The following is a 213,672-nucleotide window of genomic DNA, read 5'->3' as shown; positions in this document are numbered from 1 at the left end:
TTGAACAAAAATTCGAAAGTTTGGCAATCTAAAAATCTAAATATTTGTTTACTTGTATATTTAAATCTTTAAAATCTTTGGAAACATTCATGTTAAGCGGCTAATTCAAAACCATCAATCACATCATGACAATGCTTACAAATATAAAAAAATCTAAAAAACGATTTCATTTTATAAAGATAAAATAATAAAAAGAATATAAATTCGTTTAAGTTAGTCATCCATAATTAAATATTAGAATTGAAAATATAATAGTTAAATATAATTTGTTTTATTGTATATATTTAATTTTATTGCAATAATAATTATTTATCAATAATAATAAAATACACTTACAACTGTCAAAAATAATAAAATTTGATAGAAAATAAGATAAACGTTAATTATACCAACTCAATACAAAAAAAAGGCCATTCGGCAGCCGAAATGGAAGTAGATTTTTCAAATAAAAAAAATTGATTTTTAATAAAATAATATAATAACACTGATAATGTATAACTTAATTCATGAATTAAAAACAAAATTCAATAATAAATTTAAAACTATTTACAACAAATTTTGGAAAAAAAATTATCTTGTGAAGAAAAAGTTTCTCAAATATTTACCAAAGAATTGCACAGATTATAAGATTTGAATTATAAATGTCCAAATTTTAAGTAACTGCTTAGAAACAACAGTTTTCAAGTTAATCAGAATTTTGCAACCGGATAAAATTTTAGTTGCAGAAAACAATGGTTAGAACTAATTTGTGACATATTTACTGACAACCTACCCGAAAACATTACACGAAAGACTGATCAATATCGTAATTATTGAATTTACATCATGATTAAGCTATGATGCAGACAATAATTCTAAAACGGCTGCAACATTAAAACAGTTTCATTAAACGAACTCTAAAAGGAGTAATATTGAGGCTACTACCACTTCTAAGTAGTGAAAATTGAAGCTCATTAAAAGAGCTTTACGATGCATTTTACCGAATTTCAATATTTTGTCTAGTTCAGTAATTATACCAAGTTGCAGTAGTAAAAACAGCAATTTTTACGATTTTAAAAATTTCAAAATCCTGTCATTTCCAAATTACTCGCCCGATTAAGCTCATCTTCGAACTTAACCTTGGTCTTGATCGATAGATAAAGCATGCTGAGTTTCAGAAGAATCGGTCATAAATTGAAAACGCTATCGTGCTGACAAGCCGCGTTATATCGTATAAATATATATATATATATATATATATATATATATATATATATATATATATATATATATATATATATATATATATATATATAAACTTTTGAACTATATATATTTTCTGACTCAGCTCGACAAACTAAGTCAGAAAATGGCTAAATTTTTTAAAAGTTGCGCCACGAGGACGGCTGCAATAGTTAGATTTTTATAAAATCTACTAAAAATATTTTTAATTTTATGTAGACTCGTTGGTAACTCTTACGCATCACATCCGCGAGCAAAGGTTTTTTGAGTGTCCAACTGTGTGAAGCGTTGCTGTTATTGGAACACTCGAAGCTGCGCACAATGCCGCATTATGCGCTCTAGTGCTGTAATTGGAAAACTACCCAATTGTCGTTGTTTTGTAAAGTTTCATTGCTTACAGTTAAATTTTTTCACAAATATGGTATTTAAATCTTTTAATGTGTGTATTTCATTACATAGGATTTACTATTATTTGACCTCTATTAAGTGTTATATATGAAGTGTTAAATGTATATAACTTGTACACAGAAAAAAAGATTTCTTGACTGGAGAATAAAATTCTTGGCTCAAGTAAATTTTCGGGTGCCCGAAGGAAGACCGAAGTTGTCTTGGCCGAAGTAAAAATTTTTCTTGAAATTCTATTCTTGGTGGAAGTAATTTTTCTTAATTCAAATTATCATAAATACTTGATACAATAAACTTTTATATTGGATCAAGATTTTGAGATACTCTAGGGAAGCAGCGCCACCTACTTCAGCTGAGAAAAAAATTTTCTCACCTTGAGAAAATTTTTCTCTTGAATATTTGATACCCATTTTAGATTATTTTAGCACGCAATTATACATATTGAATGAAAGAAAATGGTTCAATATTATTTGATCTTCCCATTTGACATGTTTGTCAACAAAAATATTAATGAAAATTTATTATCGAGATATTTAATTTTTTGGAGCAAGAGAAAAATTTTCTCAAAACAAAATTTTCTTGATTCAAATAAATTGTCTTGGATCAAGATACGTATTTCTTGAAGCAAGAGAATTAATTTTGTTGGGATAAGTGAAATTTCTTGTGTCAAAAAAAATTTTTTTTTCGCCCAAGAAAATAATTAGCAAGAAAAATATTTTCTTGGTTCAAGTGAACCATTCTTTCTGTGTAAGAAAGCAAGTTACTTTTTGAATTCCTTTACAATTATTACATTGGCTACATTTCCGTTCGGATCACTCAGATGACCCCACTGTTTTTGCTCGGATTGTCATTACAGATAACGACGCATGCGTTAAATCTAGAAGCAAATTCAAACTTGCTTTCAACTGCCGGTAGCCGGGAGAATCGTTCAAGGCAACACTAGTGACTATTGACGTCAGATTTCACACTTTTTTTTTTAAGATCGTAATCGTGAGTCACAGATTCCAATTGTTTGCAGTTATTTTATGTAATATTACAATAATTCATCTGGTATCGAGTCATCAGCCAGAAGAGCCCAGAGTAATAATTTTTTTTTATAGCGACACGTCATCTATTTCCATTCACGCTATAGTTAGATTAAATATACAAATATATATATATAGATTATAGTTTTATAACACATATTCAGTCTAGTTTTTCTCTTCAAGTCTGCGGTCTTCAGTCTGGAATCCGGTGGTCTAGAGTCAACTATATATTTATATATATAATATATACTTGAGCTACGTTTTCTCTTGGGATCATTTTTACGACGTATTTTTGTTAAAACCACACCCAGTAAGTAGTTTTACATATTTTATTAATTATTAACTTTAATTTTTAGAATTTATTTCAATTTTTCAACCATTTTTTCTTAAATAATTTCATCCGCATAAAAAAAATTTTTTTTACATTAATTTACTTTTTTTTTTTTTATAATTTATAGTGTTTTATTATTTTTAATTAATTTCAATTGTTATAACATTGAGAAGTTTAGAAATTGCGAGCTATTTTATTTAATTCGAGTTGACCTAGAAAAATAATTTTTGGGCGTGTTAGTATATCCGGAACTGTCATTAAATATATATTTTATTTATTAATAAAATAATCGTTTTTTTTTATTTCTTCTTTTTTTAAATTTTTATTGGAATTTTTCTTCTTGAAAAAAAATATTTTATTTTTTCTTTAAAAAAAAAAAATTATTTTGTAAACATATTTCTTCCCTAAAATATTTAATTTAAATAATTTATTATTACACTCAAAATTTCTTCTTTTATTAAAATATTTCTTCTTGAAAAAAAATATTTTATTTCTTCTTTAAAAAAAATATTTTTTAAAGATATTTCTTCCCTAAAAAATGTAACAAATAATTTATTATTAAACTTAAAATTTCTTCTTTTATTAAAATGTTTCTTAAAAGAAAATATTTTATTTCTTCTTTAAAAAAAAAAAAATATTTTTTAAATATTAAATTTCTTCGCTAAGAAATTAAAAAAATTTATTATTACACTAAAAATTTCTTCTTTTATTGAAATATTTCTTCTTAAAAAAAAAAATTTTATTTCTTCTTTAAAAAAAAATAATATTTTATTTAAATATTATATTTCTTCCCTAAAAACTTTAATTTAAATAATTTATTATTACAGTTAAAATGGCTGCCAGTAAATACTACCACGTACAAGTAAGTACTTCAATTAAATAACAATTACTTAATGTAAATACAAAGTAATAACCTAATAACTAATAACTTAATTAAAAAAAAATAGTGTACACCAACTGTCTACCCAGCTGATCCCTTCAACGCAGAAGAAGATGCCGCATTATTGCGAGCTGCCATGAAGGGGTTTGGTACCGACGAGCAGGCGATTATTGACGTCCTTGCGCACCGCGGGATAGTCCAACGCCTTGAAATTGCTGACAAATTTAAGACCATGTACGGCAAAGATTTAATTTCTGAATTAAAGTCTGAACTCGGTGGAAATTTTGAGAATGCTATTTTGGCTTTAATGACCCCATTGCCGAATTATTACGCCAAGGAACTCCATAGTGCTATCTCTGGGATGGGAACTGATGAGGGTGCTATCATTGAAGTTCTTGCTTCTTTGAGCAATTATGGTGTCAGGACTATCTCAGCTGTTTATAAAGAACGTAAGGATTTTTATTATCTATATTATTAAGAGAATAAGCAAAATTTTGTGATAAGTATGATAAGTATTAAGGCTGCATTCAAAAATGATCTATCTCTAGATACATAATTAAGAAATTACCTTGTATCTTGTGAACTATTGACATTTTTAAAGATATAAGCTCATCCTGATGTTACACTCATCGAGACCTTTCATTTGAGTACCCACATCAATTTTTCATATATTTCATATATTTATATATATATATTATATATATGTATGTATGAAAAATATATCAAAAATACATGTAGGTACTCAAATGAAAGCTCTTGATAAGAATAACATCGGGATGAGCTTATATCTTCAAAAATGTCAATAATTAAGAAATGATCTTGTATCTTGTGAATTATTGACATTTTTAAAGATATAAACTCATCCCGATGTTACACTCATCGAGACCTTTCATTTGAGTACCCACATCAATTTTTCATATATTTATATATATTATATATATGTATATATGAAAAATATATCAAAAATACATGTGGGTACTCAAATGAAAGCTCTTGATAAGAATAACATCGGGATGAGCTTATATCTTTAAAAATGTCAATAATTAAGAAATGATCTTGTATCTTGTCAACTATTGACATTTTTAAAGATATAAGCTCATCCCGATGTTACGCTCATCGAGACCTTTCATTTAGGTACCCACATCAATTTTTCATATATTTTATATATTTATATATATTATATATATGTATATATGAAAAATATATCAAAAATGCATGTGGGTACTCAAATAAAAAGTTCTTGATGAGTGTAAAATCAAAATGAGCTTATATCTTCAAAAACGTCAATAATTAAAAAAGTACAGTGCAATTTAACAAAAATCATTATTCAATAAAGTAAAATTTTATTTATTTATAGTTCACATTCTTGGCAGTCACATAGTGACTGCAAGATTGCTAGTATTCATTATTTATATTTTTCCAAATTTTATAATTCTTCTTTTTTAATCTTGAAAAAAATTATTTATTTATTTATTTATTTATTTATCAAAATTTTAGACCATGAAGCCTTAGCTCCCTAAGGGCCTTACATATAAATTAATACACAGTAATAATAAAAGTTATTAACAGTAATGGAAATGATGATAATAAAGTAAAAACAAATAACGTTGTCTCAAAGCAAAGTCCATTAAAGTAATTAATTTAACATTTAATGACTCTAGATCATAAAACAAAAGAGATGAAAAAATATAATTTTAAATTTAAATAATTAGTTATTTGAACAGTTATGTAATGACGATTATATAACATCTGTATCGACAATTTTAGAAAATTTTTATAAAAAAAAATATTCTTAAAAATACGGAATTTTTTTGTTAAATTTTTTTCATTACAATTTAATTGTTATCAAAACTTTTAAAAGTTTATAATAATAATTTAATGACTCATAGCCTAAGTATTTATAATTGATATTCAAATGACGTTTTATATTAATATTCTAAGAATTATATTGTTCAATTAGCCTTCGATGTATGACACACTTAAGCTTCATTCACTAGAAAGTTTCAAGAAATAATTTAAGTCTCAGAAATGACGTCATTATATTATATCTATTCAACTGTAATTAATGTTTTATATTTTATTGTTATCAAAAAAATAAATTTAGACCCGAGATAAAAAAATCATTAAATAGTTGAACCAATCTAAAAAAAAAAAAAAAAAAAAAAAAAAAAAAAAAAATTTAAATTATTAAAAAAAAAATAATTTCCTAGAATTAAATTAATTAAATTATTATTTTTACAGTTTATGACACAGAATTAGAAGATGCTCTTAAAGGCGATACTTCCGGACATTTTAAACGCCTATTAGTTTCTCTCACATGTGTAAGTAATAATTAATTACTAATTATATATTGTATAATTATACTTTCTTTGCATTCAATAATTTAATTAATTAAATTAAATAACAGGCTGCAAGAAATGAAGATCCGGACATAGATGAAGCTTCAGCAATAGAAGAGGCCCAGAAATTATTTGAAGCTGGTGAAGGCCAATGGGGAACAGACGAGAGTACCTTTAACGCAGTTTTGATCACTAAAAGTTTTCCACAGTTAAGAAAAATCTTCCACGAGTACGAAAAAATTTCCGGTAGCAGCATCGAAGATGCAATTCGCCGTGAGTTCTCCGGGTCTTTAGAAGATGGCTACCTTGCAGTTGGTAATTATCAATTTAAATATTTTTTTTATGGCTTCCCGCCTTTATTAATCCACAAAAATTACCCACGTCAAAATTTCTCAGCAAAAATTTCTCAAAACAAAATTTATCACCACATAATTTAACCTGACGAAAATTAATCAACATTTAAGACAAAAGGGTTGTGCCCTTTTATTTAAAATAAATAAATATTTATTTAATATCAATTAAAAATGTAATTATAACATTATGACACATTTTTAAATATAAATATCGCGTTACTAGAACCATAAGGGCGTATAAAAAATTTTTTTTTGCTCCAATCAATGAAAAAATGTTGAAAATATTAACATCTATGGAAAAAACGAAAAAAAAATTTTTTTTTGTGATACACCCTTATGGTTTTAAGAAAACATTTTTCTAAAACCATAAGGGTGTATCCTGTTTTTTCGGTTTATCATCAATTATGGGTCAGAGTAAGAAAAAAAATTGCAAAGGTAATAAATAGAATATCACTCCACAACTTGATTTATGTCAACAAATATTTATTTAAGTGAGAAAGCTAATAAAAAATTAAGGAAAAATAAATTCATCAGAGTATTACTCCAATGCCATCTCTATCGTCAGGATCATCTATGTCTAAGATTATAAAAGTAAAAAAAAAGATTTCTCAATTTTTTTTTTAACTAGATAATGACAAAAAAATTTATAAACTATGACCATGGCTGAAAATTAAACTTTGATAATACCGATGATATTTTGTGGGACAGTGCCTGATGTACAAAAATGATTTAGATCATCAAACTTGCTTCAAGATATTGGTATTGAAGAATCATAACAATTCTCAAGAACAAAGTTCTTTTTGAATGATTTTTATAAAATTACAGTTCTTAATAACTTACAAAACTCTTTTGTTAATTGTAAATAGATCTGAAGTAAAAAAAAATCAATTTTGAAAAACTTTGAGGCTAATTTTATTAACTTGAAGACATACCGATTGTTCTCAAGTTGTTATGAATTTATTTTTTCTTAATTTTTTATTCGTTTTTTCACTCAAATAAATATTTGTTGATACAAATTAAGTTGTGGAGTAATAATTTCTATCACCTTTGCAATTTTTTTTCTTACTCCGACCTATAATTGATAATAAACCGAAAAAACAGGAAACGCCCTTATGGTTTTAGAAAAATGTTTTCTTAAAACCATAAGGGCGTATCACAAAAAAAAATTTTTTTTCGTTTTTTCCATAGATGTTAATGTTTTCAATATTTTTACATTGATTGGAGCAAAAAAAAATTAGGAAAACGGTTGACCCTGAAGGCCATCCCTACAACTTCCCGCTAATTCAATACTTAGGCGCTTAAAATTGCACCAATGGCGTTTTTGAGCTCTTCGAGCTCAAAAATACAATTTATGGGTTATTTTGAGCTCTCCAAGCTCAAAGAGATTGTTTTCCTATGCTTTTGAGCTCTTCGAGCTCAAAAGTCTGATAGGGATTTGATGACACTATTTTTTGAATTTTTAAACCGCAATAACTTTTGAATGAATAAACCGATTTCCACGCGGTTGGCAGCATTTGACGCAGTTTTTCAAGCCTCACAAAGAATCTCAAATTTTGAATTGATCGCGCTAGGAATTTTGGAGTTATTCCGAAATAACACTTTTTTCAGTTTTCTTTCGTTCACGATATCTCTCGAACGAATCAACCGATTTTGACCGGACTGGTGGTGATCGACGTGGTTTTTTGATGTTAAGAGCTGATTAGTTTTTGGAATTGAACTATTAAGCCGTTTAAAAGTTATTTCAAAAAAACCACATTTGAAAAAATTTTGTTTTTCAGTTTTTTGAAGATTTCTCAAAATCTATTGATCTGAATCGGTCCAAATAGTTTTCAAAATCTAAGTTTGGTCAAGCCCTTTCGAATGGCACCAACCGCGATGAAATCGGTCAAGCCGTTCAAAAGTTATAAGCGGTTCACATACTTTCACACACACACACACACACACACACACACACACACACACACACACACACACACACACACACACACACACACACACACACACATACAGACGCCGTGACAACCTCGCGGGGATAGTCAGATAAGCTTCCTGTGACCTTCAAACGTCGAGATCTGATGAAAACTCGGTTTTTGCAAAACGGGGTGAAAACAATAACTTCCCGATTTTTGAAAATCTTCGATTTTCGTAGCGGGAAGTTAAAAATTTTTTATACGCCCTTATGGTTCTAGTAACGTGATATTAAAAACAATAAAAATTTTAATAAAAAATAATATAAGGGTGATTCTCTGTAAGGATGTTTTTCGCTGTCCCAGGCATTTTTTTATTGGAAAAATTGTTATTTTGTTACTAAAAAAAATTTTTTACGAAAGTAAAAAACCATTTCTATTTGGAGCATTGAAAACTAAAATGAAATAAATTTTGGTTTTTTTGCTATAAATTAGTAAACCACCGAAATAACAGTCCCCTGGGCTGTCCCATTCCCAAAATTAAAACCTTAAGATTAAATTTTAAGTTATTTGTCCATAATATATATTTTGGCCCATAATGTTTATAAACTTAATTAGTTAACTAACAATCTTCTTCAATAAAAAGTACCGAAAATTAATTTGTTTCATTAAATTCATTAAACCAAAGTTTGTCCCAGGCATTTTAAGAACAGTCCCCTGCCAGAAGTTCAAAGCCAAAAAAAAAATCCAACGTGTTATTTTACCTTTTGTAAGGTTTATAAGGACCTAACTAGCCTTAAGTTAATAACAATAGGGCTGTTAGCGCTTTATCGGCATTTTATTTAGTGGCAAAGCACCGTTTGTGCTGGAAATATGTGTCTGGGCCACTTGAAAACTCAGTCTGGCAACTATTTTTATTTATAATTTATTTATAAAATTGAATCCATAAGTCTTAATACTATCCTAATTAATGTAAACATTCATTGAAAACTTGAAAAGTTGAATGCATTGAAATAGTTTGCTTGATTTTTCTCAATTTGATAAAAAAAATCAGTCTCCTGTCATGTTATGTGGCAAAAGACACACAAATATCGAAAAAACAAAAATTAATTTGGCTGTTTATTCATTATGATTAAGCTGATAGTTTTGTAGCCCTTGTTAATTTTTTTTCTAATAAAATCAAAAATAATTTGGTCGGAAAATTTTGTACAGATTTAAGACGTTCTTACAGAGAATCACCCATAAACAAAATAATATAATTAATAATCTAAATTATTAGCAATGAGAAGTTTTATTATGAGAAAATATATTCGAAGATATTTTTGCCATAAGAAAATATTGCTAGGATAAAATATTGCATAAGAAATTATTGATGAGAAATTTTGTCGTAGGTAATTATTGCATTAGAAATAAAAGACGGTCACCGTTTTCGTTTTTTATGAACCTAGAAATGTAATTTTTTTTTTTTAATTTAGTAAAATGCGCGAGAGATAAAACTGCTTACTTTGCTGAGAGACTCCACAACGCTATTGCTGGAGCGGGAACTGACGACTCTACTCTAATTCGTGTTATTGTTACACGTTCTGAGATAGATCTTGGGGATATTAAAGATGCTTACCAACAAATTTATGGATCATCACTTGCTGGAGATATTGATGTAAGAATTTTTAAATTAATTTTTATTATTCATATAATAATCATTCATTAGTATAAGATTAATGAATCTTTAACTTTATTATTAAATTATTTTTTTTTTTAATTTGATTATTGAAAATTCTAACTTATCAAAATAAGGGATCATTCTGGTTCCGGCGAAATAAAATATTTAGTTGGGAAAGTTTAGGGTAGATGGCGCCAAGTTCTGGGATTCCCCGAGGAAATGGGAAATTTTTGTTGGTTAGGATTGAGTTTTATTTAAGAAGAGTTATTTTGATGATTATTGGAAAAATTAAAGGAATTTTTGGTAAAATATTAATAAAATTTTAAATATTAGACATAAAATTGAAAAGAAATAAATTTTTAAAATAAAATATTGCAAATTTTATGAAGAATCTTAAGGAATCATTCTGGTCCCAGCGCTCGAAAAAAAATCAAATATTCATTATTTTTTTACACATAAACTATTATAGATATTGATATAAAATTAATTCAGCTCAACAAAAACATTCTTGAATAACACAAAAAATATCTAAATTTATTTTTTTTAATTTTTTATATGAACAAACATCGGGTGAACGGAGCTCCTTCAGAGCGTTGGTATAAATCTGACGTACATGATAACTTAATAACGGCTCATCTAAAACACTAAAACCAAAATTATTTACCTTTAATCTATAAGTAGTTATTGCACCAGCGAAGGAGATTAATATTTATTGATAAATAAAAAAATTAAGGACATTAAAAAAAAAACTGAAAAATGAGGCTTTTTTTCACAGTTTTTAGTCCTAAAAAAATAGTAAAAATGAAAATTTTTATTTGGTTGGAGTTGATGCAATAGCTACTGCTATGTAGAATATGTCGTTTAAATTTCATTAAGATCGGGTTAGTGGTTCCGGAGATATCATGTACGTCAACCAAAAAATCATAGTTCTGAGATAAACGCGTTTAAAGTTTTTTTAATTAAAAAAAAAATCTTACCTAAAGTCAATCAGCGATGCCGGCAGTATACAAAATCTCTTGAGTCTTTTCAAAAATTTTATTTTCTTCCACTCGAACATCCACATAAACATCGTAAAATAATATAGTTAGTGGTCCGATCACTTAGAAATTTTAACACAATACTTTTAGATATTATTACTTTTGAAAAATGTAAAAAAAAAATTTTTTTTCAAAGTTATAATCCAGAATTATCTCTTTATTTTCTTTATTTGGAACTGAATGATCAATTAAAATAAATACTTATAAGAGTCAAAATTTTGCAGCAATTTTAAAATAAATTAAAAATTTTTAATATTACAGCGAAAATATTGATCCTAGAAAAAAATTTATTAAACAATAGTTCAAAATTTAATTTTATAAAAAAAATATTTATGATTTAAAAAAAAAAAAAAACCAATATTTTCGCTGTAAATCCATAATTAAGATTTATAATTTTCAAATTTTGTGATAATTATGAATTTTACTTTTGAAGAAAGTGAAAAAAAATTTTTTTTCAAAAGTTACTAATGGGGCATTCCATAGTGACTGGTGGGACATTTGACTGGAATTCCATCAATTATATATAATTATGAGACTGAAACTTATACTATAGTAAAATTTATCTAACAATATCGCGTGACTAATGCAAAAAGGGCGCATAGCTACAGGTTAGTAGGGATCCATGCTAAAAGGGCGCATAAAAAAATTTTTTTTTGCCATTCTTAAAATCACTCGAAACACAAAGATATGTAAAAAAAAAAATTCGAGCATCCTAAAGCTAAAAGGACGTAACTCAAGACATGCGTCCTTTTAGCTTTTAGAAAAGTAGTGCCTAAAGCTAAAAGGGCGCATAAAAAAAATTTGTTTTTATATAAAATTTTGATAAATAGCTTCACAAGACATGAAATATAAAAATTTAATAAATAAAAAAAAATTTCTTAACTACCGGTCCCTATACGATTGTAACTTTATATTTCTCTCTTAGACAAAGAAGAATTTTGAAAAAAACACTCTGCTACGTAATAGATTTTTTAATTATCTATTTCATAGCAGAGCGTTTTTTTTTCGAAATTCTCATTTGTTTAAAAGAAAAACATAAAACTGCAATAGTTTTATAATTATGAGTGCAACAAGGATAATAACGTTTCTTACAGTGAGTGCGACGCGAAAAAAAGAGGAGATCGGCTGTTAAGTACTTAAACAATATTGAAAAAATAATAATTTAAAACTATTTTTATACAAGCAATAGATAAATAAATTAATCGAAAACTAATGAGATTGAAATAAAAAATAAATTACTACAATCACGCATATTTAGCAATTTTTTGAAAATATTTTTAATTGTAATTTTAAAAGAGTGTATGTTTAGTTAGAATATGCCTCTCTCGTGTGACTCTACCGTTTTTTTTTAATTTTTAGACTAAAAATAAGCATTTTTATGAAATATTTAGAAAAAAAATTTATAGGCCCTTGTAGCTTTAGGTCATAAAATTTTCAAATTCCTAAAGCTAAAAGGGCGCATAATAAGAGACATACGCCCTTTTAGCTTTAGGAAATCGATGCTTCATTTTTAGGCGAAGAATATGTCAACCAGTCGATTAGTGATAAAAAAAAAAATTATGCGCCCTTTTACCTTTTGGCACGTGATATAGAAGAATAACTAATTAACAACATCCCTTTGTCAAAAACCTCCATTACTTTTTAAATTTCTCGTAATTATCATTTGACCGAGTGCGACTGGTGGGACTAAGAAAAATCCTTCTCTCTTACCAAAGGTATACTTAAAGTCCAATTTCAGTTCGACCGCTAAACTTTTAAAAAATACTACCCTCGAAAATACTAAATTTATCCTACAAACATTGAATATTATGAAAAATTAGACTGATTACCTACGTAGAAACAATTAAAAAAATTTGTTTTTATTGTGACTGGTGGGACAAGTACAAAATGTCTACATCAAGTTGTTTATTAATAAATAATAGTTTAAAAAAACTAAAAACACGCTTTTTATAGAAAACCAAACTAAAAAATAGAAAATAAATTTAAATTAAGAATAGTGTTAAAAATTTCAATAAATATAAATTAATAATAGTGTAAATAAAAAAAATGTATTTTATTTTAAAAAAAGCGTGAGGTACAAGGTGTCAATAGTTATAAATATTTTATTGACAGATATGAGTAGAGTGATTATCATTTTGATAATATCTTAAAAAGCACCCCACGCTTTTTTTAAAATAAAATACATTTTTTTTAATTACACTATTATTAATTTATATTTATTGAAATTTTTAACACTATTCTTAATTTAAATTTATTTTCTATTTTTTAGTTTGGTTCTCTATAAAAAGCGTGTTTTTAGTTTTTTTAAACTATTATTTATTTTTTACTTTTTAGTTTGGTTTATTTATAAAAGCGTGATTTTTTAGTTTTTTAAAACTATTATTTGTTGATTATCAAAAATATTCAGGCGCGCAAATTACCCACGGAGAGTTACATACTGACATACTGACATACTAACATACAAGTGAAGCTAATAAAAAAATAATTATTTATAAATATTATAAATACGGGGAATCAGAGTTTGATTTCGGAGAGCGAGCCTGAGAAACGGCTACCAGAACCAAGGAAGGCCGCAGGCGCGCAGATTACCCACGGAGAGTTACTGACAAACTGACATACAAACTGACAAACAAACTGACATACAAGTGAAGCTAATATAAAGCGTGTAAAAAGACTTTTATATTATTTCAACCTTAGAAACATTATTGTTTATATATTTAACTATAAATTATTTAGGATAATTAAAAAAAACTAATTAAAAAAGACAAATAAAGGATTTAGCATGCTGACAACACGATCTTGATAAATTTAGGTGTTAATTAATAACGAACATAAACAAAATTTGTTCTTAAAACCATAATAATAAATATGTTAGTTAATAACAAACATAAAATGAATTTGTTGTTAAAACTATTAAAACAACATTTGACCCGGATACAAGTTAGTACGGCTGAAAAGTTACTAGGAGAGAAAAATCGATTTTCTCATTGATTAAAAAAAATTTTCTTTATAAATTAGTAAAATATAGACTTTTAATAATAAATTAGGACTAAATTATAATGAATTAGAGAAATTTTTAAATTTTAGTCATTTTCCCATTTCGCATGAATGCCCCAAATCAGAATGATCCTTTAAAATTAAAATCCGATAAAATATATTAAAAATTAGATTATTTAATTAAAAATTTATACTAATATTAATTATTAATTAACAAAACTTGTATTAATAACTAATAACCATTGATGTTAATTAGATAAGTATAATTTAGTACGAAAAACCATCACATTTATCAGTTAATAACAAAAAATATTAATTTAATAAACAATTACGTTACAGGGCGACACTTCTGGAGATTACAAGAGACTTTTGCTTGCTTTGATTGGCGCTTAGTCATAAACATGACATAATTCGTTAACATTGTACTCAAAAAATCATCACATTAATTATAAACGATGTAATTAACTCATGATCTGTGACTAAATATCTCAATTTATTATTATTATTATTATTATTATTATTAAACATGTTATTATAATTTATAAACAAATAAACGCATGGCCTTACAATTATATATTTTATTTTATTTTTTTTTTTTACTTATTTACGTGATGGATTTTCGTACAATCATTAGGTCATTATTTTATTTGTTTTCTTTGTTTAATTTACAGAGTGACTGCAGCGCCGACTTTAAACGCCTTCTACTTGCTCTTATTAATTAAACATTACTAATATCAAATATCAATAAAAATATTTGTATAAAAAATTATAACTGGAAAATAATTATTTTTAATTGCAGGACGATTGTGCCGCGGCATGTAAAAAACTACTTATTGCTCTTCTTAATTAATTCAAAATTAATTATAAAGAAGTATATGATTAATTTTAGGAAGAAACATTCCAATGTTCAAAAATAGATCTTTTTTTTTTTTTTTAACTTTTTTTAAATAACAATTACGCTAGGATAATTTTTTTTTCGAAGCGACGGAATGTCAAAACAACCTAAATTTATTTCTTTATGAATTACGTGATAAATGGCAACTCGCAAATTAGAGCAACAATGAAAGTGATGCATCTTGAAAGTTAAGTCATAAAAGGTTATACAAATTTCAGCACTTATTTTTTCAAATTCGGGAATTCCGACACAAATTGGTGGTGGATTACGTGCTGCAAAAAAATATATATATTTATAGAAAATTTATATAAATTTATTTATATAAATTTATAATATATATATATATATATATATATATATATATATATATATATATATATATTTATTTTAATTATTATATATATATATATATATAGAGGCTTGATATATTTTTTTTTTATCACTTTTATAAGTGAGATATTTTTTAAAAACAGTATAAAATTTTTATGGCATTAAATTTAGCTGTTAATAATTTTTTAATTTTATTTAACAAAAAAATTTGTTTTTAAAAAATTGAATTTTTAATTTTTTTTTTATTTCATGTCAATTTATTTGTTACAAAAATTATCAAATATCTCCTAAATTTTTATTAAAAATTTTTTTTTAAAGTTATAAATAAAAAAAAAATTATTAAACGCTTAAAAATTGCTCTTGATAAGTATATTTTTTTTTTATCACTTTTATGAGTGAGATATTTTTTTAAAATAGTATAAAATTTTTATGGCATTAAATTTAGCTGTTGATAATCTTTAAATTTTATTTAACAAAAAAATTTGTTTTTAAAAAATTGCATTTTTAATTTTTTTTTTAATTTCATGTCAATTTTTTTTGTCATAATTTGTTACAAAAATTCTAAAACTTATCAAATATCTCCTAAATTTTTATTAAAATTTTTTTTTTAGTTATAAATAAAAAAAAAATTATTAAACGCTTAAAAATTGCTCTTGATAAGTATATTTTTTTTTTATCACTTTTATGAGTGAGATATTTTTTAAAAATAAAATAAAATTTTATAACCTTAGATTTAGCTGTTAATAATTTTTCAATTTTATTTAACAAAAAAAATTTATTTTAAAAAAATTGCATTTTTTATTTTTTTTTAAATTTCTTCATGTCAATTTTTTTGTTACAAAAATTCTAAAAATTATCAAATATCTGCTAAATTAAAAAAAAAAAATTTTTTTTAGTTATAAATGAAAAAAAAAATATTAGACGCTTAAAAATTGCTCTTGATAATTATCAAGAGATTATATATATTTTTGATCACTTTTATAAGTGAGATATTTTTTAAAAATAGCATAAAATTTTATGGCATTGAATTTAGCTGTCAATAATTTTTAAATTTTATTTAACAAAATAATTTGTTCCAAAAAATTTGTTTTTAAAAAAATTGCATTTTTTATTTTTTTTAAATTTCTTCATGTTAATTTTTTTTATAATTTTTTGAAACAAAAAAATTGGTAAATATTTATAAGTTGAGTCAACCATTTTAATTTTCATTTTTTTTAACGAAATTTCTATTTAATTTTATTGATATATATATTTTTTTTTTTAATAATACATAAAAAAATGAACAATTAAAAAAAAAAAGTTGATTATCACAATTTTAACAAATTTTCAAAAAAATTTATAAATTTTTTAGGAAATTTTGATATTCAATTTTTTTTTTTAATTGTTCGTTTTTTGATGTACTTTTCAAAAAAAAAAAAAAAAATATATATTAAAAACATCAAAAAAAGATAAAATAGAAATTTTATCCAAAAAACATGAGAGCCAAAATTTTTTCCAACTTTTGAAGGCAAAAAATCTTTATTTTATTTTTTCACATTTTTTATCATAAGTGCGCCGTAAAAACATAAAAAGTTTATAAATAAATATAGAAGCTTGATAAATTTATTTTTTATCACTTTTATGGGTGAAATATTTTTTTAAAATGTTATCAAATTTTATGACATTAAATTTAGCTGTCACTTGACGAATTTTAAATTTTATTTAACAATAAAATTTGTTCCAAAAAATTATTTTTGAAAAATTGCATGTTTTAATTCTTATAAATTTATTTAACAAAAAAATTTGTTCTAAAAAATTGCATTTTTTATTTTTTTAAATTTCTTCGTTAATTTTTTTCTGGTAATTTATTTTTTACAAAAATTATCAAATATTTACTAAATTGATTTTTATTAAAATTTCTTTTTCAAAGTTATAAATAAAAAAAAATTATTAGATGCTTAAAAATTGCTCTTAATAATTGCATTTAAATATTTAACCTTAAAAAGTTTATTAAAAAAAATTATAAAAATTACCTGATATTGTTTCGTTGTACAATGTATAATTGTTGTATGTTATTGTCAATGATATTCCGTAATCATCGGATAAATATGTAAAATTTGAGCAAACTAAAATAAAAACATATATTTAAAAATATCATATTATTAATTTTTGTTTAATTATTATATTTAATTACCAGTTCCATGAATTTCGGGTAAATTTAGTTTTTCACAGCATCCACAGTTGTAATTAATACAGCTACATCCATTATTTTGATTTTCTAGATAAAAAAAAATAAAAATAGTTATTTGTAAACAAATAGTGATTTATAAATTATGGTAAAATAGGTACATACCGTTAAAATGAGCATTGATTGAATTAATGCTAAAAAATATCAATAAAAAAATGTAATAATTCATTGTATTCATTGTATGATAGAAAAAATAAATCAATATTATTTTTATCAATTGTAAAAGAAATGATAAATCAAAAATAATGCGTATTTACTTGTTGATAATGTTAAATCAGGTTATTTGAACTAGATGGCATTATTTTCACCGACAGCTGATCAAAAAGGTTTCAATTTTTTATTTATATTGATAAAAAATATTTATTGAAACTTTTTTAATAATTTTATAAAAATGAAATTATTATGAAACAAATTTAATAAAAAATTCCACATGTGATAATTGAAAAAAAGGTGAAGGGGAATTTTTTAAAGAATTTTTAACTTCCCGCTAAGGAAATCGAAGATTTTCAAAAATCGGGAAGTTATTGTTCTCACCCCGTTTTACAAAAATCGAGTTTTCATCAGATCTCGACGTTTGAAGGTCACAGGAAGCTTCCCTGACTATCCCCGCGAGGTTGTCACTATGTCTGTATGTGGTGTGTGTGTGACTATGTGACTCGCTTATACTTTTGAACGACTGAACCGATCGGAACGTACTAAACGGCGTTCTAAAGAATTCCTTCAAACTTAAATTTCCTGAGAATTTTAATCGATTCGGACCGATAGATTTTGAGAAATTTTGAAAAATCTCAAAAAAAATAAGAAGAAAATCATTTTTGGAAGTGGTTTTTTTGGAATATCTTTTAAACGGCTCTATCGATCAACTTCAAAAACTAATCCGCCCTTAAGCTTGAAAAACCACGCCGATCGTCGCTAATCCGGTCAAAATCGGTTGATTCGTTCGAGAGATATCGTGAACGAAAGAAAGCTGAAAAAAGTGTTTTTTCGACATAATTTCCTCATTTTTTCTCGAATCGTTTTGATGATATAGAATAATTTCAGAGCTTAAAAAACCGCGTCGATCGCCGCCAAAAACGTAGAAATCGGTTGATTGGTTCGAGAGATATCCTCGATAAAATATTTGGAAACAAGTGTTTTTTTAACATAACTCCGACATTTTTTGGAATAACTTTTAAACGGCTGCACTGATCGATTTCAAAAACTAATCAGCTATTAGCATGAAAAAATTACGTCGATCGCCGTCAAGCCGGTCAAAATTGGTCAATTCGTTCAAGAAATATCATGAACGAAAGAAAACCAAAAAAAGTGTTTTTTTTTTAATTACTCCAAATTTCCTAGTTTTATCAATTCAAACTTGAAGATTCTTCATGAAACTAAAAAAATTGCGTCAAATACTGCCAACCGCGTGAAAATCGGTTGATTCATTTAAAAGTTAGTGCGGTTTGAAAATTTAAAAAATATTGCTCTATGATACTTCTATCAGACTTTTAAACTCGAAGAGCTCAAAATAACACATAAATTGTATTTTTGAGCTCGAAGAGCTCAAAAACGTCATTAGTGCAGTTTTATGCACCTAGGTATGGAATTAGCGGGAAGTTGCACGGATGGCCTTCAGGGTCTACCGTTTTTCTAATTTTTTTTATTGAAATTAATTTATTATAAAAATTTTAATGACATTAAAGTTAGCAAAGTTAGCAGTCACTAGATTATTTTTCAGTTTTTTTTAACAAATAAATTTGTTCCGAAAAATTATTTTTAAAAAATTGCATTTTTAATTTTTTCAAATTTCAACATGTCAATTTTTTTTTTGTCAGCTGACTTCATCATAAAATTTATCATCAATAATTTATAATAAGGTAAAAGCACTAATCATTGACAGGGATTCAATTATTGAATTACATTTAATTTTACAATTAAACAAACAAATTTGTTCTAAAAAATTACATTTTTAATTTTTTTCATTTCTAATGACATTAAATTTAGCTGTCACTTAACAATTTTTTATTTTTTTTTAACAATTAAATTGTTCCAACAAATTATTTATAAAAAATTACATTTTCAATTTTTTAAAATTTCTAAACTTCACTTTTTTTGATAATTTTTTTTGTAACAATTTGTTTGTTACAAAAATTCTTAAAATCATCATCTATCTGCCAAATTAATTTTCATAAATTTCTGTCAATTTTTTTTGCACGAATTTATTTTTTTAAAAAAATTATTAAACATCTGCTACTTTAATTATCATAAAATTTTCACTACTAACTTTTTCTTAATTTTGAGATGTATAATTTTTTAATTAAATTTTTCTGTTATAAAATTCTAAAAAAATATAAAAATAAAGTTAGCTGACATCTAAAAATTTTAACAATTTTTTTTTTTTTTTAATTATCACAAAAATAAAAAAATATTTTCATTTGTAAAAAACTTGAAAAACTGTGCAATTTTTTAAAAATATTTTTTAGTATGAAAATTAAGTTAGCCGACATTTAAAAATTTTTAGAATTTTTTTTTTTAATGACAAAATTATTACAAAATAATTAAAAAAAATTTTCATTTGTAAAAAACTTGAAAAACTATGTCTAATTTTTAAAAAATATTTTTTAGTTATTATTTAATAAATAACAAAATTTCAAAAAATGAAAAACGTCGGCTAACTTCAGTATTATTTTTTAGTTCTAATTTAATAAATAAAAAAATAATCAAAAACATTTAGAATTCTTTTTTATTGAAAAAATGATTGTAAAAAAATAAAAAAAAAATTTTCATTTGTAAAAAACTTCAAAAACTAAGTGCAATTTTTAAAAAATATTTTTTTGTTCTAATTTAATTATTAATAAAAAAAAAATAAAAAAATTAAGAACATCGGCTAACTTTATAGTATTAAAAATTTCTATCATCTTCAGTATTATCCAATTAGTACCTAAAATTTAGGTTAAAAATAGGTTGCTTCGACGGCGCTGTAACTTCTCTTTACACATTTAAATTAACCACTAAACTTATAATTTTCTTCCCACACGTCAAACAAACCACACAAAAAAAAACCTCGAAAATCTAACCCCAAATATCTTCTATTAATAACCAAAAATAAAAAACAAACTTAAAGACAAACAATAAAAACAAAAACTAAAACTCGTCAGATTCACTTGTCACTCGTAATTATTACATCCACTCTCTCGTTTCCTTTCGGGCGTCTTCGTGGATTTTTAGTAACTGTCTTCTCTTTCTACACTTTTTAAATTTCCCACTCCTGTTATTCGGTTCGCGTTCAGCTTACTAATACCGATAATCACTTCCCAGGTAGTAAGGTACAGTCAACAAGCTCAAGATCTCTTCAGAAGAATATAAATATTACAATTTAAAACAAACCCGGTATAAGTTATTGTTATTATTACCAAATTTATAAAACAAATGTCAAGTGTTGATAAATTAAAAGTGACTTTTAAAAATAATAAAAATTAAAATGACAGATATTTATAAAATATGAAGTGACACGTGTTTAACCGGCACATTTTTTATATATATATATAAACCAAAGACATTTATTTATTTATATATATATATATATATTAAATAAAAATAAATTATATTTTTATAAATTATTAAAATTAAAAATGGCTGTCAAATGGATCTTATTACTGTTAATCTGGTTTGTTTACGCTTCCGCTCAAGATGACGACTCGTTAGCTGGAAGTTTTTTGTCAGGTACGAATCTTCTTATAATCTTCTTGTAAGTAATCGGTAAAGTAACTACTACCGGATGCTGGAATAGAAGCAACAACATTAACTTGTTGTTTGAAAAATAGTTAACGGATTTTCCACGACCGGAAGTTTCGAGAAATAGAAATTGGCGACACCGTTTTGTAGTCAGGAATATAATGTTGTTGTTTAAGTATATATATATATATATATATATATATATATATATATATATATATATATGTATATATATATATATATATATATATCTATATATATATATATATATATATATATATATATATATATATATATATATAATATATGTTAATATATGCATATATATATATATATGTATATATGTATACCTACATATTTATATATATATATATATATGTATATATATATATATATATATATATTTATATATATATATATATATATATATGTATATATATATATACACACATACCTGGTTATATATATATATTGCCTGGTTCAAAAAAATATATATATATCCTATAGATATATATATAAATATATAGGATATATATGTATGTATGTATATACCTACATATTTATATATATATATATATATGTATATATATATATATATATATATATATATATATATATATATATATATATATATATATATATATATATATATATATATATATATATATATATATATAATGAGACTGTCTTGACATACTTTTATTTAAGTAAAGTCAACTTTATAGCCTACTATATTTTACCGCATTAATTATCATGATTGTTTTTTGAAGGTGACCTGATAAATTTATTAAGCAGAATAAAAATTAATTGTCAATTTTTTTAAGGGTTTTTTTTTAGATAGGATTATTTTGTAGTTTTTTTTTAAAAGAGGTTTTAGATTGGTAATTTTAATTTAATTCCAAATAAAAATCAGTAGATTGTAGAGTCTATAAGGTGCACCGTTGATTAACTACCGTTATGTTTGTTTCGGGCCGTTATATTACGCCTGCATTAAAGTTAAGTGAAAATTACATTATATTACAATATACTGATTTTTATTTTTATTGTTTAAGACACTAGTAATTTAATTATTATTGAAAAAATTTTATTTCAAAATTTTATATGTCCAAAATTAGAAAAAAAATTTTTTTTTTAATTTTATTTTATTAAAGCGGGAATATACTTAATATAAAATTAAGAAAATTAAGTTAGCCGTCATATAGAAATTTTTGAGATTTTTTTTTCATTAAAAAAATTATTACAAAAAAATAAAAAAAAATTTTATTTGTAAAAAAATTTAAAAACTGCACTGATAGAAGGATTTATTAACTATTTATTTATTTATTTAGAAAAAAACCCAACAGCCATTCGGCCAATAACAGGGTCACTTAAATCATGTATATAGATTAAATTTTTTATAATAATATAATATAAACACATTTTACATTTAACATTTATGGCGTTTATGTCCTAGTAATCATCAATTATTCAATTATTTAATTATTTAATAGTTTAAGAAAATAAGGAAAAATTACATAAAAAACAAAATCAGCGAAAAACAAAAAAAAAATTACAGTGAGTCAATCTTAAAGAAAGAAAAATAATATCAGACGATTATTTAATTTATTAAATATTTTTTTCATTCAATAAATATTTATTTGAGAAAAGTACATTTATTAATAGTTAATGAGTATTTATTAATAGTTAACAAATATTTATTAACAGTTAATAAATATTTTGTTGAGTGAATTTGTTTCGCTTGCAATATATGATATCAAGATTGTTTATAAATAAAAACCATCTTTATAAATTATTTGGATTAATTATATTACATTATAATAACGTTTATTGTAATATAGCAAATTCTATCACAGCTCATAATTATCTTTTATATTTTTAAATATTAAAAAGGTTAATTTATTTAGTAAATTGAATTATTATCATGTACTCCAGCTAGAGTTATAAAATGTGTCTAAAGAAAATTGCTATTTTTGCTTTTTATTTTAAATAAATATTTGTTAACAGTTAACAAATATTCATTAACCATTAATAAATATTTATTAACAGTTAATAAATTACTTATTAACTGTTAATAAATATTTGTTAATTAACAAATATTAGATGACATTCAATCAATCGTCCGATAAAGAATTTATTAACTGAATAAATATTTATTAAATCCTGATGTTAAAAAATCATTTATTAAGTTAATAAAGCTTATTAAATATAAATAAATACTTCTATCAGTATGTAAGTGCAATTTTTAAAAAATATCTTTTTGTTATAATTTAATTATTAAAAAAAAATCGAAAAATTAAAAACGTCGGTTACACAAAAAGAAAAATTTCTTGACTGGAGAACCAAATTCTTGGTTCAAGAAAATTTTCAGGTGCTTGAAGGAAGACCGAAGTTGTGTTGACTGAAGTGAAAATTTTTCTTGGAATTCTATTCTTGGTAGAAGTCATTTTTTCTTAATTCTATCATAAATACTTCAGCTGAGAAAAAAATTTTCTCACCTTGAGAAAATTTTTCTCGAGAATATTTGATACCCTTCTTATATTATTTTAGCGTGCAATTATACATATTGAATGAAAAAAAATGATAAAATATTATTTGATCTTGCCATTTGACATGTTAATTAATAAAAATATTAATGAAAATTTACTTCTATCTTTATATTTAATTTTTTGGAGCAAGAGAGAAATTTTCTCAAGACAAGAAAATTTACTTATATCAAGAACTAAATTTTTTGGAGCTTCGAGGCTGAATTTTCTCAAAACAACAAGATTTTATTGACTTAAATAAATTTTCTTAGATCAAGATACGTATTTCTTAAAGCAAGAGAATTAATTTTTGAAATAAGTGAAATCTCTTATCAAAAAAAAAATTTTTTTTTTGCTCAAGAAAATAATTAGGAAGAAAAATATTTTCTTGACTCAAGTGAACCTTTTTTTCTGTGTGACTTTATATAAATTATTAAATTTATTATAATAAAGTTAGCCAACATTTTTGATTTTTTGATTTTGCTTAATTTATTAAATTAGAACTAAAAAATATTTTTAAAAAATTGCTCTTATAGTTTTTGAACTTTTTTACAATTGAAAAATTTTTTTTTAATAAAAAAAATTATAAAAATTTTTAAATGTCCGCTAACGTTATGTTCATATTAAATTTATCAAATAAATTTAATCGAATGATATTACATTATAGGCTGGTAAAGAGAGCAGATAAAAATGAAAATTCTAAGATGTAATTGCAAGTACTGGGTGGAGAAGTAGCAGAATTAAAAAAAAAAAGATTATTGAATATATTTTGAAGCATTTTTTTAATTTTTTTAATGATGTTTAAGTTGTCAATTTTTATTAAAAATTAATTAGAATGAAAAAGTGCTTTTAAAAATTTTTACTGATAATTTTTTATAATTTTTACATATAGAATTTTTTAATTAAATTGTTTTTTTTACGATTTTATAGTTATAAAATTATAAAAAAATTTATAATGTCAATTAACTGAATTTTGTTTTTATTTTAATTGATTTTTTATAAAAATTAAAAAAATTGACAACTGTAGTATTATTAAAAAAATTTTTTTTAATTTTTTAAATGCGGAATTTTAATATTAAATTTTTTTCATAATTTTATTAAAAAATTATAAAAAAAAATTTGATATATTAATTAACTTGTCTTTTTTTTTTTATTATAAAATGAATAATTAAAATTTATGAAATATAAATTTAGTTAGAAGTCTCAAAAATATTTTACAAGCAATAATTAAAACTTAAAAATAAAAATAAACTACTTGAAGAAATTTTTTTTACTGTAACAATTTCAATTACAGTAAAAAAAAAAAAAATAAAAATTATCTGAATCTAATTATTGTAATTGCTGTTAAGAGCAAATAATTGAAAGCTAAAAAAAACCAAACTCTCACTTGATCTGAAAAAAAAATAATAATAATAAAAACAATTAACAAAAATTATTACTTAAAATTTAAATATACTTGTTATATATATATATATATATATATATATATGTATATATAGATATATATATATATATATTTAACGGTTCTGTAACGTGTCATAATCTGTTATAACAAGAATCTCCAGTTCAATGACTCGCCTAAGCTACGGGGGATCTCACGATCAGATAATGATTATGTATGCAGGAATTTTTATTTTATCCTTTTAGTATTTTAGTTACGGATAACGTTATTTTCTAACGTGTTCTAACGAGTTTATAATATTTATATTTCTTCAGGTCAAACCTGTTTAAAAAAATATTACATCAGTTTTATTTAAAAAATTAATCTATATTATTAAGAGAATAAGAAAAATGATAGTCAATTTATTATGATAAATATTTAGATTCGTAATTAAGAAATGACCTTGTATCTTGTAAACTATTGACATTTTTAAAAATATAAGCTCATCCTGAGGTTACACTCATCAAGACCTTTCATTTGAGTACACACATCAATTTTTCATATATTTTATATATTTATATATATTATATATATGTATATATGAAAAATATATCAAAAATGCATGTGGGTACTTAAATGAAAGCTTTTGATGAGTGTAACATCGAGATGAGCTTATATCTTGAAAAATGTCAATAATTAAGAAATGAAGCTGTATATAGTCAATTATAGACATTTTTGAAGATATAAGCTCATCCCGACATTACACTCATCGAGACCTTTCATTAAAGTACCCACATCAATTTTTCATATATTTTATATATTTATATCCACTCTTATAATTTAGATGAAAAATATGAAAATATACACAATAAGACAAACTATTCGTAACGTGATTGGTCAAATATATCATAAGTATGAAAATATAGATAATTCCATACTAAATTCACACGCGCGCTTGCGCGCGCAACGTATACTAGTATATTATATATATGAATATATGAAAAATATATCAATAAATGCATGAGGGTACTCAAATGAAAGCTATTGATAAGTGTAACACCAGGATGAGCTTATATCTTTGAAAATGTGAATATTTAAGAAAATACAGTGCCATTTAACAGAAGTCATGGTTTAATAAAGTAAGGTTGCTAGTAACCTTTAATATTACAAGCAGTAAACCAGGGTTTGAGTCATAGTACAGAAGACGACATTATACTTGAAGTTTACGTATATATAAATTAGATTCGGAAAAGTTTATTTAGGCTGCATTCGAAAATGCTCTATCTCTAGCTACATAATCAAGAAATGACCTAGTATCTTGTGAAATATTGATATTTTTAAAGATATAAGCTCATCCTGATGTTACACTCATCGAGACCTTTCATTTGAGTACCCACATCAATTTTTCATATATTTATAGATATTTTATATATTCATATATATTATATATATATATATATGTATGTATGAAAAATATATGAAAAATTGATGTGGGTACTCAAATGAAAGCTCTTGATGAGTGTAATATTGGGATGAGCTTATATCTTCAAAATATATATTATATATATGCATATGGGTGATTCTCTGTAAGGATGTTTTTGGCTGTCCCAGGCATTTTTTTATTGGAAAAGTTGTTATTTTGTTACTAAAAAAAATTTATTACGAAAGGAAAAAAACATTTCTATTTGGAGCATTGAAAACTAAAATGGAATAAATTTTGGTTTTTTTTGCTATAAATTCGTAAACCACCGAAATGTCAGTCCCCTGGGCTGTCCCAGTCCCAAAATTAAAACTTTAAGATCAAATTTTAAGTTATTCGTCAATAATATATAATTTGGTCCATAATGTTTATAAACTTAATTAGTTAACTAACAATCTTCTTCAATAAAAAGTACCGAAAGTTAATTTGTTTCATTAAATTCATTAAACCAAAGTTTGTCCCAGGCATTTTAATATCAGTCCCCTGCCAGAAGTTCAAAGCCAAAAAAAAAAAAAATCCAGCATGTTATTTTACCTTTTGTATGGTTTATAAGGATCTAACTAGCCGTAAGTTAATAACCATAGGACTGTTAGCGCTTTATCGCCATTTTATTTAGTGTCAAAGCACCGTTTGTGCTGGAAATATCTGTCTGGGCCACTTCAAAACTCAGTCCCCTGGCAGCTATTTTTGTTTATAATTTATTTATAAAATTGGATCCATAAGTCTTAATATTATTCTAATTAATGTAAACATTCATTGAGAACTTAAAAAGTTGAATGCATCGAAATAGTTTGCTTGATTTTTCTTAATTTGATAAAAAAAAATCAGCCCCCTGTCATGTTATATGGCAAAAGATACACAAATATCGAAAAAGCAAAAATTAATTCGGCTGTTTATTTATTATAATTAAGCTGATAGTTTTGTAGCCCTTGTTAATTTTTTTTCTAATAAAATCAAAAATAATTTGGTCGGACAATTTTGTACAGATTTAAGATGTCCTTACAGAGAATCACCCATATATGAAAAATATATCAAAAATGCATGTGGGTACGGAAATGAAAGGTCTTGATGAGTATAACATCGGGATGAGCTTATATCTTTAAAAATGTCAATAGTTAAAAAAGTACAGTGCAATTTAACAAAAGTCATTACTTAATAAAGCAAAATTTTATTTATTTATATTTTACAAGTCACGGCAGTCACATAGTGACTGCATGGTTGCAAGAATAATTCTATTTTTATCCCTAAATAAAAAATTAATTATTAAAATACTTACTATATATAAATATTACATATTTAAATAAATATAAAATATTTTTTTTCAGGGTTGCTAGATTCACTAGCAGATACGGCTAATAGCGCGGATTGTCCAGGAGTTTGTGTCCACGCTTTAGCGACGTTAATATGTGACAAAGTTCTTGACGAGGTCCAGTGTCCAACTTCTAGCATGAGATGTTGCGTGAACGAGCCAGCTAATGGAACGGATGGTTCCGTGTCTGAGAACGATATTGAGGGAATCGGAATGACCAGCACCACCTTCAAGGAAATACCGCCGACGACGACTACCACCACCACTACCACCACACCTGTACCGACTACGGCTTCAACTACGACGCTTACTCCAATAACGTCGATAACGACAGTGTCTACCACTCAATCGGTAAGTTTTATTAAAAATAAATATTTTATTGTAATTGTAAATTATAATAGTTGAATTTTATTGTTTTCAGAATGGCCATAAAAATGCCAGTGACAAGACAGGTAAAGATAAATTTTGTTTTTCCTGCTTTTTTCAAGCTTCGCTTGAAAAATTTCCCAACTAATTTTGAGCTCTTCGAGCTCAAAATATTCAATAAATAGGTTCATAGAAAAAAAATGAGTATTTAGAAATTTTTTAAGGGCTAGAATTTTTGAACGCGTCGTTTGATTTTGATTTGCTTGGCGGCATTCAACGCAATTTTTTAAGTACAAAAATTGTTTGTCTGGAGTCGATGGATTGAAGAATTTAAAAGTTATCTCAAAAAAAACGAGTATTTAGAAATTTTTTAATGGCTAGAAATTTTGAACTTGTCGTTCGATTTTGACTTGCTTGGCGGCATTCGACTTAGTTTTTCAAGTCCAAAAAAGTGTCTCTGCTGTCTGGAGTTGATTAGTCAAATATTTAGAAAGTTATTTAGAAAAAACTTAAAAAAAATGTATTTTTGGTTTTTATTTTTTGAATTTCTTTGAAAGGGCTCTGGCGATTGACTTTAAAATCTAATCAGACCGAAGTCTCAATGAACACTTTAGAACGCCGTGTCGGTCATCTCGATCGGTTGATTCGTTCTAAAGATATCCTACGGCAAAATTTTATTTACATACATACACACGGCCGGACGTCCAGCCGGGAATAGTCGGAACAGCTTCCTAGGACCTCAAAACCTGGAGATCTGATGAAAACTCTTATTCTCAAAATTCCACCGACAATCAATAACTTGGTATTTTTAAAAAAAATTAATTTTCAAAGCGGGAAGTTTAAAAATGTCAAAGTTGTTGGAAAAACTACTGGTAAAAAATGAAATAACTTTATTATCGAAATATCTTTCTCAAGTTTATAATTTCTTATTAGAAATAAATTAATAAAATCCGTAACTTTGAAGAACTGGATAATAAAGTAGAATAGGTTTTATCGGTGTAATAAGTAGAGTATAAAAAAAATCAAGTATATATAAATTTATATATCTATATATGTATTAAAATTTTCCAGTTTAATTAATTTTTCTTAAAGTTATACTCGTAGATAAAAAAATCTTCCACCTCATAAATTAGGAATTATATAGGAGGAGGAGGATGGTTTTACTTGTATCACTGTAGAGTGTTTTACAAGGGAGGGTGGGGAATTATTGTCTCTCCACTTTTTTCTCCGCAATATAATCTCTCAACCCCGTCATTATAACTCTCAACCACTTTTTCGTCTCCACCCCCCTGCATGTCGGGATTTTTTCTTTCATGCCCGACACACATGTGCTGCGACTGTGGCCGACTTACGCGTTATAATCAGTACCTGCATTTGCATTACGGTCTTAAATAGTATGGAGGTACTTCTATAATGACATTTTACCTCCATAACTATATGGGAAAACCACAGAAAACCCGACCGGTACAGAGGCTGGCAATGAAACGCACATATTCTTAGTTTATAATCATTGAAAAATATTGGTGCGCGCCGGAATCGAACCCTGGTCCCACTCGTTCGAAATGCAGGTACCGAGCCGATTAGGCTATTGCCAACCTATTAGGAATTATATAAAAATATTAAATGATTATTGAAGAAAGAGATTTGATGAAAACTATTATTCTCAAAATTGGACAGAAATGAATAACTTATTACTTTTTAAAAAAATTTTTAACTATTAATAATTCAATTTATTTAAAGACTATAATTTAATTTATTAAATTTTAATAAATATTTTTTAACATTCAATAAATATTTATTTGGGAGGAAAGTACATTTATTAATATTTATTAATAGTTAACAAATATTTATTAACAGTTAATAAATATTTTGTTGAGTGAATTTGTTTCGCTTGCAATGTCATGTGATATGAAGATTGCTTATAAATAAAAATCATCTTTATAAATTATTTGGATTAATTATATTACATTATAATAACGTTTATTGTAAAATACCAAATTCTATCACAACTCATAATTATCTTTTATATTTTTAAATATTAAAAGGGTTAATTTATTTAGTGAATTGAATTATTATCATGTATTCCAACTACACGGAAAGAAAATTGAAGGAGTTTTTACTATTTTACTATTGTAATTTTTACTAAATAAAATAGTAACGGTGGACTATACTTCTCATTTAGTAATTTTTACGATCTACTATTGTAAATTTTATCCAACAAATAAGACTAGCAAGAGTCTTAAAAAGTCGAATACTATAGAGCAAATTATACAATATGTGTTTGTAAACTTTACAATTCAACTATTGTAAAAATTCACAGCTGGTTTTTTTAAAAGAAATATTAGGGAGGGAGAGAGATAGAAGGTTGGACTAATTGGTACCTGTACATTAATCGAAAAAAGAAACCGACATTTTCGTGCTATCTAGGAATCGAACCCAGAACTCTGTGTTGGCAGCCAGAGACTCTTCCTCTACGCTATCCGAGGTAAACTAAGACGTATATCCTTTAACATTTACATAAACTCGAAGTCTAGCGCTGTGCACGGCCATCACTCACACTAATTGAGAAACATTCCAATTCAACTATTGTAAAATTTGCTATAGTTCTATTGGAAAGATACAGAGGCAGCACTGGAAATTTTCATCTCTTACTTTTTACAATAGTAATATCGTATTTTTTCATGAATAAATAGTATTTTTTCTTCTAAAATATTTGACAATTAATAGTAATAAAAGTATAGTCCAGCTTTACAATAGTTGTATCGTAAATTCTCCCAGAAATTTTTTCCCGTGTATAGAGTTATAAAAAGTGTCAAAAGAAAATTGCTATTTTTGCTTTTTATTTTAAATAAATATTTGTTAACAGTTAACAAATATTCATTAACCATTAATAAATATTTATTAACAGTTAATAAATGTACTTAATAAATTACTTATTAACTGTTAATAAATAATTTATTAAATGTTAATAAATATTTATTAAATCCTATGTCAAAAAATCATTTATTAACAGTTAATAAAGCTTATTAAATACAAACAACTTATTTTCCAGTTCCTAAATGTTCTGGTGTTTGCATCGAAGCCAGGATTGCTAACTACTGCGAAGCGATAGTGAACATCGACAGTCTCTGTAAACCTGAACACCGCTGCTGCGTTTCCCGTGACTCCTTCGGCAACAATCCTCCTCCAGAGTTTTACGTTATTGATAGATCTAAAACAGCTAAAAATACCACCCAGACCTCAGCCCGTCCAGAAGAAAAATACGCTGAAAAATCTACGAGTACTTCAACTCCAGCGACTCAATACACAACCACAGCAAGACCCAAGCCAGCTCCAAGGAAACCTTGCAGAGGAGAGTGTGTCAACGGATTATTCGCTTTGTTCTGCGAGAACCACGATCACGAGGCTGAATGTCCCTCTGACGGGACTTGCTGCATCACTGATGCTCCAGCAAAGGTAGAAGTACAAACCACAACTACTCCAAGACCTACAACGAGACCTCCTCAGCCAAAGTTACCTCCTTGCCGCGGATTTTGTTTGCTGACAATTATGGCTGCGTTTTGCGAACGACCGAACACTATTATTGGGAGAACTTCAACTTGTCAGAGCGGATATGTCTGTTGTGATGAAAGCAACGCACCTGCTCATGTAAGTTCTGATTAAGTAATAAATTTTTACATTTATTAATTACCTTAATTGGTTTTTTAAGACTCCTAGACCTAGACCAAGACCTTCTACAACTAGAGCGCCAACGACTACTGTTTCTATGCCTCCAGATCCAAGGCCAGAGTGTCCTGGATCTTGTATAGTTTCTTATTTATCTTTTACATGCTTCCGTAAGTTCTTTATTATTATTAACAATATAAATTTTAAATATTTATGCAAGGAAAAAGTAAACTGTAATAAATAACAGTCGATTTATAATAAGTAATGATCAGCTGCTAAAAATTACCATTTCAAACAGTAAAATCGTGATTTTACTATTCACTTTATAATATTTACTATTTAAACGTTACAATTTACTCTTTACATGGAAGAAAATACTATTTCAAACAGTAATATTCGCTATGTAAACACTGATAAAAGGATTTGTTTATAGTTAAAAATATTTGTTAATATTCAACAAATCATTTATTAGAGACCACTTTTTAGTCCTTAACAAATATTTCTTAGTATTTAAAAAGATTTATTAATATTTAATAAATGAATATCAGATTTATTAAATACAAACAAATCATTTTAAGGTATTACCCTCGCCAGAGTCGTTTTCTTAAGATTTTTTTTAAGCTTTGGCAGGTTAATATCTATATAATTCTGCATCGATTGGCGCAATTTGAGAATTTTTGACCATCTAGTTTCCGAGATATTTAATTTCAAAGTTTGAGTGTTGAACGCTCTTATACATTACGGTATACGGGATATCGAAAAGTTTACCTACAAACATTTTTATATCTTAGAAACTTTTCTTAGGATCTTTTTAAAAAACTAGAGTAATGTTAACTAACAACTAAACAATTAAAAAAAAAAAATTCATTGATAATTACCACACAGTTTCAGAGATATTTATTAATAAGTAATGAAAAATTTACCAGACTTTAACCGAGGAGGGGATACGTTAATAAAGCTGTGGCAACAGGGCAAGTTTTGTGAGCCGCGAAAGAAGTATGAGACGCGCATGCGCTGACAAATTTGAAAAGTTTAATTTACGTTAGGTTTAATATTATAGTTATTAATTTTATTTATTTAAAAAAAATAACAATGATTATTTTATGAAAATAAGTATTTTTCTATATTTATAAAAATTCAAAAAGTTATCAATTTTAATATAATAATATTTATTAATCTTTCATAAGTTATAAAAATAATAGTCAGATGAAAAAATAAAAAAAATACTAAAATTTAAAATCAGTTAATACATCAACATAAAAAAATTAGTTACTGATTTTTCTGAAAAAACAAAACATTATTATCAATTATTTTTAACTTCCCGCTAAAAATCTCAGATTTTCAAAAATCGGGAAGTTATTGTTTTTACCCCGTTTGGCAAAAATCGAGTTTTCATCAGATCTCGACGTTTGAAGGTCACAGGAAGCTTCCCTGACTACCCCCGCGATGTTGTCACTATGTCTGTATGTATGTGTGTGTGTGTGTGTGTGTGTGTGTGTGTGTGTGTGTGTGTGTGTGTGTGTGTGTGTGTGTGTGTGTGTGTGTGTGTGTGTGTGTGACTATGTGACTCGCTTATAACTTTTGAACGGTTGAACCGATTTCATCGCGGTTGGTGCCATTCGAAAGGGCTACGCTGAACTTAGATTTCCTGAGAATTTGAACCGATTCGGACCGATAGATTTTAAGAAATCTTGAAAAATCTTAAAAAAAAATAAGAAAAAAATCATTTTTGAAAGTAGTTTTTTTGGAATATCTTTTAAACGGCTCTATCGATCAACTTCAAAAACTAATCCGCCCTTAAGCTTGAAAAACCACGCCGATCGGCGTCAACCCGATCAAAATCGGTTGATTCGTTCGAGAGATAGCGTGAACGAAAGAAAACCGAAAAAAGTGTTTTTTTCACATAACTTCGTCATTTCTTCTCGGATCGTTTTTGATGATATAGAATAATTTCAGAAGTTAAAAAACCGCGTCGATTGCCGCCGAAAACGTGGAAATCGGTTGATTAGTTCGAGAGATATCCTCGACGAAATATTTGGAAATAAGGATTTTTTCAACATAACTTCGACATTTTTTGGAATAACTTTCAAACAGCTCTACCGATCGATTCCAAAAACTAATCAGCTCTTAACATCATAAAACCACGTCGATTGCCACCAAGCTGGTCAAAATCGGTTGATTCGTTCGAGAGATATCGTGAACGAAAGAAAACCGAAAAAAGTGTTTTTTCAGAGTTACTCCGAAATTTCTAGTTTGACCAATTGAAACTTAGAAATTATTTATAAGGCTTAAAAACTACGTAGAATGCCGCCAACCGCGTAAAAATCGGTTCATTCATTCAAAAGTTATTGCGGTATGAACATTCAAAAAATAGTGTTCTATGAAACTTCTATCAGACTTTTGAGCTCAAAGAGCTCAAAAGCATAGAAAATGTATCTTTTTGAGCTCGGAGAGCTTAAAACAACACACAGATTGTACTTTTGAGCTCGAAGAGCTCAAAAAAGCGGCCAGGTATTAACGGAATTAGCGGGAAGTTGCAGGGATGGCCTTTAGGGTCAACCGTTTTCCTAATTTTTTTTCTATTTGTTATTTGCATAGTTATTTTCATATTTGTTAGAGATTTCTGTCGTTTTTCAAGGACTTTTTTTATGAATCGTCCTTTATAAGTCAATTTTTCAGACATTGTAATTATATTTCTGAATAAATGTATGTAAATAAATAGATAAACGCATGTGTCAAAACAGAGGTTAGTCTACAGTTAGTTCAAAACACTACAGTATAACCACTATAAAATGTCTCAACGCTCACGCAGTGTTGCCAGACTTTTCAAACGATCAGTTTCTCGTTCGTGATTGGCTGAAATAAGTACATAAACAGCAAAAAGTTTTAAGCTTGTCAATAATGACTATCCAGTATGTGTACCATACACTCTAGCATAAACTTTTGACGACGGAAGTCGCGAGGGTAATACCTTAAATACTAAGAAATATTTGTTTGATACTAAAAAATGGTCTCTAATAAATGATTTGTTAACTATTAACAAATATTTTTTTAATACAAATAAATCCTTCTATCAGTGAATGTCTAAAATGTTAAAGTATAATAATTAACAATTCAGACTTTGATATTTAGGGGGCGACCATAAATTACGTGAGGCATTTTTGAGAATTTTTTGACCCCGCCTCCCCCCTTGATGAGATTTTGTAAGATTTTCCCCAACTCCCTCCCCCCTCCCTTAATCTCACGCGAGATTCTTCAAAATTTATGTTTTGGCTGTAAACGTGTTGGATTATTGAGAAAAAAAAAGCGCCATTCGGCTACACCCGACATGGATAGGTAGATTTCTTGTTTGAATATTGAAAAAAAAACGTTATTAAAAGGCCGTAATGTCCTGAAATTTATTTTTTATTATATTGCACGACTCATGATGCGAAGCATCAGAGAGTGCTTTACGATCGAAAAATTTTTTTCGCCTCATTTTGGCGGCTATTTTCATTATTATAGCCTTGTTAGTTCACGGAATCAAGATATTTTGCATACTATTGTCGAGATAATTTAATGGAGATTAATTTCATATTTTTTAAAAATTGATTTACTGCAATAGAATTGGAAAAAAACACCAAAATAGGTCAAAAAATTTTCCTGTCCGTCATGTGTGAAACCCGGAAACACTGTAACTTGTGAAAAAATCCATTATTTGAGTTAAATTTTTTTTTTTAAATTCTAATCGACGATTGTAGGTCACTGAATGCGAATGATTAATTAATTCAGTGTCGTTTAATTGCAATTAATAAAAAACGAAATTAAGTAAATCTTTTTACATTATATTTGTGAATATAGATATACAAATACATGGAGTGATCATATACTGGTACGTGATCATCTATTGGGGCTTTTACCTTAAAGTTCTATAAATTTGTTCCATCACATTTGTTCATTAAATTATTAGTAATTGACCCTGTGATAGTACTATGATTTTTAAAATTTTATTAAAAAGTACCCAATCTATGTATAGTGTCATAAATAACAAAAATTAAATAGCCAAAATTTTCTTATTTATAATTTGTAAATCTAGAAATTAATATACAAAGTATTTTTTTAGGAAACGCTGAACTTACCAACATATTCAAGTGTAAAAAATTCGGCCACCAGTGTTGCGCACCAAAATCACTCATCCGGGAATTCCAGCATGGAAATTCCAGTGACACTATTTCAAATAAAAATGACAGCTTCATTGCTTCACGTCCTTACACTTCGACTCTTCCTACTCCATGTAAGTTTACTTTAAATCCAATATAATATAATTTTTTTAATTTTCTACACGTCAAATTTTTTAAGAATATTTTTTTTTTAATAGAAAAAATTCTTAAAATTTTTAAATATCAACTAATTTAATGAAAATTAAAATCGCTGATATTTTATAATTTTCAAAGTTTTTTTAAGAAATAAATTACTGCAAGAAAATTATTAAAAAAAAAATTGACATCTAGAAATTTTAAAAAATTAAAAATGCAATTTTTTTAAAATAATTTTTGGAAAAAATTTGTTTGTTAAATAAAATTAAAAAATGATCAAGTGACTGCTAATTTTAATGTAATACTAATTTAATTTTTATAAATATCTCAGTAAAATTTCATGACATTAAAGTTATAGCTGTCACTTGATAATTTTTTAATTTTTTTTAACAAATAGGGTAAGTGTGGGTATTACTGCAGATTTTCTTCTTTTAATTATCAATAAATGGGTTATGACTTTTTTGATTAAAAAAAATTATTTCTGTTAATTTAAACCTTTCGGAAAATAACTGCATAGTGGTTTTATAAGTAAGACAATTATTCAATTTGTTATTAATTAATAAAAATTAAGTAGTTACAGAAGTGAATAATTTTATCTTTTTTAAGAGTTTCAGTGTAAAAAGAGGTGGTCGTAAAAAGTCTTTTTCTTTATATAAATGACCTAATTAATATATTTTTTACATTTAGAAGTTAGATAACCCTTTTTTAGAATCAAATAATTAATAAAAATTACATTTTGATCAGTAGAATTTATTTAATTAAGCATGCAGTAATTGGTACCGAAAAACCGCATGTGCGTGTAATACTGCAATTTTCTCAGTCGACTGCAGTAATAGAAGCGCCTCTATTTGTATATGTCTGTACCTATTACTGCGGGCATAAACACGGCTATTCTAACTTCTAAATAAGTGCGTGAATCAAGTTGTCTTGAAGTGAAAAATAAACTATGGATAAAATTAATAAAAAATCAAAAGTTAATAAACAAAAAAATAAGAAGTCGAGGCAAGTCCAGGAAAGCAATAATCAGTAGATTGTAAGATTACATCAATTAAAATTTACCAATTCTGGTCAATTAATAATACGTTAAGGCTGTTACTTATTATTTAGATTATGAAGAATTCTTGTTATTACATTAAACTAATAAATTTTCTTTTTGATAAGTTTTTGTTGATTTTTAAGTAAATCCTAAAATACAGCCGTTCTGCAGTAATAGGTACGCAGTAACTGGATCAGTTGCAGTAATGGACACGCAGTAATAGAAGCAAGCTACTTTAAGACCTGCAGTAATACATGCATTTAGACTTCTTTTTAAATGCTTATTATTTAACGAAAATATTTGTTTCTCTCATTGTTGATTTTATTTTGGGTTAATAATAAGTCAAACTTTTGTTTAAAAAAAAAAAAAGTTATTATTATATTGAGAAAATTTTATAAAAATGCTTTCGAAGTGAGACTTACGAAAAAAACTGCAGTAATACCCTAACTTACCCTCACTTACCCTAAATATTGTCGGAAAAATTATTTTTAAAAAATTGCATTTGTAATTTTTAAAAATTTCTTCAATTTTTTGTTCTCATTTTTTTTTGTCATAATTTATTTGTTAAAAAATTCTAAAAATTATTAAGTACACGGTGAGAAATTTCTGTAGAAATTTACTATGCATACATAAGAAGACTGAACCTTAATGACTCAATTCAAAATATTACCATAAAAATTTAAGAATATCATATTGTACCAATCAATATTTACTAGGGACCATAGTAAATTTGACCATGCAACTGTTACATAAACATATATAAAAAATTTTCGTAAACTGACAGAACAAAAACTGTTAGTGTACTTAAAACTTTTCATTATACTTTTCATTATTATTGCAAACAAAAAAATATCGTGTTTGGTTTGATATTTTTTTTGATTGTCAAAAACATTTTTTACTCCAAAACTTTTTATTTTTTACAGGAGTTTTTTTATTTTTTTTGCTATAGTACATTCGGAAATTTAAATTATTGCATATTTCATTTTATTATGGTACATTTCAATTTCTACCATTTACTATGTCTGATTTCATTTGTTTCGGAAATTACTATGGGCCATTGTAAAATTTTATTCTGAGTCAATAAGGTTCACTAGTAATATGCACCATTGTAAAATATAAAATCCATGCAGAATAAAAAATAATGAAAATTTCTCACCGTGTATCTGCTAAATTGATTCTCAGTAAAATTTTTTACACTGTTAATTTTTAGACGAAACAACAATGACAACACCAATGACAACTACCACTCAAATTCCCAGCACAAAGAGCCCGATTTACAGTAAATATGTCTGCGGAGTAAAAGGAACTTCGCGAGGTCCCATACAAGCGAGAGGTATACTCCGAGACGGGCGCGTTGTCGGAGGCGAGGACGCTGATGCCAATGAATGGTGTTGGCAAGTAGCTCTTATCAATTCTTTGAATCAATATTTATGTGGTGGAGCTCTTATCGGCACACAATGGGTCCTAACAGCCGCTCACTGTGTCACTAAGTAAGTTATTGTAGGTTAGAATATTTATATAGGTTAGTTCTAAGCACAATCTGACAGATTCTGGTAGCATTGTCAGATCAGGTGATGCGATCTACGTGCGCGTTGGAGATCATGACTTGACAAGGAAGTATGGAAGCTCAGCAGCTCAGACTTTGAGAGTAGCTACTACTTATATTCACCATAACCACAACAGTCAAACGCTGGATAATGACATTGCATTGTTGAAACTTCACGGACAAGCGGAATTAAAAGATGGCGTTTGTTTAGTTTGTTTACCTGCCAGAGGGGTCAGTCATACTGCTGGGAAGAGATGTACGGTTACTGGATACGGATATATGGGAGAAGGTAATTTTTTTTATAATACTGAAGTTAGCCAATTTTAATTTTTTGATTTTTTTAAAATTAAATTAGACCAAAAAAAATATTATTATGAGTTTTACTTGTATACCGTTTGCTGGTTTTCACAAGGTTACTTTCCGCTCTATATTATCAACTCAGTTATTCATCTCTTTTTTATTATCAACATATTCTCCACTCTTTTTATACTCAACATGTTCACCTGAGTAGGTCCCCCCCTTTTCCCCTATCCGTTCTTTCCCAACTCCCTTAAAATTTGCTTTAATATGGCTCTTTACCGTAAGATGGACGGTGGCGTTGTTTGCTCGGTGGGTCTTATATACGTGACTGAATAAAGTAGTCAGTACTTGTCTCGAATAGCTTAACTGGTAGAGCCCTTGGCGCGTAACCGAGAGATCTGGGTTCGTTTCCCAGTCTGGGCTGTCTGATTAATTTTTTCAATTACGGAAAAATTCCCACTGAGTAGGTCCCCCCCCTTTTCCCCTATCCGTTCTTTCCCAACTCCCTTAAAATTTGCTTTAATATGGCTTCTTTATTAAATTTCTCTTTATTAGCCATAATTTATAGCTAAATTTGTCATTAAAGACAAATTTGGGAACTGGGGAAATAAAGGATAAAGGGGGGAGGAGGGACCTTACTCAGTAGGAATTTTTCGGTAACCGAAAAAATAATTCAGACAGCCCAGACCGGGACTCGAACCCGGATTATTTGGTTACGCGCCAAAGGCTCTACCAGTTAAGCTATCCGAGACATTGTCCGTAACTACCATTCCGTCACCTAATAAGACCTACCGAGTAATAAACACCACTGTCCATCTTACGGTAAAGAGCCATAATTTATAGCTAAATTTCTCTATATTTGCTTCTTATGTTATATATCTCCACTTTTTATTATCAACATGTTCTCCACTTTATATTAGCTTCACTTGTATGTCAGTTTGTCAGTATGTCAGTATGTAACTCTCCGTGGGTAATTTGCGCACCTGAATATTTTTGATAATCAACAAATAATAGTTTAAAAAAACTAAAAAATCACGCTTTTATAAATAAACCAAACTAAAAGTAAAAATAAATAATAGTTTAAAAACTAAAAACACGCTTTTTATAGAAAACCAAACTAAAAATAGAAAATAAATTTAAATTAAGAATAGTGTTAAAAATTTCAATAAATATAAATTAATAATAGTGTAAATAAAAAAATGTATTTTATTTTAAAAAGCGTGAGGTGCATGGTGTCAATAGTTATAAATATTTTATTGACAGATATGAGTAGAGTGATTATCATTTTGATAATATCTTAAAAGCACCCCACGCTTTTTAAAATAAAATACATTTTTTTTTATTTACACTATTATTAATTTATATTTATTGAAATTTTTAACACTATTCTTAATTTAAATTTATTTTCTATTTTTTAGTTTGGTTTTCTATAAAAAGCGTGTTTTTAGTTTTTTTAAACTATTATTTATTATAATCAACATATAATTTCATTCCAATGCGGCTGTGGACCGACTTGTGCTTTCTGTACTGCATTTACCCTATTCCTCAGCCCTTTCTATCGGTTGTTGGAATAGTGGCGATGGGAAAATCACAGAGAAAACCCATGCCAGTACAGTTTGGCTACCGGAGCGACCCCCGACGGTTGGTGTTGAAACTATTCGAACAACCGTCGAGGCTCGAACCCTCGCCTCACGACATGACGCACGAACGAACTATTGGGATAATGACTTAGTCCTCTCGGCCATCATGCCGCTTGTACCAAAAAAAATATTTTTTTAAAATTACATTTACACTTTTTTAATTTTTTTTACAAATGATAACTTTTTTTTTTGTTTTTTTGTAATCATTTTTTTAATGAACAAAAATCTTAAAAGATTTTTAAATCTCGGCTAACTTAATTTTCATTTTTTTATAATACTGAAGTTAGCCGACAATTTTAATTTTTTGATTTTTTTTTAAATTAAATTAGACCAAAAAAAATATTTTTTTAAAATTACACTTACACTTTTTTAATTTTTTTTAACAAATGATAACTTTTTTTTTGTTTTTTTGTAATTATTTTTTGAATGAATAAAAATTTTTAAATCTCCTCTAACTTAATTTTCATATTTTTATAATACTGAAGTTAGCCGACAATTTTAATTTTTTGATTTTTTTTTAAATTAAATTAGACCAAAAAAAATATTTTTTTTAAATTACACTTACTTTTTTAATTTTTTTTACAAATAACTTTTTTTTTGTTTTTTTGTAATTATTTTTTTAATGAACAAAAATCTTAAAAATTTTTAAATCTCGGCTAACTTAATTTTCATTTTTTTATAATACTGAAGTTAGCCGACAATTTTAATTTTTTGATTTTTTTTTAAATTAAATTAGACCAAAAAAAATATTTTTTAAAAATTGCACTTGAAGTATTTCAAGTTTTTCACAAATGAAATTTTATTTTTATTTTTTTGTAATTATTTTTTTAATAAAAAAAATTTTTAAATGTCGGCTAACTTAATTTTCATTTAAATTTGACATTAAATTTAGCTGTCACTTTACAATTTTTTAATTTTTTTTAAAAAACAAATTTTTTTAACAAACTATTTTTAAAAAAGTGCTTTTTTTATTTATTAAAATTTCTACATATCAATTTTTTTACTCATTTTTTTTTGACATAATTTATTTATTAAAAGAATCATTAAATTAATTTAAATTAAAATTAGCAGTCATTTGATCAATTTTTAATGTTATTTGACAAACAAATTTGTTCCAAAAAATTGCATTTTTTATTTATTAAAATTTCTGCAAGCCAGATTGTTCCTCCTTTTTTTTTTGTGATGAAAATTAATAATAAAAAAAATTGACATGTAGGAATTTTAATAAATTGAAAATGCAATTTTTTAAAAATAATTTGTTTATGAAATAAATTTTTTTAAAAATAGTCAAGTGACTGATAGCTTTAATATCATGCTGGTAAAATATTAATATTAATATATTTATTAATAAATATTAATATATATTCTCTTGATAATAAATTTATAAAGAAAAATTAATTTACAGCTGGACCAATTCCTCTAAAGGTTCGTGAAGCAGAAATTCCAATTGTCAGTGACGCAGAGTGCATTCGTAAAGTAAATGCAGTAACAGAAAAAATATTTATTCTTCCTGCGAGTAGTTTTTGCGCTGGCGGTGAACTTGGAAACGATGCATGCCAGGTAATTATTTTCAAAATAATAAATTAATTTATTATAATAAATTTATTTATTAATTTTTAAATAAAAAACTTTATCTCTAGATACATAATTAAGAAATGACCTTGTATCTTGTGAACTATTGACATTTTTAAAGATCTAAGCTCACTCCGACATTACACTCATCAAGACCTTTCATTTGAGTATCCACATCAATTTTTCATATATTTTATATATTTATATATATTATATATATAAATATATGAAAAATATATCAAAAATGCAAGTGGGTACTCAAATGAAAGCTCTTGATGAGTGTAGCATCGAGATGAGCTTATATCTTTAAAATATATATAATATACATATATGTATATAAATTTTAGTTAAGAAATGATCTTGTATCTTGTCAACTTATTATATTTTTGAAGATATTAGCTCATTCCGATATTGCACTCATCAAGACCTTTCATTTGAGTACCCACATCAATTTTTCATATATTTTATAAATTTATATATATATAAATATATGAAAAATATATCAATAATGCAAGTGGGTACTCAAATGAAAGCTCTTGATGAGTGTTACATCGGGATGAGCTTATATCTTAAAAAATGTCAATAATTAAAAAATAAGCTTGTACCTTGTGAAATATTGACATTTTTAAAGATATAAACTCATTCCGATATTACACTCATCAAGACCTTTCATTTGAGTACCCACATCAATTTTTCATATATTTTATATATTTATATATATCATATATATGGATATATGAAAAATATATCAAAAATGCAAGTGGGTACTCAAATGAAAGCTCTTGATTAATGTAACATCGGGATGAGCTTATATCTTAAAAAATGTCAATAATTAAGGAATGACATTGGATCTCGTCAACTAATTACATTTTTAAAGATATAAGCTCATTCCGATATTACACTTATCGAGACCTTTCATTTGAGTACCCACATCAATTTTTCATATATTTATATATATTATATATATGTAAATATGAAAAATATATAAAAAATGCATGTGGGTACTCAAATGAAAGCTCTTAATGAGTGTAACATCGGGATGAGCTTATATCTTTAAAAATGTCAATATTTAAGAAAGTAGAGTGCAATTTAACAAAATTCATTATTTAATAAAGCAAAATTTTATTTATTTATAGTTCACAAGTCACGGCAGTGACATAGTGACTGCAAAGTTGCTAGTTATTAATATATATCAGAATAATAAAATTTTTCAGGGTGACGGAGGTGGTCCACTAGTTTGTCAAGACGACGGATTTTACGAACTAGCTGGTTTAGTCTCCTGGGGATTTGGATGTGGCCGAGTAGACGTACCTGGTGTTTACGTGAAAGTATCTGCTTTCATCGGTTGGATCAATCAAATAATATCCGTTAATAATCTTTAGCTTTTTCATTACCAATAATAATAATAAAAATAATTAATAATTATAATCATTATTAATTCATTAAAAAATAGTATTTATTTAGTTGATTATTTTCGTTGCATTTTGACGATTGTTCAAAAAAAATTCTTTTTCTTCCCAAACAATTATATTGTCAAAATGCAACGAATTGATTTATTTTAATACTTCTAACTACGCTTTGTATATTTATGCCTTAGTTATAATTTATAATTATGCCATGACTTATAAAATTTTAGTATTTTTTTAAATTTGTAAAAAAATTTATTAAAAAAATTACTTATATATTTTTATACTAAGTTAATATGTGTGTTGTGTTATATTTGAATTTATATAATTGAAATTAATATTTATAATAAAAAAAAAAAGTATTAATATTTATGTATCGCATATATCTAATAAATTTTATAATTTTTTTTTCCCAACAAAAAAGGTCACTTTAATTAAAAATATCCTGATAAAATTGAAATAAAAATTGTATCCTATAAAATTCAATAAATAAAAATAAAAAAAAAAGTATTAATATTTATGTATCGCATATAAGGTAAAAGCCCCAATTATTGACAGGGGTCTAAATATTAACACCTTAACTTATTTTTAAATATATTTAATCATCTGTAATAAGAATAACTATCGTATAAATTTTTATTAAATTCTAATTAATTAAAAAATTGAAAAAAATTACTCAGTTCAAAATATTAATTATTAATTATTAAAAAATAAAAGCACCAGATCAAACCTTACGAACGTTTATTTTCTTAACAACTTTGATAAGAAAAGCATTTTTTTTAAATGCTGTTTAAATTAATTTCTTCGTCTAATAATATGATCTTTTTTTTTTTTTAATTAACAATATATGAAAAATTTATAAAATTGAATAATCGAAATTAATTGTTTCCTTTATAATATTTAAATAATGGGTGTCAATAACTAGTTGATAATTTTCAAGTTGAATCTCGTATTGACAGCCATTCGACAGCGCTATCACGCCTTTTTTTACTTTTACCTAAAAAATTTACTGTAAGAGTTTGAACTCTTCTGATTCAATAATTATTTTTAAATTAATTTTTATATTTTTAAAAGTAATTAATCATTTATGGAAATTATTATTAATAAACTTTAATAAAATTGATTACTTAATAATAAGTTTTGATAAATAAGAATAAGCAGGTGATTCTAGGCATGCGCAGTATAGGTGTCAATAATTGGGGCTAAGGTATGTCAACAATTAGATCAATCAGTTTTTTAACCTGCCAATAATTGGTGTATCCGGATAATCTATTTAAGTATTTAAAATTAATTAGTAAATATCAGTGATTATCATTTTAAAAAAAGAATTTGATTAGTAAAAACATTACTTGAGACATTAATACAAACAAAATTCAACGATATTGATATTTGATTGCTTAAAAAAATCAAATACCTTTGTTTCTAATAGTGTCAATAATTGAGGCATCTACCTTATATTTAATTATCTGCAATAAGAATAACTATCTTATAAATTTTTATTAAATTCTAATTAATTAAAAAATTGAAAAAAATTACTCAGTTCAAAATATTAATTATTAATTATTAAAAAAAAATAAAAGCACCAGATCAAATCTTACGAACGTTCATTTTCTTAACAACTTTGATAAGAAAAGCATTTTTTTAAAATGCTGTTTAAATTAATTTCTTCGTCTAATAATATGATTTTTTTTTTTTAATTAACAATATATGAAAAATTTATAAAATTGAATAATCGAAATTAATTGTTTCCTTTATAATATTTAAATAATGGGTGTCAATAACTAATTGATAATTTTTAAGTTGAATCTTATATTGACAGCCATTCGACAGTGCTATTACGCCTTTTTTTTACTTCAACTGAAAAAATTTACTGTAAGAGTTTGAACTCTTCTGATTCAATAAATTATTTTTAAATAAATTTTTATATTTTTAAAAGTAATTAATCATTTATGGAAATTATTATTAATAAACTTTAATAAAATTGATTACTTAATAATACGTTTGGATAAATAAGACTCAGCAGATGATTCTAGGCATGCGCAGTATAGGTGTCAATAATTGGGGCTAAGGTATGTCAATAATTAGATCAATCAGTTTTTTAACCTGCCAATAATTGGTGTATCCGGATAATCTATTTAATTATTTAAAATTAATTAGTAAATATCAGTGATTATCATTTAAAAAAAAGAAATTGATTAGTAAAAACATTACTTGACATATTACCACAAACAAAATTCAACGATATTGATATTTGATTGCTTAAAAAAAATCAATCATAACTTTTTCTTTAATAGTGTCAATCGGGGCTTTTATCTTATATCTAATAAATTTTATAATTTATTTCTAATTCCTAAAGATTAAAAATTAAAAACTACTGATAAAAATTGAAAAATTCAATACATACAATTTTATTAATACAATCTTATAAGTCGGTTTTATTTTTTATAAAAAAAATGTACTTAAAAATATAAATTCACTTAACAAAAAAAAGGTTAATATAGTCCCTTATAAACTAAAAAAAAATTAATCATTATGGCTCGTTAAAACTTTCTTAGAATATTTCCTCGGAACAAACTTCGGCTGCTTAGAAATTCTCTTATCTCCACTCCGCTTCTTCCCATTCTCCTTATTATTACATATAAACTCATCACTAGAATTCTCTCCGGAGGTCAAACTACTTCTCTGGAAATCCGAAAGCTCTAGATTAATCTGCTGCTCGGACCTAGCAGTAAACAATTTCGTCCCAATTTCCTTAACCTTATCAAAAGATCTAGATCTTTGAACCGGAGTCGGCGGAACCACTTCAGTTTCGTTCAAATTACTCGCTAAAGTAACATCCAGCTCCTCATTATCATCCTCCTCTTCATTCTCCTCCTCCGGATGTTCTTCCCTCCACTTCCTAAACTTCTCCACAATCCTCTCCCTGGGCGACATCTCCACAATCTTCCTCGGATACTCAAAATCTTTCTTAACCGGAGTCGCTCCAGTAGGAGTATCCTTCTTCACTTCCTCTTCAAAGAAGCGCTTCAAACTTCCCTCAATCTTCTCCACATTTCCTACCAAACCCTCCTTTTGCCCTTCAACCTTCCTTTCAACCTCCTCAACACTCTTTCCAACCTCTCTACTCATCTCCAAAACTTCCTCTTTATATTCCTTAATCAACCCACGATCCTCCTCAAGATCCTCCTTCAAAACTCCCTTAAACCCTTCAACCTTCTCCTTCAACCCATTCTTATCCTTCTCAACCAATTCTCCAGCCTTAATCATCTTCTCTTCAACCTTTTCTCTATAATCACTCACAATCTGACTGGCATCACTCAACAAACTCTTAAACTTCTCCGCTAATTTCTCTCCACCATTAATAGTCTCCTTCGCAATTCCACAATTAACCTTAACACTCTCCCCAATAACCTCCTGAATCCCCTTAACATTATTAGTAACCTCCGAGTCTACAAAACTCTTCAAACCTTCGTGCTTCTCACAAACCTCCTTAACCTCCTTCTTAACAATCTCCAATTCTCCCAACCAAACTTTACAAACTTCAGAATCCTTCTCACGATCGCTCCTAATCCCTTTTCTCAATTCCAAATAATTAGCCATCATTTCTTTCATCAGTTCATCAAACTTTTCCTCTTTATTTTTATTAACCTCATTACAATCTTCCCTAATCTTGAGTTGTTCTTCAAGATTAGCAAGCTTATTTCCAACCAAATTCATTTTTTCATTCATAGTTAGGTACAAATCTGTAACAGTAACTTGCAATTGCTGTCTCAAAGATCTCAACTTATTCTGAAGATCTTTTTCAACACTAGCTAGATTTTCCGCAATCTGATTGTTCACCAATCTTTTTATCTCATTAGCAAAGTGTTCAGAAACATTAATTAACTTCTTTTTTTCCTCCTCATCAATTTCTCTAGCACTTAATACAATATTTTCAAACAAACTTTTGTAATTTCCAGCATTAAAACTCATTACTTCCTCAAATTCTTTCAAATTTCCTTCAGATTTTTCCAAATCTTTCTCCTTTTTCTCCACAAATCCTTCAAGATTTTTCTTATAACCATCTGAGTGCTCAAAAATCAATTCTTTGATATCTTTAGACTCTTTTATAACCTCAGAAGAGTATTTGTTAACATCAGTAATCAATTCTTTTAACGACTCGCTAATTCTGGAGACAAAAGATTTGCAAAGCTGGTCATTTTGATCCTCAACTTTATTTTTCCTCGCTATTTTATCATGCAAGCGATTAGTATGATCGGTAGCAGTGTCAGCGACTTGCAAAAGTGTCTGAGCTTGATTCGACAAACTTTCTTTAATCTTTTCTAGATTATCTACTAAATATTTCTGCTCATCGCGATCCTGCTTTATAATTTTGACTTTCAAGCAAGTTTTTTCAAGCTTATAACTGACTTTTTCAAATAATTTTGATTTACTTTCAAGTTCTTCTTGAAGGACTTTAATAAATTGAATTTTCTCTTCAATTTCTTTCCCTTGGGAGGTATTATTAGCTACCAAACGATCGTAATCTTCAGAAGATAAATAAACGCCATTGCGCTCGCGAGTTGCAAGCAAGTCGCGCTTCAATCGCTCGATTTCTTCCGTGTATTCTTTTATTAAAGTAGCTTTAGTGAGTTTCTGATTAATCTCGGGACGATTTGTGATATTTTTAGCGCGATGCGCGTAATCTAAAGTGGAAAGAGTTTCTTCTAGATTCAAAGATGAGGGAGATATAGTCGCGATTATTGAAGTTTTGGTTCTTCCTCCGAGAGAGTCTTGGAGTAAACGAGTGAGTTTGGACTCTCGGTAGGGAATATGGGGACCTCTTTCTACTAATGCGGTTATAACTCGACCTAAAGTTAGGAGGGATTGGTTTATATTGCCAGCTTCGCGGGCTCGCTTGTCTACTGCGCCGGAACGGCCTACGTTTTCAGAGCCAGCGAGGTCTACTAGGTTTAATTTCCCGGTTTTGATAAGCTCCTCGCCTTCTACAGAGCATTCTTTCATGTGCACGGTTATGGAAAATACTGTATGGGAACGGCTGGAGGAAGCGTTCATTAAAGTCGCCGCGGTTTGCCGCTTTTCGGAACCGCGTTGGAGGATTTTGTAAACTTCGTCTTTATTGTGGACTATTACTTCTTCAAGGCCTTGGATTATTACTGAACCTTTTTTTGTTGAGTCCTCAAATAATCTATTTTTTAAATTGTAAAATTGTTTTATTTTTAGTGGATTTTTGTTTTGAAGGATCATTCTGGTTTGTAACTTTTGAAAAAAATTTTTTTTCTACATTTTTCAGAAGCACCCGAACCAAAATAATCCTTTAAGGGCTTACATGGGTTCCCTCCAGGAAAAAATCGAGGGTTTTCTGACGCCACCTCGTATCTCAAAAATAACAATTTTAGAGATGAGATAAAAAAATGGTTTATAAAAAATTAATATTCATTTAAAAACAATGTTTATCAATTGTATTTTCTAAAAATACTATCATGTTTATTATTAATCTGGTTTATCTTTTTTTTTCAGTAACGTGTTTATAGTTAATTATCAATTTTTCAGTTTCAAAATTCGAGATACGTGGTTGCGTTGGAAAACCACACAGTAAAAAATTTTGCGTCATTGCGTCAAAAAATTTTGTGTTGAAAATTTTTATGTTAAATATTTTACACTTTTTTGTGTTAATTTAACATTTTTCTGTGTTAATTTAACACAATTAATGTTAAATTTACACATAAAAGTGTTAAATATTTAACACAAAAATTTTCAACACAAAATTTTTTACTGTGCATCGAAATGGCCTATTTTCAACAATTTTTTTTTAAGGAGGTCCTTTCGCCATCAATGTTAAATAAAAAATATTAGATTATGCATAAAATTAATTTTTATCTAATAGTTAAAGTCCTTATGTATCTACTAGTGAAGTTTAATTTATTCTTCACCGTGGAAATTTTTGAAAAAAAAATTTATAAAAATGTTAGTATTTTTTCCGAATCTTACGAGAAAGTCAGACCTTATATACGTGACTGAATAAAGTAGTCAGTACTTGTCTCGGATAGCTTAACTGGTAGAGCCCTTGGCGCGTAACCGAGAGATCTGGGTTCGATTCCCAGTCTGGGTTGTCTGATTATTTTTTCAATTACGGAAAAATTCCCACTGAGTAGGTCCCCCCTTTCCCCTATCCGTTCTTTCCCAACTCCCTTAAAATTTGCTTTAATATGGCTGTATTAACAACTTTCTCGAATTATGGCATTAACCACCGATTAGATGGGGTAAAAAAAAAAACTCAAAATAAGCTTTTCGAAATATTCAGGTTTGATTTTTTGCAATAAAATATATAAGTTGCCGAGGAATTTATGGAGAAATTATAATTATAAAATCGCAGAAAATTTTTAAGTAACCTACATTTAAATGGCGTCAGAACATTTGGCAACGTTGTGTAGCGCGCGAGCTTCAGACCATTCAATAAATTCAAACTAAACTTTAACGCGCTTATGTTTTTCATACATACTTATTAGTTAATTTATTGTTAACTAATTTTTATATTTCATAATTTAAAAATAAAACAATAATTAAAAAATACTAGCATTCCTGCCATGAGACATTACAATGTTATGGTTTTGTGACTAAACATTTTTAATTAATTTATTTATTTACACTGACCGCAAAAAGTTAAACATGGTTAAGGTTATATTGTGCAAATAAAAATGTAAACAACCGAAATAAAGCGTTGCCAGATCACGGACAGGTTACTAACAGCTGATTTACAACAGTCAAATTAATTTTTGTATTTAACTATTTTTTTTTAATTTTCAAAATTTCAACAATTAATGCCTCATATACTATTTATTTTTTAATTTTAGGAATTTTTATGGGTTTTTTATTTTAATTTATCGAATATTGACTACTACAGTGGTTGTGACTCAACTGGAGCGAAAGGACTTCCTTAATAGAAAAAATGAAATATTTTATTTAAACTTTTTACTGTCTCAAAGATACGTGGTTAATAAGAGATTACTAAAATTAAAAAAAAAAAAAATATTAAAAACTCTGCTAATGTGGCGTCATTTCCTTGAAAAAAAGAAGCGTCCGCGTTAACAACAGAACTTTGAGCAGGATTATATGAAGTGAAAAAAAAAAAAAATTTGTGCTTTAGTTAAGACTTCAAACTAGATCTTAAACGAAAGAAAAAAAAAATGAAAATTGGATTTTTGGCAGATTTTTGCAAAAAAAAAATAAAAAATTTAGCTAAAATTTCGCGGCATTTTTTTTTTAATAGTTTTAATTGAAAAAAATAATCTTTCATTCAAGATCTTGTAAATTATATCTTGAAGACTTGTTTAAAATTTCATTAAGATTGCTTGAGTAGTTCTCGAGAAATCTTGACAACCGTCTTTGAAAACATAGTTTTGAGAAAAACGCGTTTAACTTTTTAAAACTGTATCTCCAAAACTATTATTCAGATCAATTTGAAACTTTAGGACAATATTCTAGAGATGTTGTAGAATTTAATAAAACATTGTAAAAAAATCGATTTTTTAAAACCCATGTATAACCCCTTAAATAAATTTTATAATAAAAATTACTTGAGTTTTGAAGCATCTTCGTGTGATGACAGCAGATCAAATAATTCCTCATTGTACAGCTCGAGAAAAGATACTTTTACGGTATACTCCTGCGTTCCAAGGCGTAGGTCATCGAAGAGATTACTCAATGCTCGTGGTATTATTCCAGCATCTGAATTCTATATTTATAATTTTATAAATTTTTATTAATATTTTATACAGTAAAAATTTTTAATAGAGATCCCTGATTCAGAAAGATGATTTGAAATGATTATCTTTATGTTAATTGTATATCTATGTGGGTGATTCTCTGTAAGGACGTCTTAAATCTGTACAAAATTGTCCGACCAAATTATTTTTGATTTTATTAGAAAAAAAATTAACAAGGGCTACAAAACTATCAGCTTAATTATAATAAATAAACAGCCGAATTAATTTTTGCTTTTTCGATATTTGTGTATCTTTTGCCATATAACATGACAGGGGACTGATTTTTTTTTATCAAATTAAGAAAAATCAAGCAAACTATTTCAATGCATTCAACTTTTTAAGTTCTCAATGAATGTTTACATTAATTAGAATAATATTAAGACTTATGGATCGAATTTTATAAATAAATTATAAACAAAAATAGCTGCCAGGGGACTGAGTTTTGAAGTGGCCCAGACACATATTTCCAGCACAAACGGTGCTTTGACACTAAATAAAATGGCGATAAAGCGCTAACAGTCCTATGGTTATTAACTTAAGGCTAGTTAGATCCTTATAAACCTTACAAAAGGTAAAATAACACGCTAGATTTTTATTTGTTGGCTTTGAACTTCTGGCAAGGGACTGATCTTAAAATGCCTGGGACAAACTTTGGTTTAAGGGGTTATACGCAGTTGCAAAGCTAAAAAACAACATTTTTTTATGAATTTTTTCTAGACACAGTTTTTAATTATCAATTACAAGTGATGGTTATTTAAATAGAGCCTACTTTCAAGAATACAATAGCGGTCAAGGAATAAGATTCAAAAAAATTATTACTATTTTTTTTTTAACAATTTGGAAAATTGTTTTTCAACAAAAACGAAAAATTTTTTACAAATAGACGCCATTTTGTCAAAAATCAAAATTTTTCTTATTCCTTCGTCCAATACCTGCATTAATCTATCCTGTAAAAGAATTCGCCATATTTTTTTATTTCAAATAATCCAAACCACCGAAATGGAGATCACCGCCAAGCGCCTTTTTTTTAGAGGTCGTTCAGAACATCTTCTACAGGAGCGATGCACATTTATATTTTTACATGATTGACGCGCTATTGTATTCTTGAAAGTAGGATCTATTTAAATAACCATCACTTGTAATTAATAATTAAAAACTGTGTCTAGAAAAAATTCATAAAAAAATGTTGTTTTTTTAGCTTTGCAACTGCGTATAACCCCTTAATGAACTTAATGAAACAAATTAACTTTCGGTACTTTTTATTTTTGAAGATTGTTAGTTAACTAATTAAGTTTATAAACATTATGGACCAAATTATATATTATTGACGAATAACTTAAAATTTAATCTTAAAGTTTTAATTTTGGGACTGGGACAGCCTAGGGGACTGACATTTCGGTGGTTTATGAATCTATAGCGAAAAAACCAAAATTTATTCCATATTAGTTTTCAATGCTCCAAATAGAAATGTTTTTTTACTTTCGTAATAAATTTTTTTTAGTAACAAAATAACAATTTTTCTAATAAAAAAATGCCTGGAACAGCAAAAAACATCCTTACAGAGAATCACCCATATAGTATTCAAATCCGATGCATTTAAATCATTTTAAATTAGATTTCTTAATCAGGGATATTTCAAACTGTTCAAAGCTATGTTATGAAGAGTCAATGACAGTAACAATTTTTTTTTTTTTCATTATTATATTCATTATTACTTATTATGTTATATTATCTACAATAAATTAATCAATCTATTATGTTCTATTATTCAAGTATTAATTTTAATATGTAATCTTTATGTAATTTACTTAATTATGATGGTTCTTAGAGAGCACTTGCTCTAGGATCAAAATTTAATAAATAAATAAATTAATTTTCAATTTTTAATTATATTAATGATAAATAATTATTTTTACCGTCTGCCAAGATGCTGCTGGATCACTACCGGCACCTTCCATCGTATATGTTTTTCCTGTACCTGTTTGTCCATAAGCAAATACGGTACAATTGTAACCAGCGAGTACTTCTGCTACAAAAGGATTTACTACTGCTGTATAGACGTCCAGCTGATAAATAATTTAATAATTATTAGTAAGTAGTTACTTAAATTATATAATTTTTAATTTTTAAAAACTATTAATAAATTTTCTAATTTATTAATAAAATTTAATTAAAAAATATTAAATATAATTTATTTAATTAAAAAAATGATTACATAAAAATAAAAAAAATTTTCATTTGTAAAAAACTTTAAAAACTGTGAGTGCAATTTTTAAAAAATATTTTTTTGTTTTAATTTAATTATTAAAAAATAATTAAAAATGTCGGCTAACATAAGTATTATTTTATTTAAATAAAAAATATGAAATATAATTTATTTAAATAAAAAATGTTAAATGTAAAATATTAAAAAAAAAAACATTTTTTTTTAATTAATAAATAAATAAATAAATAAAAATACCTGTTTAGATTTTGGTCCGAAAACTCTATCAAATGTAAATTTCTTGGTAACTTTGTCCTGTGGTCGCTCTCGCACCAGGACTTCTTTGTAACTCGGTACATCGATAACAGTAAAAGATTTTCCACATGATTCACTTTGATTTGACGGTCTGAAAAAATTCACAATAAATAAATAAATAAATTTAACAAACTTTAATAAAATTCAACTAAAAAAAAATAAATTAAATAAACTTGATTGTTGACAAAAATGAGGGTTAGGACTTGGCGTCTTACCTCACTCGCACAAACACTTGAATATGTTGATTTTTATCTTTCTTAGATCTGTTCGAAAATTCACTCATTTTTACTTTTAATTAATTACACTCGTTTATAATAATTATTCTCACAAAAGTAACTAATTAAATGTCACAATTGCCGGAGAAATTAAAGATGCACTTTACGAGTTTAGTTTATCGTTTATGTTTTGACGGTTACACCGGAAACTTTTTTAAATGTTAGTTTAGTTCAAGATTTTTCAACCACGTGGCGCTTCAGTCGATTTTAACTGTTCTTCCAGATGACAGTGTTTATTTGAAATTTATTTCTTTTTTACTTACAAACTTTAAATTCATTATAAAAAAATCGTTTTTTTATTTAATTAATTAATAATTTTGTTTTTTAATTATTTAAGTGTAAAATTAAAAATTTTTTTAAGTTAAACAGATATTTTGGAAAAAATTTATAACATTGAAGTTGACATTAAATATTTTTTTATAAATTTATAACAATTAAATAATTATAAAAAAAAAAAATTAAATTAAAAAAAATGTGAAAATGAAAAAAAAAAATTTGTGAAAATTTTTAAAAGTATTTTTAGTGCTTTAATTAATTTTTAATAAATTTTAAAAAGTGACTCAGTTTGATATTTAGTGAAAATAATTTATCAAAAAAAAAAAAATTATAAATAATTTTTGAAACCTTTTTTATATGTAAGTAAAATATTATTTTTTTATTGTAATTATTTTGTATAAAAATTAAATTAGCTGATATTTGAAAATTTTGCTAATTTATTTTATTGAAAAATAATTTTTAAAAAATTAAAACAAAAAATTTCACATGTAAAAAATTTTAAAAATTATCTTTGAAATTTTTTAAAAATAGTTTTTTAGTTCTAATTTTTAATTAAAAAAAAAATCAAAAATTTTTTTAGTATCGGCTAACTTAAAATTAAATTTTCATTTAATTTGTTATAATTTTAAAAATTGACAGCTGTCAGTTGACTTTAGTTTGATTTTTATTAAAAATAATTTATTAAAAAAAAAACAATTATGAATAATTTTTTCAACCCCTTTTATAAGTAAGTAAATATTATTTTTTTTTAATTAAAAAAAAATTTTTTTTTTTTATTAAAAAAAAAAATAACCATTGCGCAGATGAAAATCAAGTTAACCGACATCTAAAAATTTTTAGAATTTTTTTTTATTGAAAAAATAATTACAGAAAAGTAAAAAAAAATTTTCATTTGAAAAAAACTTGAAAAACTATAAGTGTAATTTAAAAAAAATATTTTTTAGTTCTAATTTAATAAATGAAAAATAATCAAAAAATTAAAAACGTCGGCTAACTTTATTATTATATTGCGCAGGCGCTAAAAGTCCGCCATTTTTGTTTTCTGAGGTTAGATGATAAAAAGCTGTGGAAGCAAAACAGACAATAACAATACAGTAATAACATAAAAAAATAAGCTATTAGATACTATAAACCCTAAGTGAATAATAAAATTATTGTAATGCGGCATGAAACATTCCATGACACGACAGATTTAAAGAAGCGCAAGCCAAATCGTCTCCGAGGAACTCCAGCAAATAAATATTCTCATGCGTTAAGTTTTGCTTGTGTTTTAGGGTTCACGTTGGGTTGTCATTTATTTACGTAAGTATTATTAATAAATATTGTTAAAAAAAAATATTAAGTAATTTATTTATTATATTTTAATGAAAAATTTCAGAAGAGCCGACTGGGCGCAACCTTACTTAACCCGCTTTTTCGAGAAGACAGCACCGTCAGTGCACCAGGAACGGCAAAAGTGGATGATAAATGACCCGTTGATAAACTCAATAATAAAAAACAAGCAGGAAAAAGAAGAAGGAATCGTAAGAGAAGACGGACGAGTTTATAGCTCGGCTACCTACTAGATAATTTTAGTAAAATGGATACCAAAAGGTAGTTTGTAGAGGATTTAATAAAAAATGTCTGGTTGATATTAAAATTGATGTTAATTATTTTACTTCACTCCTAATTTCTTTAAAAATTAATTTTTTTATTTACTTTTAGCACACGCGGCGGAAAGGAGAAGAATGATAAGAGAGTTTCGTCGGCTAGCGAGGATAGTTTGAATGATTTTAAGACTCCTCCGTCAACTAGGGCTTCCAAGTTGTCGGATGTTAAATACAGTGGGTTTGACAGCGATAATTCTCCGGCTGTAAGATCTATTAATTCTAGTTTTGATAATAGACCAGGTAATTATTTTTAATTATATTAAAGTGAGCTGTCTTGACCATTTTTTATTTTTTTTTAACAAAAAAATTGCATTTTTATTTATTAAAATTTCAATTTTTTTTGCACTAATTTAATTTTTAAGAAAATTATAAAAATTATTAAATATCTTTAAACACTTAAAAAAAATTATAAATGCAATATTCTAAAAATAATTTTCTAGACCTAGTTTATTTTTAAAGAAAAATCAAAAAATTGTTTAATGTCTGCCAATTTCAGTGCCATTAATTAAGAAAAAAAAAAGTTCTAATAACTAGCTACTAGTTTGAAGACTTTTGTAATAAATTTTAAAAATAATAGTACTTTTAGATCAATTAAAAATAATTTTATGGACAAATGTAACGGAATAAATTTATAGAACCAAAAACTCCTCCAAAAACTTTACATAAAAAAAATATAAAACCAAAAGATACTTATTCTTATCAAGACCTTTCTGATGGTACCAAATTAAACTAGAAAAATTCCTTTAAAAATAATAATATGCTCGTCACAAAATTTTCCTTACTCTTGAAATTATATGAATCATAAATGACTATCACTGAAAAAATATCAAACCCAATTTACGATAAAGATATATCCGTTAAAAAATTTTTTTTAGTCTCTTAATTATCTATATTATTAAGAGAATAAGAAAAATTTTGTATTCAGGATAGTCGTATGATAAAATCGGTTTTTTTTTTTAGTGAAATTTAGTGTCATTGTAAAGGTCTTGACTTGAATTTGTGCCTTTTCAAGGTTTCATATAATTTTCACCGATTGTCAATTTATTATGATAAGTATTTAGGCTGCATTTGAAAATACTTTATCTCTAGATACACAATTAAGAAATTACCTTGTATCTTGAAAACTATTGACATTTTTAAAGTTATAAGCTCACCCTGATACTACACTTATCGAGACCTTTCATTTAAGTACCCACATCAATTTTTCATATATTTTATACAGTAGAACCTCGTTAAGTCGAAAACCTCCGCAACTCCAAGAAATATTTCATCCCCTTCCCCTTAAGCCGTAAAACCTCCGTTGCTCGAAATTTTTACCCTCTATAAGTCGAAATAATTAGTGAGTCCCTACAAGCTATTTTTGTACATTTTTACCCTCCATAACTCGAATACATACACTTGGACCTCTTTATCTTGAATTTAAAATTATTACCGTATGTAAGTATCTTATTAAGATGACCAGTTCTACGAAATTTGTAAAACTCAAAACTCTTAGCCTTTCTGAAAAACTACGAGTGCTGAAAGCAGTGAAGATTAGTCAAAAAAAGCTAAAGATAAAAAATAGCTTTATTTAAAGCAAAAAAAGAATTACTTTTTCCAATAAGTTTTTTGAATAAATATGTTGATTATATATGTAACTTGAATTTTTGTATGTGTATGTATTTGACTTTTTCCTTTCTGTTTGTCACCTCCCTAACTCGAAACTAGTTATTGCCTAACTCGGATTTTTTTGCCTCTCCCTTGAAGTTCGAGTTATAGAGGTTCTACTGTATATTATATGGGTGATTCTCTGTAAGGACGTCTTAAATCTGTACAAAATTGTCCGACCAAATTATTTTTGATTTTATTAGAAAAAAAATTAACAAGGGCTACAAAACTATCAGCTTAATCATAATAAATAAACAGCCGAATTAATTTTTGCTTTTTCGATATTTGTGTATCTTTTGCCATATAACATGACAGGGGACTGTTTGCCAGAAATGTTTTTTTACTTTCGTAATAAATTTTTTTTAGTAACAAAATAACAATTTTTCTGATAAAAAAATGCCTGGGACTGCAAAAAACATCCTTACTGAGAATCACCCATAAATATGTATATGTGAAAAATATATCAAAATGCATGTAGGTACTCAAATGAAAGCTCTTGATGAGTGTCATATCGGGATGAGCTTATATATTTAAAAACGTCAATATTTAAGAAAGTACAGTGCAATCTAACAAAAGTAATCATTAAGAAATCAAAATTTTATTTCTTTATAATTCATAAGTCACGGCAGTCACATAGTGACTACAAGGTTGTTAGTATAAATTAATTTTTGACATATAACCACATTGACGTTTACAAAACAAAATAAATAAATAAATTTTGTTAATCGTGAAATTCAAATCTATTTATAATTACTTCGAAAACTTATTATATTAAATTAACTACTGCATAAATTCAGGTCTCGACCTTTCAATGACACTAAATATATTTAGAAAAATTCATTTTATCACATAAGTACACCAAAGACAAAATTTTCCTTACTTTTTTCTATTATATAGATTTAATTTACTAAATTTATTAAATCATTAATGTATAAACTAGCAACCTTGCAGTCACTATGTGACTGTCGTGATTTGTGAACTACAAATAAATAAAATTTTGTTTTATTGAATAATAACTTTTGTTAAATTGCACTGTACTTTTTTAACTATTGACGTTTTTAAAGATATAAGCTCATCCTGATGTTACACTCATCAAGAGCTTTCATTTGAGTACCCACATGCATTTTTAATATATTTTTCATATTTACATATCTATTCTGGGACCTATTCTGTTTCTCATCATCATAAATGGAGTAGCCGGACGGTTGAAGTACTGCAGGTATGGTCTCTTTGCTGATGACAAGTTTGCATATTATCATTTTAGTCTCTCCGACCTAAATGATGCAGCGCATAGATTAAATTTGGATGCTCAAGCAGTGGCTGATTGGGCAAAGGATGTTGGTCTTGAGCTAAACCATGGCAAAACGAAAGTCATGATTCTAGGTAGCAGTAGAAAATTAAAGCTTCTCGAGGATTGTGATCTTCCTCAAATTATTGTTGATGGCAACGTGATCCCTTATGTAAGCTCAACTAAACATTTGGGTGTTCATTTATCAGCAAATCTCTCCTGGGACCTTCACGTTTCTCATATTTCTCGTAAGGTCTACAGTACTCTAAATAGCCTCAAGCATAAGAAGAATTCATTATCTACTTCAACCCGAAAATTATTGGTTACAGCAATGATTATCCCAATCATTGACTATTGTTCATTGGTGTTGATAGATATTCCTAAAAGGCTTGATTATAAGTTGCAACGTCTGATAAACAACGGTATAAGGTTCATCTTCAACTTAAAGCGTGATGAACATATCACTCCTCACAGACACTCCCTACAATGGCTTACAGTTAAATCAAAGCGATGTTACCTCTTGGCGTGCTTCTTATATAAACTTTTTAGCACTGGTGAACCTAGTTTCCTCAGAAACTTGTTCATCGATGAACCATCTGACATTAGACGTTCTGAGCGTTTGGCGGCTAAACATAATAATGTTGCATTTATAATCCCGAATTTTTCAACTGTCTCCTATGAGCATTCATTTTTAATCTCATCAATTCGTCTTTGGCAAGAATTACCAACTGATGTCATCAATGCACTTAGCATTGATACTTTCAAGATAAAAGCATATGAATTTTTCCGTGGTCTTGAGCTAAAGGAGAACTGGATACCTGGCATAACTGAAGATGATTCAAATCACTAAACTAGTGCTATTGGCTGTGTTTTAAATTCTAACTTTAAATCCCAAATTTTAAATTCAAATCCAAGTCCGAGATTTATCATTTATCATTTATCGTTCATCAACTATTATCCTAATTAAAAATTTTTATTCTCCTTTATTTACTTCACTCTTATTTATTTTTAAGCGATATTAGTTGATTTCATTATTCTTATCTTCAAATTGTATGTTATGTTTAAATAGTTATATTTCTAAACTTGTCAATTTATTTATATAGATCTGTTTATATTGCTACATGTACTTTTTATCTGCTATTTTTGTACCATTTGCCATTCGGCTAGTGCCTTGGCATTTAAATTAAATAAATAAATAAATATATAAAGATATATAAAATATATGAAAAATTGATGTGGGTACTCAAATGAAAGCTCTCGATGAGTGTAACATCAGGATGAGCTTATATCTTTAAAAATGTCAATAGTTCACAAGATACAGTGTAATTTCTTAATTACTGACATTTTTTAAGATACAAACTCATTTCGATGTTACACTCATCAAGACCTTTCATTCGAGTACCTATATGACATTTTGATTTATTTTTCATATATACATATATATAATATATATAAACATATAAAATATATGAAAAATTGATGTGGGTACTCAAATGAAAGGTCTCGACGAGTGTAACATCAGGATGAGCTTATATCTTAAAAAATGTCAATAGTTCACAAGATACAAGCTAAATACAAAATTTTTCTTATTCTCTTATAGATGAAAACCAACCCGGACCATCAAACCCCAAAAAGCCAACCAAGAGACCAGTATCACCTCCAGACGACAGCTTAGCCGACTTCAAGTCTCCCAAATTAGGACCCAAACCTACCGTAAAACTCCTTGACAAGCCCATAAATAAAACAAGGTCCAAAAAACCAAACCGGAAGCTTAATACTAACAAAAAAGACTCTAATCAAATGTCAATAGAATCATCATTCTTCAAACCAACAACATCATTCCCCTGTCCCCTGTGTTTAAAAACTTTCTCAGACTCTACAAGCCAGATCGCTCATTCAAAAACCTGCGCCTCTAAAAATAAAGTATCAACACGAAAATTATTAGAAGCTGTAGCTTTACAAGAGCGTCAAGCTGAAGAGCGTCGCGCAATTGGCTTGCCAGCTCAACCTTTTGCGCAGCCTCGAAGAAAATCTACGTTCCGACGTTCAGATTTTCGCTCAGAAGATCCTAATGTTCAATTAGCACTCGCGTTGTCTGAGTCTCTTAAAGAAGCTCAGGATTTAGAAGAATTAGACGCTGCAATTGCTTTAACTGGCGAAGAAATTTTATTGAGCTCCTCTCAGAGGCAAAATACGCTTAAGAATTTTGGATTTTTGACTAATAAGCAGACTGTTGAAGTAATAGAAAGACCTAAAAAGAAGAAATTGAACTCTCAGACTGTTCTTCAGACCCGGACGCAAGAAACTAGGCAGAGGTTGTTAGCTGAAAGGATTGCTGAGGTCATTGTTGATAATTCTGATACTACTTGGGTTAATTTGGAGGTTCAAGATGAGCTGGGAGAGATTAAATTGATCAGTAAGGTGTTGAAGGAAATTTTGGAGCCGGGAAGAAAACTTTGGAATGGTTCTGCTGGGAGAAAAAGAGGTGAGTTTTATTATGTTAAAAATTTAGAGGGATTTATTGATCCAATAGATCAGAATATTGATCCAGGTGATGATTTTTTTGATAAAAATAAAATTTTAGAGTTAGATTTTAAGGAAAAAATTTCTAGAGAGTTTAAAAATAAGAAAAAAGATAAGAAAAGGTTTGAAGAAATGGAAAATGCTCTTGAATCTTCGAAAAAAATTTTGGAACGGTCAAAAAGTGTCTTAGAATCTGCTGAAAATTGTAGCTTTAATTCTTCTGAAGAAAATTTAATTTTAAATGAAAAAAATTCTAAAGAAGAAATAAAAAATATAAATTCTTTAAATGATGAAAAAAATATTGAAGAAATTTCAAAAAAGCGAAAATTAATTGGAGAAAATTCTCATAAAACAGAAGAAATAAAAAAAGACAATTTTAAAATTCTAGAAGATAAAGAAAAAATTGAAGAAAGTTCAAAAAAATTTGAATTAACTGGAGAACATTTTTTGGAAAATAGTTTGCTAGAGTCTGCTGGAAAAAATTTTAGTAGTTTTGAATCTTCTGGAGAAAATTTAATTTTAAATAAAAAAGAAGAAATAAAACGTGAAAATTTAAAAATTCTAGAAAATAAAAAAATTGAAAAAACTTCAAAAAAATTGAAATTAACTGGAGAAAATTCTTTAGAAAATAATTGGCTGGAATCTGCTGGAAAAAATTTAGATTGTAGTTTTAAATTTTCTAAAGAAAATTTAAATTTAAATCAAAAAAATTCTCCTAAAAAAGATGAAATGAAAGAAGAAAATTTAAAAATTCTAGAAAATAAAAAAATTGAAAAAACTCCAAAAAAATTGAAATTAATTAAAGAAAATTCTTTAACAAATAATTGGCTAGAATCAATTGGTGGAAAAAATTTAGATTGTAGTTTTAAATTTTCTGAAGAAAATTTTGTTGAAAATAGTTTAATTTTAAATGAAAAAAATTCTAAAGAAGAAGAAATAAATAAAGAAGATAAAAAAAAGATCGAAGAAATTTCAAAAAAAAATGTAGAAAATTCTCTATCAAATAGTTGGAGAAAAATGTTAAATTCTTCAGATTTAAGCGATGTAATTATTTTATGTGAAGATAAATTTATTTACGGTCATTCTGTTGTTTTTTGGACTCGTTGTCAATTTTTGTACCGCGATTTAGTCAAGATTGATCAAGTTAATATAAAAAATCTAGGATCTATAGATCAATTTAAGTACCAGATAAATTGGAGAGACATTGATTTTTTTACCGCTTTAGTATTTCTAGAATTTATTTACTGTGGGTATATTGAAGATTTAAAAGTAGAATTTGATAAATTGAATTTGATGGTTGAAAAATATAAATATGATGAATTGAGCGAGTATTTAAAAAATTGTACAGATTATAACTATTGTAATAATTGTAAGAATAATGAGAGTATTGATGAAGAAGTAGCGAATTTTTTGTCTCCGGGTAATTTTAAGAGTAATAATACGAATTTAACTATGTCTCCGGATATTTTTGATGATGAAGATTCAATCTGTGATAATTTTGGTAAAATAGAAACTAAAAAAGATTTAAGTATTGATTTGAATTTTTTAAATGAAGAAGTTGATAAAAAAGAAGAAATAATTGATAAAAATTCAAAAACTCTAAGAAGATCATCAACTTGTCCAGATATTGAAAAAATTCAAAGTTTTTCTGAAGATTTGAACAACACTTTAAAAAAAACACGGAGTGATTTAAGCGTATTTATAGAAAAAATTCAAAGAAGAAATGCTAGAGACATTTTAGCTGACAGTGATGATGATTCATTGCTTCCCGAGAAAGAAACTAAAAAAATTAACAAATTTAAAAAAGTAGATCAGTCTTTAACCGACAGGTACAAAAATATTGACCTAAACTCTTGTAATATTAATTTGCGGCGCGGAAGTCGATTTTGGGCTGCGAAGAAATCTATTGAAAAGCCTGAAAAAGTTGTTAAAAAATCAGCATTAAGTATTTTTGAAGATGATATTAGAGAAAAAGTTTCTAAAGATCAATTAAAAAATTATGAGATTGAGAGCGATGAAGAAATTAAAGATCTTTCTAATTTAACGCAGAGTTTTGAAAGTAATGATTTAAATATTTCTATGTATTCTAAATATAAACTTACTCATAAGGAGAATAGTATCGCGTATTATAGAAATTTGATAAAAGAAAGCGAGTCTGAAGAAGAAATACTTAATTTTAGCCAAAAAGTCTCAGAACAAGGTCTTAAGAGCCCAGCGCCATCTGTTGGATCAAATAGACAAGAATTCTTAGATCTGTGCAGCCCAGCGCCATCCATTGGGTCAAATATTGAAACAGAAAAAGACGCCATCTTGGAAGATGATAAAAATTTAGAAGAAAATGTTTCAAGTCAAAAATCTCTTCTTGATATTGAATTTAATGAAAATGATTTTGAAGATGATGATTTTGTTGATGAAATAATTGAAAAGTCTTTTAGTTTACAAAAATCTGTTGAATTTAAAGGTTATAGTCGGTTTTTAAACTCTGATGAAGTTATTGATGTAGATGAAAAAGTCTCAGAAGGTTTTAAGAGCCCAGCGCCATTTGTTGGATCAAATGATGAATTAGAAAAAAACCCCATCTTCAAAGATGATTTAGTGGTTAAAATTGATGATAAAAATTTAGAAAAAAGTAAAAAATCTCTTCTTGATATTGAGTTTAATGAAAATGATTTTGAAGATGATGATTTTGTTGATAAAATAATAGAAAAGTCTTTTTGTTTACAAAATTCTTTTGAATTTAAAGGTTATAGTCAATCTTTGAATTCTGATAAGGTTATTGATGTAGATGAAGAAGTCTCAGAAGGTTTTAAGAGCCCAGCGCCATCTGTTGGTTCAAATAGACAACAATTCTCAGGTCTTTGTAGCCCAGCGCCATCTTTTGGTTCAAGTATTGAAATAGAAAAAGACGCCATCTTGGAAGATGATAAAAATTTAGAAAAAAGTGTTTCAAGCCAAAAATCACTTCTTGAATTTAATAAAAATAATTTTGACGATGATGATTTTGTTGATGAAATAATAGAAAAATCTTTTTGTTTACAAAAATCTGTTGAATTTAAAGGTTATAATCAATCCTTTAATTCTGATAAAGTTATTGATGTTGATGAAGATGATAAATCAAAAGATTCTTTTAAAAATCAGAGTTTTAGCAAAGAAAAAATGAGAAGAATATCGACAACAAATCAAATATATTTACAAGAATTATCTAGGTACGATTTATACAAACCTGAAGGAAATATTGATGAAGAATCAGTTTTGGACCTAACCTTAAGTGATGAAGAAAAAGAAGAAGATAAAAGTTGTAAGAGACAAAGGTCTGAAGACTTAGTTATTGAGTCGGACGAAGAAATGTTTTCAGTAAAAAAAAAAAAAAACTCGACTTCTCTAAGTCTAAGTCAAGACATAGCTTCACAGGGAAAAACAATAACTTCTAACCTCACAAATATTTTAAAAGAATGCGGAGTTATTTCTCCGACTCCTAAATCGCCTATTTTAATATCTGATGATTCTAGAGACTCATTTGAATTTTCGCGGGCTATTTTTGAAGGTGGCGCTGAAGGTAGTTTTGTAACTTCAACACAAGCGCCATCTAGTAGTTCTAATTTGAGGTTAAGAAGATCAACAACTGTTTCGCCGGTTAAGAAGAAAAGATTGTTGATAAATAAAAGCAAGAGTGATTTTTCTTTTAATTTAAAAAATAATGAAGAAATTAATAAAGGAGAAATAAATAAAAAAATATTAAATAAAGAAGAAATAAACAATGAAAAAATAAATGAAGAAGAAATAAATAAAAAAATAAATGAAGAAGAAATATGTAATTATTTAAAATTAAATAAAGAAAATGTAATAGTATCTTTAAATATTGAACCAAAAATTGACTATAGTCTTCTTTCTACCCCAGAATTAAACCGGAAGTTAAATTTATATGGTTTAAAAAACCAAAAGCGCCATCGTGCGGTCAAATTACTTACTTACATTTATGAGTCGCTTAATCCGTTAATTCCTGAAGAAATTGTACAAAAAAAATCGGGTTTTTTTGATAAGCAAGAAGAATATAAATGGAGAATTGACTCCCTTTTGCGGACGGATGATGAAGATGATAATAATAAAGTTTCTGGGGAAGAAAAAAATGATTGTGAGTCTTTATCTTCGGAGCTTCCGGAAGAAATGGATCTTGGTGATGATGAATACGACCAGAGAGATCTTAAAAGTGTTAAGGAAACTTTTGGAATATTACTTGGGGAAGATGATGATCTTCATAGGAAAGTTTTGACGTATGAATCGCTTCCACTGGAAACTTTGCACGGTATGATTAAAGACCGAGGAGTTAAATGCAGTGTTAGGGTTTTGATGGATTACTTGAATGAAGAGTGCATAGGCTTTTATGTAGAAGCTCCCAAAAAGTGGTCGAATGGTCGAAGAAAACCTAAAAAATTAAAATAAGATTTTTTTTGTTTGTAATTTGTATTCTTAATTTATTAAATTTGTAAATTTATTTTAAAAAAATGTTACATTGTTATATTTTGATATTCAAAGCTACTTAATTTAAATAAATTGATTAAGTTTCGATGACATTGGAATATTTATTTTTGGTTTAAGTAGAACGCGCTATCAATCCATTTGATTCCGGGCGCAAGAACTCCTTCACTATTGACGATACCATTTCACTTAAGATATCATTCAGTACATTAAGGTCTCTGCAATAAGAAAAATAATTATTAGTTTTTACACTGATAGGAGGATTTATTGACTCTTGATAATTTAATTTATTTAAAGACAATTATTCAATTTATTAAATTCTAATAAATATTTTTTAACACTCAATAAATATTTATTTGGGAGGAAAGTACGTTTATTAATAGTTAATAAGTATTTGACAGCAACCTTGCAGTCACTATATGACTGCCAAGACTTGTGAACTATAAAAAATTAAATTTTGCTTTAGTAAATGAGGTAAAAGCCCCAATTATTGACACTATAAGAGACAAATTTATGATTTGATTTTTTTTAAGCAATCAAATATCAATATCGTTGAATTTTGTTTGTGGTAATATCTCAAGTAATGTTTTTACTAATCAATTTCTTTTTTTAAAATGATAATCACTGATATTTACTAATTAATTTTAAATAATTAAATAGATTATCCGGATACACCAATTATTGGCAGGTTAAAAAACTGATTGATCTAATTGTTGACATACCTTAGCCCCAATTATTGACACCTATACTGCGCATGCCTAGAATCATCTGCTTATTCTTATTTATCGAAACTTATTATTAAGTAATCAATTTTATTATAGTTTATTAATAATAATTTTCATAAATGATTAATTACTTTTAAAAATATAAAAATTTATTTAAAAATAATTTATTGAATCAGAAGAGTTCAAACTCTTACAGTTAATTTTTTAAGTTAAAGTAAAAAAAAAGGCGTCTTAGCGCTGTCGAATGGCTGTCAATATGAGATTCATCTTAAAAATTATCAACTAGTTATTGACACCCATTATTTAAATATTATAAAGGAAACAATTAATTTCGATTATTCAATTTTATAAATTTTTCATATATTGTTAATTAAAAAAAAAAAAAAGATCATATTATTAGACGAAGAAATTAATTTAAACAGCATTTAAAAAAAATGCTTTTCTAATCAAAGTTGTTAAGAAAATAAACGTTCGTAAGGTTTGATCTGTTGCTTTTATTTTTCTTTAATAGTTAATATTTAATATTTTAAACTGAGTAATTTTTTTCAATTTTTTAATTAATTAGAATTTAATAAAAATTTATATGATAGTTATTCTTATTACAGATGATTAAATATACTTAAAAATAATTTAGGGTGTCAATATTTAGACCCCTGTCAATAATTGAGGCTTTTACCTTAATGACTTTTGTTAAATTGCACTGTACTTTCTTAAATATTGACGATTTTAAAGATATAAGCTCATCCCGATGTTACAATCATCAAGAGCTTTTATTTAAGTACCCACATGCATTTTGATATATTTTTCATATATACATATGGGTGATTCTCTGTAAGGACGTCTTAAATCTGTACAAGATTGCCCGACCAAATTATTTTTGATTTTATTAGAAAAAAAATTAATAAGGGCTACAAAACTATAAGCTTAATGATAATAAATAAACAGCTAAATTAATTTTTGTTTTTTCGATATTTGCGTGTCTTTTGCCATATAACATCACAGGGGACTGTTTTTTTTTTATCAAATTGAGAAATATCAAGCAAACTATTTCAATGCATTCAACTTTTTAAGTTATCAATGAATGTTTACATTAATTAGAATAACATTAATACTTATGGATCCAATTTTATAAATAAATTATAAATAAGAATAGCTGCCAGGGGGCTGAGTTTTCAAGTGGCCTAGACACATATTTCCAGTACGAACGGTGCTTTGACACTAAATAAAATGGCGATAAAGCGTTAACAGCTCTATGGTTATTAACTTAAGACTAGTTAGATCTTTATAAACCTTACAAAAGGTAAAATAACACGCTGGATTTTTTTTTTTGGCTTTGAACTTCTGACAGGGGACTGTTCTTAAAATGCTTGGGACAAACTTTGGTTTAATGAATTTAATGAAACAAATTAATTTTCGGTACTTTTAATTGAAAAAGATTGTTAGTTAACTAATTAAGTTTATAAACATTATGGACTAAATTATATATTATGAACGAATAACTTAAAATTTAATCTTAAAGTTTTAATTTTGGGAATGGGACAGCCCAGGGGTCTGTTATTTCGGTGGTTTATGAATTTATAGCAAAAAAATCAAAATTTATTTCATTTTAGTTTTCAATGCTCCAAATAGAAATGTTTTTTTACTTTTGTAACAAATTTTTTTTAGTAACAAAATAACAATTTTTCCAATAAAAAAAATGCCTGGGACAGCGGAAAATATCTTTACAGAGAATCACCCATATATATAATATATATAAAGATATGAAAAATCGTTGTGGGTACTCAAATGAAAGTTTAACTGTTAACAAATATTTATTAACTGTTAATAAATATTTATTAAATTCTATGATGTTAAATAATCATTTATTAACAGTTAATAAAGCTTATTAGATATAAAAATATCCTATCAGTGTATTAAGGGGGACTTATCAGATAAGATTAAAATTTTTTTTTATTATTGGAAAATTTTCAACTCACTGGATTTCTGGAGATGCGCACAATTCCGTGTAATATTTTATTTTTGGCTCGGTTCCGCTGGTCCTTAGAGTACACACCAGCCCATTTGCAAATGTAAAAGTTATCATTTGACTTGACTTTGACGTAGGTAAAATCGCTTTGTTATTTATTTGCGTATTATCGTAACCAGTTGTTAAATCACGGATTCCTATTATTGTGTATTTTCCTCCTGAGATACTTGATGGATACTTTAATAAAAAAAAAATTATTACTTATTCATAAATTAAATACTAAAAAAAAATAATTTTTTTCTATTTTAAAAATATTTATTAAAAAAAAAAATAATAAAGAAGAAATTTAAATAAATATTTTTAAACAGAATATTTTGTCTGATTAAAAAAAAAAAAGTAATTATTTACAAGTTTAGTCCATCATTTTAATTTTTATTTTTTTGAACGAAATTTTTATACTTTTTTTTTTTTTAATGAATTAAAAAAAAAAAAGTTGATCCACAATTTTAACAAATTTTCAAAAAAATTTATAAATTTTTTAAAGAAATTCTATTAAATTGTTTTTTTTAAATTATTTATTTAAAAAAAAAAAATTTCAATAAAAAATAAAATAAAAATTTTATCTAAAATAATAAAAGCAAAAATTTTTTCAAACTTTTTCACGACAATTTTTATCACAAGTGCGCTGTAAAAAAAAGCAGAATAAGAAAAATAATTAAAAAATGTTAATACACGGAAAGAACGAGATGACACTGGATATGATCCCAGATTATACTCAGTGATATCTGTAGTGATAAAAAATTTCAGATAGTAGCTAGTATAATCTAGACAATATTGAGTGATATCTGGATTATATTGAGTAATATCTGGATTATACTGAGTGATATCTGGATTATACTCATTGTAATCTGGATTATACTTAAATTTTTGATAATCTGGATTATCTAAAATTTTTTTTACACTTAGTATAATCTGGGATGATATCCAGTATCATCTTGTTCTTTCCGTGTATTTCACTTAGATTTCGCCAAAAATAAGTTTGACTTCACTTGTAAATAATTAAAAAAAAAAAAAAAAAAAAAAATTATTTATAAAAAAAATTTACAATAATGCAATATAATTAATATCCTTGTAGAAAGGTGAAAGAACAAACAACGATTGGATAACAGGCATTGATAAAATAACAAATAACAACGGTGGTAATAACGCTAAAGAAGTCAATAACATTATTAGAAACTTATTAACCCAGTAACTAGTCACTACTTCGGACATTGCAATTATTATTCGTTCTTAATAAATTATTAACTTAGATATAATTGATAATTAATAATTAACAAAATATATTAATTAACTAGATAACAAAAAATAACATTTTTTAAAGTCTATAACAAGTGTTTAATGTTGTAAACTACATTGTACACTGTATTGTAATGCCCAAAGACACATACATATATCCGAGGCATTTATGCCAGCTCATGATCATATACACGTAATTGCTAATATATATATAGATTGTATACAATCAACCGTAATGGAGTGATGCATTTAAGTCTAAACACGCGGTTAGAAACTAGTTGTCTGGACACCAGTTGACCTTCATACTTTAGCGATAATATTGTACTTATTTTCCTTTCAATATTTCGTCATTTATACAGATGTATGTACATATTACTCTACATTCAATTTACAATACTAGAGTTTTTATTCTTATTTTTTTGTTAATTTTTGGTGTCATGATAAAAAACGATGATGTAAAAAAGAAAAAAAATGATTTTAATCTATTTTTTTTTTAATTCTTTCTCTGTAGTTTTTAACACTAATATTCGGTAATTACTACATCTAATTTTTAGGTATATAAATAATAAAAACTAGCAACCTTGCAGTCACTACGTAACTGCCGTGACTTGTGAACAATAAATAAATAACATTTTGCTTTATAAAATGAAGAATTTTGTTAAATTGCACTGTACTTTCTTAAATATTGACATTTTTTAAAATTTAAGCTCATCCTGATGTTACATTCATCAAGAGCTTTCATTTGAGTACCCACATGCATTTTTGATATATTTTTCATATATACATATATGTAACATATATAAATATATGAAAAATTGATGTGGATACTCAAATGAAAGGTCTCGATGATTGTAATGTCGGGATGAGGTTATATCTTTCAAAATGTCAATAGTTCACAAGATACAAGGTCATTTCTTAATTATTGACATTTTTTAAGATATAAACTCATTTCGATGTTACACTCATGGAAAGCTTTCATTTGAGTACCTACATGGCTTTTTTTATATATGGTATTTGTGAAATATATAAATATAAATAAATATATGAAATATTGATGTGGGTACTCAAATGAAAGGTCTCGATGAGTGTAATGTCAAGATGAGCTTATATCTTTAAAAATGTCAATAGTTCACAAGATACAAGGTCATTTCTTAATTATTTACATTTTTCAAGATATAAATTAATTTCAATGTTACACTCATCGAGACCTTTCATTTAAGTACCCACATGGCATTTTTTATATATTTTATATATATATATATATATATATATATATATATATATATATATATAGTATATATATATATATATATATATATATATATATATATGGTATTTGTGAAATATATATAAATATACGAAAAATTGATGTGGGTACTCAAATAAAAGGTCTCGATGAGTGTAATAACGAGATGAGCTTATATCTTTAAAAATGTCAATGGTTCATAAGATACAAGGTCATTTCTTAATTATTGACATTTTTTAAGATATAAACTCATTTCGAAGTTACACTCATGGAAAGCTTTCATTTGAGTACCTACATGGCTTTTTTTATATATGGTATTTGTGAAATATATAAATGTAAATAAATATATGAAATATTGATGTGGGTACTCAAATGAAAGGTCTCGATGAGTGTAATGTCAAGATGAGCTTATATCTTTAGAAATGCCAATAGTTCACAAGATACAAGTTCATTTCTTAATTATTTACATTTTTTAAGATATAAATTAATTTCAATGTTATACTCATCGAGACTTTTCATTTAAGTACCCACATGGCATTTTTTATATATATATGGTATTTGTGAAATATATATAAATATATGAAAAATTGATGTGGGTACTCAAATGAAAGGTCTCGATGAGTGTAATAACGAGATGAGCTTATATCTTTAAAAATGTCAATGGTTCACAAGATACAATGTCATTTCTCAATTATTGACATTTTTTAAGATATAAACTCATTCCGATGTTACACTCATCGAGACCTTTCATTTGACTACCAACATGTATTTTTTATATATTTTATATATATGGTATTTGTGAAATATATAAATATATGAAAAATTGATGTGGGTACTCAAATGAAAGATCTCAATGAGTGTTACATCGGGATGAGCTTATATCTTTAAAAATGTAAATAGTTTACGAGATACAAGGTTATTTTTTAATTATGTATCTAGACCTTTGCAATGTCACTAAATTTCACTAAAAAATTTTTTCTAATCCTCTAAATAAAATAGATATCTGTTAAATTAATTATCATTTATTTTTTTTTTTAATTCTTTTCAGTGTAATTTTTATCACTACCTTTTAATTTTTCATTCGGTAATTACTTCATCAAATTTTTAAACATTAAAAATAATAAAGATAGAATTAAAAAATATAACTTACAGTGTTAGGCTTGCCCTCAAAATTTCTCAAACGTTCAAAAATTTTTTTAATTATTTCTTGCTCATGACAAATCCAATAAGAATTGTCATTAATATGTCTACCATATCTATAAAAAAAAATAATGATAATTATTATTAGTTAATACTATTTTTTTCTAAAGAAAAAAAAAATGAAAATAAGGATTACTCTGTAAAAATCTCATTTAATTTATCCAACAAAGTGAATCCCATAGTCTCAAGATAAGCAGCCAACTCAGCAACACGAACTCCAGCAGAAATTCCATCCTTATCTAGGACATTATCGCCACACATGAATCCAATGGCCTCTTCGAAGGCAAACAACACTTGCTTGTTAATTTTTTTCAATTCATAAGTTCTGTTTCCCATCCATTTAAATCCCGTCAAAGTTTCCTCAAATTTAAAGCCTTCTTTTTTAGCCATAGAGGCAAGAATTTTACTAGAAACTGTGGAAGCCATCATGTATGTGTCGGATATATTTTTGTCTGGGAATTTTACACGGTATCGATGTAACATCCACCAGCCTAGAAGAGCTCCTAGTTCGTTTCCGGTAAATACATGCCAATCTTCACTAAAAATTTATTAAAATTCTAATTTTAATAAATTTTAATAAAATTTATTCTAATTCTAATTAAATAAATAAAATTAATTACGTGTCTTTTTTAACAGCGCAAGCCAATCGATCAGCGTCAGGATCATTGGCGAGTATCACACTGGACTCATTGGCCTCAGCAGTCTTAATACTTAAATCTAATGCACTCTTTCCTTCCTCTGGATTTGGAAATTTAACAGTTGGAAAATCGGGATCGGGTAATTTTTGTTCTTCCACTGCTACAAATTTCTAAAAAGTGAAATATAATTATTTTAAAATTAATTATACTGAAATTAGCAGACAAAAAATTCATTAAATTTTTATAATAAATCAACTAGCAACCTTGCAGTCACTATGTGACTGCCGTGACTTATGAACTATAAATAAGTAAAGTTTTGCTTCATTAAATAATTACTTTTGTTAAATTGCACTGTACTTTTTTTAATATTTACGTTTTTAAAGATATAAGCTCATCCCGATGTTATACTCATCAAGAGCTTTCATTTGAGTACCCACATCAATTTTTCAAATATTTATATATATTATATATGAAAAATATATAAAAAATGCATGATTTTGAGAAATTTTGAAAAATCTCAAAAAAATAAGAAAAAAATCATTTTTGAAAGTGGTTTTTTTGGAATATCTTTTAAACGGCTCTATCGATCAACTTCAAAAACTAATCCGCCCTTAAGCTTGAAAAACCACGCCGATCGTCGCTAATCCGGTCAAAATCGGTTGATTCGTTCGAGAGATATCGTGAACGAAAGAAAACCGAAAAAAGTGTTTTTTTGACATAACTTCGTCATTTCTTCTCGGATCGTTTTTGATGATATAGAATAATTTCAGAGCTTGAAAAGCTGCGTCGATCGCTGCCAAAAACGTGGAAATCGGTTGATTGGTTCGAGAGATATCCTCGATAAAATATTTGGAAATAAGTGTTTTTTTAACATAACTCCGACATTTTTTGGAATAACTTTTAAACGGCTGCACTGATCGATTTCAAAAACTAATCAGCTATTAGCATGAAAAAATTACGTCGATCGCAGTCAAGCCGGTCAAAATTGGTCAATTTGTTCAAGAAATATCATGAACGAAAGAAAACCAAAAAAAGTGTTTTTTTTTTAATTACTCCAAATTTCCTAGTTTTATCAATTCAAACTTGAAGATTCTTCATGAAACTAAAAAAATTGCGTCAAATACTGCCAACCGCGTGAAAATCGGTTGATTCATTTAAAAGTTAGTGCGGTTTGAAAATTAAAAAAATATTGTTTTATGATACTTCTATCAGACTTTTGAGCTCGAAGAGCTCAAAATAACACATAAATTGTATTTTTGAGCTCGAAGAGCTCAAAAACGTCATTAGTGCAGTTTTATGCTCCTAGGTATGGAGTTAGCGGGAAGTTGCACGGATGGCCTTCAGGGTCTACCGTTTTTCTAATTTTTTCTAATAAAATCAAAAATAATTTGGTCGGACAATTTTATACAGATTTAAGACCTCCTTACAGAGAATCACTCATATAATATATATAAATATATGAAAAATTGATGTGGGTATTCAAATGAAAGGTCTTGATGAGTGTAACATCGGGATGAGCTTATATCTTTAAAAATGTCAATAGTTCACAAAATAATAGGTCATTTCTTAGTTATGTATCTAGAGATAGAGCATTTTCGAATGTTACCTAAATACTTATTATCATAAATTGAATATTGTTGAGAATGATGTGAAACCTTGAAAAGGCACAACTTCAGGTCAAGATACCAAATTTAACCATAATAACCCATTTGATCATATAAATACACTAGCCATAAAATTTTTCATATTCTCATAATAATATAGATTATAATATATTTTATAAACAAAACTATTATAGTTAAATAAAAAAAAAAAAATTACCTTAAAATTGGCAGCTGTGAACGCTTCACACATATATTCGTACCCGACTCCGTGCATGGCGGTGTAAGTAAAAATTAAACTAGTACTTCCATTAACCTCCGGGTAAATAGTGTCATCTTTGATCAATTTGTTGTAGGAAGACATTACCTCATCCAACGGGTCTTTGTACAGTCGAGAGGAATAAATTCCACTCGTAATCCATGCTTCCTCAGCAGGCTCCAGATTCTGGAGAATGTACTTAGAAATTCCTTTATCATGAGGAGAAATTATTTGCGTGCCGTTCTCCCAATAGACTTTGTACCCGTTGTCATCCTTCGGGTTATGCGAAGCCGTAATCATTATTCCCGCAGCGCATTTGTACTTCTGGACTCCAAAGGGTATGTATGGCGTTGGACATACCTTTGAGTACAAGTACACTCGGATTTTATTAGAAATAAATATCGCTGCGGTAAGCTCAGCAAACCTACACAGAAAGAAAAATTTCTTGACTGGAGAACAAAATTCTTGGCTCAAGAAAATTTGTCGGGTGCCTGAAGAAAGACTGAAGTTGTGTGGGCCGAAGTTAAAATTTTTCTTTAAATTCTATTCTTGTGGAAGTCATTTTTTCTTAATTCAAATTATCATAAATACTTGATACAATAAATTTTTATATTTGATCAAGATTTTTAGATACTTTAGGGAAGCAGCGCCACCTACTTCCGCTGAGAAAAAAATTTTCACACCTTGAGAAAATTTTTCTCGAGAATATTTGATACCCATTTTATATTATTTTAGCGTGCAATTATACATATCGAATGAAAAAAAATGATGAAATATTATTTGATCTTCCTATTTGACATTTTAATCAATTAAAATATTAATGAAAATTTACTTCTATTTTTATATTTAATTTTTTGGAGCAAGAGAGAAATTTTCTCAAGACAAGAAAATTTACTTCTATCAAGAACTAAATTTTTTGGAGCTTCAAGGCTGAATTTTCTCAAAACAAGATTTTCTTGATTTAAATAAATTTTCTTGGATCAAGATACGTATTTCTTAAAGCAAGAGAATTAATTTTTGCAATAAGTAAAATTTCTTGTGTCAAAAAAATTTTTTTTTTCGCTTAATAAAATAATTAAGGTAAAAGCTCCAATTATTGAAACTATAAGAGACAAAGTTATGGTTTGATTTTTTTTAAGCAATCAAATCAATATCGTTGAATTTTGTTTGAGGTAATGTCTCAAGTAATGTTTTTACTAATCAATTTCTTTTTTTTAAATGATAATCACTGATATTTACTAATCAATTTTAAATACTTAAATAGATTATCCGGATACACCAATTGTTGGCAGGTTAAAAAACTGATTGATCTAATTATTGACATACCTTAGCCCCAATTATTGACACCTATACTGCGCATGCCTAGAATCATCTGCTTATTCTTATTTATCGAAACTTATTATTAAGTAATCAATTTTATTAAAGTTTATTAATAATGATTTCCATAAATGATTGATTAATTTTAAAAATATAAAAATTAATTTAAAAATAATTTATTGAATTAGAAGAGTTCAAACTCTTACAGTTAATTTTTTAGGTTAAAGTAAAAAAAAGGCGTGATAGCGCTGTCGAATGGCTGTCAATATGAGATTCAACTTAAAAATTATCAACTAGTTATTGACACCCATTATTTAAATATTATAAAGGAAACAATTAATTTCGATTATTCAATTTTATAAATTTTTCATATATTGTTAATTAAAAAAAAAAAAATCATATTAGACGAAGAAATTAATTTAAACAGCATTTTAAAAAAATGCTTTTCTAATCAAAGTTGTTGAGAAAATAAACGTTCGTGGTTTGATCTGGTGCTTTTATTTTTTTTTAATAATTAATATTTTGAACTGAGTAATTTTTTTCAATTTTTTAATTAATAAAAATTTATATAGTTATTCTTATTACAGATTGAATATATTTAAAAATTCAAGGTGTCAATTTTTAGCCCCCTGTCAATAATTGGAGCTTTTACCTTATTAAATAAAAATATTTTTTTTTTATTATACCTTTTGCTGTTGTAGCGTCCATCATATCCAATAATCACTCCTTTTTCCTCTAAATCATCTACAGAACCTTTCAAGTACTTCATCAACCCTTGGCCTGTCTGAATAATCACAACTTCATTCATCTGATTGTACCCCGGGCCCATTCTACCTCTAAGTCCCGCAGTACCAAACTCCAATCGTTGTAAAAATAATTTACTGAGTAATTTAACATCTCCTTGAGACACAAGCTCCAGGACTTCATTTTTAGCTTCTGGATTCTTGTTAAAATTTAACCACTCACATATTTTGTCATCTAGTTCCTTGATTCCGGTTTTAACTTCCATTTTTTCTGATTAAATTTTAGTTTTTAAAAAATAAAATAAAATATTTAGTAATAATCAATAATAACCTACTTTTAATTTCAGAATTTTAATATCCCATTGCATCAGAATCAATATCTAAATGTTTGACCTCGGCGATTAAAAAGGTAATGATAAATATTATTATGTCCAAGTGTTTTCTTTGACAAGTTTACACGCGCAAGTCTTATTTATTTTGTTTTAAATATATTATAGATACTTATTATTATTATTATTAAATAAAGATAACAATTGTTTTCGGTAAAATTCGGCTTGACAAAATGGCGGGCAAAAAAAAATGACACTAAATTTTTTTTAAAATTATTATTTAAAAAATTATAATCAATTAATTTTAATTAAAGAAATTTTTAATATAAATTTTTAGAATTAATTTTATTAATTATAATTGATTAAAATAATTAACAGCTGTCAGCTGACTTCAGTTTTATAAAAAAAAAACTTACTGCGCATGACGGAGATTTCTGCGTACGCGCAGAAATCAAATAAGGGAACTGCGCATGCGCAGTTCCCAGTTTTTGCTTCTGCGCATGCGCAGAATCAAAAATAAGCTACTGCGCAGCAGAAAATTCCGCGCGTTATTTTTGAAATTAGCTTTTCGGGTTTACGAAAGTTCCCGAGCGTATTTGACTATATAAATCATTAGATATATATTATAAAGAGAGACTGTAGTAAAATATAAAATATATCGTGAAGTTGATGTTAGAAAAAAGAAAAAAAATATAAGGGTAGAAAATTTAAATCACCGAATCAATTAATTGTTGTCGGGTGATAGTTAACAAGTTATTTTAAGTGAAGTTTATTGTTGCGTTCATTTAATCAATAGTTTAGTGTTAAAGGTTATTAATTGTGGATAAAAATATATTTATTATTAATAATAATAATATATTATAATTATTATAATAATAATAGTAAAAGTTCAAGGGGTATTTTTGTGTTATAAAATGATTATGGTTTTTTGATAAATCAGTACCTGGATAAAAATTACTTAACTTCACTGCCGGTAAGAATTTAATTATTTATTGGATTAATTTGTGGCATATGGTGACAAGTTTTGTTCTAGGTTTAATAAAAAGCTTCAAAATTGATAAAAAAAGCAAAACGTTGGAGATGGAGGTGGGAGTTGTGAAAATAGCTGAGGATAGAGATTTTGAAAAGCTTAAAAAATTGTATGATGATAACAATGACTGGAAGCTTGATTATAATAAGCCTGATTTGTCAGTGTGGACTAAGCATGTGCCAGGAATAAGCTTCAAGATGATTAAGGTAAGTGCTTTTTATTGTTTCTAGATTTTTTTTTTTTTTTTTTTTTTTTTTTTTTTTTGGGAAGGTTTGAAGATTAAAAAATTGTTTTGTGTTAGATAAGAACCAGATTCGCAGATGTTGAACCAGAAACACTGTATGACGTCCTGCATGATCCGGAGTATAGAAAAGTTTGGGACACGCATATGATCGAGTCTAAGGACATTGGGTTTTTTAATCCCAACAATGATATCGGTTATTATTCAAGTATGTATTGATTTTTAATGAAAATTAATTATAATAAAGTTAGCTGACATTTTTGATCAATTTATTAAATTATTATTAAAAAATATTTTTTAAAAATTGCACTTATAGTTTTTAAGTTTTTAACACATAAAAAAATTAAAAAAAATTTTTTTTTTAATAAAAAAAATCATAAAAATTTTTATAGTTAATTTTACTTTCATTAAAAAATAATAATAAAGTTAGCCGACATTTTAGATTTTTTTATTTCGATTAATTTATTAAATTACAATTAAAAAATATTTTTTAAAAATTACACTTATAGTTTTTGAAGTTTTTAGCAAATAAAAAAATTTTTTTTTAATAAAAAAAATCATAAAAATTTTTAGATAGTTAATTTTATTTTCATTGAAAAATAATGATAAAATTATCCGACATTTTCAATTTTTTTATTTTGATTAATTTATTAAATTATTAAATATTTTTAAATAATTGTACATATAGTTTTTGAAGTTTTTAACAAATAAAAAAATTTTTTTTTAATAATTTTTTAATTAAAAAAAATTATAAAAATTTTTAGGCTAATTTTATTTTTATTGAAAAATAATAAAGTTAGCTGAGATTTTTTATTTTTTTATTTTGATTAATTTATTAAATTATTAGAAAAAAATATTTTTAATAAATTGTACTTATAGTTATTGAAAGTTTTAAAAAATGAAAAAATTTTTTTTGCAATAACTTTTTAATAAAAAAAATCATAAAAATTTTTACATGTCGGCTAACTTTATTTTCATTGAAAAAATTATTAAAAAATAATTTTTTTTTAGTTTCATTTGTAAAAAATTTGAAAAACTGTAAGTGCAATTTTTTTTAAATATTTTTTTATTCTAATTTAATTATTGAGAAAAAAAAATAAAAATGTCTAATTTTAGCATTATTGATTTTTATGAAAATGAATTTAGCTGATGGTTAATAATTTTTTTTAACAAAAAAATTGACGTAATAATTTAAAAAAATTAAAAATGCAATTTTTTAAAAAGTAATTTTTTTAAACAAATTTGTTTGTTAAAAAAAAAATTAAAAAATGGTCAAGTGACTGCTAACTTTAATGTCATTGATTTTTTCTTTTAAGAGTATATTTTTTTAATAAGTACATGGTGTAAAAAAAATTGTTTTTGTTAAATTATAGTGGCCTGTATATCTCCATTAAAAAATCGCGACTTTGTTCTGCAAAGATCATGGTTGGATACCGGAAGAGAGCAACTTATACTAAATCATTCAGTATTCCACAAGGATCATCCACCGAGAAAGCATTTCGTTCGAGCTACCTCTTATTTAACAGGTGAATTATTAAGTAATAATAAATAAATTAAATTAAATTAAATTAAACTAGCAACTTGAACTATGTGACTCCTGAGATTTAAGAATTATGAACAAGAAAATTTTGGATTAATGATTTCTTTATACTTCTGACACTATACATATAGTTTGGGGACTTTTTCAATAAATTTTAAAAATAATAGTACTATCGCACACAGAAAAAAAGGTATATTTGAGCAAAGAAAATATTTTTCTCCCTAATTATTTTCTTGAGCGAAAAAAAAATTTTTTTTGATAAGAAATTTCCCTTATTCCGAAAATTAATTCTCTTGCTTTAAGAAATACGTAGATTGATCCAAGAAAATTTATTTAAGTCAAGAAAATCTTGTTTTGAGAAAATTCAGCCTCGAAGCTCCAAAAAATTTAGTTCTTGATAGAAGTAAATTTTCTTGTCTTGAGAAAATTTCTCTCTTGCTCCAAAAAATTTAATATTAAGATAGAAGTAAATTTTCATTAATATTTTTATTAATTAACAAGTCAAATGGCAAAATCAAATAATATTTCATCATTTTTTTTCATTCAATATGTATAATTGCACGCTAAAATAATATAAAATGCGTATCAAATATCCAAGAGAAAAATTTTCTCGAGGTGAAAAAATTTTTTTCTCAGCTAAAGTAGGTGGCGCTGCTTCCCTAAAGTATCCAAAAATCTTGATCAAATATAAAAATTTATTGTATCAAGTATTTATGATAATTTGAATTAAAAAAAAAAAGACTTCCACCAAGAATAGAATTTAAAGAAAAATTTTTACTTCGGCCAACACAACTTCGGTCTTCCTTCAGGCACCCGACAAATTTTCTTGAGCCAAGAATTTTGTTCTCCAGTCAAGAAATGTTTCTTTCTGTGCAGAATCAATTACTAATAATTTAATGGACAAATTATATAAATAATACACGAGAGCGAAGAGCGAATTTTTGTTGAGCGAAGAGAATGCGTGATTTGACTATTGTCTTTAATAAATACTTTTATCTGATGATGGAGTGATATATTGATGTACTTACTATATGTATAATATACCAGTAATATTTGTAATACACTACTTTTGTTAATTAACATTCATTGTAATGTATTTTGGAAGGCCGCAAGGAGCTACGACTCCATGGCCTTTAAACAATAAATAATAATAATAATAATAATAATACACGGAAAAAAGTAAACTGTAATATTCACTCGGATTCCGGTTAATTTTTATAGTTTCAAACAATAAAGCGGACATCGGGGTGACAAAAATATAAATATTACAGAACTTAATGTAGAAAGTATAAAACCCACAATTTATAATTTAATATCCAAATTAAGTGATTAGTAGCTGTCACTATAGTGAATAACGACTCTTTCATCTTAAAAAATTACAGTTTCAAACAGTAAAAATTGCCATTTCATTATATAGTCCATATTATGAGGAAAAGGGGAACTCAGATAAAAGAGAAGGGGGTTTCACTCGGGGAGAATTTAACATTTGAAACAGTAAAAATTATACTTTTAAAATATACATTTTACCAGTCCAAGCAAGTCAATAATTACAGTTTGATTTTTAGCGTTGCGTTTAAAATTTACCATTTTACTTTGTAAATATTGACGTTGCTTGTATTAGAAATTTACTAACTTTATTTTATACTTTTTACATATCATAAGATCATTTTTTAGGTACGAAATGATAAATATCAAAGTCTGAATTGTTAATTATTATACTTAAACATTTTAGACATTTACATAGCGAATATTACTGTTTGAAATAGTATTTTCTTCCATGTAAAGAGTAAATTGTAATGTTTAAATGGTAAATATTATAAAGTGAATAGTAAAATCACGATTTTACTGTTTGAAATGGTAATTTTTAGTTGATCATTACTGATTATAAATCGACAGTTATTTATTACAGTTTACTTTTTTCCGTGTATTAATTAAAATTTAATATTTTATCAACAGGATACGTTGTAAGACCATCGCGCAATGGAGATGGTGTAGAATTAGGATATGTTTCTCACACAGATCCCCATGGTAAATTGCCCGTATGGCTTGTAAATAAAATCACTCAGATATTTGCACCCAAGGTAATAAAAATAATTTCAAAATTTGATTTCTAAAATTAGTAATTGTGTAAATAATAATATTAATAATGATTTTTTTATTAAATTAAAATAGATGGTTAAAAAATTACACAAAGCATCAATAGCATATCCTGAATGGAAGAAGGCGAACAAGCCTAACCACAAACCCTGGCATTATCCTGAACAAATAATGGCGCCCAGAATACGCGTTGAAGATGTAAGTTAATTTATTTACACCTTAGCTTTTTTCAGCACAGATTGCTAGCCATTAGTCGCTAGAACTAGTCATTAGTTACTGCTAGTTTAGTCTCAGTCCCTAACCCGAATCGCTAAAGAATTGTTGTCAAACAAAATGGCGGTAGTTGCGCTAGTATACGCCATTTTGTTACTATCGTTATATACTTGAACAGAAGTAAATAAATTTTTCTTTTAAAAATTAAATAAATTTACTTCTGTAGCAAGTTAATTTTGCTAAAATTTACAAACTTAAAAAAAAAAGAATATAAAATAATTTTTTATTTTTTAGTGCGTAAAATCTGTTGAAGAAAAAAATATGAAAAATAGTTACGTTGATGAGTCGCATTTGAAAGATCAAATAGCCAAAGATATGATGATTATGGACAGTGATTAATTAATTTATAATTTATTAATTATTAATTAATCATAATTACAATTAAAAAATAAACTTGTTATATTTGTTATGATTAACTAGCAATCATAAAAAAAAAATAGATGCAGTATTACAGCCTAACAATATTAAAACACTAATTAATTAATTACTAGCAACCTTGCAATCACTATGAGACTTCCGTGATTTGCTAATTAAAAATAAATAAAATTTTGCTTCATTAAATAATGAATTTTGTTAAAATGCACTGTATTTCCTTAAATATTGACGTTTTTAAAGATACAAGCTCATTCCGATATGACACTCATCAAGAGCTTTCATTTGAGTACCCACCGGCATTTTATATATATTTTTCATACATACAGATAAATAATATATATTTTAAAGATATAAGCTCATTTTGATGTTACACTCATAGAGAGCTTTCGTTTGAGTACCCACATGCATTTTTGATATATTCTTACTATATACATATATATAATATATATAAAATATATGAAAAATTGATGTGGGTGCTCAAATGAAAGGTCTTGATGAGTGTAATTTCAGGGTGAGCTTATATCTTTAAAAATGTCAATAGTTCTCAAGATACCAGGTCTTTTCTTAATTATTGACATATTTTAAGATATAAATTCATTTCCATGTTACACTTATCGAGACTTTTTATTTGAGTACCCACATGCCATTTTTTATATATTTCATATATATGGTATTTGTGAAATATATAAATATATGAAATATATGAAAAATTGATGTGGGTACTCAAATGAAAGGTCTTGATAAGTGTAATACAAAAATGAGTTTATATCTTAAAAAATGTCGATAGTTTACAAGATACAAGGTCATTTCTTAATTATTGAAATTTTTTAAGATATAAACTCATTTTTATGTAACACTCATCGAGACCTTTCATTTAAGTACCTACATGGTATTTCTTATATATTTGATATATATAGTATTTGTGAAATATATAAATATATAAAATGTATGAAAAATTGATGTGGGTACTCAAACGAAAGGTCTCGATGAGTGTAACATCGGAATGAGCTTATTTCTTTGAAAATGTCAATAATTCACAAGACCAAATGTCATTTCTTAATTACTGACATTTTTTAAGATATAAGCTCATTCCGATATTACATGCATCGAGATCTTTCATTTGAGTACCTACATGGCATTTTTTATATATTTGATATATATATAGTATTTGTGAAATATAGAAATATATAAAATATATGAAATATTGATGTGGGTACTCAAATGAAAGGTCTCGATGAGTATAAAATCAGGATGAGCTTATATCTTTAAAAATGTCAATAGTTCACGAAATACAAGGTAATTTCTAAATGATTGACATTTTTTAAGATATAAACTCATTTTGATGTTACACTCATTGACACCTTTTATTTAAGTACCGACATGTATTTTTTAAATATATATATATATATGAAAAATTGATGTGGGTACTCAAATGAAAGGTCTCGATGAGTGTAGTAACGAGATGAGCTTATATCTTTAAAAATGTCAATGGTTCATAAGATACAAGGTCATTTCTTAATTATGTTTCTAAAGATAAATTTTTTCTTATCCTCAATATAGATTTATGTAATTAATTAATTAGTGTATTAAATAAAACTACATGCAGTATTTGTTATTTAGTAACTACGTGATTAACAAAGTGCTATTTAAATTGTGGCCTGTTTTTTTTTCTTGTCATTTTATTAAAATACAATTTTTGCCAAAGTACTTATATACTTCTTAGACTTTAAAGAAGAGAACATTTTTTTTTTTAATGAAAGTTGAAAAAAAAATTTTTAAATGTAAAATTTACTGCAAGGAAGAATTTTTAATTATTTATCAGAGGTTGAAATGATTTAATTAATTATTAATGGCTGAGACAGTTTCTATATCAAAAATATATCGCACATAATTTTAACATATCTGCACACCAGACCGGTCTATTTCAACAATATCTCTTTTTTATCATCTAATAAAATAAATTTATAAGAAAATTTTTTTCTTCCAAGCACAAAAACATTTTTTAATAATTAATATTTAATATTACGATAATGTTATTAAATAAACAAAAGGCTTCGTGAGTTTAGCGTGCATTGTTCTTAAAATAATAACAATAATAATAATAATATTAATATTAATAATGATAATACTAATAATAATAATAATAATAATAATAATAATAAAAAGGGCTGTGTATACAATAACGATCAGAACAGAAAGACTTTTTGATAAAATTATAACTTTAAATCAAAGTTTGATTTATAACAAAAACTGATAAAATAGCACAAAGTTACATTATTAAAATTGTTAATCATTATAAATGATAAAAATAATTGTTTCAACTGAATGATGCATTTTAATGTTTATAAATGTGAATTTTGCATGAGCACAGTAATCAAATATATTAATCATTTAATTGTTACATTTATAATAATAATAATAATAATAATATGTAAAAAGTATTGTTAACTTCCTTTTTTATTAATATTAATCTCAATTTTTCATGTAATATTTTTTAAAGGGTCATTCTGAGTTAATTAAAAATTATTTACCAGATTTTTGATAATTTAAAAAATTTTTGTAATAAATTATGGCAAAAAAAAATTGACATTTAGAAAATTAAAAAATTAAAATTTAATTAAAAAATTAAAATTTAATTTAAAAATTAAAATTTTAAAAAATTAAAATTTAATTTAAAAATTAAAATTTTGAAAAATTAAAATTTTAATTTAATTTAAAAATAAAAATTTAAATTTAATTTAAAAATTGTAATTTTTTAAAATTGTTTTTTTTGGCGGGATAAAAGATTTAGTTTGAAAAATTTAAGGTAGATGGCGCCAAGTTCTGGGATTCCCCGAAAAAATGGGAAATTTTTTGAGGTTAGGATTTAGTTTTGTTTAAGAATAGTTATTTTGATGATTATTGGAAAAATTGAATGAATTTTTGCTAAATTATTAATAAAATTTTAAATATTAAACATAAAATTGAGAAAAAATAAATTTTTAAATTAAAATATTGCAAATTTTATGAAGAAGCTTAAGGAATCATTCTTGTTCCGGCGCTCAAAAAAAAGCAAATGTTCATTATTTTTTTACACAGAAATAATTCTAGATATTTATGAGATTAATTTAGCAGATGTTTGTTAATTTTAACAGTTTTGGTAACAAATAAATTATGGCAAAAAATAATTGACATGTAGAAATTTTTAGAAATTGAAATTTTTTTCTCAGCTGAAGTAGATGGCGCTACTTCCCTAAAGTATCTAAAAATCTTGATCAAATATAAAAATTTATTGTATCAAGTAAGGTAAAAGCCCCAATTATTGACAAGGTTCTATTATTGACACCCTAAATTATTTTTAAATATATTTAATCTGTAATAAGAATATGTATATAAATTCTCATTAAATTCTAATTAATTAAAAAATTGAAAAAAATTACTTAGTTCAAAATATTAATTGTTAATTATTAAAAAAAAATAAAAGCACTAGATCAAACCTTACGAACATTTATTTTCTTAACAACTTTGATTAGAAAAGCATTTTTTTTAAATGCTGTTTAAATTAATTTCTTCGTATAATAATATGATCTTTTTTTTTTTTTAATTAACAATATATGAAAAATTTATAAAATTGAATAATCGAAATTAATTGTTTCCTTTATAATATTTAAATAATGGGTGTCAATAACTAGTTGATCATTTTTAAGTTGAATCTCATATTGACAGCCATTTGACAGCGCTAAGACGCCTTTTTTTTTACTTTAACTTAAAAAATTAACTGTAAGAGTTTGAACTCTTCTGATTCAATAAATTATTTTTGAATTAATTCTTACATTTTTAAAAGTAATTAATCATTTATGGAAATTATTATTAATAATCTTTAATAAAATTGATTACTTAATAATACGTTTCGATAAATAAGAATAAGTAGATGATTCTAGGCATGCGCAGTATAGGTGTCAATAATTGGGGCTAAGGTATGTCAATAATTAGATCAATCAGTTTTTTAACCTGCCAATAATTGGTGTATCCGGATAATCTATTTAATTATTTAAAATTAATTAGTAAATATCAGTGATTATCATTTTAAAAAAAGAAATTGATTAGTAAAAACATTACTTGAGACATTACCTCAAACAAAATTCAACGATATTGATATTTGATTGCTTAAAAAAATCAAATACCTTTGTTTCTAATAGTGTCAATAATTGAGGCATCTACCTTATATTTAATTATCTGCAATAAGAATAACTATCTTATAAATTTTTATTAAATTCTAATTAATTAAAAAATTGAAAAAAATTACTCAGTTTAAAATATTAAATATTAATTATTAAAAAATAAAAGCACCAGATCAAACCTTACGAACGTTTATTTTCTTAACAACTTTGATTAGAAAAGCATTTTTTTAAAATGCTGTTTAAATTAATTTCTTCGTCTAATAATATGATTTTTTTTTTTTTTTTTAATTAACAATATATGAAAAATTTATAAAATTGAATAATCGAAATTAATTGTTTCCTTTATAATATTTAAATAATGGGTGTCAATAACTAGTTGATAATTTTTAAGTTGAATCTCATATTGACAGCCATTCGACAGCGCTAAGACGCCTTTTTTTTTACTTTAACTTAAAAAATTAACTGTAGGAGTTTGAACTCTTCTGATTCAATAAATTATTTTTGAATTAATTCTTACATTTTTAAAAGTAATTAATCATTTATGGAAATTATTATTAATAAACTTTAATAAAATTGATTACTTAATAATAAGTTTCGATAAATAAGAATAAGCAGATGATTCTAGGCATGCGCAGTATAGGTGTCAATAATTGGGGCTAAGGTATGTCAATAATTAGATCAATCAGTTTTTTAACCTGCCAATAATTGGTGTATCCGGATAATCTATTTAATTATTTAAAATTAATTAGTAAATATCAGTGATTATCATTTTAAAAAAAGAAATTGATTAGTAAAAACATTACTTGAGACATTACCTCAAACAAAATTCAACGATATTGATATTTGATTGCTGAAAAAAAATCAAATCATAACTTTGTCTCTAATAGTGTCAATAATTGAGGCTTTTACTTTTTTTTTTCTGTATAATATTTTCGCTTGAATGCCAAAATTAAGATTCAAATTTTATAATATTCATGAATTTTACTTTCGAAGAAAGTAAAATAAAAAAAAAAATTTTTTTTTTTTAAATTATCATTTAGAATGACCCTTTGAACAAAAAAAATTTAAAATAATATTTTTTTATAGAAAATTAAATCCTCTAAAAAATTGTACTGATTAATTTTCTTGAAAAAAATCAATTACATCCCTTTATTAAAAATTTACAATTAATAAAAAAAAAATATGTTATTATTGATAAATGTATTCGTATATTAAAAGTGATTATTTCACTTTCATATTATTGCACCTTGTATATATATAACATTTATTAAAAATTTAATTGTTAAAAAATGTAAATTAATTTATTTATTATAATCCGAGTCCTAAAAATTAACTCCCAAGGTTTTGTTATATAAATTAATCTAAAATAAGTATATTTTAATTACCGCAAATATTTACCGTAAAATTATAAAACTTGCGCAATAATATATTTATTTTTATTATTAATTATAATTATCACCTAAGGAAGTTGTTTTAAGTAAATAATTTATAATCTATTTTAATTAATCGATAAAGAATTCATTATTATTATTATTATTCCGAATAAATTACCCTTGGTTTAAATAAGTCGCGCAAGCGTAAGAAGAAATATTATTTTTTAATTCTAATCTCCCACTTTTTAATTTGTTTTAAACAAGCTCTTCGTTTATTGAATTGTTTCATTAGTACTTTACTCTTGACACTGTTAAGATCAAGAATAATAAAATTGCAATGAGTTGTGATTTAAATGTCAAAAATTTATGTGAAAATAATGAGAGTTGTATTGAAGAGGAAACGGAAAATAATAAAGAAGAAAAAATCAAAGAAGAAGAAGAAGAGGAAGAAAATTTGAAAGTTTTTACTTATCATTTTAAAAATTGTCTTTCACATGTAAGTATAATTTATGAATTTATTTGATTATTCTATAATTTTTTTAACAAATAAATTATGGCGGAAAAAATTGATTTTTTGAAATTTAAAAAAATTAAAGAAATTTTTTAAAAATAAATTTTAAAAAATTAGAAGATTTAAGTTATTTGAAAACCAATTTTTAGAACAAAATTTTTTGTTAAATAAAATTAAAAATGCAATTTTTTAATAAATGATTTTTAAAAATCATTAGGTTTAATAAATATACATTAACAGTTGATAAATTATTTATTAAACGATCATCTAATACTTATTAACTATTAATGAATGAACTTTCCTCCCAAATGAATATTTATTGAAATTTAATAAATTAAATAATTGTCTTCAAATAAATTAGCAACCTTGCAGTCACTATGTGACTGACGGGTGATCTATAAATAGATAAAATTTTGCTTTATTGAAAAATGAATTTTGTTAAATTGGACTGTACTTTCTTAACTATTGACATTTTTAGAGATATAAGCTCATCCCGATGTTACACTCATCAAGAGCTTTCATTTGAGTACCCACATGCATTTTTTATATATTTTTTATAAATACATATATATATATATATATATATATATATATATATATATATATATATATAATATATATAAATATATAAAATATATGAAAAAATGATGTGTGTACTCAAATAAAAGGTCTCAATGAGTGTAACATCAGAATGAGCTTATATATTTAAAAATGTTAATAGTTTACCAAATACAAGGTCATTTCTTAATTATTGACATTTTTAAAGATATAAGCTCATCTTGATGTTACACTCATCAAAAGCTTCCATTTGAATACCCACATGCATTTTTGATATATTTTTCATATATTTATATATATAATATATATAAATATATGAAATATATGAAAAATTGATGTGGGTATTCAAATGAAACGTCTTGATGAGTGCAATGTCGGGATGAGCTTATATCTTTAAGAATGTCAATAGTTCACAAAATACAAGGTCATTTCTTAACTATTGACATTTTTTAAGATATAAGCTCATCTTGATGTTACACTCATCAAAAGCTTCCATTTGAATACCCACATGAATTTTTGATATATTTTTCATATATTTATATGTATAATATATATAAATATATGAAATATATGAAAAATTGATGTGGGTACTTAAATGAAAGGTCTTGATGAGTGCAATGGCGGGATGAGCTTATATCTTTAAGAATTTCAATAGTTCACAAAATACAAGGTTATTTCGTAACTATTGACATTTTTTAAGATATAAGCTCATCTCGATATTACACTCATCAATAGCTTTCATTTGAATACCCACATGCATTTTTGATATATTTTTCATAGTGACACGCGTTAATATCCCCGGACAAAATATCCCCGCGTTTTTGTTGGTTTAATTTTTAATAAACACACAAACACACTAAAGAAATAATGTTAAGATTAATTTTCAAATTATTATTGATGAATTTTTATATTTTTAAGAATTTTGTCCGGGGATATTTTGTCGCGGGGATATTTTGTCCGGGGATATTAACGCACGTAACCATTTTTCATATATTCATATATAAAATATATGAAAAATTGGTGTGGGTATTCAAATGAAAGGTCTTGATAAGTGTATCATTAGGATGATCTTATATCTTTAAAAATATCAATAATTCACAAGATACAAGGTCATTTCTTAACTACTGACATTTTTTAAGATATAAGCTCATCCCGATGTTACACTCATTAAAAGCTTTCGTTTGAATACCCACATGCAGTTTTGATATATATATATATATATATATAGCATATATATATATATATATATATATATATATATATATATAAATATATGAAAAATTAATGTGGGTACTCAAATGAAATGTCTTGATGAGTGTTACATCGGGATGAGCTTATATTTTCAAAAATGTCAATATTTCACAAGATATAAGGTAATTTCTCAATTATGTATGTAGAGATAAAACATTTTTGTATGTAGCCTAAATCTTATTATCATAAATTGATTATTCTCTTAATAATATAAATTAAATCATTAATAGCTCATAAATCTATCAGTGTATAATCAATTATTCTAAAAATATGAATATGCATTAATTATTAATTATAAATTTTTTTTTAGAAAGAAAACTTGAATGAAGAAAAACTAAAAATAACAAAAAAAATTAAAAAAAAGCGCACTTTACCAATAGCAGATTCAGTAATTTCTTGTTTAATAATTGGCCCGCTAGTAATTGGTCACTGGAGAGGAGTTTGGAATTTAATGGATTTATATGAAATGCCGTGAGTATTATAATAATTAATTCCAATTTAATCATGATTGTAATAAATCAAGATGACGTTGATTTGTGGAAGAACAAGAATAGAATAATCAATACAATACGCTTTTTATCTAATGAGCGATTTATTATCATGGAAAAATTTTTATTTTTTTGCTTTCAGGTTTTCTGGTCTGGTTTGTTTTATAATCGGCACGGGTTTGCATCTTATATTTGTATTATCTAGAGAATTATTGCATTATTATTTTGCGGTAATATGGCGAAACTCAAACCCAATTGGACGCGCGGGGTATCACTTTGTGAGACTGCTGTATACATATATATTCAGTGTGACATGTAACATGCAGTGGCGAGGGGGTTGGATTGTCTTGAGTTCAATGATGGGTGAAAATGAATGGTAAGTAATTTATTAATTATACTAAGTGACAAATGCCAAAGAAGAACAATTTTTTTGCACAAAATTGAAAGATTAATAAATAAAATTTTGCTTTATTAAATAATTAATATTGTTAAATTGCACTGTATTTTCTTAAATATTGATGTTTTTTAAGATATAAGCTCATCTTCATGTTACATTCATTGAAGGCTTTCATTTGAGTACCCACATGCATTTTTTATATATTTCTCATATATACATATATATAATATATATTTTTAAAATATAAGCTCATTCCGAGGTTACACTCATCGAGAGCTTTCATTTGAGTACCCACATGGATTTTTTATATATTTCTCATATATACATATATATATAGTATATATAAATATATGAAATATATGAAAAATTGATGTGGGTACTCAAATGAAAGGTCTCAATGAGTGTAATATCGGGGTGAGCTTATATCTTTAAAAATGTCAATAGTTCACAAAATACAAGGTCATTTCTTAATTATTGACATTTTTAAAGATATAAGCTCATCCCGATATTACTCTTATCAAGAGCTTTCATTTAAGTACCTACATGGTATTTTTTATATATTTTATATATATCGTATTTGTGAAATATATAAATATATGAAATATATGAAAAATTGATGTGGGTGCTCAAATGAAAGGTCTCGATGAGTGTAACACCGGGATGAGCTTATAAAAAAAATCATAAGAAAAATTTCTTTTAGAAAATTAAATTTTCCACAAATTTTTCATACAAAACTTTTTTTATCAGACTAATATTTTCAGGAAAAATCTACCTAATTACAAAAATTAAAGTAAACTTTAATATTTATTATTAAAAGGACTGTTTCAGTAGTGACAATTTTTCTGCTGAGTGTCCTGTTGATCCTGAGATGCAGCAGAAATTTATTGGCGCCACCTTTAATCGTAGTCGCGGATATACCAACCAGTATTTTTAAATTCCCAACGAGATATCGCAAGGTGGGAGAGAATAATTATTTTAAATATTTTAAATTGGTTTACAGTATAGAAAAAACTAAATAGCTTATTTATAAGTAAATTGATTAAAAATTGAGTGTAACGACAGACCAAGGTGAGAAGATTGTTGAAACTCGAGCTTAATTGACTGACAAAAAGCGTCTGATTATTATTGTTATACAAAGACGCGGTTTTTATTCACAGGAAATGCCACTCATTATTTTTCAAGGTGTTTTATTTATTTTTAATTTTCGAGTTTTCAATTTTTACTTATTAATTATTTATTTTTTAATATTTCTTCTTTTAATAAAAATCATTTTTAATTTCATTAATAAAATAATTAAAAATTCGTTTTTCAATAATTTCCTTAAATTTTATTTTTTAGTAAAATTAATTAATTAATTAAAAAAAAAAGATCATATTTAAAAAAATTTGTTTTAATATTTCTTCACTAGTGGTTAGTAGCATAAAATTTAAAATTTGCTATTAATTTGTTGTATTTGTCACAAATTTGAGTTATATACATTAGGAATAAACTTTTTTTTTTTTAAACTCCCTCAAAAAAAATATTTTTTGAAAAGTCTGTAAATTAATTAGATAAGAATTAAAAATGAATAAATAAATAATTAATTGAATAATCAAATAAATAAATAAAAAATTAATATTTTTTCAGTAAGATCAAGAAAAATAGAATTTTTATTTAAATGTCAAAAATTTAAGTGAAAATAATGAAACTTGCAAAGAAGAAATAACAAAAAATAAAGAATAAGAAGAAGAATTAAAAATCTTTACTTATTATTTAAAAAATTGTTTTTCAATAAGTATAATTATTTATGAAAATTAATTTAGCAAATATTTGATTATTTTTTAAATTTTTTTAACAAATAAATTATGAAAAAATAAAATTCATATTGAGAAATTCAAAAAAAATTAAAAATACAATTTTTAAAAATTATTTTTTGGCGGGATAAATTTAGTTGAAAAAGTTTAAGGTAGATGGCGCCAAGCTCTGGGATTCCCCGGAAAAATGGGAAGTTTTTTGAGGTTAAGAGTGAGTTTTGTTTAAGAAGAGTTATTTTGATGATTATTGAGAAAATTAGATTAATTTTTGGTAAAATATTAATAAAATTTTAAATATTGGACTTAAAATTGAGAAGAAATAAATTTTTAGATTGAAATATTGCAAATTTCATGAAAAAGCTTGAGGAATCATTTTGGTTCCGCGCTCGAAAAAAAACAAATGTTTATAATTTTTTTATACAAAAACTATTATAGATATTAATGAGATTTATTTAGCAGTTATTTTATAATTTTAACAAATAAAATATGGAAAAAAAATTGATATGTAGAAATTAAAAAAAATTAAAAGTACAATTTTTTTAAATTATTTTTTGGGCAAAATTGAAGATTTAGTTAGAAAAATTTACGGTAGATGGCGCTGGGGTCCGGGACTCCCCGAAAAAATGGGAATATTTTTATTGGTTAGGATTTTTTTTGTTAAATGTTACATTTTTTAGTTGAATAAAATTAAAAATGGAATTTTTAAGTAATAATTTTATAGAAAAAATTTTCTTGTTAAATAAAATTAAAAAATGCAATTTTTAAAAACAAATTTTTTAGAAGAAATTTTTGTGTTAAATAAAATTAAAAAATGCAATTTTTTTGTGATAATTTTTTAGAAAAAATTTTCTTATTACATAAAATTAAAAAATGCAATTTTTTAAAACTAATTTTTTTGTTGAATAAAATTAAAAAAAATAAAAATGCAATTTTTTAAAACAAATTTTTTTGATAAATAAATTTTAATAAATCAAAAATGCAATTTTTTAATAATAATTTTTTAGAAAAAATTTTCTTGTTAAATAAAATTAAAAAATAATCAAGTGACTGCTAAAATTAATATCATTAATAATTTTAAAAATATAAATATGAATGAATTGATGATAAAAATTAAAATGACCGACAGACTAATTACTTTCAGCCGATAAAAATTCTTTAAAAAAAAAAAAAACATCTTCTGAAGAAAGAGTCTGTATCTAAAAAAGAAGATAAGAATAAAAAATCAACAAATAAATAATTAAATTAATATACCTTACCAAGGTAAGAAAATCTTGGTCCGTGATTAGCCAGCAAAGCTAAAAGGATTTAGGAGCTGGTAGGAGCTTTAAATCGTAATTAAAGATAGAACGAAGGGGAACGCATCTGTTATCTCACTTGTTACAATTATTTCATAAACAATTTCCATCTCCCTCAGTAAAATTTTTACCGGTGTATTAACTCGGTGTGTAATAACGATGTTCAAGTTGTTCAAGTATTGAAATAGTTGTGTGTACCGATGAGATGACAACCAGTCTCTCGTACAACTCGTCTCTAGTATTAGTACTATTAGTATTAGTATTAGTATATATTTGTATATTAGTATTGGTTATGGCCCCGTGGTAGCTTGGTACGGTTAAGCTTGATAAAAGATAGCACTTGCCGAAGGGATCCAGTACTCATTCACTCGTTGCTCGACCTGGTTACCAATACCCAATTGTTTCCAAATCGTTTACTTTTTATTTTTTTTTCTTTTTTTTTTACTATTTTTTTTTTTATCTAAGTTTGTTTGTTAAAAAGTGCCAGTTTTTTATTATTTTATATTTTTTTTTTTGTTTTAAAACGACCTGTTGTTATTATTTTAAAATGCCTGTTTTTAAAATGATATAATTTTGTGAATATTTTTAATTGAGTAATTTGTTTCATCACTTGGTAATTTTTTAATAAAAAATTTAATTTGATAATTAGTTTTTTTAAATTGGTATTTTAGAAAGTGTTCACTTCTTGTTGAGTATTATTTTTTTTTCAAGATCAATTTTTATTTTTATCAAAAATTTTGAATTTTTAATGAGTTAAAAAGTATAAAAAAAATTTTTTTAGTGAAAAAAAATTTTGGTTATTAAAAAAAAAATTGTTTATTAAAAAATATAAGATAAATTTTAATTTTGATAAAAAATTTAATATTTTAAATAAAAGTTAAAAAATATAAAAACAATTTTTGTATTGAAAACAATTTGTTTGTTAAAAAAAAAATTGTTTAATTAAAAATATAAGATAAATTTTCATTTTTATCAAAAATTTTAAATTTTAAATAAAAGTTAAAAAGTATAAAAAAAAAATTTTTTTTATTGAAAAAAAATTTTTTCTATTAAAAAAAAATTGTTTATTAAAAAAAATAAATTTAATTTTCATCAAAAATTAAAAATTTAAATAAAAGCTAAAAAGTATAAAAAAATTTTTTTTTTACTAAAAAAAATTGTTTATTAAAAAATAAATTTAATTTTCATCAAAAATTTAAAATTTTAAATAAAATTTAAAAAGTATAAAAAAAAAATTTTTTTCATAAAAAAAAATTTATTTTTATTTAAAAAAAAATTGTTAATTAAAAAACAATTTTTTTATTAAAAAAAAAACATTGTTTATTAAAAAAAAAATGTTTCTTCATTAAAAAATAAAAGATAATTTTAAATTTTTACCAAAAAATTTTAAATTTTAAATAAAAGTTAAAAAGAATAAAACAAATTTTTTTTATTAAAAAAAAATATTTTTTTTTCATTAAAAAATATAAGATAAATTTTAATTTCTATTAAAAATTTTAAACAATAGTTCAAAAGTATAAAAAATTTTTTTTATTGAAAAAAAATTTGTTTTTATTAAAAAAAAAATTTTTTATTAAAAAAAAAATAATTTTTTTCATTAAAAAATAAGATAATTTTTATCAAAAATTTTAAATTTTAAATAAGAGTTAAAAATTATAAAAAAAAATTTTTTTATTAAAAAAAAATTGTTTATTAAAAAAAAAATAAATAAAAATTTAATTAAAGTCTAAGATAACCTTTTTAAATTTTTAATTAAAAAAGTACTTGAAAAAATTATCAATAAAAATATTCCAGTAATAATAAATAAAAAAAGTGTAAATAAAAAATTACAAAAGTGTAATAATGTTCCGGCAAATTTGAGTGAAAAAAAAAAAAAATAAACAAATAAATTCAAATGTCTAAACAACCGGCTTACCGAAATAACTTAATCCTCTACCAAGAAGACAATAAAAAATGATATCTAAATTGCTCGTCTCAATTTCAAAATCGAGATAAAAATTGCCGAGTTTTAAATACGAAAAAACCCAACTATGGAATTGTTGTAATAATTAAAAAAGAAATAAATCAAAGCTAAAAATTGCGATAAAAATAAAATTGGGAAATGAATATTGATCAAGACTGGAGAATGGTAGAACTACGAACAACCGGAGTAGCATCATCAGTGACCCGGGACCGTCCTGCCACCCGGTACAATGTCCATTACACAGTTCTAACTATTCTAGACGCCATTTTTTCGGCATTTGTCGCGGCGCCAGCGGTAGTAGGTTACTGGCGAGGAACCTGGAGCTTAAGTGATTTTTATATTTACCCTGAGGACCCGTTCTGGAGCAACGCAACCTCGACAATAGTCGGGTACGGCGGGCTATTTTTCTTCAACGTAATTCAGCATTTTCTCAATGATTTTTTGCACCCGGACAAGCATCGTCTTCTTTACTACTTCGGGTCTCGGATCTACACGGCAATCTTCGGGTTTTGTTGTGTCAATGCTTGGCGAGGAGGCTGGCATGTTTTGCATCTGTACACCGAACAGAATCCTAATACTGTAATTGCAACAACTGTTTTTGCACTTGTTGCGCTCGGGTTCATGAAAGGAATTAGAAATATTTCGGCTCCGCCGTTTTCGCTCAGTCTTGATTCTCATCCAGGGTACTTTGAAGTACCGACCATGTTCAGAATCGATGTAAGTCTCCTGAAAATAAATAAAATTTTGCTTTATTAAATAATGACTCTTGTTAAATTGCACTGTATTTTATTAAATATTCACGGTTTTAAAAATACAAGCTCATCTTGATGTTAGAATCATCAAGAGCTTTCATTTGAGTACCCACATGCATTTTTGGTATATTTTTCATATATACATATATATAATATATATTTTAAAGATATAAGCTCATCTTGATGTTAGAATCATCAAGAGCTTTCATTTGAGTACCCACATGCATTTTTGATATATTTTTTTTATATACATATATATAATATATAAATATATAAAATATATGAAAAATTGATGTGGGTACTCAAATGAAAGCTCTTGATGATTCTAACATCAAGATGAGCTTATATCTTTAAAAATGTCAATAGTTCACAAAATACAAGGTCATTTCTTAATTATTTAAATTTTTTAAGATATAAGCTCAATCTGATGTTACACTCATCAAGAGCTTTCATTTGAGTACCTACATGCATTTTTGATATATTTTTCATATATACATATATATAAGATATATAATATATATAAATATATGAAAAATTCGTGTGGGTACTCAAATAAAAGGTCTTGATGAATGTAACTTCGGGATGAGCTTATATCTTAAAAAATGTCAATAGTTCTCAAAATACAAGGTCATTTCTTAATTAAAATTTATATACATATATATATATATATATATATATATATATATATATATATATATATATATATATATAATATATATTTTAAAGATATAAAATAAGCTCATCCCGATGTAACACTCATCAAGAGCTTTCATTTGAGTACTCATATGCATTTTATAAATATTTTTCATATATATATATATATATATATATATATATATATATATATATATATGCTATATATATATATATATATATATATATATATATATATATATATATATATATATATATATATATATAAATATATAAAATATATGAAAAATTGATGTGGGTACTCAAATGAAAGGTCTTGATGAGTGTAACATCGGGATGAGCTTATATCTTTAAAAATGTCAATAGTTCACAAAACACAATGCCATTTCTTAATTATGTATCTATAGATAGAGAATTTTTAAATGCAACCTAAATAAATTTTTTCAAATCTAATTTATATGTACTTAAACTTAAAGTATCATGTCGTCTTATGTACCGTGACTAAAACTCTGGTTTACTGCTTGTTACATCAAAGGTTACTAGAAACTTTGCTTTATTAAATAATGAATTTCGTAAATTATACTGTACTTTCTTAAGTATTGACATTTTTAAAGATATAACCTCATCTCGATGCTACACTCATCAAGAGCTTTTATTTGAGTACCCACATGCATTTTTGATATATTTCTCATATTTACATATATTTACATATATATAAATATATAAAATATATGAAAAATTGATGTAGGTACTCAAATGAAAGGTCTCGATGAGTGTAACATCGGGATAAGCTTATATCTTTAAAAATGTCAATAGTTCACGAGATACAAGGTCATTTCTTAATTATGTATCTAGAGATCGAGCATTTTCGAATGCAGCCTAAATACTTATCATTATAAATTGACTATTAGTGAAAATAATATGAAACCATAAAAAGGCACAACTCCAGGTCAAGACCTTTCTGATGATACCAAATTTAACCATAAAAACCCATTTTATCATATAAATATAAATATAACACTGGCCACAAAATTTAGCTTATTCTCTTAATAATATAAGGTAAAAGCCCCAATATATGATCATGTACCAGTATATGATCACTCCATGTATTTGTATATCTATATTCACAAATATAAGTATACAAATACATTGAGTGATCATATACTGGTACATGATCATATATTGGGGCTTTTACCTTAGATATAAAATTTTTCGCAAGAGAAAAAAAAATTGATTATTAATCTCAATGTAAATTAATGAAAACAAAAATATTGATACCGTGTATCAATATCAATCGTAGTATCTTATTGTAATTTATTATTATATCAAAATTGATGTTGTTCGTTCGACTTTAGTCAAATTTATCATGTTTATATTAAACATTTTATATCGTTAATCTTATTGTCAACCGGCGTTTAAATAAATCTTTATCTAATCAGTATTTTTAATTATCCATTATTTAAAATTTATATATATAATATACATAATATAAACAAATAATTACATGGGTTTTTTTTTTATAATTGCAGAATACCAGAGATTGGATTCTGTATGTCTTGGATTGCCTGTTCAGCGTTGGAATCGTTGGGACACTTGTTGTTTTTGTTTGGAGAGGAATTTGGGTTCTTTTAGACTTACATTTATTCCCGGATAATCGGGAATATTCATCCATTTGTTCACTGGTAATTTTTTTTTTATTTCTTCTTTTTTAGAAAGATTTATTTTGAAATTTACTCTAAAAAAAAAAAGGAAATTTTCAAGAATTTTTTTTTAAGTTAAATTTACTAAAACTAAGAATTTTTTTTCATGTAGAAATCTAAAGAAAATTTTATTATAATTTTTATTTTTCGAGATAAGAGAAAAATTGCATTTTTGTAATACTAGAAATTTAAAAAGCGCTCCTTAATTTCCACCAATAAAAAATCGTGGCCCGTTTTTTGAGAGTTTTAGCCTATGACTAACTTCAAAACTTTTATGTATTTTAATTTAGAGGATGTTAGCAGGATTACATAAAAAATTCTTAACCGATCTTTACGAAATTTTAAGGACTTATTTTATGAATCAATGCTAAGATACAGTTTGAATATGAGCTAAATCGGCTGGTTAGTTTACGAGTTGTGGGTGTTTTTAAATTTTTTTTTCTGTTTTAAAAAATTTTGAATTTTTTCAATTTTGTGAAAATAATTTTCTAAATGTAAAATATTAATAAAATTTATAAAGTTAATCTTAAATTTTACATAATTTTCTTCAATTTAATTTATTATCTGTCTTATTTTAATGATTTTTTAAAATAAATTCTGTGATTTTGAAAAATTTTTTTTATTTTCAAAAAATTGTAAACTTTTTCAATTTTGATGAAAATAATTTTTCAGATGTAAAATTTTGATAAAATTTTACATTAATATCTTCAATTTAAAATACTAGTTGTCTAATTTTGTTTTTTTAAATTAATTCAATAATTAAAGAATGTTTTTGTATTTTTAAAAAATTCAAAATTTTTTCAATTTTATCAAAATTTTACATCTGAAAAATTACAAATTAATATCTTCAATTTTAAATACTATTTATTTAATTTTGATGATTTTTTTAATTAATTCCGTAATTTTTCAAATTTATCACTTAAAAAATTCCAAATTTTTTCAATTTTAGGAAAAAAATTGTTTGGATGTAAAATTTTGATAAAATTTCACATAAATATCTTCAATTTCAAATCCTATTTGTCTAATTTTAGTTTTTTAAATTAATTTCGTAACTTAAAAAATTCAAAATTTTTTCAATTTTATGAAAACAATTTTTTAGATTTAAAATTTTGATAAAATTTTCCATAAATATCTTCAATTTAAATTATTATTCATCCAATTTTGCTGATTTTTTAAAAATTAATTCCGTAATTTTTTAAATTTTTTACTTAAAAAATTCAAAATTTTTTCAATTTTATAAAAATAATTTTTCAGATGTAAAATTTTGATAAAATTTCACATAATTATCTTCAATTTAAATTGTTATTTATTTAATTTTGCTGATTTTTTAAATTAATTTCATAATTTTTTACTTAAAAAATTCAAAATTTTTTCAATTTTATGAAAATTATTCAGATGTAAAATATTGATAAAAAATATAAGAAATTTTATTTAAATTTCTCAAAATTACCTTCAACTAAAATAATTATTTTTTTAATTTTAACAAATTTTTTACTTCATTAAAAAAATTAAAAAATAAATTAATTTTTGATTTTTATACATAACAAATTTTCATAAAAATTTCTCTGTCAAATTTTGAATTTCAAAAAAACTTCTTTATTTCTCAATAATAGAATATTTAAAAAAAGAAAATACATATTATTTATTTGAATGATTTTATGAGTAAGTGACTAAAGAATCGATTATATAATTGAATATTCTCCAATCAAACAATTGTAAAGGCACGTACTGACCCGTATATTATTTTACTCCCAATGGTCAGTTAAATATTGTTTGTACTAGGTCATAGAAAGACCACAAAGTATTTTTTATTTTTTTATAAACAAAATAAAATTAAAAAAAAATAAATAAGAAAAAATCTTTGGATTAAAATTATAATTTCATTTATTTTTGAAGCGTTAAATAGACACGTGACGCTTTATGTACGATAATACCAACCGGAAGACACCCACGTGCCAGAAAATAACTCTGAGAGTATTTTAATAGATTCTTCCGGATAGGGTTATAAATTTTCTGTATTAAAAAAATACTTTTTTGCGTTAAATTTAATTACTAAGCAAAATTAAAAAATTATTTTTTTTTTAATTAATTATTTTGTAAAAATTTGTTTGATATTTTTTAAATATTTTTGAGTGAAGATATTATTTTTTTTTTAAATATTAATTATTAATTAGATTGTTATATTTAGAGTAAAGAGTAAAACAGATGACTTGAATCTATAAAAGCAAGGTTTAGAGACGATTAAGTAATAGAGATGATTTAAGTAGGTTAATTCAGCGGTAGGATTCTTGTATTATCATCATCCTCCTCCACTTCATCCTCCTCTTTATCCGCGACAACTCTGTAGTCTCTTTCTTGTTATGTATTTACCCATTAGTCTATAGAACTATTAACTTTATTAATGGACGCATTGAACTTGATCCAGTGCACTTGACCGAGTGTCCGTCAATGTCTTCAAGGTTTAATCAAAAAAAAATCTGGACAGTTTACCCTGCGGGTCATCCCTAAAACTTACTGCTAAGTTCGGGTTGAAGCAGTCGATAATATAACTAATTTTATAGATTTTTGAGCTCAAAAAAACTATGAAAAATTATTTATTTTTGTGAGAAAAAAAATTATTTAAAAAAAAATGAGAAGTGTAATCTGTATTATTAAGAGAATAAACGAAATTTTGTGGCCAGTATTTATACGATAAATTGGGTTTTTAGAGTAAAATTTGGTAACATTAGAAAGGTTCTAAGTTGAATTTGTGCCCTTTCAAGGTTTCATATTATTCTCACTAATAGTCAATTTATTATTATAAGTATTTAGGCTGCATTCAAAAATGCTCTATTTTTAGATAGATAATTAAGAAATGACCTTGTATCTTGTGAACTATTGACATTTTTAAAGGTATAAGCTCATCCTGATGTTATATTCATCAAGACCTTTCATTTGAGTACCCACATCAATTTTTCATATATTTTTTATATATACATATATATATTATATATTTTGAAGATATAAGCTCATCCTGATGTTACACTCATCAAGAGCTTTCATTTGAGTACCCATATGCGTTTTTGATATATTTTTTATATATACATATATTTAATATATATCAATATATATATAAATATATAAAAAATTGATGTGGGTACTCAAATGAAAGGTCTTGATGAGTGTATGATCAGAATGAGCTTATATCTTTAAAAATATCATGAGTTCACAAGATACAAGATAATTTCTTAATTATTGACATTTTTTAAGATATAAACTCATTTCGATGTTACACTCATCGAGACCTTTCATTTAAGTACCTACATGGAATTTTTTATATATTTTATATAAATGGTATTTGTGAAATATATAAATATAAGAAATATATGAAAAATTGATGTGGGTACTCTAATGAAAGGTCTCGATGAGTGTAATGTCGGGGTGAGCTTATATCTTTAAAAATGTACATAGTTTACAAAATACAAGGTCATTTCTTATTTATTGACATTTTTTAAGATATAAACTCATTTCGATGTTACACTCATCGAGACTTTTCATTTAAGTACCCACATGGCATTTTTTATATATTTTATATACATTGTATTTGTGAAATATATAAATATATGAAAAATTCATGTGGGTACTCAAATTGAAGTTCTTGATGAGTGTATGGTCAGAATGAGCTTATATCTTTAAAAATGTCAATAGTTCACGAGATACAAGATCATATTTCTCTATTATGTAGCTGTAGTTAGAGTATTTTTGAATGCAGCTTAAATACATTTTATAACATTAAAGGTTACTAGCAACCTTGCTTTATTAAATAATCAATTTTATTAAATTGCACTGTACTTTCTAAAATATTGACATTTTTAAAGATATAAGCTCATCCCGATGTTACACTCATCAAAACCTTTCATTTGAGTACCCACATCAATTTTTCATATATTTATATATATTATATATATGTATATATGACAAATATATCAAAAATGCATGTGGGTACTCAAATAAAAGCTCTTGATGAGTGTAACATCGGGATGAGCTTATATCTTTAAAAATGTCAATAGTTAAAAAAGTACAGTGCAATTTTACAAAATTCATTATTTAATAAACCAAAATTTTATTTATTTGGTTGCTAATAATAAATTATTTTGTTATTAAAATAAATTAAAAAAAATTTTTTTCAACAAGAAATTTACTCTAAAAAAATTTCATTTTTTCATCTAAGAAATAAAATTATTTAAAATTAATTTCTTGTGCTAATAATACTCTTTCTTTTAAATAAATTTTTGCTGAATGTCAATTTTTGATAAAATCAAAAATTCCCCAAACTGAAAAAATTATAAATGTTCTTAGCGGGAAGTTTAAATAAAAAATTCCTTTTATACACTTGTAATAAAATAATCTCCATAATCGGTTGATTAAATGATGACCTTTAAATTTAATCGTCCAAAAATTAATATCAAGATCAATGTCTAGATCTTATAATCTAAAATTTTATTGATTAAATTTAAAAAGCCACAATCACTTCCGATCATTCTCCAAATTAATGAAATCATGTATGACCGATATTAAAAGAGATATTATAATTAAAAAATTAAAAATCAGTTGGCTTTTTCAGATAATTGGGTACGTGATAGTAGCAATAACATTTTGTCTACAACCTGTGATGCGCTATGCCTGTAGTCGAATCCAAGGACTCCCTCGACTCCTGGCCGCTGATGCATTTCTCCTGCTGAGCTTCATTGGAACAGTCAATGTTTGGAGAGGAGTCTGGAGCATGCTGGATCTGTGGTTTATTCCAGATGACCCGGAGCTCTCCTGCTGGATAACTCACGTGGGATGTTTCGTTTTTCTTGGACTGCTAAATTGCAGTAACTCTATTTTGGTACGTGGAGTCTATATTGATGCTGAAGAAGAAGAAGGACGGTGTGTCATTTTTCCATGTCATTATTTGAGATTATTCTTTAAGGTAATTATTATTTTTAATAATAATAATAATAATAATAATAATAATAAAATTAAAGTTAGCAATCAATTAATGATTTTTTAATTTTTTTAACAAATAGATTTTTTCCAAAAAATTATTTTTATAAAATTGAATTTTTTTATTTTTTTTTATTTCTAAAAGTCAATTTTTTTTTCCATAATTTATATAAAAAAAAAAAATTTCAATGAAGAAATATTAAAATAAATTTTCTAAAATATAATCTTATTTTTTTTTAATAAAAAAAAAAATTTGAGGTCAAATTTAAAATAATTTTTTTTTAAAAGAAAAAATATTAAGAAAGCCCCAATTATTGACACTATAAGAGACAAAGTTATGACTTGATTTTTTTTGAGCAATCAAATATCAATATCGTTGAATTTTGTTTATGGTAATGTCTCAACTAATGTTTTTACTAATCAATTTCTTTTTTTAAAATGATAATCACTGATATTTACTCATTAATTTTAAATAATTAAATATATTATCCGAATACACCAATTATTGGCAGGTTAAAAAACTGATTGATCTAATTATTGACATACCTTAGCCCCAATTATTGACACCTATACTGCGCATGCCTAGAATCATCTGCTTATTCTTATTTATCGAAACTTATTATTAAGTAATCAATTTTATTAAAGTTTATTAATAATAATTTCCCTAAATGATTAATTACTTTTAAAAATATAAGAATTAATTTAAAAATAATTTATTGAATCAGAAGAGTTCAAACTCTTACAGTTAATTTTTTAAGTTAAAGTAAAAAAAAAGGCGTCTTAGCGCTGTCAAATGGCTGTCAATATGAGATTCAACTTAAAAATTATCAACTAGTTATTGACACCCATTATTTAAATATTATAAAGGAAACAATTAATTTCATTATTCAATTTTATAAATTTTTCATATATTGATAATTAAAAAAAAAAAAAAAGATCATATTATTAGACGAAGAAATTAATTTAAACAGCATTTAAAAAAATGCTTTTCTAATCAAAGTTGTTAAGGAAATAAACGATCGTAAGGTTTGATCTGGTGCTTTTTTTTTTAATAATTAATATTTAATATTTTGAACTGAGTAATTTTTTTCAATTTTTTAATCAATTAGAATTTAATAAAAATTTATATGATAGTTATACTTATTGCAGATAATTAAATATAAGGTAAATGCCCCAATTATTGACAATATTAGAGACAAAGTGATGATTTGATTTTTTTTAAGCAATCAAATATCAATATCGTTGAATTTTGTTTATGGTAATGTCTCAAGTAATGTTTTTACTAATCAATTTCTTTTTTTAAAATGATAATCACTGATATTTACTCATTAATTTTAAATAATTAAATATATTATCCGAATACACCAATTATTGGCAGGTTAAAAAACTGATTGATCTAATTATTGACATACCTTAGCCCCAATTATTGACACTTATACTGCGCATGCCTAGAATCATCTGCTTATTCTTATTTTTCGAAACTTATTATTAAGTAATCAATTTTATTAAAGTTTATTAATAATAATTTCCATAAATGGTTAATTACTTTTAAAAATATAAGAATTAATTTAAAAATAATTTATTGAATCAGAAGAGTTCAAACTCTTACAGTTAATTTTTTAAGTTAAAGTAAAAAAAAAAAGGCGTCTTAGCGCTGTCAAATGGCTGTCTATATGAGATTCAACTTAAATATTATCAACTAGTTATTGACACCCATTATTTAAATATTATAAAGGAAACAATTAATTTCGATTATTCAATTTTATAAATTTTTCATATATTGATAATTAAAAAAAAAAAAAGATCATATTATTAGACGAAGAAATTAATTTAAACAGCATTTAAAAAAATGCTTTTCTAATCAAAGTTGTTAAGAAAATAAACGTTCGTAAGGTTTGATCTGGTGCTTTTTTTTTTTAATAATTAATATTTAATATTTTGAACTGAGTAATTTTTTTCAATTTTTTAATTAATTAGAATTTAATGAAAATTTATATACATATTCTTATTACAGATTAAATATATTTAAAAATAATTTAGGGTGTCAATATTTAGAACCCTGTCGATAATTGGGGCTTTTACCTTAATCTATTTGTTAAAAAAATTTTTAAATATCTGCTAAATTAATTTAATAATAATTATTTTATTTTAAAGATTGAAAGAGAAAAAAAAGAAGCAAGACGTCGTAATTTAATGAGCATACCCCGTGATTTCACCGAGAACAATGGCAAAGACTTAGAAAGTGGAGCGCTTTTAAATTGTACAACTTTGCCAACAGTAATACCTTCGTCCCAAGATCATCTGGGGTAATTAAAAATGAAAATCTGATAAAATAAAAGAAAAAGAAACTATTTTTAAATTTATAATTTAAATAGTTCAGGTCTTAAATTACTTAATTAAATATATTTCAGGTGATAAAGACCAATTTGTTTGAGTTATGTTGTAACACTTGATCCTTTGAAAATTAAATTAGCCGACATTCAAAAATTTTTAGAATTTTTTTTAGTTGAAAAAATAATTACAAAATAATATAAAAAAATTTTCACTTTTGTAAAACTTAATAAACTGTAAGTAAAATTAAAAAAAAAATATTTTTTAGTTCTAATTTAATAATTTAAAAAAATCAAAAAATTAAAAATGTCGGCTAACTTAATTTTCAACTTAAACCTCTAAATTAAAAGAAATGAAATTAAAATAAGCGTGAAATTAACCAAGTATCGAATTATCGCAAAAATGTGTTCTCTGGTTTCTTATTGGTTGAAAAATTAAAGCGCGCAATTTAAATTCCTAGTAATTTTTTTAATTGTGATACTGAAGCTAGCTGACATCTGTCAGTATGAAAAAAATACTTTAACAATTTGTATTTAAAAATAAACTAAAAAATTATTTTTAAAAAATTGCATTTATAATTTTTAAAATGAAAATGAAGTTAGTCGACAGTTCGAAATTTTTTTTTGAAAAAATTTTAATTTAAAAATAAAAAAAAAAAATTTCACATATAAAAAACTTAAAAAACTATAAGTGCAATTTTTTAGAAATAGAAATATCTTTTTAGTTGTAATTTAATTAATAAAAAATTTTTAGACGTCGGCTAACTTCAGTGTCATTTTTTAAACTTTTAAATATAATTTATTTGTTGAAAAAATTCTAAAAATTATCAGCTGTTTCTCAATTTTAGATAACATTAAATTTAGCTGTCACTTGACAATTTTTTAAATTTTTTTTAACAAAAAAATTATTTTTTAAAAATTGCATTTCTAATTTATTAAAATTTTTACAAATCCATTTTTTAAATAATTTTTTTTTGCCATAATTTATTTATTAAATAAAATTTAAAAAATTGTTAAGTGACAGCTAAATTTAATGTCATCAATTTTAGTATTATGTAAAGTTATGTTTTTTTGACAGCTAATTAAATGATACAGAAGATGATAAAAATTTTTTTAGAATTTTATAGCAATTAAATTGTTAAAAAAAAATTAACTAAACAATTCTACATGTTAAAATTATAAGTGAAAATTTTTAGAAGCATTTTTTTATTGTAATTGATCTGTCATTAAAATTTTAAAAATTAACAGCTGACGGCTAACTTCAGTATGATGTCTTCAAGTTTGAAAAAAATACTTTAAAAAATTTCTAATAATTTTTAAAAATTTTTATTTAAAAGAAAAACTAGAAAATTATTTTTAAAAATTGCATTTACAATTTTTAAAATAATTTATTTGTTAAAAAAAATTCTAAAAATTATCAGCTGTTTCTCAATTTTAGTATTATTTAAAGTTATGTTTTTTTTTGAGAGCTGAATAATTGTAAATAATTATTATGTCATATATTTATTGATTGTTATTTATGTAACAATTTTGATTATTTGACAAAAATTAATAATAATAAATATAATAAACTATTTATTATTTAATTTGATTAATTAAATTTTAATTTCGACTCACAATTAATATCCAAAAGAAGAAATACCGGCTAAGAGGTTAAAACTCAAACAAATTGGTCTTTATCATCTGAGAAATGTTTAATTAAATTATTTAAAAATAAAAGAAGTGTGTGTAAATATCAAGGTCACAAGTGAAATGGATTTTTTGCATTTCGTAAGCTAATCTAAATCTATAATACTGAATTTACACTAAATATTTATTATTGTTATAGAAATTTGAGTCGTGTATATATTAAAATAAAAAAAATTGTTTAACTTAAAAATAAAATGATAAATTTACTAAAACTTAAGTTGATTTCATGAACCTTGGGTAAATGACAATGATTTAGCAGATAATGCAGCCGTAACCTTCTTCGTGTCTTGTTCTCCCCAGTGTATCCTGTTACTTTTTTTGTGCGACTATTATTTAAAGTTTATTATTTAGTAATTAACCAACTAACTGTTGATGAGTTAACAATAGATTAATAGGGAAGTATTTTTTAGAATATAATAGTTATATTATTATTGTCAACAAATGACCTCGTGCCCTGCTTTTTACAAATAAAATATGACACTGAAAACTTATGATATTAAAGTTAAGAGTTACTTTACAATTTTTTATTTTATTTAACAAAAAAATTATTTAAAAAATATTGCATTTTTTGTTTTTCTTTATAATTCTTCGTGTCAATTTTTTTTTCTGATTTATTTGTTATAAAATTGATAAAATAATTAAAATAATTTTCATTGAAATAGTAATTTTTTCTTTTTCGAAAATAGTTAATTTAATACTAGCAACCTTGCAGTCACTACGTGACTGCCGTGACTTGTGAAATATGAATAAATATAATTTTACTTTATTAAATGATGAATTTAGTTAAATTGCTCTGTATTTTCTTAAATATTGACTTTTTTGAAAATATAAGCTCATCCCGATGTTACACTCATCAAGAGCTTTCATTTGAGTATCAACATGTATTTTTGATATATTTTTCATATATAATGTATATAAATATATGAAAAATTGATGTGGGTACTCAAATAAAAGGTCTCGAAGAGTGTAATGTCGGGATGAGCTTATATCTTTAAAAATATCATTAGTTGACAAAATACAAAGTCATTTCGTAATTATTGACATTTTTTAAGATATAAACTCATTTTAATGTTACACTCATCAAGAGCTTTCATTTGAGTACCCACATGCAATTTTGATATATTTTTCATATATACATATATATAAAATATATGAAAAATTGATGTGGGTACTCAAATGAAAGGTTTCGATGAGTGTAACGTCGGAATGACCTTATATCTTTAAAAATATCATTAGTTGACAAAATACAAAGTCATTTCGTAATTAATGACATTTTTTAAGATATAAACTCATTTTGATGTTACACTCATCAAGAACTTTCATTTGAGTACCCACGTGCATTTTTGATATATTTTTCATATATACAAATATATAAAATATATAAATATATAAAATATATGAAAAATTGATGTGGGTACTCAAATGAAAGGTCTCGATCAGTGTAATGTCGAGATGAGCTTATATATTTAAAAATGTCAATAGTTGACAAAATACAATGTCATTTCCTAATTAATGACATTTTTTAAGATATAAACACATTTTAGTGTTACACTTATCAAGAGCTTTCATTTGAGTACCCACGTGCATTTTTGATATATTTTTCATATATACAAATATATAAAATATATAAATATATAAAATATATGAAAAATTGATGTGGGTACTCAAATGAAAGGTCTCGATCAGTGTAATGTCGAGATGAGCTTATATATATAAAAATGTCAATAGTTGACAAAATACAATGTGCTTTCCTAATTAATGACATTTTTTAAGATATAAACTCATTTTAATGTTACACTTATCAAGAGCTTTCATTTGAGTACCCACATGCAATTTCATATATTTTTCATATATACATATATATAAATATATAAAATATATGAAAAATTGATGTGGGTACTCAAATAAAAGGTTTCGATGAGTGTAATGTCGGGATAAACTTATATTTTTGAAAATGTCAATAGTTCACAAGATACAAGGTCATTTTTTAATTATCTATCTAGAGATAAAACATTTTCGAATGCAGCCTGTCTTGATAAGAATTAGTGCCTTTTGCTTTTATAGATTTTTTAGTAGTCAATTTTTTATGTAAAGTTTTTGTAGGAGTTTTTAATAGTTTGTTGGTTCTGTTGGAATATAACAACGATACATACAGCATCGGAGATGCGTATAGAGTTACCTGGAATCTAGTAACTCGGTCAGTTTTATGACCCTTTTGTACCCTCAGTACATGGGTCTTACTAAAAGGAAGGAACCACAGTTAGTGTCTTTCTGACATTCGTGCTGACCACTTGTGCGGATCATTGTTAACTTACATACTTGTAATTTGTATCTTTTTATCTCAATACTTTAAATAAAGCACTCGTGCTATTCTTTGACTTTAAATATACTCTTATAAATTAAACTAAATCATCTTTATATTGTTGAATTTCTCCTTCCGAATATCCTGATTCTAACAGGTTCTATATATTTATTCCGTCACATTTGTTCATTAAATTATTTTTAATTATTCTAATAGCACTATTATTTACAAAATTTATTTAAAAATTTCCTTTAGTGTCATAAATTAAAAAAAATCAAGCTAAAATTTTCTTATTCATAATCCAATATTAATAGTTTAATTTAATTTCTCAGTTATTAAAAAATTTTCAATTTTTTTTAACTTAATTTTTGTTCAAAAAAAATTTGTAATTATTAAAAAAAAATATCTTAGACAAATTTTGTTTGTATATAAAAAAAAAGTTATGAAATAAAAATAAATAAAAAAAAAGTTGGATGACGAACAATTGATTGGCAATCGATCGTCAATGGCCTGTTGGCCCTATGACCGCTAGTGGGGAATCTATTTGGGGCGTTTGTAGATCTCGCGACACAAAATCAGTACACATCGACACGTAAGAAGACTAAGACTAGAGTCTACTTCGATTTAATAATAAATAATAAGATACAGGAAGATATTTGTTTGTTTCACCTCTAAAATCTCTCCCAAAAAAAAATAAAAAAAAAACAATTATTTAGAAAAAAAAGAAAAATAGAATACAGTTAAAATAGAGTTCGGAAAAGCTCTGAGGCTTCACCGTCATAAAGAGGATAATTACCTAATTATGGCTAGTGACGATCCTATTGCTAACGCACCACTTGCTTCAGTTGAATTTGAAGTATTCGGAAAAGTTCAGGGTAAGTTTCCTTTCAATTTAATCTCCCAATATTCTTCTTGTCATCTTTAATCATCACGATTGCTTATTTTATTTTAATTTTTTATCCTTGTTTTAATTTCCTAAAATAAAAAATAAAAATTGATTTAATTACTGTCGTTGTATTTTATTTATTTCAGGTTGTTACTTTACTAAATACACACGTGATTTATGCAGATCACTTGGAATAACCGGTTGGGTTAAAAATAGTAAAACCGGCAGTATTTTAGGAAAAATGCAAGGACCCAAGCCATACGTTGATCAAATGTAAGTTTTTTTTTCTGGAAAAAAAAAAAAAACAAAATATTAAAAAAAAAATTTTTTTTTTTTAATTTTCAAATAAAATTTCTCACCTCATAATTAAGAAATGACCTTGCATCTTGAGAACTATTGAAATTTTTCATGATATAAGCTCATCCCGACATTACACTCATCGAGACCTTTCATTTGAGTACCCACATCAATTTTTCATATATTTATATATATTATATATGTGTATATGAAAAATATATCAAAAATACATGTGGATACTCAAATGAAAGCTCTTGATAAGTGTAATATCAAGATGAGCTTATATCTTTGAATTTTATTTAAGAAACGACCTTGTATTTTGAAAACTATTGACATTTTTAAAGATATAAGCTCAACCTGATGTTACAGTCATCGAGACCTTTCATTTGAGTACCAACATCAATTTTTCATACATTTTTGATATTTATATATATTATATATACGTATATATGAAAAATATATCAAAAATGCATGTGGGTACTCAAATGAAAGCTCTTGATGAGTGTAACATCAAGATGAGCTTGTATTTTTAAATTATATATTATATACATATATGTATATAAATTTTAATTAAGAAATGGCCTTGTATTTTGAGAACTATTGACATTTTTAAAGATATAAGCTCATCCTGATGTTATACTCATCGAGACCTTTCATTTGAGTACCCACATCAATTTTTCAAATATTTTATATTTATATATATCATATATATGTATATATGACAAATATATCAAAAATGCATGTCGGTACTCAAATGAAAGCTCTTAATGAGAATAACATCAGGACGAGCTTATATCTTTAAAAATATCAATAGTTAAAAAAAAAAAAGTGCATTTTAACAAAATTCATTATTTAATAAAACAAAATTTTATTTATTTATAGTTTAGTCACGCAGAAAATGATAATAAATAAATAAACATTTTGGTTAAATCTTCAAGGTTGTAAATTGTTTATAAATAAACAGCCTGGCAATTACTCAATAGGAAGTTGCAATAAATTAATTATCTTGCAATGATCTTGAAATAATTATTTAAAGAACAATTAATATCTCAGCCAAGTTGTGTAATTTGTTTTAAATATTATTTTATTATTTGCCCGGTGTTTTTTTTTTTTTTTTTTTTTTCCTAGCGGCTAGAATATAAATAAATTGTTCCGATTTGTTTCTAATTATATTTTTACCACACTTAAAAAGTATTTTAGAATTAATTAAATAAAAATATAATTCCCAGGGCGCATTGGTTAACAACTGTAGGAAGTCCAGGATGTCAAATTCATCATACAGAATTTACTAACTGGGAAACAATTCGGAGGCCATCATATCGAGATTTCGGAATACATTTTTAATTATTAATAATATTTATTAATATTTTATTACTTTTAACTCCATGAATTATTTTTTTAATTTACTATTTATTTATTTATTATTTTAGATTTTAAATATATTTATAGATAAATATTTTAATTAATTATAACAATTTCTTCTTTGTATCAGCGAAACGATTACGAAACGATTATAATTAAATTTTTTTTTTTTTTTCAATTGTAAATTCGATTGTTTAAAATAAATCATTTTTATCAGAAGTTGGATTAAATTAAAGCGACTTACCGAATAAAAGAAATTAAACTATCACAGTCAATACTTTACTTTAAAAAAATGTCATCCGCGATAAATAAAAGTCGCGTCGAGCATTAATTGCGCGTAATGATAATCATTATGCGTATCTGGTAAGTATTGTGACACTTTTTTTATCAACTGAATATTGTTTTCGTTGGAACAGTTTGTTATTACAATTCCTGGTAAATTCTGTAATAAAAATAAAATAAATTTGTATTTAGTGTTTATTATTGTAAGTTTAAAAAATAAAATACCAAATTTTCCAAGTACTGAGTTAATGCGGGACTTATTCTTGATACTTCTTCTAATAAGTCTGGTGATTTAGATAAAAATGACATCATACGCAAACCAGCTATTGGTAATAAATTTACTGCTAGCGTTTCTGTTTCATTTACTGCAGTTAGAACCTGTGAAAAAAATATTTTACTTAAAAATTTATAGCTTTATAATCTTAAGAAATTTTTTTATTATAGTAATTAAGGACGTTCATGAAAGACAATAGTAAATATGAATTTTTTTGTTCAATATATTATTCAATAATAATTGTAAGATTATTGATGTACTGTAAAATTTTTCTTAAAACCTCAACTGGTTTGAAGTCATAATAGTTTTTAAAAGTTCTAGGAACAGTATTAGATTCTGAGAACAATATTAGCTTCTAAGAACAGTATTAGGTTTTAAGAACAATGTCAGGTTCCAAGAACAATAGTAGGTTCTAAGAACAGTATCAGATTCCAAGAACAGTATCAGGTTCCAAGAACAATATTAAACTCTAATAAAAGGAACAGGTTCTTGGAACAGTAATAGGTTCTTAGAACCGTTGTAGGTTCCGAGAACAATATTAAGTTCTAAGAACAGTATTAGATCTTGAGAGCAGTGTCAAGTTTTGGGAACAATAGTATGTTCTAAAAACAGTATTAGGTTTCAATAACAATATCGGATTCTATGAACAATAGTAGGTTCTAAGAACAACATCAGGTTCCAAGAACAATATTAAGCTCTAATAAAATTAACAGGTTCTTGGAAACAGCAACAAGTTCTTGGAAGAGTAATAGGTTCCGAGAACAATGTTAGGTTCTAAGAACAATATTAGGTTGTCAGAACAATATCAAGTTTTTTGGAACAATAGTAGGCTCTAAGAACAGTATCCGGTTCCAAGAACAGTATCAGGTTCCAAGAACAGTGCCAGGTTTTAGGAACACCATTAAATTCTAATAAAAGTAACAGGTTCTTGAAACAGCAAAAGGTTCTTGGAACAGTAATAGGTTCCGAGAACAATATTAAGTTTTAAGAACAGTATTAGGTTTTAATAACAATATCAGGTTCCAAGAACAATATTAAGCTCTAATAAAATTAACAAGTTCTTGAACACAGCAATAGGTTCTTGGAACAGTAATAGGTTATTGAAACATTAATAGGTTTCGAGAACAATATTAGGTTCTAAGAACAATATTAGGTTGTAAGAACAATATCAAGTTTTTGGAACAATAGTCGGTTCTAAGATCAGTATCAGGTTTCTAGAACAGTACCTGGTTCCAAGAACAATATTAAGTTCTAATAAAATTAACAAGTTCTTGAACACAACAATAGGTTCTTGGAACAGTAATAGGTTCCGAGAACAATATTGAGTTCTAACAGTTTTAGATTTTAAGAACAATATTAGGTTCCAAGAACAGTACCAGGTTTCAAGAACAATATTAAGCTCTAATAAAAGTAACATTTTCTCGAAACAGCAATAAGTTCATGAAACAGTAATAGGTTTTTGGAACAGTCATCAGTTCTTGGAACAGTATTAACTTGTAAAACTCAGTTAATAAAAATTTAAAATACCTCATCAGCTAATTGATCAAATCCATTGACATAAAGTTGGCAAGTTTGATGTATCCTCAATTTATCACAATCAATTTTCCACATAGAAGCTAAAACAGTACACTTGCTCATCCACAAAACAGCTTGTCTTGAATCAACACCATCTTCTGTAGTCTTCTGGTGAATCGATTCCATCGACGCGGTAATAACACGGCAAAGGAAGTCTAACCTGTTACCGTCTCGTTTGTCATCGTGGTACCAGGTGAAGATAAACTTGTCTGTGATGTCTTGGAAGAAGTATCTGCTAGTCTGATAACATTAAATAATTAATAATTAATAATTAATTTGAATAAATAAAAAATATTAAACAAATACTTACCACTGATTCAAACAAACTAGTCATCGGTTTCAAAGATTTAATCCCGAAAAAAGCAATCATATGTAATACATATCCCAGCTGCAAGTGGAGCAAAATTAAATCGTAGCTTCCAGGAACTTGATTGATAGCTAAAGCAGAGAACGCTTGAGGTCCAGCGTATCCTTCCCATAATTCTTCAGCCTTAACTACTGCATTCTTGTCTTCTTCCAAGACTTCGGCGTCCAAGAAAATATCTAAGAAGCTGACGCAGTGCTCCAAGAAAATTGTCGTCTGTAAATCAGATAATCCAACATCTTGGGTACATAATCTTTCTTTAGGAAGTTTTCCGAGTTTATTAATCAATTTTCCAGCAGCTTCCATTCTTTTTTTTAAGTGAATATTCCATAAAAGGCAACATACGCCTTGACGCATTGATTTCATGGGAATTTGTCTCAAAACAGTCAAAGCCGCTTCTAGAACATCGAGCCTAGTGACATCTTTGCTCCAAAACATTACATACTGCCAGGTTAAGTTTGCCAAGAGGACGCTACTGGTCAAGCTGTAGGGAAAATGGCGCTTTAGCATCGCCATTTTGTCGAGAATTTCTCCTAAAGAGTTAGCATCTGCTTTTGGTGCTGTTTCTGAAACTACAAGAAAAAAAATATATTAAAATTTCTAATATAATTATCGTAATACTGGAATATACTTGTATTACTGGAACAGTTCAAATATTTTGTACAATTTACTGTTTAAAAAAAAATTATTAAATAAGAAGTGCAGTAAAGGCTCTAAATATTGACCGCCTATGTTCCAAATATTGACCAGTAGTATTTTTTATAAAAAATTAAATTGAATTTTTTATTAATATCTTAAAAAGAAATATGTTACATATTTAATTTAAAGAATTAAATAAAAATATTAATTAAATCCAAAGTTTTATAGAAAATTTTATTAAAAAAGTCAATTTTAAATAAATTCTTCAAATTTATTTTTTTAAAAATTTTTCACTGATTCTAAAGGATTATAAATTTTTTGCTAACACTAAAAATTATAATTATAAGGTAAAGGCTCTAAATATTGACCAGTTTAGATAAAATAAACATAAATAAATTATTTTTAAATTTCTTGAAAGAGTTTATCAGCTGAAACGAGTGTTTTTCTTTTTTTATAGTTTTAACTTACAAACTATAATACTTTTGTTTATAAAATACATAATAATAAACATTTAATTGTCATAATTAACGTTACAGCCAATTGCTCCGAATATTGACTATAACTTACTAAATATTGACCTTGTATGTTCTAAATACTGACCAGTAGTATTATGCTTACTAGACTTGTAAATAATTTTTATTTAAAATCTATAATAGTTTGGACATTAGCTAATCTATTCACTGACATGTTAATAATTGAAGTATTGTTGTTAGTTGTTCTGTATTCTGATACAATATTATCTTCAGTACTCATATTTAAATCAATTTTTCAAGACATACTAATATTAGGTACATTGGATAATTTACAACACCAATTGTTCACCAGAGTATTATTTCAATTATTAACATGCGTTTTCTAACAAAAATAATTGATAATTAATCTTGGATGTTAAATTTTTTGACAAATACTTATTTATTAATAAGTATTTAATTTAATATAAATTGATCATAAATGTAGCAAACACAGCGAGGTTTTTAATTTTTCCAAATTTCTGATATTTGTACCCAAACTTTCTTTACTGGATATATTTATATAGATGCCTAAATTTTTATTCAAAGTATAATTAAAACTAGATATTTTTATACTAAATATAAAATTAGATTTTTTAAAATCAAATTATGCTGCCTGGTCAATATTTTATTTTTTTATAGTCTACCGTTCTTACACTGATAGAAGGATTTATTAACTCTTAATAATTTAATTTATTTGAAGACAATTACGTAATTGATTAAATTTTAATAAATATTTTTTAACATTTAATAAATATTTATTTGGGAGGAAAGTACATTTATTAATAGTTAGTAAGTATTTATTAATAGTTAACAAATATTTATTAACAGTTAATAAATATTTTGTTGAGTGAATTTGCTTCGCTTGCAATGATATATATCAAGATTGCTTATAAATAAAAATCATCTTTATAAATCATTTGCATTAATTATATTACATTATAATAACGTTTATTGTAAAATACCAAATTCTATCGCAGCTCATAATTATCTTTTATATTTTTAAATATTAAAAAGGTTAATTTATTTAGTGAATTGAATTATTATCATGTATTCCAGCTATAGAATTATAAAAAGTGTCAAAAGAAAATTGCTATGTTTGCTTTTTATTTTAAATAAATATTTGTTAACAGTTAACAAATATTCATTAACAATTAATAAATATTTATCAACAGTTAATAAATTGTACTTAATAAATTACTTATTAACTGTTAATCAATATTTGTTAACAAATATTTATTAACATTTAAATCGTCTTTAATAAATAATTTATTAAATGTTAATAAATATTTATTAAATCATATGTTAAAAAATCACTTATTAAGTTAATAAACCTTATTAAATATAAACAAATCCTTCTATCATTGTGTTTTATTCAATAAAAATTCTTTAATTTTTTTACCTTGTAAATCCGAATCTTGTTCATCTTTTTTCCCCTCCTCACTATCCTGCGGCTCTGAAGAAACCCTTGGATTAAATTCCACATCAGTATTATCAATAAGCTCCGAAGGATCAACCCCCGAAGCGGACAACCACTTGGCAACAATCTCCGAAATCGCGCCCTGTCCTCTCGAAATAACATTCCCCAGCGAAATCTCCTGTTTTTCAAACGGCAGTGCCAAGAACTGCGTGGACAAATCAACCTTAGGCTTCTTAAGAGTCAGATTGAGAATAACAATATCTTCCAGATTCCCAATTAGAAGCGTGAAAAGACACACATCTTTGCTAACATTTTCCCAACCTTCATCATTTCCCTCTTCCTTAACCTGCCTATCTCTACTCGCCGACAAACTTATCGCAACACTTCTACAAGCCAGAGCAGCAGTCAATGCTTGAAGAAGCTTTGTAGAATTCATCAGAATTTCTCTAGTATCTTTCCACCAGATAGACTCTTCGTTATAATCCACACAGATATCCTCAGCTTCTCTATCACAAATTCCTTGAACAAGCTTCGTAAACCTCTTTAAATGACTCTCTAGATCCAGAGGGCGCTTTGAAAGCCAATAAACTAAAGCTAGTTCCATCAGAACTTTCCCTTGAAGCCCGCTAGACTCTGCTTCAGACTTCCAAGCATCTATCGAGCCTCCGTCCAAGCAATTTTGATAAATTAATTCCGAAATTAATTCCTTTTTATCCTCTGATAAGTTCCTTTTTAAAGTAACCTGACTTCCGAATTCAAATGCAGAAATAAAGTCTACAAATCCTCCTTTAAAAGTCACTCGAGTTCTTTCTGGCTCTTCTAGACTCTCAGCTAGCTTTAGAATTCTTTTTATTTCTCTTTCGGATGTTAAAAGAACACTTGGCAAACTTTCCTCAGAATCTTCCTTAAAATCAGGATTTTTGTCAACAGACTTTAAAAATTTGTAAAAAAGAACCACATGTTTTATTTGATCACAAAATTGCACCAAAAACTTAGTATTGCATTCAATTTCCTGCTCAACAAGCACCTCATTAAAAATCTCGGTGACTTTTATCAAAACATCAGGAATAATATGTCTACTAGTAATCAAATTCTCCAAAATTTGCTGTCTTATTTCATTAGTTTTCAAATCTTTGCATATATTTCCAACTTCTAGGACTAATTTATCATCATCAAACTCTTCTTCTCTTAAAAACGTTTTAAGTTTTTTAAAAAGATGGATATCACGAGCTCGCTTTCCGTTTTTGCTGCTTAAGGCAAAATGAAACGGAACCAAAATTTCTTTAAAGCCTCCTAGAGGGTCTAAAAATACGCACGAATAAAATGGCCGGTTAGGAAAAGAAGGAACGATATCATTCAAGCCCAAAAGTCCATAATTAACATAAAGAAGCCTTCCATTTTTACTCGCGGTGAAAGTTGTAATTTTGGAACCAGTTTGGACCCCCCAGATGTCAATAATCCCCTTTTTGGGTGCATAGATCACTAAAAATAGAGCTGAGCGTTTTTTGCTAGTTCCTTTGGACCTTTTGTCCTCTGTAACTTCAATCCAGCCACACTGGGCGTCTCTGTAACCTTTCCACATCCTTAAAGCAATTCCTCTGCGGTTATTTATTAGAATAACCCGACCCATAGCGTCGGAAATGACACTTAAGGTCTTATTGGGGCTTACTATCAAGGAATGGCCTTCGCGCATTATATCACTGAGCCCGAAGCGACAGGTCATGGGCTCGGCTGGTTCCTGAACTGTTCCTGGAACCTTGGGTTTGTCTATGGAGGATTTAGAAGCGCGGAACCAAGGAACAGCGGTTCCTATCTTGCCAATTGCGTTTGCTAGGGAACTTGCCATTGCAATTGCGACATCTGAGAGGACTGGAGCAGTGCCACCTTCTAGAGCAAAGTGGAACCCGACGTAAGGTCGCTTTCCGGTGGCCATTACTAAATTATGCTGGGGAGCGCTGGAACGGTACGACGCGTTAAAGCCTCCGCAAATTGAAGCGGTCATTAAGTGGTCGAATGTGTTTACGGAAGTAGTTCCGATTACTTCACAGTCATTAGCGACATCTTGGTCTCTCAAACCGAGTTTTTTGAAAGTTAGGCCGCTAGATGGCGCCTTGTCGCTGCTATAGTTCGCTTGTACACGCGCTAAGTGGTTTCTACAAGCTCGGAGGGTGGAAAAGAAAGGAAACCCGGGGAGGATACAGACTACTGACTCGTAAATTATGTGAATCTCTTCTGAGAGGCCAGTATCTCCGGTGTGACGGGGGGAAGTTAATGATTGGCATTTTAGATTTAAGATTGGCTCGTTGTGGAGCTGCTCTTCGAGGAGAAGGCTACCGGTTTCGGTGTAACAGCGGAGGTAACCGGAACTAAAGCCTACTAGGATGCAGGTCCAGTCGGGACCGCTATTTGACTTTCCGAGGGATATTAGGGGTAAGCAGAGAATTGAGGTTATGTATTCTGAGGACTCGGGGGCTAAAGTTCCGGACCATGATATGTGGAATTTGTTTTTTATCTCGCCGGGCTCTTGTAAGTCCCATTTTGCTGGAAAAATTAGTTATTTTGTTTATTCTGATATTTTAGAATTTTTTTTTGTTAAAAGAGAAAATTTGAAAAATTACAAATGCAATTTTTTTTGGTTTTAATTTAAGGAAACCCATGCGAAATTAAATTTTTAAAACTAGTGGAATTATCAATTTAAATTTGAGGAAAAAAATTCTTTTATCGCTTGTTTGTTAAAATCGACTTAAAAAATGATTATTCAAGTTTTCATGACATAAAATTGTTTTATAAAAAGGCTAATTCATTAGAAATTGTAAAAAAAAAAGAGTTTGTCAACAGTGTTCAATAAAATGGCGACTGCGATTCCCGCGTCATAAAATGAAGGCTTGTAATACCGAGCGCGGCAAATTTAAAAATGACTTGTAGAGGATATATTTTAAAAAGTGACAAGGAGATCCACACGAAGTACATTTTTAAAACTAGTGGAATTATCATTTTAAATTTAAGACAAAAAATTTTTTTTCTCCCCTCCGGGCGGAAAGCGTCAATTTTCCGCCCGCTGCGCTAAATGAAAATGCCGCTTTCTGCTTCCGTCGAGGAGAAAAATAGTATTCTCACCACGGGCAGGAAATAAGAAAACCTCAGATCACATGTTTGTCCGAGCAATTACATGTAATCTGAGACATTTCTTATTTTCCTGCCCTAGGTAAGAAATATACTATTTCTATCACTTGTTTATTAAAGCCGACTTAAAAAATAATTATTCAAATTTTTATTGCATAAAATTGCTTTATAAAAGGCTAATTCATTAGAAATCATGAAAATAAGATATTATCAACAGTATTCGACAAGATGGTGGCTGCAATTCCCGCGTTACAAAATGGCGGCTTGTAATACCGAGCGCGGCAAATTTAAAAATGACTTGTAGAGAATATATTTCAAAATATGACACTTGAGGAGACCAAATTTGTAAATTCAATCTACATAGCCTAATAATTAATAAAAAAAAATTAAAAACAGCAGGTTTCCGTGATATTTAATCAAATAATTAGGTTTGAAAATTGTAATTTTTACATGTAGATAAATGAAGATTCCACTAGCCGTGTATTTGGTTGAGAATTAAATGCAATTAACGATTTAAAAAAAATTTTATTTTCATTGAATTTGATTGAAAAAATAATAAGCTTTCGATTAAAACAATAAAAAAGTAGCTTTCCGAACGTATTACGGAGATATTTTATATTTTTTATAAAAAATCACTCGAAACTTTCGTTCTTTAAAGTCTTGTATTTGACTTGGCAACACCGCTTGCGCAGTTATCCATGCGCATAAGTAACCGCGGTTTTTTAAATGCTAGAAGATCTTAGTCATTTTAGTTAGACAGTAAACATAAATAAATTTTAAGGTTAGGGAACTCTTGCGATATTGTCAAGTGTATACCGATAATTCAGAGTGCTATATTTTTTATTAGTCAATTAAATATTAATAATTATTTAATGAGTAAATTTTACGGAAATTTCCTCAAAAATGTTATTAATTAATTTAAAAATTAATTTTAAGATAGCAAAAGTACGTATTATTTTTTTACGTTCTTTACACTAGGAGGGTACTTGGATCTCCTTAATTAAAAATTTGTTAAATTTTTTATGATTTCAGTATTATAAATTATCAGACACTCTACAATTTCTTAATTTTTTTTTTTTAATAAACTAAGTCTAGAAAATTATTTTTAAAAAATTGCATTTATAATTTTTTAGAGCTTCTAGAGATAGAATTTTTTTAAATAAATTTTTTTTTGCTATAATTTATTTGTTAAAAAAATTCTAAAAATTACCAAATGTCTCTTAATTCTAATATCATTCCTAAATTTTAGAAATAAATTTACTTACAGGTTAAAATTATAATATTTTTGTGTAATCCAAGACCCAATACATCTCCAGATGATGATAATGATATAAATGAATCTTGAAGTGGTAATTCATTTTTTGGAACATGATCAACTAAAAATTTCAACAAAAAAATTAAGAATTAATTGTTTCAAATTTTTATTGGGCTAAATTATTTTTTTTTTGTGACACTTAATTTTTAAAATTTTTTAACTATTAATTAAAAAAAAAAAAAAACTTACGTCTTAATGTAGAATTTTCAAACAACAATTGCCTGACCTCCTTAACATTATTTATCAAAGCAATACCTTTTATTTGACACGACATTTAACAAACTTTTTAAAAAAATTACTTAAAAAAATACTTTCATTGAAACTTTACTCAAATAATTATTATTATTACTAATTACTCATCGAACTTCTGACTAATTACATATGGTACAATTGTTAACAATCTCTGTAACAATAATAAGTTTTAAGGTTACTGTACAAATACAATTACAATATCACAACAGTAAATACAGTAAATAAAAAAATATATTACGTATGACAGATAGAATTTTTTTTTATCTCGCGTATCAGCTGACATGTCGATCAAATAAAAATTTAGAAAGTCGACTTATACTATAAAAGGTCGCCATCTTGCCAGCAACTGAAAAAGTAAAAACTGCGTCGTAATTTATTTTTAAATTTTTGCGCATGCGCGAGTTAGTTCCGAAAAATAACGACCGAAATCGCGCGGGATGAAAAACGCGAATTCATTATGGCTGCCATTAGCTACCGAGCAACAACTAATTATGTTTACTGTCGCAAATTTATTTATTTTTACAAAAATAGCTTTCGTATAATTTTATAGTTAGACAATTATCAAAATATAAGAAGTTTAGAATTAAAATAAAGTAATAAAAATCATTCTGAAGTCAGCTGACATATAAAACAAAACTGAAGTTAGCCGACATCAGCTGTCAATTTTTAGAAATTTTTTTTTTAACTAAATAAATTATAATAAAAATTAAAAAAAAAATTACTCTAATAGTTTTTATAAATTTCTTAATGTTAAATTAAAAAAAAAAAAGTTTTAATTACAAAAATTGAATTGTTACAAAAATTATAAAATTTGACAGCTGTCGGCTAATTTCACTAACATAACTGACATCTGTAAATTTTTTTATTTTATAGCAATTAAATTATTAAATTATTATGGAAAAAATTCAATTAAAAAATTTCATATGTCAAAATTGAAAAAAAAATTTTTAAAGCATTTTTTTATTTTAATTGATTTGTAATAAAAATTTTTTTAATTGACAGCTGGTAGCTAACTTCAGTATAATTTAATTTTTTTGATTTTTATAACCACTAAATTTCTATAAAAAAATTTAAATTTCAAAAAATTTCACATCTAGAAATTAAAAAAAAACAAGTGCAAACTTTTTAAAAATTGATTTTTTATAAAATCCAAAAAACTTGTTAAATGTCAGCTGATTTTAGTATTATTAACAAAACAGTAATAATAAAGTTAGCCGACACTTTCAGTTTTTTGATTTTGCTTTATATATGAAAATAAAACTAAAAAAAAAATTTTTTTATTACACTTATAATTTTTCAAATTTTTTATAAATGAAATTTTAAAAAAATTTTTTTGTCATAATTTTTTTAATAAAAAAAAAATTCTAAAATTTTCAAGATGTCGGCTAACTTTTTTTTTCATAACAAAACAGCATGTCACGACAGCGAACTTTGATTTAGTTTCTTAATCTTCTTTTATTAACATTTGTGGTTAGTATTTGGTTGATTATTGATTTATTATTCGCTGTTCATAATTATTCTTATACATTCACCGATTCAAGATCTACGTAAAACTAAGGTAAATTTTTTATTTAAATTATTATAGCAAATGTTTGATAATTTTAAGAATTTTTTTAACAAATAAATTATGGTAATTTACGATGACATTAAAATTAGCAGTCACTTGACCATTTTTTAATTTTTTTTAATAAATAAATCTGCTCCGAAAAATTATTCCTAAAAAATTGCATTTTTTATTTTTTTAATTTTCTAAATATCAATTATTTTTTTTCATTTTTTTTTTGACATCATTTATTTCTTAAAAAAATTTTTTTTAATTATAAAATATCTGATAATTTAATTTTCATTAATTTACGATATCTAAAAATTTTTAGAACATTTTTTAAAAACTGTAAATGCAATTTTTAAAAAATATTTTTTTGTTCTAATTTAATTATTGAAAAAAATCAAAAAATTAAAAACGTCGGCTATCTTTAGTAAGTATTATTAATAAAAAAATTGACATGTAGAAATTTAAAAAAAATAAAAAATGCAATTTTTTACAAATAATTTTTTGAAATAAATTTTTTTGTTCTAAAAAATTAAAAAAATTGTCTAGTGACTGCAAACTTCAATGTCTAAAAATTAAATTAGCCGACATTTAAAAATTTTTAGAAATTTCTTTTCTTGAAAAAATTATTACAAAAATTTTCATTTGTAAAAAACTTTAAAAACTGTAAGTGCAACTTTTAAAAAATATTTTTTTGTTCTAATTTAATTAATGAAACTAAAACAGCAAGAAAAATTTATTTAAAAAATGCCATTTTAGAAGTTCAAAAAAATTATAAATGCAATTTTTTAAAAATAATTTTCTAGATTTAGTTTATTTTTAAAGAAAAATTAAAAAATTATCAAGTGTGTTAATTTTAATGTAATTTTAAAATAAAAGAAAATTAATAAATTTATGTTAAGCCATAAAAATTTATTAATTATTACCAAAGATTAAAAATTATTTTTAATTTGTTAATTTAATGACTCTGATAGAAAGTGATCAATGAATCAATGGCAGGTATTTTTACTGCCCATAAAAAGTAATATTAACTTTTTGTACTTAATTTTAAACTAATGACAGTAATGAAAAATTAAAAGTAAATTATAATGGACAAAGATTTAGTTGTGTAGGCAAAAGTGTCCAAAAGACCGAGATACGCGTGTTTTTAACCCTGCTAATGGAAGAATTAATGAATTAAAAAAAGTATTTTTATGGTATGTCACTCACATCAGGCCTCCTAAGTATGTATATTACGTATATATAGATAGAAGACTAAAGTGACAAACTTTTAATTCAGTTTCGATGTTCGTTTGAACATCGGTGAGTGGTTCTTATCGCAATGGGTCATTATCAACACATATAACTATTTATTTTATATTATAATCTATTATTTATTTCATTATTTATCAATATGATTTAATTATAATCATTATTCCAAAAATTAACCATTTCAATTTAGGTTTCTTTATTTTTGCCAATAAAATTGATAAAAGTCAATTTTTACGCTGATAGAAGGATTTGTTTCTATTTAATAAGCTTTATTAACTGTTAATAAATGATTTTTTGACATTATAGGATTTAATAAATATTTATTAACAGTTGATAAATATTTGTTAACAGTTAACAAATATTTATTAACAGTTAATAAGCAATTTATTAAGTACAATTTATTAACTGTTAATAAATATTTATTAATGGTTAATGAATATTTGTTAACTGTTAACAAATATTTATTTAAAATAAAAAGTAAAAATAGTAATTTTCTTTTGACACTTTTTATAACTCTATAGCTGGAATACATGATAATAATTAAATTCACTAAATAAATTAACGTTTTTAATATTTAAAAATATAAAAGATAATTATGAGCTGTGATAGAATTTGCTATTTTTCAATAAACGTTATTATAATGTAATATAATTAATGCAAATAATTTATAAAGATGATTTTTATTTATAAGCAATCTTCATTTCATATGACATTGCAAGCGAAACAAATTCACTCAACAAAATATTTATTAACTGCTAATAAGTATTTGTTAACTATTAATAAATACTTATTAATGTACATTCCTTAAATAAATATTTATTGAATGTTAAAAAATATTTATTAATATTTAATAAATTCTTTTATCAGTGTATCAATTTACGTCTGGTTAATTTCATACTCAACTATAATCATAAAAATATTTATTTAAAATCCATAAAGTATTTAAAAAAAAAATAAGGTACGAAATAAGATTGGAATGTCAAATATTTATGAAAGTTTTGTTTTTCACAATCAAACTCATTTTAATAATTTAAAAAGTGATATATCAATGTATTTGTTTGTAAAATGTAAGAAATGTGAATTCAAGTGCTAGGTAAGTCATCTTGAGTGTCTCTCAATCAAAATCAAGTGAGAGAAGAGTGAAGAGTTCAAACGTTCAAGTGTAACGGCAAACTTTTGAGTATGTAACAAACATATTTTTATTTCTTGTTGCATATTTCACACGTCTATCATCGCTACCATGCATTTACTATTACGCTTTTTTTTTTTTTTTTTTTATTTATTCAACGCCAATAATTATCATAACAATCTAATATTTTATATGTTTTATTTATTTACACTTAACTTTATTTCGTCGGGTCTTCGGAGTTGCGCAAACTTTTTTCCTCGTAAGATTTAATTTTTTTGGCTTCTTAATTTTTTAAAAATTAACACAAAAATTTAATTAAATTTTTTTTTCTAAAGATTTTTTTCTTATTTTCAAGAGTAGAAATATTCCAACAGTATTAATAATTATAATATTTTTAGAAACTAAATCAGTTTCAAAATTTTATTTATTAAATTTAAATTCAAATTTTGAAGAAAGAAAGAATGAAAAGATAAAATTGGTAAGAATTTTTTTTGTAGACAATTTAATAATCATTTTTACTCTTAACATTTATTATTTTTATTACTAAAAATCTGACCTAGTATCTTGTGAACTAATGACATTTTTAAAGATATAAGCTCATCCCCACATTACACTCATCGAGACCTTTCATTTGAGTATCCACATCAATTTTTCATATATTTTATATATTTATATATTTTACAAATACTATATATATGAGAAATATATAAAAATACATGTAGGTACTCAAATGAAAGCTCTTAATAAGTGTAACATCAAGATGAGCTTACATCTTTAAAAATACCAATAATTAAGAAATGACATTTTATTTTGTCAACTAATGATATTTTTAAAGATATAAACTCACCCCGACATTACACTCATTAAGACCTTTAATTTGAGTACCCACATCAATTTTTTATATATTTTATATATTTATATATATTATATATATAAATATATGAAAAATATATTAAAAATGCATGTGGGTACTCAAATGAAAGCTCTTAATAAGTGTAACATCAAGATGAGCTTACATCTTTAAAAATACCAATAATTAAGAAATGACATTTTATTTTGTCAACTAATGATAATTTTAAAGATATAAACTCACCCCGACATTACACTCATCAAGACCTTTAATTTGAGTACCCACATCAATTTTTTATATATTTTATATATTTATATATATATTATATATATGTATATATGAAAAATATATGAAAAATGCATGTGGGTACTCAAATGAAAGCTCGCAATGAGCGTAACATCAAGATGAGCTTATATTTTTGAAATATATATAATATATATGTAGATATGAAAAATATATCAAAAATGCATGTGGGTACTCAAATGAAAGCTCTTGATGAGTATAACATCAGGATGAGCTTATATTTCTAAAAACGTCAATATTTAAGAAATTACAGTGCAATTTAACTAAAGTCACTATTTAATAATGCAAAATTTTTTTTATTTATAGTTTCAAAGCTCCTATTTAGTATTATTATCTAAAATTTGAATTTATTAATTATTGGATAATAATAGTAATAATAAGTTTGATGATTCAATTTTCTATTTCAAATAATAAATTATCAAAATTAAAAAAAAAAAAACATTTATTTGTATAAAAGGAAATGACAAATGCTAAAATGACATTAAAATGGTTGTTCATGTCGCACGTGGTGGAATGCAGTTTGTAAATAATGATCCGGCGCCAATACAACATTTACCCTTGGTAATCACACTGGCGAGTATAAATATATAAATGTATAAATTTACACTACATTCATTGGAATATTTTGTAGATCATAAATCTCAGTGCACATTTACAATGCATTACCTAGCTAAGAAAATTCGAATCCACGTATTACACCTTTCTATCTCACTAAATTACTTAGTTAAACATACATACATATATAACATCAGTGAATATGTGTGAAAGAAAATAATGTATATCTAAGCGACGACTTTATAATATAACAGAAGTAAAACGGTGTTAAAAAGATTTTTTAACTTAGAACAAGCATTACTAATTTCAGATTTATGTTTTGACACTGATTATATTAGATACTGTCACAGTTGTCATGTCCGTATATTATTTTTACATTCAATATTTATTTATATCATTCTATCGCTGAATTATAATTGAAAATTTCATTTATAAAAAATATTTTAAAATAAAACTATAATAATAATAATAAGTCGAAACAAAAATCTTGATGAAAAAATAAATAATCTTATCACTGTTAATGGATTAAGAGGTAACCGGGTAATAAATCATACGATTAGTCATGCCAAATTTATTGTCGCAGATTTATGAGCCAAGAAAGAAGTCAATTTTATTAAAACCGTATTTTTATTTTTTTTTTTTATTAATATTAAAATTTCTTTGAATAATTTGCGGTGATGTCTTATGGCTTATTCAATCTCCGGTTGTATTCATTCTTATTCTGCAACATGACATTCTGTCTTGAGAATTTTTTTAGTACAAGACAGTCAAGAGTTCCATGTACCATGAGACGTGAATCACAACCACCGGACACATATTCCCTCTTTTTTAATCTTTCACTTTCTGTCTCTTCTCACTTTTATTATATATTTTTATTTATTTATTTACAATTAAAATGTACAACCGTTTTTATCTGTCAGCTGGATTGAGACCTCAAACTTTACATTATTACATTTTTTTTTTTTTTAAACTACTTAAACTAACAAATTTTTTTTTTAGGACCATTGTCACTTTTTTTTTAAGCATGTAATATAATCTCATTTTTTACTCCAACGATTACTAAGAAGTTCTGCGACAAAAAAAAAGTAAAGTCCTGGCGCCAGCGTTTGGATTTCATACTTAGGTGCGATAAATATTTATTATTACGTCTAGATAAAATATAGTATTAAATGTCAATCGATAAAAGTATTATAAATATTTTAATTGATTAAAAATTTAATTTATATGAAATAGAATTTTTATTTTATGAAATATTGAGAAGAAAAAATTTTTTAAATATTTTAATTAATTTAAAATTTATTTATTTAAAAAATACTAGCAACCTTGCAGTCACTTTGTGACTTCCGTGACGTGTAAAGAATAAATAAATAAAATTTTGCTTTATTAAATAATCAATTTTGTTAAATTGCACTGCAATTTCTTAAATATTGACGTTTTTGAAGATATAAGCTCATCTCGATGTTACACTCATCAAAAGCTTTCATTTGAGTACCCACATGCGTTTTTGATATATTTTTCATATATACATATATATAATATATATTTTGAAGATATAAGCTCATCTCGATGGTACCCTCATCAAGAGCTTTCATTTGAGTACCCACATGCATTTTTTCATATATTTTATATATTTATATATTTTACAAATACCATATATATGAGAAATATATGAAAAATTGGTGTGGGTACTCAAATGAAAGATATCGATGAGTGTAATGTCGAGGTGAGCTTATATCTTTAAAAATGTCAATAGTTCACAAGATACAAGGTCTTTACTAAATAATGACTCTCGTTAAACTGCACTGTACTCTCTTAAATATTGACATTTTTAAAGATATAAGCTCATCCCGATGTTACACTCATCAAGAGCTTTCATTTGAGTACCCACATGCACTTTTGATATATTTTTCATATATAAATATATATAAAATATATAAATATATAAAATATATGAAAAATTGGTGTGGGTACTCAAATGAAAGGTCTCGATGAGTGTAATGTCGAGGTGAGCTTATATCTTTAAAAATATCAATAGTTCACAAGATACAAGGTCTTTACTAAATAATGACTCTTGTTAAATTGCACTGTACTCTCTTAAATATTGACATTTTTAAAGATATAAGCTCATCCCGATGTTACACTCATCAAGAGCTTTCATTTGAGTACCCACATGCACTTTTGATATATTTTTCATTTATAAATATATATATAAAATATATAAATATATAAAATATATGAAAAATTGGTGTGGGTACTCAAATGAAAGGTCTCGATGAGTATAACATCGGGATGAGCTTATATCTTTAAAAATGTCAATAGTTCACAAGATACAAGGTCATTTCTTAATTATGTAAATTTAATTTTATAGAAAATAAAATTTTCATTCCATGAAATTATTTAAAAAAAATAAATTTCTTTTATTTATAGGAATTAAATCTTCCTAATAAGTAAAATATAAACGCAGATAAAAGAACCGAAAAGAATAAAGTAATTTGAATATTGATTTTATTTATTTAATTAAATCGAATTTGTTTATTTTTTTTATCTCGTATTCCGTATTGGAAATCAATTCATATCAAATGATAATTTATACAACGAGTAGGTTACTTGAACGCGAAACAAGATGCAGCGAAAATAAATAAAAAGGTATGAATAAATAAAATGTGAAGCAAAGGAAGAGGCGAACTGAGAAAATGAATAAAAAAATTATAAAAGATTGTCGACCGCCCACCTAATAACACCTCCCGAACGACGTTTAATGGAATACAAGAGCAAATTCGATGCACATCCACCTCGCTATGCAAAGTAACTTAAAAGAAAAAAATTTTTTTTTTTTTTTCAACAAGTAAACGAGGGTATCATATCCCTGAGAAATTCACACCTCATTTATGCGCTTTGAGATTATATCACCGATGTATATCGTTATTTACAATAATAACAAACGTGAGTAAATTTTTAAACATTTATCCATTCACGTTTTGATATTTATTTGTTTTTTTTTTAAAGAAAAATTTACACTGATAGAAGGATTTGTTCATTTTTAATAAGCTTTACTAACAGTTGAAATGGACATAAATAAGTTATTTGTAAATTTATTGAAAGAGTTTATCAGCTGAAACGAGTGTTTTCCTTTTTTTATAGTTTTAACTTACAAACTATAATACTTTTGTTTATAAAATACATAATAATGAACATTTAATTGTAATAATTAACGTTACAGCCGATTGCTCCAAATATTGAACATTACTTACTAAATATTGACCTTGTATGTTCCAAATACTGACTAGTAGTATTATGCTTACTAGACTTGTAAATAATTTTTATTTAAAATCTATAATAGTTTGGACATTAGCTAATCTATTCACTGACATGTTAATAATTGAAGTATTATTGTTAGTTGTTCTATATTCTGATGCAATATTATCTTCAGTACTCATATTTAAATCAATCTTTCAAGCCATACTAATATTAGGTACATTGGATAATTTACAACACCAATTGTTCACCAGAGTATTATTTCAATTATTAACATGCTTTTTCTAACGAAAATAATTGATAATTAATCTTAGATATTAAATTGTTTTACAAATACTTATTTATTGATTTTGAAGTATTTAATTTTTTATAAATTGATCATAAATGTAGCAAACACGGCGAGGTTTTTATTTTTTCCCAAACTTTCTTTACTGGATATATTTATAAAGATGCTTAAATTTTTATTTAAAGTATAATTAAAAATTGATAATTACTGAATATAAAATCAAATTATGGTCAATATTTGGTTCTTTTACTCTACAATAAATAGAAAAAAAAAAGGAAAAAATTACGTAATAAATAGTAATATATAGCAAGATTTGTTTATATTGAATAAGCTTTATTAACTTTTAATAAATGATTTTTTAACATCATAGGGTTTAATAAATATTTATTAACAGTTAATAAATTATTCATTAAATACGATTTATTAAATGTTAATAAATATTTGTTAACAGTTAACAAATATTTATTAACAGTTAATAAGTAATTTATTAAGTACAATTTATTAACTGTTAATAAATATTTATTAATGGTTAATGAATATTTGTTAACTGTTAACAAATATTTATTTAAAATAAAAAGCAAAAATAGCAATTTTCTTCTGACACTTTTTATAACTCTATAGCTGGAATACATGATAATAATTAAATTCACTAAATAAATTAACGTTTTTAATATTTAAATATATAAAAGATAATTATTCACTGTGATAGAATTTGGTATTTTACAATAAACGTTATTATAATGTAATGTAATTAATGCAAATAATTTATAAAGATGATTTTTATTTATCAGCAATCTTGATATCATATATTGCAAGCGAAACAAATATTTATTAACTGTTAATAAATATTTGTCAACTATTCATAAATATTTATTAACTATTAATTAATGTCCTTTGCTCCCAAATAAATATTTATTGGTTAAAAAATATTTAATAAATTATATAATTGTCTTCAAATAAATTAAATTATTAGTAGTTAATAAATCCTTCTATCAGTGTGACAATTCCGTCGACGAGCTTATTCCTCGGACATAAATAGTATCTATCACTCTCTATTTGCTCACAGTTTCTAAGTCATTAAATTAAGTATAATTTAATGCATGCTGACAAAAAATATTCGATAAAAAAAAAAGATGGACGAGATCAAATGCCTATTAGTAGTCAGTTGATGCCAACCTGTTTAATTTCGGCAACATTTACGTGCTTAGTTTATCATCTATCTCTTTAATATGTAATACATATATATTTATATTTATACGGTATAAACTCGGCATGATTTTACTCAGAGATCAAAGAATTTGAATATTTATTTTTAATACTAAAAATAACTATTTCTTTTTTTTATATAAAATACTTGAACATAAATTTATTGATTTTTTTTATTTTAAAGGAAAATTAAAGGGAATTTTCATTACAATTAAAAGAAAATTTATATAGATTTAATTATTAAATTTAAAATATTTATTGCTAATAAAAATAGTTTAATTGCAAGATTATAAAAGTAGTAGCCCTTAAAAAAAAATATTTCCAACAAAGTTACTCAGATGAAAATGATGTAAGAGAATATTTAGCGTGATGTCTCAATAACTTTAATTGAAGCGTGTTATCGTTATAAAATAAATTAAAAATAAAATAAAATTAAGAACAAGACGTCATGGTCAGGACCACCGATGAATTTAATTTGCATACACGGATCGAGTTACTTGCAAATTCATTTACTAATTTATTTACTTTTTTTTTTTATAATCTTATTGAAAAAAAAAAAAAATAATCGGTAGATATTAATATTATTATTTAAATAATAAATATATAGTTGAAAAGTTAACTCCTTGAGACAGTTAAGTGTATCGGTGATAATTAATAAATTATTCACTGGCGCCGGACGTCGCGTGTTCAAATTCATTCCACCAAACCCTTTTATGTCTGAGTATTTTGTCTGGACTTAATAACCATTTTAATAATTATTAATAATTAAATCTAATAAATTTATTATATTTTTATTAATAAAATTAAATTGAAAATTGATTTATTTATTTAAAATCCATTTTTTTAAAAGTTAAAAGATCTTAAAATTTTCCTTAATAGTTATTAAAAAAATAAAATTGCATAATCTATAATGTTTTTTATTGTAACTAATTAAATAATTTATTCACAGATATAGAAAAAAAAATATTCAAGTAAAATTAACACTCTGCGTATAATATGGATCACGCGAGGTTCCGGCTTTAACAAAATACCGGATTTATTATCGCTCTCACCTCATGTGTAACTCTTCGACGAGAGCTTTAATGCTCGTTTTTTCTCATACAAATGAAGAAGAAAAACGAGTAAAAAGTACTGAAGAATCTCGACAGTTCGCGTGGCGGTTTACTATACTGCAAACTTTATTCTATCATCATTTAAGGAAGAAACTCCAAAAATTAGGTAATATTTATTTTAATTTAAAAAAAATTTATTAATATTGAAGAGATTTTTCCGTTAGTGCATTAAACTAATAGAAGGGTTTATTAAATATTAATAATTTTATTTATATGAAGACAATTATTTAATTTATTAAATTTTAATAAATATTTATTTGGAAGGAAAGTAAATTTGTTAATAGTTAACGAATATTTATTAATAATTAACAAATATTTATTAACAGTTCGATTTATGAAGATAAGTATTTTGGCTGCATTAAAAAATGCTCTATCTCTAGATACATAATTGAGAAATGACCTTGTATCTTAAGAACTATCAACATTTTTAAAGATATAAGCTCATCCCGATGTTACACTCATCGAGACCTTTTATTTGAGTACCCACATCAATTTTTTATATATTTATATATATTATATATATAAATATATGAAAAATATATCAAAAATGCATGTAGATACTCAAATGAAAGCTCTTGATGAGTGTAACATCAAGATGAGCTTATATTTTTGAAATATATATTATATATATGTATATATGAAAAATATATCAAAAATGCATGTAGGTACTCAAATGAAAGCTCTTGACAAGTGTAACAGCAGGATGAGCTTATATCTTTAAAAATTTCAATATTTAAGAAAGTACAGTGCAATTTAACAAAAGTCACTATTTAATAAAGCAAGGTCGCTAGTAACCTTTAATGTAACAAGCAGTAAACTAGGGTTTTAGTCACGGTACATAAGACGACACGATACTTGAAGTTTACGTACATATAAATTAGATTCGGCAAAATTTAGACTGCATTTGAAAATTCTTTATCTCTAGCTACATAATGAAGAAATGACCTTGTATCTTGTGAACTAATTATATTTTTAAAGATATAAGCTCATCCCGATGTTACACTCATCGAAGCCTTTCATTTAAGTACCCACATCAATTTTCATATATTTGATATATTTATATATTCCACAAATACTATATATATAAAATATATAAAAAATGCCATGTGAGTACTTAAATGAAAGGTCTCGATGAGTATAACATTAAAATGAGTCTATATTTTTAAAAATGTCAATAATTAAGAAATGACCTTGTATCTTGAGAACTATTGACATTTTTAAAGATATAAGCTCATCCCGATGTTATACTCATTGAGACCTTTTATTTGAGTACCCACATCAATTTTTCATATATTTCATATATTTATATATATTACATATATAAATATATGAAAAATATATCAAAAATCCATGTGGGTACTCAAATGAAAGCTTTTGATGAGTGTAACATCAAGATGAGCTTATATCTTTGAAATATATATTATATATATGTATATATGAAAAATATATCAAAAATGCATGTAGGTACTCAAATGAAAGCTCTTGATAAATGTAACATCGGGATGAGCTTATATCTTTAAAATCGTCAATAGTTAAGAAAGTACAGTGCAATTTAAAAAAATTCATTATTTAATAAAGCAAAATTTTATTTATTTATATTTCATAAGTCTCGGCAGTCACATTGTGACTGCAAAGTTGCTAGTTGGCTTTATTTATATTACATTGTAATAACCTTTATTGTAAAATACTAAATTTTATTACAGCTCATAATTATCTTTTATATTTTTAAATATCAAAAAGGTTAATCTATTTAATGAATTGAATCATTATCACGTTTTCCAGCTATAGGGTCATAAAAAGTATCAAAAATAAATTGCTATTTTTGCTTTTTATTTTAAATAAATATTTGTTAACAGTTAGCAAATATTCATTAACCAATAATAAATATTTATTAACATTTAATAAATCGTATTTAATAAATAATTAACTATTAATAAATATTTATTAAACCCAATGATGTTAAAAAATCATTTATTAACAGTTAATCAATATTAAATATAAACAAATCCTTTTATCAGTGCAAGCAAATATTGAAAAGCTAATATAAGCGAAACCCTGAACAGAATACACATTTGAGTGGTCCAGAGTGGGGATTATTGAGAGTTAGTACCTTGTGAAGAAGATTCAAACACGGTAAAGTCTTTTACTCTTTTACGGAATAGTCTACAAGGTGGATTTTAACCAGTTTCTCTCCTTTCTTTCTTTCTCCTTAATTTTATTAGTTATTAATTTAAACTTTACCATTTTTATTTAAATCCCTATTTTTATTGCTTAACATCTTGCTTTTTATTTTTATTTTATCCTATTTTTGTAATCTTGATTTATCATCAGTTTAACATTTTTTCTCATCAATTCTAATCAAACAACTATTTAAGTAATTAATAATCATAAATACATTTTTTTTAAATCATTTAAATATTTAATTTCAAATTTAATCTCATTTTAGAAGGTGTTTATTTCAGTTTTGTTTTCTCAAAAAATGTTTATAGAAAATTTAATATTTCTTCTTTTTTTCGGTAAGTTAATTAATTTTTTTAACATTTATTTTTTTTATTTAAATTCTGTTTTAAAAAGAAGAAAAAATTTTTTTTTTAAAAGAAGAAATATGTTAATAAAGATAAAGTGATATAAAGTTAAGTTAAAATTAAAATAAAAAAAAAAGAAGAAAAAATTTTTTTAGAGAAAATTTTTTTTAAAAAAGAAGAAAAATTTTTTTTCAAAAGAAAAAATATATTAATGAAGATAAAGTGATATAAAGTTAAGTGAAATTTAAAGAAAAAAAAAAAAGAAAAAATTTTTTTAAAAAGAAAAATTTTTTTTTAAAAAGAAAAAAAATTTTTTTTTTAAATTAGAATATTTAAAAAAAAAAAAAATAAATATGTTAATGAAGATAAAGTGATATAAAGTTAAGTTAAATTAAAAAAAAAAAAAAAAAGAAAGAATAAAAAATAAAAAATTTTTTTAAAAAGAAGAAAATTTTTTTTTAAAAACAAGAAAATTTTTTTTGAAAAAAAAATAAATATGTTAATGAAGATAAACTGATATAAAGTTAAGTTAAATTAAAAAAAAAAAAAAAAAAAAGAAGAAAGAATAAAAAATAGAAAATTTTTTTAAAAAGAAGAAAATTTTTTTTTAAAAAGAAGAAAATTTTTTTTTTCAAAAAGAAGAAAATTTTATTTTAAAAAAGAAGAAATATGTTAATGGAGATAAAGTGATATAAAATTAAATGAAGATGAAAAATCGGAGACTAAAGTAGTTTTACTTTGCGCGCAACCAAGCGCAACTCAACTCGGTGAGTTTAAAGACAGCTCACAACCGCCTCATGATGTCTTGCGTGGCCATGCGTCGTTCACTACGTCTCTTACCACCATCGTGGTATCACCAACTCTACCCGTGTCTATCAGAATAATTATTATCACCATTACCATAACCATCATTACCAATTACCGTTTCCATCATCGTTCTCGTTTCAATCCTAGTTTATTTTATAATTTTATTTTTAATTCAACTATTTAATCTCAGACATCCCAACCCCCAGTGAACTCCCCGTAATTTTTTTTAACTTTCATTTTTAATTAATTAAAAAAAAGTTAAGTGAAAGTGATTACGTGTTGTGATTTAAAAAAATATTTTAGTGTAAAAAAAATTTAACTTTTTTTTGACTTGTTTAAAAAGTGAAGAAAATAAAGTGAAAAAAAAAAGTTTGCCGGCGGGTTATAATAGTATAAGGGCGAGAAGATATGAGAAAATATATAAGGATGAATAAAATATAGCATAGAAGATACTGGCAGTAGTTATGCGCTCAAATTATGCGTCTTGGTTGTTAGCGATGCAGAATTATCATATAACAACACTCAATCAGAACCGCAAATATTTGTACCAACATGAGCACGCAGATAAATACAAATAGCGCTGTAATTGTTGATAAAGATCGGCCGCATATTAATTGGTGAGTCAAAATTTTCATTTTTTATTTTAATTTTAAATTGTTTAGGATCTAGTTGACGCTCTGATAATTTTACGCCTCCCATAAATTCTGATATCGGTTGTAAGTTAGTTATTGGTTGCGGGCAGATATGAAGGCTGGTCTATGATTGTCGGAGCAACACTGTGGGAAAATGTATAACTTTGTGCTCAGTGAATGTTCATTGCAGTTATTGGCTCATTTTGCTAACTTTTTTTTACTTTACTGACCAATCGTGGCTTAGTTGTTTATTATAAACAACACTGGGTTTATTCCAACTGTGTTAAATTCCCATGAATCGTTTTTAGGATTTTTTTTTTAATTTATTCTAAATGTTGCCAAATTTTTACAAGTCTGTATTTAAAAAAAAAATTTCTAGTTGATTTTTTTGGAGAAAAATTAATATTTTTGTGACAAGAAATTAATTAAAAATTTTAAACAATTTTATTTCTTCAGCTAATAAATAAAATTTTTAATAAATTAATTTTTTGTCATAAAAATATTTATTTTATTTCAAAAAAAAGTTTTTTCCCAATTTTTACAAGTCTTTACTTAAAAAAAAAATTTATTTGATTTATTTGGGGAAAAATAAATATTTTTGTGACAAGAAATTAATTTAAAAATTTTGTTTTTTAGCTAAAATAAAAAATTTTACAATAAATTGTTAAAATAAAATTTTCTAAATTTAGAAAAAAAGATTTTTTATTGTAAAAAAAATTATTATTTCTTCAGCTAAAAAAATGAAATTTTTAATAAATCAATTTTTTGTCACAAAAATGTCCATTTTAATTACAAAAATTTTTTTTCTGAATTTTTACAAATTTAAAATATGTTTTATTAGATTTATTTTAAGAAAAATAAATATTTTCGTGACAAGAAAATTAATTTGAAACTTCTTAATAATTTTATTAGCTAAAATAAAAAATTTTACACTAAATTTTTTGTTTAAAAAAATGTTCTAAATTTAGAAAAAAAAAATTTTATATTGTAAAAAAAATTTTTATTTCTTTAGCTAAAAAATAAAATTGTTTAAAATTTTCAATAAATTAATTTTTTGTCACAATAATGCTCATTTTATTTAAAAGAAAATATTTTTTTCCAATTTTTACAAGCCTTTACTTAAAAAAAAAAAAAATTGTTTTATTTGATTAATTTTGAGCAAAATAAAGATTTTTGTGACAAGAAATTAATATAAAAATTTTATTTTTCATCTAAAATAAAAAATTTTGTTACAATAATTTTTTTGTTAAAATAAAATTTTAAATAAATTGAATTTTTTGTCACAAAAATGTCCATTATATTAAAAAAATTTTTTTCCGAATTTTTACAAGTTTAAAATACATTTTATTTAATTAATTTTGAAAAAAAAAAAAAAATAGTCACTTATATTATAGATGAAAAAGTATATTAAAATTGATAGACTTGACATCTGGCCACTAGTAAATTAAAGATAATTAAATTTAGGCTCTAAAAGTCAATAAATAAAAGTTATTTTGATCGTTAAAATTATACCAAGTTGAGTAGGTCAACTCAACCGGAAATTTATTGAAATATTAAAAACAAATGTATTTAAAGCCTGTTAAAATACTTTAGCAAAAATATTTTATTATAAAATATAGAAGTTAAAAATAGAGCTCTAAAATATTGTTATCTAAAATTCTTCATTTTTGAGGTCATTTAAATTAAAAATTTTTTAGTAATTATTATGATAAATCATACGAGAGTTACACAATGGCACATGTTCAAACAAAGATAAGCACCCAGGTGCACCTAAATGAATGGAAAGGAGGAACAGAAAAATAACAAAATTATTAGATCGATAACCGGAAAATTATGATCATAATATATTATTAAAGTAATCAAGGTAAAGACCGACGTAATATTTTGTTGGTATTAATTAAAATAAAAGATTTAAAAGAGTTGAGAAATAAAAAAAAAAAAATGTGATCAGAAGCTGAAGAATGAAAGGAAAAAGTTGAGAGAAAATTATTAGATCGATAACTTAAAAATGATCTTACCATGATATTAAAGTAATCAATGTAAAGACTTGTACGTAATGTCGGCAAACGTTGTAGTTGTTTTTTTTTCCGATCATAAGTACACGGTATTTATTATTGTAAATAATAAATCGATTTGCCGTTCGTTCAGAGGCAATCTTTATCTCGGTACATATTATTACAATACAATTGTAATTTAATTTATTATACTGAAGATATAGATATAGAAATAAATGTAAATATATAATATATTATAAAGTAAGAGGGATGAGATCGTAAATCGCGGTCTCACCGTTTTCAATGGGTCACGCCCCATTAACACGAGGTTACCACACTATAACGATTAAATAATGTTACTTTTTATTATTATTTTTTGACTTTTAACTTTATTCGTTGTTAATTTACTTTTTTTGCTTTCGCAAATAAGATCCCACCGATAGGAAGCGATTTGATCAGTTAAAACAAACAGTTTGCTGACGGTCATGTTTAATAACTGTTATTTTCGGCTGGGAATTTATTAATAACGAGCGAAGTTAAGAATTTCCTTTTTTGAAAGCGACTACACGGTTAATATTTTGCTTCATTAAATTTCGGGTACTTCATTTTCTATTTCTTATAGATATTTAGATGAAGGGTTAAAGAAAAAGAGAAAAATTATATTATTTAATGTAGTGCTTCATATAAAAAATCGAAAAATTAGTTACATTGATAGAAGGATTTATAAGACATTAATAATTTGATTTGAAGACAATTATTTAATTTATTAAATATTTTTTAACATTCAATAAATATTTGAAAGGAAAGTGCATTTATTAATAGTTAACAAATATTTATTAACAGTTAATAAATATTTTGTTGAGTGAATTTGTTTCGCTTGCAATATATGATATCAAGATTGCTGATAAAAATTATCTTTATAAATTATTTGCATTAATTATATTACATTATAATAATGTTTATTGTAAAATACCAAATTCTATCACAGCTCATAATTATCTTTTATATTTTTAAATATTAAAAAGGTTAATTTATTTAGTGAATTGAATTATTATCATGTTTTCCAGCTATAGAGTTATAAAAAGTGTCAAAAGAAAATTACTATTTTTACTTTTTATTTTAAATAAATATGTGTTAACAGTTAACAAATATTCATTAACCATTAATAAATATTTATTAACAGTTAATAAATTGTACTTAATAAATTACTTATTAACTGTTCATAAATATTTTTTAACTGTTAACAAATATTTATTAACATTTAAATCGTATTTAATAAATAATTTATTAAATGTTAATAAATATTTTTTTAATTCTATGACAAAAAATCATATATTAAGTTAATAGAGCTTATTAAATATTAACAAATTCTTCTATCAGTGCAGGTTATGGGCCCAGATTTTCTTCAATTTTAATATTAGGTCTAATGATCCTGCACTGATAGAAGCACTTATTAACTATTAATAATTTTATTTATTCGACGACAGTTATTTAATTTATCAAATTTAAATAAATATTTTTTAACATTCAATAAATATTAATTTGAGAGGAAAGTGCATTTATTATTAGTTAATAAATATTTATTAATAGTTAACAAATATTTATTAACAGTTAATAAATATTTTGTTGAGTGAATTTGTTTCGCTTGCAATATATGATATCAAGATTGCTGATAAATAAAAATTATCTTTATAAATTATTTGCATTAATTATATTACATTATAATAATGTTTATTGTAAAATACCAAATTCTATCACAGCTCATAATTATCTTTTATATTTTTAAATATTAAAAAGGTTAATTTATTTAGTGAATTGAATTATTATCATGTTTTCCAGCTATAGAGTTATAAAAAGTGTCAGAAGAAAATTACTATTTTTACTTTTTATTTTAAATAAATATGTGTTAACAGTTAACAAATATTCATTAACCATTAATAAATATTTATTAACAGTTAATAAATTACTTATTAACTGTTACTAAATATTTGTTAACTGTTAACAAATATTTATTAACATTTAAATCGTATTTAATAAATAATTTATTAAATGTTAATAAATATTTTTTTAATTCTACAGTCAACGCTCTCTGTATTGGACCTCTCTGTTTTTGACCGCTCTCTGTATTTGACCAAATTCTTCCTCTGTATTTGACGATTTTACAAAGCTCTTATGGACAAGGACGAGTCAAATACAGAGAATGGTCCTGAACGGGCGAGTCAAATACAGAGAGCGTTGACTGTATGACAAAAAATCATTTATTAAGTTAATAGAGCTTATTAAATATTAACAAATTCTTCTATCAGTGCAGGTTATGGGCCCAGATTTTCTTCAATTCTAATATTTCTAGGTCTAATGATCCTGCACTGATAGAAGGACTTATTAACTATTAATAATTTTATTTATTCGACGACAGTTATTTAATTTATCAAATTTAAATAAATATTTTTTAACATTCAATAAATATTAATTTGAGAGGAAAGTGCATTTATTATTAGTTAATAAATATTTATTAATAGTTAACAAATATTTATTAACAGTTAATAAATATTTTGTTGAGTGAATTTGTTTCGCTTGCAATGTCATATGATTTGAAGATTGCTTATAAATAAAAATCATCTTTATAAATTATTTGCATTAATTATATTACATTATAATAACGTTTATTGTAAAATACCAAATTCTATCACAGCTCATAATTATCTTTTATATTTTTAAACATTAAAAACGTTATTTAGTGAATTTAATTATTATCATGTTTTCCAGCTATAGAGTTATAAAAAGTGTCAAAAGAAAATTACTATTTTTACTTTTTATTTTAAATAAATATTTGTTAACAGTTAACAAATATTCATTAACCATTAATAAATATTTATCAACAGTTAATAAATTGTACTTAATAAATTACTTATTAACTGTTAATAAATATTTGTTAACTGTTAACAAATATTTATTAAATCCTATGATGTTAAAAAATCATTTATTAACAGTTAATAAAGCTTATTCAATATAAACAAATCTTGCTATATATTACTATTTATTACGTAATTTTTTCCTTTTTTTTTCTATCTATTGTAGGGTAAAGGAACCTAATATTGACCATAATTCGATTTTATATTCAGTAATTATCAATTTTTAATTATACTTTAAATAATAATTTAAGCATCTATATAAATATATCCAGAAATAAAAACTTAGGGTGCAAATGTCAGAAATTTGGGAAAATTAAAAACCTCGCCGTGTTTGCTACATTTAAGATCAATTTATTTAAAATTAAATACTTATCAATAAATAAGTATTTGTAAAACAATTTAATATCCAAGATTAATTATCAATTATTTTTGTTAGAAAAAGCATGTTAATAATTGAAATAATACTCTGGTGAACAATTGGTGTTGTAAATTATCCAATGTACCTAATATTAGTATGACTTGAAAGATTGATTTAATTATGAGTACTGAAGATAATATTGCATCAGAATATAGAACAACTAACAACAATACTTCAATTATTAACATGTCAGTGAATAGATTAGCTAATGTCCAAACTATTGTAGATTTTAAATAAAAATTATTTACAAGTCTAGTAAGCATAATACTACTGGTCAGTATTTGGAACATACAAGGTCAATATTTAGTAAGTAACGTTCAATATTCGGAGCAATCGGCTGTAACGTTAATTATTACAACTCAATGTTTATTATTATGTATTTTATAAACAAAAGTATTATAGTTTGTAAGTTAAAACTATAAAAAAAGGAAAACGCTCGTTACAGCTGATAAACTCTTCCAATAAATTTACAAATAACTTATTTATGTTCATTTTATCTAAACTGGTCAATATTTAGAGCCTTTACCTTATAATTATAATTTTGAATATCAGCAAAAAATTTATAATCCTTTAGAATCAGTGAAAAATTTTTAAAAAATAAATTTGAAGAATTTATTTAAAATTGAATTTTTTATAAAATTTTCTATAAAACTGGATTTAATTAATAATTATATTTAGTTCTATAAATTAAATATGTAAAATATTTCTTTTTAAGATATCATTAAAAAATTCAATTAAATTATTTTTTAAAAAATTACTGGTCAATATTTGAAGTCTAATTTTTTCTTAGAAAAAATTGCCAAAAATTAGCAGAGACGAAATATTTAAGATGATAATAATAAGAATTAATTTATATCTTATCAAAGCGAGGTATTAAATATCAGCAACAATTGACTCATGACCAAACATTAAAGATCCGTCGTCTGATTAAACGGAAATTCGTCACCCACCGCATTAATATTATTAAGAAAAAATTTTTATTGAGGCAGTGGGTGGGTTCGATAGTGACGAGCAGGCAAATAAAAGTAAAGGGGAAAGAAGCGTAAGGAAGAGTAAGAAACTGTGAATGAAATAAAGCAGCCAGAGAGTGAATGGTTTAGTCAGATTTTTTTTAAATTTTATTTTATACATATATGTTTACATAAATGCGGACATCCACAAGAAATCACGCACGCTTACTAATTTAACATACTGCAGAAGTAATTTTCAGCCCTTTACACATTTAATTATAAATTGTTTTTTTATAAAAAGTGTATCTGGCGACGATGTGACGTGTTAATATTATCGTCTATTTTCAGATTTAACGACTAACCATTTAAATACTCTTTTTTTAATCTTTCGCTTTGTTTACGTTTAACTTTTCAGTTAAAAGACACTGTCTTTATTTTTTGGCTACATTTAAAAATAAAATATTACTTTAAAGTATCTCAGGAATTTATTAATAAAAAAATAAATAAATCTAATACAAGGAATGTGTGAGATAATTAGACATGAGCCGTAATTGAGGACACGCGTGTCTCGGAAAAAGTGAGATAAGGCACGAGTTTACAAAATAAGAGGAGGGTTGAATAAAAATACTTAAAATTTTTTTTTATTTTCGTTAACGGCACTGAGAAAAATTTGTTTATATTTAATAAGCTTTTATTATTAACTGTTATTATTTTTATTTATTTATTTATTTATTATTACTATATTAATATTATTATTAATACTATTAATAATATTATTAATAATATTTATTTATTATTTATTTATTGATTAAATGACTACATATTTAATTTATAGAGTTAAATATAATTATTAATTAAATCCATTTTTATAGAAAATTTTATAAAAAATTGAATTTTAAATAAATTCTTCAAATTTATTTTTAAAAAATTTTTCACTGATTCTAAAGGATTATAAAATTTTTGCTAATATTCAAAATTATAATTATAAGGTAAAGGCTCTAAATATTGAACAGTTTAGATAAAATGAACATAAATAAGTTATTTGTAAATTTATTGGAAGAGTTTATCAGCTGAAACGAGTGTTTTCCTTTTTTTATAGTTTTAACTTACAAACTATAATACTTTTGTTTATAAAATACATAATAATAAACATTGAGTTGTGATAATTAACGTTACAGCCGATTGCTCCGAATATTGAACATTACTTACTAAATATTGACCTTGTATGTTCCAAACACTGACCAGTAGTATTATGCTTACTAGACTTGTAAATAATTTTTATTTAAAATCTATGATAGTTTGGACATTAGCTAATCTATTCACTGACATGTTAATAATTGAAGTATTGTTGTTAGTTGTTCTGTATTCTGATACAATATTATCTTCAGTACTCATATTTAAATCAATCTTTCAAGTCATACTAATATTAGGTACATTGGATAATTTACAACACCAATTGTTCACCAGAGAATTATTTCAATTATTAACATGCTTTTTCTAACAAAAATAATTGATAATTAATCTTGGATATTAAATTGTTTTACAAATACTTATTTATTGATAAGTATTTAATTTTAAATAAATTGATCTTAAATGTAGCAAACACGGCGAAGTTTTTAATTTTCCCAAATTTCTGACATTTGCACCCTAACTTTTTATTTCTGGATATATTTATATAAATGCTTAAATTATTATTTAAAGTATAATTAAAAATTGATAATTACTGAATATAAAATCGAATTATGGTCAATATTAGGTTTCTTTACCCTACAATAGATAGAAAAAAAAAGGAAAAAATTACGTAATAAATCTTAATATATAGCTAGATTTGTTTATATTGAATAAGCTTTATTAACTGTTAATAAATGATTTTTTAACATCATAGGATTTAATAAACATTTATTAACAGTTAAAAAATTATTTATCAAATACGATTTATTAAATGTTAATAAATATTTGTTAACTGTTAACAAATATTTATTAACAGTTAATGAGTAATTTATTAACTGTTAATAAATATTTATTAATGGTTAATGAATATTTGTTAACTTATAAAAAATATTTATTTAAAATAAAAAGCAAAAATAGCAATTTTCTTTTGACACTTTTTATAACTTCATAGCTAGAATACATGATAATAATTAAATTCACTAAATAAATAAACCTTTTTAATATTTAAAAATATAAAAGATAATTATGAGCTGTGATAGAATTTGCTATTTTACAATAAACGTTATTATAATGTAATATAATTAATGCAAATAATTTATAAAGATGATTTTTATTTATAAGCAATCTCCATATCAAGACATTGCAAGCGAAACAAATTCACTCAACAAAATATTCATTAACTGGTAATAAGTATTTTTTGCCCTCCGGGCGGAAAGTGGCAACTTTCGTCCCGCTGCGCTAAACTAAGTTGCCGCTTTCCGCCTTCGTCGGACAAAAAAATAGTATACACTCCTCGGGAAGTAAATAAGAAAGCCTCAGATCACATGTTTGTTGACCTCGGCTTCGCCTCGGCCAACAATTACATGTGATCTGAGACATTTCTTACTTTACTTCCCTAGGTGTGTAATATACTATTGTTAACTATTAATAGATACTTATTAATGTACTTTCCTTAAATAAATATTTATTTCATATAACCTGCATTGAAAATGTGAGTTTCAATGCCTGTTGAGCCAACCGAAACTAGACAATTTCAGACCAATGCGACTGTGCCGGGCAGGTATCAATTATTTCTTCCCGGCGGACAGAAAATGACGATTTTCTGTCCGCGAGGTGAAGTTGCAGCTTTATTTTCAATCCTATCAATTGTTTGTTTATTTTATACCTTTATAATTGTCATTCTAACCGTTAAACTGTACTAACATATTATAATTCTGTTATTAAGCATAAATAAGAATGATAAAAGAAAACTTGTCAATTTACGAATAATGTTTGGTAAAAAATAAACTATTACTTTCTATTTTATTATAAGTTTCATAATAAAATGGTATTTTCGCTGTTCGTCTGAAACTATCTAGTTCTGGTTGGCTCCAGACATTGAAACTAGCATTTTTAATGCAACTTATATGAAAAATATAATGTGTGAGGCGGGATGAAACACGATTTCAGACCGAGTGATGCCAGCCCTCGCTTCGCTCAGGCAGGCAACTTCACTCTGGTCTGAAATCGTTTTGTTTCATCCCTAGTCACACAATATACTATTGAATGTTAAAAAATATTTAATAAATTAAATCAACCATTTGGAAAATTTTCAAGCTCTCCAAATTTGCTTCTAAATAATGACAGAAGGAAATTCTAAGCTCTTACTTAAGAAAATTTTTAAGCATACACACGTGTAAATAATAACTCAAAGGAATTTGTCGAAAATTCCAATAGTATTTTTAAATACTCGAGCGCAATTTGATAAACAATTATAATAAATAAATAAATATTATGTATAATGTCTGGAAACAGTTAAAGCCTCAGGTTACTGGAATATTTCTCCGAAAAGACAAGTGCCGAAAAAATAAACCGTCTGAGTATTTGAGAGAGAAAGGGAGCAAGCACCTACTGGAGAACACATAACATTGCCAATGGGAAAAAGGTAAAAAGGTTTTAGCTGTCACGAATACAAGAATGACTAAAAAAAAGTTAAAAGAAGCTATGTTTGAGAATAATTTAACATTATTTTTTATTTTGTTTCTTTTTATGTTCTGTTAAGTTTTAGTGAAATCCGTTAGGACACAGATTGTACACGTACGCTTTTATTTTTCTGTTTTAGATTTTAGGGGATTAGTTCCTCTTTCCTCTTTTCTCTTTAGTCACGAATTACAAATTATAAATTATTTATATCTGTCCATTGTTGACTCTATTACTTGAATTGTATTCAAATTTGATACTATAAAGGTATATAAATTAAAAAAAAAAAAAAAAAATAAAATAAAGAGATGCATGTAAAAAGGTAAGGAAGGTAAGAAACCTTTTTTTTAGCAGGTGCAGGATGTGAATTCGCCTATACACTAATCGCCTCGGGACATTCCAACAATTTTGCCATTACTTCCATTCGCTCAGATCGGTCAAGCTCAAAATAATACTATGCCCGAAAATTATAGACAGTAAGAATGAAATAACGAGATAATGCGTTAAGCCACATATACAGCCTTAAGCTTCCTTCTTTATATCTTTATTTATTTTTTTTTTTTATTTTTAAACTAGTGACTTATTGCTAAATTGGTTATCGGAAATTCTTTGAATGTAGGTGGTCTAAATAAAAAGAAAAAAAATATAAATTGTTAACCGTAAAATCTTTAAAAATGATTATTGTAAATGAAAGTAAATAAGGCAATTAAGCGAATTAAAAGAAAGATAAAATGAAATTTTAATTATCAATTTTAAAATTTATTACATTATGATTGAATAAATATTTTTTTATAGATTACGAAGTAACTTTCACTAACGCAAAAATTGCTTAGTAATCATGATAAGTTGAGAAATAATGAATATTCATTAATTTTTTTATTTTTAAACTTAAATATTTATTTTTAAAATAATTGTTTAATTACCCACTGAAGGATTTATTAATTGTTAATAATTTAATTAAATTTTAATAAATATTTTTTAACCAATAAATATTTATTTGGGAGGAAAGTACATTTATTAATAGTTAATAAGTATTTATTAATAGTTGACAAATATTTATTAACAGTTAATAAATATTTTGTTGAGTGAATTTGTTTCGCTTGCAATGTCATATGATATAAAGATTGCGAATAAATAAAAATCATCTTTATAAATTATTTGCATTAATTATATTACATTATAATAACGTTTATTGTAAAATACCAAATTCTATCATAATTATCTTTTATATTTTTAAATATTAAAAAGGTTAATTTATTTAGTGAACTGAATTATTATCATGTATTTCAGCTAGAGTTATAAAAAGTGTCAAAAGAAAATTGCTATATTTGCTTTTTATTTTAAATAAATATTTGTTAACAGTTAACAAATATTCATTAACAATTAATAAATATTTATCAACAGTTAATAAATTGTACTTAATAAATTACTTATTAACTGTTAATAAATATTTTTTAACTGTTAACAAATATTTATTAACATTTAATAAATCGTATTTAATAAATAATTTATTAACTGTTAATAAATAATAATTAAATCCTATGATAAAAAATCATTTATTAACAGTTAATAAATATTAAATATAAACAAATCCTTCTATTAGTGTAGATATTTTTTAAGGGCTAGAATTTTTGAACGCGTCGTTTGATTTTGATTCGCAAATATTTTAAAAATTATTTATACAAAAAATTTGAAAAAAATGTATTTATTTCAGATTATATTTATTATCACATTGCCGAGGTCATTATTATTATTACATTTTTAAATTTATCATTTGAATTTTAATCTCTTGTATCATTAAAACCAACCAAGGAAATTACAATAAGTTTAAGTGTATAATAATTTTAAAAGCGGTTGATCTGTAGGTCATCTTTAGAACTTTCTGCTTTTTTCGAGCTTGGCTCGAAAATTTTCCAACTGGTTGATTTTTAGCTCTGTGAGCTAAAAAATTCAAACGATTATTTAGAAATTTTTTAAGGGCTAGAATTTTTGAACGCGTCGTTTGATTTTGATTTGCTTGGCGGCATTCAACGCAATTTTTTAAGTACAAAAATTGTTTGTCTTGAGTCGATGGATTGAAGAATTCAAAAGTTATCTCAAAAAAAAAACGAGTATTTAGAAATTTTTTAATGGCTAGAATTTTTGAACTTGTCGTTCGATTTTGACTTGCTTGGCGGCATTCGACTTAGTTTTTCAAGTCCAAAAAAGTGTCTCTGCTGTCTGGAGTTGATTAGTCAAATATTTAGAAAGTTATTTAGAAAAAACTTAAAAAAAATGTATTTTTGGTTTTTATTTTTTGAATTTCTTTGAAAGGGCTCTGGCGATTGACTTTAAAATCTAATCAGACCGAAGTCTCAATGAACACTTTAGAACGCCGTGTCGGTCATCTCGATCGGTTGATTCGTTCTAAAGATATCCTACGGCAAAATTTTATTTACATACATACACACGGCCGGACGTCCAGCCGGGAATAGTCGGAACAGCTTCCTAGGACCTCAAAACCTGGAGATCTGATGAAAACTCTTATTCTCAAAATTCCACCGACAATCAATAACTTGGTATTTTTAAAAAAAATTAATTTTCAAAGCGGAAAGTTTAAAAATGTCAAAGTTGTTGGAAAAACTACTGGTAAAAAATGAAATAACTTTATTATCGAAATATCTTTCTCAAGTTTCTAATTTCTTATTAGAAATAAATTAATAAAAGTCGTAACTTTGAATAACTGGATAATAAAGTAGAATAGGTTTTATCGGTGTAATAAGTAGAGTATAAAAAAACCAAGTATATATAAATATAATATATCTATATATGTATTAAAATTTTCCAGTTTAATTAATTTTTCTAAAAGTTATACTCGGTAGATAAAAAAATCTTCCACCTCATAAATTAGGAATAATAAAAATATTAAATGAATATTGAAAATAAATAAATTTGTATGTATGAAGAGCTAGGATGGGAGGTGAATTTGCATCTCAAAGCGATTTCACAGACTGCAATAACTACTAGACCGGTTTATATTGAGGATAAGAAAATGACAAAATGACAAAAGAAAATATATATATTAAAATAAAAATCAATAGATTGATAAATATTATAACTTTTGCAATAAACAGTTTTATTTTAACGTCATTTATAAGACTAATATTATCATTACTTATAACGTGTAAACATATTTATTCAAATTCGTATCCCTATATATTACTTTTTATTCAAATCAAGATAATGCAACTAATTTAATTACCTCTACCTCTAGATTTATTCATTTTTAATTGCATAATTAAATAATTATACCGATTTATTATTTAATTAGAAGGACGCATGCCTCAAACTCTGACCTTTGATTTTTTTTATCACGCTTCAATTGTTATATTAATAATAATTATAATTAATAGGAAATTTTTTTAAAATTGTTATTAGACCATTTAAAAAAAAAAAGTAGGTTCAATAACCGAAACATCGATGATGCAAGACAAGTTTTTAATTTAAAAAACAAAGCCAAGGAACAAATAAATTTATTTATCCGTTACAACCGTGTTCTCAGTTTCTCAGTTTCTCAACTAAGCGTAGTATAAGTATCCGAGTCTATTTATCAAGCCGGTTTATCTGGCATACGGAGGCGCGGAAACCCTTTGCGCCATAACACAACAATCTTTCTTATCTCTTAAAAAAAAAAAACGCTTAAACTAATACCAATACTTGTGTCGATCACAAATTTTATAGCTCTTAAATAAATACTTAAAAAAAAAATGTTAAGGTTACGAGGCCATTAAAATGAAATTCGACAATTTGTTTCCGGTAGAGTTATTACTGTTCATAAACTTTGCAGTAGCGTAAAACAATGAGCTGCTTGTTTAATAAATCACTTTGTTTTTTTATTTTTATTTATTCTTTTGTATACATTTAAATACTATGGGTAGGATGAATGAAGAAAAAATACGTGTTTAGACTTACAAGAAAAAAAATATAGTAATAATAATTTTTAAAAATTTATTCTTATAAAAAAATAATTAGTGATAGAAAAATAGTTTTGACCGATTAAACAAGCGAAAATTTAGTATTTTTGATTGTTGATTCTCAGCAAAAGTTATTTTATTGAGCAATCAGCAGCAGAGATTTTATTTAACTTGTTTGACTTTGTTATTTGATAGCAACGCAACAACCCTTAAGCTCTGTTCAGTACCCCTTTCTTTAGCTTTCTCAATTTTACTTTTATAATAAATATTAATCTGTTATCAATGACGTTAATTAGTAGATTTTCATATAAATCTGTTGTATTTGTCCTCAAAACGGAACTTTTCAAAAATTTTGCTATTTCCTGACTCAGCTCGTGGAGCTGGTTCAAAAAAATACCATTGGTTCTAAAATTTATACATGTATGTATTTATATACATACGATATAACTGACCTTGTCGCTACTCTAACTCACACAATTCTTATCGGATCTCCATAAAAAGTAGCATACTTATTTTTTGGACGATTTCCAAGGTTAAGTTTGAAGATCAGCTAAATCGAAAGATTAGTTTAGAAATTACAGCAATTATAAATTTTTAAAAATTAAGAAAAATTTAAAATTTTACTGTCTCTCCGCGCAATAACTATTGAATGCGATAACTTACTAAATTGCTGTTAATTTTATTTGAAAGCTCTTTTGATAAGCTTTAATTTACATAGCTATATATTTTCCTAGATCAATAAATTTAAAAATGACAGCAATTTAAAAGTTTAAAAATTTTATAAAATTGTGAGTTTTAGTGGTTCTTTAGGCAATTACTATTGAATTCGAGAACTTATTAAATTCCTGTAAATTCCATCTGAAAGCTTATTAAATGAGCTTTTATCAATCTATATATTTAAAAAAGATTACAAATTTTATATTGTTTTCTCAATTTTTACTTAGTTTATATAAAATCACTGTTATAATTTTACTGGAATATTATTTTATATTTTATTTCTTTTATAATTTACCAATAATGTAAATAAAAATTCGGATCTCCATAAAACGTAGCATACTTATTTTTTGGACGATTTCCAAGGTTAAGTTTGAGGATCAGCTAAATCGAAAGGTTAGTTTAGAAATTACAGCAATTATAAATTTTTAAAAATTAACAAAAATTTAAAATTTTACTGTCTCTCCGCGCAATAACTATTGAATGCGATCACTTACTAAATTGCTGTTAATTTTATCTGAAAGCTCTTTTAATAAGCTTTAATTTACATAGATATATATTTACCTAGATCAATAAGTTTAAAAATAACAGCAATTTAAAAGTTTAAAAATTTTATAAAATTGTGAGTTTTAGTGGTTCTTTAAGCAATTACTATTAAATTCGATAACTTATTAAATTTCTGTAAACTCCATTTGAAAGCTTATTAAATAGACTCTATCAATCTATATATTTAAAAAAAATTAAAAATTTTATATTATTTTCTCAATTTTTACTTAGTTTATATAAAATCACTGTTATAATTTTACTGGAATATTATTTTATATTTTATTTCTTTTATAATTTACCAATAATGTAAATAAAAATTCGGATCTCCATAAAACGTAGCATACTTATTTTTTGGACGATTTCCAAGGTTAAGTTTGAAGATCAGCTAAATCGAAAGGTTAGTTTAGAAATTACAGCAATTATAAATTTTTAAAAATTAAGAAAAATTTCAAATTTTACTGTCTCTCCGCGCAATAACTATTGAATGCGATCACTTACTAAATTGCTGTTAATTTTATCTGAAAGCTCTTTTAATAATCTTCAATTTACATAGATATATATTTACCTAGATCAATAAGTTTAAAAATAACAGCAATTTAAACGTTTAAAAATTTTATAAAATTGTGAGTTTTAGTGGTTCTTTAAGCAATTACTATTAAATTCGATAACTTATTAAATTCCTGTAAACTCCATCTGAAAGCTTATTAAATAGGCTCTTATCAATCTATATATTTAGAAAAAATTACAAATTTTATATCTTCTAGTCCATTTAATAAAATTTTTCCATTTTATTATATAAATATTTTTACTTGTTTTCTCAATTTTTAGTTGAACAAAATTCTTTTCATCAATTACACTTGTTAAGCGTATGCCCAAGAGATAGTACAGGGTAAGAGTATAGGCTCAAATATTATTTATCTTATCTTGTTCTCTCCACGGGGAGTAACTGAGATTCTGCAGAGTTACAGATTTAAAGATTTAATATCCACAAGTTGGAATTTTGAAGGCTCTGACTCACGCTCTGATGGATTGGAATTTTCAGAGTAGAGCCTACTTTTTTTTTTTTTACTTTTTATCAGGAAAATTCCACCGGCTACACTTTAATTTATCTCTCAATACATCTTAAAGTTAATTCAACCGAAAAAAACTTGATAAATTTATTTTTCTTTTTTTTTTTAAAGTCTAAAGAACAAGATGCAATCTCCGCCCGCATTTTAATGTGTAAAAAAAAATGTTTTGATTTGTTTTGAAGAAAAGAATTGGCGATAGTAAATAAAAATTGACACCCGAAAGCGAGAGAGGATAAACAAGAACATAAGTCTAGACGGATTAAAGCCCTATTAATAGCCGGTTCAAACAACAAATCATATCACATCTCACACATCATATCAACTGAGGCTGAGACTGAAAGACTGAAAGACGACGGGAGATTATTCTCCATACTCATAATAATATTGTATATACATATAAATGTATAGATATATTTAATACAAATAGATGAAAGAGAACCGAATAGGAGGTAAGAGGATAATCGTCAACGAGTTAAGCGATTAATTTCTTCCTACCTCGGGATCTCACGATCAATTTAATAAACCCGTGTCCATACATATATTTATAAGTGAATAACCGAAGCTACAAAATGTCGTTGTCTACAAATACAACACACTGTTGTTATTATATAGATTAAAATAGATTTAAATAAATAGATTAATATGAGCCTATTTAATAAGCTTTCAGATGGAGTTTACAGGAATTTAATAAGTTATCGAATTTAATAGTAATTGCTTAAAGAACCACTAAAACTCACAATTTTATAAAATTTTTAAACTTTTAAATTGCTTTCATTTTTAAACTTATTGATCTTGAAAAATATACAGCTGTGTGAATTAAAGCTTATTAAAAGAGCTTTCAGATAAAATTAACAGCAATTTAGTAAGTGATCGCATTCAATAGTTATTGCGCGGAGAGACAGTAAAAGTTTAAATTTTTCTTAATTTTTAAAAATTTATAATTGCTGTAATTTCTAAACTAACCTTCCGATTTAGCTAATCTTCAAACTTAACCTTGGAAATCGTCCAAAAAATAAGTACGCTACGTTTTATGGAGATCCGAATTTTTATTTACTTTATTGGTAAATTATAAAAAAATATAAAATAATATTCAAATAAAATTATAACAGTGATTTTATATAAACTAAGTAAAAATTGAGAAAATAATATAAAATTTTTAATTTTTTTTTAAAATATCGATTGATAAGAGCCTATTTAATAAGCTTTCAGATGGAATTTACAGGAATTTAATAAGTTATCGAATTTAATAGTAATTGCTTAAAGAACCACTAAAACTCACAATTTTATAAAATTTTTAAACTTTTAAATTGCTGTTATTTTTAAACTTATTGATCTAGGTAAATATATATCTATGTAAATTAAAGCTTATTAAAAGAGCTTTCAGATAAAATTAACAGCAATTTAGTAAGTGATCGCATTCAATAGTTATTGCGCGGAGAGACAGTAAAAGTATAAATTTTTCTTAATTTTTAAAAATTTATAATTGCTGTAATTTCTAAACTAACCTTTCGATTTAGCTGATCTTCGAACTCAACCTTGAAAATCGTCCAAAAAATAAGTACGCTACGTTTTATGAAGATCCGAATTTTTATTTACATTATTGGTAAACTATAAAAGAAATAATATATAAAATAATATTCAAATAAAATTATAACAGTGATTTTATATAAACTAAGTAAAAATTGAGAAAATAATATAAAATTTTTAATTTTTTTTTTAAATATCGATTGATAAGGGCCTATTTAATAAGCTTTCAGATGGAATTTACAGGAATTTAATAAGTTATCGAATTTAATAGTAATTGCTTAAAGAACCACTAAAACTCACAATTTTATAAAATTTTTAAACTTTTAAATTGCTTTCATTTTTTAACTTATTGATCTTGAAAAATATACAGCTGTGTAAATTAAAGCTGATTAAAAGAGCTTTCAGATAAAATTAACAGCTATTTAGTAAGTTATCGCATTCAATAGTTATTGCGCGGAGAAAAAGTAAAAGTTTAAATTTTTCTTAATTTTTAAAAATTTATAATTGCTGTAATTTCTAAAGTAACCTTTCGATTTAGCTGATCTTCAAACTTAACCTTGGAAATCGTCCAAAAAATAAGTATACTACGTTTTATGGAGATCCGATAAGAATTGTGTGAGTTATAGTAGCGACAAGGCCGGTTATATCGTATGTATATCGCGTGCCAAAAGGTAAAAGGGCGCATAGCAGAGTATGCGCCCTTTTAGCTTTGCAAAGCTAAAAGGGCGCATAATTTTTTTTTTATCACCAATCGACTGATTGACATATTCTTCGCCTAAAAATGAAGCATCGATTTCCTACAGCTAAAAGGGCGTATGTCTCTTATTATGCGCCCTTTTAACTTTAGGAATTTGAAAATTTTATGACCTAAAGCTACAAGGGCCTATAAATTTTTTTTCTAAATATTTCATAAAAATGCTTATTTTTAGCCTAAAAATTAAAAAAAAACGGTAGAGTCACACGAGAGAGGCGTATTCTAACTAAACATACACTCTTTTAAAATTACAATTAAAAATATTTTCAAAAAATTGCTAAATATGCGTGATTGTAGTAATTTATTTTTTATTTCAATCTCATTAGTTTTCGATTAATTTATTTATCTATTGCTTGTATAAAAATAGTTTAAAATTATTATTTTTTCAATATTGTTTAAGTACTTAACAGCCGATCTCCTCTTTTTTTCGCGTCGCACTCTCTGTAAGAAACGGTATTATCCTTGTTGCACTCATAATTATAAAACTATTGCAGTTTTATGTTTTTCTTTTAAACAAATGAGAATTTCGAAAAAAAACGCTCTGCTATGAAATAGATAATTAAAAAATCTATTACGTAGCAGAGTGTTTTTTTTTTTCAAAATTCTTCTTTGTCTAAGAGAGAAATATAAAGTTACAATCGTATAGGGACCGGTAGTTAAGAAATTTTTTTTTATTTATTAAATTTTTATATTTCATGTCTTGTGAAGCTATTTATCAAAATTTTATATAAAAACATAAATTTTTTTTATGCTTCCTTTTAGCTTTAGGCACTACTTTTCTAAAAGCTAAAAGGGCGCATGTCTTGAGTTACGTCCTTTTAGCTTTAGGATGCTCGAATTTTTTTTTTTTTTTACATATCTTTGTTTCGAGTGATTTTAAGAAGAATGGCAAAAAAAATTTTTTTTATGCGCCCTTTTAGCATGGATCCCTACTAACCTGTAGCTATGCGCTCTTTTTGCATTAGTCACGCGATATAAATACATACATGTATAAACTTTAGAACCAATGGTATTTTTTTGAACCAGCTCGACGAGCTGAGTCAGGAAATAGCAAAATTTTTGAAAAGTTCCGTTATGAGGACAAATACAATAGATTTATATGAAAATCTACTAATTAACGTCATTGATAACAGATTAATATTTATTATAAAAGTAAAATTGAGAAAGCTAAAGAAAGGGGTACTGAACAGAGCTCAAGGGTTGTTGCGTTGCTATCAAATAACAAAGTCAAAAAAGTTAAATAAAAACTCTGCTGCTGATTGCTCAATAAAATAACTTTTGCTGAGAATCGATAATCAAAAATACTAAATTTTCGCTTATTTATTCGGTCAAAACTATTTTTCTATCACTAATTATTTTTTTATAAGAATAAATTTTTATTAAAAAAAATAATCATAAAATAACTTAAGAATAAGCTTAAAAATAATTCATGACCAGCGAATAAACACTAATAACTCTATAGCGTATATACTCTAGACTAGATCTCTGAAACAATATTTAGTAATCACTCTCCGGTTTATTTGCTTTACCAGCTTGTTAACTAACTACTGCTTGACACATAATTAATAATTAACTAAACATTTTAATTATTTACCCACTTACAACTTTATTATAACTTCATCGCCTAGATTTTATTTATTATATATTTATAATTACAATTTGCAGTCCAGTGTTGACTCATTATCGCAATTATTCATGCACTCAACTTTGTTAATTAATTATATTCGTCGCGACATTATGAATATTTACGAACAATTTTAGTTATTATTATTTAAATACCTTTTTTTCCGTCTCTAAACCCGGGTAATAAAAGGGAACTAAAGCTAGACATAATAAAAGTTACTGTTTTGCTTAGTCAAAACACCTGACAAGTTTCTTTGCTTATTTTTTTCGTGCCAAACGCTCCATTATTTGTATTTAAAATTCCGATTCTGAGAGCTTGCTTTTTTTCTCGATCTGGATTAACGTTTACTTTTTAGACGGAACCTTAAAAGAAAAAAAGATCATTACTTTTACTTAAATAATTATGAAAAAAAAAAAAAAAAAAAAAAAATGCAAAAGCCAAGATTCGAACCCGAAACTTCTAAAGCAAAGTTTATTACTGCTGCGATATTGAATAAATTTTTTTTTTAATCAAAGATAAATATCTGGAGAATAAAACTGTCATCGCAATTATTATATCCACGTATGCGATCAGTTGAGCAGAGATTAAATATAATAACCCTGAATTTTTGATCCACTTTTGTCCTCACATACGCTCGGAATAAAAATATTGAAACACTATTTCATAATAATCCGACATGGAAATTACTTTCGTCCATCACCTTATTTCCTCTTTGCTTGATATTTCTGCACAAATACACGCGTTCTACTTATAATTAAACACACATGAAAAAAAAAAAAAAAAATAAAAATACAGTTAGCTTAATATTGCACTTGAAAACTTCCTTTCACGCTCATCAAACTTAAATCTCATTGGGCTTATTTTTAACAAATATAAATATGTATAATGTATATATTTTCCGGCGTGTGTCATTCAAATTATAATTATCCTTTTAACATCTCGTTAAATTTTTAATAAATTCCTTTGAAGGCAATATATTATTTGGCATTGACTTTAAAATAATATTTTTAAATTGGCGTCTTTCCAATAATTTTTTCTTTCATTTATTTAATATTTTATCAATTCACCGGTAGTAGTACACTGATAGAAGGATTTGTTTATAGTTAAAAAGATTTCTTAATATTTAACAAATCATTTATTAGAAGCCATTTGTTAGTCCTTAACAAATATTTGTTAGTATTTAAAAAGATTTATTAATATTTAATAAATGAAAATCAGATTTATTATATACAAACAAATCATTTTAAATACTAAGAAATATTTGTTTAATACTAAAAAATGGTCTGTAATAAATGATTTGTTAACTATTAACAAATATTATTTAATACAAATAAATCCTTCTATCAGTGTAATTTGTATTTTATCTATTTTTAATATTAATAAAATACGAACTTAATGATTCTTTGATATTTATGACACTATAAATAGTTTGGGGACTTTTTAAATAAATTTTAAAAATAATAGTGCTATTACAGAATCAATTACTAATAATTTAATGGACAAATGTGACAGAACAAATTTATAGAACCAAAATACTATTAAAAACTCCTCCAAGAACTTTACATAAAAAATTGATGACTAAAGAATATTTAAAACCAAAAGAATACTTATAATTAATTATCATTTGACTGAGTGTGACTGGTGGGACATCGAAAAAATCCTTCTCTTTTACCGCGGAATATTTAACGTCCAATTTCAGTTCGACCACTAAACTTTTAAAAAATACTCCCCTCTCAATACTAAATTTATCCTACAAACATTAAATATTATGAAGAATTAGACTGATTACCTACGTAGAAACAATTAAAAAAATTAGAAAAACGCTAGACCCTGAAGGCCATCCGTGCAACTTCCCGCTAATTCCATACCTAGGTGCATAAAACTGCACTAATGACGTTTTTGAGCTCATCGAGCTCAAAAATACAATTTATGTGTTATTTTGAGCTCTTCGAGCTCAAAAGTCTGATATAAGTATCATAGAACAATATTTTTTAAATTTTCAAACCGCACTAACTTTTAAATGAATCAACCGATTTTCACGCGGTTGGCAGTATTTGACGCAATTTTTTTAGTTTCATGAAGAATCTTCAAGTTTGAATTGATAAAACTAGGAAATTTGGAGTAATTCCAAAAAAAACACTTTTTTTGGTTTTCTCTCGTTCATGATATTTCTTGAACGAATTGACCAATTTTGACCGGCTTGACGGCAATCGACGTAATTTTTTCATACTAATAGCTGATTAGTTTTTGAAATCGATCAGTGCAGCCGTTTAAAAGTTATTCCAAAAAATGTCGGAGTTATGTTAAGAAAACACTTATTTCCAAATATTTTATCGAGGATATCTCTCGAACCAATCAACCGATTTCCACGTTTTTGGCGGCGATCGACGTGGTTTTTTAAGTTCTAAAATTATTCTGTATCATCAAAAACGATCCGAGAAGAAATGACGAAGTTATGTCAAAAAAACACTTTTTTCGGTTTTCTTTCGTTCACGATATTTCTCGAACGAATCAACCGATTTTGACCGGATTAGCGACGATCGGCGTGGTTTTTCAAGCTTAAGGGCGGATTAGTTTTTAAAGTTGATCGATAGAGCCGTTTAAAAGATATTCCAAAAAAACCACTTTCAAAAATGATTTTTTTCTTATTTTTTTTGAGATTTTTCAAAATTTCTCAAAATCTATCGGTCCGAATCGGTTCAAATTCTCAGGAAATCTAAGTTTGAGGGAACTCTTTAGAACGCCGTTTAGTACGTTCCGATCGGTTCAGTCGTTCAAAAGTTATAAGCGAGTCACATAGTCACACACACACATACAGACATAGTGACAACCTCGCGGGGATAGTCAGGAAAGCTTCTTGTGACCTTCGAACGTCGAGATCTGATGAAAACTCGATTTTTGCAAAACGGGGTGAAAACAATAACTTCCCGATTTTTGAAAATCTTTGATTTTCTTAGCGGGAAGTTAAAAATTTGTTTTTATTGTGACTGGTGGGACAGGCATTTGTGACTGGTGGGACAAGTACAAAATGTCTACATCAAGTTGTTTATTAAAAAGACTTTTATATTATTTCAACCTTAGAAACATTATTGTTTATATATTTAACTATAAATTATTTTGGATAATTAAAAAAACTAATTAAAAAAGACAAATAAAGGATTTAGCATGCTGACAACACGATCTTGATAAACTTAGGTGTTAATTAATAACGAACATAAAAAAATTTGTTCTTAAAACTATAATAATTAATATGTTAGTTAATAACAAACATAAAATGAATTTGTTGTTAAAAATATTAATACAACATTTGACCCGGATACAAGTTAGTACGGCTGAAAAGTTACTAAGAGAGAAAAATCGATTTTCTTATTGATTAAAAAAACATTTTCTTTACAAATTAGTAAAATATAAACTTTTTATAATAAATTAGGACTAAATTAGAATGAATTAGAGAAATTTTAAAATTTTAGTCATTTTCCCATTTTGCATGGAATTCCCCAGCAATAGAATTAATTTTGTTGGAATAAGTGAAATTTCTTGTCAAAAAAAAATTTTTTTTCGGTCGAGAAAATAATTAGGAAGAAAAATATTTTCTTGGCTCAAGTGAACTTTTTTTTTTCTGTGTAATTTTGGAATTACAGTGAAAATATTGGTTTTTTAAAAAAAAATATAAGAAACATCTTTTCTATAAAATTGAATTTTTAAAAACTGTTATTCAATAAATTTTTTATAGGACTAATATTTTTGCCTTAATATCAAAAATTTGAACTATTTATTTCAAAATTGCGGCAAAAATTTTGGCCCTACTTATCATAATAAATTAACTATTGCTGAAAAGTATGTGAAACATCAAAAAGGCACAAATCTAGGTCAAGGTCTTTCTAACGACACTAAATTTAATTAAAAAAAACTAATTTTGTCATTTAAATAAACTTTAAAGACAAAATTGTCTCATTCCCTTAATCATATAAATTATTACATTATAATTGTATCAGATTTAAAATTTCCCCTACAAAAATATAAGCCGACAAAACCTTGAAAGTATAATTTGCGTTAATGAGCTTAGCAAACATTGGTACAAGTAATACCGTTCTGTGGCGCCAGAAATTTACCTGTCGGATGTTAAACAAATCCGCGATTCTAAAAGAAAACAAAAAGACTATCGGTACTTTTCCGCTCGATCTCCAAGCGGAGAAAAGTCGCTTTAATTACTGATAACTATTAAATTAAATTTATCTTTTAATTACCAATCACAGATAATTATTAAATTATGATAATTAAACCAAGTAAAGTGTTAAATTAAAGAGTTTTTAATTTTAAAATTTTCTAATCAATTATTTATTGAAAAATAATATAATGTGATGATTTTGGGAGTTGTCGGCTTGTTAACATGGACACTTTTTTTTATAAATTAGATACTTAAATGCCGATAAATATATAAATATATAAATATATCTGTTTGTTGATTTTTGTTATTTCGAAACCGCCCTACTAGCAATTCCGACATGCTGTAGTTTTATTTAGTACCCGATTAAATTTTATTTGAATTTATAATTACGTTTTTTTTCACCGACTCTAGCGGGCTAATCGTGACATACATTAAAAATTAATACCTTTTCGGTACAGAAGATACTCGGCGATTAGAATCGAAATTTCTGTCAGAAAAAATTTTAAAAGTAGAATTTTTTGAGTAACGGTATTCAAAAAACTTACAATAAACTGATAGAAAGATTTGTTTATATTCAATAAGCTTTATTAACTTAATAAATGATTTTTTAAAAATAGGATTTAATAAATATTTATTAAGTTAATAAATTATTTATTAGACGGTTTATTAGATGTTAATAAATATTTGTTAATTAACAAATATTTATTAACAGTTAATAAGTAATTTATTAAGTACAATTTATTAACTGTTAATTAATATTTATTTAAAATAAAAAGCAAAAATAGCAATTTTCTTTTGATACTTTTTATAACTTCATAGCTGGAGTACATGATAATAATTAAATTCACTAAATAAATAAACCTTTTTAATATTTAAAAATATAAAAGATAATTATGAGCTGTGATAGAATTTGGTATTTTACAATAAACGTTATTATAATGTAATATAATTAATGCAAATAATTTATAAAGATGATTTTTATTTATAAAAAATCTTGATATCATATATTGCAAGCGAAACAAATTCACTCAACAAATATTTATTAACTGTTAATAAATATTTGTCAACTATTAATAAATATTTATTAACTATTAATAAATGTACTTTCCTCCCAAATTAATATTTATTAGTTAAAAAAATTTAATAAATTAAATAATTGTCTTCAAATGAATTAAATTATTAATAGTTAATAAATCCTTCTGTAAGTGTTCAATATAAATGAAAATCAGGATACATTTTAAAAAAAATTCGTACTTTTAAAATATAAAAATAAATTTCCGAGAATAATATTATGAAGGGAGTTTGAATGTTAAATTAACTGCGCAACCTCGACTAATACAAACGTGATGTTTCGAATTCTTCCCGAGGCCAATTGCCCACAACTCTTATTTATTTTATTCTTCTTAAATCCGTGAGGAAATTAAACCCTTTTTTTGCCAGTATCTTTTTAATAAAATCCCCAATGTCTAACTCGCTGTGTCTAATTGTCTTTGCAGCTGAAACGCGACACAAAGTAATCTTAATAACTGTGAGAAATTTAAAAAGCCGGTCGTTTTTATCTTCATCGCAATATAATCCATAAACTGTCTAAATAATTACTTTGAAAATTCATAACTTTTACAACTAAATATTTTTATTTAATGAAATAATTATTACTAAACTTTATCATTTTTAAATTAATCTATATTATTAAGAGTATAAGAAACTTTTATATCATTTTTATCAATAGTTAATTTATAATAAGTGTTCAGGCTGCATTTAAAAATGCTCTAGCTCTAGATAAATAATTAAGAAATGACCTTGTATCTTAAAAACTATTGACATTTATTAAAATATAAGCTCACCCCGACATTACACTCATTGAGACCTTTCATTTGAGTACCCACATCAATTTTTCATATATTTTATATATTTATATATATTATATATATGTATATATGAAAAATATATCAAAACTGCAAGTGGGTACTTAAAGAAAAGCTCTTGATGAGTGTAACATCAGGATGAGCTTATATCTTTAAAAATGTCAATATTTAATAAAGTACAGTGCAATTTAACAAAATTCATTATTTAATAAAGCAAGGTTGCTAATAACCTTTAATGTTACAAGCAGTAAACTAGGGTTTTAGTCACAGTACATAAGACGGCATTATACTTGAAGTTTAACTACATATAAATTAGATTCGGAAAAATTTATTTAGGCTGCATTTGAAAATGCTCTATTTCTAGCTACATAATAAAGAAATGACCTTGTATCTTGTGAACTATTGACATTTTTAAAGATATAAGCTCATCCTGATGATGCACTCATCGAGACCTTTCATTTGAGTACCTACATCAATTTTTCATATATTTTCTATATTTATGTATATTATATATATGTATATATGGAAAATATATCAAAAATGCAAGTGGGTACTCAAATGAAAGCTTTTGATGAGTATAACATCAGGATGAGCTCATATCTTTAAAAATGTCAATAATTAAGAAATGACTTTGTATCTTGTGAACTATTGACATTTTTAAAGATATAAGCTCACCCCGGTGTTACACTCATCGAGACCTTTCATTTGAGTACCCACATCAATTTTATATATATTTCATATATTTATATATATGTATATATGAAAAATATATCAAAAATGCATGTGGGTACTCAAATGAAAGCTCTTGATGAATGTAACATCAAAATGACTTTATATCTTTAAAAAATGAAATTGTATCTTATCAACTAATAATATTTCTAAATATATAAACTCATCCTGACATTACACTCATCGAGACCTTTCATTTGAGTACCCACATCAATTTTACATATATTTCATATATTTATATATATATATATATATATATATATATATATATATATATATATATATATATATATATATATATATAGATATGTATATATGAAAAATATATCAAAAATGCATGTGGGTACTTAAATAAAAGCTCTTGATGAGTGTACCATCAGGATGAGCTTATATCTTTAAAAATGTCAATAATTAAAAAATGAAATTGTATCTTATCAACTAATAATATTTTTAAATATATAAACTCATCCTGACATTACACTCATCGAGACCTTTTATTTGAATACCCACATCAATTTTTCATATATTTTATATATTTATATACATATTACATATATGAAAAATATATAAAAAATGTAACTGGGTACTCAAATGAAAGCTTTTGATGAGTGTAACCTCAAGATGAGCTTATATATTTAAAAATGTCAATAGTTAAAAAAATACAGTGCAATTTAACAAAAGTCATTATTTAATTGACCAAAAATTTATTTATTGTACTCCACAATTCTCAGCAGTCACGTAGTGACTGCTGATTGCTAGTTCAGAGAGAAAGCTTGAAATAATTGATTTTTGCCGTAAGATAGATTTTTAGTAACTCAAAAGTCAGGGGTTCGAATCCTAGCAACTGTTTATTTTTCTTTTTCTATAAAATTCAAATATAAATGTCTAATTTTTATCAAAATTTATGTTCTAAAAATTTAACTAATAATAAAACTATTTTTGTTATTAATTACAGAGTGTAATTTATGTCAGTAGTTTAAATGATTCGCATTTACTGATGTCAGATTTACCACGAGTGTCACGTATCGATAAACCATGCATAAAGTATGTGTAATGACACATAAAAACATAAAAGGTGGCTCATATATGTAATAATAATAACAACAATCCTAATAATGACAGTGAATAAAGGTAAAGTAGTACAGCGATAGTGACGCGTGACAACACGTTCAATTTAATAGCTTATATGTATATGTTTATACGGTAATATATATCGGTACCTTCATATAAATTAATAATGATTGGCATTATACATTACACATGGCGCCTGATTATATTTAACACTGGTATTTATTGTTTTGAAAGCTGAGTTTAGTTTCTAGTCACTTATGATTTATATCTCTGTCCGGCTGGCTACCAACTTTAACTACCATGTAATTTTTTTAAAAATTATTCATATAATTTTTATTTTTTATAATTATTTTTCCACGATTTTGATATCAAAAGAAACAATAATTTATATAAAATATCCAACGGAATTAATTATAATGAATAAAAAACTGTGATAATATAAATGAAAAAAAAAAAAAAAAAAAAAAAAAAAAAATGAAAATACCGTATAAATATCCTCTCGTGAATGATGATGATAAAAAACTAAGAGGTATATAAAATTTTTATTACTCTATCTATCTTGACCGTCGTTGATTGCCGATGCCGGTGAGATTATGGATTATAGCGGAAATCAGTATTTATGCAGATGGAACTTGCTCGCGACTCTGTTCCCTATGTACGGTGACATTTAGATTGTGATCAGATCTCCGATTACAACAACCTATCTTTAAGTGTTATTTGTTGGACATACCGCGAAATTTTAATGCTAATTTTGTCATTAACTCCCTCCATTGTTATATAAATTATTTTTTAAAAATTGGATATTAAATTTGTTTTTTTGATCATTTTTAATTAATTTATTTCTATAGTGAAAAAAAAAATTTTTTTGGTTAAAAAAAAATTAATTTTTTAAAAAACTGACGAAAAATTAATTTTTTATAAAATAAAAAATTAATTTTATCTTTTAATTTTAACTGGCAACTTTGCAGTCACTACGTGACTGCCGTGTAATTGTGAATTATAAATAAATAAAATTTTGCTTTATTAAATAATGACTTTTGTTAAATGGCACTGTACTTTCTTAAATATTGACGTTTTTGAAGATATAAGCTCATCCCGAGCTTACACTCATTAAGAGCTTTCATTTGAGTACCCACATGTATTTTTGATATATTTTTCATTTATACATATATATAATATATATAAATATATGAAAAATTGATATGGGTACTCAAATGAAAGCTCTTAATGAGTGTAAGCTCGGGATGAGCTTATATCTTTAAAAATGTCAATAGTTCTCAAAATACAAAGTCATTTCTTAATTAAAATTTATATACATCTATATATATAATATATATTTTAAAGATATAAGCTCATCTCGATAATACACTCATCAAGAGCTTTCATTTGAGACCCCACATGTATTTTTGATATATTTTTCATATATACATATATATAATATATATAAATATATGAAAAATTGATATGGGTACTCAAATGAAAGCTCTTAATGAGTGTAAGCTCGGGATGAGCTTATATATTTAAAAACGTCGATAGTTCTCAAAATACAAGGTCATTTCTAAATTAAAATTTATATACATATATACATAATATATATTTTAAAGATATAAGCTCATCCCGATGTTACACTCACCAAAAGCTTTCATTTGAGTACCCACATGCATTTTTGATATATTTTTTATGTATACATATATATAATATATATAAATATATAAAATATATGAAAAATTGGTGTGGGTACTCAAATGAAAAGTCTCGATGAGTATAACATCGAGATGAGCTTATATCTTTAAAAATGTCAATAGTTCACAAGATAAAAGGTCATTTCTTAATTATGTATCTAGAGGTAGAGCATTTTCCAATGCAGCCTAAATAATTTTTTCTGAATCTAATTTACACGTACTTAAACTTCAAGTATAATGTCGTCTTATGTACCGTGAATAAAACCCTGCTTTACTGCTTGCAACATTAAAGGTAACTAGCAACCTTGCTTTGTTAAATAATGAATTTTGTTAAATTGCACTGTACTTTCTTAAATATTGACATTTTTAAAGATATAAGCTCATTCCGATGTTACACTCATCAAGAGCTTTCATTTGAGTACCCACATGCATTTTGATATATTTTTCATATATACATATATAAAATATATATAAATATATGAAAAATCGATGTGGGTACTCAAATGAAAGGTCTCGATGAGTGTAATGTCGGGATGAGCTTATATCTTTAAAAATGTCAATAGTTCACAAAATATAGGTCATTTCTTAAATATGTATTTTGAAATAGAGCATTTTCGAATGCAACCTAAATATTTATCATAATAAATTGACTATCGGTGAGAATGATATAAAACCTTGAAAAGGCACAAATTCAAATCAAAACTTTTGCAATGACACTAAATTTCACTAAAAAACCGATTTTATCATATGACTATCCTGGACACAAAATTTTTCTTATTCTCTTAAATATTATAGATTACTTTATTTCTTATTTGAAGAAATATAAAATTTTTTTTTTCTAAAAAATTGACAAAAATTTAATTTCTTAATACAACATTGCTAATTTTTTAAAAAACAATTTTTTTTTACTATTATATTTATTTATTTTTTTCAGAAAGTACCAAGTCCAGAGTCATGGGAAAATTCTACAAACTAAAGTGAGTTTTTCATTTTTATCTCAATTAATAATTAATAAAAATTTTTAAGCTCTTTAAAGTATGCAGGATGAGAAAAAACAATACGATAATTGAAACTTATGATTGAGATATCAGTAAAACATGATAAATTAATGAGTAGTTGCCAAACAAGTTGATTATCATAAATAAATAAACCGATCGATCATAGAGGAATAATAAAGCATTAAAAATGTTGAAATATATATATAAAGATTTTTCAGGCGGACGTGATTGAAAATTAGCAGCTTATAGACGTTAAAAAAAGGTAAAAAATTATCAAGGATATGTGTTGGCGTAGCAATCGTCTAATACAATCAATCTTGTCAACAGGGCATGTCAATAGTCAATAGTAGTCAATAGTCAATACTCAATATTAAATTATAAATAGTAAATACTCGGTAACTCGGTAGTGAGCTGTAAAAAGCATTTATTTTAAATAACTTGATTGATATAGGCAATGACAATACAAGTCGCGTCTTTGTGTCGTGTCTGTCATCGATTATTTCCATTACACTTAGTACTACAACACCCGACAACATTTAATGTTATTATTCGATCAGTAATATTATACATACATCATCACAACAATAGAATATATAAAAGGGCAAAGGTGGGGCTTTTATTATTATTTTATTTTATTTCTGTTCCAGATAATTATTCAAATTTATTGTGAAAGTATCACAAGAGGTTTTTCAATTTTATAAATTTTTTTTTATTATATTTAATACACCAATCGCTTCTTTTTTTTCTATTATCAGGTTATGGGCTCGGACTTTTTTTTATTTTAATATTTCTACACTGATAGAAGGATTTGTTTATATTTAATAAGGTTTATTAACTTAATAAATGATTTTTTAAAAATAGGATTTAATAAATATTTATTAAGTTAATAAATTATTTATTAGACGGTTTATTAGATGATAATAAATATTTGTTAATTAACAAATATTTATTAACAGTTAATAAATATTTATTAATGGTTAATGAATATTTGTTAACTGTTAACAAATATTTATTTAAAATAAAAAGCAAAAATAGCAATTTTCTTTTGACACTTTTTATAACTCTACAGCTGGAATACAAGATAATAATTAAATTCACTAAATAAGTTAACCTTTTTAATATTTAAAAATATAAAAGATAATTATGAGCTGTGATAGAATTTGCTGTTTTACAATAAACGTTATTATAATGTAATATAATTAATGCAAATAATTTATAAAGATTTTTATTTATAAGCAATCTTTATATGACATTGCAAGCGAAACAAATTCACTCAACAAAATATTTATTAACTGCACTGATAGAAGGATTTGTTTATAGTTAAAAATATTTGTTAATATTTAACAAATCATTTATTAGAGACCGCTTTTTAGTCTTTAACAAACATTTTTTAGTATTTAAAAAGATTTATTAATATTTAATAAATGAATATCAGATTTATTAAATACAAACAAATCATTTTAAATACTAAGAAATATTTGTTTAATAGATAGATAGATAGATAACTTTATTTATGCCAAAGCCAAACTGGCCAATTGGCAAAACATATTTACATCGTATATAACAATTTTTACATTTACATTTTATAACAATTTTTAATTAAAAATATAATATAAACATAATCTGAAGATTTAATTTTTATAGTTATGGTTTAAAACATAAAAATCTGAAGATTTAACCACTTAATATTTTGATTTGAATTTAACTAAACTACTTAATTATCTGAATTAAATAAATAATCAAACATCTTATTCTTGAAGACTTCTATACTAGACGCTCTTATTATGTCCACTGGTAATTCTTCCCAGAGACGAATGCAAGTGACAACAAAAGAGAATTCATAATATGTGGTCGAAAAGTTTGGCATTTTAAAATTTACATTATTTCTCTTCACTGCAAGTCTTTCTGAACGTCTAGTATCAAGATCCTCAAGAAATAATTCCCGCAGATAGTCAGGTTTGCCCGTATCTAGTAATTTATAAAAATAACAAGCAAGGTAATAAATACTAAAAAGTGGTCTCTAATAAATGATTTGTTAACTATTAACAAAGATTTTTTAATACAAATAAATCCTTCTATCAGTGTGTTAATAAATATTTGTTAACTATTAATAAATACTTATTGACTATTAATAAATGTACTTTCCTCCCAAATAAATATTTGAATGTTAAAAAATATTTAATAAATCCTTCTATCAGTGAAGGTATTAATTTTTTTAAAAAGTAGTAGTTATTTATTTTGGTCCAATTTTGAGAATAAGAGTTTTCATCAAATCTCTTTTTTCAATATTCATTTGATATTTTTATATTATTCCTAATATATGAGGTGGAAGATTTTTTTATCTACGAGAATAACTTTAAGAAAAATTATTTAAACTGGAAAATTTTAATACATTTATAGGTATATTAATTTATATATACTTGATTTTTTTATACTCTACTTATTACACCGATAAAACCTATTCTACTTTATTATCTAGTTATTCAAAGTTACGGATTTTATTAATTTATTTCCAAAAAGAAATTAGAAACTTGAGAAAGATATTTCGATAATAAAGTTATTTCATTTTTTACCAGTAGTTTTTCCAACAACTTTGACATTTTTAAACTTCCCGCTTTGAAAATTAATTTTTTTAAAAAATACCAAGTTATTGATTGTCGGTGGAATTTTGAGAATAAGAGTTTTCATCAGATCTCCAGGTTTTGAGGTCCTAGGAAGCTGTTCCGACTATTCCCGGCTGGACGTCCGGCCGTGTGTATGTATGTAAATAAAATTTTGCCGTAGGATATCTTTAGAACGAATCAACCGATCGAGATGAGCGACACGGCGTTCTAAAGTGTTCATTGAGACTTCGATCTGATTAGATTTTAAAGTCAATCGCCAGAGCCCTTTCAAAGAAATTCAAAAAATAAAAACCAAAAATACATTTTTTTTAAGTTTTTTCTAAATAACTTTCTAAATATTTGACTAATCAACTCCAGACAGCAGAGACACTTTTTTGGACTTGAAAAACTAAGTCGAATGCCGCCAAGCAAGTCAAAATCGAACGACAAGTTCAAAAATTCTAGCCATTAAAAAATTTCTAAATACTCGTTTTTTTTTGAGATAACTTTTAAATTCTTCAATCCATCGACTCCAGACAAACAATTTTTGTACTTAAAAAATTGCGTTGAATGCCGCCAAGCAAATCAAAATCAAACGACGCGTTCAAAAATTTTAGCCCTTAAAAAATTTCTAAATAATCATTTGAATTTTTTGGCTCGAAGAGCTAAAAATCAACTAGTTAGAAAATTTTCGAGCGAAGCTCGAAAAAAGCAGAAGGTTTCAAAGATGACCTACAGGTCAACCGCCTTTTAAATGATACCGCCTTGATTGATTTTAATGATACAAGAGATTTAAATTCAAATGATAAATCGTTGAAAGAATAAATTAAAAAATGTAAAAATAATAATGACCCCGGCAATGTGATAATAAATATAATCTGAAATCAATAAAGTGAAAGTATTATATTATATGGATGTAATTTTTTCGGCGTAGGGTATCATGATACTGAATAGTAAATAGTAAAGCGACTTAATAAATGTCGTGCATGAATGTGAAATAGAAGCTATTACTATTAACTATCAACTATGAACTCTTATAATAGCAGTAGTGAAACGAGTGAATATGAAAAACGCCTACATATTCATAGTGCGACATAAGCAGAACTAACAGGCTTATAGTAAATCGTAAATGCCGAGAAACACGGTAATCATCAATGAGTTATGTTTTATGTTTTAATGTTATAATGTCTAGTTAAAGCTCCCGAGTCCCGATCTTAACAACTGTAGAGTTAAACTACTCTACACATATCTTTACCTATGAGTATCTACTCCTACTCATTTCCAGTAATCAAAACTAATCTGATACTTTATTTATTTATTTATTTATTCATAATTATATTTATATCTAATTGTGCAATCTTTATATCTGTTTGAAAATATGTGTCAATCATACTATTTATTATTCTAGCTTGTATTGATAAATCTTGGATTGGAAAATTTTATTATCTGTAGAAAATTTTAAGCTCTTACATTTAAAAAAATTTTAATTTTTTTGTTCACTGATGGAAGGATTTATTAACTATTAATAATTTAATTTATTTGAAGACAAATATTTAATTTAATAAAATTAAAAGTTATCTCAAAAAAAATTTAGAAAATTTTTAATGGCTAGAATTTTTGAACGCGTCGTTTGATTTTGATTTACTTGGCGGCATTCAACGCAATTTTTTAAGTACAAAAATTGTTTGTCTTAAGTCGATGGATTGAAGAATTTAAAAGTTATCTCAAAAAAACGAGTATTTAGAAATTTTTTAATGGCTAGAATTTTTGAACTTGTCGTTCGATTTTGACTTGCTTGGCGGCATTCAACTTAGTTTTTCAAGTCCAAAAAAGTGTCTCTGCTGTCTGGAGTTGATTAGTCAAATATTTAGAAAGTTATTTAGAAAAAACTTAAAAAAAATGTATTTTTGGTTTTTATTTTTTGAATTTCTTTGAAAGGGTTCTGGCGATTGACTTTAAAATCTAATCAGATCGAAGTCTCAATGAACACTTTAGAACGCCGTGTCGGTCATCTCGATCGGTTGATTCGTTCTAAAGATATCCTACGGCAAAATTTTATTTACATACATACACACGGCCGGACGTCCAGCCGGGAATAGTCGGAACAGCTTCCTAGGACCTCAAAACCTGGAGATCTGATGAAAACTCTTATTCTCAAAATTCCACCGACAATCAATAACTTGGTATTTTAAAAAAAAATTAATTTTCAAAGCGGAAAGTTTAAAAATGTCAAAGCTGTTGGAAAAACTACTGGTAAAAAATGAAATAACTTTATTATCGAAATATCTTTCTCAAGTTTCTAATTTCTTATTAGAAATAAATTAATAAAAGTCGTAACTTTGAATAACTAGATAATAAAGTAGAATAGGTTTTATCGGTGTAATAAGTAGAGTATAAAAAAAATCAAGTATATATAAATTAATATATCTATATATGTATTAAAATTTTCCAGTTTAATTAATTTTTCTTAAAGTTATACTCAGAGATAAAAAAATCTTCCACCTTATAAATTAGGAAAAATATAAAAATATCAAATGAATATTGAAAAAAGAGGTTTTATGAAAACTAAAGAGAAAGAAAAATTTCTTGACTGGAGAACAAAATTCTTGGCCGAAGTAAAAATTTTTCTTTAAATTCTATTCTTGGTGGAAGTCATTTTTTTTTAATTCAAATTATCATAAATACTTGACACAATAAATTTTTATATTTGATCAAGATTTTTAGATACTTTAGGGAAGCAGCGCCACCTACTTCAGCTGAGAAAAAAATTTTCTCACCTTGAGAAAATTTTTCTCGAGAATATTTGATACCCATTTTATATTATGTTAGCGTGCAATTATACATATTGAATGAAAAAAAAAATGATGAAATATTATTTGATCTTGCCATTTGACATGTTAATCATTAATAATATTAATGAAAATTTACTTCTATTTTTATATTTAATTTTTTGGAGCAAGAGAGAAATTTTCTCAAGACAAGAAAATTTACTTCTATCAAGAACTAAATTTTTTGGAGCTCGAGGCTGAATTTTCTCAAAACAAGATTTTCTTGACTTAAATAAATTTTCTTGGATCAAGATACGTATTTTTTAAAGCACGAGAATTAATTTTTGGAATAAGTGAAATTTCTTGTCAAAAAAAAATTTTTTTTCGCTCAAGAAAATAATTAGGAAGAAAAATATTTTCTTGGCTCAAGTGAACCTTTTTTTCTGTGTATTTTAAAAATTGCTATTTTCCAATTTTAAAAAGTAATAATGTTAACACCCCGATAATAAATCTTAAAATTTTATTTTATTTATCTATAAATTTGTAAAATAAAGTTATAACTCAGAATTTATCCAGTTGAATCCTCTCGGCATTAGCGTTTATTATTATTTAAATCTTTTCTTTAAGATTCACCGCGTATTGCGAGAGTAATTTCTCCAGCCGCCCACGTGGAAGCGTCTCTCAGAAATAGACAAGAATTAAAAAACCCGCGTTAAGTCTTTTATTAAAAATTGAGCTGTTAAAACTTCGCCGTCTTTCACGATACAATTTATGCCTTATTTAACCAAAATTTTATAATTAAAAATCTTTAATAATTTTCATAACTGTTTTTATAAAAAAAAAAAAATTTTTTTATAAAAAACAACATTGTAGTAACTAAAGATAGATTATCCGATAGCGTAACGACAGTAGTACAGGACATATCTGATTTTATCCGAGTAGCACTCAAGTGAATGTCTGAACGTATCAGTTTGATCGGAACAGTTTTTTGCATTTAACTATCGATCATTAGATATTACTTAGCGATTTTTTCCGATAACGACGCGGATGTTTGGATTTTTAATTCTCCTGATTAAATTCCTGCAACATTTTTTACCGCGTTATCTCTCGTATCGTTAATTACTTACTTACTTACTTACTTACTCCATTTGTAGATTATTAATTATTTTAATCACATAAAAATTTTTATTTTTTGCCAATCATTCGTCTTTGCATTAAAAATTTATTTAAATAAATAAAATGAGAGACATTTATTATTTTGTCGTACGGCAGTACGGTAGACCAATAGAGAGGCGTAATAGCCAGTGAGAGGCGTTTTTACATTAACCAATCAACAGTTTTGTTCACTTATTTTATTACACCTCACGTCTATTAATAAATAATAATAATAAATTTATACTAGCCAGTAATTCCAATAATTTAGTTGGAATTCTTGGCGCAATTTTAATCAATCGTTGCACAGTAGAAAATTTTGCGGCAGTCCGGCAAAAAATTTTAAACTTTTTTTTGTGTAAGTAAACATTTTTTTAATGACATTAAAGTTAGCAGATAATTTATTGGTTTTATTTAATAAATAAATTTGTGCCGAAAAATTATTTTTAAAAAAAATGCAATTTTAGTTTTTTTTAATTTCGACGTCATTTTTTTTTGTCATTAAAAAATGACCTTGTATCTTGGGAATTAATGACATTTTTAAAGATATAAGCTCATCCCGATATTATACTCATCGAGACCTTTCATTTGAGTACCCACATCAATTTTTCATATATTTATATATATATTATATATATATATATATATATGTATATATGAAAAATATATCAAAAATGCATATGGGTACTCAAATGAAAGCTCTTAATGAGTGTCACATCAAAATGAGTTTATATCTTTAAAAATGTCAATATTTAAGAAAGTACAGTGCAATTTAATAAAATTCATTATTTAATTAAGCAATGTTGCTAGTAACCTTCAATGTTACAAGCAGTAAACCAGGGTTTTAGTCACGGTACATAAGACGACATGATACTTGAAGTTTATGAACATATAAATTAGATTCGGAAAAATTTATTTAAGCTGCGTTTGAAAATTCTCTATCTCTGGGTACATAATTAAGAAATGACCTTGTATTTTGTGAACTATTGACATTTTTAAAGATATAAGCTCATCCTGATGTTATACTCATCGAGACCTTTCATTTGAGTACCCACATCAATTTTTCATATATTTTATATATTTATATATATCATATATATGTGTATATGAAAAATATATCAAAAATGCATGTGGGTACTCAAATGAAAGCTCTTGATGAGTGTAACATTAAAATGACTTTATATCTTAACAAATGTCAATAATTAAGAAATGACATTGTATCTTGTAAACTAATGAAATTTTTAAAGAAATAAGCTCATCCCGATGTTATACTTGTCAAGACCTTTCATTTGAGTACGCGCATCAATTTTATATATATATATATATATATATATATATATATATATATGAAAAATATATTAAAAATGCATGTGGGTACTCCAATGAAAGCTCTTGATGAGTGTAACATTAAGATGAGCTTATATTTTTAAAATATATATTATATATAATGTATATATGAAAAATATATCAAAAATGCATGTGGGTACTCCAATGAAAGCTCTTGATGAATGTAACATCAGGATGAGCTTATATCTTTAAAAATATCAATGCGTCAGAAAGTACAGTGCAATTTAACAAAATTCATTATTTTATAAAGCAAAATTTTGTTTATCTATATTTCACAAATCATGGCAGTCACGTAGTGACTGCTAGGTTGCTAGTTTATTTATTAAAATCATTAAACATATGCTAAATTAATTTTAATTTTTTTTTGACGCAAAATTTCTCTTGTGAATTTATAAAATTGAAAAAAAATCAATTTTTATTAATAAAAATTACGCGCCTAATTTTTATGTAAACACGATAACTCCCAAAAAAATTGATGAATCGAGACCGGATTTTTTTTATTAGATTCAGAATTTAATTAACTTGTGCCCTATTTAATATCAATAGTCTAGTATTCATAATTTTATTTTTAATTATATTTTTATTAAAATTCACTGTGAAAATTCTTTCTAAAAAATTACTTAAATATTTTTTCTTCTTTTAAAAATTAAATATACAATTTATTTTTTTTCTTAAAAAAACATCTGACAATTTTAAAACTTTTTATAAATTTTCCAAAAAAATTTTATTAAATAATAAAAAAATTTTTTTTGTACTTACAGATTAGAAGAAGCATGTCACAGATGGAAAATTTTAAATCCCAACAAGTGGAAGAGGAGTCAATTAAATTGTCCCTAATAAAATCACCGGCTAATTACAGCAAGAGCAACAACCAGTGGTTGTTATTATTATTGATGATTTATGTTTGTTTAATTCGGTTTTACAACTGGAGTAAATCTAAAAAAAAATCACACGATGTTCTGGATGTTGTGACCATAAAAGATAATTGTGATGATACTTACAATTACATTTGTAACAATTTAACAGTGACATTATCATTAATATCATTATCATTAGCATTGCAGTGTTCAAGTGTTGCAGTAATGGCAATGACTAATTACATCAAGTAATTTATATATCTATGTATCTTGTTAAGTGACGTGACTCAGTAACTCTTATTTAAAAGATATTCTTCTTAATATTTTTTTATTCGCTGGTCTTTAATAATCGGTCCACTAAATTATAAGACAACGACAAGTTGTACAACGGCCTTACTGCTGGCCTGGCCAGCTACTATGCGAATTGCAGATCTTACAATTCTTATTGCGGTAAGTTTTTTTTTTATTATTATTTACCGCTTGTTAATAACTGCTAGCAAGCTGCAGTCACTACGTGACTGCCAAAATTCGCGAATTTTCTATATTATTAAGAGAATAAAGTGGATTTTTATGGTTAAATTTGGTATCGTTGGAAAAGTTTTGATCTGGAGTTGTGCCTTTTCAAGGTTTTATATCATTCTCACCAATAGTCAATTTATAATGATAAATATTTAGGCTGCATTCGAAAATTCTCTATCTCTAGATACATAATTGAGAAATGACCTTATATCTTGTAAACTATTGACATTTTTGAAGATATAAGCTCATCCCGATGCTACACTCATCAAGACCTTTCATTTGAGTACCCACATCAATTTTTTATAGATTTTATATATTTATATATTTCACAAATACCATATATATAAAATATATAAAAAAATACCATGTTGGTACTTAAATGAAAGATCTCGATGAGCGTAGCATCAAAATGAGTTTGTATCTTAAAAAATGTCAATAATTAAGAAATGACCTCTTATCTTGTAAATTATTGACATTTTTTAAGATATAAGCTCATCCCGACATTACACTAATTGAGACCTTTCATTTGAGTACCCACATCAATTTTTCATATATTTATATATATTATATTTATGTATATATGAAAAATATATCAAACATGCAAGTGGGTACTCAAATGAAAGCTCTTGATGAGTGTAACATCGGGATGAGCTTATATCTTCAAAATATATATCATATATATGTATATATGAAAAATATATCAATAATGCATGTGGGTACTCAAATGAAAGCTCTTGATGAGTGTAACATCGGGATGAGCTCATTTCTTTAAAATATAAATTATATACATATGTATATAAATTTTAATTAAGAAATAACCTTGTATTTTGAGAACTATTGACATTTTTAAAGATATAAGCTCATCCTGATATTACAGCCATCGAAACCTTTCATTTGAGTACCCACATCAATTTATCACATATATATATATATATATATATATATATATATATATATATATATATATATATATATATATACATATAAAAATGCATGCGGGTCCTCAAATGGATGCCCTAGATGAGTGTAACATCGGAATGAGCTTATATCTTTAAAATATATATTATATGTGTATATATATGAATTTTAATTAAGAAATGACCTTATATTTTGAGAACTATTGGCATTTTTAAAGATACAAGATCATTCCAACACTGCGCTCATCGAGACCTTTCATTTGAGTACCTACATCAATTTTTCATATATTTTATATATTTGTATATATTGTATATATGTATATATGAAAAATATATCAAAAATGCAAGAGGGTACTCAAATGAAAGCTCTTGATGAGTGTATTATCAGGACGAGCTTATATCTTCAAAATATATATTATATATATGTATGTATGAAAAATATATCATAAATGCATGTGGGTACTCAAATGAAAGCTCTTGATGAGTGTAATATCGGGATGAGCTTATATCTTCAAAAACGTCAATATTTATGAAAGTACAATGCAATTTAACAAAATTCATTATTTAATAAAGCAAAATTCTATTTATTTATAGTTCGTAAATCACGGCTAGTGGTTAATTAATGATTTTTTTATATTTATGACTATACATATTTTAGGGAATTTTTAAATAATTTTTAAAAATAATAGTGCTATTACAGGATTAATTAAAAATAATTTAATGGACAAATGTGACGGAAAAAATTTATAGAACCAAAAAACTGTTGAAAACTCCTTCAAAAACTTTACATAAAAAATTGACTACTAAAAAATATGTAAAGCTAAAATTTGGAAGAAAGGAAGAGAAATATGACAAAATTGATAGAACCTTTTTTGTAGAGAATTTAGTTTTTATAATTTTCCCGTATTTTTAATATTTTACCCAAAATCGGCATTTTTAATTTTTGAAAAATAAGAACAAGTTTTATAACTTTATTTTTGGAGTTAAAATTTTGAAGAAAAAATAGGAGATAAGGTAAAATTGATAAGAGACTTTTTTGTAGAAAGTAAAATTTAAACTTGAAAATTCAAAACTTTTTATTTATTAATAATATTGCAATTTAATAAATTAATTTTATCATAAAAAAACTCGAGTCAAAATTTTTCTTATTCTTTTATAAATATATTATTGATTATACTCATACAGATGTCGAAGCCATTCCAAGCCTGGATAAAAAAACTAAAAAATATTTTTAATAACGATAACTCATCATGTAATTAGCTCCGTAAAACTTGTCGGGGTGCTAATTATTTTCCTCGTTAAATCCCCAACAAAAAACCACACACGCCGAGAGATTGAGTAAAATATTGTGAATTTAATAAAATTCGTATGGAATAAACTGACCGGTCATGGTTGTTAATTACCAGCTAGAATAATAATAACAATGGTTGTGATTATGGATAGGAATAAAGTGGCGAGAAAGATGTGTAATATAATGTAATATGTAGGAGAAAAGTTAATAATGTAGATAGAATAAATGTACATAAAAGAGTCACACGCTGGGACGGTAAGACGTTAAGACGCTGAATGTTTGGACAGCGTGGCGGACATATATACTCGCAAACTTCCAACACCGCATCTTTCTTGGATGATTGACGTGTATAAACATTTACTTAGTCACCTTGGACACGGTGTCTAACATTCACGGTTTATTCCTCCGACATTTTAATCCTATCCCTTTTTATTTTTTTGTATTTTATATCATTTATAAAATTCTACTCGTTATGTTCTCTAATTATTTATCATTATACATTATGAGAAAAAATTACTTTGGAGAAAAAAAAGGATTCTTACAATTAATTAAATTGTTGGAAATTTTAAAAACTTTTATTTATTTCCAGCTAAAAAAGTAAAATTTTTCAAATTTTTTGTTGCAATTTTAAAATAAATGATTCAGATTTTTAATATTGGTCCTAAAAAAAATTTATTGAATAAAAGTTGTTCAAAATTTAATTTTGTAAAAAAAATGTTTCTTATGATTTTTTAAGTCAAGAAAAATTTCTTGTCTGGAGAACAAAATTCTTGACTCAAGAAAATTTGTCGGGTGCTTGAAGGAAAACCGAAGTTATGTTGGCCGAAGTTAAAATTTTTCTTTAAATTCTATTCTTGGTGGAAGTCTTTTTTCTTAATTCAAATTATCATAAATACTTGATACAATAAATTTTCATATTTGATCAAGATTTTTAGATACTTTAGGGAAGCAGCGCCACCTACTTCAGCTGAGAAACAAATTTTCTCACCTTGAGAAAATTTTTCTCGAGAATATTTGATACCCATTTTATATTATTTTAGCGTGCAATTATACATAATGAATGAAAAAAATTGATGAAATATTATTTGATCTTCCCATTTGACATGTTAATCAATAAAAATTCACTTCTATCTTTATATTTAATTTTTTGGAGCAAGAGAGAAATTTTCTCAAGACAAAAAAATTTACTTCTATCAAGAACTAAATTTTTTGGAGCAAGAGGCTGAATTTTCTCAAAACACGATTTTCTTGAATTGAATAAATTTTCTTGGATCAAAATACGTATTTATAAAACAAGATAATTAATTTTATTGGAATAAGTGAAATTTCTTGTCAAAAATAAATTTTTTTTTCACTCAAGAAAATAATTAGGAAGAAAAATGTTTTCTTGGCTCAAGTGAACCTTTTTTTCTGTGTAAGAGACATTTCTTTTTAAATTAAATTTTGAACAACTTTTGTTCAAAAAATTTTTTCAAAAACTTTTGTAATAAAATTTTTTATACGGCCAATATTTTCGCCATAATATAAAAAATTCGAATCATTAATTATGAATTGTTATTTTAAATTTGAGAAAAATTTTTATAAATCTTAATTTTGGAATTAAAGCGAAAATATTCTTTCTTTTTTTTCAAATCATAAGAAACATTTTTAACTTCCAGCTAAGAAAATTGAAAATTTTCAAAAATCGTGAAGTTATTGGTTTTACCCCATTTCTTCAAAAATCGAGTTTTCATCAGATCTTGACGTTTTGAGGTCCTAGGAAGCTTTCCTGACTATTCCCGCGAGGGTGTCACTATGTCTGTATGTATGTGTGTGTGTGTAAGTATGTAAACCTCTTATAACTTTTGAACGGTTGAACCGATTTCATCGCGGTTGGTGCCATTCGAAAGGGCTTCGCCAAACTTAGATTTCCTGTTAATTTGAACCGATTTGGACCGATAGATTTTGAGAAATTTGGAGAAATCTAAAAAAAAGTAGGAAAAAAAATTTTTTCTTAAGTGGTTTTTTTGGCATAACTTTTAAACGGCTCAACCGATCGATTCCAAAAACTAATCAGCTCTCAACCTTGAAAAACCACGTCGATCGCCGCCAATCCGGTCAAAATCGGTTGATTCGTTCGAGAGATATCGTGAACGAAAGAAAACCGAAAAAAGTGTTTTTTCAGAGATACTCTGAAATTTCTAGTTTGACCAATTGAAACTTAGAAATTATTTATAAGGCTTAAAAAACTACGTAGAATTCCGCCAACCGCGTAAAAATCGGTTCATTCATTCAAAAGTTATTGCGGTATGAACATTCAAAAAATAGTGTTCTATGAAACTTCTATCAGACTTTTGAGCTCAAAGAGCTCAAAAGCATAGAAGAGGTATTTTTTTGAGCTCGGAGAGCTTAAAACAACACACAGATTGTACTTTTGAGCTCGAAGAGCTCAAAAAAGCGGCCAGGTATTAACGGAATTAGCGGGAAGTTGCAGGGATGGCCTTTAGGGTCAACCGTTTTCCTAATTTATTTTTTTAAAACTAAATTTTGAACTTTTGTTCAAAAAATTTTTTACGACCAATATTTTCGCCTTAATATAAAAAATTTGACCCATTAATTACAAACTATAATTCAAAATTTGCGGCAAAAATCTTAGCGCTAATTTTAAGTTACAAAACTAAAAAAAAAAATTTTAAACTTTATTAACCCGTCAGAACTCACGTGAATTTTAATGTCTCACTTGCACTACAACGCCGCTCTATAAGTCGGATGTTGTTGCGTGAGCAAAATGCTCATAACGTGAGTGCTGACGGGTTAAAAACCATAAATTAAAATTTTCTTCAAAAATATATCACCACTTTATAATTAATTAAAAAAAAAAAAAAAAAAAAAAAAAAACAATTTTTTAATATCAACCGGATAGAATAAATTAATAAAATTCCCCATTTTGACAAAAATAAAATTTATGAATAAAAGTTAAATAAATTTTCTAGAGTATCAATTAAAAGTCCGATAAAATTTTGTCGAGCTGCAAAAAAAAGAAAAATAATAAAAGCAATTAGCATATTTGAATATTTTTGCTCTGCATATTAATGGATAAAATGGAGCTTCTTCCTTTCATGCAAGCTATTATTAAATTACAGCGATTACATCGGCGATTTATCAATACTTAAGTTGACAAGTCAACGATGATACCGATGGTGGAAAATGTATTTCGATAAAAGAGTATTAATTTAAAAAATGAAATGTAATATTTCCCTGGCGCCAAGTCTCGATAATATTATCATACTTTTATAATCAGTATAATAATCTAATGGTTTAAATATATAAATATATAAATGGTAAATGCGTAATAGTAATGTATGTTTAATACGCGTGTAATAATGAGTCCGGTATGTGAGTACAGATTAGAGTAGAGTATAGTGAGACTTACTGCAAGTATGGTATTAAATAAAACACTGTCAGGGGTCAATATACACCTTTATATAAATATATCTCATATATATATAAATGTTAGATATGTTATGGTTGGTACTTATATTAACACACGAGAGTACAGCGTGTACCTGTCGTTCAACTCGACGTGTCGTAAAATACTTAGAGCATAACCGGACAAGACACAAGATAAAGATCATTTTATTATTTATATTTATATATTATTTTATTTTATTTTATTTTATTTTATTTAGTTTTTTTATGTTCGCAATAGATTTTTTTTCCCGGCATTTTAATTTTAATGTCTCTATTTAGATTTTGATCTAATGGAAATTATTACAACTTTTACTTAAATCTTGGGTAATAATATTATTCACCGACAAGTTTATCATTTTTATTATGATTATTTTTTTTAAAAACCTTGAAGCTTATATATATTTTACAAATAGTAATTTTGTAAAATTCAAAAGTTCGCACTTATAGAAGGATTTATTAACTATTAATAATTTAATTTATTTGAAGACAATTTTTTAATTTATTAAATATTTTTTAACCAATAAATATTTATTTGGAAGGAAAGTACATTTATTAATAGTTAATAAGTATTTATTAATAGTTAACAAATATTTATTAACAGTTAATAAATATTTTGTTGAGTGAATTTGTTTCGCTTGCAATGTCATATGATATGAAGATTGCTTATAAATAAAAATCATCTTTATAAATTATTTACATTAATTATATTACATTATAATAACGTTAATTGTAAAATTGCAAATTCTATCACAGCTCATAATTATCTTTTATATTTTTAAATATTAAAAAGGTTTATTTATTTAGTGAATTTAATTATTATCATGTATTCCAGCTAGAGTTATAGAAAGTGTCAAAAGAAAATTGCTATTTTAGCTTTTTATTTTAAATAAATATTTGTTAACAGTTAACAAACATTCATTAACCATTAATAAATATTTATTAATAAATTGTATAGAATAAATTACTTATTAACTGTTAATAAATATTTGTTAACTGTTAACAAATATTTATTAACATTTAATAAATAATTTATTAACTGTTAATAAATATTTATTAAATCCTATGGTGTTAAAAAATCATTTATTAACAGTGAATAAAGTTTATTAAATATAAACAAATATTTTTATCAGTGCAGGTTATGGGTCCAGATTTTTTTCCATTGTAATATTTCTAGGTCTAATGATTCTGCACTGATAGAAGGTTTTATTAACTATTAATAATTTAATTTATTCGAAGACAATAATTTAATTTATTAAATTTTAATAAATATTTTTCAACATTTAATAAATATTTATTTGGAAGGAAAGTACATTTATTAATAGTTAACAAATATTTATTAACAGAATAAATATTTTGTTGAGTGAATTTGTTTCGCTTGCAATATATGATATCAAGATTGCTTATAAATAAAAATCATCTTTATAAATTATTTGCATTAATTATATTACATTATAATAACGTTTATTGTAAAATAGCAAATTCTATCACAGCTCATAATTATCTTTTATATTTTTAAATATTAAAAAGGTTTATTTATTTAGTGAATTTAATTATTATCATGTATTCTAGCTATGAAGTTATAAAAAGTGTCAAAAGAAAATTGCTATTTTTGCTTTTTATTTTAAATAAATATTTGTTAGCAGTTAACAAATATTCATTAACCATTAATAAATATTTATTAACAGTTAATAAATTGTACTTAATAAATTGCTTATTAGCTGTTAATAAATATTTGTTAACTGTTAACAAATATTTATTAACATTTAATAAATCGTATTTAATAAATAATTAACTGTTAATAAATATCCGAACAAAAACAGTTTCACTGTAAAAAAGTCGCGCCAAGTCCACGTTCATAAGACTATTAGGAAAAAAAATTTTTTTTTTTCTTTACAAAAAGATACAAAATAAAAAAATAAAAAAATCTAAGTAACCGATATGATTGTTTATGATTTTCGGAAATTAAAAAAAATTTTATTGTAAATTTAAAAATAAAAAAAAAATTTTAGAACGTATTTAGTGTGCGTGGCTGCAAAATATTTTACTTTTAATGAAATTCGTAAAATCTATTTACTAGGACTTTAAAAAAATTGAAATACACAATGACGCACACCAAGTACGTTCTAAAAATTTTTTAATTTTTAAATTTACAATAAAATTTTTTTAATTTCCGAAAATCATAAACAATCATATCGGTTACTTAGATTTTTTATTTTTTATTTTGTATCTTTGTAAGGAAAAAAAAATTTTTTTCCTAATAGTCTTATGAACGTGGACTTGGCGCGACTTTTTACAGTGAAACTGTTTTTGTTCGGATTTTAGTATTTTTGTAATTATAATGAAAATTTACAATTGATAACAACTTAAATCTCGTGTTGACTGCATTTTTACTGCAAACTATCCCCTTTACGCTAGAGTTCATGTACATGTAATTCCAGTGCACCCTGGCGGCCATAGATGCAAGCTATGAATCACTTTTTTTTACTGTAGTTGCGTGTCTATAGGAAGGATTACTACACATATTCATTTTATCTAGTCTGTGGCGCTGATATTCCCCATCGAAAAAAAGTCAGGATCGAAATTTCTGGGCTTACTATAGTTTGTGCTGATAAAATTTAATAATTTTAAGTGAATTAAGTGTTATAATTGATTATAATTAATTAATATCAGTAAAATAAAGTATAAATTACTTTTATAATATATCATTTTGGAAAAAGGAGAACCATATAATTAAATAAAATTTTGCAACCTCGAAATACCGTTCTGCTTACAGTAAACACAGTCGGTAGTCTGGCGCTCCGTTTACAACGGGATTTTTGAACGGAACTTGGCGCCAGATTCTACCGAATCTGTGGATTAATTAAATCCTATGTTAAAAAATCATTTATTAACAGTTAATAAATATTTAATATAAACAAATCTTTCTATCAGTGCGCGCTATGAGGCGTGCAATAGTAATTTAATAATTAAAAACGTTTCTAAAATCCAAAAGAAAGCTCATTTAATTTTTAAGAAGAAAATAAGGTAAAAGCCCTAATTATTAACACTATAAGAGGCAAACTTATGACTTGATTTTTTTTAAGCAATCAAATATCAATATCATTGAATTTTGTTTGTGGTAATGTCTCAAGTAATGTTTTTACTAATCAATTTCTTTTTTTAAAATGATAATCACTGATATTTACTCATTAATTTTAAATAATTAAATAGAATATCCGGATACACCAATTGTTGGCAGGTTAAAAAACTGATTGATCTAATTATTGACATACCTTAGCCCCAATTATTGACACCTATACTGCGCATGCCTAGAATCATCTGCTTATTCTTATTTATCGAAACTTATTATTAAGTAATCAATTTTATTAAAGTTTATTAATATTAATTTCCATAAATAATTAATTACTTTTAAAAATATAAAAATTAATTTAAAAATAATTTATTGAATCAGAAGAGTTCAAACTCTTACAGAAAATTTTTTACGTTAAAGTAAAAAAAAGGTGTGATAGCGCTGTCAAATGGCTGTCAATATGAGATTCAACTTAAAAATTATCAACTAGTTATTGACACCCATTATTTAAATATTATAAAGGAAACAATTAATTTCGATTATTCAATTTTATAAATTTTTCATATATTGTTAATTAAAAAAAAAAAAGATCATATTATTGGACGAAGAAATTAATTTAAACAGCATTTAAAAAAAATACTTTTCTAATCAAAGTTGTTGAGAAAATAAACGTTCGTAAGGTTTGATCTGGTGCTTTTATTTTTTTTTTAATAATTAATATTTAATATTTTTAACTGAGTAACTTTTTTCAATTTTTTAATTAATTATAATTTAATAAAAATTTATATGGTAGTTATTCTTATTACAGATGATTAAATATATTTAAGAATAATTTAGGGTGTCAATATTTAGACCACTGTCAATAATTAGGGCTTTCACCTCAAATCGTATCAAATAGAAAATTAAAAAATTGCGCTCTTATCAGTTTTTACACTAAATAAAATAGATTCATTTATTTTACAAGTAAATATAAATAAAAAAAAAGACATTTATACTTCAGAAAGTCGGTTAAATTCAGTGAGGCGAGTTTAGAGCGATAATTTACGCGCTTTCGCGCTTGGAGGCGTGCAAAAGAAAGTAAAAGTTTATCATTGACTTAGAATCATAAACAAGAATTTAAATAAAGGATTATTGGTGATAAATAAATCGATTAAAAACAATAAATCCGTATCTTTATAACGGTGGCATAAATTTAAAATGATAAAATTAGTTATTGAGTTCAATTAATCAAGTACTTAAATCACGTGTCATTATACCTATCTAAGTCCTTTATTTATTGGAGTTAAAAATGCGACGACGAGCGTGCAGTTAACAGCGATTACTAAAGATTGTGCTCACTCTACACTCTATACTTTATATAAATAATATCAACGCCGTCACATACTTTATATGTACGTAAACTTCAAGTATCATGTCGTCTTATGTACCGTGACTAAAACCCTGGTTTACTGCTTGTAACATTAAAGGTTACGAGCAACCTTGGAGTCACTTTGTTAAATTGCACTGTACTTTCTTATATATTGATCTTTTTAAAAATATAAGCTCATCTTGATGTTACACTCATCAAGAGCTTTTATTTGAGTACCCACATGCATTTTTGATATATTTATATACATAATATATATAAATATATCAAATATATGAAAAATTGATGTGGGTACACAAATAAAAGGTCTTGATGAGTGTAATGTCGGGGTGAGCTTTTAATTTAAAAATTTTAATAGTTCATAAGATACAAGATCATTTCTTAGTTATATTAAATTGCACTGTTCTTTCTTAAATATTGACATTTTTAAAGATATAAGCTCGTCTTGTTTCACTTATCAAGAGCTTTCATTTGAGTACCCACATGCATTTTTGATATATTTTTCATATATTTATATACATAATATATATAATTATATAAAATATATGAAAAATTGATGTGGGTACTCAAATGAAAGGTCTTGATGAGTGTGATGTCGGGGTGAGCTTGTATTTTTAAAAATGTCAATAGTTCACAAGATACAAGGTCATTTCTTAATTATTCATATTTTTCAAGACATAAACTCATCCTGATGTTACACTCATCAAGAGCTTTCATTTGAGTACCCACATGCATTTTTGATATATTTTTCATATATACATATATATAATATATATAAATATATACAATATAAGAAAAATTGATGTGGGTACTCAAATGAAAGGTCTCGATGAGTGTAATATTGGGATGAGTTTATATCTTCAAAAATATCAATAGTTCACAAGATACAAGGTCATTTCTTAATTATATTAAATTGCACTGTTCTTTCTTAAATATTGACATTTTTAAAGGTATAAGCTCGTCTTGATGTTTCACTCATCAAGAGCTTTCACTTGAGTACCCACATGCATTTTTGATATATTTTTCATATATTTATATACATAATATAATATAATTATATAAAATATATGAAAAAGTGATGTGGGTACTCAAATGAAAGGTTTTGATAAGTGTGATGTCGGGGTGAGCTTATATTTTTAAAAATGTCCATAGTTCACAAGATACAAGGTCATTTCTTAATTATTCATATTTTTCAAGACATAAACTCATCCCGATGTTACACTCATCAAGAGCTTTCATTTGAGTACCCACATGCATTTTTGATATATTTTTCATATATACATATATATAATATATATATAAATATATACAATATATAAAAAAGTGATGTGGATACTCAAATGAAAGGTCTCGTTAAGTGTAATATTGGGATGAGCTTATATCTTCAAAAATATCAATAGTTCACAAGATACAAGGTCATTTCTTAATTATATTAAATTGCACTGTTCTTTCTTTAATATTGACATTTTTACAGATATAAGCTCATCTTGATGTTACACTCATCAAGATCTTTTATTTGAGTACCCACATGCATTTTCGATATATTTTTCATATATACATATATATAATATATATAAATATAAAAAATATATGAAAAAGTGATGTGGGTACTCAAATGAAAGGTTTTGATGAGTATAATGTTGGAGTTAGCTTATATCTTAAAAAATGTCAATAGATCACAAGATACAAGGTCATTTCTTAATTATGGTAGTCAAACAATAGAGAATGACCCCCCGAATCTTATTGCATAACTTTTTTTTTATTGAGTCTTAACCACAAGCTGTAAACTTGTAATTTCATTACCAAAGTAATAAAAGTTAACATTTATAGGTGGTTTGGCTGACCGCAGTCCTGTCGCGGTTTGTTGACGCCAGCAAGCTAAGAAATAATTTGACGCGGACCATCCGAGACACATCTTTTCATGGTGCTTCTTTATGGTGAGTTTATCATTTTTATCATTAATATTATCATTTATTTATTTATTTACAATTGTTATTAATTACAGGTCACAAGAGGAACAAGTAACAAAACGAATAGGATTAACATACCGCGAAATCCAAAGCATATTGCGGCGGGAAGGCGGGGAGGAAGGGCTGCCCGTCGACTGCTGCCCAACAGTCGAAGAAATAACCGAGCCTACTGGGGGGAAAAACAGAAATGAGTCGTACGTAGAGTTGTACAGAGGCCTCGAGCAAATACAGAGGTTTTACGAGTACTCTTGTCGACAGGATGTCCTCGACAAGCCCTGTCGGTTTGTAGACCGCAAGCTCAGCGCTCAGTCTAGATGTGTACAAAAGTTTTCTTACTCTTATGCTATTGTCAAGAATCCAGCTGCTGAAATTTCAATTATGGTATATATTTATTACAAATTACAAATTTTATTTTTCATTTGAAAATTATCCATTTATACATTAAATATATATAACCTTTTAGTGTTCCTGGAACCTTATGTTGTTCTTGGAACCTAACATTGTTCTTAGAACTGATAATGTTCTTGGAACATAGTCTTGTTCCTGGAATCTAGTAATGTTTCTTGAGCCTAGTAATGTTCTTGAAACTTGATATTGTTTCAGGAACTGATATTTTTTTTTGGAACATAGTATTGTTTCTAAAACCTGATATTGTTCCTGGAACCTTATGTTGTTCTTCAAACCTAACATTATTCTCAGAACTTATAGTGTTCTTGAAACCTAGTATTGTTCCTGGAACCTGATATTATTCTAGGAACCTAGTATTATTTACGGAACTGATATTGTTCTTGGAACCTACTATTGTTCCTGGAACCTAGTATTTTGACTGGATTCTAGTATTGTTCCTAGAACCTAATATTGTACGTAGCATCTAGTAATGTTCCTGGAACCTGATATTATTCTTGGAACCTACTATTGTTCCTAGAACCTAGTATTTTTCCTGGAACCTAGTATTGTTCCTAGAACTGAGTATTGTTCCTGGAACCTGATATTATTTTAGGAACCTGGTATTGTCCCAGAACTGATATTGTTCTTGGAATCTACTATTGTTCCTGGAACCTAGTATTGTTCCGGGAACTTAGTATTTTAACTGGATTCTAGTATTGTTCCTAGAACCTAATATTGTTCCTGGAACCTACTATTGTTCCTGGAACCTGATATTGTTCTTGGAACCTTATATTGTTCTTTAAAACCTATGACCTTACTATTATTATTAATATAATCTATTTACATATGTAAATTTTTTTTTTTCAGGAAAATGAAAATATGGAACATCATCATAGACATCGACATGAAGCCCACTACTTTTCAAGTTACGGCTCCTCGTGGACGGTAGACCACATCCGAGTACGCAGTGGATGCAGCTGCGAAATAATCCCTAAGCCCAAAAAAAAACGTCCCTTATCTTTAAAATCTAAAAAACTAAAACACAAACCGAAAAAGAAGGATGATTTTATAACAAACTCAGATGTGTAATTAATCAACCAAACGCTAGGATTATTTATTAATTGTTACCAATTATTTAATCGCTATTCATTAATTCAAAGTCGAAATCATGCTAATCATTTAATTTTTCTATCATTATTATTATTATAATAGAATAATTTATTAATTTTTATGTTACCTTTTTTAACGCGGCCAGTTCTTAACAATTTATCGATAATACTATTGCCGACTAATTATAGAAATTTTTTTTTTTTTTTTAGACTGATTAGACAACTTTTATTTATTAATAAAAATAATCAAAACTTGACAATTTATCATGACAATTAGTGTACGTCTGACCAGATTATTAAATTTATTTTACATTATTGTTTTTTTCTTTAGTATTTTATTTAATAAAATTAAATTGACTAGCGTGAAATAGATTTAATTAATTAATTATCACTGTTTTTAATTATAATAATTAAAATTCTTATCTTGCCATAATGTAGATTAAAAAAAAAAATATTTACAATTTTTATCAATTTTTTAAATTAAAATCTGATTTCACGCTATTTTATTTAAAATACCGTCCTGCTTAAAAACAAATTATCGCACTAATTATTAATCTTTATATTTATATATAATTTTAATTTTTTATTTACTGCCATGTAAAAAATATTGTAAATAATTAATTTAATTATCAGAATAAATATAGTATTAAAATAATCAAACTTAAATTATTTATTAAACAATAATAATAATAATAATAATGAATACACTTAAGTGTAAAAAATTAATTCAGGAATCTGGCCGTCTTCGATGGAAGTTCCATTGTTATTTCCGGCAGCGAAGCTAAATTGAAACTTAATAATATTTTTACCACTATTGAAGCAATCTACAGAAACACATCTCAGCCCTTTGGTTCCATAATGAGAATCAGGACCTTTGAAAGTAGCTGAGGCGGTGTAAATGGTGTTAGCTATTATTTCGATGGGTTCCTTGAACATCAGCCGATATGTATAATTAGATCCATCGCAGCTGAAGCTCGTGGAGTTAGTTGCTATTGTCTTTCCAGACGCAGTGTGGGTCAGTTCTATCAATACTTCGTATTCGGCAGGTCCATGAACGCTTCCGTAAACACCGTAGCCTACCAAGAATATTCGTCTGTCTACGCTGAATCTAAAAATTATATTTATCTATCAAATTATTAATAAATTCAAAAGGACGTTTATATGCTACGCTTAAGTCAACTGTTCTTGAAACTTATGTTGTTCTTGGAACCTGATATCGTTCTTAGAACGTACTATTGCTCTCGAAACCTTATATTGTCTTTGGAACTTATATTGTTCTTGGAACCTAGTAATGTTCGTGGAACATGATATTATTCTTGAAACCTGGTACTGTTCTTAGAACCTGACACTGTTTTTAGAACCGGTGACTGTTTTTGGAACGTGATATTGTTCTTAGAACATATTACTGTCCTCAGAACCTGGCACTACTGTTCTTAGAATCTACTATTGTTCCCGAAACGTTATATTGTTCTTGAAACCTGGTACTGCTCTTAAAACCTGACACTGTTCTTAGAACCGGTGACTGTTCTTGGAACCTGACATTGTTTTTTAAGCCTACTATTGTTCCCGGAACCTTATATTGTTCTTGGAACCTAGTAATGTTCCTGGAACATGATATTTTTCTTGAAACCTCGTACTGATCTTAGAACCTGACACTGTTTTTAAAACCAGTGACTGTTCTTGGAACCTAATATTGTTCTTAGAACCTGGTACTACTGTTCTTAGAATCTACTATTGTTCCCGGAACCTTATATTGTTCTTGAAACCTGGTACTGCTCTTAAAACCTGACACTATCCTTAGAACCAGTGACTGTTCTTGGAATCTGATACTGTTCTTAGAACCTACTATTGTTCTCGAAACTTATATTGTTCTTGGAACCTGATACTGTTCTTAAAACTTACTATCGTTCCCGGAACCTTATATTGTTTTTGAAACCTGGTACTGCTCTTAAAACCTGAAACTATTCTTGGAACCTGATATTGTTTTTAGAATCTACTATTGTTCCCAGAACCTTATATTGTTCTTGGAACTTATCAATGTTTCTGGAACATTATATTTTTCTTGAAACCTGCTACTGTTCTTAGAACCTGACATTGTTTTTTGAGCCTAATATTGTTCTTGGAACCTAGTATTGTTCCTGGAACCTAGTAATGTTCCTGGAACCTGATGACTTCATTATTATTGTGTTAAATTAAAGTTTTTACGTCAAACTTTCATAGATTTTTCTAACCAGAAAAAAAAATGACTAGTAAAAGTATACCTTATGCGATCACTAGTTCCATTGTAACCCCAACGACTGTCTGTTTGCTGGAACCTGCAGACTGTTAATTCTTTTCCCATCATACGACATCTTGGCATAGCTTCAAATCCAACTGCTGGTTTTGGGTTAACCGTAAAGTATAAAAATAAAGAAACCACCTGAAAAAAATTACAAAAATATTAAATAAAATAATTAAAAATTAGTTATTAAAACTAACAAACCTCTCTGTCAGTCAGCAATCCACATTGAGCTGGTCCCATAGCAAATTCCTCAACAGACATCAACGGAAACCGAACCAAAGACAATGCTCTCCCTAGCACAGATCTCTGATTTTCAGGAGTCACTGGCAATTGTTGTCTAACACACTCAGCTTCGGACCATCTAAAAAAAAATCCTTAAAAATTATAAAAAAAAAATAATAAATATAAAAAAAATTACCTGACAACAGCTTGGAAGATTTTTGACTCTCTGACTCTTAAAGTGTCTCTTTCAAGAACTACCATCAAGGTATCAATATCAATATCTGTGAATCCATCAGCATTGAGCGCGTCGGTGGTGAACTTGTCGATAGTGTCTAAGCAAACAGCAGCCAGCTGCTGTTCATCAAAGAGCCTAGCTTGGGTAAGTAATAAAAATGCGTTGTCGTGGGTGAGATGACTGCGAAGAAATTCAACGCAGTGTTTTTCCAACGGAGAAACTGCGTATTTTTTAGCGGTGTAAAGAGTAGTCATCACTGTGTCGGGGTCTATCTGGATTTCGTCGGTGTAGAGGAACAATAACACCGCGAGAAAAGCTGCAGGCTCTACGTCCGGTACTTCTATTTCTGCTGAGGCCGTAGCGAGGGTTCCGTTGAACATTGCGTCAAATACTGCGCTGCCTGATGAAAGGACCAGCTTGTGGGCGGGAATTCTTTGCTGCTGTCCAACTCGACCCACTAAAAATCTCACGTCTGATAAAATTTCATTGTTGAACAAAAATGCAAATCTTTCTTTCATGGTTGTTTTGCTGCCTTGCCAGTTGTAAAGTTGCGAGGATGCTAGCTGGCGAGCTGGAACTTGGTGGACTTCTGCTGGTGGGTCGTTGTGAGGACGAGCTTCTAAGTGGAGAGTGTTTACTGAATTACTTGGTAATCTGGAAAATTATTAAGTATTTATAGTTATATCTTAAATAAATAATCTATATTATTGAGGGAATAAGAAAAATTTTATCTCCAGGATAGTCATAAGTTTCTTTAGTAAAATTAAGTGTCACTGCAAAGGTCTTGACTTTAATTTGTGCCTTCTCAAGGTTTTATATCATTCTGACCAATAGTCAATTTATGATAAGTATTTTGGGTGCATTCGAAAATGCATCTCTAGATACATAATTAAGAAATGACCATGTATCTTGTGAACTATTGACATTTTTAAAGATATAAGCTCATCCCGATGTTATACTCATCAAGACCTTTCATTTGAGTACCCACATCAATTTTTCATATATTTTATATATTTATATACTTCACAAATACCATATATGTAAAATATATAAAAAATGCTATGTAGATACTTAAATCAAAGGTCTCGATGAATGTAACATCAAAATAAGTTTATATCTTAAAAAATGTCAATAATTAAGAAATCACCTTGTATCTTGTGATCTATTGACATTTTTAAAGATGTAAGCTCATCCCGATGTTATGCTGGTCGAGACCTTTCATTTGAGTACCCACATCAATTTTTCATATATTTTATATATTTACATATATTATATATGTATATATGAAAAATATATAAAAATGTATGTGGGTACTCAAATGAAAGCTTTTGATGAGTGTAACATCGAGATGAGCTTATATCTTAAAAAATGTCAATAATTAAGAAATGACATTTTATCGTGAGAACTATTGACATTTTTAAATATATAAGCTCATCCCGATGTTACACTTATCGAGACCTTTCATTTGAGTATCCACATCAATTTTTCATATATTTGATATATATTTATATATATTATATATATGTATATCTGAAAAATATATAAAAATGTATGTGGGTATTCAAGTGAAAGCTCTTAATGATTGTAACATCGAGATGAGCTTATATCTTAAAAAATATCAATAATTAAGAAATTATCTTGTATCTTGAGAACTATCGACATTTTTAAAGATGTAAGCTCATCCCGATGTTATACTCATCAAGACCTTTCATTTGAGTACCCACATCAATTTTTCATATATTTTATATATTTATATATTTCACAAATACCATATATGTAAAATATATAAAAAATGCTATGTAGGTACTTAAATCAAAGGTCTCGATGAATGTAACATCAAAATGAGTTTATATCTTAAAAAATGTCAATAATTAAGAAATCACCTTGTATCTTGTGATCTATTGACATTTTTAAAGATGTAAGCTCATCCCGATGTTATGCTGGTCGAGACCTTTCATTTGAGTACCCACATCAATTTTTCATATATTTTATATATTTACATATATTATATATGTATATATGAAAAATATATAAAAATGTATGTGGGTACTCAAATGAAAGCTTTTGATGAGTGTAACATCGAGATGAGCTTATATCTTAAAAAATGTCAATAATTAAGAAATGACATTTTATCGTGAGAACTATTGACATTTTTAAATATATAAGCTCATCCCGATGTTACACTTATCGAGACCTTTCATTTGAGTATCCACATCAATTTTTCATATATTTGATATATATTTATATATATTATATATATGTATATCTGAAAAATATATAAAAATGTATGTGGGTATTCAAGTGAAAGCTCTTAATGATTGTAACATCGAGATGAGCTTATATCTTAAAAAATATCAATAATTAAGAAATTATCTTGTATCTTGAGAACTATCGACATTTTTAAAGATGTAAGCTCATCCCGATGTTATACTCATCAAGACCTTTCATTTGAGTACCCACATCAATTTTTCATATATTTTATATATTTATATATTTCACAAATACCATATATGTAAAATATATAAAAAATGCTATGTAGGTACTTAAATCAAAGGTCTCGATGAATGTAACATCAAAATGAGTTTATATCTTAAAAATGTCAATAATTAAGAAATCACCTTGTATCTTGTGATCTATTGACATTTTTAAAGATGTAAGCTCATCCCGATGTTATGCTGGTCGAGACCTTTCATTTGAGTACCCACATCAATTTTTCATATATTTTATATATTTACATATATTATATATGTATATATGAAAAATATATAAAAATGTATGTGGGTACTCAAATGAAAGCTTTTGATGAGTGTAACATCGAGATGAGCTTATATCTTAAAAAATGTCAATAATTAAGAAATGACATTTTATCGTGAGAACTATTGACATTTTTAAATATATAAGCTCATCCCGATGTTACACTTATCGAGACCTTTCATTTGAGTATCCACATCAATTTTTCATATATTTGATATATATTTATATATATTATATATATGTATATATGAAAAATATATAAAAATGTATGTGGGTATTCAAGTGAAAGCTCTTAATGAGTTTAACATCGAGATGAGCTTATATCTTAAAAAATATCAATAATTAAGAAATTATCTTGTATCTTGAGAACTATCGACATTTTTAAAGATGTAAGCTCATCCCGATGTTACAATTATCGAGACCTTTTATTTGAGTACCCACATCAATTTTTCATATATATATATTATATATATGGGTGATTCTCTGTAAGGACGTCTTAAATCTGTACAAAATTGTCCGACCAAATTATTTTTGATTTTATTAGAAAAAAAATTAACAAGGGCTACAAAACTATTAGCTTAATTATAATAAATAAACAGCCGAATTAATTTTTGCTTTTTCGATATTTGTGTATCTTTTGCCATAAAACATGACAGGGGACTGACTGCCAGGGGACTGATTTTTTTTATCAAATTGAGAAAAATCAAGCAAACTATTTCAATGCATTCAACTTTTTAAGTTCTCAATGAATGTTTACATTAATTAGAATAATATTAAGACTTATGGATCGAATTTTATAAATAAATTATAAATAAAAATAGCTGCCAGGGGACTGAGTTTTGAAGTGGCCCAGACATATTTCCAGCACACACTGTGCTTTGACACTAAATAAAATGCCGATAAAGCGCTAACAGCCCTATGGTTATTAACTTACGGTTAGTTAGATCCTTATAAACCTTACAAAAGGTAAAATAACACGCTAGATTTTTTTTTTTGGCTTTGAACTTCTGGCAGGGGACTGATCTTAAAATGCCTGGGACAAACTTTGGTTTAATGAATTTAATGAAACAAATTAACTTTCGGTACTTTTTATTGAAGAAGATTGTTAGTTAACTAATTAAATTTATAAACATTATGGACCAAATTATATATTATTGACAAATAACTTAAAATTTAATCTTAAAGTTTTAATTTTGGGACTGGGACAGCCCAGGGGACTGACATTTCGGTGGTTTACCAATTTATAGCAAAAAAACCAAAATTTATTTCATTTCAGTTTTCAATGCTCCAAATAGAAATGTTTTTTTACTTTCGTAATAAATTTTTTTTAGTATCAAAATAACAATTTTTCTAATAAAAAAATGCTTGGGGCAGCAAAAAACATCCTTACAGAGAATCACCCATATGTATATATCAAAAATGCATGTGGGTACTCAAATAAATGCTCTTGATGAGTGTAATATCAAGATGAGCTTATATCATTAAAAACGTCAATAGTTAAGAAAGTACAGTGCAATTTAACAAAAGTCATTATTTAGAGAGGCAAAATTTTATTATTTTATAGTTCACAATTCACGGCAATCACATAGTGACTGCAAGGTTGCTAGTATATATAATTAAATATTTAAATTAAAAATTAAAAATAACAGCTTCTAATAAATGGTTCAAATTTTTTACATTACGGAAAAAATATTGGTCCTATAAAAAATTTATACAACAAAAGTTGTTCAAATTTCAATTAAAAAAAAATAGTCTTATGATTTTTATTTAAAATCGATATTTTCGTTGTAATTAAAAAAAAAAAAAAGATTCATATCATCATCATAAAAATTGAACCTTTGATTATGAATCTTAATTATGAAATTACCGCGAAATCATTGGTTTTTTTTTTAAATTATAAGAAAAATTTTTTTCTAAATTATTAAAAAAAAAAAATAAAAATTCTGAAGTGCAATTTTTTTTCATTTATTAAATTAGAACTAAAAAACATTTTTTAAAAATTGCAATTTAAGTTTTTTACAAAAGAAATTTTATTTTTATTTTTTTATAATAATTTTTCTAATTAAAAAAAATTCAAAAAATTTTAAATATTACCAAACTTAATTTTCATTTCAAATTATTAAAAGTTTAATAATTTAAATGATATTAAAGTTAGCTGTCACTTGACCATTTTTTAATGTTATTTAACAAAAAAATTTGTTCCGAAGAATTATTTTTAAAAAATTGCATTTTTAATTAATTAAAATTTCTAAATGTCAATTTTTTTCTCAATTTTTTTCTGCAGCAATTTATTTATTAGAAAAATTAAATATCGGCTAAATTAATTTCCATATAATTTAAGTATCACATGACAAAAAAAGCTTACCCATCTCGAGAAACTAGGACACTACTAGCAGAAGACGTCGAAGGTTCTTCGTCATCGGTTCCGAAGGTAGCGGCTCTCCGATTACAGGAAAAAGTTGTAGAAACACTAGCAGTCAGCATATTTTGAGGCGATGACAGGAGATTAGCATTCGCGCTAACACTACTAGCAACAGCGACCGAGTCGTCATTGCTCGAGTAAGAAGTAGTAGCATCGCTGTCATTGCTGTTGTTATTGCTGGACATCCTCAGCTCAGACAGTCTACTCACGACACTATTTGTCTGTTCGTCAAATGACGACATTTTTAAGCAAAATAATTTTATAAATTTTTTCAAAGCTCTGTTTATTTCTGTTCATCTATCAGCTTGTCACTTACTCGCTTCTAAAATAATTATTTTTTCATAGTTTAAATTATAACTCTTCATTTTTATTAATGAACAAGAAGTTTTTAATTACTTACTTGCTTTATTTCGTTGATTTAATGTTTCGATGTAATTACTTGACATATAAATTATTTTTATTTTATCAATTTATTATTTACTTGCAAAATAATAAACAATATTATCGATTTGCTTCTAGAACATTAGCGACATCTCTTTTTTTAGTGTTTGTAAAATGAACGTGAGGTGGCGCCACATGTCAATAACGGATCTCGGTAAGATAGTAAGTATGGTACTGAATCAACAGTTTTTTTTATTTTAATAAAAAACTAGAATTTAATTTGCGCGCGCAAGCGCGCGCCTCATATTTATTGTCATGATATATTTATGTGTCGTTTATGTATATTATATTCGTTTTCAACCAATCAGAATGAGAATAAATATTTTCAACCAATCACATTACGAATAAATTGGTTTCACATACATTTCATCTCAATTTTATTATGGGACTAGAATTTGAATTTGCGCGCGCAAGCGCGCGCCTGACTGTAGCATTTGCATATATTTTCATGCTTATGATATATTTGACCAATCACGTTACGAATAGTTTGTCTTATTGTGTATATTTTCATATTTTTCATCTAAATTATAAGAGTGGATCAATTTATTATGGGATCAATTAAGATAAAAGCCCCAATTATTGACAGGGGACTAAATATTCACACTCTAAATTATTTTTAAATATATTTAATCATCTGTATTAAGAATAACTATCATATAAATTTTTATTAAAATCTAATTAATTAAAAAATTTAAAAAAATTACTCAGTTCAAAATATTAAATATTAATTATTAATAAATAATAGTTTAAAAAAACTAAAAACACGCTTTTTATAGAAAACCAAACTAAAAAATAGAAAATAAATTTAAATTAAGAATAGTGTTAAAAATTTCAATAAATATAAATTAATAATAGTGTAAATAAAAAAATGTATTTTATTTTAAAAAGCGTGAGGTGCATGGTGTCAATAGTTATAAATATTTTATTGACAGATATGAGTAGAGTGATTATCATTTTGATAATATCTTAAAAAGCACCCCACGCTTTTTAAAATAAAATACATTTTTTTATTTACACTATTATTAATTTATATTTATTGAAATTTTTAACACTATTCTTAATTTAAATTTATTTTCTATTTTTAGTTTGGTTTTCTATAAAAAGCGTGTTTTTAGTTTTTTTAAACTATTATTTATTTTTTACTTTTTAGTTTGGTTTATTTATAAAAGCGTGATTTTTTAGTTTTTTTAAACTATTATTTGTTGATTATCAAAAATATTCAGGCGCGCAAATTACCCACGGAGAGTTACATACTGACATACTGACATACTGACAAACTGACATACAAGTGAAGCTAATATAAAGCGTGTAAATAAATAATAATAATGGAGGTTTTACTTGTATCACCTGGGCAGTGTTTTACAAGGGAGGGTGGGGTATTATTTCTCACTTCCCTTTGTTACACAACACACTTTTTTCCCAGCTCTACTTTGTATTTACTTCCATCATTATTATCACTTCATTATACTCACTACTTCTTTTGACCCCACCCCCCTGCATGTCGGGATTTTTTCATTCCCAACACACACTTCTTAATGCGGCTGTGGACCGACTTGTGCCTTCTGTACCGCATTCACCCTGGTCCTTACCACTCGGGTATTGGAACAGAAACATGGGGAAACCACAGAGAAAACCCATGTTAGTACAGTCGGAGCTGGGTTAAGTCTACAGTGATTGATAAGAAATTCTTCTTTATCGACCACTGGAGCATTAGGCCCCTATCCTAGTGTGCAGAGATCCCTCGCGCTAGCCAACGCTGACTAGAGTGATCACTCATTCAAGTTGTTGCTTAAATGGGTGATCACCCAAGTCAGACGTGTGCCGCCCGGCTATCTCTGCCACATCCAGAGGCTGGCAACATTAACGCACATATTTTTATTTATAATCACTGAAAAATATTGGTGCGTGTCGGGATCGAACCCGGGTCCCACTCTTTCGAAAAGCGGGCACCGAACCGACCAGGCTATCGCCAGCCTCTGTGTAAATAAATAAATAATAGTTTAAAAAAACTAAAAACACGCTTTTTATAGAAAACCAAACTAAAAAATAGAAAATAAATTTTAATAAATTTAAATTAAGAATAGTGTTAAAAATTTCAATAAATATAAATTAATAATAGTGTAAATAAAAAAATGTATTTTATTTTAAAAAAAGCGTGGGGTGCTTTTTAAGATATCAAAATGATAATCCCTCTACTCATATCTGTCAATAAAATATTTATAACTATTGACACCATGCACCCCACGCTTTTTTTAAAATAAAATACATTTTTTATTTACACTATTATTAATTAATATTTATTGAAATTTTTAACACTATTCTTAATTTAAATTTATTTTCTATTTTTTAGTTTGGTTTTCTATAAAAGCGTGTTTTTAGTTTTTAAACTATTATTTATTTTTACTTTTAGTTTGGTTTATTTATAAAAGCGTGATTTTTTAGTTTTTTTAAACTATTATTTGTTGATTATCAAAAATATTCAGGCGCGCAAATTACCCACGGAGAGTTACATACTGACAAACTGACATACAAGTGAAGCTAATATAAAGCGTGTAAAAAACCTACGGAGGAAAACACCTGGTTTCGAAATATAACTTCGGGATGGTCATCAGAGGATTCCGGGTTGATGTACGGGTTTATCTGTGCCATTCCCGATGAAAACCTACGGAGGAAAACACCTGGTTTCGAGATATAACTTCGGGATGGTCATCAGAGGATGACTAGGAAGGTCATCACCTGGGTTCTAGGTTGATAATAATCAAAATTTAAATAATATCATTATGGTAGTCTCTTTATGCGAAGGAGAGTTACATACTGACAAACTGACAAACTGACAAACTGACAAACTGACAAACTGACATACAAGTGAAGCTAATAAAAAGCGTGTAAAAAAGAGACCAATCTACTGCCGCAATATGTCGCCAAATTTCTTGAGAAACTTATCGTCAACTTGGTGTGAAAAAGTTTCAGAGCAACTTTTGCCGACAACTTGGTGACAACTTGGTGAACAAGTTGACACCAACCGAGTTACTTTCCAAGAGTTGCCGCCAAGTTGGTGACAAGTTGCGGCAGTAGATTGACAGAAAGTTGCGGCCAACTTGGCTATCAGGGCAATAAAGATAAAAGCCCCAATTATTGACAGGGGTCTAAATATTCACACTCTAAATTATTTTTAAATATATTTAATCATCTGTATTAAGGATAACTATCATATAAATTTTTATTAAAATCTAATTAATTAAAAAATTGAAAAAAATTACTCAGTTCAAAATATTAAATATTAATTATTAAAAAATAAAAGCACCAGATCAAACCTTACGAACGTTTATTTTCTTAACAACTTTTATTAGAAAAGCATTTTTTTAAATGCTATTTAAATTAATTTCTTCGTCTAATAATATGATTTTTTAACTTCCCGCTAAGAAAATTGAAAATTTTCAAAAATCGGGAAGTTAGGGGAAGGACGGGCAAAACGGATATGTTAATTTGAAAATGAAATAACAAATATATATTACAATCATATCCATTCTTAACTTTGGCTAATAATTTTTTGGGTAATTGAAGTTTATAATTAAAGTAAAATAAAAATAATAACAAAGAAATTCTTCTTCAAAATTAAAAAAAAAAAGTCAACATTATCCGTTTTGCCCTACCAGGGCGGGCAAAATGAATACTCAGGTCGCGTAAAACGAATACTGATTGGAAAATACATTTCAATCAAAACAATCGTCGCAAAAATATCAACCGCGTCCTGAATATGAAGAAAAAAAATCAAATCTGCATCGTCCTTAGCAACATTAAACTAAGTACTGTATACTTACGATTTAAAATTTTTTTTTTTTCCTAAATTTCAATATTTATAAAAAAAATTCCCACAAGTATGCAAAACCAATGCTTTATCGATAACGGTAAGTGTAGTTACATAATAGATTGATAGATTGCTGTCTAAAATGTTTCTATCGACCGACCAGCGATTTAAAACGATTATTCATTTTACCCGCCCTCTCCGTCTTGCCCGTCCGTCCCCTATTGGTTTTACCCCGTTTTTCAAAAATCGAATTTTCATCAGATCTCGACGTTTTGGTGTCCTAGGAAGCTTTCCTCACTATTCCCGCGAGGGTGTCACTATGTCTGTATGTATGTGTGTGTGTAAGTATGTAAACCTCTTATAACTTTTGAACGGTTGAACCGATTTCATCGCGGTTGGTGCCATTCGAAAGGGCTTCGCCAAACTTAGATTTCCTGTTAATTTGAACCGATTCGGACCGATAGATTTTGAGAAATTTGGAGAAATCTAAAAAAAAGTAGGAAAAAAAATTTTTTCTGAAGTGGTTTTTTTGGGATAACTTTTAAACGGCTCAACCGATCGATTCCAAAAACTAATCAGCTCTTAACCTTGAAAAACCACGTCGATCGCCGCCAATCCGGTCAAAATCGGTTGATTCGTTCGAGAGATATCGTGAACGAAAGAAAACCGAAAAAAGTGTTTTTTCAGAGTTACTCCGAAATTTCTAGTTTGACCAATTGAAACTTAGAAATTATTTATAAGGCTTAAAAAACTACGTAGAATGCCGCCAACCGCGTAAAAATCGATTCATTCATTCAAAAGTTATTGCGGTATGAACATTCAAAAAATAGTGTTCTATGAAACTTCTATCAGACTTTTGAGCTCAAAGAGCTCAAAAGCATAGAAAAGGTATCTTTTTGAGCTCGGGAAGCTTAAAACAACACACAGATTGTACTTTTGAGCTCGAAGAGCTCAAAAAAGCGGCCAGGTATTAACGGATTTAGCGGGAAGTTGCAGGGATGGCCTTTAGGGTCAACCGTTTTCCTAATTTTTTTTTTTTAATTAACAATAAGGTAAAAGCCCCAATAGATGATCACGTACCAGTATATGATCACTCCATGTATTTGTATATCTATATTCACAAATATAGGTATACAAATACATGGAGTGATCATATACTGGTACATGATCATCTATTGGGGCTTTTACCTTATATGAAAAATTTATAAAATTGAATAATTGAAATTAATTGTTTCCTTTATAATACTTAAATAATGGGTGTCAATAACTAGTTGATCATTTTTAAGTTGAATCTCATATTGACAGCCATTCGACAGCGCTAAAACGCCTTTTTTTTACTTTAATCTAAAAAATTTACTGTAAGAGTTTGAACTCTTCTGATTCAATAAATTATTTTTAAATTAATTTTTAAATTTTTGAAAGTAATTAATCATTTATGGAAATTATTATTAATAAACTTTAATAAAATTGATTACTTAATAATAAGTTTCGATAAATATGAATAAGCAGATGATTCTAGGCATGCACAGTATGGGTGTCAATAATTGGGGCTAAAGTATGTCAATAATTAGATCAATCAGTTTTTTAACCTGCCAATAATTGGTGTATCCGGATAATCTATTTAAGTATTTAAAATTAATTAGTAAATATCAGTGATTATCATTTTAAAAAAAGAAATTGATTAGTAAAAACATTACTTGAGACACTACCACAAACAAAATTCAACGATATTGATATTTGATTGCTTAAAAAAAATCAAGTTATAACTTTGTCTCTTATAGAGTCAATAATTGAGACATTTATCTTATATTTAATTATCTGCAATAAGAATAACTATCATATATATTTTTATTAAATTCTAATTAATTGAAAAATTGAAAAAATTACTCAGTTCAAAATACTAAATATTAATTATTAAAAAATAAAAGCACCAGATCAAACCTTACGAACGTTTATTTTCTCAACAACTTTTATTAGAAAGGCATGTTTTTAAATGCTGTTTAAATTAATTTCTTCGTCTAATAATATGATTTTTTTTTTTTTAATTAACAATATATGAAAAATTTATAAAATTGAATAATCGAAATTAATTGTTTCCTTTATAATATTTAAATAATGGGTGTCAATAACTAGTTGATAATTTTTAAGTTGAATCTCATATTGACAGCCATTCGACAGCGCTAAGACGCCTTTTTTTTACTTTAATCTAAAAAATTTACTGTGAGAGTTTTAACTCTTCTGATTCAATAAATTATTTTTAAATTAATTTTTATATTTTTTAAAGTGATTAATAATTTATGGAAATTATTATTAATAAACTTTAATAAAATTGATTACTTAATAATAAGTTTGGATAAATAAGAATAAGCAGATGATTCTAGGCATGCGCAGTATGGGTGTCAATAATAGGGGCCAAGGTATGTCAATAATTAGATCAATCAGTTTTTTAACCCGCCAATAATTGGTGTATCCGGATAATCTATTTAATTATTTAAAATTAATTAGTAAATCTCAGTTATTATCATTTTAAAAAAAGAAATTGATTAGTAAAAACATTACTTGAGACACTACCACAAACAAAATTCAACGATATTGATATTTGATTGCTTAAAAAAAATCAAGTCATAAGTTTGTCTCTTATAGTGTCAATAATTGGGGTTTTTTAATTAATTATAAATTATCTATACAACATTGAACCTTATTTAAATAACCGTATTTATTTTTAATAATCTTAAAACTAACTATACGAAATCTTACATAATATTCATAAAAAATTACATTAATAATATTCCATGAATTCTTTCTTCAAATCTTCAACAGAACATGATAAAGCTCTAGCGACAAGATCCGGATATCGCGCTTTCAATGATATATATTTTGCTCCAAGAGCAGTGTTTTTATTCATAGCTTTACTTATATAGCTACACTTCTCGTACTTGAAAATAAGGGCGACCACATACATAAACAAAGCCTTCCTCTTCAGGCATTTGTTTAATGACTTCAGAAAATCTTCGTAATTATCAGGAGTCATAGTTGTGTCCAAGGATTCTTCAATGTCCGAAGCCATGTCGATATCTTCTCTCAGACCCTCGAAGCAATTCTCTATTATTTCGTAAATGGTATGGAAATCTTTTGGAATGCTCATGCTCGATGTTAAGCAGTAAGCTTCACAGTTACATGAAATTTCCTGTAAGAGTAAAATAGATTTATTAATCAAACTATTATTAAATAAATAAAATTAACTCTATTATTTTTTAAATATCACATGAAATTAAATTCCAAAAAAGTGTAGAAATAAAATTTAACATTAATTATTAATTGTTACACAAAAAAGAAATAAATTTGAATCAAGAGAAAAAATTTTGAACCAAGAAAATAATATTGAAGAGTTTAATTGTTTTGGACCAAGATGGAAAATTCTTGAATCAAATGAAATTTACTTAAACCAAGAAAAATTTCCAAGTCTGAAAATTTTTCTGTTCAAATCAAGAGGAATAAATTCTTAAAAATTATTTACTTGATTCAAGTTAATTTTTTTTCAGTGTATTTTTAATTTAAGGCAAAAATTTTGATCACAGCAATCACTTTGCAAACATGTCCTTAGTTTAAAAATGGAAAAAAAAAAATTTTCATAATCCGAAAGAGCGCAAGTATCTAATTTAACACTTGTTTGGCTTTAAAGACGATAAAATTTTGTAATTTAAAACCAAAAAAGCTTATAAGACATTTTTTTTCAAAAATATTTCAACCTTAAAAAATAAAAATAATAATTTTCAAGTTTTTTTTTAAATATTCTTCACGAAAATTTTTTTTAAAGTAAAATTAGCATGTTTCTCCTTTTTGGCTTTAGTAATTGCTTTTATACACTATATTTTTAATTTTTCATGTGATATATTTACTAATTTATTAATTTTTAATTTTACTTACCAATTCAGGCATTTTTAAAAATTATTTATGTTTAAAAAGTTGAAAATTAAATATTAAAAACTGAAATATCAATTCAAGGTTATAAAAACTAGCTAATAAAATTACTGCACTTGTTACTTGTTGTGAAAACTTTTCATGAACTAAAGTATCGACAAGTAAATGATGTGTAATGGATGAATATTTAAAAGTACATTTAAAATTCTACCTGAAAAATTGACTAATGAGGTCTTTAATGGGGGAAGAAGGGGCGACATTCAATTATCTCTCCCCTTCCCTTGTGGAAATAATTTGCTGAAAAATCTCTTAGAAAGTCTTCAAAACTCTGCAGAAGACATTTTGAAAGTCTTGCCGTCCTTAAGTAAGTCCTGAGAAGAGTGAATAAGTCTTACAAACTCTTCAAAACTCTGAAAAAATCAAATGTTCCCTGAAATTTCGGACTTTCAGTAAGAGTTCTAAAGAGTTTAAAAGACTTATTTATAATTTTTCAGAAAAAAAAATGTAGGCAAAAAATTTACTCTACAAGAGTTTTAAAGGATTAAGAAGACTTATTAAGTAATGATGCTCTAAATGGTAAAAAATATTTAAATACTTATTATATTGTTATAAATTTATGTGTTTTATTTATTATCAGTCTTAATACATCAATTAATATATATATATATATAAATATAATTACATGTATGCATATATATTTGTACAGTTAGAGTACATCTTTGGAAAAATTTAAATAGTAATACAAAAATGAAAATTGAATCTTTTTCCACAAATCATCAATTTATGCAATTAAGTAAGTTTTATTCATTAAGTGAAAGGTTTAGATCAAAGAATTATTTATTAGATTTATAAGCCTTACTATGAGGCCGAACGTTCTAATTTTATAATAGATAAATAGAAACATTTTGACGTAAATATATTATATTACAGATCTAAAATAACGCACACCTAAATAAAATGCATAAATAGGATTACACTTTTACTGCAAAATTAAAACATTTATAATAAAGAAGTCAAACAAATTATAAAAAAGTAACCGAACTAGTTCATAGTATACAATTTAACGGAATTTAATAACATCAAGTTTACAATGTGCAAAGCCAAAAATTTTTTCATTTTGTATTGATTGCATTTAACCAACTTATGAGCTTTCACGAAATTCACTCAAGTATTAAGTGTAAATGACTTACATCAAGTAGTTTTAATCATAATAATTTTTTTCCAACATACCCGAGTAAAAAAAAATCGTCTTAAAATTGTCGTTCGTTTAAGACCTTAAACGTGACACAAACTAAGACTATTTTAAGACGTCAAAAGAAAAAAAAATCCGAGAGTAGATTTTTGAAAATTTGATTCTCGAATTTGTTGTGAAAATTAATTTTTAGACATTTTTTAGACGATTTTACGACTTTCTAACCGCAATATTTTTGAGTAAGGTGTTTTTAAATTGAATTTTAAATTGTTAAAAAATTATTATCTGACAATTTTAAGATTTTTTTAAGACGTTCCGTTTTAATGTTCCGGGGCTCTGTCACTGTTAGCCCATCTTAAAATAGTCAAAATTTTTTTTTAAGATTTTTTTAAGACTAATTTAAGATAATTTAAAGACGCTCCATAATAATTTTCCGGAGCTGTCACTGTCATGTCATCTGAAAATAGCCTAAAAATTTTTTAATATTTTTTTTTTTTATTTTTTTAAGACTGTTTTAAGATTTTTTTCAGACTATTTAAAAATTATTTAAGACTCAGATCTTAAAATAATCTTAAAAAAATCTTAAAATTGTCTTGAAAAAATAAAAAAAATAAATATTAAAAAATTTTTAGGCTATTTTCAGATGACATGACAGTGACAGCTCCGGAAAATTATTATGGAGCGTCTTTAAATTATCTTAAATTAGTCTTAAAAAAATCTTAAAAAAAAAATTTAGACTATTTTAAGATGGGCTAACAGCGACAGAGCCCCGGAACATTAAAACGGAACGTCTTAAAAAAATCTTAAAATTGTCAGATAATTTTTAACAGATTTAAATTCAATTTAAAACACCTTACTCAAAATAATGCGGTTAGAAAGTCGCAAAATCGTCTAAAAAATGTCTAAAAATTAATTTTCACAACAAATTCGAGAACCAAATTTTCAAAAATCTGCTCTCGCAATTTTTTTTTGGCATCTTAAAAGAGTCTTAAAATAGTCTTAGTTTATGTTACGTTTAAGATCTTCAACGAACGACAATTTTAAGACTATTTTTTTTTACATGGATATTGTTTCTAATAAATTAAGGGGGAACACCACTGTGACGATCGATAAAAAGAGGTGGTTTTCGGGAATTTTTTTTACAGGGAAAATAAAAGAATTTGAGAATCGGGTTTTTTTTTTTATTTTGTTAAGGGTACATTAAAGATTATTACTCTACATTTTCATTAAAAAATATTTAATTATTACCAAGTTATTAACAATCTCGTCGAGCACTGGAGAAAATTTCCTCCACGGTCGGTTCAGTAACTCAAAAACAGATCATCTGAAAATAAAAACTCTAATTGCTTTTTAATCAGTAAGGATGTAGTTATCGTTACAAGTACGGAATTTGAAAAATTTTCATTTTAAAGATTTTTTTAGCCGGGTTAAAACAAAAAAAAAAGCAAGAATAGTGAGAAAATTTTCAATCAGCCGCCATTTTTTTTAAAATTCAAATTTTGAAAATTCCCTACGTGCGATGATAATTACATCGTTACTAATTGAAAAGCAATTTGGGTTTTTATTTTCAGATGATCCGTTTTTGAGTTTTCGAACTGACCATGGAGGGGGAAATTTTCTCTAGTGCTCTACGAGAATGTTAATAACTTTGTAATAATTAAATATTTTTTAATAAAAATTTACGGTAATAATCTGTAATGTACCCTTAATGAAATAAAAAAAATCCGATCCTCAAATTCCTTTATTTTCCCTGTCAAAAAAATTCGCGAAAATCACCCTTTTTTTTCGATCGTCACAGTGGTGTTCCCCCTTAACTTATATTCTTTATTTTCTTGTACATTCATCCTAACAATATATTTATCTAACAGAAAAATTGTAGATTTTTTTGACCTAGTTCTTTATGTTTCTACGTTGTTTTCTTTAATCTCCATAACACCCTTGTGGTATGAAAATCACATACTGCTTATTCTCTACAGATGTCAACATACAAGGTTGTAGGATCATATTTGCTTCACAAATTTGTAAATTTTTAGTGATTATACACTCTCCAATGCTGTTGACTGTCACATGTTTAGATGAATGAAAATACTTTCCTAATCTGATCACTTCTTCGTAAAAAATATACATTTTTTTCTCCGTTTCATGCAAATCAAAATAACAAATATTTTTAATGATACCAATCCGGCCATTTTTTAATAATACCACAGAGTCGTCTATTTTTTCACATGAACGATAATTTTGTGAAGTATATCTTTTGCTATTGTAGATGAATCTATTAAAACACTTACAGTTATCTATTCTGTTCAAAAGGTTTCGCTCATTATCATTCAAATAATATTCTTTACCCTTTCCAATGAGAATACAGCCGTCGACTTCAAAAAAGTTTTTTAATCGTCCTGTCAAATTCTTTCCACAAAATTTCAAAAATGGTTCACTTACATGAATTTTTTTCTGTAGTGGTGATAATGCTTTTTCAAACAAATAACGCCGGGCAATCTGAATGGCAATATTAGTAGGACTCTTTTGTAGTTTCAGTAAGAAATGATTTTCACTCTCAAAAACGAATGTATTGTGACATAGCAATGGTCCTAACTTTCGAACACTTTTCACTATGTGTAATAATAAGTGAATATTATAGGTCATTGCTTCTTTGCCAAAATATTCTTCATACGTTACTACATATCTTAATATTAAAGAGTCCGCCCTGTCCATTTCATCATTATTCATTTTGTCTGATAATAAGATATGAAGAGCCTCCACCAGTAAAGCTAGGTGGTCTAAATATTTTTTAGGAAGAATCCCCTTGAAACATATCAGTGAATAAAAAAGAAGCCATGATCGCCACTCTGTAGCCTTCCACATTTCTCTTTCATATAATGATCTGGGAGATCGAGTGATACAAGTTGGATGTTTAAAGCTTAACAATTTTATATTCAATGCTTCTAGTTGATTCGGGTTTCCAACATAGTAATCTTCACCGAATGCAGTAAACAGAATTTGGCTATGTTGCTTTATTACTCCTAATAATATAGCATGCATATAATCGGGTGACATTCCATCGACGATATTAAAATAATTCAAATTCATTAACGCCGATGGTCCCCATACGCCCATAATATCATTACCATATTTATTTTGAGCGGCTTGAACCATTTGTTTTTTGATCGACTCGTCTGTTCGCTCTTTCGGAACAACCATTGTCATAGGAAATTTTCTGGAGTTGCCTACACGTTCAGTTGGATGCTCACAAAATGTGCAACCATGAGTACCATTGTACTGTTTCATATTTAAGAGTTTACATCGTGCTACCGAATCAACGACGGCACAAATAGGGGATAAATTTGCTTTGTTATTATTTGTTGTCGTAGATTCCATTGTATAACTGTAAGTTCCTAGGAAACCAATACCTACTGTTTACATTTGATTTTTTCTTGCAATGTAAATGAAAGATATTTCTATTAACGTATTTTTATGTTTAGAATTCAAATTCAAATCAATTAGTTCGACGTTTAAAGGAAGACCTAAAAAAGAAAGATGAAGAAATTTTCAACTTAAGACGTGAAGTTCAAAAAATCGAGATTAGAGCGCATGCTACCGCGCGGAAAAACTCGGTCAAGTAGAGCAGCAACTGCGTCAACAACAACAGCAACAACAACGAAATCTATCGCAACAACAACAGCAACTACCCTCAACAACAACAACAGCATCAACGGCAACAGCGTTATGATCCGTATTACTATTTAGGATCACGATGTGTTCAATGTTGGAGACGATATTACAATTCCCAAGTAGCGATTCGCGTGCAGCATTTGATGCAAAGACACCCGCTAAATTCATCCGAATAATGTCTCATGCTATATGGGTGTGGAAACTCTCTCGCAAAGAGTAGTACGCACACGGAAAACACGA

At 25.8% G+C, this 213,672-nt stretch overlaps 12 protein-coding genes and 2 long non-coding RNA genes across 25 annotated transcripts; 8 read left to right on the top strand and 6 right to left on the bottom strand.

Moving 5' to 3' along the window:
- Positions 1-2,815: 2,815 nt before the first annotated feature.
- Positions 2,816-15,104, top strand: LOC123267497 (annexin B9-like). 4 transcript variants are annotated; one of them, XM_044732163.1, is made up of 7 exons: positions 2,816-2,961; positions 3,810-3,844; positions 3,930-4,311; positions 6,104-6,183; positions 6,270-6,516; positions 9,937-10,118; positions 14,955-15,104. In XM_044732163.1, exons 2-7 carry the CDS (start codon positions 3,815-3,817, stop codon positions 15,003-15,005), a joined length of 972 nt encoding a protein of 323 aa, XP_044588098.1. In that variant the 5' UTR covers positions 2,816-2,961; positions 3,810-3,814; the 3' UTR covers positions 15,006-15,104. The 4 variants fall into 4 exon arrangements, with proteins under 4 accessions (XP_044588098.1, XP_044588099.1, XP_044588097.1 ...); XM_044732162.1 differs by lacking the exon at positions 14,955-15,104 and adding an exon at positions 14,827-14,893 and having other exon boundaries at positions 2,817-2,961; XM_044732161.1 differs by lacking the exon at positions 14,955-15,104 and adding an exon at positions 14,495-14,727 and having other exon boundaries at positions 2,817-2,961.
- LOC123267505 lies at positions 14,404-17,842 on the bottom strand. The gene is made up of 4 exons (XM_044732175.1): positions 17,713-17,842; positions 17,554-17,637; positions 17,393-17,485; positions 14,404-15,322 (listed from the first exon to the last, which is right to left on the bottom strand). Exons 1-4 carry the CDS (start codon positions 17,783-17,785, stop codon positions 15,099-15,101), a joined length of 474 nt encoding a protein of 157 aa, XP_044588110.1. The 5' UTR covers positions 17,786-17,842; the 3' UTR covers positions 14,404-15,098.
- A 3,308-nt stretch (positions 17,843-21,150) lies between these two features.
- On the top strand, positions 21,151-44,004 carry LOC123267479 (protein masquerade). 3 transcript variants are annotated; one of them, XM_044732128.1, is made up of 10 exons: positions 21,151-21,309; positions 28,030-28,364; positions 28,435-28,465; positions 31,432-32,027; positions 32,089-32,215; positions 36,148-36,318; positions 38,587-38,866; positions 38,934-39,211; positions 42,268-42,422; positions 43,631-44,004. In XM_044732128.1, the coding sequence occupies exons 1-10, from the start codon at positions 21,219-21,221 to the stop codon at positions 43,814-43,816; spliced, it is 2,250 nt and encodes a 749-aa protein (XP_044588063.1). In that variant the 5' UTR covers positions 21,151-21,218; the 3' UTR covers positions 43,817-44,004. The 3 variants fall into 3 exon arrangements, with proteins under 3 accessions (XP_044588063.1, XP_044588064.1, XP_044588065.1); XM_044732129.1 differs by having other exon boundaries at positions 43,649-44,001; XM_044732130.1 differs by lacking the exon at positions 21,151-21,309 and adding an exon at positions 25,442-25,459 and having other exon boundaries at positions 43,631-44,000.
- A 2,292-nt stretch (positions 44,005-46,296) lies between these two features.
- On the bottom strand, positions 46,297-54,585 carry LOC123267477 (kinesin-like protein Klp61F). The gene is made up of 5 exons (XM_044732123.1): positions 54,340-54,585; positions 54,068-54,215; positions 53,523-53,672; positions 51,418-51,575; positions 46,297-49,028 (listed from the first exon to the last, which is right to left on the bottom strand). Exons 1-5 carry the CDS (start codon positions 54,405-54,407, stop codon positions 46,364-46,366), a joined length of 3,189 nt encoding a protein of 1,062 aa, XP_044588058.1. The 5' UTR covers positions 54,408-54,585; the 3' UTR covers positions 46,297-46,363.
- A 1,107-nt stretch (positions 54,586-55,692) lies between these two features.
- On the top strand, positions 55,693-66,276 carry LOC123267204 (uncharacterized protein PF11_0213-like). Its single transcript, XM_044731750.1, has 5 exons — positions 55,693-55,977; positions 56,054-56,268; positions 56,380-56,564; positions 60,860-62,157; positions 62,710-66,276. The coding sequence occupies exons 2-5, from the start codon at positions 56,255-56,257 to the stop codon at positions 66,220-66,222; spliced, it is 5,010 nt and encodes a 1,669-aa protein (XP_044587685.1). The 5' UTR covers positions 55,693-55,977; positions 56,054-56,254; the 3' UTR covers positions 66,223-66,276.
- A 95-nt stretch (positions 66,277-66,371) lies between these two features.
- LOC123267484 (phosphoglucomutase-2) lies at positions 66,372-77,745 on the bottom strand. Of its 2 annotated transcripts, none has more exons than XM_044732137.1 (8): positions 77,585-77,745; positions 77,193-77,520; positions 75,151-75,613; positions 73,312-73,499; positions 72,828-73,229; positions 72,642-72,747; positions 68,960-69,186; positions 66,372-66,476 (listed from the first exon to the last, which is right to left on the bottom strand). In XM_044732137.1, the coding sequence occupies exons 2-8, from the start codon at positions 77,513-77,515 to the stop codon at positions 66,374-66,376; spliced, it is 1,812 nt and encodes a 603-aa protein (XP_044588072.1). In that variant the 5' UTR covers positions 77,516-77,520; positions 77,585-77,745; the 3' UTR covers positions 66,372-66,373. The 2 variants fall into 2 exon arrangements, with proteins under 2 accessions (XP_044588072.1, XP_044588073.1); XM_044732138.1 differs by having other exon boundaries at positions 77,193-77,530; positions 77,585-77,741.
- A 324-nt stretch (positions 77,746-78,069) lies between these two features.
- LOC123267499 (START domain-containing protein 10-like) lies at positions 78,070-83,296 on the top strand. Its single transcript, XM_044732166.1, has 7 exons — positions 78,070-78,551; positions 78,612-78,814; positions 78,910-79,057; positions 80,223-80,375; positions 82,346-82,470; positions 82,562-82,684; positions 82,994-83,296. Exons 2-7 carry the CDS (start codon positions 78,659-78,661, stop codon positions 83,096-83,098), a joined length of 810 nt encoding a protein of 269 aa, XP_044588101.1. The 5' UTR covers positions 78,070-78,551; positions 78,612-78,658; the 3' UTR covers positions 83,099-83,296.
- A 13,464-nt stretch (positions 83,297-96,760) lies between these two features.
- LOC123267493 lies at positions 96,761-107,325 on the top strand. The gene is made up of 4 exons (XM_044732154.1): positions 96,761-97,640; positions 99,859-100,011; positions 104,633-104,983; positions 107,152-107,325. Exons 1-4 carry the CDS (start codon positions 97,062-97,064, stop codon positions 107,305-107,307), a joined length of 1,239 nt encoding a protein of 412 aa, XP_044588089.1. The 5' UTR covers positions 96,761-97,061; the 3' UTR covers positions 107,308-107,325.
- A 4,537-nt stretch (positions 107,326-111,862) lies between these two features.
- Positions 111,863-113,870, top strand: LOC123267507 (acylphosphatase-2). Its single transcript, XM_044732177.1, has 3 exons — positions 111,863-112,193; positions 112,351-112,477; positions 113,731-113,870. Exons 1-3 carry the CDS (start codon positions 112,121-112,123, stop codon positions 113,843-113,845), a joined length of 315 nt encoding a protein of 104 aa, XP_044588112.1. The 5' UTR covers positions 111,863-112,120; the 3' UTR covers positions 113,846-113,870.
- Positions 113,871-114,145: 275 nt separating this feature from the next.
- Positions 114,146-123,922, bottom strand: LOC123267473 (rab3 GTPase-activating protein non-catalytic subunit). Of its 3 annotated transcripts, XM_044732113.1 has the most exons (8): positions 123,855-123,922; positions 123,554-123,767; positions 123,315-123,425; positions 118,909-121,467; positions 116,305-116,930; positions 115,947-116,234; positions 114,371-114,523; positions 114,146-114,305 (listed from the first exon to the last, which is right to left on the bottom strand). In XM_044732113.1, exons 2-8 carry the CDS (start codon positions 123,636-123,638, stop codon positions 114,159-114,161), a joined length of 3,969 nt encoding a protein of 1,322 aa, XP_044588048.1. In that variant the 5' UTR covers positions 123,639-123,767; positions 123,855-123,922; the 3' UTR covers positions 114,146-114,158. The 3 variants fall into 3 exon arrangements, with proteins under 3 accessions (XP_044588048.1, XP_044588050.1, XP_044588047.1); XM_044732115.1 differs by lacking the exon at positions 123,855-123,922 and having other exon boundaries at positions 116,305-116,924; positions 123,554-123,825; XM_044732112.1 differs by lacking the exon at positions 123,855-123,922 and having other exon boundaries at positions 123,554-123,824.
- A 5,213-nt stretch (positions 123,923-129,135) lies between these two features.
- On the top strand, positions 129,136-137,304 carry LOC123267515. Its single transcript, XR_006510061.1, has 5 exons — positions 129,136-129,259; positions 130,253-130,376; positions 131,856-132,196; positions 134,950-135,218; positions 137,131-137,304. It is a non-coding gene; the product is annotated as an uncharacterized LOC123267515 (long non-coding RNA).
- A 1,010-nt stretch (positions 137,305-138,314) lies between these two features.
- LOC123267500 lies at positions 138,315-192,705 on the top strand. 4 transcript variants are annotated; one of them, XM_044732167.1, is made up of 6 exons: positions 138,315-139,061; positions 169,618-169,660; positions 178,313-178,858; positions 190,852-190,958; positions 191,027-191,372; positions 192,246-192,705. In XM_044732167.1, exons 3-6 carry the CDS (start codon positions 178,826-178,828, stop codon positions 192,465-192,467), a joined length of 708 nt encoding a protein of 235 aa, XP_044588102.1. In that variant the 5' UTR covers positions 138,315-139,061; positions 169,618-169,660; positions 178,313-178,825; the 3' UTR covers positions 192,468-192,705. The 4 variants fall into 4 exon arrangements, with proteins under 4 accessions (XP_044588102.1, XP_044588103.1, XP_044588104.1 ...); XM_044732168.1 differs by lacking the exon at positions 138,315-139,061 and adding an exon at positions 168,900-168,975; XM_044732169.1 differs by lacking the exons at positions 138,315-139,061; positions 169,618-169,660 and adding an exon at positions 170,179-170,288.
- A 440-nt stretch (positions 192,706-193,145) lies between these two features.
- On the bottom strand, positions 193,146-200,929 carry LOC123267485 (BTB/POZ domain-containing protein 1-like). Its single transcript, XM_044732139.1, has 6 exons — positions 200,802-200,929; positions 200,345-200,723; positions 195,187-195,879; positions 194,970-195,129; positions 194,749-194,906; positions 193,146-193,595 (listed from the first exon to the last, which is right to left on the bottom strand). Exons 2-6 carry the CDS (start codon positions 200,641-200,643, stop codon positions 193,196-193,198), a joined length of 1,710 nt encoding a protein of 569 aa, XP_044588074.1. The 5' UTR covers positions 200,644-200,723; positions 200,802-200,929; the 3' UTR covers positions 193,146-193,195.
- Positions 193,769-194,741, bottom strand: LOC123267512. The gene is made up of 2 exons (XR_006510057.1): positions 193,990-194,741; positions 193,769-193,835 (listed from the first exon to the last, which is right to left on the bottom strand). It is a non-coding gene; the product is annotated as an uncharacterized LOC123267512 (long non-coding RNA).
- Positions 200,930-213,672: the final 12,743 nt, after the last annotated feature.

The sequence above is a fragment of the Cotesia glomerata genome, linkage group LG6 (genome assembly GCF_020080835.1).
Source record: "Cotesia glomerata isolate CgM1 linkage group LG6, MPM_Cglom_v2.3, whole genome shotgun sequence".
Taxonomy (NCBI): domain Eukaryota; kingdom Metazoa; phylum Arthropoda; class Insecta; order Hymenoptera; family Braconidae; genus Cotesia; species Cotesia glomerata.
The sequence above is the reverse complement of the archived record's forward strand: the minus strand, read 5'-3'. Positions and strand labels throughout refer to the sequence as shown.

Bases quoted from the DNA above. Each gene is read 5' to 3' on its own strand.
- LOC123267497 (XM_044732161.1), top strand. From the start codon at position 3,815: ATGGCTGCCAGTAAATACTACCACGTACAA. The intron at 3,845-3,929 runs GTAAGTACTTCA...AAAAAAAAATAG, and splicing joins GTAAATACTACCACGTACAA to TGTACACCAACTGTCTACCC. The intron at 6,517-9,936 runs GTAATTATCAAT...TTTTTAATTTAG, and splicing joins AGATGGCTACCTTGCAGTTG to TAAAATGCGCGAGAGATAAA.
- LOC123267505 (XM_044732175.1), bottom strand. From the start codon at position 17,785: ATGAATACAATGAATTATTACATTTTTTTATTGATATTTTTTAGCATT. The intron at 17,638-17,712 runs GTATGTACCTAT...TTTTTTATCTAG, and splicing joins AATCAATGCTCATTTTAACG to AAAATCAAAATAATGGATGT. The intron at 17,486-17,553 runs GTAATTAAATAT...TTTTTATTTTAG, and splicing joins ACCCGAAATTCATGGAACTG to TTTGCTCAAATTTTACATAT.
- LOC123267479 (XM_044732128.1), top strand. From the start codon at position 21,219: ATGGCTGTCAAATGGATCTTATTACTGTTAATCTGGTTTGTTTACGCT. The intron at 21,310-28,029 runs GTACGAATCTTC...ATTTTTTTTCAG, and splicing joins AGCTGGAAGTTTTTTGTCAG to GGTTGCTAGATTCACTAGCA. The intron at 32,028-32,088 runs GTAAGTTCTGAT...TGGTTTTTTAAG, and splicing joins AAAGCAACGCACCTGCTCAT to ACTCCTAGACCTAGACCAAG.
- LOC123267477 (XM_044732123.1), bottom strand. From the start codon at position 54,407: ATGAGTGAATTTTCGAACAGATCTAAGAAAGATAAAAATCAACATATT. The intron at 53,673-54,067 runs GTATTTTTATTT...ATTATTTATCAG, and splicing joins TCGGACCAAAATCTAAACAG to CTGGACGTCTATACAGCAGT. The intron at 51,576-53,522 runs GTAAAAATAATT...TTATAAATATAG, and splicing joins CAGCAGCATCTTGGCAGACG to AATTCAGATGCTGGAATAAT.
- LOC123267204 (XM_044731750.1), top strand. The intron at 56,565-60,859 runs GTAATTATTTTT...ATTCTCTTATAG, and splicing joins TAGTTTTGATAATAGACCAG to ATGAAAACCAACCCGGACCA. The intron at 62,158-62,709 runs TTTAAAATTCTA...AAAAATTCTAAA, and splicing joins AAGAAATAAAAAAAGACAAT to GAAGAAGAAATAAATAAAGA.
- LOC123267484 (XM_044732137.1), bottom strand. From the start codon at position 77,515: ATGGAAGTTAAAACCGGAATCAAGGAACTAGATGACAAAATATGTGAG. The intron at 73,230-73,311 runs GTAATTAATTTT...ATAAATTTTTAG, and splicing joins TGCGCTGTTAAAAAAGACAC to TGAAGATTGGCATGTATTTA. The intron at 69,187-72,641 runs GTAAGTTATATT...TTTTTATTAAAG, and splicing joins TTGAGGGCAAGCCTAACACT to TATCCATCAAGTATCTCAGG.
- LOC123267499 (XM_044732166.1), top strand. From the start codon at position 78,659: ATGGAGGTGGGAGTTGTGAAAATAGCTGAGGATAGAGATTTTGAAAAG. The intron at 79,058-80,222 runs GTATGTATTGAT...GTTAAATTATAG, and splicing joins TGATATCGGTTATTATTCAA to TGGCCTGTATATCTCCATTA. The intron at 80,376-82,345 runs GTGAATTATTAA...TTTTATCAACAG, and splicing joins AGCTACCTCTTATTTAACAG to GATACGTTGTAAGACCATCG.
- LOC123267493 (XM_044732154.1), top strand. From the start codon at position 97,062: ATGAATATTGATCAAGACTGGAGAATGGTAGAACTACGAACAACCGGA. The intron at 97,641-99,858 runs GTAAGTCTCCTG...TTATAATTGCAG, and splicing joins CGACCATGTTCAGAATCGAT to AATACCAGAGATTGGATTCT. The intron at 100,012-104,632 runs GTAATTTTTTTT...TGGCTTTTTCAG, and splicing joins ATTCATCCATTTGTTCACTG to ATAATTGGGTACGTGATAGT.
- LOC123267507 (XM_044732177.1), top strand. From the start codon at position 112,121: ATGGCTAGTGACGATCCTATTGCTAACGCACCACTTGCTTCAGTTGAA. The intron at 112,194-112,350 runs GTAAGTTTCCTT...TATTTATTTCAG, and splicing joins AGTATTCGGAAAAGTTCAGG to GTTGTTACTTTACTAAATAC. The intron at 112,478-113,730 runs GTAAGTTTTTTT...TATAATTCCCAG, and splicing joins AAGCCATACGTTGATCAAAT to GGCGCATTGGTTAACAACTG.
- LOC123267473 (XM_044732113.1), bottom strand. From the start codon at position 123,638: ATGTCGTGTCAAATAAAAGGTATTGCTTTGATAAATAATGTTAAGGAG. The intron at 114,524-115,946 runs GTATTTTAAATT...TTTTTTTCACAG, and splicing joins TTGATCAATTAGCTGATGAG to GTTCTAACTGCAGTAAATGA. The intron at 114,306-114,370 runs GTATTTTATTTT...TTTTTATTACAG, and splicing joins CTCAGTACTTGGAAAATTTG to AATTTACCAGGAATTGTAAT.
- LOC123267500 (XM_044732167.1), top strand. From the start codon at position 178,826: ATGCGAATTGCAGATCTTACAATTCTTATTGCG. The intron at 178,859-190,851 runs GTAAGTTTTTTT...TAACATTTATAG, and splicing joins ATCTTACAATTCTTATTGCG to GTGGTTTGGCTGACCGCAGT. The intron at 191,373-192,245 runs GTATATATTTAT...TTTTTTTTTCAG, and splicing joins CTGCTGAAATTTCAATTATG to GAAAATGAAAATATGGAACA.
- LOC123267485 (XM_044732139.1), bottom strand. From the start codon at position 200,643: ATGTCGTCATTTGACGAACAGACAAATAGTGTCGTGAGTAGACTGTCT. The intron at 195,880-200,344 runs GTAAGCTTTTTT...ATAATTTTCCAG, and splicing joins GTCCTAGTTTCTCGAGATGG to ATTACCAAGTAATTCAGTAA. The intron at 193,596-194,748 runs GTATACTTTTAC...TATAATTTTTAG, and splicing joins GGAACTAGTGATCGCATAAG to ATTCAGCGTAGACAGACGAA.